This window comes from Notamacropus eugenii, chromosome 1 (assembly GCF_028372415.1).
Source record: "Notamacropus eugenii isolate mMacEug1 chromosome 1, mMacEug1.pri_v2, whole genome shotgun sequence".
Taxonomy (NCBI): Eukaryota; Metazoa; Chordata; class Mammalia; order Diprotodontia; family Macropodidae; genus Notamacropus; species Notamacropus eugenii.
This window is the reverse complement of record NC_092872.1, coordinates 548,860,003-549,098,020: the sequence shown is the minus strand read 5'-3', so window position 1 is coordinate 549,098,020 and position 238,018 is coordinate 548,860,003. Positions and strand designations below refer to the sequence as shown.

The 238,018-nt window shown below is 37.1% G+C and overlaps 2 protein-coding genes, 1 long non-coding RNA gene and 2 pseudogenes across 10 annotated transcripts; 2 read left to right on the top strand and 3 right to left on the bottom strand.

Annotated features, from left to right (window-relative positions):
- Positions 1–13,190: 13,190 nt before the first annotated feature.
- Positions 13,191–18,571, bottom strand: LOC140520354 (uncharacterized). Its single transcript, XR_011972464.1, has 2 exons — positions 18,438–18,571; positions 13,191–13,422 (listed from the first exon to the last, which is right to left on the bottom strand). It is a non-coding gene; the product is annotated as an uncharacterized lncRNA (long non-coding RNA).
- A 121-nt stretch (positions 18,572–18,692) lies between these two features.
- TAF1B (TATA-box binding protein associated factor, RNA polymerase I subunit B) lies at positions 18,693–127,971 on the top strand. 4 transcript variants are annotated; one of them, XM_072634243.1, is made up of 15 exons: positions 18,693–18,792; positions 20,135–20,233; positions 43,588–43,678; positions 47,839–47,936; positions 49,166–49,261; positions 59,441–59,591; positions 68,516–68,672; positions 75,598–75,697; positions 105,018–105,165; positions 111,010–111,190; positions 111,735–111,781; positions 113,322–113,412; positions 115,828–115,898; positions 117,188–117,407; positions 126,317–127,971. In XM_072634243.1, exons 1-15 carry the CDS (start codon positions 18,775–18,777, stop codon positions 126,516–126,518), a joined length of 1,770 nt encoding a protein of 589 aa, XP_072490344.1. In that variant the 5' UTR covers positions 18,693–18,774; the 3' UTR covers positions 126,519–127,971. The 4 variants fall into 4 exon arrangements, with proteins under 4 accessions (XP_072490344.1, XP_072490345.1, XP_072490346.1 ...); XM_072634244.1 differs by lacking the exon at positions 47,839–47,936; XM_072634245.1 differs by lacking the exons at positions 43,588–43,678; positions 47,839–47,936; positions 49,166–49,261 and having other exon boundaries at positions 18,700–18,792.
- On the bottom strand, positions 46,737–47,250 carry LOC140520352 (peptidyl-prolyl cis-trans isomerase FKBP1A pseudogene; annotated as a pseudogene).
- Positions 79,090–79,950, bottom strand: LOC140520351 (heterogeneous nuclear ribonucleoprotein D-like pseudogene; annotated as a pseudogene).
- A 34,055-nt stretch (positions 127,972–162,026) lies between the features above and the next one.
- On the top strand, positions 162,027–236,819 carry GRHL1 (grainyhead like transcription factor 1). 5 transcript variants are annotated; one of them, XM_072634241.1, is made up of 16 exons: positions 162,027–162,252; positions 166,271–166,457; positions 171,915–171,985; positions 173,594–173,984; positions 175,003–175,079; positions 176,323–176,479; positions 176,673–176,784; positions 177,732–177,826; positions 209,297–209,455; positions 215,014–215,065; positions 218,350–218,489; positions 218,997–219,034; positions 222,155–222,246; positions 224,884–224,969; positions 230,559–230,623; positions 234,962–236,819. In XM_072634241.1, the coding sequence occupies exons 1-16, from the start codon at positions 162,233–162,235 to the stop codon at positions 235,074–235,076; spliced, it is 1,857 nt and encodes a 618-aa protein (XP_072490342.1). In that variant the 5' UTR covers positions 162,027–162,232; the 3' UTR covers positions 235,077–236,819. The 5 variants fall into 5 exon arrangements, with proteins under 5 accessions (XP_072490342.1, XP_072490340.1, XP_072490343.1 ...); XM_072634239.1 differs by having other exon boundaries at positions 162,028–162,252; positions 215,014–215,101; XM_072634242.1 differs by lacking the exon at positions 162,027–162,252 and adding an exon at positions 162,290–162,467 and having other exon boundaries at positions 215,014–215,101.
- The last annotated feature ends 1,199 nt before the right edge of the window (positions 236,820–238,018 follow it).

The window sequence follows — 238,018 nt, the reverse complement described above, 5'->3', positions numbered from 1 at the left end:
CAGGCTCAGATTTAAAGACAGTTAAAGAAATTCTTCAGGGAAATGGGTAGATTCCTGCTCATTGTGTTTACTCAGACAAGTCTAGGAAAATGTGGATTCTCCCTTTTGTCAGACAGGGATACAGAAATTGATAAGTATTTTTGACCAAGATTTCAGTGCTCAGTATCACCCACCTCAAAATCCTCATCGGAATTTAGCCTACTTTTCATTATAATATTCATTCTCTTATTAATTGTTAACCAATTGGAGTTTATTACCACCGTCAGGCACACCCACTTTTCCAAGGGCACATAAGTTGTACACCTACCATCTTGAGGGTCTTTGGCATTTGAGAGTGCCACTAACTTCTCATATTAATTAAATGCCAGCATTATTAATTAAATGACTAATTACCCAGAAACTATATCTCTCCAACTTTTTATATGTCATGCCAGGGTTACCCAACAGTTTAGTGACAGACTCAAGACATCTTTGTTCTGGGATTGTTCTCATTTATCTCTAAACTTTCCCTGTCTAGTGACTGCTTCTCTACTGCATACAAACATTCTCATGTCACCCTTATTCTAAAAAAAAACTACACTTGATCTTTCCCTCCTTGCTAGCTATCTCTTCCACCTATTTGTGGACAAGCTTCTTGAGAAAGTTGTCTATAACTGATGTCTCCATTTCCTTTCCTCTCACTCTCATCTTAGACCTCTGCAGTCTGACTTTCCCCATAACCAAACTTTCCAAAGTTTCCAGTGATCTCATTTGCCAAATTGAAAGGCTTTTCTTAAATCTTCATCCTTTTCTACTCTTTTACAGCCTTGGAGACTCGTGATCCTCCTTTTTTACTTGGTACTTCCTTCTCACAAGGTTTTCGTGACACTGCTCTTTTCTGGTTCTCCTCCTACCTGTCTGACCTCCTCAGTCTCTTTTGCTGGATCTTCACTGAGACCATGGCACTAATTGCTGGTGTCTCCCAGAGTTCTATACTGATCTTTCTTCTCCCTCCCTCTCTATATTATCTTGATTGGTGATCTCCATCACCTCCCATGGTCTGACTTTATCATCAGTTTGCAGATGATTCTCAGATCTATTTAGAACTATTTGTCCAGTCCAACCCTCTCTCCAGATCTCTAGTCTTCAATCTCCAATTTTCTATTTGGACATCTAGAACTGGATGTCCCATAGACATCTCAGAACTCCACATGTTAACAACGGAACTCATTATATTCTCCCTCCCCCCATCCCTACCAATTCCCCCGTTGATAAACCATCCTAAACAAATTTAGTAATACGTGGCTTTGACCATATTATTAACGATCTGAAGAACCTTCAATGTCTCCTAATTTTAGTATTCACAGAATCTGGTTTTATTCAGCTACCTTTCCAAGCCTGATTCCACACTTCCTTCACTTCACATATCCTGTTTTCTAGTGAGATCTGATTGCTTACCATCTGTTGAATAAACCACACATTTCCATGACTTTGTCCATGGTGTTCATCCCCATTATTTCTTTTTCTTCCTGTTGAAATCCTACCCACCCTTCAAGGTCCAGCACCAATGCTACTTCTTTCCTTGATCTCCCCAGCAGGAAATTCCATCCCCCTTCTTTGACCTATCACATAGCATCTTGTTTGGGTGTTTCTTTAGCAGTCATTATTGTGTTACTTTGTTAGTTAATGGCATTATAATAACTCACATTTCTATAGCATGGTAAAGCTTCCAGAGCATTTTAAAGCATTCATTAGAATGTAAGATCCTTGGAGGCAAAGACTGTTTTTTGCCTTTTTTCTGTATCTTCATTGTTTAGCACAGTGCATAGCACATAGTAAACATTTAATAAATGCTTGTTGACTTTTCTCACAGTGACCCAGTGAGATAGGTAGAAGTATTAATATCTTGACTTTATTGATGATATCAAGGGCCACAATCACACAGCTAGTATCAGAACTGGGATTCAAATTCAGCCTGATACTCCTTCCATTTTGCCATACTCAGTCCTAAAACATGCCCTTTGTGGAGGCAGGGAATGTTGTTTTATTCATCAGTCTGGTGCCTTGCACAGAGGAAACCCTCATTAAATGTTTGTTGAATGAATGAACACCCAAGCAGCTGTTTCACACACTCTTACTGAGCCCTTATTCTTTCTGCATGTATCTTCCTCCCCCATCGGTCTGGCTTTAATTAGAGAAACCAAGACAAGCTGGCAATCTATCTGTCTGCCAGTACGGAAGGTGCTGCTGCTGTATCCCTATCAGGGTTTCGGCATGCTTGGGTAGCTTGTAATTAGGGACAAAGACTGCACATAATTTTACATGTAGGGGAACTGGTTATAAACATATCAGTGCTCAATTATTTTCAAGAAGTTGCTAAACCGGCTTCCTTAAACTGGGGCAGATTTTCCATCTCAGAGATGACAGTGTGATCGGTGAGGAGCTAAGCTGGATACCGATCCCAATTGAAAGACTCTGTCAATTTCAGGTTCTGGTCTCCAGGAGAGCCAAAAGTCAGCTAAGTTATTATCTCCGTGCTAGAAAGAAATATTTGCTTTCCTAAAATATAGAAAATAAAAAAAATGTCAGAATTGATCATCAAATGAATACGTTGGTCTCTTTCTTCTCAAAATCTCTGTTTCTTGGGGCTTATTATTGATTTAGAAGCATAGATTTCTAGTGGAATATTCCCATTGACCAAGACAAGGAAAGTGAGTTGTCTGAGGCCACGTGGGAGTTTGGTGGCAGAGTAAGAATTAAAACTCAGGTCTCTAGATCACTACTCCCTGATCTTTCTACTATACTACACTATATTTGTGAAACACAGGATATTAATATGTAGAGCTTCCATTTAGGGTATGTTCAAAATAGAGACACACACTCACATATATTGAGTAATCATTTCTAGCTTTTAATTCAGGATAGCAAAGGTCAAGAACATAATTGCTATGACTACACATTGAGTTCAATTCCACAAATATTTCCTAAGTAACTGCTATGTGCAAAATCCTATGCTAGGGGAGAGGCAGAGTCCTTGCCATCAAGGAGCTCACAGTGTAGTAATTAAAAAAAAAAAACTAGGGCAAAGCAATAAGAGCTCTGTCTCAGGGTGCCATAATTTAGAAGGCACTGACAGCCCTAGCTTAGAAACAACTGATTTTACTACCTAATTAGCAAAAAAAAAAAAAAAGTTAAAACAGGAGGGTACCAGAGAGGTCAATCCTAGCTTCATCCAGTTGACCTCTTCCCCAGTCCACTCTATCCCCAATCCTTCTAGCTTGTAGTGGCCTCTCCAGCAGTGTCTGACAGGACATTCTATGTTGCTTGCCCCAGCATGTTTTGTACTACTTGCTCTGGGTATAAAAATTACTAGTTATAGTTCTGGGAACACAAATAGCTACAACACAGTAGGCTATGATAAGCCCATAAAAGAGGTACAAATATAGGGTGCTATTGCAAATTCAGAGAGGGAGGGGATAACTTTTACCTGGAGTGATCAGGGAAGACTTCACAAAGGTGTCACCTGACTTAGATGTTAAACTCATAGAATCATCAGGCTTTAATGGACATTTAAGGATGGCATTGTCTAGCCCCCTACCTTTAGGCTGATGAATGAATGTCTAATTATTCAAGGCTAATCCTTGCCTATGCTTTTATCAAAGATTTCCACACAAAGTGTCATCAATATCTGAAATTACCTACATTCCCTCAATCATCCATTCCAGTGGTTTAACACACTGACAGTGAGGAAGTTATCATCTGCATCAGCAAACACTTGTAGAACACCTGCTCAATGTGGGAAACTGGGTGTGGCCCAGGGCCCGAGGGGCTGCCGTAAGTTCTTCCTTAGGTCAGTCCTCCAAAGACCCGTGATTTCATCAGTGTGAGAACGTAGAGATTGCCACCTAACCCTTAACTTACTGTCTTAGGGAGTTGCCTGAGGCTCACATAGCTTCATAATTTGCCCATGGTCACATAGCTATTAAGTGTCAGAGATGGGATTTAGAATGCAACTTTTCCTGATTCCAAGTCCAACACTTTATCAATTATATCACACTACTTCTTCCTCCACATTTGCTTTCCAACATATCTTCCACATACTGGTCCTGCATATATTTGAAGATAGCAGCTAGGCTTCTCCTTAGCCTTCTCATCTCCAGGTTAGATAGCCTTGGTTCCCTTTTCCTGTCTTTAGACAGGCAATGTGGTATGGTAGAAAGACCATTAGGCTTGCAGTCAGGCTAGCCATGAAAAAGTTATTTTACCTCTCTGAGGGCCTCATTTCTAAAACGGGAGTAACTACCTTACAGGATTCTGACACAACTGATTCGTGATTTTTAGCACATCATACGTATGGTGATTATTATCATTTTTTCACTAACACGACTCTTGTAGCCTATTTCTTAGCTTTATTTTTGTAACCAGGGGTTATACAGGGCTTGCACAAAGCAACGTTTGATGCCCTTCTCACCCTAGAACGTTCCTTTGTCATGTTGACCCCCTTTTCCATTTAGTGAGTTCCTTCCACGGCCTCCATTTGGGAATGGGCCCAGGACAAGCATGTGTGTTCGTAGTTGTTCTGATTCTCTGGACTTTGCCCCTCTGCTCCCATGAGGGTACTTTCTCCTCTTAGTCTCTTTTTATATGTTATCTTCCCTAACTATATTGTGAGCCCATTGAGAGCTGAGACTTTCTTTCTTCCCTTATTTTCCCATTCCCTTTGTCCCTATCACTTAAATTGCTCAAATTGAATCACTTCAAAAGGAACTCATTTAGCACTAAGTTATACACATTAGATTGACAAGTCAGCCCTAGCAGATTACTGCTAGATTTTTATTAGCAGGCTTAAGTACAATGGGGATTTGAGAATAAGCTAGCATCCTATAATTTATATTTCAGAGAGATAAACATTCTCTCCCAGGATTAGTAGATTGATTTGGGATTGTCTTGATCTTTGAGCTATAAGATGAATGTTGACTCATGCCTAGGAGTTTGTACAGAGATCCATACAATCTTCAAGAGAGAGACTGAGAGGGGATTGAATAAACTAAGCAGCAGCAGTAGCACTGAGAAGACATCATCTCCAGTCACACTGGAACTGAACAGGAAAGAACTGGCAGTAATGTGAAACCAAATAGATTAGAAGTTGTACTGTATCCTTAAACATCTGAACTGAGTTGAACACTACATTACTCTGTGACATATAACAAACCACTTACTCTCTCTGGGTTTCAGTTTTTTCATCTTTGAAATTAGGGAATTAAACTCACTGATTTATAATGTCCCTTTCAATTTCATATTCTAAAATATAATGAATAATTAATATTTTTTCTTGAGACAACTTATACTTGCATTCTTTTTGAAGCCATTATATCTTGTTGAGTAAATTAGTGAATAAATACCAGATGTTTGGGGACTTTAGGACATGCTTGGTACCGTTTTGTTATAATTGTTTATTAGACTTCAATCTTCTGAGACAGAAGGGGGTGTGCCTCAGCTCTATCCTGACACTTCACTAACGGAGTTATCTCATTTGGAACACAAATTCTGAGAACAAAGGGATATGAGACCTATTTAATTTTAAGTTTATCAGGTATATTTTTGGACACGGAGATGATGCTTTTTCTTCTGTTCAGGAAGGTCTAAAAATGAGATGACATACAGGAAGATACCTATGTAGTTAAATTCTCAATTAACTGTTACCTAATTAAAAATTCTCAATAAACTTTAATATGAGCTTTAACATGCCTATTTTTGGGGAAAAGAAGCAAAAAACAGAAAAAAATTGTATTTTATTTAACCAAAACCATAAAAATTCCCACCCAAAATCTGAACAACAAAACAGTGCATGTCCTTCCCTATTTCTACTTCCTTTTCTTTTTACTGCACCTTCATCTCTATCTCAGCCTACATTTCCTTCTTCCTCTCTATCTCCACTTGCATCTTCAATTCCAATTCTCTCTTTCTTCCTCTCCTTTTCTCTTTACCTCCCTTTTTCCTTTTTTCCCTCTCCATTTCTCTTTGTCCTCCACTTCTTCTCCTTTTTCCTTTTTTCTCCTCTCTTTTCCTTCTTCCTCCTCGTTCTCCTTTCCTCTTCCTCTTTTCTTCTTTTTCCTTCTCAGAGTATTTATTAATTTTGACCTTAGTACTAGAAACATGGTAGACATCAATAAGTACTTTGTGATTCATTGATTACTTGTTGATCAATATTCAGAATCACAGCCCTACTCATTTCTAAGCCTCTTCTAAGTCAAACAACTGCAAGCTCCTTGAGGAAAGGGAATAAGTTTTATTCATCTTTGTATCTCATCAGCCCCTAGAATATGGCTTTATATAGAATAGACCTTAACTAAATATTAGTATATTGCTTACTAATAATTGATGACTCAGAGACCCTAAGATGCCCAATCATCCTTTCCATTGATCTTGAATCATAGCTTGTCCATTTTATAACTTTTACAATGTCTAGTACAATGTCCTACATTAAGTAGGTGCTTAGTAAATAGTTGATGATGAATAAGTGAATGAAACAATGAATCAAAGACATACCAATTGAACAAAGCACTATCTAGGGAAGAGAAAACAGGTTTTGCTGCAAGGTACCAGAAAGTTCTATACATTTCCCATTTGAACCCAACCTTTATGATTGATTAGCTTCCTTGTTTGCTCCAAGTTTGTCATTCTTACTCACAACTCAGTACTCTACCTTGTAGCTAGTAGCATCTGCCCAGCTTAGGAGCAATTCTTTGAGGACAGTAAGCCCTGTGGTCAAAGACACAAGTACAGTAATAACCTTAACAAGACTGTGTGAGATAGAGATTGCCCTAGTTTTATGAAATGGAAAACCCAGTCACCAACAGGTCCTACGACTTGATTGAGATCTTGTCTCCACTTCTGCTGATGCCTAAAAACTTCACAATTTTCTTAGGGAAGCTTCTGGTCTCCTACAAGTTCATGTTTCATTCATTCAACATTTATTCAAGTCCCAACCTTGTGGAGCCCTGTAGGAGAGTTACATGGTTCAGATAAGATGCAGTTCCTGCCTTCATGAAAGTCACAGTGTTTTGAATCTTAGAGTTGTAAGGAAATTCAGAAACTACCTGGTCTAATCCCCCTCATTTTATATATGAAGAAATTGAGGTCCAGTGTCTCAGAGGTAGGATTTGAAGTCTGGTCCTATGACTTGTCAGCACTTTCCCCTCTTTCATCCCATTTGCCTCCTTTACATTAGATGCATCAAAGAAATAATGCAAAACAATGTGATCAGAGAGGTAAGCTCATTACCAAGGTAGGGGAGGAAGGAAAAATGAGAAGAGTTCATGGAAGAGGAAGTAATTGGTTATATCCTTTCACTGAACAACTACTGTATACAGAACACTGTGCTAAGCACTGAGATAATGCATGATCCTTGCCCATATATGGTTCACTGTCTATTACGGGGAATAACTATCAACACAGATAGTTATAGCATACAATATTACATGAAGAGTATATTCAAAATGAGCAAAACAGAATGCTGTTTCCTTTAGGGCAGAACTGGGTTTTTAAAATTTGTTTTGTCTTTATATTCTCAGAACCTTGATCAATAGTAGACACTTAATAAATACTTATTGATGAGGCCTCTCTTTGTATGGTCAGTAAAGAAGCTTAATACAGACTTGTGGTTAAGTCTAAAGCAAATAGTGTCAAATTGCCCTTTGGCCTTCCCTACCTTCCATGGTCCACTCTTTTATATGTGCTCACTCATAAATACAACAAAAATTTGTCTATCTCTTTTTGGAAAAAAAAAACCCTCATTAAAGTATAAATATCAAATAAAGAAGGTTTAAATAGATCAGGAAAACCCCAGAAGATACCAAATGCCAGTTGATCAGACAGCAAAGAGGCAGCAGGGAGGGAGTGGATATCCCACAGTGTGAAGAATAGGTTTCTCAAGGCAAATGGCACATTCTGCTCAAGCAGAACACTCAAGTGGGTCAATAAGCTAGACAAGGTACCAACTGCTTATGATTATGTGACACCAACACATACTCTGGTTGGTCAGTGCCCTGGACAGCTTTGTGACTGAGTGCTATGCTACAGATATATAAGGAGAGTTGAGTCATGATTGGTTGAGAGATCTCTAAATGCATGATGCTGCTTATTTTTTAAAAATTTTATTCCCAAAGCAAATAGCTCATTTACTCCCTGGTATTACATTGTATACTGCAATATGTGTGTATACATATGTGTGTATGTGCATATATATGTATATACAGACATGTGTGTATGTATGTGTATGTACACATAGATACACGTGTGTATATATCTATATCTATCTTATCTATCTACACTCCTCTCATTTGTGTTTAATGCTTTAATAAAGAGATTTATTAGCTATTCATTATTAGCTATTTTCTGTAACCAGTGTTATTGAGAGAGGGAGCTAAGCTGGTGAGAGGAAGTTGAGTATCTTCTTCTTGAAATTGATCAGGGAAAGTGGTCTTTAGCCTGAGCCCCAAAATATTATGCCCCTACCCCTATACTACTCCAATATCTAATATTAGATATGTAGTAGACAGATATGATTTTAGTCAAACATTCCTCTTGAAGACAGGAAAATAATGAGATTACTCAGCGATGGGATCCTGGATTATGCCTGCCCTTCTACTACTCTGCTGCTACTTGTGCCAGCAGATCTCCTCTTACTGCTCTTTGAAAGCTTGGCAAATGCAGTCTTCCTTGGACACAATGTGAGTCAGATCCCAGATTATATCAATCTAGGCCACCAAGGGATCAATTATATCTACTCAGTCTCCCTTGGAGACAATGTGGGCTAGATCTCAGGTCATATCTATATATGTTACATATGAGTAGACAGCAACCACATCCCCATATCTGTATCTTACTATTAATTCAGTTTGGGATAGCAGTAACTTTCCTTGAGCATACTCTACTCTCTAAAAAGAGCAAAAGTTTCTTGGGTTTACAAGCTTTTGCTTCCCATGTTCCTTCAGCCTCTCCTTCCAGATGGAAAAACTATAATTTCCATCAGCCTCCATTGCCAATAAGGGGCTACATTCAATGAAAGTTTATTATTAACTGGAGTGACCAGGGAAGGTTTCATGGAAGAGGAAGCATTTGAATTGAGATTTAAAGGATGGTTGGGAATTAAATTGGAAAAGAGTGTACGGGAAAGTCTTCCAGGCATATGTAGCAGTGTGAGCAAAGACAAGGGATTTCCAGGGAAAAAAAGTCATCCCATTTTGTGGGAAAACAGAATGCATGGAGAGGAAACAATAAGTGATAAAATCAGAAAAACCAGAGTAATCTAAAATCATAGATGGTACTGCATTCCAGGCAGAGAACTCTATTCAATAGGCAATAGAGAGACACAAGAATTAACAGAGGTGTGCATGATTTGATGATAGAGGGTGGCAAAGTGTTGCACTTGGAATCAGGAAGACGAGTCAAAATCATCTCAGGCACTTGTTATCTATGAGACCTAGGGAAAGTCATTTTTTAAAAAGCTGTACCTCAGTTTTCTCATCTGTAAAGTGAGATTGGCTAATTAAAAACCATGAAGACTTTGTACTTTGTCTTTCCCATCAGATTTCTTTTCTTTTTCCTGTTAATGCTTTTCTATAAAAATTCCTTTGAATTTGCTCTAAGTAGAGTTCTTTAGTTAGCAGAAGAAACTCATCTCATGGGAATCTTTCTTCCTTTAACTGCTTGTAAAATTAATACAAGTGACTGATAGATTTTAGCTGATGTGCTGAGTGAAGCTTGTTTTCTTCAACAACGAAGAGAGCTTACTAATTCTTTAAATTATTTGGACATAGAAGGAATTGCCAGACGGGGGGGGGGGAATTCTTCTCAGGTGGTTCCTTTTGAAGTAGTTGGTGAGGGAGACTTGAATGGAAAAATTTATTAACCTCCACTGTAGTCCAGGCATTTCCAGGATCACAAATATTTCACCTTGTCAGACAGCTACCTGGGACTTTCTTCATATTGGAGAGGCAGAATAGTACCATGGCAACCACTATGGCTCTAGGATTGTAGAAACTTGGTTTGAATCTTGGCTAGATATCACTTTTCTAGGTCTCAGTTTTCTCATATATGTTATGGGATTAGACTACATGGCCTATTATCCTAAGTCAATGAAAGGGAAGGAAGGGAAGAGGACAAAAGCAATAATCTCTGATAATACTGTTTCCCCAATCATTAGCTGCTTGAGTTGTCGATTTATTAGTTATGGTTAGAACTAGAACACAGGTCTCCTGACTCCCAGTCTAGTGTTCTTTCTAGTATGACAACTCTTGAACCTCACACTTATTATCTATGATCTCACAGTCAGAAAATGTCTGCTCAGAGTTGTGGAGAGGGAATTGTGTTCTTTTATTAACTAGTAAAACTTATTTTAAGAGGGAATTATTTTGTAAAATTTAAAGTGAAGCTTAAATTGCTCTTATTGTCCCTTATCATTATTATTTATTTTGGGGATTAAGCTATTACTCCCCATTCCAACCTTGGATGGCTTCTTTAAAAATGCAAATATTACTTATAAGGATAAAACAAGCTATTTCAAGTTTTTACACCTTAGTAATTTAGTGGATTGTTTTAAAAACAAAATGGACTCGTGGCAGTATTAAATATATGGGAAATGAGGTGGAGGAGACTGAAGGAAAGAGGGCTGTCTGTGGCAAAAAGGGAGGTGAGAGAGAAAAAAAAGACAAACCCTGCAACTTCACATTTTCCTTGGAAGGACTGTCCCTTTAGATTTCAGAAAAACCTGGAAAGACATACATGAACTGATGCTGAATGAAGTCAGCAGAATCAGAACACTATACACAGTAACAGCAACACTGTGTGATGACCAACTTTGAAAGGTTTAGTGCTTCTCAGCAATGCAGTGATCTAAGACAACAGTTCCAAAAGATTCACGATGGAAAATATTATCTGTATCCTGAAAAAAAACCTATAGTATCTGAACATAAATCGAAGCATACTATTTTCACTCTTTTTTTTCTTTCTTGTGGCTTTTCCCTTTGGTTCTGATTCTTCTTTACAACATGACTAATGTGGAAATATGTTTAATATAATTGTATGATAGCCTATGTCAGATTGTATGACATCTTGGAGCAGGGGAAGGGGAAAGAGGGGGAAAATTTTAGAACTCAAAATCTTATAAAAGTGAATGTTGAAAATTAAAAATTAACTAATTTTTTTAAAAAAGTACTGGTCCTTGATAAAGGACACTTTCTTTTAATTTATGCATTTATTTAAGAAAAAAACAACACACCACTTGTCCACAGTAGTAATAGGCTGACACTATGTTTTCTTGAATCTACACTTTTGCTCTGTACTAAACCATACTCCATTCCTGGAATGCATACCCTTATCACCCCTGACTATTGAAATCTAACCATTCTTCAAAGCCTAGCTCAGCTTTCACATCTTTCATGAAGTCTCTTCATTCTAGGAAAGATCTCTCCTTCTTGTGAACTTTCATAGTACACTGAGCCTTTCTTCTTTTTAAAAATTACTTTTGGGGATGGAGCCAAGATGGTGGAGTAGAAAGATGCACATACTCTAGCTCTTCCCCCACAACCCATAAGATACCTGTAAAGAATGACTCTCAACAAATTCTAGAGCAGCAGAAGCCACAGAATGACAGAGTGGAGGAGACTTCCAGCCCAGGGTGACCTGGAAGGCCAACAGGAAAGGTCTGTCGCACCAGACATGGAGCCCAGCCGAGCCCAGCCACGATCGCGCAGCACAGGGAGGAGGACTGGAGCAGGCCTCAGGGGTGGAATCCCTAGTGGCAGCAGTGTTTTCGCAGATCCCACAACCCACAGGCACCAAAGGTCAGTGACAGGGTTTTTTCAGCTGGCCTAGAAGGGAGCAGTGTCCCCGTCCATAGCTCCAACCCCAGGTGGCAGCTCCTATGGCAGGCAGCAGACAGCATCCATTGTTGAAGGCCTCATTGTAAAGCCCCTGGGGGAATTGAGCAGCTGATCTGAATCTCAGCCCCTAGTGCTGGCCTGCGGAACTGGAGGTGAGGTGGTTATGGAGAGGAAATTCTACTACTCGCAGATTCTGGGCACAAAACTTTTCTGGTTGCTCCCAGACCAGTGTGCAGGCTTGATTGTGCCACCTTGGAGGAACTGAGATCTTACAGGGCCCCAGAGCATATCCTACTCTTGACAAAGAACCCAAAAATCAAGTAACTGGTTGGGAAAAATACCCAAAAAAGGGAAAAAAAATAAGACCATAGAAGGTTACTTTCCTGGTGAACAGGTATCTTCTCCCATCCTTTCAAATGAGGAAAAACAATGCTTACCATCAGGGAAAGAAATAAAAGTCAAGGCTTCCATATCTCAAACATCCAAAATAAATATTCGATGATCTCAGGCCATGGAAGAGCTCAAAAAGATTTTGAAAATCAAGTAAAAGAGGTGGAGGAAAAATTGGGAAGAGAAATGAGAGAGATGCAAGAAAATCATGAAAAGTGAGTCAACAGCTTGCTAAAGGAGACCCAAAAAAATGCTGAAGAAAATAACACCTTTAAAAATAGGCTAACTCAATTGGCAAAAGAGGTTCAAAAAGTCAATGAGGAGAAGAATGCTTTAAAAAGCAGGATTAGCCAAATGGAAAAGGAGGTTCAAAAGCTCACTGAAAAAAATAGTACTTTAAAAATTAGAATGGAACAGAGGGAAGCTAATGACTTTATGAGAAACCAAGAAATCACAAAACAAAACCAAAAGAATGAAAAAATGGAAGATGATGTTAAACATTACTTTTATAAAAGTTAAGAAATCCCTTTTATAGTTACTTATGTTCATGGTTTAACTCCCCTCCTAGCCAGTAAGTTCCTTAAAGGTAGATCCTACAATTTTGTTGGGTAGCAATATGGTGCAGTAGAAAGAATACCAGGTTTGGAATCAGAAGTCCTGGATTCAAATCTCAATCACAAATAATATTCATTGTGTCATCTTGAGTTAACTGCTCTAATTCTTATTTTCATCATTTCTAAAATGGGAATGATAAGGCTTGCAATTATCCTCATTAGATTATTGTAAGGGAACACCTACAGAAATATATTATGTACTTAATATTATGTGTCTTTGTATCACTCCCTATACCTAGTTATAGAGGGAAGGCTTTATAAATATTAAGTGTTCAATAATGATTTGTTGAAAAAAATGAATGTATGAAACAGGACTAGCAAATAAACCATGAGTTCTGGTTATATAATGTACACTCTATACAACCTTAATTAAAGCAAAACAAAAATCTTTCCTTCAACTCTTTGGGATTTGCCAATTTCCTTCTAGCAAAGGTTGCACGACTGGTAAATCAGGAATCAAAAGATGAAAGATTCCATCCTGAGGGTGGTGTAAGGAAAGTATGAGTCCCACATCCTGCTCTTCTCCCCAGACAGACATTTTCCAGTGGAAATTCCTGAGGGCAGACAAAAGGAGAATCAGAAAACAAAACCAAAACCAACCAACCAAACAAACAAAAAAAGACTTCAGTGTCAAGAATGTTGACTGCTCCCTAGAATATATCTGCTAGCATTTAATAGTTCTCCAGAAAGCTTTGAAGTTAATAATAGGTTTCTACCCTGCATTTTACCTAATGATCTTGTAATGCACAATTCCCATTAATTAAATAATAATAAATTAAGTATCTGTCTTTTATATTAAAGAAAGAATTCTAAAATGAAGAATTAATGTAAAGTGTAGCCAGATTAAATGACCACAATGGCATTTGATGACAGTGCTTTCCCTTGGAAATACGACTCACAAATTTGTGCTGAACTGTGAGTTGAGTGTTAGTTAAGCCTCAAGTCATTTTACTTTTTTTTTTAATTTAATTTATTTAACTTTTAACATTCATTTTTCACAAAATTTTGGGTTCCAAATTTTCTCCCCATTTATCCCCTCCGCCCACCCCAAAACACTGAAAATTCTAATTGCCCCTATCACCAATCTGCCCTCTCTTCTATCATCCCTCCCTCCCCTTGTCCCCATCTTCTCTTTTGTCCTGTAGGGCCAGATAACTTTCTATACCCTTTTACCTGTATTTCTTATTTCCTAGTAGTGCAAACAGTACTCGACAGTTGATCCTAAAACTGTGAGTTCCAACTTCTCTTCATCCCTTCCTCCCCACCCATTCTCTTTGGGAAGGCAAGCAATTCATTATAGGCCATATCTGTGTAGTTTTGCAAATGACTTCCATAATAGTCATGTTGTGTAAGACTAACTATATTTCCCTCCATCCTATCCTGCCCCCCATTTCTTCTATTCTCTCTTTTGATCCTGTCCCTCCCCAAGAGTGTTGACTTCTAATTGCTCCCTCCTCCCATTACCCTCCCTTCCATCATCCCCCCCACCCTGCTGATCCCCTTCTCCCCCACTTTCCTGTATTGTAAGATAGGTTTTCATACCAAAATGAGTGTGCATTTTATTCCTTCCTTTAGTCGAATGTGATGAGAGTAAACTTCATGTTTTTCTCTCACCTCCTTTCTTTTTCCCTCCACTAAAGTCTTTTGCTTGCTTCTTTCATGAGAGATAATTTGCCCCATTCCATTTCTCCATTTCTCCTCCCGATATATTTCTCTCTCACTGCTTAATTTCATTTTTTTAAGATATGATCCCATCCTATTCAACTCACTCTGTGTTCTCTGTCTCTGTGTGTGTGTGTGTGTGTGTGTGTGTGTGTGTGTGTGTAATCCCACCAACTTCCCAGATACTGAAAAGTTTCAAGAGTTACAAATATTTTCTTTCCATGTAGGAATGTAAACAGTTCAGCTTTAGTAAAGTCCCTTATGACTTCTCTTTGCTGTTTACCTTTTCATATTTCTCTTCATTCTTGTGCTTGAAGGTCAAATTTTCTTTTCATCTCTGGTCTTTTCATCAAGAATGCTTGAAAGTCCCCAATTTCGTTGAAAGACCATCTTTTCCCCTGAAGTATTATACTCAGTTTTGCTGGGTAGGTGGTTCTTGGTTTTAGTCCTAGTTCTTTTGACTTCTGGAACATCCTATTCCACGCCCTTCGATCCCTTAATGTAGAAGCTGCTAGATCTTGTGTTATCCTGATTGTATTTCCACAATACTTGAATTGTTTCTTTCTAGCTGCTTGCAATATTTTCTCCTTGACCAGGGAACTCTGGAATTTGGCCACAATGTTCCTAGGAGTTTCTCTTTTTGGATCTCTTTCAGGCGGTGGTCTGTGGATTCCTTAAATACTTATTTTGCCCTCTGGTTCTAGAATATCAGGGCAGTTTTCCTTGATAATTTCATGAAAGATGATGTCTAGGCTCTTTTTTTGATCATGGCTTTCAGGTAGGCCCATAATTTTTAAACTGTCTCTCCTGGATCTATTTTCCAGGTCAGTTGTTTTTCCAATGAGATATTTCACATTATCTTCCATTTTTTCATTCTTTTGGTTTTGTTTTGTGATTTCTTGCTTTCTCACAAAGTCATTAGCCTCCATCTGTTCCATTCCAATTTTGAAAGAACTATTTTCTTCAGCGAGCTTTTGAACCTCCTTTTCCATTTGGTTAATTCTGCTTTTGAAAGCATTCTTCTCCTCATTGGCTTTTTGAACCTCTTTTGCCAATTGAGTTAGCCTATTTTTCAAGGTGTTATTTTCTTCAGCATTTTTTTGGGTCTCCTTTAGCAAGGTGCTGACCTGCTTCTCATACTTTTCTTTCATCTCTCTCATTTCTCTTCCCAGTTTTTCCTCCACCTCTTTTACTTGATTTTCAAAAACCTTTTTGAGTTCTTCCATGGCCTGCACCCATGGTATATTTATTTTGGATGTGTGGGATACAGAAGCCTTGACTTCTGTGTCTTTCCCTGATGGTAAGCATTGTTCTTCCTCATCAGAAAGGAAGGGAGGAATTATCTGTTCACCAAGAAAGTAACCTTCTATAGTCTTATTTTTTTTCCCTTTTCTGGGGATTTTCCCAGCCAGTGACTTGACTTCTGAGTGTCCTCTCCACACCCACTTTGCCTCCAGATCCACCCAGCCAGTGCTTGGGGTATGAGATTCAAATGCTGCTTCCCAGCCTCAGGGCTTTGGGTGGGGGCAGGGCTGTTATTCAATGTGAGATTAAGTTCAGCTGCTCAGGTTGGGGCAGGGCCACCTCACAGGCTCAGTTCCCTCAGGGGGTTTATGGGGAGACCTTCAACAATGGATCCGAGTTCCTGCCTGCTTGGGAAGCCCCTGTCCGCCCGCCACCTCCGCTGCTGCCTCCCAAGGGGGGCCCGAGCCACGGGGACACCCCACTCCCGTCCGCCACCCAAAAAGACTTTCTCACCGACCCTTGTCACCTGTGGGTGGAGGGACTTGCTTGGCGCTGGAGATTCTGTCCCTGAAGCCTGCTCAGATCTGCTCCTCTGGGCACCACGAGGCTGAGGCAGGGCTGAGCTCTGCTCTGGTCTGGGGCATGAATGGACCTTTTGCGTCAGGTTTTCAGGGCTCTCTGGAACAGAAATCTTGTCCACGCCATTGTTCTGTGGCTTCTGCTGCTCCAGAATTTGTTGGGAGTTCTTCTTTACAGATATTTTATGGGCTGTGGGTTCGGAGCTAGCATATGTGTGTCTTTCTACTCCACCATCTTGGCTCCTCCCCCTCAAGTCATTTTAAAGTACCTACATTAACATGCTTTGTTTTCTGAAACTTTGTTACCTCTTGTGCGCCTTGTTTCTTATCATTGCCCATACTGCTTTCCTCCCTTCTCCTACATCATCCTGAAATCTAGTCCCAGTGCTGGCACTGAGGCCAAGGAGAACATGTCTAATTGCAATCCTTCCCTGTCACCCCCCACAATTGCCCTTCAAACACTGGAAGGAAATGAACATGTCCCCAATATTCTCTTCATATTAAACTTTCTCAATTCCTTTAAAGGATCTTTTATCCTCCCGTGACACAGTATCTAACTTTCTCATGGTCTTGTGAACCATTTCAAATCAATTGCCTTCCAGTTTAAAATGCATTTACCAGAATTTTAACAGGTACTCTGGATGTGGTCTGATTAGGACAGAAGACATGAGAAATTGTCATCTTCTCAGTCCCGGATCCTAAACCTTTCAATATAGCCTAAGATATCAGTATTTTGGGCTACCATGTTGTAACTCTGTTTTTTCCTGTGACACTGCCACCACCCTGGTGAAGGTTCTCCTGCTGCAAATTTCACCTCACTACATATAGTCCAGCCTCCAGTCAGCTACCAAAGTGATCTTCCTAAAGCATAAGTCTGATCAAGTCACCAACCTCCCTCCTATTCCCCTCCATTCAACAGACTCCTTATTACCTCCAGGATCAAATATAAAATCCTCTGTTTGGCTTTTTAAAGCCCCTTCATAATCTGTCTCTTCTACTTACCTAGTCTTCTTATACCTTACACCCCTCTACATGCTCCATGTTTCAATGACACTGTCTCTTTGCTGTTCCTGGATGGAGTGTGCCCTATACCTCATGTCTTCACATTTTGATTAGCTGTCCTCCATGTCTAGAACCTTCCCCCTCCTCACATTCACCCCCTTGGCTTCTCTGGATTCCTTTAAGTCTCAGCTGTGGTTGTGGATTGTCCTTCATTCAGGAAGAGGACCATGACATGAGGAAGATAATGCCATGACTTGCAACTGAACCGGATTTGAGTGGGGGAAGGTTGTGCAAAGTTACCAGCCTCACTTTCTTCTCCAGAGTCATCTGGGTTCAGTGACCAGATACAGATCAGGACAACTGGCCATGGCTCAGGATGTAGTGAGAGAGAGTTCTCACTTTGACGAAACAGTGATTGGGCCTATTTAAGAAGTCAGCCAAGGCCCCTTTAATCAATCAATTAATCAATCAATCGATCAAAAACTGGGAGGGGAAGACCCTCAGAAGTCTCAGCTAAAGTCTCACTGCAGGAGATCTTTCCAGATCCCCCCAAGTCTAGTAGTGCCTTCCCTTTGGGATCATCTCCCATTTATCCTGTATATATTTTCCCACTATGATCTTTTTGGTAAGCCCGTGAGCTCCCTGAGAGCAGGCACCGTTTTTTGCCTTTCTTTGAATCTCCAGGGCGTGGGCACAGTTTGATGCAGGCTGGCTGACTTGGTTTGACTCGACTTGCCCTGGTTACCGAGCTTCCGAAAGGGCTGAGGCAGACCACAAGTCTGGTCTCCTTTACTGCAGAGCCAGGCCTCTGTCTAGACGTTTCACCCAACGCCTGGTGAGCTCCCGGTGACAAAGGGGTGTGGGTTTGTCTCTGTATCTCCACCACCTGGCACAATGATCGGCACACGGCACGCTCTCAAGAAGTACCTGCAGAATGGGGTGGAATGCCCATTCAAGTTCTTCTGATTAGAGTCCATCGGTCAATTAGCATTTATAAAGCACCCATGCTCTTTCACTCTGCTAAGCGCTAAGGACACCAAAAAAAAAGAAAGGGAAAAGACAGTCTCCGCCCTCGGACTTACGGTTTAACGGGAGAGACAGCAGGAAAAGAGCCAGCTACCGGGGGTGGCCGCAGGAGGAAGGCGCCGGCATCCCGACCTGCCTGGGCTGCGGCCAGCCGGCTGACTTGGAAACCGAAGCTCGGCGGAAACGCGAGCGGCGGCTCCCGAGCCGGGGCTGCCCCATTCCCGAGCGCTCCTCATCCGGCTGCGCCGGGAGGGACGTGGAGGAACGCAGCTGCCCCGGAACCGAAAGTGCCTGCCGGTGGTTTCCGCCCCGGAAGAGTGCCCCTGAGGACTTCCGGGAACCTCCGCGGCGCGAACGTGCATTCTCTGAGTAACGGAAGACCTGGGCTCCGCTATGGAGTTTGAGGAGGCGGTGAGGACTCGGGGCCCGGCCGGGAGGGCTTGGTCAAGGCCCCCGGGAGCAGTGAGGGCCTGGAGTGTGAATGGGTGTGGGTGTGAGGGTGTGTGTACACGGGAGCGTACGTGTGTGTGTGCGTGTGTGTGTGGGGGGGGGGGGTGTGCGCGTGTTTGAAGAGGTACCGACCGTTAGGTGATGTGACGGGGTGTGTGCGCGGGAGTGCACGTGTGTGTTCGTTTAAAGAGGTACCGTCCGTTGTTATGTAGCGTTAGGAGTGTGCGCACACGTGAATTCCACAGACGCTTGTTTAAGCCCCTGAGGAGTTCCCAAGTATGTGCTGGCCTCTGGAGGAAGCGGGATGGGGGAGGGGAGATCAAACACCGGGTGGGACGGAGCCTTCCCTTAAATAACTTAGGTTCTGCTGGAGGAAAATGGCCGTACTTAGATAACTAAGTCAGGTTGGAATTGAGAGGAGCGTGGAGATGAGGGGCGTGTGTGTGTGTGTGGTCTCTTTTTGTATCCTACGTGGCAGTTCCACACAGTAGGCTCTTAATAAATGTTTATTGATTGATTCATTTCGTTATTGTCAAAGCTTTCCAACTTTGTGTCATTGGAATTATGTTTTTTCTTTTTTTTGGATCACCTCTGTTCTTTAGTTGAGAATTCTTTCCCCAGCCACACCTTATTATTCTCTTTTTTAGTAGTGTAACCTTTAATCGGGTCATGTATCCATTTTGAGCTTATTGCGGTGTAAGAGGTTTATATCCCATTTTATGTCAAAGTTTGCATTCTGGTTTTCTTCAGTAACTCCATTATCAGGGTCCTGTGAGTCACCTGAAAGAGAAGACCTCACTTTTCAGACCATCTGTCCCATACCTGATAATTTCACAAAATCACAGAATTTGGGAATAGAAGGGACCCTAGCAGCTATGCAGTTCAATCCATACATAAAAGGAATATGGGCAGGGATATACCAAACAAGTGGTCCAACCTCTGCCTGCAGAATTCAGCTCCCAAGTGGGGGAAACACAAATTATCAAGGTGCAACTCATCTCACTTTTTTGGTATACCTCTAGTTTTTAGGAAGTTTTTCCTGATATCTCTAAAACGAACCTCTTTGGTTCACACCTCATGCTGAATTTTTGGTGGCATCTCTTAGGACAGGACCACGAAGATCATCTTCTCCAATCTGCTACCCTCTCAGTCCCCCTTTCTTTGTCAGGGCCTCTAGTTCCTGTCCTCCTACTTAGCTACACCTCTCCGAGTAGCTAAATGAAGTATACAGTAATGGAAAATGCACTGTCTAGATTTATATTTGAGTTAAATATATTGAATGCATATTTTTCTTCCTTTACAGGGAGACTTTAATGAACCCTGTACGCAGTGTGCTGCTGTTTCCTGGGGAGTTACTGATGAAGGAACATATTATTGTACAACTTGCCTCAATGTTACAGAGGTAAGTTTGCTTACATTTAAAAATTTCTGTAATGAATAGAAAATGCTGAAATATAATTTGCAAAGTTTTATAGATGAACAATCCAAATATTTTCTTCAGTCATGTCATTTGAAAATATATCTTCGCAAAAATTTTAGACATAGGATGATGTCTTTAATTATTATATTGATTCTGCCAGAAGTTTGAAGTGGTTCTGTTTAACTACTAAACATTAGACTCCTTCAGGGAAGAAATTATCTTAGCTTCCTTCAAGGAAGAGATTTTAAATCTCCTAACTTGATCTGTGGTTTGATATTGTTTTGGTCTGGAAGCTGTGAATTTATTGATGTAGGGAAATACTTGTTGTGGAAGTTTCCTGCACTGACACAGATCAACAAATCTTCTGTAATATATATGTATAGGAAGTTGCCTGAGGCAGTGAGAAATTCCATGACCATGGGTTGTCAAAGTATAGACTTGAACCTAGGCCTTCATGACTTGAAAGATGGTCCTGTATCCATGGTGCCACACTGCTTTTGTACATAGCAGGTACTTAATAAATGTTTATTTTAGTATTCTTGGAATTGAACTCTGGGACTCATTTTGGACTTTTAGGATGATTTAACTCTAGTTATTAATACTGTTAAAGGTTTTAAATGTTATTCTAAATTGTTCCCTACGTATATAGCTGAATTTGCTATAGTAGCGAAAAAGACTCCCCAAATACTGCATATTACCTATAAGAATATTGGAATATAAGCAGATCCCAACAAATGTACCATTAAGAAATTGATGTCTTAACCATGTGACCAAATGTCTGTATGAACTCCCCTTCTCTCCTTATTGCCTTCTTCAACAAGCATTTCTTAAGTGCTTAATATGTGTTAGTACTGTCTTAGGTTCTGGGATAGAAATTAGACAGTCCATGTTTTCAAGTAGCTTCTATTCTATTAGGAAGAAACAACATGTACATATATAAGTAAATCCATACAGAATAATTTGACTTTTTTGGGTGGGGATGTAAATCAGGAATAAGGAAAAGTCCTGTATAGGAAGAACTTGAGCTTGAACTTGAAGGAAACGAGGCCTTCTAAGAGGTCGGGAGGTGGGGAGGTTTTGCATTTTAGGTATGGGAGACTAACTGGCATGTAGAAAGAACAGCAAAGAAATATGGAAAGATATATGAAGTAATGAAAGACATGGTCAAAAAATAAGAAAAGCAACCAATATGTTGACTAAAGCAGAATAAAAAAAACCACTTAACTTTTTATAAATATACAGGTGAATAAAAAGGACAAAGAATGAGTTGATTTTTGTTATTAAAATTTTTTATGTTGTTGTTTTTCAATCATAATGTTTGGATTTGATGATTTTATCTAGAAATTTATTCCATGTTTTGTTTGTATTTGTTGAAAGTGTAACTATTTTAAAAGTAAAAAAAATCTGTAGAAGATTGTTTGAATAGCAGCATGGCACAGGGGAACGTTTGCTGAATTTGGAATCAGAATCTGGATTTGGATCCTGGCTTTGCTACTCTTTACTTTTGTGAATTTGGGCAAGTCTCTTCCCTTCTCAGGGCCACAGGTTTCTCTTCTGTGAAATGAGAGAATTGGACTGTAGATGGTCTGCAAAATCCCTTCCAACTTTAAATTGATCATTGATAGCAGCTAGCTAATCAACAAATGTTTATTAAGTGTCTCCAATATGCCATGCACTGTTTTAAGTGCGAGGGAAACAAAGACATACATGAAACTTGTCCTTGAGGAGCCTGTATACTTTAGGTGGAGACAACATGTACATGTATAAGCATATACAACAAATGCAAGACAATTTCAGGGACAGTAGGTATTCAGGAGCAGGTTGAGGAGGTTCAGTAAAGTCATTGACTAGGAAGTAGCATTTGGGATGGACTGAAAGACACTAAGAAGAGCATTCCAGGCATGGGCAGTAACCTGTACAAAGGAGATGAATGTGATCTGTAAGGAGGACAAGGAAGCCACTTTAGCTGGCTCATAAAATGTGTGAAAATGTAAAATGTATAATAAATCTGGAGAGGTGGTTTGGAGCCAGGTTGTGAAGAACTTTTAAGTGTCCAACAAACAAGTTTGATACTTTACTTAATAAGGAACCACTGGAGTTTATTGTGTCAGGAAGTGACATGGTCAGATCAGTTCTTTAAAAGTGACTCTTTGGCAACTTTGTGGAGGATTGACTGGAGAGGGGACACACTTGGCTCAGGTGGACTAATTAGCAGACTTTTGCAGTAGTCAAGGTAAGAAGTAAAATAAATACTTAAGTTAGTGGTAGCCTTGTAGGTGAAAAGGAGAAAAATGTGAGTGATATCATACTGCTAGAATTGGACTTGGCAATATGTGAGGTTTGAACCCAAAGTAAAAATTTGCAATATAGAGACATTAAGAGGCAATTCCATTAAAAACAATCTAAAGGTTCCTGATGTCACTATTTCTGTTTAACAGAGCATTAGAAGTAGTAAAATATGACATTTACATAGGATTCTAATGTTAGCAAAGCATATTTTTTCTCATTTAATTCTGCTGATAACTCTGTATAGGAGGTATGTGGGTATTTTTGTCACTGTTTTATAGATGAGGAATTGCCTTATGAATATGCCTTTCTGTCTTTTTTCCTCTTGGCATTTCTGATTCTTCTCTCCTCTTGGACCTTGCCACCAGTATTCAGTTTCACACCTCACCCCAGGTTTAGAGTAACGTCTTTCATGAGAAAAACAGAAGACTATGCCTCTAAGACCATTTTTCCCTCATCATCCTCATGCTTCTTTGGCAGTGTCCCTAATTCCATCTTATCTTCTTACTGCTCTCCTTCAGATCCCCTGCCTTAGATTTTCACAACTGCTTATCCCTTGAAGAACCTTGTTACCTAAAATCCTAACCCTACTGGAGTCTCAGCCCTTGTGCCAACAATGACTTGGTGCTGTACTACTTAACTGGTTCAGGGGAAAGAAGAGACTCCTCATTCCCAATACCAGTATTTCAGCAATGAGAGATGTGTTGAAGCATTCCAAGAGGTAACTCAAATTTATTTTCACATAGAATCATTTGTATACAGAGTGTACAATTCTAGAGTACTGACTGTCCTGTATTTTATGAAATAAACAAGCTTGTGTTCTAGCTTTGGAAATCTAACTACTATACATGGCCTTTTTATTCTTGTAGGAAAATGTGCTACTGGTATCTAATGACCAAACAAACCTTTATATTGCAACCTGTTAATACCAACGTCATGCCTGGAATATAATAGTAAATGCTTATTAAACGCTTTAACTGACCAACTCTGGCCTAGAGCTTTCTGTTCCTTCAGAAGGTTCTGTAAAACCTGGAAGAAATGATTAGATTCCTCTTAATAGGAAAGTTTTCCTTTCCAGGAATATTTTAGATAACTTCGTCCTAGTAAGTATTTGGGGAACCAAGGGGTAGAATTATTGGGAAGTACTTTGCTTTTTAGCAATATGGGGAAAGTAAAACTTTTAGAAAAATATTCATGGCAAACAAGAATTTACTAGGGAAAGAAAAGAATCCTTTAGCTGTATATTACAAAAAAAAAAAACTGAGCAAAAGACAGAAAAAAATTCCTTTCAAAATAACTAGAATGTATAAACTAGAAATAACTAGAATGTATGTAGGAGTTCATCTAATAAAGTACATGCATATATCATATGAATTCAACTACAAAGCACTCTGTACAGAAATAAAGATAGACGTCTTTTATGGACTCTAACATACCCTACCAAAAATGTGTGTGGTGAGAGGCATCAGCAAAATTTCTCCACTGGTCCTGACCCCAAATGCAGGGCCTTTAATTGTATAATTCTGTTTTCTTTAGGCCCCAAATAACTTAGTCAAATCCATGGCTAGGAAAGAATATAAATAAAAATCTTTCCTGCTCTATCACTTAAGGCTGTCTTACATACTAGCTATGCAACTCACAGCTTCATCTACTTGACTCTCCCTCCCTCTTTGAGATTCTTTGTTACTAGATTAATGGTTTTTGAGATCCGGTTACAACCCTTCACATAACAGGCAGAGCAGTTTTTTTTTCTTTTTGGCCTAATTGGTGATTGGGCAAAATAACTTTCCTTAAGAGCTAGGTGCTTTGGAAAAGGACTCAGTGGACTAGTGGAGGAGGCAAAGCATTAGCAGTGCATGGAGAGAACTCTCTTCTCTCCCTTGAACCAGTTAAGTAGTATAGCACCTCATTCTCTGATGGAAAGCATTAATTCCTGCCAGGCTTTGCATAATATTGAATGTGCCATTTTCATTTAATGTTAGAAGAATTCTGTGACTTACCCATCTTATTAGAGGGACTATTTCACATAGCTCAATGCATAATAGGTAACTGGACAAAAGGTAATTAATTGTATGAGCCCTAAGTCATCTGTTCATTAGTAAGTAGGGCTCAACCACAAACACTTTTTTAAAAAAATGGTATAGTGACTGGCCTCCTTAGACATTTTTGGTTGTTTATTTTCCATACCTTTGTGTCTTACCAAAGACTTCACTCAGCCTGATCCTTATGGATAGAGGCCTCCAAAAATATATAGGTTCTATAGAATAGTAAAGACTTAAGGGGAAAAACTGCTGAACAGCCTGCTTTAGGTCTTTCAAGGCCTTACCTTTTTCTGGGCCCCACTAGATAGAGGCAGATTTGAGAGTAACTCAGTACATGGGAGCCATCAAGATACCCAGGTAGAGAATACAGATTCTACAGAACTCAGAGTCCTGTGAAGCTCTGAGCTTTTTAGGTCATGAGGAATCAAGTGTCAGTCACTTATAATAGACAACATTTGGAATAATCTAGATTCTCCCTATCCACTGTATTTCCACAATCTTAACTAAGCAGCCTGTACCATAAATTTTCTTAGACTTACTTTTTCCCATTTTTTAATCTCTTATGGAACTACCATCTGATCTAAGACCTTGGCCACTGGTGCCTCATCCAATTCATTGAACATTGACCCACTAGTATATTGATGGACAACAGTGCCTTCAAGAAGGAAGGCTTTATTCAAGTTATTTATTAGTCCATAAGTCTATTAAATTATGGCAATATGATGACTTCAGATAACTTTGAAGAAGGATGATCACACTTTCCTCACCTCCTTCCCTGACAAAAGCAATGGCTTCTGACTAACATCAGCCACAGGAATAGAAAAAAAGTGGCAAGATCATTAACTCATACCATTTGCCCAGGACTTGGACTCTGCCTGCTGTACCATGTTTACAGAAGCAGAAATGGTCGTAGCAAATCAGCCTAACAATTTTATTTTACTCCTAGTAATCTGTTGTTCAATTGTTTCAGTCATCTGATTCTTCATGACTCTGGGATTTCCTCGGCAAAGGTACTAGAATTGTTTGCCATTTCCTTCTCCAGCTCATTTTACAGATGAGGAACTGAGGTAAATAGTGTTAAATGACTTGCCCAGGGTCACACAACTAGTAAGTGTCTGAGACTGGATTTGAACTCGGGTCTTCCTGACTCTGGCCTGGTACTCTGTTGTGCCACCTAGCTGCTCTAATATGCTCTGATAATCTATTGTAAGTTTAAGTACCATCTGCCTTCATCAAGATTATTTTAAAAGGAGTTTGTATGGATTCCAGCCTCCTTTGTGACTATTAATAGATAGCTCTTTCATGTTCCCTGCACCCAACCCCTATGATATTGTTTATTTTAATGTTAACTACACAGGATGGTTCAGGCAGCTCCAAGGTCTTTGATTTAGCCCTACTTAAAATAACTCATTTCTTCTCACTGTCTTTTTAGTATGGTTTCAGGCTTCCACAGGGGCAGCTAAATGGCACAGGAGATAAAGTGCTAGATTGAACTGAGGAAAATCTGAGTTAAAATTGTGCCCCAGACATTTACTGGTTATTTGACCCTGAGCAAGTCACTTAAATCTCTGTTTGCCTTGTTTTCTCAGTTGTAAAATGGGGATAGAGGATGATAGCACCTTCCCAGAATTGTTTGTGAGGATAAAATGACGTAATATATTTAAAGCACTCAGTAAATCTCTAAAACTTTATATGAATGCTAGCTATTGTTTCCATCCTCATCATTTAGCTGCAGTTGTTCACTCCAAAGTTAGCAGTGATCTCTTAATTGCAAATCTAAAGGCTTTTTCTCATCTTTTTTTTAATCTCTCTTTAATTTTTTTTTAATCTACCCTTTGACACGATTGATCACCCTCTTCTTCTGGATACTCTCTTCTTTCTAGGTTTTCGTAACACTGCTCTCTCCTGGTCCTCTTACTTGTCAGTCCTTCCAGTCTTCTTTGCTGGATCAGTCTCCAGGTTATAATCATTAACTGGATGTATCCTAAGGGTTTGTCCTGGACCCTACTCTTTCCCTTTACTCTCTTTTTTATTATCTCATCAGCTCCCATGGATTCAGTTACTTCTATACAGATGATTCTCATATCTATTTGTCTAGCCCTAATCTTTCTCCTGACATATGATTTTGTATCACTAACTGCTTTTTGGATGTCTTAAACTGGATGACCTCTAGGCATCTCAAACTCTACATGTCCAAAACTGTACTAATTATCTTCTGTACCTTCTCCCAAACTCATTGCTCTTCTTTACTTCCCTATTACTGTGTAGGGCATCCCTGTCTATCCAGTCAGCAAGGCTCAGTGTTTTCCTTGACTGCTTATTCTCACCCCACATCCAAATTGTTGCTAAATCTCATTGTTTCTACCTTCACAACAGCTCTTTTATACATTTAGTTATCGATACACAGACACCCTGTGCAGGTCCTCATCACCTTGTGTGTGGACTATTACAGTAGCCTATTGGTTGCTCTCCCTGCCTTTAGTCTCTTCCCCATTCCTGTCCATTCTCCACTCAGCTGCCAAAGTTATCTTCCCTACTTTACTTCTACTCTCTACTTTGCCCTCTTATCCTTTACCTACTCATCCCTACAAGAATCCCTCCCTTATCTCCCTTCCCCCTTACCCTATCCCTTTGCCCTCTTATTTCTTTCTGAATTTAGAAGATTTTTATACCCTTCTAGAACCTAGAACCTAGAACCTAGAACTCTCCCAACCTTCCCCTTCAAACAACTTTAAAATAATTCTTCTGTTTGCCTTAATCCAATGGAAAAATAAATGGCAAGGCACTCCCGTATTTTTGGAAAGAAACCCCTATGAACAGTATGGTCCTTGGAAGCACAACTGAACAATGATAAGAGTATACTTAATTTGGCTGGGTAAGTTATTGGGTGTAAGTAAAATCTTTTGCTTTTTGGAATGTCCATATTCTCAGGCTTTCCTTTTTAGTGGCAGCTACCAAGTCTTGTGTGATCCTTACCGTTCATTGCTCCTTGATATTTGAACTTTGGCTGCTTGTAATTTGGCTTAGAAGCTCTGGACTTTGGCTCTCGTGTTCCTTAGAGTTTTCATTTTAGTGTTTCTTTCAAGAAATAATAGGCAGAATCTTTATTTTTCTCATTGCCTTATGGTTCTAATAGTTCTGGGCAGTTTCTATTTATGATTTCTTGGAATTTGCTATCTATGAGTGCTTTGTGGGGGGAGGAACATGATTTTCATGTAGTTTAATGGTTCTAAGATTATCTCTCCTGGATCTGGGTCAGACTTTTTAATAACATTTACGTTATATTTTCTTCTGTTGATTTATTTTTTCAGTCTTTTGATTTTGTATTAGTATTTCTTGTTGTGTTGTGGAACCACTAATTTCTGTATGTCCCATCTTTTTCATTTCAGGGAATTCTATTAATTGGTCTAAGTTATTAATTTTCCTTGTTATTCTTACCTTCTTAGCCATAATTGCCATTAAAATTGCCTTTTTTCTGTCTCTTCCATCATTTCTTTCAATTATTCATGCAGTTCTTGTGTTCAGATATTCTTTTTTTCTGATGCTGTGTTTGGACTTCTTAGAGAGAGTTAATCTTTTTTTGGATTTTACTTTTGGTATTAATTCAATCCAAAGTATTTATTCATTTTGTTTGGAATTTTCTTCTGTTTCCTCATATCTCTAACCTTAGTTTCTGGATTGAAGCATTGTGTTTGGGTCAGACTTCACTACCTTTTGTAATCTTGGATTGTGTGACAGACCTTGTTTCATCTTGGATGTGGTAGCTAAGATTAGGCCCTACAACTTATTGGTGCAATGAATAGAGTGCTAGGGTGGGAGTCAGGAAGACCTGAGTTAAAATTTGACTTCACACACTTGCTAGCTTTTTAGTCCTTGGCAAGTCACTTAACCTCTGTTTGCCTCAGTTTCCTTAAGTATGAAATGAGGATGATGATATCTACCTCCCTGGGTTGTTGTGAGGATCAATTGAGATATTTGTAAAGTGTTTAGCACAGCTTGGCACATAGTAGGTATTTAATAAATCCTTCCTTCCTCCCTCCCTCCCTTTCAGTTTTGGTGTCTTGACTTAGCTTTTGGTCTTGTCTCCTGTTTCTTCTGGCACAGTTTCAAGCCCTAATTTGACTCTGATCCTTTACTCTGAACGCTGATAATTGAATCTCGGATATTGATGATACTAGTGGAAGGCCTTTTGACAGACCCTACATGCTTTGCTTCCTAGGTGCTACCCTGGCCCTTTTTCCTGCTGTGGCTCAGATATAGATTGCCTGCGTACCGCATTCACTGTCTATGCATTGAGATGCTTGGGTGCTGGCCTGGCCCTGTTTTCTGCTCTGTATTATGTGGGGCTGCCAAGTAGCTGAGCTGACTGAATAAGTACTAAGCTACATATGTGAGGAATTACTGGGGCACTTTGCTGTCTTATCTCTGAATTCTGCTGCCAGTGGGCTAGTCAGGCTGCATGTTCTGTGTGTTCCTTCTGGAGTTGCCTAACTGTGGGGTGCTGAGCTGCCCAGGCTCCTCACACTGTGCTTCCTGGGAACTGATATGGCCCATCTTCTACTGTACTTAATGACTTTCTTTGGCTTATGCCTACCTGGACTTGTTTCTACTTTAGCTTTCTGCAGGACTCTGCGGTATTTTTGTACAATCTTGTACTACATGGAGGAACTTAAAACTGCTTCTCTTTGGCTTTCTTTATTATTGTCTTATTTTGGTGCACTTTTATAGCCCTTCTGAGGTATTTGTTTTTAGATTTTTTTTTTAAAAAAAATTCTGATTTAAACACTAAGAGAAGTGCATTTTTGTAAAACAGTAGATCAAAAAAAGGATTTTATATGAAACCCTGAGTCTTTTTGTAATGCTCCGCTTTTTTTGGAAAAAAATCATATAATAAGTTCTACATGTTACTTTTCAGAACTATTCTGTTTGTCTTTCCTTTTTTCTGTTCTGTGCATTTTAAAACATGTTATGATGGGTCTCTCATTTTTTCATGACTACTGCTGCCTTACCTTTCCAGTAACTGAGAAAAAGAAAGGTAAGAAACAGCTCTGTAAGAAAATAAACGGGGGGCGGAGCCAAGATGGCAGAGTGAAAGCAACGACTCACCTAAGCTCCTGGACAAACTCCTCTGGATACCTCTGAAAGGAGAATCTGACCAAACTTTGGAGGCGTGGAATCCAGTGGGTGACAGACTTTGACGGATTCGGAGCCCAGGTTAGACTGGAAGGTCCACGGGAAGGATCTGTTCCGTGGGGGTGAGCCCCCAGCGCACAGCGCAGTGCGGTCAGCGCTGCGGGGCGGAAGGGACCTGAGAAGCCTGAGAGCGGCAGGCGGAACCAGCGGAGCAGGAGACCAGCCAAACCGAGCTGGTGAGAGCTGCTGAGCGCCAGCTATCAGCGCAGCAGCCCTTGAAACCTTCAGCCTGAAGACTAAACTTCGGTAAGTCACCTACTTGAACTTCTGGAAGCCAGGATGGCGGAGTGATAAGTAAATGCTCTCTCCTCCCCCCTCATGACTGTGAAAGAACCATAAAATATTTCCCCAGAAAAATCCTGGATCAGCGGGAACAGCAGAAGGGGGCAAATAGTCTCATAACACCAGAGGCTAGGAAAATAGCAAAGGGGGATTCTTCCTACTGTGGCGGAGGCGATCCGGAAGGAGAGAGGACCCAGGGCAGAGAAAATTCGCACTGAGACCCAGGCAAGCCTCAGCACCGGGAGACGAGTCCCAGGAGGGGTGGGAACACGCATTAGCATCTAGGTGTGCCTCAGCCCTCCAGGGGAAAAGGGAAGACAATACGGAAGCTAGGATCACCATCTCCTGAGCTTGCCTTTGCCTCAGTTCAGCTGAGGAGATCTCCTGTGACCAGACCACCCCTCCCACACACTTAACAAGCTAACCCCAGGGTTGATCTGGGAAACAATAAACAAAAACCTGCTTTTAGCTTTTTCATACATCAGCTCAACACAAAGTTCTATACCTTCTGACTGAAAGAACCAGAAGCTACAACACTCAGCCAACATCATGAATAGGAAAAAGCAGAAGGGAGAAAAAACCATAGAATCTTTCTATGGGGATAAGGACCAAAACACAAACACCAAAGAGGTCAGAGCTGAGACTGTACTTCCATCTGAAACTTCAGAAGGGACTGTGAACTTCTCGCAAGCACAACTAGCTTTCCTGGAACAGCTGAAGAAGGAAATAGAAGAAAACCTGGCCAATGATTTTAAAATTATAAAAAAAGAATTCACTGATGAGAACATCACTTTGAAAAGGAAAATTGAACAAATGGAAAAGGAAGTTCAAAAGTTAACTGGAGAAAATAATTCCCTAAAAGGAAGAGTTAATCAAACGGAAAAGGAAACCCAAAACCTAATTGGGAAAATTGATCAAATGGAAAAGGAAACACAAAACCTAACTGGGAAAATTGGTCGAATGTAAAAGGAAGTACAAAAATTAAATGGAGAAAATAGCTCCTTAAAGGGAAAAATTGGTCAGATGGAAAAGGAGATGCAAAAGTTAACTGAAGAAAACAATACGATGAAGATTAGAATTGGGCAAGTAGAAACTAATGACTCAATGAGGCAGCAAGAATCAGTCAAACAAAATCTAAAGAATGAAAAGATAGAAGAAAATGTAAAATATTTAATTGGAAAAACAACTGACCTGGAAAATAGATCCAGGAGAGAAAATTTAAGAATTATTGGCCTGCCAGAAACCCATGATGAAGAAAAGAGTCTGGACAATATCTTCCAGGAAATCATCAAGGAAAACTGCCCAGAAGTACTAGACTCAGAGGGCAAAATAGTCATCGAAAGAATCCACCGTTCCCCTCCCGAAAGGGATCCCAAACTCAAAACCCCAAGAAATGTCATGGCCAAATTCCAGAGCTATCTAGTGAAGGAGAAAATACTACAAGCAGCCAGAAAGAAACAATTCAAATATCAAGGACACACAGTCAGGATCACACAGGACCTTGCAGCTTCTACATTAAAAGATCGAAAGAATTGGAACCCAATATTCCGTAAGGGAAAGGAGTTGGGACTTCAACCAAGGATCAACTACCCAGCAAAGTTCAGCATAACATTTCAGGCAAGGAGAAAGTCATTCAACGAAATAAGGGATTTCCAGAGCTTCCTGACCAAAACGCCAGAACTCAATAGACAATTTGATCTTCAAATGCAGCTCTCAAGAGAATCATAAAAAGGTAAACAGGGGGGAAAAAACAAAAACAAAAACTTGTTACTCAATTAGGGCAAACTGTTTACCTCTCTATAAGGGAAGATGATACCTGTTAATCTTGAGAACTGTGCAGCTATTATGATAAAAGGGATATACATAGAGGGAACGGGTATAAAGTAAATGATGTCATGTCAAAAACATGATTTAAATATGAGAAGGGATTGTAATAGGAGATGTGAAAAGGAGGAAGCAGAAAACGGCAAATTACATCACAGGAAGAAGTACAAAACTATAGTAGAGGGAAGGAGGGGAGGGAGATGAACATTGTTTGAGAGGTACTCTCATCTGATTTGTTTAAAGGAGGGAACAATAATCTTAAGTAGATAATCCTAACTAGCTCTATAGGTAGTAGGAGGGGAAGGGGGAAGAAAGGGGAGGGAGGCTAAAAGGGAGGGAAGAAGCAATAAGAGTAAAGGGGAGTAAAAGGAAGGGGGGCTAAAAGAAGGAGGGGAAGGATGCAGGAGGGGGGGGTGAAAAGTGAATACTATTGAGGAGGGGAAGGGAGACAGGAGAGCTAAAAGCACAAATGCTGGGAAAGAGGATGGAGGGAAATACACAGATTGTAATCATAACTGTGAATGTGAATGGAATGAATTCTCCCCTAAAACGGAGACGGATAGCAGAATGGATTAAAAGCCATGATCCGACAATATGCTGCTTACAAGAAACACATTTGAAACGGGGGGATACACATAGGATAAAGGTCAAAGGATGGAGCAGAATATATTGTGCTTCAGCTCATGTAAGAAAGGCAGGAGTAGCAATCCTAATCTTAGACAAAGCAAAAGTAGAAATAGATCTAATCAAAAGGGATAAGGATGGAAACTATATCCTGCTAAAAGGCACCATAGACAATGAAGCAATATCATTACTAAACATGTATGCTCCAAGTGGGATAGCATCCAGATTCTTAGAGGAGAGGTTGAGGGAGTTGAAGGAAGAAATTGACAGCAAAACTATACTAGTGGGGGACCTCAGCCTCCCCCTCTCTGAACTTTATAAATCTAACCTTAAAATAAACAAGAAAGAGGTTAAGGAGGTAAATAAAACTCTGGATAAGGTAGATATGATAGATCTTTGGAGAAAATTGAATGGGAATAGAAAGGAATACACCTTTTTCTCAGCGGTACATGGAACATTTACAAAAATTGACCATGTACTAGGACATAAAAATCTCACAGTCCAGTGCAGAAAGGTAGAGATAATCAATGCATCCTTCTCAGATCATAATGCATTAAAAATTACATGTAATAAAAGGCCATGGAAAGATAAACCAAAAATCAATTGGAAACTAAATAATCTAATCCTAAAGAAGGGTTGGGTTAAAGAAGAAATCATAGAAACAATCAACAATTTCATTCAAGAGAATGACAATAGTGAGACAACATACCAAATCTTATGGGATACTGCAAAAGCAGTTATTAGGGGAAGTTTTATGTCTTTGAGTGCTTACATAAATAAAATAGAGAAAGAGGAGATCAATGACTTGGGCTTGCAGTTGAAAAAGCTAGAAAAAGAACAAATTGAAAATCCCCAAGTAAATACCAAATTAGAAATACTGAAAACCAAAGGAGAGATTAATAAAATTGAAATTAAGAAAACTATTGAATTGATAAATAAAACCAATAGTTGGTTTTATGAAAAAACTAATAAAATTGATAAACCTTTGGTCAATCTGATTAAAAAAAAGAAAGAAGAAAATCAAATTACTAATATTAAAAATGAAAGGGGTGAACTCACCTCCAATGAGGAGGAAATTAAAACAATAATTAGAAACTACTTTGCCCAACTTTCTGCCCACAAATTCAATAATCTAAACGAGATGGATGAATATTTTAAAAAATACAAATTGCCCAGATTAACAGAAGAGGAAGTTGAATACCTAAACAACCCCATCTCAGAAAAAGAAATTGAACAAGCCATCAATGAACTCCCTAGGAAAAAATCTCCAGGGCCAGATGGATTCACAAGTGAATTCTATCAAACATATAAAGAACGGTTAATTCCAATACTATATAGACTATTTTTGAAAATTGGGGAAGAAGGAGTCCTCCCAGATTCTTTCTATGATACAAATATGGTTTTGATACCCAAACCAGGAAGAGACAAAACAGAGAAAGAAAATTATAGACCAATTTCCCTAATGAATATAGATGCAAAAATTTTAAATAAGATTTTAGCAAAACGAATACAGCATCTTATCACGAGATTAATACATTATGATCAGGTAGGATTCATACCAGGATTACAGGGCTGGTTCAATATTAGGAAAACTATTATCATTATCGATCACATCAACAACAAAGCTAACAAAAACCACATGATTATCTCAATAGATGCAGAAAAAGCTTTTGACAAAATACAACACCCATTCCTACTAAAAACACTGGAGAACATAGGAATAAAGGGAACTTTCCATGAAATAATAAGCAGTATCTATCTAAAACCTTCAGCAAGCATTATATGCAATGGGGATAAGCTAGATGCATTCCCAGTAAGATCAGGGGTGAAACAAGGATGTCCATTATCACCACTATTATTCAATATGGTACTAGAAATGTTAGCTGTAGCAATTAGACAAGATAAAGATATTGAAGGAATAAGAATAGCCAAAGAAGAAACTAAGTTATCACTCTTTGCAGATGATATGATGATTTACTTAGAGAATCCCAGAGATTCAAGTAAAAAATTACTTGAAATAATAAACAACTTTGGCAAAGTTGCAGGTTACAAAATAAACCCATACAAATCTTCTGCATTCCTATATATTAGCAACAAAGTCCAGCAGCAAGAGATAGAAAGAGAAATCCCATTTAAAGCTAGGGTAGACAGTATAAAATACTTAGGAGTTTACCTGCCAAAACAAACCCAGGGAATTTATGAACACAATTACAAGACACTTTTTGCACAAATAAAGTCAGATTTAAGTAAGTGGAAAAACATTCGTTGCTCATGGGTAGGCCGTGCTAATATAATAAAAATGACAGTTCTACCTAAATTAATTTACTTATTTAGTGCCATACCAATTAAACTATCAGACAATTATTTTCTAGAGCTGGATAAAATAATATCAAAATTCATTTGGAAAAACAAAAGGTCCAGAATATCAAAGGGACTAATGAAAAGAAATGCTTGGGAAGGTGGCCTAGCACTACCAGACCTCAAATTGTACTATAAAGTAGCAGTTATCAAAACCACTTGGTATTGGCTAAGAAACAGAGAGGTAGACAAGTGGAATAGACTTGGCACTCAAGACGCAGTAGGCAAGGAATATAGCAACCTTCTGTTTGATAAGCCCAAGGACCCCAGCTTCTGGGATAAGAACTCACTGTTTGACAAAAATTGCTGGGAAAACTGGATAACAGTGTGGCGGAAATTAGGCATAGACCCATACCTGACACCGCACACAAGAATAAAGTCCAAATGGGTACATGATTTAGGTATAAAGATTGATACCATGAATAAACTGGAGAAGCAAGGAATAGTGTATTTATCAGATTTATGGAGAAGGGAAGAATTTTTTACTAAAGAAGAGATAGAAAGCATTATGAAATGCAAAATGGATAATTTTGATTACATTAAACTGAGAAGTTTTTGCACAACCAAACCCAATGGAACCAAAATCCGGAGGGATGTAGTAAATTGGGAAAGAATTTTTACAACTAAGCTCGGGGATAAAGGCCTCATTTCTAGAATATATAAAGAACTGACTCAAATGTATAATCATACAAGTCATTCCCCAATTGATAAATGGTCAAAGGACATGAACAGGCAATTTTTGGAAGAAGAAATTAAAGATATCTATAATCATATGAAAAAATGCTCTAAATCACTGTTGATTAGAGAGATGCAAATCAAAACAACTCTGAGGTACCACATCACACCTATAAGATTAGCAAACATGACAGAACAAGAAAATGATAAATGCTGGAGAGGATGCGGGAGAGTTGGAACACTAATTCATTGTTGGTGGAGCTGGGAGCTCATCCAACCATTCTGGAGAGCAATTTGGAACTATGCCCAAAGGGCTACAAAAATGTGCATACCCTTTGACCCAGCAATATCGCTACTAGGACTGTATCCCCAAGAGATCATAAAAATGGGAAAGGGTCCCACATGTACAAAAATATTTATAGCAGCACTCTTTGTAGTTGCCAAAAACTGGAAGTCAAGGGGATGTCCATCAATTGGGGAATGGCTGAATAAATTATGGTATATGAATGTAATGGAGTACCATTGTGCCATAAGAAATGATGAACAAGAAGACTTCAGAGAGGCCTGGAAGGACTTATATGACCTGATGCTGAGTGAAAGGAGCAGAACCAGGAGAACTTTATGCACAGCAACGACCACAGTGTGTGAGAGTTTTTTCTGGTAGACTTGGAATTTTGTAATAACGCAAGAACTTCTTAAAAAAAAAAAAAAACCCCAATGGTGGTTCTGTAAGGCAAAATGCCTTCCACACTCAGAGAAAGAAATATGGAATTCATTCACAGAATGTAGCAGATCATGTTTGTGTATGTGTATGTTTTTGTGTATCATGTTTTGATTTGTTATATGATTTCTTCCATTTATTTTAGTCTGACTACATAGCATGACTATAGTGAAAATGTACTCAATAGGAAAGTATATGTAGAACCTATACAGAACTGTATGCAGTCATGGGGAGGGAGGGGGGTAGTGGGGGGTAGGTGTGGGGGGGATAAAATCTCAATTGTATGGCAGTGATTGTTAAACATTAAAAAATAATTTAAAAAAAAAAAGAAAATAAACATCGTTAAGCAAAATGAATCCACACTCTAGCCATGTCCAAAAATGAATGTCTCAGGACCTCATGTTCATGGTAACATGTTTCATCATAGATCCTCTAGAGTCATGTTTCATCATTGCATTGGTTGTAGTTCTTGTCTTTCAAAATTATTTTTCTTTTCTATGTTATTATTTAATAAATTTTTTTCTTGGTTCTTCTTCACTTTTCCTCAGCTCATACTATCCGGTATTCTCTGAAATCATCTCTTTTGTCATTTTTGATGACTTAGAATATTCCATTACATTCATATGCCACAGTTTGTTTAGCCATTTTCCAGCTGCTTAAGAGGCAATTTAAGGCACATCTTTAGTTTCTAGATGTTTTCCTTTCTTTTTCTTTTCCCTCTTTGTATCCCTCCTTCAGGATCAGGAGGATGGTTTGCTCATGACTTTTCCTTTCTGATGTTATACTCCTATCTGATATATATCCTTTCTAATATTATGGTCCTTATTAATCATTTGCTGCCCCATTTCTTTCCTTGATGAGTTTGATGTATTTCTACATCAAATTGTATGTGTGTGTTTGTGTGTGTGTGTGTATGTTCCACCCTTCTCTGTCTGTTTCAGATAAGGAGAGGTTTATATGATGCCTATTACTGCCCTTCTTTCATGTTTATATATTCTTTTTCTACTACACTTGATTTTGAGAAATAATGAATTCTACCCCCTTTTTCCTCTGTTATCTACCACCTTCTCTTTCCCTTTTAAAATCCCCTGAACAACATCCCCAGAACTTGAGTATCCAGAATTTCTGTTTTTTCTTCTTCCCCTATTCAAATGTTAGTCCTGATCATCTTGCAGCTTTCTTTTAATTACACAGATTTACTTTTGCCAGGTTTTTCTCTTGAGTTTCTATTTCAAAGCTCCTACTTACTTTGACCTTTTCATCAAAAGTACTTGAAAATCCTCTTGCTTAAAATTGGATTATATCCACTTTTGCAGGGTAAGTAATTTTTGGTTGCAATCTTAGAATTGTATTCCAAGGCCTCTTCTGGGAACCACTCAGGTCTTGTGTGGTCCTGATTGTAGTTTTTTGGTAGTTGAACTTCTTTGTGGATCTTCACAGTACTCTTTTCTTTGATATAGAATTTCTGATTTTTGGTTATGATTTTCTGGGGACTTCCCCTTTTAGGGTTCCTTTCAGGAGATGATTATTGGATTATATGTCTTTGCCTTCTGAGTCTAACAGATCTGGACAATTTTCATTTATAATTTCTTAAAATATTAGTGTCCAGGCATTTTTAATCACGTGGCACCATTGATTCCTAAATTCTCTCTCTTTGGCTTGTTATAAAGGTCAGTTGCTTTTTCTATCAGATACCTTAATCTGTTTTTTCTATCTCTTGGTTTGGTCCTAGTATTTCTTGCCATCTTATGGAATCATTGATTTCTGTTTGGTCTATTCTGATTTTCAGAGAGTCTGTTTCTTGGGTGAGATTTACTATTTTCTCTTTTAAGTACTTACTCTTTTTTTTTAGGTGTGTAGGGTATATTCAGCGAGGACCAGTACCTTTGTGACGGCTGCCAGGCCCTTTTCTGGGCTCTTTCCACCTTTGGTGTCCACCTGTTCCAACTAACTCTCACCTATGGCTCCAAGAAGCTGCAGCAAGCGCAGCAACCACATCCCAGTAAACCATTTTGGCAGATGGGCCAAACCAGGTTGAGGGTAACCAAGGGTTCTCAAACCCATTGGTGAGTTACGGGGATGTCTGCCCCAAGCATGTGAAGACTTCCTCTGGTGGAATGGGTGGATGAGAATAATTTGTTCCAACGGCCATGAAGGCAGATGAAGCAGGCAATGTGGAGTGTTTAGAGCTTGGTTAGACACTGAAGACTCCAAGGTCGTCCACTGCATCCTGAGCCATCGCCAGCTGTCTTGACTCTGTCCTGCCACTGGACTATGATGATTCTGGAGGAGAGAGTGAGGCCAATGACTTTGTGCAACTCTGCCTTACTTAAATCTAATTTATGGATGAATCAAAAGATATCATTTCATTATTATACCTCAAAGTCCTGTGGTGACAGGCAAGTGATGAAACAGCAGGTGTGGATACACTGGGAGCTGTAGTCACAAGCCTGCACACAAGAGGCCCAGGCCGTAGGGTCGTTTCTCACTGGAAGCAGCAGTGGGACTCGGCAGTGGGTCTGAGCAGCCTTTTAAGGATTGCACTGGCCACCTCCTGGTGTGAAGAAGGGGGCTAGGAAGGGTACCCTAAACATTGTCTGCTTACCCAACCCTGGCCTGATTATGCAACAGGCAAGGAATCTCACTGTGCAGTTGAAACAAAAAAATGTACAAAATGTATGAAACATCTGCAAAGATGATTCCACTCACCATCAGCACATGGAACATGCACATGCTAATGGACAACGCAAAATCCAGCAGACCCGAAAGAACTGCTCTTGTTGCAAGAGAACTCAACAGATTATCACATCCAAATAGGAGCCCTGAATGAAATAAGGTTGGCAAATGAAGGCCAGCTTACTAAAGTTGGAACTGGATACACATTTTTCTGGAGTGACTGCAGTGAAGCTGGCATGGGTTTTGCAATCAAAACTAGTGTAATCAGCCTGCCAAAAGGAATGAATGACAGACTCATGACAGTGCAATTGCCACTCACAGGAAAGCGCCATGCCACCAACATCAGTGCCTGTGCTCCCACCGTGACAAACTATGATGAAGTCAAAGAAAAATTTTATGAAGACCTAGAGACCCTTATGGTCAGTGTGCCAGAAGAGGACAAGCTTATAATTCTGGGCGACTTCAGTGCTAGAGTAGGTTCAGACTACCAGGCTTGGCAGGGAGTCCTAGGGAGGAATGGAGTTGGAAACAACAACAGCAGTGGTCATTTACTGCTGAAGACTTGTGCATTGCATGACCTTCTCATCACCAATACTGTCTTCCGTTTACCTCAATGTAATAAAACTTCACGGATGCACCCTTGCAGCAAACACTGGCATCTAATAGACTAGTGCTTGTAAGAAGAAGAGAAAGACAAGATGTGAGAGTAACAAAGGCAATGTGTGGTGCAGAGTGCTGGACTGATTATAGACTTATCCTTTCAAGCTAAATATTTGCATTCATCTAAAGCACCACTCCCAAGGCAAAATGACTACCAGAAGAATTACTGTCAACAAATTAGAACTCTTCTCTGAGCTTGAACAGTTTGCTGCTGACTTGGATGGAAAGGTGAGCCAACACAGAGTTGGCAGCAGTGGAGCAGAAAAGGAGTGGACAGCTTTCAGAGATTTGGTGTACAGCACTGCATTTGCTCACCTGGGTCAGAACACTCGAAACGCCAAGACTGGTTTGATGAAAATGATGGGGAAATTCAGAAGCTGCTAAATGAAAAATGAGAACTCCACAGGATTTACCAGCAGGATAGTTCATTCACCTCTTAGAAGGCAGCATTTAATTCCATCAGAAGCAAAGTACAAGCAAAGCTTAGAGAGATGCAGGATTCCTGGCTTAGTAAGAAAACAGATGAAATTCAGTTTTATGCTGATAGTAACAATCCAAAGCACTTTTATAATTCCCTGAAAGCTATTTATGGACCAAAAACCTGTGGTGCATCAGAACTACTCAGTGCAGATGGAGCCACATTGATTACTGATAAGGGCATGATCCTAGAGAGATGGACTGAACACTTCCATAGTGTTCTCAATAGACCATCATCAATCAATGCTGAGCCCATTGACTGTTTACCTCAGGTTGAAGTCAATCCCTCCTTAGCTGAACTTCCAACTGAAGAAGAGATTTTGAGGGCCATTAGGCTCCTTTCATATGGCAAAGCATCTGGTGCTGATTGTATTCCAGCTGAGATTTACAAAGTAGGGGGACCATTTTTCGTATAAAAGCTGACTGAAATTTTACAGGTTATATGGCAAGAGGAGGTTATCCCCCAGGAGTTCAAGGATGCCTCCATTGTCATCTCTGTAAGGGTAAAGGGAATAGATTGTCCTGTGACAATCATAGGGGAATCTCTCTCTTAGTCATTGCTGGCAGAATTCTTGCTAGAGTCCTCCTTAATAGGCTGATCCTTCACCTGGAAGATGGGCATATACCTGAGAGCCAGTGTGTCTTCAGAAAGGGCCGAGGAACAGTCGATACTGTGTTTGTTGCCCAACAACTAGGAGAAATGCCAGGAGAAGAATAGAGGTCTGTACACAACGTTTGTAGATCTGACCAAGGCCTTTGACACTGTTAGTCATGAGGACTCATGGAAAATTATGTCAAAATTTGGTTGCCTGGAGAAGTTCATCAATATTGTACATCAATTTCATGATGGCATGTTTACCCAGGTTCTGGATAATAGACAATACTCTCGTGCCTTCTCAGTCACCAGTGGAATGAAACAGAGCTGTGTGCTTGCTCCCGTGCTTTTTAGTATGATGTTTTCAGCCATGTTGACGAATGCTTTCAGTGAGGATAAACATGGCATCAAGGTCAACTACTGTACTGATGGCAAGTTCTTCAATTTCAAAAGACTACAAGCCAAGACTAAAGTGGAGGGAGGGTTGGTGCATGATTTTCTGTTTGCAGATGATTGCAGCCTCTGAAGCTGAGATGTGACAAAGTATGGATCAATTCTCTGCTGCCTGGGCTAATTTTGGCCTAATAATTAACACCAAGAAAACACAGGTGCTCCATCAGCCACCACCACATCATCAATATGTGGAACCATCAATTACAACAAATGGAGAAGTTTTGAATGCTGTGGATAAGTTTACTTACCTTTGTAGTGTACTTTCCAGGGATGTACACATTGACAATGAGGTTGATGCACACGTTGCCAGCTCGGTGTTTGGGAGGCTCTGAGGAAAAGTTTAGGAGAGAAGAGGTATTAAACTGACTGCCAAACTGAAGGTCTACAGAGCCATTGTGCTGACCTCATTGTTCTATGCTTGTTAAAGATGGACAGTCTACCAGCGCCATGCCAAGAAACTGAATCATTTCCATTTGAACTATCTTAGGAAGATTCTGAGGATCACCTGGCAGGATAAGGTACCAGACACTGAAGTCTTTGCTTGAGGTGAACTGCCAGTATTCAAACTATGCCTCAGAGAGTGCAACTCCAATGGGCTGGTCACGTTGTTCGAATGCAAAATGTACATTTGCCAAAAAGACTATTTTATGCAGAACTTGCATGGGACAGGCGATCACATCGTGGCCAGAAGAAACGATACAAAGGCACTCTCAAAGTCTCTCTCAAGAACCTTAAATTTGACTGTGCAACATGGGAGACACTGGCACAGGATGCTCAGCATGGCGTGCCCATATCAGAAAGGGTGCTGCGCTCTTTGAGCAAAGCAGAATTGAGACAGCAGAAAGTAAACGCAGGATGTGCAAATTTGGGATGTCCGCCCCAAATATTCACACAGACTATCTGTGCCCAACCTGTGGTAGAGCATTCCGAACTTGTATTGGTCTGATCAGTCACAGTTGGACACACTGAAATTTCCCTTTATCATGGTGATGTCATTTTGGTCCTCTTTGAAGGTGAAGGACAACAACCATTGACTTACTCTCTTTTAAATTCTTTTTTTCTAGGGCTTTCATTTTGCTTTTTATCTTTTACTAATTTTTTTTCTAAGTATTCATGTAGTCTTTGAAGTATCCATTTTTTCCCCCTTTAAGACAGCTTACTGTTTGCAGTGCATTAGATTTGCAATGATTTTTGTTATTGGTTGGCATCTATTATATAAAATACTTGTTCAAGCAAATCAGATCTTTGCTCAAAGGTCAGGCTCAGTCCGCTGCTGTATTTTTGGGTAGAGTAGTAGGCCTTGTTTGGTTTCATTCTGGACCCTCTGGGTTCTTGTAATGTCTTGAGTTGATCCCTCTCTCCAGTAGATCTTTGAATTTCAGAGTACTGTTTCTTCAGGGCCATATCTGGTGTTTCAGGACAGAGTGTTAGGGACTTCAGAGCCCCTGGACCTTGTTTGCCTTGGTCTGAGCCCTCAGTCACTATGCTGAGCATCACTTTGCTAGTTATTCCAGGCTCCTACTCTTAGATCTTTCTGCCCCTGGAGTTTTGTAGGCTACATGTATTCCATTTTGGGTCCTACTGAAGCTTATTTTGCTTGAAAGCCTCCTTTCCTATTGCACTTTGGATTCTGGTTGACTTTTTATGCAGTTCTGCCCTGGAAGCTGTCAGTTACTGTATTTCCCCATTGGATTTCTTTATCTTTCAAGGTTTTACTGGAATAGAGGTGGGGTTCAAGCAGTTATCTTGGCAGGAACTGCTTCTGGATGTGGATGTGGCATATCTGGGTGTCCTCTCATGTCCTCTCATGCCACCATCTCTCCACATTCTTCAGCTGAATTTGCAAGAGCAAATCCTCTCCCAGTCTATGGAATTCTGCAAGTAACAAAACCTCCCACCTTAGCCTATACCTTCATTAGCAATGACTATTTTTATTAATTTTAATTATTTATTAGCTTACTCTTTAAGTTTCTCCTGCAAGCACCTAGTTTACTTGATGATGAAAGCTCAATGGAGGAAGTCATTTACTAGATCTTGCAGGTATCCTAGGAACATTTTTATCATCGGTATCAAGTTCCCTAAACATTCATCACACTAACCCCGCATGCAGCTTGGAAGTTTTCTTCTTATCCCACTATATATACTCCAAAAAACGTTAGCTATAGGAAACCATGGTCTTTTTGACCATTTGTTTTCACCCAGGGCTACTGTTCTTCCATAACAACCTTCTCACACTTAAAAAAAATGAATTTAATTATAAAGACATTGTAAAAACAACTTCTGCTGGCTCCAACATGTATCAAGCTGGTCCTAACCCGGACCTGTTTAGATATTCAGGCTCTCCATCATTTGCCATTTGTTTGGGTGATAGGGTGAAATGTCCTAATGAACAGTCTGACAAAATCATATATTCTTATAAGGTTAAATATCAGTTTCCATTTTTTTAATGGTCTGTATCTACTTTTCTCAGAGGTGCAAGGAGGTTGAAAATGTTGTGGACTTTACACCTAACACAAAGGTCCAAGCCATCAACAGAGGACTTAAAAAAAAAAGGAAACATGGTATGTATACTCTTGATATACTCATCAGCACTCTTTATAAACATATGTGTCTATGTATATATATATATTTATGTACACACACACACACACACACACACACACACACACACACACACACACACACACACCAAGTCATCTTTTTAGTTTTCATTTAGAGGTGTATGCGGTATGCAAGAGAACTTGCACCTCTGGTGTGAGGACTTCTGGAGCCCTTTTCAGGGCTGCTCATCCACCTTTGGTGTTCATCTGGCTCTCTCATCTCTGGTTACAAGAGCATTTGCAGTGACCTCACCCTGGTAAACCATCTTGGCAGATGAGCTAAACTAGATTGAAGGTAATAGATAGGTCTCAGATCCATCAGTGAGTAAGGGAGATGTCTACCCCAAGCATGTGAAGAGTTCCTCCTGGCAGAATAGGCATATGAGAACAGTTTGTTCCAGCTACCATGAAGATGGCCAAAGCAGGCAGTGTGGAGTGCCGAGAGCTTGGTCAGATATCAAAGATGCCAAGGTCTGTCCACTGCATGCTCAACCATCCTTTGTCGTCTTGACTCTTGTCTTGCCACTGGATTTCCAATGAGATAGAGACAGAGAGAGAGAACTTTGTGCAACTCTGCCTCGTTTAAATCCACTTCTCGAACAAGGAAAGAAATTAGGCTTGATGTCATTGGTCCTTTTGGAAAGCAAGGGCAAACAACAGTTTTCACTTAACTACATTTCTAGGACAATGGTTTAAATACCAGATTCTTTCTACAATTTCATTAGTATTGTGAACCCCTTAGGTGAAGAAACTTCCTTCTTGGCAACATATAGTCTTTGAAAAGTTGCATAGGGCACTGAGAATTTAAGTGACTTACCCCCTAGTCACACAACTCATATATGTTTAGATGTGGAAATTTAACTGAGGTCTTCCTGGCTCTGAGGCTATTTCTCTATCCGCTATGTCATATTTTAACAACAACAGTAATAAGCATTTATATAATATTTTAAGGTTTGCAAAATGCTTTACAAATATTATCTCATTTTGTCCACAATAACCCTAGGAGGTAGGTGCTACCATTACTATCTTCATTTTATGAATGAGGAAATTGAGGTAGACAGAGGTGAAATGACTCACCCAGGATTATACAGCTAGTAAGTATCTGAGGCTGGATTTGAATTCAGGTCTTCCTGAATCCAGCTCCAGTGCTGCCTTTAGTTTTTATATCACAATCATTTCTGTACATATTTCCCTCATAATATCATCAATCAAAAAAATATTAAGCAGAAACAGCCAATACAAAACTAGTGTTTGACAGTATAATTTTTTTCTTCCCTTATACTCACCTGACTTCTCTGTTTGGAAGGGAGAGATAAATTTCATTGTGTTTTGTGAGACAATTTTGGTTTATTGAGCTACTCTTTTCATTTACATCATTGTAGTTATTTTGTGTTGTGCTCGTGGTTCTTATTTTACTGTGTCACTTCATACAAGTACTTCCACTTTTTGTTGAATTCCTTGTTTCTGTCATGTCTTATTGCTACACAGTAATATTTAATTACACTTGTATACTCAGTTTATTTACTCATTTTCCAAATTCAGCATCCACTTTGTTTTTAGTTCTTGGTTACCACAAAAACAACTGTTGTCAATATTTTGATATATTGTATAAGAAAGAATTTTTTAACAATGCTATCTGAAAAATAAATGAGTTCCTTTACAAAGTTAGTGAGTTAACAATTTCTGGTATTGTTCAGTCAGAGAGTGGATGACTACTTGTCAGGAATATTCTAGAGAGGATATATACCATGGGTAGAGTAAAGATTAAATAGTATCTATGCTATCTCTGTGAATTTGGATATAAGAGAATATATGTATTTTATTTTGTGTGAGTAGAGTAGTAATTATAGCTTTATTAAAATTTCATTAATTTAGATATTGTAAATTATTCATAATGCAAATTAATACTCTAAATATGAGATTTTAGAGAGATATTTACAATATTTAGGAGAACACACTCTTAAGATAGTATAACATGAATGTTGGATGTGGGAGTCCAGAAGCCATAGGCTCAAATTTTGCATCTGACACTTTTAAACTTTTTATTCCAACTTGATCTCACTGAGCTTCAATCTTCTCGTTTGTAAAATGGAAATAATAATACCTAAAGAAATCTATCTCACAGGGTTCTTAGGAGGCTTAAACTAAATCGTGTATTTTAAGTACTTTGCAAACTTTAAAATGTTCTATAAATGTCAGTTATTATCCAAGAAACACCCATACCAGTCAAATTATTCATATCTACTTATTAGAGCCGAACATCTACCAGATGACAGTTTTATTAGTCAAACTAAGAATCCATGTGTTTACGCTTATATGCTTTTTTAAAAGTTCGTTAGTTCAATTCAGCAAATATTTATTAAAAATACCTACTATCTATAGTACTTTTCCACAGTTAGTCTGTTAGTGAATTTTTAATGGTAGTATTTTGAGCTTCATTATCCACATTGTGAAATTAAGGAATTCATGTTTTTCCACTAAAGACCTTCTCTCATGACTGCTGTCATGCACATAATCCTTTTTTTTCTCAAAGGCTATGTCATTGGTTCATAAGCTATAGTGGGTCTGGTTTTATCAAACTGAAGGATTTCAAGTGATGGGCCCAAGTCTTTTGCCTGAGGACCAACCTGGTTTAATTCTGAATCTGATCCCCCCTTTTGCCATAGATGGATCACTTTTTCAGTTTCAAAAATTCTCTAAGACCATTTAGTAAGTTATGAAAAGAGTTGCAATCTGCATTGGAGAGGTGGTGAAATTAAGATCCTTGATGTATTGAAGCATCAATGCTAATAAAAAGAGGTAATACTCATCTGTAGTAAATAAAAGGAACAAAGATTTTCTCTGTCCGAATAATTCCTATTCTAAGGTTAACCCATTTGTGTGCTGTTAATGCTTGATCATACACCTAATCGTAAATCTATACCCCAAAAACAAAAAGATGAATGACTTGACAAGTTGAGGTGTATAGTGTATAGTTTAGAGACAACACATGTACGAGAAGGAAGAGTTGGAAGCAAAGCCAAGTGATAACACATTCAATTGGAGTATATGTCTGTACAGTGAATGTAGTGGAATATCAGGGAAAAGCTCCATACAAATTCATGTGCATTCTTCTTCTTGAAGCAGAGACTCTGGATTCCTCCATGTGTCCAATTCAAGAAACAGGGAGCTAGGGGAAGAAACCATTCCTGTCATTCCAATTTTATAAGTTCCACATCAAAGATGAGAGTAGCATTTGGTGGAACGATGCCTGGGTGACCAGTGGAACCATAAGTATAGTCTGGAGAGATGGTCATTTTTGCTCTCTGGCCCACACTCATCTGGGCAACTCCTTCTTCCCATCCTTGAATCACTTCTTGCTTGCCCATCACAAACTTGAAGAGCATATTTCTGTCACAGGACGAATCAGACTTTTTTCCATCTTCAAGCATCCCTATGTAGAGCACCATGCAGGTCTGGCCACACTTGGGGAAGGTGCACCCGTCTCCGGGGGAGATGGTTTCCACCTGCACTCCCATCCTGGCCGGCCTGGAGTAGGTCAGGGGTTGCTGCTCCTCGGGGCATGGGCATGAGGCGAGGCGAGAAGGGAGCCTGACGGGTCTAATGGTGGACACGGCCTCACATGTGATTCTTGGCAGACAGAAGGACAGACTCCACACTGTTTTCTAATTCAACAGATAATTATCGAAATGGGTTGGGTGCTTTATATTAAATTTTTACATGACATTCATCCATTCAAGTATGAATTTTTCATTAACTTTAATTTTATGCAAAAAATAAAATTCTTTGTCTCTGGTGTATTTCATAATAGAATACAAAAAAATTACAGACCACTTTTAAGGAAAAAACATTTTCCTGTTGACACAGTATTAAAGCGATCATTATAAAACTGATTTTTAAAAGGTTAATTGCTATTTTGTATGCATACTTGATAGAAAGGAAGCAAATGTTGACTTGAAAGAATAAGACCTATATTCTGAGGTATGAAGGAAATAGGTTTGAAAAGAATGACCCACAATTTTTTTTAATTGTACAATAATAGTGGTAGAACTGCTTCTTTGACAAATGCTAACCATTAGGTTAAGAATATAAATAATTGAAATATGTTCTTTGCCATGTAGAGAAAGGCTGGGAGTGGTATGTCTGTGAAGGTTTTCAGTATATACTTTATCAACAAGCTGAGGCTCTGCTATCTTTAGGAGTGTGCTCCAAGTTAAAGGTAAGTGCAGTAGAATGGGTATGATAACTTATTGTTTCTGGGACAATAGTATTCAAAGTGGAACTAAAGATCTAGGACTACTGCAGAACTGTTTTTCTCGTCACTTGAATGCTCTTTCTAGCAAACTGTACTTTTTCCTTGGAGTGATATATAATATGCTTCACCTTTACTTAAATTTCATATTCTCTAATTTTCAGTATTTGGAGTAGTTACATTAACTTGTAGTCTTTCACTCAACAGGTATTCAATCTATATGCCTTGCACTACTTAGTGCTATGGGCCAAAAAAGGAATCTACAGTATTAGTGAGAGAATAAGTACACATGAAATGATAGTGAGTAAGATAGTATATAGTCAAGTATTTTAAAAGTGACTGCAAAAGAAATTAAGAAAGATCCGTATGGGCTGTAATGGTCAAGGAAAACTCTGTAGAGGAGCTTGCTAAAAAACAAACTTGTCTTTGATAATGATAAGCAAGGAGAAATCTCATCAAAGAATGTCTTGAACGTTTGTTGAGTAAATAGATACTAGTCTGTTCTTTTAATACATTTTATGGAAGTAAAATTTTAAAGGACTTTTATTTAAATCTTTGAACTACTAGAGACCTCCCTACATAACATAATTAATGTTATGTTGTTAGATCACAACAGAAGAAAAAAGTTTAGACAGAAGAACTAATTACCTTCAGATACTATAAACATAGTTTTTCTCTACTGCAGTGACGCTGTAGTAAAAGAATATTTTGCATAATTGCTGTGTATTTTCATTCTGACTGGCAGTGATGCAACATATTCTAGCGTGATTAATACATTTCGTTAGGGCTAGGATGACTCTGGAAGTAATTTCTTTATTTATAATTCACATGGGGACACATACCTCATGGTAAAATCAATTAATAATAGCCTGTAGTGTAGAGAGAGTGCTGAATTTAGATTCCAGTTAGACCTGGTTTCAGATCCTGCCTCAAACATTTAGCTGGATTAATCTGAGCAAGTTACTTCTTACTCCATTAACTCATCTTTTAAATGAAGGATTTGGACTCAGTGACCTTTATAGTTTCTTCCAGCTATAAATCTATAATCTTATAGTTTCTGAGTAATCAATATGTGCCTAGCACTGTTAATAACTTTTTTTGAAAAACAGAAGAGTATTATATAAGAATATGATATTGTCCTAATGTGGACATAAAAGCATATCTGTCATAAATTGAACTATTTTTTTTCTCTTTAGGATGAAGTATTACATAATTTTTGGAAGCGTTACCTTCAGAAAAGCAAACAGGCATACTGCAAGAAGCCAGTACATTCCAAAGATAATAAATCTGCAGTAAGTTACTAGTTCAAAAAACAAACCTGAGAATTAACTAGTTAGTTAACTAAGTAAAAGTTAAAAGTTGAAGGAAACACGGACAAGCAGGACAACTTTAAAAGTAATATGTTGAATTTACCTTTATTCATTGAATTTATTTTTTATTTCCACTCCTGAGATTAAAAAGAAATGTAAAACCCTTACAACATGTAATTATAGTCAGATAAAACAAATTGCTGTATTGGCCATGTCCAAAAATGCATTAGTCCATCTTATCCCTCTTATAAAATGAGTAGTAGCATTCTTCATTATCAGCACTCTGCAATCATAGTTGATCATTGCATTATTCAGAATTGTTAAGGCCCGAAAATGGTGAATAATCAATTTCTTGAGGTCCCATATATTCAAATTCATACTATCTAAAGTAATAATTATACAAAATGTGGTAATTTTTTCTACCCCTGTGGAAATATGAAGTGCAAATTTGAATAATGTGACTACTTCAGGGGATTCATTTTTCATAGGGACCTGGTTGCATGTTCAATTGATGTTCACTTCATTTCACATCATACCTAGCTCATCTCATGACTCTCGTGACTTCAGTCCCAGTGACCTCATTTTGGCAAGAATTCTACACCTACGGCTGCTTACTCCATTTAGTGGATTCTTCCTCAGAACCTCCATTTGACAAAATACCTTCACTAGATATGCTTACTTCAGATCTCACTCAGCCCATAAGACTCTGGACTATTTTTCCACTTACTTTTTCTACTCCATCTTAGATCTTGTCTTCCCCCTCATTTGAATACAAGCTCCTTGATGATTAGGACTGTCTTTCTGTTTGTTTTTGTGTTTCCAGCACTTAGCACAATGCCTAGCCCAGAGTAAGAATTTAATTTAATTTAATAAGTTCTTCTTATCTGTCTATCCATTCATCCATCCTGAAACTGTTTCTTTCTTTATATCTTACAGTATAACAGTATTCCATAACATTAATATGCCACAATTTGCTCAACCATCTCCCAGCTGATGGGCACCCTCTTAGTTTCTAATTCTTTGCCACTACAAAAAAGAGCTGCTCTTGAATATTTTTGCACATACAGGACCTTTTCCCAGTTCTTTGATCTGTCTGGTATATAGACCTAGTAATGGTATCACTTAATCAAAGGGTTTGTAGTTCAGTAACTTTTTGATCATAGTTCCAAGTTGCTTTCCAGAATGCTTGGACCAGTTCTGAGTTCCACCAACAGTATATAAATATGCCTATTTTCCCAAAACTCGTGCAACGTTTGTCATTTTGGGGGGGGAGGGGTCAGCTTTGCCAATCTGATGGGTGTGAAGTGGAATTTCAGAGTTCGTTTTGCATTTCTCTGATAGTGATTTGAACATTTTTTCATATGTCTTTAGATTGCTTAGGCTCCTTTCCTTAAGAATTGCCGCATCATATCTTTTGACCATTTATCACTTGGAGGAATGACTCTTAATTTTTATGCCTTGAATCAGTTCCTTATGTTTCTTGGAAATGACATGTTTATCAGAGAGCCTTGCTATAAAGATTTCCCCCTCCAATTAATTGTTTCCTTTTTAAACATAGCTTCATTGGGTTGGTTTGTGCAGAATTAAATTTATGTAATCAAATTGTTAATTTATCATCTTTGATCTGCTCTGTCACTTGTTTGGTGAACTCTTTCCCTATCTATAGATCTGAGAGGTAATTTTTTACCTGGTTCTAATTTGTCTACAGCTTGACTTTTATATCTGGAATCCATTTAGAGCTTATTTTAGCGTATAGTGTCTTGTGTTTATCTAAGCCTGGTTTCTACTGGATGGCTTTGTTAAATAAGTAGTGAATCCTTGCCTCGGTAGCTGGGGTCTTTCAATTTATCAAATACTAGGTTACTGGGTTTGTTTACTTCTATATATTGTTTACCCAATCTGGTTTTTGTTTTTTTTTTTTGTAACCTGCAACTTTGCCAAAGTTGTTTATTATTTCAAGTAGTTTTTTTACTTGAATGTCTGGGATTCTCTAAGTATATCATCATATCATCTGCAAAGAGTGATAACTTAGTTTCTCCTTTGCCTATTCTAATTCCTTCAATTTCTTTTTCTTCTCTTATTGCTCCAGCTAACATTTCTAGTACCATATTGAATAATAGTGGTAATAATGGACATCCTTTTTTCACCCCTGATCTTACTGGAAATGCATCTGGCTTATCTCCGTTGCATATAATGCTTGCTGAAGATTTTAAGTAGATATTGCTTATTATTTTATGGAAAGTTCCATTTATTCCTATGCTCTCCATTGTTTTTAATAGGAATGTGTGTTGTATTTTGTCAGAAACTTTTTCTGCCTCTGTTGAGATAATCATGTGGTTTCTGTTAGTTTTGTTGTTGATATGATCAATAATGCTAATAGTTTTCCTAATATTCAACCAGCCATGTATTCCTGGTATAAATTCTATCTGATCATAATATATTGTTCTCGTGATAAGTTGCTGTATTCTTTTTTGCTAAAATCTTATTTAAAATTTTTGCATATATATTCATTAGAGAAATTGGTCTGTGATTTTCTTTCTCTGTTTTGGCTCTTCCTGGTTTAGGTATCAAAACCCTATTTGTATCATAAAAAGAATTTGAGAGGACTCCTTCTTCCCCAGTTTTCCCAAATAATCTATATAGTATTAGAATTAACTGTTCTTTAAATGTTTGATAGAATTCACTTGTAAATCCATCTGACCCTGGAGATTTTTTTCCTAGGGAGTTCATTGATGACTTGTTCAGTTTCTTTTTCTGAGATGGATTATTTAAGTATCCAACTTCCTCTTTTGTTAATCTGGGTAATTTATATTTTTTAAAACTATCATCCATCTTATTTAGATTGTCAAATTTATGGGTATAAAGTTGGGCAAAGTAATTTCTAATTATTGTTTTAATTTCCTTCTCATTGGAGGTGAGTTCACCTTTTTCGTTTTTGATATTGGTAATTTGGTTTTCTTTTTTTTTTAATCAAATTGACCAAAGGTTTACCAATTTCATGTTTTTTTTTTCATAAAGTCAACTCTTAGTTTTATTTATTAGTTCAATAGTTTTCTTAATTTCAATTTTATTAATCTCTCCTTTGGTCTTCAGTATTTCTAATTTGGCATTTACTTGGAGATTTTTAATTTGTTCTTTTTCTAGCTTTTTCAGTTGCATGCCCAAATCATTGATCTCCTCTTTCTCTGTTTTATTCATGTAGGCTTTCAAAGATAAAAATCTTCCCCTAAGAACTGCTTTTGCAGTATCACATAAGATTTGGCAGGTTGTCTCATTGTCATTCTCTTGAATGAAGTTGTTGATTGTTTCTATGATTTGTTGTTTAACGCACTCCTTTTTTAGGATTAGATTATTTAGTTTCCAATTAATTTTTGATTTATCTTTCCATAGCCTTTTATTACATATAATTTTTATTGCATTATGATCTGAGAAGGATGCATTGACTATCTCTGCCTTTCTGCACTGAATTGTGAGGTTTTTATGCCCTAGTACATGGTCAGTTTTTGTATATGTGCCATGTAGTGCTGAGAAAAAGGTATATTCCTTTCTATCCCCATTCAGTTTTCTCCTGAGATCTATCATATCCACCTTATCCAGTGTTTTATTCACCTCCTTTACTTCTTTCTTGTTTATTTTAAGGTTAGATTTATCAAGTTCAGAGAGGGGGTGATTGAGGTCCCTCACTAGTGTAGTTTTGCGTCTGTTTCTTCCTTCCACTCCCCCAACCTCTCCTCTAAGAATTTGGATGCTCTACCACTTGGAACATATATGTTTGGTAATGATATTGCTTCATTGTCTATGATGCCTTTTAGCAGGATATACTTTTCTTCCTTATCTCTTTTGATTAGATCTATTTCTTCTTTTGCTTTGTCTGAGATTAGGATTGCTACCCCTGCTTTTCTTACATCAGCTGAAGCACAGTATGTTCTGCTCCAACCTTTTACTTTTACCTTGTGTGTATACCCCTGTTTCAAATGTGTTTCTTGTAAACAACATAATGTTGGATTTTGGTTTTTAATCCTTTCTGCTGTCCGTCTTCGTTTTATGGGAGAGTTCATCCCATTCACATTCACAGTTATGACCACTATCTATGTCTTTCCCTCCATCCTCTTTCCCACCATTAGTGTTTTTAGTTCTCCCTTCTCCTCCACAATAGAGTTTTAATTTTTGAGCACCAACTCTGGCAGTCTAACCTTCCTTCTTTCAGCCCCCCTCCCTTTTACTCCCCTTTACCCTTACTACTTCTTCCTTCTCTCTTAGCCTCCCCTCTCTTTTCTTTCCCCTCTCCCCTCCTAATGCCTATAGAGTTAGTTAGATTTATTTACTTAAGTTTGTTGTTCCCTCCTTAAACCAAATCAGTTGAGTTTATCTCTCAAACAATGCTCAGCTCCCTCCCCATTCCCTCTACTAGAATATAATTTTGTGCCTCTTCCTGCAATGTAGTTTACCATTCTCTGCCTCCTCCTTTTCACATCTCCTTTTACAGTCCCTTTGCACCCTTAAATCACATTTTAATTATCACATTTATTTTATACCCGTTCACTCTATCTATGTATATCCCTTTTATATTTCATAATATATATACAATTCTCAAAATTAACAAGTATCATCTTCCCTTATAGGGAAGTAAACAGTTTACCCATTTTGAGTGACATGTTTTACTTTTCCCCTGTTTACCTTTTTATGCTTCTCTTGAGATCTACTTTTGAAGATCGAATTTTCTATAAATTCTGGCCTTTTTATCTGCAAAGTCTGGAAATCCCTTGTTTCATTGAATGCCCATTTCTTTGCCTGAAATGTTATACTCAACTTTGTTGGGTAATTTATCCTTGGCTGTAGTCCCAGCTCCTTTGCCTTATGGAATATTGTATTCCAATTCCTTCAGTCTTTTAATGTAGGAGCTGCAAGGTCCTGTGTGATCCTGACTGTAGCTCCTTGATATTTGAATAGTTTCTTTCTGGCTGCCTGTAGTATTTTCTCCTTCACTTGATAGTTCTGGAATTTGGCAATGATATTTCTTGGTGGTTTTAGTTTGGGATCCCTTTTGGGAAGTGGATTCTTTTGATGACTACTTTGCCCTCTGGATCTAGGACTTCTGGGCAGTTTTCCTTGATGAATTCTTGGAAGATGTTGTCCAGGCTCTTTTTTTTCATCATGGCTTTCTGGTAGGCCAATAATTCTTAGATTTTCTCTCCTAGATCTATTTTCCAGGTCAGTTGTTTTTCCAATTAGATATTTTACATTTTCTTCTATCTTTTCATTCTTTAGATTGTGTTTGACTGATTCTTGATGTCTCATAGAGTCATTAGCTTCTACTTGCCCAATTCTAACTTTTATCAAATTGTTTTCTTCAGTTAACTTTTGCTTCTCCTTTTCCATCTGTCCAATTATTCCTTTTAAGGAATTATTTTCTCTAGTTAGTTTTTGTACTTCCTTTTCCATTTGTCCAGTTTTCCCAGTTAAGTTTTGTGCTTCCTTTTCCATTTGTCCTTTCCTTTTTAAAGAGCTGTTCTCTTCAGTGAATTCTTTTTTCATACTTTTAAAATCATTGGCCAGTTTTTCTTCTGTTTCCTTTTTCAGCTCTTCCAAGAGTGTTCTTTGTGCATGTGACCAGTTCATAGTCCCTTCTGAAGTTTGAGGTGGGAGTACAGTCTCAATACCGATCTCTTTGGTATTCATGTTTTGGTCCTTGCCCCACAGAAAGATTCTATGGTCTTTTCCTTCCTGCTTTGCTTCTTACTCATGATGATAACGATGCTTTGTGTATTGTGACCTCTGGTTCTTTCAGCTAGAATCTAAAGAACCTGGTGCTGAGCTGGCTTTTGTGAGAAGCAAAGGCCAAGTGAAGTGTGTGCGTGTGTGTGTGTGTGTGTGTGTGTGTGTGTGTGTGTGTGTGTGTGTGTGTCTACCTTGTTAAGTGTTGGGGAGGGGTGGCCCGGCTGGGACAGGTCTCCTCAGCTGAGCTAGAGCAAAGAAAAGCTAAGCAGTTGGTGATCCTTGCTTCCCTACTGTCTTCCCATTTCCCTGGAGTGCTGAAGCACGACTGCGATCCTGGTGTTGCTGGTTACGAGGCTCTACCCCCTGGAGTTCGGCATCTCCTCCTGGTTCACCAAGGTGGTACTGTCTTAGACAGCTCCAGTCTTTCACCACAGCCAGAGAAATGCTCCTTAGTGATTTTCTTAGCCTCATGTCCTATGAGACTGTTTGCTCTTTCTGCTGATCCCACTGACTGAGGATTTTTCAGGGGAAATATTTTATGCTTCTTTCAAGGTCAACAAGGGGATGGGGAGAGAGCATTTTGCACATCACTCTGCCATTTTGGCTCCGGGAAGTTCAAGTAGGTGATTTACAGACATTTAATCTGTGGGCTGATAGTCTCAGGAGCAGCCGCTGCAGATACTTGGGGCTCTGTGACTCTCACTTGCTCAATTCCGCTGGACTCCCGTCCTGGGCTTTGCTGCTTGGGCAGAGACACCCTTCACTGAGCGCTGTGTGTTCCTCCACCCCCACGCAATTACCCAATCTGTTTTGTACACTGTCCAGTGGTGAAATTTCTATTTTTTTTTAAGTTGGTACCAAATAGTTTGAATGATTATTCCTTTTAGTATAGTTTGGGATTTCACACTGTTAGACCCCCTTCCTTTCCAGTCTTTTCATTATTGCCTTTGAGATTCCTGGCTTTTTTGATCCACCAAATGAATTTCATTACTTTTCCCCCAACTCTACAAAGTAGTCCTTTGGCAGTTTGGTCTAGCACTAAATTAGTTTAAGTAGCACTGCCATTTTTATTGTCTCAGCCTACCCATGAGCAATTAATATTTCTCTAGTTATTTAAGTCTTTCTCTGTAAATAATGTTTTATAGTTTTATTGCTATAGTTTTTACATATCTCTTGGTAGGTAGATTCCTAAGTATTTTATACATTCTATAATTATTTTAAATGGTATTTTTCTTTCTCTTGTTACTGAGTTTCATTGGTAATATAGAAATACTTATGACATATGTAGATTTATTTTAAATTTTGCCATTTCTCTGAGAGTATTGTTTCAGTTTATTTTTAGTTGATTTTCTAGGCTTCCTTATACCTTTATATCATCTACAAAAAGTGATAATTTTGTTTCTTTTTTGTCTATGCCTATTCCTTCAGTTTCATTTTCTTGTCTTATTGCTATTCCTAGCATTTCTAGTGCTATCAAATAAAAGTAGCGGCAGTGGACATTTTATTTTATCTTGGATCTTATTGGAAAAGACTCTGTTATATCCATTTTACATATACTGTTAACTGCTCTTAGTATTAGATTTAGAGAATCCACCCCAAATGCTCACATGGATTATTTGTGCGTGACCCATGGTAGAACATTCTCAGCTTGTATTGGTCTTATCAGCCACAGTTAGACACAACTAAAACTTGACTCTAGCATGGTGATGTCATTAGTGTCCTCTTCAAGAATGAAACACAGCCAGCCAACCAACCAACCAGTAATATTGGCTGCTCTTAATATCAGATAAATTCTACTTAGTACGTAAAGGAAAGATTAATTTATTCTTATATTTTTAGTGTTTGAACAGAAGTAGATGTTGTATTTTGTCAAAAGCTTTTTCTGTGTCAGTTGATACAATCATATCATTTAAAAATTTTTGTTATAATATTGTCAGTTATTTTTATAGTTTTCCTATTATTAAACCAACCCTGCATTTTTGATATAAAACCAACCTAATGGTAGTGTATAATCTTTTTGATATGTTACTGTAGCTTCTTTGCTAATATTTTATTTATAATTTTTTTCTTCAAGTTCATTAGGGATATTAGTTGATAGTTTGCAACTGACACTTAGAGGTGTGGCACTGAGAGGGAATACAAAGCTATTGGAGACCATCTTGTGAAAATAATCGAGTCTGATGGAATTCATGTTTTATGTCAGGGTTTCAGTATCTCTGTCTGGGATATTATCTTCTGTAAAGCAACTTACTTTGGAAACTATGCTACAGCCAAATGTAGGCTTGTAGATCCTAAGAACATTCGTGTTATAGATTGAATGATTATATACTCAATGACTCCTATTACAGTTGTGGTTGGTCTTCTGATATAGTAAAGCACTGAATGATGAAGTAGTCTGGGAACAAAGGGGCTGGTATCACTTAAACTAGGCCGATTAATTGCTGCAGGAAGACTGTTAAAGACAAAGGTGGAAAAGCATTTTTCAAGAGTACCTAATCCTGTGTTTTTTTTTTTAAGAGAAATGTTTGATCTTTTGTGCTTGTCCTGTATGATAGATTGAAGAAAATAGAATCTGTATGTCTTATCTAAAAGTGGAAACAGTAAATATGGATAATGTAGAATACTTAACCATACTTAACATTTGTAACCATTATCCTTCAAGAAATAACTGTTGTCTTTTTAACTAGGCCAGATTACATTTATAGAGGATCCAGGTTAAAACTTTTAGAAAAGGAGACTCATTTGTTGTGATCCATTATACATATGATAGAATTGATGATCCTTGATATTGGCTTTAATGATTTTGCGAAAGTAATAGTTGCTGTGGGTCCAAGGATTCAGATCAGCATAGACCATCTAGTTTAAATACTTTTGTATAGGATCATAAATTTATGTTTAAGTATTTATTTAAAACAAAGAAATATATCTACCATTTGCATTTAAATATGCATATATATGTATATATACACGCACACATATACACATAAAAAAGCATATATATGTATATATGTATATCTGTGTGAGTATGGGTATGTGTACATACCCACATACTATTTTGTGCAGCTCAATATTTTTGGTAGTCACGATCTGTATTGATCATTCTACAATAAAACAATACGCAGAACAGTCTAGAACAGTCTAAAAATAAGTGCAAGGTTTTTTTTTAGGGGGAAGGATGTTGGGTACTGAGGAGAGACTAGTAACAGGATCTGCCAGAGGTTAGTTGCCTGTGGCTTCTTTGTGCATGCTAGAGATACTGTTGGACTAAGGATAAGAAATCCTCTACCTTGTAAATCAAGTTGTTTTCTAATCTATCCTCCAAATACTTGCCAAAATGATTTTCCTAAATCTTAGCCTTGACCGTGTTCCATTCCTACTCATTAAATTCCAGTGACTCCCAGTTGCCTCTGGGATCAAATATAAAGTATTATTTGGCATTTAAAGCTCTTCACAACCTGGCCCTTTCCAGCTTTTCCAGCCTTCTTACTCATTACGTTTCTTGTTCCCCACTCAAAATGCTCCATCTTTATGCCTTTGCATTGCCTTTCTCCTATGTCTGTATTGCTCTCCCTCTTTAAGTCTGTCTTGTAGGATATAGGCAGCTACATGTCAAAATGGATAGAGCACTAGGCCTGGAGTCAGGAAGATTTGAGTTCAAATGTGACTTCAGATACTTCCTAATTGAGTGACCCTAGCTAAGTCACTTAACTAACTTCAGTCTTCCTCATTTTCCTTAACTGTAAAACAGGGATCATAGTAGCACCAGTCCCAGGGTCATTGTCAAGATCAAATGAGATAAAATTTGTAAAGCTTGTAGCTCAGTGTTTGGCACATAATAGGTTCTTAACAAATCTTCCCCTGAACACACTCTGGCTTCCTTTAAGAATCAGTCAAGTGTTGCCTTCTATAAAAGGTCTTTTCTGTTATCCAGTTGTGAGGGCCTTTTCTTCTGAGGTTACCTTCCATCTATTTTTTATGTATGTATATACCTTGTATTTATGTGTACACATTGTTTTCCTCATTAGGAAGAAAGCCAGGACTGGTTTTTAAATTTTTCTTTGTATCCCCAGAGTTTCATATATGCCTGGCATATAGGCACTTAGTTATTATTGATGCATCGAGTTGAAGGTCATTTGAGCACCTTCAAGCTTGCCTAATGACATTATAGGGACTTAGAATGCTTGTTTATAGTGATCTGTACACAGTAGGCACTCAATATTTGCCATCTTAATGAGTATTAATGAATAGTCATGTCCTCTGTCCTCAAGGAATTAATGATCCTTGTTATCTTTAGTTTGAAAAGAGTGTATGGTGGTTGTATTTCCAAATGATTATATTTTGTGCTTTTGTACAAAAGACATGAATCATTTGAAGTTTGTAGTAGTTGTTCTTCGCTGTTTTCCAGGCAGTAATTATTTTTTTTGTTTTTAATTTTGAAAATAGGTATCTGACAGCTATCTGAGTTGTTCAGGCTTGGATAGTGAGCCTGAGCCGCTTAGTATCCTTAGCTGCCCTTCCTCAGAAGGTGAAGCAGAATCTCAATCTGATGTCACTGGTACCCTGATTCTTCCCAACATCAAAACTACACGGTGTGGTAAGTGAAAATTCAAACCATATAGAATCATAGAATTTTAGAACTGGAAGGGATCAGTGAAGTCATCTTGTCCAGCCCCTCAATTTTATATATCAGATATCTGAGGTCTAAGTAGGTTTCTTGCCAAGGTCACATGGCAAGACTTAGATTCCTAATTCTCAGTCCAGTGTTCACTCTATTTTGCCACAATATTTTGTAACTACTACATTATTTATTTGTTTAAAATTGGTATATGTTGGCAGAAGATATGCTCTATGGTTTGGGAATGAGGAAGAACCATAAGACTTCTAATGGTAGTCTTAATTCTCATTGTGATTATAGCATATTAAACAGGTACAGGGTTTTAGGAGCTATGCTAAAGAGGCAAGAGAGTTTTCATGTCTTAAGAACTATAATAACTGGGTGGTCCAATTGATAGAGCACTGGCCCTGGAGTCAGGAAGACTTGAGTTCAAATCCAGTCTTAGCCATTTACTATGTCACTCTGGCCAAGTACTTAATCTCAGCTGTAAAGTGGAGTGAATAACAGCATCTACCTTCCAGGGTGGTTGTGAAGATCAAATAAGATGATATTTGTAAAGCATTTAGCACAGTGCCTGGTATATAATTGTTGTTGTGTTTGTCCTTTGTTCTTGAAGAGGACCATGACCTCAAGATGATGACATGACTTGCAGTTGACTGATTTGCGTGAGGGAGGGCTGTGCAAGGTCACCAGCCTCACTTTCTTCTCTTGAGCCATCTGGGTCCAGTGGTCTGATATTCATCAGGATGGCTGGAGATGGCCCAGGATGCAGTGGGAGACCCTGGCCCTTTCTGGGTAAGGTCTTATCGCATTCTCACTTTGAGTGAGATACACCCATTCAGTGAATAATAGACTTTTTAAGTAGTTGCTCAAGGGATAGCCCCTGGTACATAATAAACATTTAATAAAAGCTTATTCACTCTTCTTTCATAGGAGATCAACTGAGGCCAGGAGGTAGATCTGTGTTCTTTTTAGACTAAATTACTCTGCTGAGTAATTCACTTTAATTCAACAAATATTTCTTTTTTTTTTTCTATTGGGAATCAGTTTTTTCTACTTAATTTTATTTTTTCAATTACATATATAGTTTTCAGCATTCACTTTTATAAGATTTTGAGTTTCCAGATTTTTTTTCTCCCCCTCTCTCCTCCGCCTTCCCCAAGATCAAAGGGTATGCACAATTTTATAGCTTTTTGGGCGTAGTTCCAAATTGGTCTCTGGAATGGTTAGATCACCAGTTCCACCAACAATGCATTAGTGTCAGTTTTCCCACATCTTCAGTATTGATCATTTTCCTTTTTTGTCATATTAACCAACCTGATAGATATGAAGTGGTACGTCAGAGTTGTTTTAATTTGCATTTCTCGAATCAATAGTGATTTAGTGAAAATTCAAACCATATAGAATATGGTTTTTAATATGACTGTAGATAGCTTCACTTGCTTCATCTGAAAATTACCTGTTCATGTCCTTTGACCATTTATCAGTTAGGCAATGACTTATATTCTTATAAATTTAACTCAGTTCTATGAATATTTAAGAATTGAGGCCTTTATCAGAGACACTGGCTGTAAAAATTACAACAAATGTTTCTTAAGCATCTGCCTTGTTATAGGCACTGGGATATGAAGGTGTCCTTGTGCTCAAGCTTGTAAGAAGTTAGATGACTTACCCAAGATCACAAAACTTGTCTCTCAGAGGTAGGACTTGAACTCAGGCCTTCTTGATACCTCTAGTTCAGTCCACTGTGCAAAGGCTACCTCTGCCTGAACATATAGTAGGTGCTAAATAAATGCTTATTTAGTGATTGATTTAGCTGGAACGTAGAGAATGTGAAAAGGATTAGTATAAAATAAGCATAGAAAGATAGGTGGAAGCCTGGAGCAATTGAAGTACCAGATTGAGGGATTTGTATTTTATCCTAGAAGCAGTAAGAAGCTACTGAAGGTTTTTGAGTGTGGTACTGACAGAGTCTTTTTCTTTGTAATATTGGAGAAGAAGGAGGCTGGAAGCAGTGAGACAAATTAGGAAGCTGTTATAGTATTTGAGGCTAGAGTTCTAGAGCTAATGAGGTTCAGAAGCAGGGTAGTGAGAGGAAAGAGAGGAAAGATTAATCAAGCAATTATTAAGTGCCTGCTGTATGCCAAGTACTACAAAAAAGAAGACAGTACCTATTTTGAAGGAGCTTCTTTTCAAGCATGGGAGACAAGAAATGCATATCTGAGTATGTATAGGATACACTTAAAGAAAGTAAATACAAAGTAGTTAAATGCAGTCTAGTTAGAGAAGGAGAGGAGAGGATTGTGGTTGAGAAGGAGCAGGAAGAGCTTTATGTTAGATGATGGTGCTTGAGCTGCATCTTGAAGGAAGAGAGGGATCCTGTTAAATGAAGGTAAGAAGGGAGTGCATCCATACCTGAAGGATGGCTGGTACAAAGTTACAGAGATGGAAGTCAAAGTGTCATGTGTGAGAAATAGAGACAAGGCCAAGTTTGAGTGGACCACAGAATGGGGGGTGAGTGAGGAGGAATATCCAGTGAGACTAGAAATATAGGTTGGGGACAAGTTATGAAAAGCTTAAGGAGCTAAATAGAAGAGATTATTCAAGGTGTTCCAAAGGTCTTAGTGTAGTTTTAAACTTAAATAACTTCAGAAATATAAATGCTACAAACTTACAAAACCCAATATTTGAAAGGTTGATTATTTAAATTTAAGATATTGATATATTTTTTATTTAAATTTAACGTGACTGCCATCTTATTCTGTTTATCCATCACCCTAGTCGGTTTTTGAACTATGTAAAAACTTTTATCAGCTTTTTCTCAGTGACTGATAGGTTTGAATTTGTAATCCTAGATTTAAGATTGTAACCATAAGAGGAACTGAAAAAAAATAATCAGTTTTATTATTTGAAATTCACAAAACTAAATAGGTAAAAGAGAAATTTAAATAATTAAGTTAAAAATTGTGTTTTTTAAAACTTGAAGCATTTATACCTCTGAAGTTATTAAAGCTTAAAAGTACACTGAGCCTTTTGAGACCCCTATATTTTATTCTAAAAGCAATTAGGGAACCAGTAGAATTTCCTGGGTATGGCAGACATGATCAGATTGGTGTTTAAGGAAAATCACTTTAACAGTAGTATGTAGGATAGAATGGAGTGGGGAAAAGATTGAATTAGGGAAACCAAATAAGATGCTGTTGTAATGGTCCAGTGTCTAGTGATAAAGGCCTGATGTAAGATGGTGGCAGTGTGAGTAGAGAAAAGGGGATACGTTTACAAAATGTTGTGAAGATAGAAAGGACAAGATCTATTAACAGATTTCATAGGTACAGGGTCTTGAGAATGAGAAATTTGAACCTAGAATATTGGAAGAATGAGGGCAGTATCAAAAGAAATAGGGAAATTGAAAAGAGAAGTGGATTTGGAAAAATGTGACAGGTGTGAAGGTAGAATTGACAAGACTTGACAATTGAGTATGGGGGGAATAAGGTAGTGAGAAGCTTCAGTGACTGAGTTTATAGGACTGAGGTTCTGGAAGAATAGTTTTGTCACTCCTGCAAAAACAGGGAAGTTGTGGGAATGTTGGTTTTGGATGGAAAGAATGAATTCAATTTTTGATGTTTAGAAAGAAGATGCTAATGGGATTTTTGGGAGGAACATTCAGGAAAAGTGATTAGGAGTCAACTGTATTGATATGATAATTAAGCTTGTGGGAGCTTATGAGATCACTGAGAATATTAGAGAGAGAAGAGAAAAAGACCCAGAACAGAATCTTGGTGGACCTATCATTAATGAACACTATATGAATGATGATATAGTAGAAGAAACGAAGGAGCAGTTGGAAAGGTGGGAGAACCCACAAAGAGAAGGGTCAAAGAAAGCTAATGGAGGAGACTGCATATAGGAGAAGGATGTGGTTAACAGCGTTAGGAGCTTTTGGGTGTCAGGGAAGATGAGGAATGAGCCAAGGCCAGCAGACTTAGGAGTTAAGAGACCATTTTTAACCTCGGAGAGAACAGCTTTATCGAATGGTGACATAGGAAGCCAAATTGTAAGGGAAGAAGAGGTCTGAGTAATACACTCTGCCTATGAAATTTGTTAACAGATCTTGTCCTTTTTATCTTCACAACATTTTGTAAACACATCCCCTTTTCTCTACCTGCACTGCCGTCTTACATCAGGTAAGGAACAGAGGTAAAAGTTCATATGACTGTTTTTAGTAAATTATATGTGAGAGAGAGTTGAGGTAATGTGGGGTCAGTTAAAGTTTTTTTAGTTTATTTTTTAAAGAATCAGGAGACCTGGGCATATTTGCAGGCAATAGAAACTAAGCCAGGGGATAAGGAAAGAGCAAAGTGAGAGGAATTTCTAGCTACCATACCAACCCAAAATTTTCTAGTCAAATCCAAAAACCAGGGTAGGAATGCTAGCACAAAGGGGAACCTTCAGTTTTGAACCAGTAGAGCTTACTGGCTAGCTGATAATGACTGAGTCCAGTATCTCTCCCTTCCTTGCCTTCTTGCTTCCCTTGACTTCCTTCAAATCCTAGCTAAGATCCCACCTCTTCAGGAAGACTTTCCTAAATTCTTTTAATTATAGCGACTTTCCTCTGTTGATGATTTGCTATTTGTCCTGTAATACAGCCTGTTTGTATAAAGCTGTATGTAAATTGTCTCCCCCATTAGAGTGTGAGCTCCCCAAGGGCAGGGGCTATATTTTGACTCAATCTAACGGGAGAAGACAGTTTACAAAAAGAAACTGGAAAGCTGGCAGGGTGAGTGCAGGGAGGGGAAAGACCCCAGCTTGGGGGCATGGTGAAAACTTAGGGTAGGAGTTGATGAGATGGCTGCACTAGGCCTCCTCCTTAAATGGAGCATCTGAGAGGAGTGCTCTGATGCCCACCCTCCACTCCCTGCAGTCAGAGGGAAGGAAGAGTTCCAGGGGAGTAGAGCAGTGGGGGAGTAGGGAACTGAGGAGGAATGAATTTCAGTAAGTTACTGAAGAGGATGGTATTTAGTGGATTTATGTGAACCTGGAAAAGTCACTTAACTTCTCTATTCTTAGTCTATAAAACGAGGATAATAATAGCATCCACCTCACAGACTGATTATGAGGACCAAAATTGTATAACATATAAAGCACTTTTTACATACCTTAAAGCACTATATACATTGTTCTCTGAGTTCTACTCCATTCTGTATCAATTCATACAAATTTTTCTACATTTCTGAGTCCAGTCTTTCCATCATTTCTTATGGTTCAATAATATTCCATTACATTCATGTATATGATTTGTTTATCTATTCCTCCAGTGATGGGCACCTTAGGAATTAACAGATTTAAAAAGCAAAAAAAGTCAAATGATTTAGCAACTCCATCCAAATCACTAATAAGAGAAATGCAAATGAAAGCAGTTTTTAAGTTTTACCTCACACTCATCAAGTGGGTAAAAAAAGGTAAAGAAAAAGAAGCAATAAACATGAGGGGTAAGACAGAAACAATAATACACTGAAGATAGAGCTGTCAATTGTCCAGTGATTCTGTTAGTTAATTTGGAATTACACGAATCACTAAACTCTTCATACCATTTGATCTAACAATCCATCTAATTAGTCAGCCAATCATAAAGTATGTATCAAGTGTCCATTCTATAGACAGTGTGCTAGGCGTAGAATATACAAAAAAAAAAAATGAAACAGTTCTTGCTCTATAAGAGTTTACATTCTATCAGGAGAGACATTGTACATAAGTATATATAGAATACTAGGTAATGGGGGCTGGCGGTGGAGAAGTAGTTGGGGATATATTCTCCAAGGTCAGTGACCAAAAAGACTTTTCTATAACAAAATATTTGTAGTAGCATTATTTTTCTGAAGAAAAAAGGAAATAAAACGGATTTCCTTCAGTTAAGGAGAGCTGAACAAATTGTGGAATTTTGATTATAGATGTAATGGTGTATTACTGTACTGTTAGAATAAATAAGAGGAATTCAGAGAAACATGGAATACTTTATAAAGTGACTGAGAATGAGAAAAGAAAAACAGAAAGTACGTTACTGGATGTAAATGATAGCACTTGACGAGCTGCCAGCCTATCAGCAAGCATTTATTACGCACCCTTTGGGAATTTAAAGACAAAAACTAAACCTTGTCTGCCTTTAAGGAGTTTGTGTTCTATCAGGAGAAGACAGGAACATATCTAAATATGTACAAAATTAATACAAAGTAAAGACTAAGGGTTATCAGGGGAGGGGAGAGGGCTGTGTTAGGAAAGACTTCATGTGGAAGGGAGTGCTTTAATTCAATATTGAAAGAAAAAAGTATTCTAAAATACCCAATGAGGAGGGAGTGCATTGTAGGAATGGGGGAGAACTTGTGCAAAGGAACAGAGGTGGAAAACTACACAAAGAACAGCAAAAAGACCCCTTTGGCTGAATCAGTCAGTATGGAAAGATTGAAAAAGGAGGTTGATGCCAGGCTGTGAGTGTCTGAAGCAGGATTTGAACTCAGGTTTTCCTGACTCTATCCATTATATAACCTAGCTATTACAATAACAATATTTAAAGAAAAACAATTTTGAAAGACTTAAAAACTCAGATCAGTACAGTGACCAACCACAATTTCAGAGGATTGGTGAAAAAACCTTTTACCCACCTCCTAATGGGTTAATGTACTCTAAGTGCAGATTAAGACAGACTATGGCCAATAGGTGAATATGTTTTGCTTGACTGCATATTTGTTAAAGAGTTTTGTTTTTCATTTTCTTTTCCCATTTTGGGGGAGGAAGTTGTAAAGGAGAAGGGGACTAGTAATAGGTTTACTTTCCAAGACAGAATTATTGAAAGTTTTTTTTTTTTTAAACAAAAATGCACCCAAGATAACAGAAGGAAATCCAGAAGGAAACAGCCAATCAGGACAGCCTTGAATATTACGTGTTGGATTAATTATATACTTAAAAAGGGAAAAAAAAGGAGTTGTATGTAATAGAGATGTTTAATTTCATTTACAGTCTTCTTTTGTTCTACTTTGTATTTGAAGACACTCATTTTATTTAGTGTTAAGTTCAGAAAAAAAGAAAAATTTTATAGAACCAAAAGAGTTTTCCTGTTCCAGTTTTTTGAACAATTATCTGTTGGTGAATGGCTCTCAGTTTTTGTTCTTCATTCTCAAAGAGGATCATGACATCAAGATGATGACATGACTTGTACTTGACTTGTATCCTGGGCCATCTCTAGTCGTTGTGATGAGTATTGGGCCATTAGACCCAGATGACTCAGGAGGAGAAAGTGAGGTTAGTGACCTTGCACAGCCCTCACTCACTCAAATCCAAGTCAACTGCAAGTCATGTCATCATCTTGATGTCATAGTCCTCTTCCAGAACGAAGGACAGACACAACCTGTCAGTGAGTAGCAGCTTCCCTCCTCCTTCTCTTCTTCCTCCTCCTCTCCTCTGGTGTTCTACCAAGGGGAAGGGACACTCCATGCCCAAAAGCTGCTTTTTTTACTCTGGGTTTACTGGTACATTCCTTCTCAAAGATCAGGCCTTAAACCTAATTCACTCTGGAGCTCATAGACTGGACAACACATCCTCACCCATCTGGCACATTGTGAAAGTGATTACTAAATTGTAATTGTTTCTCTTTTACCCAGGAACCCTGAGGGTCTTCCCCTCCCAATTTGATTTTTTTTTTTTTTAATTAAAGAGGCAATCCCTTGAGTAACTACTTGAAGAAGACTATTCATTGAATGAGTGTATCTCGCTCAAAGTGAGAATGCTATAAGACCTTAGCCTGAAAGGGCCATGGTCCCATATTGCAGCCTGGGCCATCTCCAGCCATCCTGATGAATACCAGGCCACTGGACCCAGATGGCTCAGGAGAAGAACGTGAGGTTGGTGACCTTGCACAGCCCTTCCTCACTCAAATTAGAATCAGCTGCAAGTCATGTCATCATCTTGATGTCATGGTCCTCTTCTAGAATGAAGCACAAACACAACCTTAGTTTCTTTAATGCCAATGCAATACCCATAGCAGCCACTCTGAATATGTATGTGTATTTTCAGGGTAAATTCACAAAATACAGCTCTCTTCCTCAAAGGCAAAACCAAAATATTTATTCAGATACCAGAAAGCTAATTCTACCATGGTAACGAAGAAGTTTATACACATCACCAGTCCAGGGAACACTGACATCCCTAAGCCTTCCCTCCATTAGGTCTCCCCATAAACAAGCTCCCTTAGGCAAAATTCCTTCCTCTCTCATGCTAGCTTCTCTGCCTCAGCTCTGCCTCACTCTCACTTCCTGCTCCACCCTTCCTCCTCCACTTGTTTGGTAAGCTCCTCCCACCATGGGCTTCATGTGACTCAGGCTCCATCATAACAGTCAGCTGGACTTGAGCTCAAAGCAGGTCACATAGGCCGATTAATGGGCGGGAAAGGTATTCCCATTCCGTTAACATTACAGTCTTATATATTTGTGTCAAATACATATCTATCTTGGGTATCAGATTTTTATCAGAGCTTTTCAATTTCATGTAATCACAATCATATTTTATGATCTTTTCTCTTGTTTGGTTACGAATTGTCTCCCTAGCCTTAGATATGAAAAGTAATCCCTTCTGTTCTTTAAAAAAAAAAATTTGTGGTGTAACTTTTTTAAATTTCCTACTTATGCATTGTAGAGTCATAGTTGCTTTTTAAACAAATGTTGGATTGTTCATCCATGGCTGTTAATTCTAATGATGGATGAGTCCTACAGTGTTGTCCTTGGCCACTTTTTCATTTAAGATCCTAATGTGAAGTTCTGAGAAGAAACATTGCTAACGTATTTCTTCTTTGGCTGTGCAACGTAATAACTTGAGTTTTTTAAAAAAAAAATCTCTATTTTGTTCCCCCTTCAAAGAAACTACCTCTGTATGTTCTGGATCGGTTGATGGAGTTGAATACTCAAGGCGGAAGGAAAAAGGGATTTTGAAGATGACTGTGCCAGTGACACTTGCATTCTGCTATATGTCATTACTTTGGCAGAGGGAAACAATTACCCTTTCAGATCTTTTGAGGTAAGATGAATATCCAGAGAAGAAAAAATAAATTCTTGGTATTGGGAGTAATAGCAATAATTGGGGGAAGGGTAGTTATTAAACATTTCCATTTTATCTTAGAGACTTAGTATAAACAAATGACTAAGAGATAGAGAGGCCTGAGTTCTAAATCTGAAGCTTAACTCTTATAATAATAACTGATCTTTCCTTAGTTTCTTTGTTTGTATAGTAGAAATAATCAGTTACCTTATAGGCATATTTGAAAGATTAATTAACTAATGTATTTAAATTACTTTGAAGATTATAAATGCCACTTATGCAGCTAAGTAATATTATTAAGTAGTTTATAAGAGAAAAAATGAGCAGATGGTACTCTGATTTTCTTTTTGATTTTCTCTGTGATTATTTTTTTAGATTTTCTCTGTGATTATTAGTAACTAAAAAAGTAATATATAAATAAGTTATCATACATATATCAGGGTTGAAAGTGGAAATAATATTAAGAAAACCTAGTGTATAATCAGTTTTTACCTTTTTCAGAAAACATACAGGTTTTTATGTTTGATGAGCAGATTGCAGAGTCGCGTATAGAAGTGCCACCTTACTTTAGGAAAATCACGACTTTTTTTTTGAGGACCAAGACCTCTTTTAATATAATAATCTTAACAACAATAATAGCAATAATTACACTGATGGAGCACTGTAAGGTGTATGATTGTTGTCCATACCCTGTGAGGTAATTACTATTATTGTTCCCGTTTTACAGATGAGAGAATAAATAGATTAGGGAGGTTAAGTAATTTACCCAAGGTCACACAGCTAGTTCAGTAAATGTCTTGGCTCAGATCAGAGCTCAGATCTTCCTTAATCCAAGTCCAGAGTGTATTCCCTGTTCTGGATATTTTTTCATTTTTCCACCCTCATGCCAATCTTGAGCCAAGATGATAGGGAAAGTTAGAGTTGGAATCCTCTCTTTAAAATTATAGTGTATTCTGCTTGTTGGAAGCGCTTTGTGAAATGATTGATTAAAAAAAATCTTTACTATCTGATTCAGTTAAGTGGAAATCTGTGAAAACTGTCATGAAGATCAAAATCATGGACTCTCAAGAATTGAAAGAAACTATCTACTTTACCATCTACTTTAACTTGTATGTGACTGAAACTCTCCTTACGTCATCACCAACCAAACCATTATCCAGCTTTCATTTGAAGGCTTCAAGTGAGATGGAACCAACTTCCTCCTTAGGCAGCCTCATATTAGGATAACTATAATAGTTACAAAGTTTTTCCTTTCATCAAATCTGCCTCTCTGAAACATCTATCCTTTTCTCCTTAATTCTGCCTCCTAGGAGGAAATAAAACAAATATAAAACCATTTCTATGTGAAATTCCTCTGAACACCAAGGGTCTAGTTACCAGCTATCTTGAAAACAGCTGTCATGTCTGTAATATGAGCAGCATGCCAACTAAAATCTTTTCCCCAGAACATTTCTTAGTGAATTAGATATTACATCATTTAATTTTTTTTAAGTTTCCAGTAACATAGTTAACAGTTTAATATGAACTTGAAACTCCAGAAAGACCTAGTCAATATGTTTAAAATTAAATTTAAAAAGAATTTTGACCTTCAAGTAACTGTAACCATCTATCATTTATTTTGTTTTTCTCCCCAATGTCTTAGTTGAGACACTTAGTATATATTCCTTTGTTTTCATGTGGTCAAACTCATTATAAATATTATTCTTCTAGTTCTCCTTTTTTCACTTTTGTCAAATTGTCACAGCCTTGAGCACAGATATGCCTTATAAAAATAGAAAAAGGCTCAAAAAATGGGGTCAAGGACCCAGCTCTTCATTAATGTTGCAACAGTGATATCACTGCCCAGCACTTCCTCTGACCACTTAGGGTATGTGGTCCACTGTGTGAGATTCTCTACAGGGACACACACAGAAAAGAGACACATAAACAAATACATATGGACACAACAAAAACTAGTCAGGTATCCCCAGAAATGCATTATTCTGCTTTATGCCTCACATGACTCTCTTACCACACCCTGAAATCATTCTGAGTCAAAAGATAAGGACCAGTTTAGACACCAAGCACAGAGTCTTGAACAGTTTGAGAGGAAGAGTTGCCTGTGGTATTGTTGTTCTTGTCTCATATTGATAGCAGTTTTGTGTGTTATTTTACATATATTTTAATGTTTCTTCATTGACTGATAACTTTGTGAAGTTATTCATTTCATATCATTTTATCTCTTCCTATTATTCATCTTCTCAAAGAACTTCTGTTCTTCTTTGAAGTTCCTCATTGGTTATATACTGCAGGACACTTGCACTCAGTACGTACCTCTGTATTGCCTTCTGCCTCTTTGGATATGTCCTTAGTCGTATTAGAGGGTCAAAGATTATGCATGGTTTAATGGCTTTTTGTGCATAGTTCCAAATTGCTTTTCCAGAGTAGTTGGATCAGTTCACGCCGTGTTGCTCCACCACTCATGCATTAATATCCCTGTTTTCCTGTTTCTTCTCCAACAATTGTCATTTTCTTTTTTTTTTTGTCATCTTTGCCAATCTGATGGGAGTGAAGTAGAACCTCTGAGTTGCTTTAAATTTTATTTCTCTAATTATTATTGATTTGGAACATAGTTTCATGTGATTATTTATAGCTTAGATTTCTTCCTTTTGCCTATTCATATCATTCACCATTCACCAGTCAAGGAATAGCTGTCATTTTTATAAATCTGGATCACTTCCTTATATAACTTGGTTAATATATCTCTATCAGAGAAACTTGCTATAATGATTTTTTTCTAAGATGCTTGATTTTCTTCTAACTTTATAGCTGCACTCGTTTTGTTTTTGCAAAACCTTCCTAATTTTATGTAATCTCAGTTATCTCTGTGATGCCTTCTCTCATGTTGGGTCATGAACTCTTTCCCTGTCCATAGGTCTAACAAGTAATTTCTTCCTTTCTCCATCTGTAATGTCTATATCATGTGTCCATTTGGAATATCTTGATATATGATGTGAGATGTTGGTTTATGCCTAATTCCTCTTGGACTGCTATTCATGTTTCCTAGCATTTTTTGTCAGTGAGCCCTTATTCCAGTACCTGGGGGCTTTGGGATAATTGACCATTAAGCTGTTGTGCTTGTTTTGCTTGTGTACTTTATCTGTTCTACTAATAGATGTCTCTATTTTTAACCAGTCCCAAATAGTTTGAGCTTTACTTTATGCGCTGTCTTTTGTAGTGTAGTTCTATATCTGTTACTTCTAGGTCCCTTCCTTCCCAGTTTTTAAAATTATTTCCTTTGAGATTCTTAACTTTTTGTTCTTCCAGTTGAATTTCATGCCTTTATTTTCTGGATCTGTAAAATAATTCTTTGGTAGTTTGGAACAGCACTGAATAAGGAAACTAATTTGAGTAGTAGTTTTATTATATTAGCATGAACTACCTATAAGCATTATTATTTCTTCAGTTACTTACATCTGTCTTTATTCCTGTAATGAACATTTTGTAGTTTTATTCATATAGTTCCTGGGTTTGTCTTGGTTGATATAATCCCAAATATTTTATATATTCTCTACATCAGTGGCTCTCAAAGTGTGGTCTGGGGACTTCTGAGGGTCTTTAAGATCTTTTCACAGGATCCATGAGTTCAAAAGTCTTTTTCATAATAATACTAAGATATTTTAATTTCTAGCATGATATATAGCAACAAATGTAATCCACATAAGCAACAGGTCTTTTGCAGGTCATCAGTAATTTTTAAGTAATATTTCAGTAAAGGGGTACAGAGAACAAAAAGTTTGAGAACTTCTTCTCTAGATGGATGGAAAAGTAGTGTCATTAAACCTAGGGAGGAGAGAATATCCAAGTGAGTGATCAATACTCAGAGGCATCAGAGAGGTAAAAAAAAAATATGAGAACTGAGAAAAGGCCATTCATTTTAGCAATTAAGAGATCATTAATGACTTTTGAGAGAGCAGTTTCGGTTGCATGATGAGATGAGGGCAGAAGTCAGATTGCAGAAAGTTTACAACTGAGTGAGAGGGAAGGAGGTGGTAGTATCAAGTACAGGTGACTTGCTCAAGAAACTTAGCCGAGGAGAGACATAGAACAATAACTAATGGGAATGCTTGACTCACTGAGTATTTTTTAAGAATAAGGGTATACATGTGTGTGTTTATAAATAGCAGGGAGGGTACCAATAGATAGTAGAGACTGAACTTTAGAGAGTACTGGGATGATAGTTGGTGTAGTCTTTGAAGGTAAATGGTGGGGATAAAGAGTCAGTTGTAATCATTGAGAGGTTTGTCTTGGCAAGGAAAATGGCCACCTATATAAGCATATATGTATATGTGTACATATATATGCTTGCATGAAACATGTCTGCATATATATTAGTTGACACTTTGTGTATACACATGCATAAACTCACAGACATATAAATACATATACAAAGACAGGTGTGTGTACTTGTCTTTTCCAGTGTAACGTTTGCTTATCTGAGTCCCTGATACATCTAGCTATTCCTTGTGCAGCATGAGTATCATTTCAGAATCAGCTATCTATGGGCAATTGGAAAATTGACTGTTTACAGCAAAAGTAAAAAATGAACACCAGATACAAAATAATTATAATAGATCTTTCCAAGACTATGTAAATGAACTGTTGACTCCAAAAAATGAAAAATATATCAGTATAAAAACTTTGACTTTTTAAGTACTATCTCTTAGAGAATTTTACATGATGTGAAGTAATCACCACAAAAAGAACACAGTAGTCCGATATCATTCAGCTTTCAGCTAAACCACTTTAGCTAGCAAATGCTTATGATGTCCTTGCCCAGTGCTTAGCTTTAGCTTAGCTTAGCGTAGCTTGCCCAAGAGAAAAGATATGTCGTCTGGGGTTAACATTATTTACCGTATAAACTTATTTGGTAAACTTTATGGAGAAGAATGATTAAATATTACAAACTAAACAGACCCACAGAAAGAAGTAGAGGAGAAAATGATTCTGCAGAAAGCTTTTCATGAGACCCACCTAAACCAGATTATCCCAATAATATTTATAGATGAAACTGGAAGGAAGACGATAAATAGTCATAAATGAAACAGTTGCTGGCATTTTCATTACGATTTCTTCTTATAGTGGAATCGATGCATTTGGACTTTAATAGCAATTCCTTCTGTACTCTAGGGAGAAATGTTAATATTACTTTCATAAGGAAAAGCAAGTAGACCAGACAAAAACACATTTGGAAGACATTTAACCAATCCAAAAAGTTATTAAACTGCTGTTCTGTATAAGGTACTGTGCTAGACAGTAGGGCCAAGGACGAAACAGAAAATAGTTCCAGGCCTCCAAAACCTCACATTATATCAGGTTTGAGGGCAGCATGGGTCAGAATTGTGAAAGCATCGAGGAACTACTTTTCAAGACAGTTCATAGTAGGAAATATTTCAAAGAACAGAAAACCACAGATAGAATTGTTATCCTCTCCTCACCAAAAAGTGACCAAGAAGATAATAGCAAATACAAACCCATTTCCTTTTTCATTGCAATACCCCTTTAGGACTGTTCCCCCAAATTGTATTTGTTAGTGGGGTCCCCAGAAGACAGCTGTTACCTTGAGTTCTAGGAGTCTGATCCTGTGGGTCTGCATGCCTAGCACTGTAGATCATGAGCCCTCATGTATGTTTGCATTAACAGTCAGAATTGATTAGCTCTTAACAAATCTACTTAAGCATAAATAACATGGAAAGAACAATACCTGTAAAACGTTACATTCCTCACCATATACCTGGGACATCATCTCCCCTTAATACACAGATGGGAAAAGTAGCTCAAACTTAGAATAGAGTGATAGTGAGGCACGTGTAGACTAATACATGTGGCAAAGATAACTCATCTCTAGGTACTACAGAGCTTGAAAGTTGTTTCTCTCTTTGCAAAGTCCTCATATTGAATTCCCAGTCTGTTCCTCTCCACAGTGCCTGACTCATGATTGCAAATAGGGCATTCCTTGAACCTGCCTCCTTTCTTGAGTATCTGTTTCTCTGTATCTTTGTCTGTTTAGAATATGTTTCTCTTTTCACCACTACATACAGTGTCTCCTATTATTCCAAAAGCTGTCATGGCCTTTGGGGATTGGGAAAGAGGAAATAAATGTGTATATAGCACCTTCTGTATGCCAGGCATCGTGTTAAGTGCTTTGTTGTTGTTGTTGTTTAGACAAATATTATTTCATTTGATCTTCCCAACAACCCTGCAGCATAGGTGCTACTATTATCCCCATTTTATAAGTTGAGGAAATTGAGGCAAACAAGTTAAGTGACTTGCCCATGGTCACACTTCTAGTTAGTGTCTGAGACTGGATTTTAACTTGGATCTTGCAGACACTAGACCCAGAACTCTATTGACTGCACTACTAGCTGCCTTCTAAGTGTGAACCTTAAAGTACTGTGTAAATATTAACTCTTATTTTCATTTTTATTGGCAGCCATACTCACTCCTGATTTGTGCTTGTAGACTTCTCATTTCTGGCTGAATGAATGAACTTGAGATGTAGTGACAGAGGAATAATTTGGGGAAAACAAGTAGAATGTTTAAGTTTGGAGTATAAAATGTGTACTACTTAGAAATCACATTTAGTTTTAAAAAAAAAACATGAGAAGGAAATAGTTTTACAGATAATTTTCTATAGCAGATATCTTCACAGTCATATAGTTGATTAAAAAATATAAAGAACTTTCTTTTCCATTAGTCATATGTGGGTATAGGTTAGCTTTTAAGTGTTTGCACATAGGTAAAGTAAGAATGTGTCCAACTAGCTCTTACCTCGACTTTTTAAAATAAAAGATTTTCAGAAAAAATAGTTTCTAAACAAACTTATAGCTTTCATTTATGACTGATCCTAGTTTTTAAAATTCAGATTTGTAGAAGATGGTCATATTCCCTACATAAACACTTACCAGAATTTTCCAGAGGAAATGAAGTTATATGGACAAGACATAAAATTTTTTTCTGTTGAGGTGAGTATTTTCTCTTTTTTGGTCACTAATGCAATGTAAGCTAACAGTAAATAATTCTGTTGAATAATTTTATCTTCCTTGCTTGTCTCATTTTTCTTTCTGGTGAGATATTTTATTCCATTGGATTTGTGATCTCATTGTATGTTTTCTTTTCAGTGATGCAGATCACAGCCCATCTAAGCCTACTTATTCTGTTTGACTCATACCTTTTCGCTGTTATTCAGTCATTTCTGACTCTTCATGACCCCATTTGGGGTTTTCTTGGAGTGGTTTGCCATTTCCTTTTCCATCTCATTTTACTGATGAGGAAGAACTGAGGAAAACATTGGGTTAAATGAATTGCCCAGGTTCACACTGCCAGTAAGTGTCTGAAGTCTGATTTGAACTTTGGAAGATGAGTTTTCTACCAGGCCTGGTATAGTACCCACTATACCACATAGCTGCTCTTATCCATAGCCTCCTATAAAATTGCAAGAGTGCTTCCACAAAAAGTGCAGGAAACCTTTTTTCTGTTCTCTTAACTGTGTGGATACCATGGGAGCAGGCAGATTATAACACATTGATCATCAATCAATCATATTTTTATTAAGGTCTACTGTCTGTCAGGAACTATGCTAAGTACTGGGGATACAAATACGTAACTGAAATAGTTCTTGTCCTCAGGGATCCTACATTTTATTGGAGGGATAGTTTAGAAAATAAGCAAATATGGAATATACATGCAAAATAAACACAGTGTTGGGGCTAAGGATGGATCTGAAAAGACCTTTTATGGGAGATGATATTCGACTTGAACTTTGAAGTAAGGCAGGTTTTTGAGTAGACAGAGGTGAACAGATGGAGAGTATGTTCAGGTATAGGGGAGAACCTGTCCAAAGGCATAGAGGTGAGGAGTGGAAAATCTAATGTAAGGATCAGCAGCTTTGCCAATTTGGCATGATGGAGAGTAATGTGTCATCAGCCTGGAAAGGAAGGAGGGAACCAGATTGTGGCAGAACATAGGTGTTTGTACTTCACCCTAAATGCATTGTTGAGACACTGAAATTTATTGAGCAAGGTAGTAATATGATTGGACTTGGACTTCGAGAATACCAGTTTGGTAGCTGTCTGGGGCATGAATGAGAGAAGAGGCTGGAGGCAGAGGGTACAATTAGGAGACTTTTGCAGTAATTCAAGGTATTGTGTTGTGAGTAAAGATAAGTGAGGTGTGAGAGATGTTGAAAAGAAAGAATTTATAATACTTGGCAAACTAAATGGTTAATTGGGGCTGAGGGCATGAGTGTAAGTAAAGATTTGAGGAAGACTCCCAGGTTCTGAGCCTGTGTGACCAAAAGAAACATAATGTCTTTGATATAAGTAGGGAAATTAGGAAGTATAGAGTTTTTAAGGGGAAAAAGTATTGAATTCAGTTTGGGACATGTCGAGTTTGAGATGCCAGTTGGGTATGACCAGCAGAGAGTTAGGAGATGCTGACTTGGAGTTTAAGACTAAGCTAAGTACTAGGTATGTAGGTTTGTGTATCATCTGCATAGAGATAATAGTAGAGCCTGTGGGAGCTGACGGGATCACTGAGGGAGAGTAGACCAAGAGAAGAAGAGAGAGCCCTGGACAGAGGCCTTGGAAAAGGAACAGGTGATATAGCAAAGGAGATGGAGGGGTGACCAGACAGGTAACAGGAGACCCCAGGAGGGAGCAATGGCATAAAAACCTGGGAAGGAGAGAAATTCCAGAGGGAGGAAGTTACTAGTATCGTGGCAGTGAGTTCAGGAAAGGAGAAGGCTAAAAAAAGGCCATTGGATTTAGCTGTAAAGAGATCATTGGTAACTTGGGGAAAAGGTTTCTTTTGATTGGTAGGTATGGAAGCCAGATTGCACCTTCCTCTTACCATGTGATAAGTGTCCATCTCTTTTTTTCCTAATTTTTTATTATATCGATCATACTTGTATTATGTGTTTTCTTGTTCATAGTGTGTTGCAGCCTGCTCATACTCACCTGTGATTCTTTTTTTTTAAAGTTTTCTTATCATTATCTAAAACTTGGTTGATTCATTTAAATAGGGAATTATAATGGTAATATACATACATGGATTTTTTAGATCTATTTTTCTATTATCCAACTCAAATAACATATAGAAACACAGTTTATTAATCATAAACTGTAGTTGTTGACTGGGATTATTTTACTGATTAGATAAATTTAGAAAATTTGATTTTTTTTCAGTTTATATTTCTGTATTTTGTTTGTTTGGTTTTTTGTTTGGACCTATAATTTCCTCACTACATTGAGCTGTCAGTGAGAAAATCTTTTGTACCAATGCAGATCAGCAATCATTCTGCAATTTATAGTTTTAGAGAGTTGCCTACACTACTTAAGAGCTTAAGTAGCCAGTATATGCCAAATGCAGGAGTTAAACCCAGGATCGTGTGACATTGCCTCTCTGTTTCTTTTTAATTAGGTTGTAAACCAGAATCGTATATTATAATTTTCATAAATATTTATTAACTCAGATTTATGTAAAAATTTAAGATTTGCCAAGTCCTCTCCTCACAATAGCTTTGTGATGGAAACAGTACAATATTATTATCTACATGTTAGGAAATTGAAGCCAAGAGAAATTAAATGGATTTATCCATGATTACACCACAGATAAGTGTGAGTTAGAATTTGAACTGTGATCTTATTCCTAGACCAGTGCTCTTTCACTCTATATACCATGCTTCCTCTCATTTGATTAAGTTTTAAGAGTTTTATTGGTTCTGTTTGTTTTATGCTAAGATGATTGTTATCTTAAATAAGAATTAAAGATTGGATCTATTCTATTTTCGCTTCAAAGAGCAAAACCAAGAGTAATAGGTAGAAGTTTTAGAGAAGCAAATTTAGAGTTGATGTTAAGAAAAATTTTAACCACAGTCAGAGCTTTTCATAGGTGGAATGGGTTGCCTTGAAAGACAATAGTTTTTCTTTATTTATAGATCTTCAAGCTAAGACTGGATAACTTCTCCTCAGGGATGTTGTAGCAAAGATGCTTTTTCTGTTATGAGTTGGATGAATTGGCTGCTAAGGTACTTTCCAACTCTGAAATTCTGTGGTTCTTAGCATATACTGTCCTAATGGCTGTTCGTCAGCTATCTTCATGCTACCATACTCTTGCATTCCAGCTTCCACCTCCAAGTTACCACCTCATCTCTTACCCTGGGCTTTTGATAAATAACACTCATCATATCTAGGTTTTTTCCTTGTTGTTTGTTTGTCTTTTTAAGTGATCACAAGTAATTTATTTTTGACAATCATTTAACATGAAGTTACACAAGTAAAATTTGTGTAAAAAGACATCCACATTTGTATAACACAGATGGCAAGGGACAAAGTAAAAACAAGATAATTAAATTGGCCACTACTATTAAATTGAACACAACTGTGTCATGTACCCTTAGTCTTTTACAAAATAGTCATCTCAGATCAATAGAAGACCTCTCTGTTTAGTGTAATCATCGTGTAAGATAGATTGCTGTAGCATCTGTGCCTCTTTTCTCTATTTCCTCTTTTAATACATTTGATAATTGTTTTGGTGATTACCACACCCTCAGGATGCTTTGCGATAAGTGCTTTGTAGACCTCAGCCAGGACCCCTGATTCCATCTTGTCTGTCAGCTGTAACTCCCCTCCCTCCTTTCTGTTGTTGCTGTTGTTGCCCATATACCTCTTTGGGTTGAGCAACTTTGATTTCATATGCCCCAGAACCAATCTGATGATATCTGCTTTCTAATAATTTCTCTATTGTTTCTTCATCTGTATGTGTGATAGAACAGAATCCCTCTCCTTTCATTTGTTTTTATGTCCATAGGAAGTTCAATATTCTCAATTTCTCCAAATGATCCAAAATATTCTTTGATTTGTTCTTCACATGTATCTGGGCTCAGTCTGCTGACAGATGCGTTTTGTGGGAACTCCTTTCCCTTTAAAGCTTTAGCCCTTATGAGGTCTATCAGCTTGATATTCAGCTTGTGTTCTTTAAGTTCTGGGACCTTATTGGCATAGGCAACATATTTGAAAAACACAAATCCAAATCCTCTTGATCTTTCCATGATAGGATCCGTTTTAAGTGTGTGGTCTACAACCTCTGCAAACTGAGACAGGTTTTCAACGAGAGCTTTCTTGCTCATGTTCCAGCTTAGCCCTCCAATAAACATTTTACAGTTGTACCACTGGTTCTTACTCATGTTGATTTTAGAGTCCTGAATGAAGTTCTCCATGGTGGTAGGGTTGTCAACCTGGGGCAGGTGGCACAGAGAGGGTGTTGCAACCATAGCACATTGTATGGGGTCTTTCCTGTGTTACCCTGTGCCAGCGTGGGCTAGAAAAATGACTCATTGTTACTTTTTCTTTCCCCATCAGGATTCTGGTATTTTTCTAGATGTTTCTGGAGAGGTTTGTTTGTTTATTTGTTTTTATGAGTGGTGGAGTTCATTGTACTGCTTCCTTTTACTCTGCCATCTTGGCTCCACCTCCTTTGTAGTTAATATTTTAGAGCACTGATCTATTTGAAATTTCTTGTGGTTCATAATGTGAGATATTCATCTATTCCAGTTTTTTCCCCTAAATTGTATCTAATTTTCCCACAATTTTTTCTTGAATACCTAATACAGTATTTTGTGATCTTTGGTTTATTGTATATTGCACAATATGGTTCAATCTAGATGTTGTCATCTGTTCCACTAATCTGTTGGATTTTTTTTACTCTAGTATGAGATAGTTTTGGTAGTCACTTCTTTACAGCTTAATGTCAGATGTAGGATTGAAAGGTGGTCCCCCTTTCTCTGTGTTCTTTCTCATGTTTTTCCTTGACATTTTTCTCCTTTTGTTTTTCCATCTGAATTTTATTATTTTGTTTAATTATTTTGATTGGTATAATATTAAATCTGTAGATTAGTTTGGAAAGCATTACCATATTTTCTGTATTAGCTCAGTTTTAGCTAAGTAACCAAGTATTTCTCCATTTACTTAGTCTTGCCTATTTCTGTAAGATTTAATTAATAGTTGTTGATTTTATATGTTCTCTCTATATATTTTGGTAAATTATAAAGCATTTGCAGTATTTCAATAATATTTTCAATGATGTTTCTCTTTGTATCACTTTTTAAATTTATATTAATGAGGTATAGAAATGGTGATGATTTTTATGTCTTATATCCATTATAATATTGAATTTATTTTACTTCAATTAATGTTTTTATGAATTCTCTTCAGTTTTCTAATTTAGCCATAAGAGTGTTTGCAGTAATATTTTGGTCTTTTTATTCCTTTAATTTCCTTTTCTCATCTTATTGATAGAGGTAGCACTTCTAGAACTATGTAAAATGATAATGACGATAGTACACAGTCATTTTTACCCCCTCTTCTAAATGGGGAAGGTGAAAGATTTGCACAATTTATATGTGTGTATTGCAATATTCTATCATGCATGGTATAACTCTTACCTGAGCATAATGTATAATTTTTAATATATTACTATATATTACTTGCTAGTATTTTATTTAATATTTTTGAACCAATATTCATTCATGAAGATGTCTATAGTTCTCTTTTTTTGCCTTATATCTTAATTGGGGATTAAAACCGTATTTTTTTTTTCATGAAACAGTTAGGTAGAAAGCTGTCTTTTTGAAAACTTTTTACATTGTATTGATATTTATTTATTTTAGAATTGTTTATGTGTGTATGTTTGTATTTATATACTAGCTCACTAATGTCCTGTTTTAATTTCTTTTTTCTATATTGACTTATTTAGATTCTCAATTTTGTTAATACTGATTATTTTTTATATATTATGTTTTTTCATATTTTTCATTTTCTGTGATGTCAAATTTTTTGACACAAAATTGTGTCTTAATATTCTCTAATACTTTTCTTTAGATTCTTCAGCTTTTCATGAGTTGTAATTTGTCCCTTTCTCACTTTTGATTTTCCTTTCTTTTTTGGTTAAATTATCTAATGGTTTAAGATTTTGTCAGTGTTTTGAAAAACAAGTTTTACATTTCATTTTCTTCCACTTTTTTCAGTTAATTTTCCTTTGTTCTTAGTAACTTTGTTGATGCTTATTTTGTATTTATTGATTTTTTCTAATTTTTTAAAGCAGAAACTCCACTTATTTTCTCTTTTAAACTTTTATTAATATAAACATTTAAGGAAATACATTTTAAGAACACTTAACTGCACCTTATAAGTTTTTGTATGTTTATTATTATCATTATCTCTGATGCATTTTTATTGTTTCTATTACCTTGTTATTTATCTAGTCATTCTTAAGAAAAATCATTTTATCCCTTTTTAGGCATGCATTTATTGCATTTCCTTTTTCATTTAACATTCTGATATTATCATATTATCATGAAATATTATTTAAATTTTTTGCTTTTATTTGTAAATTTTTATGCCATAGAGTGTGATCAGTTTTTATAAAAGTATCCCGAACATTTGACTTAAAAAAATTATTTAATAAATTAATTCAGTCACCATATATCTATCAAATCTAATTTCTCTCCTATTCTGTTTAGTTATATAACTGTTTTATTTTGACCTGCATTATGAAAATAGAGGATTAATTCTCTCACTTCTAATCCTTTTTAATTTAGAGCCTTTTGTAATTACATTAACTTTTCCTTTAAGAATTTCATGGCAGTGCTGTTTATATTTAACATTAATATAATCTGCCAGTGTTTCCTTCAGTCACAGTATAGTTGCCATGTTTCCTCCTTCTGATACTTTCTGCCTGTAATTACCTGTAAATGTGAGTCATGACCAACTGACTCCTTTCTAGTATCAGTTGATGCATAGTAAGTTTTTCCCAACTTCTCCTTTTAAATCATTAATTAAATTATAGATTAAATTTCTATATTAAAATATGTGTCCTATGGACAACATATTGCTAAGTCTTATCTTTTTCTTCATCCTGTAGCCCATTTTCTGTATGTAAGTAAATTTCTCTACTAGTATTCAAAGTTACAACTATTAAATTTAGCTTTTCCTCTTTCATATTCAGCTACATTATTTTTGTCAGTAAATCACAAGAACTCCCTTACTTCCCATTAGTTAATATAATCCCATTTACGTGGTCATGCTTAGTTACTTGCTCTGATACCCACCTACCATAGACAGAATTCAGCTCCGTCTATCCTAGTCTTTATAAATATACACACTCATCCCACCACAGAACCACAGCACTAACCCCAGTAGATTGGCTACATTCCATAGGTCTACCTTTTCATTTCCATGTCATTTCCTTTTCATTCCTTTTCAGTGTTTACTTCTCTCTCCTACCCACCCCATCTTATATAGATACAAGGTTAGCCACTCTCTCCCCTTCCACTGCCCAGCCCTTGCTTATTCAGTATTTGTGAGGGCCACAATCAAAGAATTCATTCTCTTAATCCCCTTTCATTTTACTTTCTTACTTTGTACATGTGACGTAAGGCCTGGGGTTGGGGTGGAAGGACATCTCCCTAAAAGAGTCCTTGCTCTGAATTCACAAAGATCTGGTTCATCTAGGCTAAGATGGGGTGTCAGACTTCTCTGTCTTTCTGCCTTATTACCCCCAGACTGGAGGAACTTTTCTACAATAGAATTTAGGTATGGCTGATTTCTAGGATTTCCTCATAAAGTAGGGAACAGGGTCCCTTCCCTTCTTGACAAAGTGTTCATTGTAAAATATGTACATTATCAGATATAGGACAACAGTTTTATTTCCTTTACCACTACCATTGTGCTCGTAAAAATGCTTAAAACACAAAAGATTCACAAGCATTCATGAACAAAACATCAGTCTGTCATATGCATTGTGCTCTCCCAAAAAGTAAAGACAGCTTTGTGGGATCTGAGATAGGACATTTGACTTTCACCTCCAACTCCCAAGATTCAGGTTTTACAGCCATTCAGAGCATGGCTGGGCCTTTCTTGTTTCAGCTGTGGTAGCCTTCTGGTGGTGTTTCTCTGAGAAGCAGTTCTGTTTCTGGGATCACCTTCCACTGGACATATCTGACTCAGAAACTTGACTTCTTAAATACATGAGGTTACTGTCAAGACTGGGAAAATCCTTTTCTCAAGATTGCTGATGGCTGACTCGTGTTCAAGAAGGAAACAGAAAATGGAAATTTGTGGCCAGAAACTCAAGCTTATATCTGCATTTTGCTGCTGTATAGCGGTAGCCACCAGTGTCATGAAGATTGAGATAAATCCCTAGGTTCCCTCCCACCTCCACCTCCTTGAAATCCAAGGGAGAGAAAGTGCTACCAAAGTCTCAAAAGAGAGAGTTAGTTATTTCTCCTCAGTTTCTTTCTCTCATAGTCCATCAGATAGAGGCCTCCTTCAGAGTCTGTGACCCATCCATTTTTCGAGACAATTGCAAAGTGATTTTTCTCAACTGCATGTCTGTCAATGTCACTTATTAAACTAAACAAATTCCTGCTGTTCCCTTTTGCCTTTAGGATCACATGTAAAACTCTTCTGTCTGGCATTTAAAGCTCTTTGGAACCCGACTTCTTTCTGTCTTTCTAATTTTCTCACACATTACTCTCTCCTTACACATGGTGGTCCAGCTGCACTGACCTGCTTGCTGTGTTTTACACATGAAGCTTCATCTCCTGTAAGGGCTCCTTTGCCCTTGGAAATCTTTGCCTTTGCCTCTTGGAATCCCTGCTTTCCTTAAAGATTCACTTTAGGTGTCACCTTCTGCAGAGACTTTGCCTTTATACCCAACTGCTAGTACTTTCTCATCCAAAGTTACCTTGTCTACTTTGTATATGCTTCTGTATATAATCTGTATCTATATGCTGTCTCTTCCTTCAGAATGAAAACTCCTTAAGGAGCAGGAAATACTAACTTTTTATCTTGTTATCAGCAACAGTTAACACCATACCTTCAGAAGAAATCACTAATAAATGCTTGATTTATTGATAGGCTAGGAAAGGAATAGGAATAAGATTTGGGCCTGTGATTTCATTAATAATTAGCATTATTAATGTCTTAAGATTTCCAAAGCATTGTACATGTTATCTTATGTGATCCTCACAACAACCTTGGAAGATAATATTATTATCCCTATTTAATACATGGAAAAAATGGGGATTAGAGATGTTAGGTAACTTGTCTCCATTCTAGCACTTTATGTACTGTACCACCTCCTGCCTGATAACAATAAGTAGCATTTATACAGCAACTGCACTACTTTTGAACTTCTTTAGGTTGCTCCATCATGCCTTCATACCCTAGGAAACTCATCATTGGAAAATCTCATCATCCTTCAAGATAGAAAAAGCCTTGGTGCTTACAACTCATTGATAACCCTCTTCCCATCCAGTTGGGACCCTCTAACTGGAGGATAGAGCTATGAGCTCTAGCACAATTTTCTTCCCATTTTCTAGCAGATGTACTCCTTTTGGACTTCTTCATCATGTTCTGGCACAGTGTAACCCTCCTCCTACCCCCAGCTTTTTTTTAGCTTCCTTTTTGACATTGTTTTCTTCCATTAGGCTGTAAACTCATTGAGGGTACCAACTGCCTTTCTTTATTCTTTACATTTGTATCCTTGCCAAACTAAGCTGCTCAAACTGTTTATCCATTCTCCTGCTTCCTGGTCTTAATGTCTTTTTTACAGTGTTTTCTGTGCCTGTCCCTGTCTTGTCACCCCCATTTATTTCAGTCCTACCTAATCATTAAAGGTCAGCCCAAATGCTACTTTTATTCTGTAAAGCCTTCCTTGATTTTCCCAGAATAATGGTTATTCCTTCCTCAGACTTTACATCTGATTTTATTTGCACATCTTATTAGTGTGTCAGTAACCTCTATCAGAATAAAAATTGTTTTCTCTAAACTGTGTATCACCCCTAGCACAGTTCTTACTACATAGTATAAGCTTAATAAATAATTGTTGAATTGAAAGAATAATAGTTTTAATTACTTCATTAATTGGAATTGATTTTATACCAGCTTCTGTTGAAAAAGCCTGAGAGATTCCTATATGCAGGCTCATTTATAAAACAAATGATTTGTAAAGATATTTAGTATAATTCATTCTTAAAACTGGAGAATACCCTACTATTAGAACAACTGTATCATCATATATGGTGGTAGTTCCTATGGTAAATGGGACAAGCCAAATGAAACCTTGAAGTGGATTTTCGGCATTGCATTTGCTATATATACCAAAATCAAAAGCATAGAGCATTGATGTTTGCTCTGATTACAGGAGCCATAAAACTACTGAGTATTGTGGCACACAGCCAATGGACAGCCTAGCAAGGAAAAAGTTACAACCACTACCTTTTAAAAATCCTCTGCTAATTATTGAGATTTGTGTAACCCTTTTAATGCAGAAAATGTACAATACGTGGCGTATTTATTTACTATTTAACAGGCCATCGTACTATCTGATAACCCAGTATTTATTGTGCCTTTATTAGAAATATTAGAAAAAAAATTTCCAATCTCCTTTATCATGCTCCTCCATTACCTCTTCATGGCATAGAGTTATTAAAGACTTTGCAGTGGAATGCAAGTTTTGGGAAGTTCTATCAGGCTGGAAACTGGCCCTGCTATAGTGATGAAGGGATGTTCTACATAGTTTATAGAGTTCTGTATTTGGAGTTGAGATCCATTTGACAGTCACACTGAGGCTCAAAGAAGTGAAGTGATTTGCTTGTGGTCACATAGCTGGTAAATATCACAGCTAAGATTCATGTATAGGTCTCTTGATTCCAATTCCAGAGGGAATATTATTGGCCACAATAATTCACAGAGAGTATATAATAAGTCATAAAGGGGTTGTGATTTGCATGATGGGGAAGGGACTCATATAGATGAAATCACGAGTCCTTGAAGTATCTCTATTACATGTTGTTAATCTTTTATTTTAAGTTTAGTAGCTAAATTTGCTAATAGCTAGTCACTGTGTGTCCAGCATTTAAGTTACAGTACGGAAAGTAGAGTAGCTTTGGTTTGGTAATACTAGGTGTGTATCTCTTCTTCCTAATTACAGTGCAATTTCTGGGAGGGGCTGATGGAAATGAATCACTGTAGTTTTTGATCATTAGTGACTTTGTCTTGACTAATGAGAGAAGTGAAGTTCTTTTTTAAATCTCCATTGTTCCATGTCTTATATCAGACCCTTGCTAGAATTTTAGCCCAGATTTTTAAACACATTTACCACATGAGTGATGTTGACATCATTTTGGAGTTTCATGTTTATTTACTTTCTCAGTAGAGAGAATTTTGTTAGATGATGTTTGATTGTATTCTTACTTATTTAATACATTCCACTCTAACTAGATGGAAAACTCTTGAAGGACAGATACTCTGTCTTATACTTTGAGTCAGGCTGTTAAGAAGTTATCTTTGAGATTGTGTAGTACAACCTCAATTTTGCTGATCAAGAAACTGAAACCATCCACATCTAAAGAAAGAAATATTGAGTCTGAATACAGATCGAAGCATGCTGTTTGCTCTCTTTTTCGTTTTGTTTTTTCTTTCTCATGGTTTCTCCCATTCGTTCTAACATAACTAATGTGAAAGTATGTTTAATAAGAATGTATATGTAGAGCCTATATCAGATTGCATGCTATCTTGAGGTGAGGTATAGGGGGAGGGGAGGGAGGCAGAGAAAATTTAAAACTTATATCAGTGAATGTTGAAAACTAAAAATAAATAATATTTTTTAAAAAAGGGAAAAAGAAACTGAAATCCAGAGAGAAGTGACATGCCAAAGGTCACTAAGCCCCCATGTTACCCAGAATAGGGTGAAGGCTTAGGATAATGTGAACCCAAGTTGGGAAGACCTCCATAAATGTATCCCCAAAGGTAGGAGGATTTCATTTGCATATAATAAATGAAGAATGGCCTCCATTCTTTCATTTTGTGGGGTATGCTATTGTCTCTTCTGCTGATAGTCAGTGATCTGTAATTTTTTACTATACTAGGGAATTTAGTTTACTTTATTACATACTATACATAACAACCGTAACTCAGAAAATTTTTATCAAGTGCCCCTTGTGTGCAGAGCATTGTGCTGGAAGCCAGAGAAAATGCACAGTTCAGATAAGATGTCCTCTCCCAAGCTTATAGTCTAGTAAGGAAGCAAAGAAATAAGCATTTATTAAGTGGCAGCTTAATTATTTATCTGTGGCAGCTGCTCTGCAAATATTATTTCATTTGATCCCCAAAACAACCCTTGGAAGATAGATGCTGTTATTATCCTCATTTTGCAGTAGAGGAAACTGAGGCAAATAGAAGTTGTGACTTGTCAAGGGTCACACAGTAAGTACATAGTACAGCAGTGATTATTCTCAATGAGTAGTCATTTGTTTACCCTTACATACAGTGGTAGACCCAGTATTGCAGAATTTTTAAGTGGTTGTATATGTGGCATGTAATAAGGAATATTGAAAACTCCATATGACTGTCCCTGACATGTTCATTGTTTAGATATTCTATAGACTTAAGTCTAAAACCTTTAGTTATGATGTGTACTGCCCTCCAATGGACAGTGGTGAAAGGAAATGCATTTGTTTTTAATGCAACTTGTAAAACACATTAATCTATAGGGTTTGTAGCTTCACTGAAGATGACTTGAAGTTTTAGCTTAAAATACAATGTTCTTAGTGTTTTATCTTTTAAATCTTGACTGTTCCATACCCTTACTTTTTATGTTTAGTTAATTTTAAGTATTGTTCTAGACTTGGGTCTTGTAAGTTAACAAATTAAGTGGATCATTTTATTTTTGCTTGCTGTCATATTATCACAGAAAACATTTCAATAATTATTACAGTTGGAAATTAAAGAAGTAACATTAGGTTTTCTTAAATTTTGATGTGTTGATAAAACATTTTTGCTTTAAACTTTCTCTTATTACTACTTAATTATAGATATTTTAAAAATTGCAGATTTTAAAAATCATTAATAATAATGAATGTGCTCTTTAGTAATGAAATGTGTGATCTTTAATCATATTTCACTTTGTACAGTCAGGATTATATATGGGGAAGTATATAATAACAAACCTGTTTTTAAAGTTAACTCTTTGCCCTTACACAGTTTTCTCATTTGCTGTGGGTTTTCTAAATTAGCCATGGGAGTGGTCAGGGAGGAGAAAAAGCAAATGAGAATTCTATTTAGAGATTAAGGGTGAAAAAAATTATATAGGAACAAATAATCTGGGATTATGTTTTGGGGAAAGAGTAAAATGTTGCCATACAGGTCTAGTAGCTAATGCTGGCCTCATTCCCAAGTTACCATACCACAGATACAACATCGGATAAAGTGGGAAGTGTCCAGACTCCAGGAAAGACAGCTATTCTTCAAGGGTTCTTTAATTGATGTTAATTTAAGAAAATCTCTTTCCTTCTTATAAATTGTGTCCGAAAGGATTTACAGGGTCAGGTGTTGAAAAGTGGGTTGTGAGAGAAAAAATATTTCAAAACACCATTTAGATAAGAAGAAAAGGTATTCCAAATGACAGGATTTTCAGAAGAAGTTGGTTCAATGTAGACGTTTCTAGACTGTGAGAAAGTGGATGAATAATGCATTGGAAAGGGCTGTATAAAGGTAGTTTGTTTTGATTTCTTGGACTATTTTTGAAGATAATTTTTTTCTTTTATTTTGCCCTTAATCATTTTTGCAATTACAACTACACAAACATTGATTGCAGTTTATAAATTAATCTGTCTGTAGCATATTTTGATTAAACTGGCTGTCCTACAGGAATCTTAAACTCTCCCTGTCTAAAACACAACTCATTATTCTATCCTTTCCAACCCTCCTCTATTCTTGATGATCCTGTTATTACTAAATACTTTCGATTATCAAAGTATCGACCTTTTTTAAAAAATTCACTTTTATTTTCAGTTCCAAATTCTCTCCCTCTCTCCACCCCTTCCCCTACCCATTCACTATTATCTTTTAATTTACCAAGGTTTGTAACCTTGGTGGTGTCCTCAGCTTCTTACTCTCATACTACGTAACCAGTTAATTGTCAAATCTTGTCATTTCTATGTTCGTTACATCTCTTGGCTATATCCTCTTCTCCTCACTCACACAACCCTAGTTTAATCCCTTGTCAGCTATCCCTGGACTATTGTAATATCACACTATTTGGTCTTCGTGCCTCAAATTTCTTCCCATTCCAACCATTTTCTACATAGCCACCAAAGTAATTCTCCTAAAGTGTAGGTCTAACTATATTTCCACTCCCATCCCCGATGAATACCAGTGGCTCTTTGTTACTTTTAGATCCAAATATAAATTACCTTTTTTTTTAAGCATTTCTAGATCCTCCCTACCTTTCTATTCTTCTTACACTTTACTTCTCTCCACTAACTCTGTGCTGGTCTAGTTGCTGCTCATCACATGACATTCTCTCACCTCTGTGCCTTTACACTGACTCCATCATGGTCAGAATGCTTTCATTCTTCACCTCCACTTCTTGAAATGAAAACCCTAGTTTTCTTCAAAACTCATCTCAAGTGACACTTTCTGCATGAATCCTTTCCTTATCTCCCCTCATTCCTTTGCCCCCCCCCCCCTCAACTCTCCAAACTACCTCATGTTCTCTCTCTTTTTACACAAATATATTCTGTATTCAAATCTATGTACAGATTGTCTCCCTGGTGTAAGCTTTTTGGAGGTAGGGATTATTTCGATTTTGTCATTGTATATTCAGCCCTTAGCACAGTGCTTGGCACATAGTAGACACTTAATAAGTTCTTCTTGATCAGTCAATTACATATTCACATAGGTAGATATATTTTGTGTATGTATTTACATAGTCCTTCTTTTCTTTTTGTACTTTTCATTATTTTATTTATACTTCTGAATAATTTTTTTATCTCTCATTCTCACTGGCCAAATTTTTGTTAGTGATATATACTTCCTTTAGCCACATACCAATTTTAAACTTCTTTCCACTTTTCACTGTTGTTTATAATTCTGCTATAAGTATCTTTGTACAAGTATTTCTTTTCTTCTCTGCACTGCATTCAGTACTTCAGATGTGGTCTGAACAGGGAAGGGTATAACACTAGTTCTATACTCTTATTTTCTGTACTTTTATAAAGAGTGGAAGGAGAACTGGAAGGTTCTAGGTTCAGGACTCAGCTCTCCTTTATACTACCTTAGGCAAGTTACTAAGTGTTTCAGATTTATGATAAAAGAGAATGATGAGTTTGAAGTCTAAAATCTCTTCCAGTTTTAAGTCTTTAAATGTCTAATTGGGCTTGCACAGTCTGCTAAAAATTGGTCTTCATTTGAATTGCTTTCTACCCTGTTTGTACTATTCGTTTTTTTTTTTAACCCAATGATTTTATAATAAATTTCATAATATTAAATTTGGCCTGTCATTCCAGTTTGTTGAGAGATTTGTTTGGATTTTAAATCTGTTGCTATATTAGCTATTCTTCTCAACTTTATATCTTCTACAAAGTTGATAAGTTTGTCAGCTATGCTTTTATCCAAATCATTGATTAATATCAATATTGATATCAATATCAATATTAACAGGTGAAGGCTCCTCCTTTTTTCTTACTTTGTGGTTAGGAAGCTGGAGTAGCCAAAAAAGATGACTAGATAGATAAGCAAAACACTTGGATAGTATATTATTTAGGACAATTTGGAGTATATTGGCATATAGAATATAAGTAGATCTATTTTGTACGTATTCTTAACTCGATTATTCACTCCTTGAGGAGAGGAGCCTATCTTATGTTTTTGTATATCTATAGTATCAACCCCTGTGTACCACAGCATGCCAGACCCTTCTATCCTCCACTATCTCTCCAAGCCAGTCCAGGTCATGTTCATTGCTTTCATTGTCACTATCCATCTCATCCTCTGCCCTCTCCTTCTCTTTTTGCCTTCAGTCTGGACTAGGTGCTAAATAAGTATTTTGATGCAGTCTGAATTGAATTAGTTTAAAGGTTCTTAGAAAGTTTGACTCGAACTTTTAGGGGGAAGTATTTCAAGTTAAGGCTTGTGTAATAGATAGCTTTTGGGTTACTTCTGATCTTAATACATGCCTAGTCCTTTGTGAAATGAATTTCAGTAAAATTTATACTTTATTTTACTAAGTTCCAAGAAATTTCCTTTGGTTAAAAGAGAGGAAATTTTAAAATGCAAGATTGGGATTTGACTAATGTTAGATAATGCAGACCAACTATTGGTTATTACTTATTGTTCTCCAGGACATTGACTATTGCAATAAATCTTTTACAGATCACCCGTTTCAAGAAGCAGCATGGCATGGTACTTGGAGTCAGGAGATCTGGGTTCAGTCTTTCTTCAATTATTAGGTGAATGAGAATAGGCAAATCATTTAACTTCTCAGAGTGTCAGTTTCTTTATCTATAAAATGGGGATGATGCTTACTCGACAAATTTCACAGTATTTTATGAGGAAATCCCTTCACAAACTTTAATGTGAGTTATTAATCCATTCTTTATACCGTCAGAATAACATTTCTCTTACATACTGATATAGTTTTGTCACTTCTCATGCTCAAGACTATTCACTGACTGCCTTCTGGAATTCCTTCCATATATAGGTTGTACTAGACTTATGTGTTATATTAAAACTACTAGTGTCTTAGGTAAGAAAAATGTACATGCAAGACTATTACTATTTCTTCTATGACTCATATTTTCTAAATGTAGCTCTTAGAGCAATATGATGAGCCTTCAGTGATCATTATGTGAATTGTTAGTCTTGTGATTTATCCTCAGCGTTTTAAATCTCAGACTACTTTCTCTCTAGTGATAAACACCCTCTAGTTTTGCTGCCTTTTTATTGCCTTGAGGAGAGAGTGCAGTGACATTTTTACACTAGACTAAGCAAAAGGTAATGGGCAAGGTGCTTCAAGAAATAAACATGAAATGCATAACAGAGCCAAAATGAATAACTTTTGAATTCTACCTCTAATCTTTATTAGGGCAGGTCCATAGAAATTGCCTGTAGCTGTGTGAAATACAGCATCAGCCCTCTTTTCTTTGCAAACATTGGGGAGCATGAGTTATGAAACACTGTCAGACTTAGTTGATATTTGGTTAGTTTTACTGAGCTCCCTTTTTTTCTTCTTTTTCTTCATTGTGAACAATGGCTGTCTCAAGAGTGGAGGGGGAAAGTAAGGTATGCATTTGGAAATAGAGGAGATATAAAAACAAAAGATAGCAGTAAAGAAAAACAGAATTTCAGTCAGTCACTAAGAATTTGTTTAGTGTCTGCCATGTGCCAGGCCCTGTGCTAAACACGGAGAATACAAAGAGAAGCAGAAGACAGACCTTGCTTTCAAAGAACTCACAATCTAATGGGAAAGTCAGCATGAAAATAACTTTACTAAAAGCTCATGAATCTTTAAATAAAGAACCATACATATAGGTGAGTGTTTCCCAGGCTTGATCCAGTGGTTAAAACAATTTACAATCTAATGTTTTATTTGCTGATACCATGTGCAGTCTACCATTGATGCATAGTTCTTGATTCCTGATAAAGTCTGCACAATTATCACATTCCATATATGAGCAAGCATTCTTAAGTCAATGACTACTGCACAATATCTTCCCTGGAAGACACTGTTTTGAGAACAGAAGTTACTTCTTGATGCCATGCAGTAGGCTTATGACCATTAAAATCTTTTTCATAGAATCATAACATCTCAGACCTGAAATGGACCTTGGAATTCCTTTGTTCTAAACCATACCTGATCCATTGTCCTCTCTAATGCCATTGACAAGTTATCATTCAGTCTTTTAAAGACTTCTAGTGATAGGAAACTTCCTACTCTTATACTAGGCTTGTTCCTTATTCTGGATAGCTCTAGTCATTAAGAAGTATTGAGATGAAATTTGCCTTTCAACAACTTCCATCTCATTGCTCTCAGTTACGTCCTCTGGGGCCAAACCAAAGAAATTCACTCTCTCTCACATATGACAGTTCTTCAAATGTTTGAACATGGCGATCTTATCACCAGCGACTAGCCTGAATCACCACATCTGGGTCTCTTCTCCAACCTAAACATTCTTAATAGTTCCCATGAGGGTTTTGAGATCCCTCAGTGTATTGTACATTCACAGAATTACAGACATTTTAGAGTTGGAAGCAGCCCTAATAACCATTTAGTCCAATCCAAATCCTAAAAGGAATCCTTGACGATAGTCATGCAGTTGCTCTGCTTGATGACCTCCAGAGGTCATCGGCACTATTTCCAGAGGCAGCCTACTCCACTTTTGAGTAACTCCAATTGCTGGGAAGATTTTCTTGACATCAAGCCTAAATTTTCCCCTTTGTATCTTCCTAGTGTTGCCCCTGAAACCCAGGAGAAATCTTATCCCTCTCATACAGGACAGCTCTTTAGGTATAGGAAGATAGCTTTCTTGTCCTCCTTAAGTTTTCTCTTCTTCAGGCTAAACAGCTTCACTTCCTTCAACTGGTCTTCCTACAACAGACTCAAAGCCTTAACCATCCTGCTTGCCCTTTGAATGTTCAACTTTCCAATTTCCTTCCTAAACTGTGAAGCTTAGAACTGAGCATTATATTCTACCTTTAGTTTGATTAGTGCAGTGTAAAGTGGGGACTATCACCCAAGGAGGTCCCTGGAAGCTAGGCCTCTTAATTTTGGCCAGATCACATTAGATTTTTTTTTTTGAGTGCCACATCATACTACTGATTGAACTTACAGTCCACTAACCGCCTCCCCCAACCCCCATCTTTGTCACAGTAACTATCTGATCATTACCCCCATCTTGTATTTCTGAAGTTGATATTTTCAAACACAAGTTTAAACTTTGTCTTTGAGATTTATCCCTGTTGAATTTAATCTTATTAGAGTCACCCTAATGCTCTAGCCTTATGAGATTTTTTTTAATCATGACTGTCATCCAATGTGTTAGCTGTCCTGCCAGTTTTGTGTCATCTGCATATTTGATAATCATGCCATCCATATCTTCTAGCTTGGTCCTTGACTTTCCTAATGTAGTGCTGAGAGTTTAACACAATACTGTATGTGTAGTCTTATCACCTTCTTTATTTTGGACAGCATGTTTTTGTTGATGCCTCCTAAGGTTGTGTTAGCCCTTTTGGCTACCACATCATACTACTGATTCATATTGAGTTTGCCGTCCATGAAAAGGTCCAGCTCCATTCATATCCATCTGAATCAGGAGTTCTTAACCATTTTTGTGTCTTGGACTCCTTTGACAGTTTGTTAAGAAGCCTTTGGACTCCTTTGGATGTTTTTGTCTGTGTTCCTAATTAAAGGGTATTATTAATTTCAGTTAGAGGTTAGTAAAAATAAAAATATAATTTTTTCCATCCTAGTTCATGCAATTCCTGAAATTTATCGGTGGACTTTTTGGGGGACCATAGTCCCCAGGTTAATAATGCCTGAGTGAAATCCTAAAGGTGTGTGTGTGGTGGGGTGCTCCTACCCCACATTTCATACATTTTATGGATTATCTTTTTGATATCATTTTTTTCAGAACTGGAAAGGATCATTTTTGATGGTCCTGTACAATTCCTTTAGAATCATGCACTTGTTTTTTTTTTCCTTTTTCTCCAAAGTACAACCTATAACAAGCTTTACTTATTACCTTTATTATTTTTATTTTCTTACTCATTTTCATTTATTTATAAAGAAAGGCTTATGGATTAGCAGGTGCATGCAGCTTTAGAGTTTTTTCTCACCTGAAACTTAATTTCAAAACAATAAGAATAAGTAAGGGTGAGGCACTGCCTTTTTTTAAATAGCTAAGCAGGAAGTTCACCTCTGACAGGGGTGTTGTAATCACGGTTATCATAGGAGCCTGCTGTTGGGTAACAGAAACTCTAGCTTGTCCTTACCTGCCTGTGAAGCATTGCTTCACAGAGGAAAATAAACTCACTGGAATATTCGTGAAATTCAATAAATTGTCTTCCCGAGCATTCAGTTTTAATACTTGTTAGGATAACTTATTTTAACTTTGTAGCTTCTAAAAACATGTTAAACTTAGGGATCCTTTACTATTTTAGTTAAACTAATCCATATCACTCAAATTAGTTTATGTTCTTTGTTCACCTACTATCTTTTAGGCACATCTTTCATTCAAGTGTAGTAATATTCCATGTACACTGAATTTCCCTCTTTTCAGGAAAAAGGTGAAGGTTTGGGATATCTTCAAGTGACTGTTTGTTTAATTGACAGACAGCCATTCTTTATTGTGTACTTTGCATTTGCTCACAAAAGTGCATTCACTGTTCTAACAGTGTATGTTGAAACTTTAAATGGAAAAGGCTTTTCATTAACAAAGAAAGCATTTTCTTCCCTCTTTCCATGTCTTAGCTTTCTCCACCGAGTCTTGGCTTCTTCAGCAGCAGTACCTCCACCAGAAATGACAAAAGGTGCAATTGTTTTAGGAGATGGAGATAGTTCCAGTGGAGCTTTTTGTGTGGGCTGCTAAGGACTGCTTTTCTTCTTTGTTTGGTTTTTGTTTTGTTTTTGTTATTCCAGAAACTGAGCAAGCTTTTTTTAAAAGGGGAGGGGAAAATGGAAGAATGAAAAAAAAATTCTTTGTTTTTCTTCAGCTTTAATCCTAGGCACAAGATTTTTTTTTCCCCGTTAGGTTTGTCCAGGTAGTCTTAATGAACTAGTGCTAATATCAAGAAAGTTACCAGATTCTGGACGCTGTTGTGTAGCCTTAAGTCATTTCCTCTCCGTGGGTCTTGGTTTCTTTGCTCACTTGTAAAAGAAGCAGCTTGGATTTGATAATCTCTGAGGTCTATTTCAGCTCAGGAATTCAGCTCCTGAATTTATATAGGAGAACGTAGCTGAGAAATAGTGTCAGTGTGGTTTGGTTTCTTTTTGGGAGCAGGGCTTGAGTTCCTACCATCACTGTGATTTTAGAGTTAAGCTTGGGATTTGAGGTAGGTATGCTCCTTACATTTTAGTATTTCCACTCATCTTGATGCACTGTCATTTTTCCCCTCAGGCAAATAACCTTTGTATCTGACTCAAGTTTCTAGAGCATGCTGTTCTGATTTGAAGCCACATTATTTCTAGCAGAAATTGTTTTGTTTAGCGAAATAGGCAATGAATCTAGATCTGTTTCAGGGATACTATTACCAGTGAGTGTATGGGACAGTTGTTAGTAATTGTTGATTTCATTCAGTGGTAGTTTGTTCCGTTAATGAACTTTTGATAGTAATATTTTCAGTATGTTGTCACCTATGATTTATTTTTTTATAGATTGTAGGCTTTTAAATTTAGATAATTTACACTTTATAAAGCTAAACTATTATAATCCTTGACAGTATTTCTATAATTCTCCTTAAAAATTAATAGTTTCATCATCTGTCATAGGACTTTTAGCAAAATGAATAAAGAAAAAACTAGGAATCCAATCAGAAACAGTAGCTCTCCAGTTTTTTGAATGTTGATTAACTGCATTCTGATCTACTCTTTAAATGACTAGTAAGAAAAGATGTAATGCTGGTTCAGCCAAATCAACTGTATGGCATTTTGCCATGATGATTCATTTTGACTTGGAAAAATTTTGACACTCCTTGTAAAACCTGGTCACTATTGGGTAAAGGAGGAAAATGTCTCCCAGAGAGTATTCAGTTATTTCTTAAGTTCCCACAAATGAAAGAATCACTGGTTAAAGTTTGAACACTTTCTCTGAGTTCATCTGGCCTCAGATACTTTTTAGCTATGTGTGTGTGACTCTGGATCAGTCACTTTACCTCTGTTTGCTTCAGTTTCTTCTGCTATGTATAGAGGATAATAATAGCACTACCTTTCAGGATTGTCATTACAAATGTAACAATGTTTGTAAAGCCCTTAACCTAGTGCCTGAAACGCTAGTGGGTATTGTTCGATGCTTATCCCCTTCCTTTCCTCATGTCTTATTCTACTGTAGGACTGTTTACCATCTTACTTTATATGCTTTTATATAGCCTTTAGGACACTTGTCACCATAATAATTTGACATATTTTAAAAACCGACTGAGGGGAATTAAGGACAGTTGAGCACTACTCCCACTCCCACTCCTCATCTTCTACACCTGGGTGGGGAACCTGAGGCCTCAGGGCCACATGTGGCCTTCTAGGTCCTTGGGTGTGGCCTTTTGACTGAGTCCAAATTTTAGACAACAGGTCCTTTTATTAAGGGATTCTGTGAAGTTTGGATTCAATCAAAGGGCTGCACTTGAGGATCTAGAGGGCCACACGTAGCATTGAAGCCACAGGTTACCCACACCTATTCTAGACATTGCTATTGGAAAGGATGAAAGGAACCCAACCAGTTTTTCTCCTGCTTTCATGTTTCCCATCAGTATCATCATCTCTGATCTTTGTGTGTTTTTAAACGATCTCACCATCAATGAGATTTTTGTTATATAGTAATATTGATGATAATAATAATTATATATGGCTATTAATATAGTAGCTTTAAGTGACTGTTAAAAACAATAAAGACTATCCAGATGACATTTGGAAATACACTAAGAAAACACAGATTGCTTCTAGGAGGTACTTGTCTTGGCTATTTGTAAATTTAATTCATTTTTCAAAGTTATCTAAGGCAATCAACTATTCTTTATTATCATTATATGATATTATATATGTGTATACACACATACATTCATATATATGTATATATATCAGCTAATAATGGGTTTTAGATGTTTATGACTTGGAAACTATCCACTAAAGTCCTGTTGTGATATTTCATCATGCCATGGAGATAGCCCTGCGATCTCAAAGGCAACAGAAGATAATTTCTAACAGGTCCTATTAGACTAGAAAAAGTTTGAATACGGATCCAGTTATGTATGATATGTCTGTTGTACAAGATCAGTCTGTCATATTTCAGAGAAGCTCATCAGATTGTCCACTAGATGATAGAGGTTTTAGACCATAAGAAGCATACGTTGTAATATAGAGAATGGTGATCTGTGTCAGTCTCGTATCAATAAAATCATGGATCTTTGAAATATCAAAATGTAGATTTCAGATATGGGTGAATGGTAACATCAATTAGAAATGACATTTCCTTCTTTATCCTTTCAATTGAGAACCCTGCTTCAGATTTTACTGAAAACATAAGACCTTTTCTCAAGAACTCCTTCTTTTCTCCTCTTCTTTGTCTCACATCACCTAGATGCCTTTTGCTACTCTCATCCTTCACTCCTGTCTCATGTGATGAGGTGGCCCTTCTCTAACCCTCTTTCATATTCAGGTAATCCTATTCCATCCCATCTCCAAGAGATTACCCCTCATATGTCTATTTTCTAACTTATCTTTAATTTCTCTTTATTTACTGGCTACTTTTCTGCAGTCTACAAACATGTCTCCTTAGTCCTGACAAAACCCTCATTTGATACATCTATGCCTGCCTTCCTTCCTTTTGTAAAACTTGCCTTGCTTCTTTGTATTCTTCATATTGTTTTGTACAACACAATGATATTCCAGTACATTCAGGTTCCACAGCTTGTTTGGCTATTCTGTAATTGTCTGGCATCTACTTTGTTCATTGCTACCACAAAATATATTGTTATAAATATTATGATATTTTGAGACTCTTCATTGAATCATTTATTTCTTTGTGACATATACTTGCAGTAGGATCTCTGGTCCAAAAAGAATGGATATTTTAGTCACTTTCTTAGCATAATTCCAAATTGCTTTTCAAAATAGATGGACTAGTTCACAATTTCAACAATAGTACCCTAGCAATTCTGTATTGTAACAGCCTTAATAGCATGAATTCCATCTATTGACATCTTTGCTGAAACTTACTTAGTATGAGGTAACACTTCAGAGTCCTTTTGATTTTCTTTTACAATGCAAAAAGAGGCAAAAGACAGTCTTTCATGGTTTTTGGTAGTTTGCACTTCTCTAGAGAACTGTGTATAATTTTCGTTTTTTTTATTCTGAACTCAAACACTAATCAATAGTCATTAAACATTTATTAAATGATTCCTATCTGTCAGGCATTGTGCTAAGTAAGCACCAGGGATAAGACAGTCCCTGCCCTCAAGGAGCTGACATCTAGTGGAGGAGATAACAGCAAACAAGTACACACAAACAAGCTCCATGTACAGGATAAGTAGTAGATAGATAAGAAGGGTAACGCACTAGAATTGAGGGCTTGGGAAAGGCTTCCAGTAGCAGGTGGGATTTTAGTTGACACTTGAAGCCAGGGTAGGCAGTAGGCAAAAATGATGAGGGAGAGCATTCCAGACATAGGGGACAGCCAGAGATCATGCCCAGAGCAGAAAAAATGGATTATCTTGTTCCTGAAACAGTGGAGAGGCCAGTATCAATGGATCAGAGTACAAAGTGGGAAGAGGTAAGAAGATTGCAAAGGTAGGAGACTAGGTTTTGAAGGGCTTTGAATGCCAGAGAATTTTGTATTTGACCCTGAAGGAGATAGGGAGTCACTGGAATATATGGAGGGGGGGTTTTGTGTGTGACATGATCAGACCCGTGCTTTCAGGAAAATCACTTTGGTGCCTGAACAGAGGATGGTTTGGAATGGGGAGAGACCTGAGGCAGGCAGACACATCATCAGGCTCTTGCACTTACCAAGGTATGAGGCAATGAGGGCTTGCCCTAGAGTGGTGGCTGTGTCAGAGGAGAGAAGGGGGCATTTTAGAGAGATGTTGCAAAGGTGAAAATCAGCAGGCTTTGTGAGAGATGATGAAGAATCCAGTATGACTTCTGGGTTGTGAGCCTGAGGGACTGGGAGAATGGTGTTGCCCTCTGCAGCAGTAGGGAAGGTAAGAGAGGGGAGGATTTGGAGGAAAGATATTGAGTTCCATTTTGGACATACTAAGGCATTTGGAAAGGAGATTGGAGATCAGCAGAGAGGTTAGAGCAGGATAGGTAGGTAGGAGAATCATCAGCATAGAGATAGTAATTATGGGAGCTGGTGAGATCACCACTTAAGTGGTTGTATAGAGAGAGAAAAGGAAAGGGCCCAAGATAGAAGCCTGTGGGACCCTTATAGTTAGAGGGAGTGACCTGGAGGAGCCAATAAAAGAAACTGAGTAGTGGCCAGATAGGTGGGAGAACCAGGAGAGAGTGGCGTCCCAAAAAGCCTAGGGAGAAGAGAGTATAAAGGAGGAGAGAGTTAGCTAATGTCAAAGGCCCCAGAGAGGTCAAAGAGAATGAGGACTGACAAGACGCCATTGGATTTGGCAGTTAAGAAATCATCACCCAAAAAGAATATTTGCATGTACACTTCAGGACATAAAAAGAATTCGTTATGAATCCATGAATCACACAGCTAGCAATTTTTTGAAAAGTATTTAATAAATTCTGCATGTTATTTTTAAAACTCTACTGCTTGTCTGTACTTCCTTCTGAACTTTATTCAGTTGTCTTGTGTGCATTAAAAAAATGTTACAATAACCCACTTTTTTTTTTTTTTTTTTGCTATTGCTAACCTCTTCTACCTTCTGAATTTCTTCTCTCCATTAACCAGGAGACAAAAAGAAGGGAAAATGCCTTGAAACAATTTAGCACAGTCAAGCAAAGCATATCCACATAGTGGCCATGTCCAAAAATAATGCCTCTTTACCTTGTGCCCATCTCTTCTCTGTTTGGAGATGGATATGCCCCTGGAGACATTGTTTTTCCTTTCTTTGATGAAGTTCGTAAGTGCTTCAGAGTTGCTTTTCTTTACATCGTTGTCCTTATGTAAATTGTTATAATTCTTTTCACTTCACTCTGAATCTATTTACACTAATCAAGTTCATCTGAAATCATCTCTTTAATTATTTCTTAAGGTACAATAAGATTCCCTCACTCAAAAACAAAGTCAAGTGCAAGTCATGTCATTATTTCTCTGATGGCATGGTCTTCTTTGGCAACGAAGGATGAACACACACACACACACACAGATTAATTCACATGACCACAATTTGTTCATCTTTTCTTCAAATTGTCTAAAAGACAATCTAATGCCTCACAACCACAGGATCAAGTGAGATAGTAATTGTAGTCACCTAATCAATAAAAACTTATTGAGCACCTAATATGTGTCAGGCATTGTGCTAAGATTTCAAAAGAAGATGGAAAAACTGACCCTGCTCTCAAGGAGTTTACAACAATGTAGATATTAGTCTGTACCCAGTTTCTGCCATACTGCTTTTCAGCTTTCCCAACAGCTTTTATCGAGTAATGAATTCTTATCCCCAAATCTTAAGTCTTTACATTTGCCAAATACAAGGTTATATGTTTATTTGCTGTTGTATATTGTATGTCTGCTCTATTCTGTTGATCTACCTTTCTATTTCTTAGCCAATTTAGATAGTTAGCCAGATAGTTTTGATAATTACTGCCTTATTATATAGTTTAAGATCTGGTACTGGTAAATCTCCTTCCTTTAAATTTTTTTTTCATTATTTCCTTTGATATCCTTGACTTCTTGTTCTTCCAAATGACTTAATATTTTTTCTAATTCAGTAAAATAAATCATTGGTGATTTAATTGGGATGGCACTGAATATATAAATTAGTTTTGGTACAATTGTCATTTCTGTTACATTGGCCCTGGCTACCCATGAATGCTTAATATTTCTCCAGTTATTTAACTCTGATTTTATTTGTATAAAAAAGGGGTTTTTTTATAATTTTGTTTATATAATTCCTGGATTTGTTTTGGCAGGTGTACTCCCAAGTATTTTATACTGTCTGCAGTTATTTTAAATGGGGAATCTTTTACTATTTTTTGCTGAATTTTGTTTGTGATATATAGGAATGGTACTGATTTATGTAGATTTACTTTATATCCTGCTACTTTGCTAAAATTCTTAATTGTTTCAGCTGACTTTTTAGTTAAGTATTTAGGATTTTCCAAGTTTATCATTATATTGTTTTCAAAAAGAGATCGTTTTATTACCTCATTCTCTATTCTGGTTCCTTCTTTTTCTTTTCTTCTCATTGCCATTGCTAGGATTTCCAATGCAATATTGAATAATATTGGTGACAGTGGACATCCTTGTTTCACACCTGATCTTACTGGGAAGGCTTCTAGTATATCCTCTTTACAAATAATGCTTGCTGATTGTTTTAGGTAAAAGCTTTTTTTAAAAAGTCAATTTAAGGAATAATCCATTTATGCCAATACTTTCAAGTATTTTTAATAGATTCTAAAATGTTTATAGCAGCTCTCTTTGTGGTGGCAAAAAACTTGAAGTTGCAGAAATGCCCATCAGTTGGGGAATGGCTGAACAAGTTGTGGTACATGATTGTGATGGAATGTTATTGTTCTATAAAAAGTGATGAGCTCATTGGTCTTCGAAAAACATGTAAAGACTTGCATGGAATAATAAAAAGTGAAATGAGCAGAACCAAGAGGACATTGTATACAGTAACAGCAGTATTGTTTTACGTTTAAAAAAGTTAATTTAACCATTATAAATTAACTATAAAGGACATATGAAGAAAAGCACTGTTGGCATCCAGAGAAAGAAATGATAAAAAGAAATACATACAGAATATTTTACATATATATGTGTGTGTCTATATGTATATATCTATACATACATACATACATACATACATATATATTTGTGTCTAATGGCAGCCATCTCTAGGATGGGGGTTTGGAGGAAGGGAAGAAAAAAGGAATGATACATGATACTTTTGTTGAGCAGTCCAATGTTCCTTTTTTTCCATAAATTAGATTCTAATGGAGAAGACAGCATGCAAAAGCAAGCTATGTACAGGATAAATAGGAAATAATTAACAGAGGGAAGGCACTAGAATTAAGAGGGGGCTGGGAAAGGCTTACTGTTGAAGGTAGGATTTTAGCTGTGACTTCAAATCATTTTGCATAGTTCCTGGAACATCTTAAGTGCTATATAACTGTTATCTGTTAGCTTTGAAGACATTAAAGTTCTGATGGGAAACTTGTTTCTTCTCCTCCCCTTTTTTAGAATGTTGGTGCTGTGTCATCCAATAGCTCCTTCCAACTGTTCAGATAAACTTACTTTTCTAGGTTTCTCTGGACTCTTGTGTTTTTATTTCAGAGTTCTTCCTCATCAGAAACACTTGAAAGTTCTCTTTTCCATTAAAGGACTGTTTCTCTCCCTATAGGATTATATTCAACTTGCAGCATATGTTATTCTTGGTTATAATTCCCTATCTTTTGCCTTTTGGAATATAGTATCCATGATCTACCCTCATATAGAATAGAAACTGTCAGCTTTATGTGGTCCTAACTATGTGGTTCCTTGAAACTTGAACTGCTTCTTTCTGGATTGCTTTTTTCTTTTTTTCATTTCTTGGATGTGGAAGCTCTGGGTTTTAGCTATGATGTTATGTGGGACTTTTTTTTTCTTCAGGAATTAACTGGTGGATTCTTTCAGTCTTCACTTTGTCCTCTTACTCTGATAGAACTGAGCAGTTTTTGTTCATGATTTCCTTAGAGACTTTTTAAAAAATATAGTTTTCAGGGAATTTAAGCGATTCTTAAATTCTCTCTCCTTATATTACAAAAATCAGTCATCTTTTATATCAAAATATCTTACATTTTCTTTTTTGTTTCAGTCTTTTGATTTTGTTACATTTTTTGCTATTCTGTGGATTCATTTATTTCTTTTTTTAGGGTTCCATTTCTTGGGTAAGATTTAGTATTTTCTCTTCTAAGCTACATATTCTCTCATTTTTTCCTCCAAAGCTTATATTTCATTTTTCTTTCTTGCTTCATGTCTTCTATGTGTGTTTATATGGAAAAAACATTTGTTTTTGTTGAGTCTCTACTTGTAATTCTTATTGAGTTAAATTGCCAAATTTTTTATATTGCTTGGTATTTTCTGTGATTTGCTGATCTCTCCAGCTTTAGTTCATGAATTAGAGCTTTGTTCTACATCTCCTTCTTTCCCTGCTATAAATCCTTGGCTTGGGTGGTCAACCCTGCTTGTTGTCATTCTGGGCATCTTGAATTTTTGTAATGACCTTTTCCTCCCTGAGTTCACCTGCCTCCTCTACCAGTCTTTAAGATTTGGAGTGCTGTGTCTTGCAGATCATCTCTGGCAGTGTTAAGGATATCAGAACACCTGGTTCTGGACTTTTTCAGTCTGTGCAGTGGTCAGCACATCACTGGTTAATACTATGCTGCTAATCCCCAGGGTTTTCAAAGTCCCTGGCCCTGGGATTTTCTGACAATCCTAGGACTTTCTCAGGAGACCTTTCTACTCTGTTACCTCTCTAGACACAGAGCCTTGTTGTAGGCTACAAGTTTCTTTCTTTGGTAAACCTGCAAAAATGATATATCTTTACCTTGAATGTCTCCATTTTATTTTAGTCTTGGCCTCTTTATGAAGATATATATGAAAAAATGATTGAACTTGCAAAATTTTTGGACTTACCTCGTTTTCCAGATATAACTGAGAATTGTTTTCTCCATCCAAATATGTTGTGTATGAAGTACCTGATGGAAGCCAATTTACCTGGTGAGTAGACTATGTATCTCATCTGTATAACTATATCTATATAAATTTAGCAGGTGCAGGTGTATGTGTGGGTTTAGGAAATGTTTTTATGTTTACATAATACATATTAGACTTATAGTCAGTAGATTATTATGATAGAAAATCTGAGGCCACTTAGTGTTATCACCATTAAAGCACAATAATGATAGAATATAATAGAAAGAGTTTAGCTTCCTTGAGAGCAGGAATCATTTTTTACTTTGTGTCCCAAGCATGTATCACTTAGATAGGTGTTTAACAAATGCTTTTTTTAAAATTGATTTATCAGACAAATATAACACTCTATCTTGACTACCAAACAAATGTGCAAATGTGTAGCTTCAGCTCAGAAAAGAATTATTCTAGAAATCAAGTAATTCCTGGAAAGGTTTTAGGATTTTCAGCTTAATGAAAAATGGCATGTCTGCTTAGTGACAATCACAATTCAGTGATTTTGCTTAATTGTTCTTTGGTACTGTACTTTGTTGAGGGAACTGCTTAGATGTTTGGGAATTGTCTACTCTCTCTCTATAGTGATCCATAAAACATTAGTTCTAGGAAAAAGAACATATGTTTATTAAATTTTTTTTAATTTCATCATCACATATCACATTTCTTTTTCACTGTATCTATGACTTCTTTGATGTGTGTAGAGCTCCCAGTGAAGAAATTCCCTCTACCAATGCAAGGCGGTAGCTGCTCTGTCACTCTGTTCTAAAAGAAGTACCTAAGAAGTTATTAACTTGTCCAGTGTCAGAGCTAGTATGTATAAGGTGGGTCGTAAAACTGAGTTGTTCTACTTGTAGGCTTTGCATCTCTACACCCTGCTACCCTGACTTTCAGTACATTATTGATTCTATGTGGTTATGAGGAAGGTCAGTCTGAATTAATGAATAGTCTGAATTAGAGAATCTTTGTAAAGAAATTCAGTGTTTTTTTTTTATTATTAAATTATTTTGTTTTCAGTGTTCTACAATCACTTCCATATATCTTAGATTTTTTTCCCCTCTCTCCTCCTCTTTCCCCCCTCTCTCCCCACTCCCTCCCTGAGACAGCATACAATTTTATATAGGTTCTACACATACATTCTATTAAATACATTTTCACCTTATTCATATTGCATAGAAGAATTAAAATGAATGAGAGAAATCATAAAACAAAACAAAACATAATACAAAAGAAAATGGTCTGCTCCATTCTGCAATCAAATTGCATAGTTCTTTCTCTGGATGTGAAAGGCATTTTGCCTCAAGAGTCCATTGGTAATTATTTAAGTCCTTGCATTGCAGTGAAGTACTAAGTCTACCAGAAAAATTCCTCGCACACTGTGGTTGTTGCTGTGTACAAAGTTCTCTTGGTCCTGCTCCGTTCACTCAGCACCAGTTCATATAAGTCTTTCCAGGCCTCTCTGAAGTCTTCCTATTCATCATTTCTTATAGTACAATAGTATTTCATTACATTCATATACCGCAGTTTATTCAGCCATTCCCCAATTGAAGGGCATCCCCTTGATTTCTAATTTTTGGCCACCACAAAGAAAGCTGCTATGAATATTTTTGTATGTGTGGGACCCTTTCCTGTTTTTATGATCTCTTGGGGATACAGTCCTAGAAGTGATATTGCTGGATCTAAGGGTATGCACGTTTTTGTAGTCCTTTGGGCATAGTTCCAAATTGATCTCCAGAATCGTTGGATCAGCTCACAGCTCCACCAACAGAAATTCAGTATTTTTTCAACTATGTGTAAAAATTAGTTACATGAAGGGAAACTGTTCCTTAGGACTCTTGCTTCACTTAACAAATAAGAATAATTTGTAATTAGGAAGTTGATTATATTATACAACCTAATATTTCTAAAGCACCTAAAACAGTTTGTTCTAAAAAAAAGAATTTAAAAATTATATTCTTGTTTGTACCATTAATTTATTTGGCAAAACCTTTTTGCACATCTTTCAGAAGGAAAATTTTAACCCAGAACTATTTCACATTGTTGCATCCCAAAAATTATTCTTTGAAAAGGTAGTCATTTTCTGCCCTATTTTGCTTTTAATTTTTACTCATTTGAATTTGGGCACAAGTGCCTAAGTTCACAGAATTCAAGAGTTGGAAGGGATCTTAACAGTCTGCTTATCCAAACCATACACAAAAGCAATCCCCACTATAATAAATAAGGTTTAGGACAAGTGGTTTCCATACTCTTCTTAAGTCGCTCCGAGGAGGAACCTACCATTTCTTAAGTCATCCCTTTCTACTTTTGGAGAGCTCTGATTATTAGGAAGTTCTTCCTTATATCAAAACTAAATTTGCCTCTTTGCAACTTCTACCCATAGCACTGAATTCTTTCCTCTAGGATCAGACAGAACAAGTGTTATACCTCCCCCACAGAGCTCCTCCACAATGATACCCATGTCTCTGCTCTTTCCACTGTACCTGTTTGTAAGATATATGATCACCAGGAGTAAAGGTAAATTTTCTCCACATAACTGAGTCAACTATTAGAACATTTGTGATACATGAAGTTTTCAAACATTGCTATCTCCTGTTCTTACAATTATATGTTTATTAGATAAGAAAAAATAAAAATATTCTAAAAATGGTTTAATGATAATAATAAGTAGCCATAGCTATTTAAGGTTTGCAGAGCATTTTATAAATATCTCATTTTGTCTTCACAACATCCCTGATAGATGCTTTATTATTCCTATTTTAGAGATGAGGAAATTGAGGTAGAAGGAGATTAAGTGACTTGCCCAAGACCACAGAGCTAATAAGTGTCAGAGGTCAGATTTGAATTCAGATCTTTCTGACTCCAAGTCCAGTGCTCTCTCCACTAGCTTCTTGAAATTCATAATTACAAATTTCTATTTCCATCAGAAGATGGAGAATAAAGTCTAGAGTAACATGAATAACACTTAACTCCTTGAATTCAGCGTAGTGAAATACAGAGCATAAAAAGTTCCTCATTAGACATAGCTTAAAATAAACTAAGCTACAGGTAACCTAGTTGGAATCTGCTGATATAATCAGTTCCTGAAATTCTTGCTAAACTGGAAGTGTGAGAAATTCAGGAGATTTATACTTGTGAGAAAATACATATATGGTGACCATACTGATGCAACAGTAATTTCAAAGATGTGATTTTTTTTAATAGGAATGAAATAAATCAGACAAATTGGCCATATTAAGCAAAGTGCCAGTAAAACAAGTACTTTATACATTTTTGTTGATGATACTTAGACCATGGTGACTAGTCTAATGTTTTGTTATTTAGAAGATCAGGTTTCTGTGCTTGAGATTATCAGTGGTCTTATATTTATTTTTTTCTTTAATGTTCTTGCAAAGAGTAGAGGTTAAAAAACCTTCTTTCACTGGAGGAAAGAGCCTTCAGTTCTCTCAAATGTGCTTCAGTCTTGAGCTAGATAAGAATGGTTCCAGGCATCAGAAAAAAATCACTAAGACATTTTCCCTTTGGTAAATTCGTAACTTTATAGCAAACTTCCTTCTGAGACACCAGTTCTGTGATGGGAATGGGAGTGGCAGGACGGTCAGTGTGGCTTACTTGGCTAGTTTAATGGTCCTTACTTGCCTGACTACCCACTTCCTGTTTCAGGTTGAGTCAAGGGCTGTAGAATGGGAGAGAGGTCACTACCATCATCTAGTGCATATTGGGTACTCTTGTGATCTGGCCTCAGAAAGTGGGCTTGTTGAAGCCTGGCTCTGCTTCATGTCATCTGCTGGGTCTTAGGGTAACTCACTTGACCTTTCTGGGCTTCACATTTCTCAGCTACAAACAGAAGGAGTTGAGTGGAATAATTTCTAATGTCAAAGCTATGATCCCAGAAGAAAACAGAGTCCCTGATCATTAGGGTTTATTTCTGTGATACTGATCAAAGGTAGCCTAACTACACTGCGCAAGATTACATCGCAGTACAGAGGTATAAAAGCCAAAGTGCTACGTCTTCCCTCTCATTTTCTATTTACTGTCAGTGCCACCTCTTCCTCATCTTCCTCCCCTGTCTTTTCCCTGTTATGTATTTCTTCTGTTGGAGAATGAAGAAATTGCAATGACAAAATGTAATAATACAGTTCTAACTTACAAATTGCCCAAGAGGAAGCTGTATACTTCCCTGGTGGCTGATACAAATAATATGCAAATTTAGCATTTTTTTAATAAAAACCTTTCTTAAAAATATAAATGAAAACTATCTTGATGGTAAGAGCAAAGCCTAAATACTAAATCTTTTGGTATAATAGACATTTGTATTTAAGTTTTATGTTGGAATATCTGTTTTATAAAATTTATTTTTAGTTTTCAACATTGACTTCAATAGATTTTGAGTTCCACATTTTCTCCTCCTTCCTCCCCTCTGTTCACCCCAAGACAGTGTACAATCTGATAGAGACTCTACATGTACATTTATATTAAGCATTTTCACATTAGTGATGTTGTAAAGAATTAGAACCAATGGGAGTAACCATGAGAAAAAAAAAAGAGAGCAAATAGTGTGCTTTGATCCGCTTTCAGACTCTAGTTGTTTTTCTGGATAGCATTTACTGTCATGAGTCTTTTGAAATTGTCTTAGATCCTTGCAAGGCTAAGAAGAGGTAAGCCTATCAAAGTCAGTCATTGCACAGTGTGGCTGTTACTTTGTATATGTTCTCTTGGCTCTGCTCACTTCATTCAGCATCAGTTCATGTAAGTCTTGCCAGGTTTTTCTGGAGTCCTCCTGCTCATCATTTCTTATGGAACAGTAGTATTCCGTTACATTCATATACCACAGCTTGTTCAGCCATTCCCCAATGGATGGACATCTCTTCAGTTTCCAATTCTTGGCCACCACATGTGGGTCTTTTTTCCCATTTTTATGATCTCTTTGGGATACAGCCCTAGAAGCAGTATTGCTGGGTCAAAGGGTGTCCACAGTTTTATAGCCCTTTGGACATAATTCCACATTGTTCTTCAGAATGGTAAGATCAGTTCACAACACCATATGTTGGAGTGTCTTAAAGCAAATTTACAACTTTTCTTGGCTTAACATTTTCTAGTTAGTTTGAAGCTAATATTTCAGCTTTTTTTTTTTGTTAGTGAACATTTTTTACTAATCACTCTGATTGATATTTCATTAAGAATGGTACAAAGCATAATTAGGTTTCAAAATGTGTGATAAAGGCATGTGGTGCTTTAATAGTTCACAACAAAGAGAAATATGAAATAAAATAGTTTTTATTCTATTGAACATGCCCAGCAGTATGATGCTGCAGATGTAAGTCCAGTGTAGTTAGATGTAAAAGTCAAATCAGTAAACATTTATTAAGTCCTCTTGTGTACCAGCCACTGTGCTAAGCACTAGGAATACAAAGAAAGGCAAAAAACAGTCCGTGCTCTTGAGAAGCACAGAGTCTAATGAGGGAGATAACATGGAATTACTATGAACAGTATAGAAACAGAATAAATTATATAGAGATAATCTTGGGAGGTACTAAGTATTAAGAGGGAATCAGTATTCTTAACCTGTGTTCTATGGACTTGTTCTTTTAAAAATGTTTTGATACTATATTATCTTCATACGTATATTGTCATTTGTTTAGAAAATGAAATGTAACACAGATACATTGTATAACAATGAACTTTAATAAATTAGCCAGTTTTTTCTTAAAAATAACTTTGGGGGAGGTGTTATTTTATTTTTCCTGAAATATGTCATAAAATGCTATTTTTCTTAAATGTTTATAAGTGCATCTAAATATATCCACAATATACAAATACTAGAATTCTCAAGTTTTTAGGAAAATTGCATTTATATTTTCCTGTTTTATTCTTCTACAGATGAAATGCATAGCCTGACTTGTCAAGTGATCAGAATGACTGGCATAGGAGAAGTGGATTTCCTGACATTTGATCCAATAACTCATAAGACAAAGACTGTTATTAAATATGATGTTCAGGCTGTAGCTATCATTGTTGTGGTGCTGAAACTGCTCTTTTTATTGAATGACAACGTGGAATGGTAAATATGTGGTTTATGTCTTAATTTAGTGGGGAGTAACACTTTATAATGGTGACATTAAGTAGTAACTTTGTTATTGACTTTACTAATTGTTTTAATGAAGAAATTTATGTTAAATTTTTTACATAGGAAAGTCTTAATTGCCATAAAACATTCAACAACCATAACTGTTGTTTGTACCAGTACATTTATGTCTCGATTACTTTCAGAATATTTACTTTGACTTATTAAATGGTTTATAATGTATTAGATTCTTTCTTGGCATTACTTGTTAGATATTCATATAAGGACCATATTTATTTGTCCTCAGATTTTGATAGTATATGTATTCTTTTTAAGATTGGCTTGAGAGAACAAGATTTTTTGTGCTGCTTTCCCTTCAGTCCTAAACATGTTTGACAGAATTTATACTGTCTAAACAGGTCACATGAGTCATTTTTTCTCTCCAAAAATTTTATTTCAATCAGTTATGTGTATTATGTGGAAGAGTTCAGATTGTGATTGTTTCCAAATGAGTTGATAAATTACTTATTATTATTTGCAGGTCCCTTTCTGACCTTGCTCAAGAAAAAAATGAAGATAACCATGGAGGTACTTGAATGTCTCTATCAATATTATTCATTATAAAAACTAATTTCTAAGTTGTGCCCCTCCAAATTGTGTTTTATGTTCCTAGGCCCTTTGAGTTTATGCTTGAAGCATATTTTGAGTGTTCATATTTTATCTAGGGTTAGTGATATTCTTAATATCAGGATGCCCAAAAAAATGTTTTTGATATTCATGACCGTAGACTGAGGTCCAGTAGCTTCACATTGAAAAAGTAGGTTGAGACCAGATAGTAGTGGGAATGGCACAGGAATGTGACAAAAGTAATATTTCCTTAGGGTAATAGGAACTCACCAAAGATTTTTGAGCAGACAAATAACTGGTATGGAGAGGGTGTTAGAGGGACTATTTAAAGGCTATTGTATTAGTCTGAGCACATGATAATATGGTAATAACTTTATAAATAGACTGACAGCAGTGGAAATAAGAGAAATGAGGGCAGGTATGAGAGTTGTTCTAGTGGTGGAACTAGAAGGTCTTCACAGGGCCACCTTCTGTCGATCTGCTATAGCATTCCTTAGAGAATAGGAGCTGCTTTGTTCTAAGAGGATCTACCTCCTCCTTTTCAGGAAGAGCCTTTTTTTTAAAGCTTCAAGTATACAGTTGTCTTTTTCCTCTCCAGCTCCCTCTGTGTGATATTTTTCTACCCTCCATCTTTTCAGCAAAGTTATTTCTCCTGTATTTGGGTGTATTTATAAACATTTGAGAAAAATAGCATTTTATGACATATTTCAGGAAAAGTAAAATAACACCTCCCCCAAAGTTATTTTTAAGAAAAAATTGGCTAATTTATTAAAATTCATTGTTATTTATTTCATTTTCTAAACAAATTTAATGAGAATGTATGTATAAAGATATTATTATATCAAAATTTTTTTAAAAACAAATCCATAGAACACAGATTAAGACTACTAGTTCCCCCTTAATACTTAGTACCTCCCAAGATAATCTATATACATTTTATTCTCTTTCTATCTTGTTCATAAAAATTTCATGTTGTGTCCCTCATTAGACTCTGTGCTCCTCAAGAACATGGACTGTTTTTTTGCCTTTCTTTGTATTCCTAGTGCTTAGCACAGTGCCTGGTACACAGTAGGCACTTAATAAATGTTTGTTGATTTGACTTCTACATGTAACTACATCAGACACATTTTTACATAATTTTATATGTCCTTTGGATTTTTTCCATTAAAGATAGAATTTGGGCATTTTCTTTTGTTGTTGTTTCTTTTGTTTTGTTTTAAAGGCATATTATGGAACCCCCCTCACCTTAGGAGGGAGGTTCCAGCCTACAACTTGGAGTATAAACATCAGTTAGTTGGGTGCAGCAGAAAATAAAATATTAAACTTTCAGTGGAAGTGACTGAAGTATTCACCCTATTTTCTGTACTAATTGACATTCTTGACCTTGTTTTTTGAGCTACTGTGGACATTTATGCCTATCCCGCTATCCCAAGACTGGTAAGTTAGTATTTCAGTTAAGTATAGAATTCTTAGTTAGCAATTAAGTTTTGTTTTCTTTCAGATAAACCGTGTTTTGACTTCAGAAAGTGGTATCAGATTATGAAGAAAATAATTGATGAGAAACAGCAAAAACGAGAGGAATTCAGAGCAAAGTATGTTCTTTTTTTTTTTTTTAAACTACTCCAGTTTGAATCACTTGTATTTCTAATTACATATTCTCAAATGATCCTAGATACTCAGAAACTAAAATACAATGAATTTATAGATTTCACCAATATATAGCCATCTTTTGGACATTAGGCCACATTTTGTTTGTCGTATGTGGTTTACACTGTCTTCCTATCAGTTGACCCTACACTGCCTTTCTAAAGTTCCTTCCTCATACTGCTGAGGAAGGACTACAAAAAACCATAGTGAAAGTCAACAGCAATTATGCCATTTCTTTATAGAGACAAACTGCCATTAAAACCAAATAAAAGGAAAAGAAGGGAGATATTTTATCTTTGATTTGGCTGATTCTTGTTGGACCCCCAGAATGATTTTGTATGGAACCAACCTTATTTGACAGAGCATAGAACTTGAGAGCTAGAAGAAACTTACTCCACATCTCACATGGGCATATTGCTTTCATATTATAAGCTGGAGTGCATCTAGGCATAAGCAGCCACGATGGTGACAGTATGATGCCATACGAGAAGTACCATATGAGAAGTGGTTGAAGAAACTGTGGATGTTTAACAAAAGTTGTAGAGAGAGGGATTTTGACTGAATGGAAGGAACTATTTCTTAGCAGTTCACATTCTTTTAAACTGGATCAAGCTCCCTCAGCAAATAACGGGTTTCTCATCACTAGAAGTCTTTAGGTGGATATTGAATGCCTACTTGTCAGGGAATCTGAATGTAATTCCTCAGTTCAAGTATCTTTTGGACTAGCTGATCTTTGATGTCCTTTCCTGAAGTTGTATGTTTATGAGATCATAGGAGCATAATTCTGCATTTGGAAGAGACCTCAAACTCTCTTATTGACAGAGGAACAAACTGAGACCCAGGAAATTAAGTGTCCTGCCTGATACCACTCAGGTAGTAAGCATCAGATTTAGGTTTTCCCACTGTTTTATACTTCCCCCTAGATCAGGGGTGGGGAAATCTATGACCTTGAGGACACATGTGACCCTCTAGGTCCTCAAGTGTGGTCCTTTAGCTGATTTGTTCTGTGAAGTTTGGATTCAGTCAAAGGCCCACACTCCTGTCCCAGATCATCAGGCTGTTTGCGGATCTTTCTATCCATATATGATCAGGAACACTTGGTGAAAATATTTTTTGAGCTGATAAAATGTATTTAATTTTATGTCATGTTAATATGATATCAAAGCATTTCAGAAAGATATTAAATTGAAGTAAATATATGCAAGATATCCCAGAAGCCTAAACTTGAATAACTTAAAGCTGAACCAAGACTTTTGGGACAGTCAGTTATTTTGATTCCACATAAATTGAAAGTAGTGTAAGTTTATGGATTCTAAAGTAGCATTTCCAAAAAGGACTCATTTGACCTTTTGTTGTGTAATAAACATTGGAGAGGAAGCCATATATTTTACAATCTACCTCTGAAATGGCAAGGCTTCTTGGGCAGAATTTACACCTGTCCTATTAAATTGTGAGCTCACTTAATAAGTGTTTATTGACTCACTATATCATCAGTCCTTCCCCTCCTTTCAGCTTCTACTACATGAATACTTCAGGTGTTTATCTCTTCTCATGTACGTTATTCAAATACCCTCATAAATTGTTTTCCTCCCCATTGTGTCTCAAATTCATCCTTTTCATGGCCATTTTAGTAATTTTCTCAATTTATTGCTCTAATCTCATCCTACCTTTACTCGGAAACCTTTAGTGACTACTCATTGTATACTGAATAAAGTAAAAATTCTTGATTTTACCATTTAAAGCCCTCTACATTCTGATTTCAAACCATCTTCAGGCTTATCTCATTACTCATCTCTACAAACTTATTTTCAACCAAACTGAACCATTTTCTACATCCTGTTCTTGCCTACCTTTTTTTTTGTCACAGTGCCTTTGCCCTCCCCATCCCCATATCTGAAGTGAACCATCACCATCTCCATCTGTTGAATCAGTCACAAACATTTATTGAGCACCTACTATATTCCTGGTATTGTCCTAGGTGCCATGTATACAGAGACAAAAAAATGAAGTCGTCTGTGCCATCAAGGAGCTTTATATTATATCAGAGGAAAGAATAAGTACATATATTGTTTACATAAAGCATGTATATATGGATATATGTCCATATATGTATATATATATCCATACATAAGTATGTACAAGATAATTTTGGGGGGACCCTAGTCATGGGGGTGGTGATGAATCAAGATTTACTTCATATGGTGGTTAAGCTAAGCTTTAAAAGAAACTGGTCTCTCTTTCAAGTACTAACTTGGGTATCATATACTCTAGGTAACATTCTTTTATTTCACTGCCTTCAACTGAGAGTGGTCTGTCCATCGTTTCTTTACTATCATGTTATAATTTTTTTCCATTTATAGATACCTGTGGAAAAGTGAAAAGCCACTATATTATTCATCAGTGGACAGATCAGTAGCTTACAAAAGACGACGTGAGTTGAATTTTTCTCGAATATTGTTTTTACTTTCTTACTATGTAGTCATATAGTTTTATCTTGTCATTTTCCTTGTTTGTAGGATTTAATATGTGACCAAAACTGAGCAGTTATGTTGACAGTAATATGTTTTCTGATAATAACAATAATGATAAAAATAATATCTCTTATTCATTTAATTTATAAGGGGCATTCCTTACAACAACCTTGTGAAGTTAGGAGCGCACATCTTATTTTGGTTATTTTACACATGAAGAGACAGAAGCCGAAAAGTTAAGAGTGACTTGCCACAGAGGCACCTAGTTAGGAACCTTCAGAGATGAGACTCAAATCCAGGTCTCTGGACACAGTGTACTATTCTTGCCACTATACCAGACCATCATTTATATAGAAGTAAAATCGGTGTCTTTTAAAATTGAGAATATACAAGATGTGATTATAAGTTGTGACTGATTTTTTTAAGTGCCATAATGCGTCCATCTGAATAAGTATTACCCTCATCAAAATAACTATTTTAGCCATTACTTTGTCCAGCATTGCTGCCATTATTAAAAACTGAGATTTAAATGTCTTTGCAACCCAAAAACTTAAGATTGTATAATGAATGGTTGAAACATCTTTTAAAATGGTCTTTTGATTCATTCACATTTTCTTTTTAATATCTTCATTGATTGTAAATCTTAAAATCATGATATTCTAAACACAGAGAAGTGAACTTAGAAATCATATAATCCATCCCTCTTCCCTCGTTTAACAATGGAAGAGCCCTAGAAGAAGTTAAGTAGTTTGTTTAGGATTGTATAGTAAATTAACATCTGATCTGGTACAATAACTCAAGTCTGTTGAAACTCCTCCTACCCCTAATCCAGTACCTTACCCCATCCTTTAAGAGATGGCTTGCATTTTGGGAGCAGGAAAACACATTGTCCTGTTGACTAGAAGTCTTTTGAGCCCTGGTGGTGAATACAGTGAATGGTTAAAGTGGGTGATATCAGTTTGTTTCAGAAACAAAATGTGATTGTAAAAAAAAAAAAAGTTACCATTTTTGTGCATTCCACAAGCTATAAATGTGATTCTAAAGGAAGATTCCTCCAAATATTTTGGAGAATGGCATCATTTTTTAGACTTGATGTCTCTAGCCATCCAAAGGGATTATTTCAAAGGGGAAGAGTACTCTAAGATGCTTTTTTTAAACAATTGATATGTATTATCACATTGTATACCTTGTATTTTTGTGAGTGAAGCACTGCTTTTTCTTATGCAGTCTTCTTTGATCTGTTTCCAAGGAATGGTAGAGAATCTCCAGAAACAATTTAGCGTACTGGTTGATTCAGCACCAGGTCCTGAAAAGAAAAAACCATCAAGTTTCCAGTTGAACTGGGCAGAAGACCAGAATACAATTTGCTTCCATGGACACAGTCTTCAGAAAATCCTACGAAAGAAAGGCAAATCATTAACAACCCTGAACTCACAGTATTGGCTTAGCACTCAAAAGTTCTGTAAAAGGTATGTGGCACTTTGAGGGAAGAGTTAGGCCAAAAGGAATGAAGTGCTAAACCAGTTGTAACATAAGCATTTTAACATGAAATTCTTTATGTAGAATTTGCCATCTTTAGTCAATTATATAGCAAGGTCGATGTGATTGGAAGGTTGAGGAACTAAAAATTCAAGGATGTACAGAGTATCATTTCTTGTGTTGTACAAAACAAAAACGGAGAGATTTTGAAAGGGAGGTGACACAGAATTATAGAACTTTTTGGTCCAGCTAAATCAATCTATGGCAAAGTAGATGAAATTAACTAATTGAAATACAGATAAATATTGATCAGTGATAGAACCTGTTTTTTGAAAACATATTGCACAAATAGTCCCTTATACTTTGTATTTTAGATAAACTTTAAGGCAGCAGTGCTATGGTAAAAAGGCTTCAGTTTCCTGTACTATTTCCAGAGCAATGAATACTTTTCTTAAAATGACACTGTGACAAGATTAAAGGGAAAAATTTTTTACAAGAAGGAATGACTCCTCTTCTGAAACAAAAGTAGTTTTTTAAAGAAACAAAACCACAAAAATATTCAGCCATACCATGTGAAAAATCTTTGTCTCTTCCTATTAGGGAAGTGATTTCAGATTCTATTTGGACTCAGTAAAGGTGATCTCAACTAAATTCTGAAATAAATGTTAGTAGCCATTTTCTCACAAACCATTTAATAAATATTTAATAGGCACTATTCTATTCCCTAGGGAGACAAATTAGATAAAGCATGATTCCTGTCATCAAGGCTATTAAATTAAAGTCTGCTAGAGGGATAAGATAATACAGATACATAAGATTACATGATAAATGCATTAAAAACCTGCAAAACAAATGATAAGTGATTTTCCAAACTCTGGAGAACTCAGAAAAGACTTTCCAGAAGAAGGTAGCATTTGAGTTAGATTTTTAAAGATGGATAGGAATTCAGCAAGGAAGAAGGCTAGAGAGAGGGGGCATCCTGGGCCTAGGGGATCAGTGTGAGCAGATAACTAGATCTGTCAAGTAAATCACCATTCCTTCAATAATTAAGGTTTGCAACCTAGGAATTATCCTCAACTCCATACTTTTACTCACTCCACATAACCAATGAATATCTCTTCCCTTCTCTCCACTCAGTAGCCACTGTCCTGATTGAGCCTTTGTCACCAAATCATAATGTGCTGATTGGTTTTCCTATAGCCAGCTTCTCTTCCATCCATTCCATCCTCATACAGCTGCCAAATTGTTATTCCTGAAGCATGGGTCTGATTATATCACTTTCCTGTGGCTTCCTTTTGCCTTAGGATAAAATACAAACTCTTCTCTTTGACATTTAAAGTTCTTTACAGCTTAACTCTAGCTAATCGTTCCAGGCTTTTTTCACATTAACTCCCTATCACTTAACTCATTCTTGTATTATGGCCAAATTAGCCTATTTACTGTTTCTCATTCTTGACATTATTGCATAAACTTTTCCCTCTTTCCTGGAATGCTTTTTCCTCACTTCCATCTACTTCTATTCATGTCACCTCCTGCTAGAGGCCCTTTCTTAATTCCCCCAGTTGTTTGTCTCTCTCTCATAATAATCATTCATCCAGCAAAACTACTCTATGTTTATTTTGTATATGCTTTGTATGTTGTTTCTTTTCCCCTTCCCCAGTAGAATGTAAGTTCTTCGAGAGGAGGAACTGTTTCATTTTTGGCTTTGTATATTCACCATCTAGCACATAATAGGCGTTTAATAGATGTTTGTTGAATTAATGAATGGAGCTGAGAGATGCATGCTCACTTGCATCACATAAATTTTTGGTAGTTGGTGTTCCATATACAAATGTAACCAACCATGTCAATGAGAATACTACATAATATTTTTCTGAGACATCCAAATCTATAGTAATAATCATGTTATATTTTGGGATGAAGTCATATTGATGGGCAAATCCAAGTCTGAATAGTTGCCACGTGAGGTTTAGGAAGTAATCCAGTGAACTGCTAGCTTTTTCTTTACAATATTTCATATTTGAATTTTAGACTGTATCCTGATTTAATTTGGCAAGTTTTATCCAGTTTGTAGAATGTCTTTATGCATCAACATCAATTGGAAAGGGTGACAAACTTCAGTTATTTTAATGCTTGCCTTTCTGTAAATATTATAAGCACTACAGTAGGAAATGACTAAGTATTTCATGGAAATAACATTATTCTATCACTGGAGAAAACATTCAGTTCAATGAGATCACAGAACCATTGGAGTACTTTGAATTCATTGAGTCTACGGGAGAGAAGCAATAGAATAAGGCCAATAATAAAGCTGTAGTTGGACCAACTTTTTTTCAGCAACAAAAAGTAGTTATTTTATCTGCCTTTATGATTGTCCTTTGAGCATATAAAAGAATAATAGCAGGAAAAACACTAGTCCTAGGAACTTTATACCTGAGCTTCATCAAACACATAATAGTGAGACTATGACAGAGACCATGTGGCTTATAATGGATAGAGTGCTGGGCTGAGAGGCTTGAAGACCTAAGTTCAAACATTGCCTTTGACACATACTAGATGTGTGACCGTGGCAAGTCATTAACCTCTCAGTTGCTGATCTGCATTGATGGTGGTCTACAAAATGTTCTCTACAGGTCTAGCGCAAAAACAGTAATCAATGTACTGCATTTATTAAGCTTCTGTGCAAGGCACTGGGGATACTAGTTTGAAATAATCCTTTTCAAAGAGCTAAGATTCTAATGAGGGAAAACAAGTGTGTACATGTACTAAAAAAGGGTTAGTAACTAGACCTATGATTTAATTGGGACAGGGAACTTCCAGATGAGGGAAACTCCCTCTACCATGCAGGCTGGCACCTTCTCTGCAGTTTATAGACTTAAAGAATTATCTGAGTTCCCGAGAAGTTAATTGAAAAGCCAGTTATGATAACAATAATATCTCACATAAGATGCTTGAAATTTTTCAAAGTATTTTCCTTATCATTATCCAGCTTTTACAGATTGGGAGACTGAAATTTAAAGAAAATAAGTAACTTGTCAAGGGTCACACAGCTAGTCGATGTTGTAAGGAACTGGACCAAAGGTCTTCCCCGACTCCCAAGTTTGGTGTTGTTAGCACTACAAAGTACTACAAACCAAATACTTATATGAAAATTGTAGGATAGTTTAGTCCTAAATGCCGCTGATATTTTCATACAAATAATTTTGGCACAGCTACTACATTATATTTCTCCTTTCTCCATTTCATGACATAGTTTCTTTTCATATTCATTCATTGGGAATATATTGTTGCTACGAGGTAAATATTCTTGATATCATTGCTTCATTGGGAAAGGTAGAATTAAAAGGATTCAATTGGAGCAAATTATCTATAGAGGAAATAGTGTAAATCCCCCACCCCCCAGAGAAGTATGAAAGTATATGTGAGATTCTAATTGATTTAGATTGAGCTGATTAGTGGGCCAGCTTTACAGCATTCTTCAAGTGCTTGTTTGATGATGATACCTCTTGAGTCTCCTTTTATAACAAACAGAAATTTTCATTGAAGTAGTAGAGGAAAGGAGCTCTTATATACATATGGTTTTACAAAACTAACCAATTTATTTCTGTGTTTAAGACAAACCCCCATAGATAATACCCACATATTGGCATATCAGTACACACATATATACATACACACAAATACACATTATCTGTGTGTGTGCATGTACGTGTGTGTGTTTGTGTGTGTGTGTATTTTACAAACATACATGTGTGATAGACTAGGTTTTCTTGACCTGAACTGAAATATTTGAAATATTACCTGTGTGACCAGGGGCAAGTCACTTCTAATCTTCTCAGTGCCTAAATCTAAAGTTATAAGTTACAGAAGAGATGTTGATCTGCATCTGTGGAGGGAAATTTTCATTTTGATAGTTCTCTACACTGATAAAATCATGGTTTTAGACCCCCAAAGAGTCATGTATACAATCTTCCAATCTGTTTCAAGGCAGGTCATCTTTGTTTCTCAAAGTCAATGCCAAAGGAACAATAGGTCTGAAAAGTCCTACAGATTTGGAAAGGCTAGGGATGGACTATGTGTCCTTTGGTCAAGGTCTAGTTTAACTAGGTTGAATTATGTATATATTTTTCCCTTAATGTCATGTATTCTTTCATTCTGTTAACACATCTTTACTAAGGACACACTACATATATGACAACGTGCTAGGTGTAATGGGAAATATAAAACTAAGCATGACTCAGTCTCTGCCTTCTTGAAAATTACAATGGGAAAGAGAAGTGATAGTATTTGAAAGTGTCTTGAGAAAGGTGCAAAATGCTTTGGGAGTTCAGAGGAGGTAGAAATCATTCTTGTCCGAAAGTACTGGAAAAAGGAGACATGGACTCTTCTTTCAAGGCCCAGTTCACATGCCAACACCTCCATGAAACCTTGATTAATACCTCTTTCCTTTGCCCCAGATTTATCATAATACTTTCCTGTACCTCTCCTTTGTTCCCATAGGATTAGTGAATTGCCTGGATTTATTTGAATGAAATCCATTTTCTTTATTTAATTATTATTTATGTACTTGTTTCCCCATCTACCCCTTGCCCCCCTACTCCCAATTAAATATTTCTAATTTCCTTGTAACTGTAAGGGGCAACATGATCCTTCCAGTCCCTCAGGTTCACAATCTAAGAGTCACCATGGATTCTTCACTATCTCTCACCGCCCATATCCACTGTGTTGCCAAGGCGTATTGATTTCACTTTTGCAACATCCCTCTAATATCCCTCCTCTCCTCTGATACTGCCACTGCTCTAGTGCATGTCTTGATTATTGCAATAATATCTGCTGCCCCACGTCTCTCCCAAATCCATTGCATCTTCTTTTCAGCCTCTAAAGTGATTTTCTTAAAGCATCAGTCCAACCATCACTCCCTGCTTAATAAGTTCTAGTGGCCCCCGTTTCACCTGTAGGTTCAAATACAAAATCTGTTTGGAATTCCCTTCATAGCCTACCACCTTCTGATACCTTTCCAATTTTCTTTTACCTTATATACTCCCCCAAGTACTCTGATCCAGTAATAGTGGCCTCCTTAATGGTTCACCAACTGGACACTCCGTCTCTGAGCTGCAAACGTTTTATCTGGTTGTCCTTTGTGCCTGGAGTATGATCTCTCCCCATGTTTGCCAGCTGGTTTCCTTTAACTGGTTTCTTTCACTTCCTTTCTTCAAGTACCAGCTAAAAGCCCATCTTCTACAGGCAGCCTTTCCCAACTACTCCTAATTCTGGTGCCTTCTCTCTTTTAATTATTTTCTGTTTATCCTGTATATAGTTTGTCTGCACTTGTTTGTTATCTCCTTAATTAGATTGTAGACTCCTTGAGGGTAGGAACTGTCCTTTTTGTATCCCCATTGCTTAGCACAGTACCTGGCACATAGTGGTTCCTTAATGAATATTATTGATTAATTATAAACTTTTTAAGATTAGAGTCTGTGTTGTATTTATCTTTTAATTCTCAGTGCCTCGAATTGGCCTTTTGCATAATAGGCACTTAAAGATTTAATTGTACTGAATATAATTGAATTAGGGCACCTAACCATAATAGACAAGGTCCATTGAAAGTTTGTTATCTAATCTCAGTGGACCCTTGTTGCTTTTATTCATCTCAGCTTTCTTTTTTTTTTTTTTTTTTATTTTGTAATGTTTAACAATCACTGCCATACAATTGTGATTTTATCCCCCCCACCTACCCCCCACTCCCCCTCTCCCTCCCCACGACTGCATACAATTCTGTATAGATTCTACATATACTTTCCTATTGAGTATATTTTCACTATAGTCATGCTATGTAGTCAGACTAAGATAAATGAAAGAAATCGTATAACAAATCAGAACATGATACACAAACACATACACATACACAAACATGATCTGCTACAATATGTGAGTGACTTCCATATTTCTCTCTCTGAGTGTGGCAGGCATTTTGCCTTGAGATCCTCCATTGGGATTTTTTTTTTTTTTTGGTAAGAAGTTCTTGTGTTATTACACAAATCTAAGTCTACCAGAAAAAACTCTCACACACTGTGGTTGTTGCTGTGCATAAAGTTCTCCTGGTTCTGCTCCTTTCACTCAGCATCAGGTCATATAAGTCCTTCCAGGCCTCTCTGAAGTCTTCTTGTTCATCATTTCTTATGGCACAATAGTACTCCATTACATTCATATACCATAATTTATTCAGCCATTCCCCAATTGATGGACATCCCCTTGACTTCCAGTTTTTGGCAACTACATAGAGTGCTGCTATAAATATTTTTGTACATGTGGGACCCTTTCCCATTTTTATGATCTCTTGGGGATACAGTCCTAGTAGCGATATTGCTGGGTCAAAGGGTATGCACATTTTTGTAGCCCTTTGGGCATAGTTCCAAATTGCTCTCCAGAATGGTTGGATGCGCTCGCAGCTCCACCAACAATGAATTAGTGTTCCAACTTTCCCACATCCTCTCCAGCATTTATCATTTTCTTGTTCTGTCATGTTTGCCAATCTTATAGGTGTGATATGGTACCTCAGAGTTGTTTTGATTTGCATCTCTCTAACCAATAGTGATTTAGAGCATTTTTTCATATGATTATAGATAGCTTTAATTTCTTCCTCTGAAAATTGCCTGTTCATATCCTTTGACCATTTATCCATCTCAGCTTTCTTTCCCATTGCTCACAATGGCAATTGAAGATCTCTCTTTTGAAGCCTCTTACAATTGTCCTGTCCTTATGGGGTTATAGTCCTAACACTGGAAGGAACTTCTGAGGCCATCTAGTCCAACTTCCCCTTCTGCCCTTCTTTGCAGATGAGAAAATTGAGGCCAGGAACGATTAAGTGACTTGAGCAGCATCATAAAAATATTAGTATGCTTCTCACCAAAGGAATTGCTTCCTACTTTACTGACAAGAACTTATCATGAGCTCTCTATTTTCTTTACTCCACTCTTGAAAACTATTACTATTCTCTCTTTGCATCCGTCTTTGAAAAAAAGAGATTCCTTAAAGAGCCCACACGTACAAAAATATTTATAGCAGCTGTTTTTGTGGTGGCAAAGAATTGGAAATTGAGGGGATGTCCATCAATTGGGGAATGGATGAACAAGTTGTGGTATATGAATGGAATGGAATTCTATTGTTCCATAAAAAATGGTGAGCAGGTAGACTTCAGAAAAACCTAGAAAGACTTGCATGAACTGATGGTTGGTGGTGGTAGGTCTCAAGTTTATGTACAAAAAAAAATTAGTTATCATCATATGACAACTTTAAGAGTTTTTATATTATGATATAGTATTGAAAGACCTTTAGATACAGAGTCAGAAGACCTGGATTGGAATTTCAGCTATACTTCTTACTTGCTTCATAAACTTCAGTAAGTCAACTTTGCCTTAGTGGGCCTCTGTTTTCTCATCTGTAAAATGAGGAGATCGTCTAGATCGTCTCTGAAGATCCCTTCCAACTCTAAATCTGTCAGCTTATGATCCATATACTAAAGCTGATGTACTTGACTCATAGTTGACTAATCCGTCCCTCATCTCCCTGCCCCCACTCTCATCATTGATAGCCTGTTTACTTATTTTATGTGGCACTTTTTACAGTCTTGCCTATTTGGATTCTGAACTCTGAGAAGTACTACTTAGAGGCAGGCACACTGATAACAGCAAAAAATTTTAATTCCTACCCAGACAGACAAGGAGAGTGAAAAACTATAAAAAGCCATCACAAAAATTCAGAAAATATAACTGTCTGAGATAGTCAGCCCTCCACAATCAGTAGTCCTGAGAGGGCTCTTACCACAAAGCTCAGTAATTGATGTGCATCTTAATGACCCTGAGTCAACAAGAAGGATTCAGTTGTGTTCAGTGTCCTACATTTAAGAAAGTCAAGTATGTAATACAACCTAGAATTTCTACCCAAATAGTTTCCACCCAAAATAGTTTGGATACCGAAAAGGAGTAAACCCATGGCTTTTTGGAAAAGTTACATAGAATACCTCCTGTGGGTTTCAGATAGCCAGTATTTTGTTGTGTTAATATTTATGAGGTGCATTCAAGTTTGAGAACTTGACTTTGATGAATTAGTAAGAATTATTCCATACTTGGGAATTGTTTATCTTGTTTATCTGAAACTAGGGTAAACTTTGTTAAAGGTTTTGCATGGCTCCTGTCTATACATGGAAAAGTTTTTTACCTCTTGAGCAAAATAGCTTAATAGTATAATTTTCATGTAACAAAATCATGCTGATCCCCAGCACTCTGAGAATTTCAGGTATAAGTCTCTAAAAATCTATGATGTGACCATCAATTTAGTAAGAAAAAAACCATGGGATTTTTGATCCCCATCTAGAGCCATAATTTTTTAAGTGGAGACTGTTGATTGACTGGATTGTTGGAAATGTGTGAAGTGAGCCCAGTGGTGCCAGGGCTTGACCAAGAGTAGAGGGTTATCAGAGTGGGAAGACCCTCCTCCTCTGTAGGCAATCATGTGTTTGTCTCCATCACAACTACATTATCCCATTCAGTACTCCCTCACATTCCAATCTTAGGTTCTCTCACTTCTTTGGAGAGACTCACTACCATGGATTCAGGTTTTTCTATTGTATTGAACTGTGCAGGTCATAAATTCTACCAGTTCTCATTTAAATTTTCTAAAGGTTCTGATTTCTCTCTTGAACCATTTTGGAACATCCTGCTGCCATTCCATTCCTTCTTGGGAAACCATATCGTTCTCTTTTATCACGTATTGATTTGGTTTCCTTTGTCTTGTAATTTTTACTTCAAGGAGTTTTACTCTTTTAGAACTGTTATTATTCATCTTTTCTTCTGATTTTAAAGGAACACATCATTTAAATCATTTTCTTTTGTTTTCCTAGTTACTGTAAACATGCGACTACCTATGAAGAATCAAATTATTCTATGAGCTACCAGTTTGTACTAAATTTTTTCTCCTTCCTACTGAGGATAAAGGCTTCACTTCTTCATGAAGAGGTAAGCTTAATTGAAAAGAGACTTTTTTACAAAAAATATGAAAATAAAAGTCAAGTCTCCAAATCCAAAAAAGCAGGAAGATCTTAAAAAGATAAAAGTGGAAATGATTTTGAGAAATTTGCTTCCACCTATCTTCATGGTGTTTTTGCCACAAAAGTATACTTCGTTACTTCAAAAGATTTGTTATTTCAACGTGGCACACTCTATCCATCATCACTACAGATGACACATTGTACGTATCTTAGACATCTTCATGAGTTGTTGTAAGTGAAAAGTAAATCCTGGTACCCAGCATTCCTGTGAATGGCTTGCTGCCAGGCCCATCCTTGAAGTCTTGTCAGCTCCATATTACCTGCCAGTGCTGGTATTCTATTGTCTGAGAGAATTCAAAGTCATCTCTACACCACAAAGAAGCATCAAGAAGGACTTAATGGAAATAACAGTTATAAAGCCTTTATATTGGAATTTTAAATTATTGAGCAGTAGCAAAATATTAGTCAGATGAAAAAAATATCAGATGATGTTTTTATTCACCTGTGAAGCAAACATGAAGACTGTCTTATCTTTGTATTTCCTTTAGTGCTTGACTTGAAGCTTTAATAAATGTTTGTTGACTCAAATTAAAACAACAGATGGGGGAAATTATTGGTTAGAGTAACTTACAACTTAATCATATGTTGAATTAAAGTAATACATACATATGTTACATTTACATGTTTTATATTAATATGTATGAGTATGCACTCACACTCCTGCACATAGACAGCTCTAGTGTAATGGATAGAAAGCCATCTTTGAAGGTGGAAAAACTTGAGTTAAAGTCCCATTTCTGACACATCCTAGATGTGAAGTCACGTAACTTCTTAGTACCTCTGGAACTAAGACTGAATTGCAGAGCAAATCATGGTCTTCATTGGTAAATTTCTTCACTGAAAATCCCTATACCAATGAAATCATAGGTCATCTTTAAAATAACATAACTGTTTGCATTCTCTTTTCTTAGTCCTGTGAGGTCCTTGAGAGCAAGAACCATGTTTTTGCCTTTTTTGAATCACCAGGGCCTGACAAATAGGAAATACTTTGTAAATGCTTGCTGACTTAACTGATTGACACTGCTCATAGAATTATGTATTGGAATAACAGTTGTACTGTATTAAAAACCATGTCTAATTTGAACTATTTATAAATGTTCTTTCAGGAAATGAGTGCCACAGAAGTTATATAAATATTATGTCTAAAATTTTGTATTCATTTTTAAGCAAAAATTAAAATTGTTGTTAAAGAATTAAAATTGAAAACTTTCATTTGAATCTAGGCATTATGAAATAGTATGAAGTATTATATGAAGTATAAGGAGGCATACAAGTGACTTGTATAGTCTTTGCATTTATGGAGCTCTAGTCCAAAGTAGGCCTCTTAAGAATGTGAGAAAACTATGTTATATCTTGAGTCAGTCTTGATAGCCACATTTCTTTGACTAGGAATTGGAAAAGGAGTGTAATTGGAAGAGAAAACAATAAAGAAAAACTTTGGAAATGTTTCTAGAATCTAGTTGAATTCATATAAACCTGTTTATAAGCTTAGTAAAGGACTATCAGGAATACAATATTAACTTTTCAGTATTTGACACTTTTCTCATCTGTAAAAGACATTGCTTGATTTTAAAAAGTAACCAGTGATTTCTCTTAACTGTAAAAGAAGTGCCAAAATACTGTCCTATCTCCCAGAGCTTTACTGCAAATCCTCTCTCAACTTTCACTTGAAAGGTGTCATAAGTTGGACTGAAAAGCCTTACACTCCCTTCAAGCTCTGAGATTCTTGGTTCTGGGAAAGCTAACCCTTGGATATTTTTTAAACTCTGTTCATCTTTCAGTCTTGTAATTGTGATTTATTCAGGCAGAATGTTTTGGTAGCTTGGGACCTATCTGCCTGTAAGTGGATATCAGATATTTTCTAGTTCACATTGATAAAAAGAAATTTCAAGTAGTCCCAACTTTTTTTAACCAGTATCTTCTGTACTTGATTTTATTCTCTAAATATAACCTCCAATTGTTTGAGCCCCTTAATAGGCAAATTCTGTACCTTACTATTTGAACATAAAAACTTTTAAAGGTGTGCAGATGAATTTGATTGCAAAAACATTTTAAATTCTGTTCAACAAAAATATAAAAAGAAAACTACGTTTGTATAAAAATATACAGCAGATATAACAGAACTTAGCATCTAACATTTATGAAGAATATATACAGATAAAGCATTCCTCAGTTATTACTGGACTAGATAAACAGTGGAAGATTATGAATAGGCAGTGTACAAAAGAGGAAAAGCATAGGTATTTAAAAAATGTCAAATTGAATCACTAAAAAATCTTCAACCTTAGTAAGCATAAATTAAAACAACTTTGTGATACCATTTCATATTTGATCACACTGACATAAATAACTAATGTGACAAAACTTAGTAGTAGATGGTTCCTAGAAAAACAGATATACCCATACATTGCCAGAAGATTTAGTTTGTGGAGGGTAATAAAATATACACAACAAAAGTGAGAAATTTTTATATTTTCACTCAATCTCATTGCTACTAGTAGGTCCTCAGATAACAGATATACAGTATGTCATTGAACTCATATTAGAAGCCTCTCCAGCTTTGTATAAGACCAGCCAGGCCTTATATTCAGTTGACATAACCTTTCAGAACATAAAGTCACCTCTATCCCAGGATGAGGCATCAAAGGAAAACTTTAGTGGAAGTGATAGTAAATATATATATAATTATAATTCCTTATTGCCTAACACGCATATAATTTCTCCCCTTGAAAAAGCACTGGTGAAGATTGTGGGAAGATGGCAGTGTGATAAAATCTAGAAGAGCCCAGATCCCCTTACAAAAACTCAAGTAAAGTTTTTTAAATGCCCCAGAAGGACTAATGAAAAAGAAAGCCAGAAATTTAGCTGTAAAATTTTTCCAGCCAGTACAGGGCTATATCAAAAGACTAATAATTATCAAGATAAGCCACAGTAGGTGAAAGCAGCCAGATCATAGGAGCACTGGGTTCAGGGTGACCCCAGAGACCAGCAGGAAATGGAGTGGCTTAGAACAGTACCTGACATGAAGCAATCCTAGAGTTCCAGCAGCAGCAAGAAACAGACCAGAATCCAGGCAAACCTACACCTGACTCATCCAAGTGGCCTGTACAGAATGCCCATCTAGCATCCAGGTAGCTTGGCCCTGAACCACGATGGAAGACAGGGAGAGACAGTTCCTACAAAATGTAGGCCCCATTCTTAGCCATTGCACTAAGGAGCAAGCAGGACCTGCCTACAGCGTCCAGAAGGATGGAAGTAGAGTTTAACCCAAGCACAAACCCACAATTCCAGAAACAGAAATTGTAAATGAATAAAGAAGAAAATACCAAACCCAATAAAGAAATTCCCTGAACTGAAATACCCAGTGGTTAAACCTAGTAGAAAATAATTAATTTCACAAGTTCAGGTTGAGCCTTGGGGAAAAGAATGTCCTAGTCACAAGGATTACAAGAGTACCTGGAAGAATTGAAATGAGATATAAAATAGAAATAGCTAAAGAGGAAAGAATGGCAAGGAGTATTAATAACTTAGAACAGATGGTGATAAATCTTACCTGAGAAATCAATTCCTAAATCTTAGAAAGGTTGGTCCAAACAAATCAGTGACTCCATGAGATAATAAGAAATAATAAGATAAATCAAAAAATGGAAAGAATAGAAGAAAATATAAGATGTTAGGAAACAAATCAAGGATAAATAAAATCCTCAGACTATCTGAAAACTATAACTTACCCCTCAAAAAAAACCCCTTCTTTGGATAGCATATTTCCAGAGATCACATGTAAACTGCCCAGATCTCTTCGAATCATAATGCAAAGTGAAAATGGAAAGAATACACTGTTGACTTCTGAAATAAATTCTAAAATGAATACTCCCAGGAACATCAAAGCCAAAATGCAAAGCTTCTAGTTCAAAGAAAAAATGCTGCAAACCTCCAAAAAGCAAGAAATTGAATACCAAGGAGCCATAATTAGGATCACACAAGACTTGACACTTGCTTCTTGAAGTAGAGAAAAGCTTGTAAAAAGTATAAAATATATGTTTTATATATTTTAAATACATAAGACATTTTCTATATACATGTATAGAAAAATATAAAGATAAAATCTAAAACTTACGACCAATAATAACATGTCCAGCAAAACACATTATAATTCTACAATAATGAATAGGGAACTTTTAAGCATTCCTGATGAAAAGGTCAGAACTGAATAGAAACTTTGAAATGAAAACATAAGTGACAAGGAAAATAAGAAAGGCACACAGTTTGATGAATTGGAAGGAGAGACTGTGAGGATACATTGTTCACATCCTAGGAGGGTATTAAAAAAAAATAGCTTTTCAGAACCTTAATGTCTTCAAAGGACATATACAAAGTTAACACAGGAAGAAGGCCTGATGGTGTTTTTGCTCTGTGTTGATGGTTGTAAGAGAAGGAAATGAAAAAATGGGAAAATAGTTGGGGAATAAAATGGAAAAGGAAGGGAATTCACTGACTCACCTTATAGTAGTACATGAAATGAAGCATATTGCAAACATGGAGGAAAGGATGGGGGAACCAGATTTCTATGAATTTCACTTTCATTGTAACTAAATAAAGGAGGGTTGAATACATACAAAGTGAAATGTATAAATACAATTCAAACAGTGGAGGAGAGGAAAAGGGAAAATTCAAAAGAAAGGCAAGAAATATGAGGGAGTAGTCATAACCACCCCACCCCCCCAAAAATTCTCCATCAGAGGTGGGGGCATGAAAGGAGGATTAAAAGGGGAAGATATTAAGAATCTGTATTTGAGTATGAAACAGAGGAAAGGATAGTATCACAGATCACAAGTATTAGCCAAATTCTTAAACACCTTTGTAAAGAGGAAAAGAGAGGAGCAAAGACAAAAAAGCAAAAGAGGACAAGATGGAGGGCAGTATACAATGAACATTTATACCAATGCAAATAGGATGAATTCTCCCATAAAATAGAAGAGGGTGGCGAGTGGATTAGAAGTAAAATTGAGCAGTATGTTTATTACAAGACATATATTTGAAGCAAAGATTCACATTGAGGAGCTGGAACAGAATCTATTATGCTTCAGATGAACACAAAAAAGTGATAGCAATCCTGATTTTTGACAACCTGCAGTAAAAATAGACAATAAAAGATCAACTGGGAAACTGCTTACACTTAAAGGCATCATAGATAATGAATAGGATCATATCTATTTCTGTATACATACACATACATGTGAATATATGTATGTATGTATTCATCAAATAGTATGACATCTAAACACTTAAAGAAAATATTTATCTAATTGTAGGGAGGAATAGACAGTAGTGATTATAGTCAAGCTATAACAGAAAAGGAAAACAATGAAGCCCTTTCAGACCTAGACAAATGAGCAAAATTAAGGACATAAATGCTATTTTTGACAAAATTAGAGATGATAGCTCCCTGGTGATTACTGAATGGCATTAGAAAAGAGTTTGCATATTTCTTAAGTGTGTATGGAACTATTATAAGAATTGACCATGAATTAGAGGGATATACACTTCACACATGCAGAAAAGCAGAAATGCTAACTACATCCTTTTCTGGCCATAATGCAATTTAAAATTGTATTTTAAAAAGAGCCTTTAAAAAATTAATTGGAGACTAAATCAATTAATCTGTAGGAATTAGTGGATCAAAGAACAAATCATGGAAACAATAGAAAATTTCATCAAAGAAAATGACAGGAAGAAGGCAGCATACCAAGACTTAAGGGATGCAACTAAAGCAGCCTTTAGGTAAAAATTCATATCCCAGTGTTTTCTTCAACAAAAGAAAATAAGAAGTTGATTGGCATCCTACTTCATTCTTCCCCAAAATATTCTCCTATTCCCCTGATTTCCTTCTCTTAAAATCATTAATATAGAACAAATACACCCCCAGGTTCTCTTCCTGTGTTAACTTATTGAAGATATTAGGGTTATGAGAAGACACTTGTTTCTTAGTTCTCTACTAGACAGACAACTAGAAAAGCAACAAATCAAAACTCCCAAATAAACACCAAAGTGAATATTCTGAAAAATCAGAGAAAAGATTAATAAAATTGACAGCTCAAAACAAAGGACTGATTTTTGAAAAGTAAAACTAAGAACAGATTTAAAAAAAAATTAATGAAATAGGTAGACTGATTTAATAAAGAGAAAAACCAGATTTTTCACATAAAAGTGATTCATAACAGTTGAAAAGGAAATAACAGGAAATGTTTTCCCCAATTAATATGATAACAGAACTGTTAATTTAGATGAAATTGATGAATGCTTACAAAATATAAAATATCCAGATTAACAGAAAATGAAATATTATTTGAATGCCCAGGATCAGAAAAAGTAAATTAACAAGCCATAAAATGAGATCCCTAAAATAGAACCCCAGGGTCAGATAAATTTAAAGGCAAATTTTAAGTAACATTTAAAGAATAGTTAATTTCAGTATTACATAAAATGTTTAAAATAGGAAAGAAAGGAATGCTTCCCAATCATTTCTGTGATATACATATGTTCTTGATACTTAAATCAGGGAGAGATAGAATATAGAAGCAAAACAATCCCTGTAAATCCCTATCCCTAATGAACACTGCAGATATTAAAAAGACTATACATTATGACTAGGTTATATTCATACCAGGAAAACAGGGTTCACTATAAGGAAAACAGATAATAGATCATTTTCATAACTTAGTGAATAGAAAGCATATCATTAGGTGCTGAAAAGTCTTGACAAAGTCCAGTATCCACTTCTATTTTTTAAAACAATTAGATAACAGGAATAAGTGGATTTTTTCCTTTATATAGTAAATAGTTTCTATCTAAAACAAAGAGCCAGCATTATAGTTAAAAATAAAATAAAAAGAGCAAGCATGTACATTATCACCAATATTATTAAACATGGTGGTAGAAATGCTAACGATGTCAATAAAGCAAGAAAAAAATTAAGGAAATAAACATAGGCAAAGAGGAAACAATTGTTGCTTTTTGTAGATGACACAATGTTTTAGAAAACCCTAAAGAATCAACTAAAAATTAATTGAAACAATAACTTCAGAGTTGTAGGATATAAAATAAATGCATATAAATCATTAGCATTTCTGTATATTAAAAAATAAACAGGGATTGATAAATAACTTTTATTGAAAAATAACTACAGAATATATAAAATAATTGGAATTGTCTACCATGATGCACAAGCAGCAGTTATATGAGTAGAACAAAAAACCCTTTTTATGGAAATGCAGACGTATTATTTAGTCAGTGCCATGCCAATCAAATGCAAAAGGATTACTTTATAAAGCTAGGAATGATGAATAATGAATGGAGGAATAAAAAGGAGGGAATCCCAAGTGAAATAATAGAAAAAAGGGGGCCTTAGCTATACCAGATCTCAAACTACATTATCATACACTAGTCACTAAAACAATTTTACATTGGTTAAAAAAAAACGAGAGAGAGATCAATCATTAGAACAGATTAGATATGCAAAATACAGAAATATATGAACCTTGTAGTCCAGTGTTTGATAAATCCAAACACTGTAGCTCCTGGAGTAAGGGTTCACTATTCAACAAAAAAATTGCTGGGAAAACTGAAAATAGTCTTGACTTCTCATACCATATACCAAGATAAGCTCTAAGTGCATATATGGTGGGTATAAAAAATCATAGCATAGATAAATTAGAAGAATGAGGAAGAAATTACCTTTTTTTCAGCCATGGATAATTGAAAATTCATGACCAAACAAGGGATAGAGAATATTCAACAAGATAAAATAGACAATTTCGATTACAAAAGATTTTGCACAAATAAAATAGCAGGTAATGGGTTGGGGGTAGGAGGAGTAGAGAATCTTCCAAGCAAGTTTCTGTGATAAAAGTCTTATTTCTAAGACATCTAAGGAACTGATTCAAATGTATAAGAATCAGAACCATTCCCCCAATTGGTAAATGGTCAAAGAATATGAATGGGCAGTTTTCAAAAGGAGAAGTCAAACTATCTGTTGTCATAGTTAAAACAACAACAGTGGTTGTTGTCCTTCATTCTTGAAAAGGACCAAAATGACATCACTATGATAAAGTAAAGTTTCAATGTGTCTGACTGTGACTGATCAGACCAATCTGAGCTTGGAATACTCTACCATAGACTGGGCAGAGATAGTCCATGTGAACATTTGGAGTGAATACTCCAAATTTGCGCATCCTACGTTTACTTTGTGCTGTCTCAATTCTGCTTTGTTCAGAGAGCACAGCACCCTTTTTGATGTGGGCACACCATTCTGAGCAGTCCTGTGTCAGTGTCTCCCATGTCCCACAATGAAATCCAAAGTTCTTGAGAAAGGCCTTAAGAGGGTTCTTATATCGCTTCTTCTGACCACCATGTGAGTTCTCCATAAAATAGTCTTTTTGGCAAGCATACATTTTGCATTCATACAACATAGCCAGCCCATTGGAGTTGTGCTCTCTGAAGCAGAGTTTGAATGCTTGGCAGTTTAGTTCGAGCAAGGACCTCAGTGTCTGATACCTTATCCTGCCAAGTGATCTTCAGAATCTTCCTGCAGTTCAAATGGAAGCGATTCAGTTTCCTGTCATGGCACTGATAGACTGTCCATGTTTCACAGACATACAACAATGAGGTCAGCACAATGACTCTGTAGAACTTCAGTTTGGTAGTCAATCTGATACCTCTTCTCTCCCAGACTTTTCTTCGGAGCCTTTCAAACATTGAGCTAGCTCTGGCAACGTGTGCATCAACCTCACTGTCAATGTGTACATCCCTGGAAAGTATACTACCAAGGTGTAAATGAACTTATCCACTGCATTCAAAACTTCTCCGTTTGCTGTAACTGATGGCATGTATGGATGGTGTAGTGGTATAAAATCTTTGAATCACTAGAGAAATGCAAATTAATGTAATTCTGAGATTCCATCTTACTTAGATAGGCAAAGGTGACAAAAAAGGAAAATAGCAAATGTTACTGCATGGCAGCAGGCACATTGATGCCCTGTTGGTGGAACTATGGATTAACTCAGCTGTTCTGGAAAGCCATTTAGAACTATATCCAAAAAATTACTAAACTATGCAAACCCTTTTATACAGCAATATAGCTACTAGGTCTAAACCCCAAAGCAATCAAATAAAAAACAAAAGGTCCTATCTGCCTACCTGACATCTATATTCATCGCAACTTTTTGTATTATCATGGTATTGAAAACTAAGATATTATCAATTAGAGAATGATTGAATAAATTACAATGTATGAATGTAATGGAATATTATTTTACTGAAGGCAATGATGAAAGAGACAGTTTCAGAGAAACCTGGTAAAACTTGAATGAACTGATGCAGAGAAAAGGGAACAACCAGAACAATGTATATAATAACAACTACTGTAAAGACAAACAACTTTGAAGTACTTAAGAACTCTGATCATTTCAACAGCCACAGGGATTCTAAGAGAGCACTAAATAGGCATATTTCCACCACCTGGTTGAGATGGAAGACCTCAAGAAGCAGAACGAGATATACATTTTTGGAACCTCTTTTGCTTGACTGTGCATATTTGTTTCAAGGGTTTTGTTTTTCTCTTTTTTCAATGCTGGGGGAAGGGGCATGCTGTTTTAGAGTTGGAAGGAGAGAAAATGAATGTTAGTTAATTGAAAAAATAAAAGAAATGAAGGAAAGATATTAAGAAAGAAAACGCGTTAGATGCTAAGAGTACAAAGATAAAAACAAAATAATCCCTGTGCTCAAGATCATATTTTACTGGGCAGTGGGACAGATAGTACATGAACAAGTAAATACAAAGTAATTTGGGATTAGGGGATAGCATTAACTGAGGAAATTAGTAAAGATTTTATAGATGGCCCCTAAACTGAAATCTTGAAAGAACCAAGGGTGCTATAGGCCACGGTGAAGAGGGAGATCATTCCAGGTAGGTGGGACATCCTGTACAATAGTTACAAATGTCTGTTTAGTGTGGTGGAATAATATTGTGTTGTAAGAAATTATAGCGGGGATGGTTTCAGAGAAACCTTGAAAGACTTATGTGAATTGATACAGAGGGAAGTAAGCAGAACCAGGAAAACTATGTATCCAGTTACAGTAGGCCTGCACAACATATGGCCCACATATCCACTTTTAGTCCACCAAAGGATTTCAGGTGGCTGTCACATGACCTGTGGCAACCAACCATCATCAGTCTGTCTCTATTGTCCAAAGAAATTTCCAAGTTGTGTAGGCCTGAGTTAAAATAATATTGTAAAGACAAACAGTTTGAAAAACTTAGAAACTCTGAACAGCTCAATAATGAACAACCACAATTCATATTACCCACCTCCTAGATGGACTCAAAGTACACTAAAGACATTTTTTTGGACAGGTCAGCATGGGAATTTGTTTTTCTTGACTATGCATGCTTGTAATAGAGGTTTTGTTTTTCTTGCTTTCTCAGTGGGGAGTGAGGAGGTGAGGAAAGGGCAGGAAGGAATTTCAGGGCAAAAGTTGAATTTTAGTTTGGAAAAAAATAAAATGAATTCTAAAAATGTTTATTTGGTCTTAATCTTGCTCAATGTCTGTAATAATCTTTTGGATTATTTTTTTTAACAGTAGTTAAAAGTTCCATGTAGAAGACAATACAATATTGGGAAAAGAATACTTGATTGGGAATCAAGGCCCCCTCTATTCTAGTTCCAGGTCTGATCTAATGAACTGTGTGACTGTCAACAAGTCATGCTGTTTAAGTCTCAGTTTCCTAATCTGTAAAATAGGTGGCTGAAGGTAGATGGACTAGATAAGACTAGAAAGGACTAAAGTTTTTTTCTAGATTAATTTTTCTAAGAAAAATCCAGTTTTCCTGGAACTTAATGATTGAAAAGTATCATCTTGCCACTTGTGACATCATATTTAGTAATATGTATTGGTATGTCTTTTCTGAAATCTTGTTTTATGTTTCTGCTAACAAGTCTTTTACTGTCATGAAGTATGCTTTTATAATTAAAATATTGGTACTATCTGCAAGTTTAAGGCAAAACAGAAACATATATTTTATATAGGGGGAAAAAGAACCCAGTGTAATTTTATATTATCTTCAGTCATTTATCTGATAGTTATTGAGTATCTGCTATGTAGGTGGAGTCAGGGGTGGCAAAGGGTGGGGGGGGGTATAAAATGAATAAGAAAGATAGGGTTCCTCTTCCCAAAGGGTTTATAATCTAATGGCAACACACAGTGCAAGGCCAAACAATTATGTAAGGTAAAATTTCAAAGTCCAATAAAAAATCAAATTTTATGGCAATTCAAGGAAATAGTTTCTTCTGGTATGGGGCAGGAAGGAGGAGGTGGCATCTGAACTAGGTTTTGGAACATAGAATTGGAGGAGAGTTAGAGTTATAGAGGGTATTTGGGGACATGATAAACAATCAACAAAAGGCATAAAAGTGAGAAAACCTAGGGTTTTTCAGGTGAATGAAGAATTACCAAACCTAGTTATGGTGCCTGAAGGGAAATACTGTGAGATACTATTGGAAAAGCAGGTTGGGGCCAAATTAGAGCCTGTTAAAATTCCACATACCCATGTGAACAGGCAGCATGAAGAACCGTGGGAAAAAATATGGTTAGAATTAGAAAATAAATGATTCAAGTTATCTAGTGTGGCTATATGTACATATATATAGATTGATATGTCTGAATAAATAGTTAACCTTATAAACAACTTTCATGATCTTTCAGCTAAAGGCTGTAAACAAAAGTGATGGACATAGGGTCTTAGGAAAACACATTTCATCTTAAGAGCTTGGTCTCAACATCAGAAACATCATGATGAGTGCCTCAATGAGACAATATTCATTTCAACAAAGTTTGCACCATTAGCCAAATGATAATCCCATAACATTACACATATCAGACAAAATAGGAACAGTGACTGCAGAATAATTTTAAAAACTTTTTTTCCCGAAGTGACATAAATGATGGTAGATGAAATAGCAGCCAGGGCAAAATGATTACTGGCTTCATAAATTCCTGTATGTTAGTCAGAATAAGAAATATCATGGATATTTCAAGCTATTTGAAAAAGAAAACATGGAAGTGTTTGTCATTCATTTCATAGTTCTGTTTCATCAAGGAGGGGAGTATTTTCTGGTTTTGGTGTGGAAAGAATTTTAATGTGAAGCTTTGAAAGCAAAGACTAAAAGTCCTTGAAACAAGTCAGATAGAGTGAGTTGTCAGTAATGCTTATAAGTTTGTTTCTTCAAAATGAAAAATGGCTTATTAATTGGTCCTTATTATATGATTAAGGTGTAATATCCTCTTTTGAATTACTATACACTGATTTTTCCTGACTAAACTAAGTAAATCTGATTAACTTTAAAATATGAGAAGAAATCTCCCCTACTCCTTTGCAGAGGTGCAGTAAGCACCTACTATGTGCCAGGCATTATGCTATGCACTTGGGATAAAAATAGAGGAAAAGGCAGTCCCTGCCCTCAAGGATTTTACAATCTAGCGGGAGAGACTACATGTAAACAAATACATAACAAACTATATAAGGGATAAATAGGAAATAATTAACAGAGGGTAGGCATTAGAATTAAGAGGCATTGGAGAAGACTTCCTGTCAAAGGTGAGACTTAAAGGAATCCAAGGAGGTCAGATGTCAAGAGTGGGGGAGGGAGAGTGTTCCAGACTTGGGGGGACAGTCAGAGAAAATGCCCAGAGTGGATAGATGGAGAATAGCCAGGATACCGAAGTCACTTGATTGAGGAATACCTGTCTGGGAGGAAGGTGTAAGAGGACTAGAAAGGTAGGAGTTAACTGGGTTATGAAGGGCTTGGAATATCAAATAAAGCATTTTGTATTTGCTCATGGAGGCAATAGGAAGCTACTGGAGTTTCTTGAGTAGGAGGATGACATGATTGGACCTGCACTTTAGGAAAATCACTTTAGTGGCTAGATGGAGGATGGATTGAAGTGGGAAGAGAGACTTGAGACAGACAGACTCACCAGCAGACTACTACAATAATTGAGGTATATGATGATAAGGGCCGGCACCAGGGTGGTGATGATGTCAGAGGAGAGAAGGCGGGGTATTCAGGAGATGTTGCAAAGGTGAAATGGACAATCCTTGGCAACAGCATGGAAATATGGAGAGTGAGAAATAGCAAGAAATTCAAGATGATAAGGAGGCAAGGAACGGTGCATATTTTCATATTTTATGGATGTATTGATCAGTTAGGCTGATTTTTTTCTCTACCTTTAAAAATAATTCTTTATTATATAGCATGTCTCTTTGGGAGAAGTGATATATTGATGTATCTGTATGTATCACATATATACATTAATATTTTTAAAATAGATATCAATAAGAATATATTTAAAAAACAAAACTTCAGCTCTTTAAAAGGTCAAATGGTCTACCTTGGCATGTCTAGGTTTCTTCCTTACTGGAGATCTAATAAATATATGCCACTTACTATTTTTATTCTGACGGGCAAATCATTTACTCTCTCTGTGCCTGTTTCCTCATCAGTAAAATAGAGGCAATGCTTTACTCACTCATCTCATAGAATTGTGCATAAAGCCCATTATAAACTGTAAAACTCTATAAAATGTGAGCTTTGATTAGTAATAATATATTTTTCCTAGTCTCCTTCCCATGGCCAACTCCTACCTTCACAAAGGGATATATGTGCATATAATTATTTTTAAACCATCAAAAGCCCAAAGTACCTTAAAATCATAGATCAGAAGAATTAGAGTAGGAAGAGACTTTAGTGGTTGCCTCTTCCAACACCCTTTGTACAAATTTAACTGGGGTGCAGATCTGTAAATGTACTTGTGTAAATTCACACACTCAATATTTAAAGACAAGTCCTCTGATTCCAAATGCATGCCTTTTCCATTACACAACACTGGAGAGTTGAAATTTTTCTTAGCTCTGTTTTCGTAAACAGAGAACTACAATTCTGAGCTTTAGTATTAGAGGAAGAAAGGGTGGAGAATAGTAGCTCCCATTTCTGTGGTGTGTTCTGATTTTCCTCACAATGCTGTAGATAATAGCAAGTGTCCTTTGCGTTTTACAAAGAATATTTCATCAGTGTCAGTCAAAGAGAAAAGCCTAAGGTACGGCCTTACTTTCGTAGTTTGTTTGTGTTTCAATAATAACTCTTATTCTTTCTTTAGGCAGTTTGGATCCTTACATATACTCAAGAGAAAATTAGACTTAAAAGGAGAGTCCCTGATTTGTTTCATGTTTGATCCTCCAGCAGTTTTGTCAGTCAGCATTATTGCATGACTCTAATAATAGTTCATGTATGTAAGAGTCATCTAGTGCCTTATCTTCAGTGGCTTTTTCTCTGGATACTCAGCATTGCTACAATCCAAATAGAGCCCCTGCCTCAAAGCTGTGTTACATAGCCCAAGGCTAGGGAGTCTACCAGTGCCTGCTAATGGCAGCCTTGCATTTAATCTGGTTTTTGTTACTTGAATAGTTTTTCCTTCTTTTTAAAGAAAAGACACCCTTCTTCAACCCAGAATTTACCAAGAACTGTACATTAAAAGAAAAGAAGAGGAATTTTCTGGAGCATAGGGAAGAATGTGAATATAAGTTCCTGTTTAGGAGTCTTGCTAAAAGTTCTGTGAATTATTGTCATAAAATACAGACTACTAATAACTCATTTTTCTCAAGTGTCCAATTCAGTAAAATATTTATTTTAAAATACCATTTTTTTATCCTTGAGAGTATAGTTAATTCTTACAATATCAAGTATCTGTAAAATATAATCAACGATCTTTTAGTGTTATGTCTTTTCTTATGCCATTATGAAGTATTTCAACATAGTATGATTTTAGAACCAGGTTTAGATGACATACTAATGTCTGAAAGTTTACAGAAAAGTACTTTTATTTACTTAGAAGTGAAAAACCTACTAGGTGTTTTAGTACACTTGGCCTTTCTCACTTTTGGAACAATTTGAGTTGAACTGGATGATTTACTTTCCTGGTCACTCTTTCTAGCAGATTTGTACTTTTACTCATACCTGTGACTCAATGATCCAGAAGGAGAAGGTAGAGTTGGAATATATCTTGCTCCCCATTGCCACTTCCAGGCTCTCCCCTTTATCACTATCACTCAGTAACTTCTCCTTTTTGAGGTTCATTCAATGTGCATTAATTACTAAATCAAGATTCTGGTGGATGTTCTCTATCAATCTATAAGACACTCTCCTTAATTTAGTTCAGTGCCTGACTCACAGTCTTTGTCACCTTCCCAACTCCTGCCCTCATACTAGAGGACTTCAACATATGTATATACACACAGATAGAGAGAGAGAGAGAGAGAGAGAGAGAGAGAGAGAGAGAGAGAGAGAGAGAGAGAGAGAAAGAGAGAGAGAGAGAGAAAGAGAGAGAGAGAGAGAGAGAGAGAGAGAGACTTCCTCAAACATCCCAATCTCCTAGTTCCTCACCTTACTCATTGCCCATGACCTAGTATTCTTCCACCCCACCACACCCAAAGATGGTCTTGATCTTGCCACCATCCATAAATGTTCCACTTCCATGATTTTTAACCCTGAAATTCTTTTATTTGATCATAATCTGTGGTCATTCCATCTCTCCCTTTGCTCGGCAACTCTTAACCCTGACCATGGTGTTCTCATCATAACCTTTAATTCCTCTACTCTTAAGCTCTTTTTGGAGGTCGTTTGGAGGTCACTTGCACTGGCCACACTCCTCCCTTACCCATCTGACTCTTTAGTAAAGCAGTTCAACTATACACTGTCCTCAAGTCCCTTGTCCCTTTATATTCTATCACTAATCTGTCATTCCAAGGCTCAGCCTTAGATCACTTCCTCTATCCTTTGTCTTTGTTCCTAATTATGTGCTACTGAACAAAGCTGAAGAAAATCACCAAACTGTGTTAACTGGGTCCACGAAAGATTTATGCCTCGTAATCGCAACTGGCCCTCACCACTGCTAGTGAATCCTTTTATACCCTGATGAGTTCACTAGAGCTTCAGTGGTTTTTTCAGATCTCTGGCTTCCCCTTCCCCCTACCCTCTCAGCTGAGTACCTTACCTCATATTTCACTTAAAAAATTCACCAAGAGTTCCCTTCCTTCACCTCACATACTGCTCAGATACCTTCCATTGCTATCTCCTCCACCCATATCTCACACAAACTCTTCTACATGCACAAAGGATCCCATTCCATCCCCTATTCTCCGGCATATTTCTGCCTCTATCATCATTGCTGTTCAGTAGTTTTCAGTTGTGTCTGACTCTTCATGACTCCATTTGGGGCTTGCTTGGCAAAGATACTGGAGTGGTTGCCATTTCCTTCTCTATCTCATTTACAGATGAGGAAACTGAGACAAACGGGCAAGTGACTTGCCCAGGGTCACAGAACTAGACACTTACTAGTCAAGAAGATGAATCTTCTAACTCCGGGCCCAGCACTCTTAATTCACAGTGACACCTAGCTGACCTGTCATCACTATCTTCTTTACCAGTCTTCAGTCTCTCCCTGTCTACTAGCTGCTCCCCTGTCACCTATGAACATACCTGTTTCCCTGTTTTCAAAAAACCCCTCACTTGAGGGTTGTTTGTATATAACCCTTGTTGTGCCTTTGGGCCCTTTGCAAAGGCAGTCCCCACTTGGAATGCTCTCCCTCCTTCCTTCCACCTCTTGGAATGCTGAGCTCCATTCAAGGGTCAACTCAAGTGCCAGCTTCAACATGGGACCTTTCTTGATCTTCCTTCCCCCCAAGTTGTTAATACTTCCTCTTAAATTACATAGTATTTGCTTTGTATGTATTTTGTATTGTCAATCTGTGGACACATTATTTCTCTCACTTTCCCTTCCTTGAATGTAGGGTTTTGACAGTAGGAACTGTCTCGTGTATGTGTGTGTGTGTGTGTGTGTGTGTGTGTGTGTGTGTGTGTGTGTGTGTGTGTGTGTGTGCGCACGTGTTTCCCTAGGACCTTGCACAACGTTTGGCACAATGAGGAGGCTAGTGTCACTGGACTGATGGGTACGTGGAGGGGAGACAAAAAAACAAAACTCCTTACCTTCATCATTCCTGTTAGTTCCTGTTCTCTCTCTTCCTTCCCTTCCTGGTCCACTCTTTGAAAAGACCATCTACATTAGCACCTCTGTTCTCTTCTTACTTAGCCTTCTGCCATCTGGCTCCTGACTCCATTATTTACCTGAAACTTCTCTCTCCCAAGTTGCCACTTATCTCTTAATCACCAAAACTAATGGCTTTTTCTCAATCCATATTTTTTTACCTCAGCAACCTCTGGCACTGTCAATCACCCTCTGTTCCTCTATCCCCTTTTCTCTCAAAGTTTTCATGACAGTACTCTACTAGTTCTTCTCCTAGTTGCCTGACCACTCCTCAGTCTCCCTTACTGACTTTTTATCTTAGTCATGTCCACACACTCTGGCTGTCCCACTGGACTCTGTCCTATGCCCTCTTTATCATTAGCTTCCATGGGTTCAGTTATCTCTCTACTAAAGATTTTCAGATCTACATATATGTTCCTAACCTCCCTCCTACACTCCAGTGTCATATCTCCAACTGCCTATTGGACTTCTCAAAGTAGATGTCCTATAGGTATTTTAGACTGATTATGTCCAAAATTGAATTTATTTTCTTTCCCCACCAAGTCTTCCCCTCTTCCTAACTTCCCTATCATTGTCAAGCACACTGCCATCCTTCAAGACCCCCAGGCTCACAACTTTTGTTTTGTCTTGTCTTCAACCTCTCTTTCACCCTGCCCCTGCTCTTATATCCAATCCATTGTCAAGTTTTGTCTCTTCTGCTTTCAGAACATCTTTCACATATGTGTCCTTCTCTCCTCAGACACCCTAGTGCAGATCCTCATCATTGCCTCATGCCTGGTCTATCACAGTAGTCTGTGGTTGGTCTCCCTGCCATGAGTCTTCTCCTACTACAGTCCACCCTTTGCTCGGCTGCCGGAGTTCTCTTACTAACATACAGGTCTAACCATGTCTTCCTTCAATAAACTCCAGTGGCTCCCTGTTACCTCCGGGATCAAATATTGAAATTTTCTGTTTGGCTTTTAATGTCCCTCATAATCAAGCCCCTCCTTGCACCTTTCCCCCACCCCCCACCCCATCCCATGTATTAATCCAGTGACCCTGGCTTCCTTGCTGTGCCATTATGTACATTATACAAGGTCCTAGGGAAACAAAGACCTTGCCCCCATCTCCACCCCACCCCACCCCCAAAAAAAGACAGTCCCTGCTGTCAAAACCTTACATTTAAGGAGGGGAGAGTAAGAGAAATAATGTGCCCACAGATTTGGATAGTACAAAATATATGCATAGTAAGTACCATGTGATTTAGGAGGAAGCATTAACAACTTGAGAAGTGATCCAAGAAAGGCCCCATGTTGAAGGTTGTGCTTGAGTTGACCCTTAAATGAAGCTAGGCATTCCAAGGGATGGAAGAGAGGAGGGAGAACATTCCAGGCAGGGACAGCCTCTGCAAAGGGCCCAGAGGCACAAGAAGGTTTTGTTGTGGACTAAGATAAGCTACTTGGTCAGTTTGGCTGGAGCCTAAAGTGTATGATGGAGTAATGTGAAATAAACCTGAAAAAAATTCTGACTCTGGCTTTAAATATTAAATGTAGAAGCTTGTGTTTTATTCTATAGACAAAAAGGATGCATTGGAACTTCCTCAGCAAGGGAATGACAATATTTAAAGATGGGCTTTAGAAATATAAGTGGCAGCTGTGTGGAGGAAAGATAGGAGAAGAGACTGGAGGCAATTAGAAGGCTACTGTAGTAGTATTCTAGGAACCAAGAGATAAGGGCCTGAATGAAGATGGTAGCTTTGGTGGTTAGAAAGGGACAAATGTGAGAGATAACAAGGATGAATCCACTCTCTCGTCCTCCCTCCCCCTGCCCCTAATAATCAGTTGTCAAATCTTTTGGATTCCTTCCTGGCTATATCTCTCTCATCTGTGCCCTGCTCTTTATTCACACCACTGTCATCCTAATTCCAGAGATCTCCAGATCTTCTTCCAAAACTATTGCCATAATCTCCTAATGGACCTCCCTGCCTCAGTGTCCCCCTCTGAAAATCCATCCCTCAGGCTTCCTGGCTTCCTTCAGGTCCCAGTTAACACCCTACCTTCTTTAGGAAGCTTTTCCTAAAGCTACTACCTTCCCTCTGTTTATTATCTCCAGTATCTCCTGTATTTTACATGTTTGCACATAGTTGTTGGCATGTTGTTTCCTCCATTACACCGTGAGCTCCCCAAGCGCAGGGACTAGTCTTTGCCTTTCGTTGTGTCCCTGCGCAAAGTCCCTGCTACATGGCAGGTGTTCAGTATGTGTTTATTGGCTGACATATCTACCAAATTAATCTTTGTAATGCATAAGTAAGTCTATCTGATGGGGGAAAAAACCTGCTGTGGCTTATTGTTTCCAGAAGCAAATGTTCCAAAATCTGGCTCAAGCCAACCTTCTTTACAATTACAATTACAGGTCTTCACATGCACGTGCCAACCCAAACTGGACTAATTTTTTTCACCACTTTTGCCCCGTTACTTGCTGTATCTGAATAAGCAGTCTGCTCATCTCTACCTGTTGGAAACTTTCTATTCCTTGAAGTTCTAGGTCAGCGGTCACCTTCTCCATGAAGCCTTCTCTGTTCCCCTGCAGAGAAAATGATCTCTCCCTTTTCAAAGAGTGTGTGTGTGTGTGTGTGTGTGTGTGTGTGTGTGTGTATGTGTATTATTTTACCTGACCCTCCTTCTTCTCTTTCACATTCTTCCTTACTTATGCATTTATCATGTTCTATAGTTATGTTACGTTTTGTTTGGTGTATGTATTTTATTCCTCTTAAAATAATCTTTTAAGCTCCTTATGGGCAGGGACTATATATATCATGCTCATCTTTATCTCTTTCCAAGTGCCTAGCACAGCGCTCTCTACATAAGAGTTTAATAAATATTTGTGGGAGGTATTGGTTGGTTGTTGTCCTTTGTTTTCGAAGAGGACCAAAATGACATCACCATGATAAAGTGAAGTTTCATTGTGTCCCACTGTGGCTGATCAGACCAATATGAGCTCTACCACAGGTTGGGCACAGATAATCCATATGAATTTTGGGGGTGGATGCTCCAAATTTGTGCATCCTATGTTTACTTTGTGCTGTCTCAATTCTGCTTTGCTCATATAGCACAGCACCCTTTCCGAGGTGGGCATGCCATGCTGAGTGATCCTGTATCAGTGTCTCCCATGTTGCACAGTCAAATCCAAAGTTCTTGAGAGAGTCCTTGTATCGCTTTTTCTGACCACCATGTGATCACCTGCCCCATGTGAGTTCTCCATAAAATAGTCTTTTTGGCAAGCATACATTTTGCATTCAAACAATGTGGCCAACCCATCAGAGTTGTGCTCTCTGAAGCATAGTTTGAATGCTTGGCAGTTTAGTTCGAGCAAGGACCTCAGTGTCTGGTATCTTATCCTGCCAGGTGATCCTCAGAATCTTCCTAAGACAGTTCAAATGAAAGCAATTTAGTTTCCTGGCATGGCACTGGTAGACTGTCCATATTTTATAGACGTACAATAATGAGGTCAGCACAATGGCTCTGTAGACCTTCAGTTTGGTAGTCAGTCTAAGACCTCTCCCAAACTTTTCTTCGGAGCCTCCCAAACTCTGAGCTGATTCTGGCAACCTGTGCATCAACCTCATTGTCAATGTGTACATCCCTGGAAAGTACACTACCTAGATAAGTGAACTTATCCACACCTTTCAAAACTTCTCCAGGGAGGTATATTGCACAGATGGGAGAGGACACTGTGTGTAGAATAATAGCTAGCATTTATATAGCACTTTAAGGTTTGCTAAGTGCTTTACAAAATTATCTTGTTTGATTCTCATCACAATCTTGCAAGGCAAGTGCTATTATTACCCCCCCATTTTACAGATGAGAAACTGAGGCAGACAGAAGTTAAATAAGTTGCTCAGGGTCACCCAATTAGTGTCTCAGGCCAGATTTGAATCCATGTCTGCCTGACTCCATGTCTAGCATTCTTTCCACTGTACCACCTACTTGACCGTTGAATATGCTGACAGTAATATTTAAAGTGTTAGTTTTGATGAATTATGTTTTTTTTTCTTTTTACAAACACGGATCATTGGGTAGGGGAAGAGGAAGGAATATATTCAGAAATGAATATGATGTAAAAACAAAAGGCATTAATAAAATAAGATGACGTTAGAAATATTTATGGGAGGAAGGGAGAATAGAGAAGAGAGATGAGTAAGGGTATATTACATAGGAAATAAGATCATCTGCTATTATCAACCTTGGGAAAGAGGGGATAGGATTAGGGGCTTTAAGATGGGCGGAATGTTTAAACAACTACATTTAAGAAATATCCATTGTTTAACAGGTAAGCATGTCCATTGTGCTCCTGAAATATAAAACTGGTGGTAATTTTGTCAGGAGAGCAGTGGCCATTGGAATTTTGACTTAACTGAGTGAACCTTGATGCTGTCAAGCAACTCTCACCATTACCACCTGCTAAACCCATAGAATGATAGTACTATAAGAGACTTTAGATATCATCTAGCCAAGTTGTATCAAACTAAAATTTCCTGCCTTGAGTTTATAGCACTAAAGTCTTTGTACTACTGCTGCTGCTACTACTACTACTACTACTACTAGTACTACCACTACTGCTACTTCCCTTGCTACAATACTTATTTCTACTGCTGTCTAAATCTTCATGTCCCTGCACAGATTTGTTAATCTGATTAATATTAGAATATCCACATAAATTATTAGCATTCCTATATATCAACAGTAGCAGGAAAAGCTAAAAACAAATGTCAGATTTCATTCAAACAACTACAAAAGTTGATGGATCTGTAAATTAGCCCAGTCATTCTGGAAAGGAATTTGGAACTATGCCCCCAAAGTTACCAAACTGTGCATACCGTTGACTCAACTATACTCCTACTAGACCTATCTATACTTCAAAGAAATCAAAGAAAGAAGAAAAGGGCATATGCATGCAAAAAATACTTATATCAGTTCTTTTCATGGTAGCCAAAAGTTAGAAACTAAGGAGATTGGGGTTGAACAAATTATGGCATATGAATTTAATGGAATATTATTGTGCCATGAGAAATGGTGGAATGTATAATTTCAAAGGAGACTGGGAAGATCTCTGGGCACTGAGGCAAAAAGAAGAGAGCAGAATTAGAAGAACAGTTTATACCATGTTAACGTTTAAGGAAAAAAAACTTTGAAAAATCTTAAATCTCTGATGAATGCAATGATAAATCAAGAGTCCCAAAGAATGAAGATGAAACATAGCACTGACCTCATGACAGAGAAACGAAAACGTAGACAAAGACATTTTCAGAATTTGGCTAATGTGGGAATTTGTTTTACTGTACTATGCAATTATATATTGAGGGCTTAGCTTTTTAAAATTTTTTTAAATTGTTCATTGAGGGATGATGAGAGGGATAGATTTAAAATGCTTCTTAATTGAAAAAATAAAAATAATTATTAAATTTAAAAAATAGAACAAAATTTGTTTCTGTTATCTCCCTTGACCTCTTTTTGGGGGTATTAAAAACTGTCCACCATCTCCCTCCATTTTTCTGGATACCTTCTTTTCTCTTGCCTTCTATGATGCCATAATCTTGTAGTTTTAGCTCTAACTTTCTAACTCTTCCTTCTCTTTCTTCCCAATTGGTTCCTTATCATCCTCTCCTTCTTTAAATGGAAATGTACCCTCATGGATCTGTCCACGACTCCTTTCTTTCTACATTCTCACTGGTGATTTTATCCACTCCTATGGCTTTTATTATCATTTTTATTATCTCAAAATTTATATCTCTACTTTCTCACCTGAACTCCATTTTCATATCTCCAGTTGTCTACTTAGACATCTTTATTTGGATATTCCACTGGAAACTCAAATTCAGCAAGTCCAAACTGAACTCTTTATCTTTCTAACAATATCTACCCCTCCCCCAACTCCTATTTTTGTTGAAATTCTCCCAGTCTCATAATTGTGGAATCATCTGTGATTTTCCCTTCTCCTCTATTCACATATTACCAAATCCTGCTCATTCTACTTTGACAATATTTTTCTCTTATTTCTTCCTTTTCATTCCTACTGCCAACACCTTAATTTAGGTCCTTACTACACTTACTTGCTATCATAATTAAGTTCAAGAAGTATTTCCTAGATGTTTACAATGTTCAAGGCATTATTCTAGTTTCTCAGGATTCAAGTGGGAAAATTAGCACAGCCCCAGACTTCAGGGAGTTTACAGTTTACCCAAGGGAATGAGGAATCAGTATAGATTATGAGGGATTGACAGAGACATCCATTCAAACTGCTTTTGAGAAATTCAGAATGGGAGAAAACTCTTAGTTACAGTGATCAGGGAAGACTTCAGGGAAGAGTTGGTACCTTAACAAAGCCTTGAAGGAAAAAAAATATCAAAAGCCATCCATTCAAAGAATTGGAAATTGAGGGAATCAATTGGGGAATGGCTGAACTTGTGGCATATTACTATAATGAAATGTTACTGTGCTGTAAGAAATGATGAGCAAACAGATTAAAGAAAAACCCAGAAGGACATAACTGGTGCAAAGTAAAGTGACCAGAACCCGGAGAACCTTGTACACAGTAACAGCAATACTGTATGATGATCAAGTGTGAATGATTTAGCTGTTCTCCGCAATACAATGATCCGAGACAATTCCAAAGGACTCTTGATGAGAAATGCTATCCATCTCTAGAGAAAGAGCTGATGGAGTCTGAATGAAGATTGAAGCATACTATTTTTTACTTTCTGTATTTTTTCATGTTTTTATTTGAGTCTGTGTCTTCTTTCACAATATGACTAATATGGTAATACATTTTATATGACTGAACATGTATAATCTTAAATAAAAGAAATAAAAAAAGAAACTCCTTTTGTCTTGGTTATAAAACTAAAAAGAAAAAGAAAAAGCCATCCATCCACTCTGTCCCACCATCTGCCTTTCCACTGTCCCTACTTCTCTCCAAGTGAACACAGCAACATCTTTTCTTCCAGACCTTTAAAAACCATATTCCTAGTACTTGGGACAATTAATTCACTCAGTTTTGGGATGCCTTTCAATTGAGCTGTTTTGGTGATGAAGTGCAAACTTACAAGTCTACTGTATCTAGCTGACACCAAACCATACTAATATCCCATCCTGTTAGCCATCCAGACCCAGGCCATTTGCTCTCCCCTACTCCCACAATAGCTTTTCATCTCTTGCCTTCAACTTAGTAAGCAAATCAATACTACCACTGCTTCTGGAAAAGATGTATTGAGTATTCCACTAATAGAGTAGAGTGGTAGCCAGGGAAAGCATAGCAGAACAAAAATAAGTTATACAATGACAACAATACTACAAAAAACAAAACAAAACAAAAAAAACTATGAACATCTTAAGATCTCTGATCAATATAAAGATCAGCCTTGATTCTAGAGGATCAATGATGAAGCATGCTATCTGCATCCTGACAGAGTGGTGATTTTTTTAAACATATGGTCAATGCTGGAATTCATTTTGCATGACTGTGCATATTTCACAGGAGTTTTGTTTTTCTTTTTTAATGGGGGTTGGGGGAAGAGGAAGAGGAATTGATTTTTTTAATTAAAAAATGTAATTTTAAAAATAGAATATAAACTCTCTCTTACCACTCCCCCCTACCCAAAGAATGCAAACCCCTTGAAGGCAGGGTCTGTTTCACCACTTTGCACAATATCTGGTACATAGTAAGGATTTAATAAATGCTTTTTTATTCATTCATTACACAGGTGGAGAAAACAATAATAATTTTCAAAATCCAGCTGCCTTTTGATTAGTTTTTACTCTCTTTAATCCATCCTAAATGCAGTAATGGACTTTTAGGTGGTACAATGCATAGAAAACCAGCTCTAGAGTCAGGAGGACCTGAGTTCAAATACAGCCTCAGATGCTTACTAACTGTGTGACCCTGAGCAAGTCACTTAACTCCATTTTGCCTTAGTTTCCACATTTGCAAAATAAGCTAGAGAAGAAAATGGCAAATTGCTCTAGTGTCTTTGCCAAGAAAACCCTAAATGAGGTCACAGCTAGTCAGGCATGATGGAAATGACACAACAATGCAGTGCTATGCTCAAGTTATTCCCCTACTCAAAAACCCTCCGTGGCTCCCCATTGCCTACTGAATGTAATCCAAACTTCACATCTTGACATTCAATGATATCCACCATCCATTTCCCCTTTTCCCCTCTCCTTTCTAGTGCCTTTCCTTTGAGATTATCTTCCATTTACAATCTACATATTTTGTACATGTACATAATTTGCAAGTACATAGTTATTTGTACATTATCTCCCCCCTTATAATATGATCTCTTTGAGAGCAAGGATCCTATTTTTGGCTTTCTTTGTATCTCCAACACTTAGCAGAGTGCCTAGTACATGTTGTTTAATCATGTCCAACACTTGATGACCCCATGGACCATAGCATGCCAGTGCTGTCCATGAGGTTTTTTTGGCAGAGATACTGGAGTGCTTTGCCATTTCTTTCTCCAGGCAAACAGAGCTTAAGTTACTTGCCCAGAGTCACACAGCTAGCAAGTGCCTTGAGACCAGATTTGAATTCAGGTCATCCTGACTCCAGGCCCAGAGCCTTATTCACTGAACCACCTAGCTGCCTCACATAGGTGAGTGCTTGATAAAAGCTTGTGGATGGACTGACTAACTAATTTTCTGTTCAACATTGTCTGACACTATTCCCCTTCATATATTCTAAATCCTGCGCAGGTGGGCTAGCCATTCTCTGTTCTCATCTTGTCTCCCTCCATCTCTCTAACTTTTCTCATGGCATCCCCATTTTTGTAATGGTCTTACTAGCTCCACTCTCCACCCATAACTGTCTATTAAAGGCCTTTCCTTTAAACTCAGGTATCTTCTCTGACTCCTCCCTTTCATAACTCCTACCCTCAGTTGAAAGTGTTCTCTCATAAATTCTCCTATCAGTTCTCACTTATTTCACTCTACTTTGTATTGTAGTTTCATAGGTCTTTCTCACCTATTATAAATTGAAAGCAGGATATGTGTTTATCCCTAGCATAAAGCACAATGCCTTGCATATGCTTAAGAAACATTTGTTCATTTGAAATTGAATTGGCTACGAATTCATCTGAGTAAATCGTTTTGTGTTCCCCAATCTAGTCCAAACCCTTTAGTTTACAGGAGCGGGAACTAGGGTTTAGAGAACTGAAGTGACCTGCCAAAGGTTATACCACAGTATCTGTGAGGATGAAATTAGAACTCAGACCTTTTTTCAATCTAGTGTTCTTTTATATTACATAGGCTGCTTTGCCATTGAGCCTCCCAAAGCTACTATTTGTAAAATGAGGATAATATTGTTATTGTGAAGAAAACACTCTAATCCTTAAAACATTACAGAAATGCAAGCTATTATTATCTATGTCAACAGCAATAGCAACTACTCTTATTATTGTCAAATCCTTGAATGACTACTATCTGCTTCACATTGCCTACTTCAGCAAATAACTTACCTTCTGCCCCATGAGAGCTAGAGTGTGGCATTTCACAGGAACAGGAAAGTAGGTGACTCATTGACCCCCTGTGACTTTGGACAGTAATCTGACCTTTCTTAACCCCATGGATAAATGGGAAACATTAATTTCTCCCTTTTACCTATTGAGATACTGTGAAATGCTAAGCATATTCACTGTGACATCACTTAAAAAGTAAGATGTTGCTACTAGTAAATTTTGCTTCTAACAGCAAAATTCCCAAATGGGAGAAAATTAATAGAACAACTTAACCCCATATTGAGGCAGCTAGGTGACATTGTGGATAGAGTGTTGGACTTGGAGTCAGGGAAACTCATCTTCATGAGTTTAAATCTAGCCTCAGATATTGACTAGCTGTATGACTATAGACAAGTCACTTAATCCTGTTTGCCTCAGTTCCCCATCTATAAAATGAGCTAGAGAAGAAAATGGCAAACCACTCCAGTATCTTGGCCAAGAAAATCCCAAATAGGTTTTCAGACATGACCAAAACAACTAACTAATAAAGCTCCAGGTCGCACACTTTGATGTAGGTAGACAGAGAATTTAGAACTGGAATATGGAGGTCATCTAACCCAAACTCTTCATTTTACAGATGAGGAAATTCAAGTTTAGAGACAAAAGTGATTTGTCCAATGTCACACATCTAATAAGTAGAATAACTGTAATTTGAGCCCAGGTCTTTTAATTCTAAATCTACCAATCTTTACACTTCATAGTAGTAAACTGGGATTGAGAAGATATGAGTGCCATTGACTCTCTACATGACCTTGAGCAAGGCACTTAAACTTTATTGCATTCAGTTTCCTCCTCTGTAAAGCCAGTGAACTGGATTCATAGATTCCCAAAGAGGGAGATTCCTAACCCACCCTCCGCTTCAGGTGGCACTGCCACAATTGAGGAGGGCAGTAGTAGTTTGAACTGACACAAATTAAAAAAAAAAAAAAACCAACCAAAAAATGTTAAAAGGTTAAAGAAAGTAGACTTCTGGTGGGCACTGAGTAATTTTTTTTTTGAAAAGGGGCAGTAGGCCAAATAAGTTTGGGAACCTCCGGATGATCCAACAATCTCTAAAATCAATTTCATCTCCAAAGTACCAGGATTGTGAGTAGTTACATTGGCTCCTTCTTGAGACAGTAGAAAACCTAATGGGCAGTTTCTATTCAAATTTCAATTTAATCAATCACCTATAAGGAAGGTTTGTTACTAAAGGTTAAATTCAGGACAAATAAATCTGTGACTTTGTCGAGTGTTTTGCAATTGTTTAAGCTGATGTGAACCTGATCTGGAAGCTAAGATCTAAAGTGAGGCCACAGGAAAAGAATGTGAGACATCCAGATTTTAGATTTGTCAGAAAGTGGTTAACACCCAACTGAATTCCCTCCTTTGCAGCCCATTAATAATTAGAAAATTTTTTTGAGTTGAATTTTCAGACTTCTAGTCCAACTCGAAGTATCATGATTTATCCTCATCTCTAAAATGGGGTTAATTCTAGTGGGGTTATTGTGAGGATAAAATGAGATCATATTTATAAGTCATTTTGCAAACTTTAAAGCATGATATAAATACTAGCTATTATTATTACTATCCTACATATTGCCGCATTGTAGTTATCTGCTTGTCTCTTAGAAATAGGATATGCATTAAATCTGAATTATTTGACAAGATCCATTTCAGAAAGTCATCCAGAAATGTTCATAGCATTAGCTACAAAATATTAGATGTATCCTCCCACCTTGGTTTCAAAGGGCAGAACAAGGATGAGTATGTAGGAGTGGGAGGCAGATTTCTGTTCAACGTAAAGGAAAACTTCCTTAGAGTTAAGAGTTGTCCCACATTAACATGGATTGCCTTGATACGCAGTAAGTTTCTTGATACTTAAAATGTTCTAGCAGTAGCCTTCATCACTTATTAGGAATGGTTTAAGGGAATTTCCACCTCAGACAGGGTTTAAAATAGAGAACTTCTAGTTTTCTTTTCTAAATCTAAGGTTCTGTGATTGTCTTAAGTCTATATTGAGTATTTAGTATGTTCAACACTGTGGGTATTATTAAAAAGAAATATATTACATACACAGAGGGGCAGCTAGGTGCCAAAGTGAATAGAACACTGGCCCTGGGGTCAGGAGGGACCTGAGTTCAAATGTGGCATCAGACACTTGACACTTTCTGGCTGTGGGACCCTGGCCAAGTCACTTGACCCCTATTGCCTCACCAAAAAAAAAAGTATCCAGAAAAGCATACATACATTGAATATTAGAGCTAGAAAGGACTTTAGATCACAGAGAAGAGGATCTTCATCTTTTTGGTGTCATGGACTGTTCTGACAGTCTAGTGAAGCCTGGGGTGTCCTCAGAATCATGTTTTTAAATACGTAAAATAAAGTACATAGGATTGCAATTATATTGAATACAGTTAGCAAAATATTTTTAAAAGTTCATGAACTCCAGGCTATGAATTCTTCTCATAGAATTGTAAGATAGGTCCTTAGAACGTAGAAATAACATGCTAGAGGGAGAAACGTGCATATGATCAGTGAATGGGGGAGGGGGAAGCATTTTTAAGCACTTATGAGGTATTGCTTAGCACTGGGGATACAAAAATAAGCAAGAAAGACAGGGCTTTCCCTGGAGGAGCCAATGTTATAATAAGGAAAGGCAACATACATAAAGAGGAGAGGTGGCCAGCGCAGTCAGAGGTAATGGTGATCAGTCATATGTTAGTGGGCTGACATTGACATAGAACCGAAAGTAGAACATAGAATGTTAGAACTGGAAGGGATATTGGAACTCACAATGTCAGAGCTGGAAAAGACTTTACTGCTCATTTAGTTCAGCTTTCATTTTAGAAGTGAAGAAACCAAAACGCAGAGTGAGGAAATGGCATGTTCTTTGCCCTCAAGACATTCAGTCTAGTTGGGAAAACAGAAAAAAAAAAATGCAAAGGCAGAGTAACCAGGAGCTAAACTGTATGGCACAGACTGTAAAGTGGGGGACAAAAAGATTAGTGAGGACTAAAATGGTCAAGGAAGACTTCAAGGAATAGTTGGGACCTGAGCTGAACCTTCAAGTCTGCCTTTTTACCTGGCCAGGAAGTCAACCAAAATTACCTATTTGTTTATTTCTCTTTCACCTATATTATTATTGGAATTTTCATTTTGTTGTTGTTCAATTGTTTTAGTCATGTCCAACTTTTGTGATCCCATTTGGGGTTTCCTTGGCAAAGATACTATAGTGGTTTGCCTTTTTCTTCTCCAACTCATTTTACAGATGAGGAAACTAAGTCAAACAGGGTTAAGTGACTTACCCTGAGTCATACAGCTAGTAAGCTTCTGAGGCTGGATTTGAACTCAGTTCTTCCTAACTCCAGGACCTGGACTCTATCTCCTAGAGTCTCTAAATGTGAGTAGGCTCTGAAATGTCACCCATTCTTCCATTTCCATATCAATTCTGTTATTTAGAAGGCTTCTTAGAGTATTGCTAACACCATTTGTGGTTTGAATACAGTTGTCAGCTAGCATCTCTATTTTCTGAAGAATTATCATTGGAATGGGACTATGTTCAAGAAATGTCTTCAGACTTATTCTTTTTTATGTGTTATCGTTTGTGGTTTTTTTTTTAAAGCATCACAATTTCTTCATAATATATCTAATCCCAGTCTTTCTTGGAACAGAAAAACAATTCAGCAAAACTGGGCCACAGAGCAACTTTATTGGAAAGCAAATACATTTCACTTCAGCTCTCTACAGAGGGAAGGGAGATGTTTTATCTTCTGGTTTTTGGAGTCAAAATTCGTCATTGTAATTGATCTGATTTCTGCTACCTTTCAGTCTTGCTTTCAACTGCTATTATGGCCCATGGATATATTTTCTAAGCTCTGCTTACTTTTTTCTTTATTGGTTCATAAAAACCTTGCCATGTTTCTCTGAATTCCTCATATTTGTCATTTTTCACATCGTAGTCAGAGTCTATTATGTTCAGATGTCATATTTTTTTCTGCCATTCCCAATCAATGGGTATATGCTTTATTTCCATATTTTTGCAATCTCCAAACTGCTATTAGTGTTTTGTATGTGGGAGAACTTTTCCTCTGCCTTTAACTTCCCAAGGATATATCCCTTGTAGTAGGATTCTAGATCAAAGGGTATGAATACATTAATAACTTTTCTTGCATATTCCAAGTTCTTTTACAAAATGGTTAGACCAATTTACAGCTCCACCAACAGTGTAGTAGGATGCACTATTGCTGACAACTTCTGTCTTTTACTATCATTGTCAATTTGATGGTCATGAGGTAAAACCTCAGAGATGATTTTATTTGTAGCTTTTTCATTATTAACTATTTGGAGTATTTTATTTTGTTAATAATATGCATTCCTCTTTCTGAAAACTTTTTATTAACTGTCTGCTTATCATAATTGGGAGCCATACTTCTTGAAAAACCCTTTCCTACCTCTAATGCTCCTAAAACCAGAAGCTTGCTTTCTTGAAACTTTCTATTCCAAATCACCATTCCCAAATGAATGAAAGAAAAGCCCCTCTCTAAAAGAGAAAGATTAGTCATCAATGTTATGTACTAAAATCCTTCAGTTTTTATGCAACATGGAGGAAGAGCTGTCATCTGTCCTCTCTGGACTTCAGTTTCCTCATCTGTAACATCAGAAGTTTGGTTGAACTAGAAAGATGATCCACAATAACTCAAATAGAAGGGGCCATTCAACTATACATATGAAGATCCTTGCAGGCCTCATATTGTCTGAGAAAACACATTAACATTATGTGATTTCTATTGTATTTTTATTTATTTTATTAAATATTTCTCAATTATTTTAATGTAGTTCAGGATGGCATTGGGGAATGTTGTGAGCCCAAAGGGCTGTGTGATTGATGCCTCTCTTTTATAGGCCCTCATATATTAAAGAAGATTTAGGGGACAGATGCTTTCTTTAAGACCTCATTTGAAGGTCTGTCCTCTAGGAAACAGCCAGGCTTTTTCTGTATTGTTTTTCCCAAACACCAGAAGTAGGAGCAGTAGGTTGAAGTTGCAGAGGCAAATTTTGGCTAAATGTAAGAAAAATTTAAGTTCCCCAACTATTAAGAGTTTTCTCAAAGGAGAATAGGCAGTCATGGGATCTAATGGCTTTTTCCTCATTAAAAGTCTTCAAAGAAAACTAGATAACCACTTTTTGGGAATGTTACAGACTGGATTTCTATATGAATATGGGCTTGATCAGGTCACTTGCAACTACCAACCAGCACACACAGGGTAGGAGGGCCAAGCTAGTTGAAGCAGCAGGGTACTCCAAGGGAGAGACAGGAGGCAGCATATGCCAGGCAAGTCAAACCACCACTACTTTGGCCATCATGTTTCCTCAGACCCTGACAGGTCAGGCCAGGACTCTGAATCCTGAAGCCTTGGGAACAGCAATGCTTTCATGTCAGTGTCTGCAGCCATCATTCTTGAACGCAATGTCTGTGGAGACATGGCCTGGCAACTGCTCTTGCAAGTGTTCTGACCATAGAAATTGAAGAAAGTTCTTGCCCCCAGAGTCCTTGGCATTGTTAAATGGTTCAACATCAGAAAACGGTATGATTGTTTTTCAATGCAAATGACATTAACTTTGAAGCAATCCCTATAGACATTGCCACTGCACCCTAAGGACCATGGGATTTTTCCCTCTGACTTACAGCTGAAACCAGTCCTATGTGTTGTCTCTCCCATTCGAATGAGCTCTCCTTGAGAGCAAGGACTGTTGTGTTTTCCTATTTATGTGTAGTTTGAACATAGTAAGCCCTTAATAATGCTTCATGCATGCATGCCTTTATTCATTCTTCTAGCTTTGAGATCACACGGTGATTCTATCTATGATTCATAGAATTTAGAGCTAAAAGAGACCTTAAGGATTACCTAGCTGAATTCTTAATGTTGGGCTAATGAACTTGTTTTTAAAAAAAATATTTTGATAACTGTATTTCTGTATACTTGGTTTCCTTTGTGATCCTATGCATTTTATTTTATTTTATCCTTTTAAAAAACATAATTCTGAGGAAAGGGATCAGCACAGACCACCAAAAGAGCACATGACTCAAAAAAAGATAAAGGACCCCCTTATCCAGTCTAACTCTTTCATTTTACTCCCTCATTGAGACATAGAGAGAAGTGAATGACCAGTTAGTTCTAGGACCAAGTTCACTCCCTCATTTCTTTAGATTCTGTGTCCAGGGATCTTTGTATTACACCACTCCTGATTCTTCTACATCAATCCTAGATCTGGGAAGGATAGGCCTGAGAGACCAAAGTTAGCTCCTGAGAAAGGAGAATTGAAAAAGTGGAGAGAATTGTGAAAAACCTATGAAATGCAGTATATATACTGGAAAGATGCTGCAAATGGACCTTGAGGTGGGTCTGGGATTAAACAAGAAGAGAGAAAGCTGTGTTGCACAGAAATGACCCTAAACTTCTCCCTGAAACAAAGGTCCTTTTTAACGCCAATATCGATGTTGTTGCGTGACTGTGTCATGGAACACTAATTTCTGAAAAATTTAAAAATTAGTTTCATTCAGAGGGCAATGAAGATACAAATGGGTGGATATGAGCAGGTTGCAGCATACAGCATAAGAATAACAATTAAAAGACATCAAGGCAACATAGGATTGAAAAACTGGACTGGTCATGTGACAAAAGCAGAGCTAACTGACAGGCAGCTCCTGTGCTCCATTGTTATCCTTACATAGGGAGAAAGTGAGGAAGGCCCTCAGCATGTTGGATGAATCCCCTATGGCACATTTATGGGAAGACATAAATGAGTCACAAAGGCAGGCAAGCCTGGATGGATGGGTTGTGATCTGCATTTTGAAGGGAATGTCCACATAGATAAAATCACAGATCAGCCTGTGATTTGAGAGCAAACTACACTGAATGTAGACTTGTTTAATGTCAGGTTTCTTTGGAGGCTTTGGAAGGAGGGGGCTGAAGGGAAATGCAGAGCCAGGAGAATCAAGGACTATCATTTAGAGAGGTCGGTAGCTATTAGTTTCTCAATCAATCAACAAGCATTTATTAAGCACTACTATGTGCCAGGAATTATTCTAGGTGCTGGGGTGATGGAGGCAAAAACAACAATCCCTGTCCTCAAGGAACTTATATTCTACTGAGGGTGAGAGTGGGGAACATGTAATATCTCTTTATACCAGTATAGGAAACAATAAATAAAAGTTAATTTGGGGGACAGGAGGAACTAACAACTGAGGAAAACAGAAGAGGTGTCCTGTAGAAGGTGCCACTTGAGTTCTGAAAGAAAGAAAAGATTCTGAAAGGTAGAGGTGAGAAATAAGTGCATTCTAGACAACCAGCACAAAGACCTTGAGGCCTGAGATGGTATTTGACTGGAAGGGCAAGGGGAGTGAATATACAAGATTGAAAAGGTAGGTTGGTGTCAAGATGTGAAGGTTTTTCAAAGCCAAATAGAGAAGTTTATGTTTGACCATAAAGGTAATAGGGACTCACTGGGGTTTTTTAAGTAAGGGAGTGACTTGGTCAGACCTGCACTTGAGGAAAATCACTTCGTCAGCTATATTTAGGAAGAGTTAGAGTAGGGAGTGACTCGAGGCCAAAAGGCCAATTAGGACGCTATTATAATAACTAGGTGAGAGGCAAAGAGGACCAGAACTAGAGTGGTGAGTTGTGTGAACAAAAAGCGGAAGGGTGCCAAAGATGTAGTAGAGCGCACTGAGAGGCTACGTGGGGTAGCAAAAATAGAAGGCAGGACTTAGAATCGGGAAAATATGGATTCAAGTCCGGTCTCTAATACACGCTAGCTGTGTGATCACGGGACCACTTAACGATTTAGTACCTCTATGATTATATGTTTCAAATGAGCACCAAAAAGTGGAAGGATTTTCCACAAGGGGAGTTCCCAAGACAGCTTAAAATCATAGATTTAAAAAGCAGCTCTTCAGACTGATTCCAAGACGTGGGATTGCAAAAGAACCTTTAACACTGTCCCGTCCCCTCTCCGGGTCTCTAAAAAAGATGACATCCTTTTCAGCTCTAAAATTATACTCCTAGAATTTTATGCTATAACAAGTTTACGCTCCTATAGTCGACCTGGATTTCCTAATCGTAGCTCTGCTAACAAACTGTTGTATGTTTTTTGGCTACGTCCCTTTCCTCTGTCTTATCCTGCTTTCCCTATCTGCAGACTAAGAGCGTTGCAGAAGCTCTCTGGGGCCCCTTCCAGCTCTGACATTCTGTCACATTGGCCTTAAGGGGTGTGGACAGAGGGTGCCTGCCTGGACGGTTTCCATAGCTGCCAAAGCCGCGGAGCCAGAGGCGGTAAGGGAGTGTCCAGGTACAGGGAGGAGGGGACTCTGGATGCTTACCACGGGTGAGGATCTAAGTTAGGGGTCGTGGGGAAGCAGAGGAGGACCGGGAATCCGCGCGCCCTACCAACTCCAAGGCTGGGGCAATGGGGCACGGGCTGGTGCTTGGTCACTCGGCCCACAGTCATCGGGACAGAGGCAGTGAGCGCTCGGTGAGTGCCAAGCCCGGCTCGAGCCCGCCGACGTCCCCCGGGACTCCAAGCGAACGACGAGCACCCCAAGATTCCACACCCAAAGACGCGTCCTCGCCTCTTTCCCCACCTTTACTCTTCTTTTCCACTAGCGGTGTGAATGCTCCGAGTCCCAATCAAGCACCTCAGCAGGTTTCCCAGCCCCCAGAGGCCCCGCCCACGAGGCTCCAGCCAATGGGAAGCCAGGCCGGTGCCCCGGGATTGGGGGGAGGGAGGGCCCCCCATGCGCTCGCCCAGCGCCAGGGCCAGCTCCGAGAGCAAGAAAAGCGAACCTAACCCGTCTGAGCCGCTGCTCCGGACCTCGCCAAACGCGGCCGCCGCGAGCCCGCCCGCCCGCCGCAGCCAACCGCGCCGCCTCCTCTTCTCCCCCCACCCCCCGTCGGGTGCACTGTCCCAACCCGAAAGTCCAGTTCTGCGACCGGGCCGGCGGCGGCGGCAGAAAGAGAGCGAGACCCAGAGAGCGGGAGAACGAGATGACCCAGGAGTACGAGAAGTGAGTGAGGGCGAGGGGAGCGCGCCGGGGCGGGGAGGCCCCAGCCGGGGAGCGAGCCTGGCCGGCAGCAGGGGAAGAGGTCCCGGTACGGGGGCCCTTCTTCGTACCCTTGGCGCTTAGCACGGCGCCTGGCACGTAGAGCTTAATAAATGTGCGCTGACCGGCTGACTGACCGACCGTCCTGCCGGGCGAGGGGGTGGCCCTGGCCATGAGAGGTAGGTAGGGTGAGGAGACCCAGCCGGGGAGCGCCTGGCCTCCTCCCCTTCGGGTTCCTTTTCTTCCTCCTCCTCGTCCTGTCAGCTTAGGCCGGCTTGGCTCCCACTCGCGGCCCCGGGGCAGTGCAGGTGAATCGGCGGGATGCGGGGGTTGAGGCTGTGGCCGGCCGGGGGAGGAGCTGCTCTCCCCGAGCTTCCCTCTCCCACTCTCTCTCCTGGCAGCTTCCCCTCTGCCCTGGATCGGGGGGTGTGGGTGAGGGTTGGGGTGGTGGACATCCCAGGGGTCCTCTGTGGCGCAGCCCCCCGCCCCCCAGGTGACCGTGGGCGCTTCTCTCCGGGACCCCAGTGGTCTCCTAAGATGAGGAGGCTGGACTAAGATGAGAGGGCTCTGAAGTCCCTTCCAGCCCCAAATCCCATGATCCCTTCGATCTCGTTTCCCCCCGCCTGGGAAGAGGCTTGTCTAGACATCTGGCCCGAGGGCACGGCACCCCCGACCTCCCTCCCCATCCTCCTCCCCCAATTGCTCGGCTCCGGTGTTCTCCTGGCCCTTTGATCCCGGGGTGAGTTGGGCTGGACCGAGCGCACGCCTGGTGGCTCTGCGACTGGAGCCAGGTGTGTGGAGGGTTGTTGGTGGATGCCTTTCCACCTTTTGGCCTTCTCTCCCGATCTCTCTTCTCCAGTCTACCCCCCACCCTCCTTCCTTATTCTTTGTTTAATTGAAACAGCTCGGGAGGAGACTCTTGGCTTTGGGGAAACTCGACACCTGAAAGGCGTTGGTCCTCCTCCTCCCCGCTTCTCCTTCCTTATAGTCTAACCCTCCTTCATCTCCCTTTAAATGCTGAGTGTGGAGAACAATCAGTCTGTGTGTCCGGGGAGCCTCTGAGCCCCAAAGCTTCTCTTTCCCTCTCCACTCCCACCCCCATTTAAAAAAAAAATCGAAAAAGAAAGAAACCTAGCCTCTAGTTAGGGGGACCGGCACTTGCGGCTTCTGCCCGTCTTTAAGCAGAATCCTCCAGCCTGGCTCCCGGCGTGCCACATCGCCGCCACCCCGCACCCATCTTTAAGGAGAAGAGTTTAGTTTAAGGCACACTGAGAGAAGCATCATTACACCTATTTTATTATATTCCGTAATGGCTGGTGGCGTTGTGTCATTTGAAAAAGATGAGATGTACTCTGGCCTTTGGTGATTTTAAATCGATGCTCTGGTGGGAACTACGAAAAGCCTTTCCCCTCGTGCTCCTCTTCCCTCTTGTGCTCGGTAGAAGCTAATGGATTTCTTTGAGACGCACCCCACAGCTGGAAAGGTGGACTTATCCAGGTAATCTCATGTGGCTAAAATATATATTTAGCAAGTGAATGGTGATAGAGAATTATTCTGGAGTACAAATATCACGAGGCATGACATTTTTTGGGTTTTGGTGGCCTCATTCCCTGGTTTTATGAGGAAAAAAATTGCATTTAACTTTTTAAAAATTTGCAAAGCGCTAAGGGGCTTATTTGGTTACTTACATTGGTAATTACAGATTACTCAGATCTACACTATGAACAGCATAAAACTTCTAAATTTGGATAATTAGTTAGAACGTACTGCATTTCCAGAAATGTTTTTGAATTCCCGTTGTTTAAAAAAAAAACAAATGCTAAACGTAAAAAAGTAGCTTTTTCTTTAAATTGCCATTTATCATCGATTTGGCACAGGCATTTTAAAAAACTTCTCTTCTTTTTTTACTCTAGACTAGGCTCTATAAGTTCAATACGTTATAATGGATCCTCCAAATTTGTCACAAACACTGGTAAACAGTGTTTTGGTGAAGTCTTTGTTAAATAGCTATAAATAACAAGTAAATGGAATAAAACATTTACTATTTATGTTTGTGTTTATTAATTTATAGTCTAAGTCATAATCACCAAGGTACTCACTGAGGCATTTAGCACACATTGTTAAATATGAAGTATTTTGGTTAAAAATATGAATATGAAACTTACCAAAAAAATTTGTTTTCTGATGAATGAAAAAAATTGAGAAGAGGGAGAGAAAGTAGAGAAGGTAGAAAAACTAGCATTTCAGGAATGGAGGAATCCTAGGCTGTCAAAACACCTCTGAAAGTTGTTTTGATTATTAATAATAGCCTAGTTATATAAGAATAATCACTGTAATATGTGACAGTTCATTAGCTGTAATCAACTAATTGTTGCGGGGAAATTAACTCTGTACAATTTGAAAATTATTTTTAAAATTTTCATGATGTTTAAACAGAGTTTATATAAAAATAGACAATACACTGCACAAACTTTCTTCCGAAATAAATGCCAGTTCCTAGTACTTTATGCCTGAGTGCAAGTAAAACAGTGATTTTGAGATTTATATTTCATCCCAATTCAGAAGGCAACATTTGAACTCAGCTCTTCCTGACTTCAAAGTCTGCCCTTTATTCACATCACCATGTTGCTTTTACATCCCCCTCAATCCATTCCCATCCCCCAACCCCATCAAAGATGGTCTCATTTTCCCAAATGAATCTATAGCTCTGTTTTTTAAAGGGTTTGGGTGGCTGCCAAAACATACACTTTGTTGATAGCTTTAAAAGATAATCTTTCTACACTCACTCTTAAAGTAGGTAGGTTACCTTTAGGCCATTCACACATTTCATTTGAGTGTTGCAATGAGAAATGAGTCTTATAAAACACCTGTAATGCTTAAATTTGCTGGTTCCCAGATTAGTGATTATTCAGTATAGTTCTTAGCATTTTCACTTTTAAATTTGTTTTTCTTCGTCAAGAGTCTTCTCCTTACACTTCTGTGGGTTTAGTTTTCTACTTCTTGAATACTTGCAGTTTGTTTTCATTATTAAATAATACCAACTGTATAATAGTTGAGAATGTTTACTTTTCAGATTTTTTGGAATCACTGGTGTTTGTTTTAATCTGCTAAAATAAATTTTAATTTGCAATAGAGTCAAAGCACAGGGAGAGGATAAGACTTTAGTGTAGCTTATTTTACTACGATATTAAAACTTTACAGGTGTTATCCAGTGTGATAAATGAGGGAAGATTTTTTTTAAAAGAGATTTTTCTGTTAAAAAAAAAAATCACTCAATGGCTCTGAATGTACTGTTATAGGTTATTGAATGTTTATCTCTAAGATAAATAGTTGAACTGTCTTGCCAGAAAATTACATGGCTTTGCTGATTTACAGTTGCCTTTGGCCACATTCCATGCTGAATCTTCAGGAAATCAGCAGCATATTATAACTTTCTCATATACCCCCAAGGATTAAATGAAGTGTCTATTTTCCTTCCACTCCTACCCCAATAAACTTTTGATGGGAGAGAATAAGAAATTGTTAAAGTCATGGAAACCAACAAGAAAGAGCAAAGAAATAAATTGTGGCAGTGTACTGACAGAACTACTCAGATCATAAGAGAATGTATTTATGACTATATAGTGCCCAGAGAAAATGAATGTCCTGTTGTTGTCATACCATGTCCTTATGTCTGTTTATGTAGAGTATTTGAATAACAAGGCATTCCCTTACATGGTTTGGCAAACTATCCAGTTTATGTTGGGTTCCAAGTATAGGTTAGCTACTGGTTCCCATGATGTCTAAATGCTCTGTGTTCTAGTGGGTGGCCTCTGGGGCTACATTTAAGTGGGCTGTTCTGTTTGAGGATATCTGGCCTTAAATTGACTCACCTGGATTTATGGAGCAAAAGAATTTCAAGATTTTCTTAGTGATCTTTGGTTGCTTTTTATGTCTTATAATATGTCCAATGGTTTTATTTTTCTAATTTTTGTTTTTAAAGCAAAAGGCCAGTGTTGGTTCTTCAGAATGAAGCACTCTATTCACAGCGTCGCCCTTACACCAGTGAAGATGAAGCTTGGAAATCTTTCCTGGAAAACCCTCTTACTGCAGCCACCAAAGCGATGATGAGTATCAATGGAGATGAGGACAGTGCAGCTGCTCTCGGCCTGCTCTATGACTATTACAAGGTAGCTCTCTCTCCTTGTTAAAGGCTTAACAACAGCTGAAGATGCACTCGATTAAACTGCATATAAAACAGTAATTTGCTAGTAGAATGTAATGCATGTTGCTCTATAGTGACTATAAATAACCTAATGAGTACTTTGAGTTAATGTGGTTCAAAGCTGAAAATCTGCAATCAGAATCAAAGGATTGTTTTAAAAACTTATGAAGTAACCAGCTGCCCTAGGACCTATCTTTACAAGTGAAAGATGAAGCTGTTACAAAGGATGATAGTAGGTTGGTCCTATTGATATACATTCTGCAGAAGGGAGTCTTTAGCTTTGGTGACAATTATCAACCAATGAACAAGCATTTATTAAGTAGCATGGATCAGGAAATGAAACTTTGTGGCACAGTGGAAAGAGCTCCCCCTTGAGTCAGGAAGACTTGAGTTCAAATCCAGCCTCAGACACTTACTAGCTGTGTGACCCTAGACGAGTCAGTTAATGCTGTTTGCCTCAGTTTCCTCACCTGTAAAATGAGCCAGAGAGAGAAATGGCAAACCACTCCAGTATCTTTGCCAAGAAAACCCCAAATGGGGTCACCAAGAGTGGGGCACGACTGAACAAACAATAACAAATCAGAAACTTTGCTAAGCACTGGGGATAGAAAGACCAAATAAGATTTACATGGCATATAAGAAATATTGCTGCTGATTCTCTGTGTATTGGGCATGGTATGTGGACTATGTAGTCCAAAGAACACTGTAATTCTTTCATGTGGTGAAACTTTGTTTCACTTTAATCAAGGTGATTTCTTTTGTGATGAGATTACAATGCCCTCTGTTGTGTTTAAAGGAACTCTGGAGTTCCAATATTGTCTCCGACACAGGACAGCTTTGTGACAGGACAGCAAGTCATTGAGGTTACTCCCAGTGACCTAGGTAACTCTCTACAACTATGAATTATAGAAAAATTGCTGTTGAGCTTTGATGGAAGGAGTTTCTAATGCTAATGAAATCACAGTTCCAGGCTAAAAACAAATTGGTATTCTACCCTAAATATGAAAGTCGAATTAATCTGTTTTTGTTGGTGTTCTGGGTTTCCCAGTTCTATCAATTATGGTGTATTCTGCTGTCTGCATTTAGAGACATGAAAGATCTGGGGATAAACTTAATGGCATAGTAATTCTATTCCCTGCGTTGATCTTCTTCGCCATCCCTCATCTGAAGGTGCTGCTGCTACTTATCCATCACGAGAGCATATACTTTTAATTAATTTCCTTGCAGTGGTAATTTTAAAACTATTTTTGTTAGTTGATTATTAAGCCCCAAGGCTTTGACCTGGGTCCTCTTCTCTGTCTTTCTCTGTCTCTCTCTTTCTATCTCTGTCTCTCTCTCTGTCTCTGTCTCTTTCTCCATCTGTATCTGTCTCTCCCTCTCTCCATGCTCTCACTTAGTGACTTCATCACCTCACATGGGTTTAATTATCATCTCTTTGCTGATGACTCACATATCTATATATCTCGCCCCATTTTCTCCCCTGAGCTCTAATCCTGTATCACCAAACACTTACTGGGCATTTCAAACATAACATGTCCAAAACATTCTTTCTACTACTCCTCCTGTCAACTGATATATCTTCTGAAATTTCTCATTTCTGTCCCAGGTAACCGTATCCTTCCAGTTACCCCTGTTTGAAACCTATGCATCTTTCCTGATTCCTTTCCTTTCCTTACCCTAATTGATTGCCAAATGTAGTTTCTACCTTCACAATATCTCTTACATCTTCTCCTCTCTACTCATACAGCCTACAGCCACTGTCTTAGTTCAAGCCTTTGTCACTTCTTGCCTGGAATATTGTACTAGCCTCCCAATTGATCTCCCTGTCATGAGTCTCTTCTCTCCTTCACATAGCTGATAAAGTAATTTTCCTAAAACACACGTCTGACCATGTCAGTCTTCTACTCAGTAAACACTTGTGGTTCCCTATTGCCTCCAATATTAAGTAAAAATAAACCCCTCTAGCATTTGAAGCCTTTCACAACCTGTCCCTAATTTACCTTTCCACCCTTGTTATATATTCTTCCCTTTCCCATTCCAGCCATAATGGCTTTTGCACTGGCTATCCAGCGTCCTTGGGATGCACATTCCCTTTTAATCTTAGCTTTATAGAACTCCTTATTTCATTCAAGAAGCAACTCAAGCACTGTTGTGTACATCAGAAGTGTCAAAAACATGGTCCACGACCCTCCTGAGTATGACCAGAATGCAATTAAAATGGAATTGGGAAATAGTTAATAAATAAATAAAAACACAATAAAACATAGATAATGTTAATATGTGGTTTCCTAAGTCAATATGTACCTGCAGGGATTCTTATGTACAGTTTAGTGGCTCCTGTTTCTATTTGAGCTTGGCACCACGGTTGTACCTGAAGCCTTTCTTGATCCCTCACTCCTAATGTCTTTTTAACTATATTGTCATTATTTTGTACTTATTCCATATATACTTACTCTGTTTATACTTATCTCTCCTAATTCTGTAGATTCTTATATTATCTCCTCTAAGAAAGTGTAAGCTCTTTGAGAGTAGTAGTGGGTGTTTGGTTTTGCCTTGCCAGTGCTTAGCATAGAAGTGGGTACTTGAGCACATGTGTTTGATTGATTGAAAGAATGTAAGTTTCTCCAGGCCAAGGACTGTTTCTTTTCCAGTCTCTGTGGAAGTTTACTCCCTGTGTGACTTTGAACAAGTCACTTAACCTCCTTGGGCCTCAGTTTCTTCACCTTGAAAATGGGAGGGTGGGATGTATTTTTAACCTCTGAAGTCCCCTCTAGCCCTAGATTTATGATCCCATGAGCCAGTTTTTGCCTTTTTATCCCACCAATTGTTGATTGTTTTTATTCATAGAGACCAAGCCATTACTAGAATGCCAATCCCTTGAGTTCAACTCTATCTTTCCTCTACCCTACAATAGCTTTGCTTTAATGCTTCCATGGGGTTTGTTGTTGTTCAGTTGTGTCTGACTCTGTGACTTGTCTTGGCAGAGATACAGGAGTGTTTTGCCTTTTCCTTCCCCAGTGGGTTAAGGCAAACAGAAGTTAAATGACTTGCCCAGGGTCATATAGCTAGTAAGTGTTTGCAGCAGATATGAACTTAGGTCTCCAGGCCCAGCCAGGTCTCTTGCCATCATGGTATAGAGAGTAGCCTTACATCTTTCATGTAGTTTTATAATTTTGTCAGTGAGTAGCAGAAGCCATGGGACAAAATGTCTTAGCGTGTAAAATCTGCTTCTAGCACCACATTCCTTTCAGTGGTAGAGTAAGATTCCCTTCCCTCACTCTGACTTAGAAAAGGCTTTTTGGAGACACAAAGGTGGGGAAGTGAATTTGGAGACCTGAACATGAATTCATTCCTGACACCAGGGGCTGAGTCTGTATTGTTTTCTGGATTGGAGGTTAGGTAAGGGTTTTTGTGGATCTGGAAGGTTCTTGGATAGATTTTTGCCTGAGAAGGTTAGCCCAGAAGGATTCTTTTGACATGGAAGTTAAAGTGTATGTACCCTTCTGATACCAAATTTATTAATTCAATCTGTGAGAAAAACACAAGTTGTTAAGATGGCAGTTGAATTTGGTGTATTTCTAATATGTAAAATTAAAAAAAAACAACTAAAAGTTTAATGCTAGAAAGACTGATACAAAATCAATAATTACGTGTGTGTGTGTGTGTGTGTGTGTGTGTGTGTGTGTGTGTGTATGCATGCACATTTAAAAGATCCTATAGATATTTTAAAAATCTGTGAGCCTAGGGAAGGGTCAGGTCTTTAGTACTGCTTACTAGGCAGGCCTCTGAGGTAGGAAGTGCAGAACTAGATGCTTTTAATGACCTAACTTATTTGTTCTCAGTTATCTAAAGAAGCATCAATCATTGTTATGTAATATCTTTCTGAGCTTTACTTAAGTTATTTGAAGAACCCACTTAAGAATTAGCACATAGTTTACAAATGAAAATCTTTTAAAACTATATAATGGGGAAAGAAAAAAGCAGAAATACAGCTTTCCATATCTTGAGTTATTGTATGAATCTCAAGAATATTTAAGGAAATTAATCATTTAAAGGCTGGGATTTAGGCCTGAGAAGTAAATTGTTTACATGACTGACAAGTTCTACTCCTGTGCCTGCCCCTATATTTAACTTAGTTTTAGAGGAATGGCACTAGAGAAAATTAACTGAGAAGTGAAAAGTTGACAGATCTTTGGTGTGTAGAATAGTTTTCATTTCATAGAACTTCATTGTATTTTCTGTAATTATGCCATGTCAATAAAAGTTTTTAAGTGGCATTTATTCACAGGAGGTAAAATTTTCTGGATAAAATAGCTTTCTTTTAATGGAAAAAAATAAGAATATTTGCCATGTTCTAGTGACCTGAGCTTATTTGATAAGTGGGAGAAAAAGTTGTCTGTGTCATTGACTGGGTTCCCCAGAATAAGTAGTGCTTATACATCAGTACCTTATTGGAATCAAGGTCTAGTGAATATAGATGCATACACAGTATGCTTTATAAAAGGGGCCTGGCATGCTAGAGGTCCTCCTCTGCTTCTTTTAATGTTTTGTGTATACTGGTATAACTCAAATTATCCATCTGTTTTTCCTTAGTTTTGAGCTAAGTATTACCTAAAATTGTGAAAAAATAAGTTATATCTCAAGCTAAGCCATATTAAGCAGGTAGGAAGTTAGTTCAAACTGGACCCAGACATTAGCAGCATGACCCTAGGCAAGTCACTTAACTGCTGTTTGCCTCAGTTTCTGCATCTGTAAAATGGGGATAATAATAGCACCTATCTCCCAGGGTTGTTGTGAGGATCAAATGAGGTAGTATTTGTAAAGTACCTGGAACACAGTAGGTATTGTATAAATGCTAATTGTTATTGTCATCATTATTATATTTTTAGAAGAAGTGCAGTGGTTAGAAATCCAGCTTCAGGACCAGGAGGATGTAGGTTCAGGTCCTGTCTCTGACGCTTCTGGAGGTGTGACTCTGGGCAAGTCACTGAACCTCTCATTGTCTCAGGAAACCCTAAGACCAGAAGTTCCAGAGCAGGTGCTCTCCTGAATTGGTAGAAAGACTTTCCTCATCTAGGACTTCTCCATATAATGGAATCACAGGTCTCTCCCTATCCCTGCTTTGTCTTTGAATGAGGGAGGTATCATGGTCTGGTGGGTAGACCTTTAGCTAGCATTGACCTTAGGAAGACCCTTGCTCAAACCCTGTCTCTGGTCCATATGGTGGTGTGGCCATGTGGTAGTTGGCACCTCAACAAGTCTCAAGACAATAAAACACTGATGATTTCTAATATGTTTGGGTGGCAGGAGTTTCTCTGGTGTGCTTCATATCAGTGAAATCATAGATCTGGAGAAAAATAAATCTTTGGCTGAATCACCATTGATTGAAGACCTGAATTGTTTGTATGTCTTAATCCATAAGGTTCCCAGAGAGAGAAGACTATCAACAGCAAAGCCAGATGTTGAACACCCTGACCCGGATCACAACAAAAGGTACTTGTTTAAATTCACAACAACATGTGACAGGATGGTTGAAAGATGTCCCAAGAATTCCAGCTTGTTAAAGGTCACTGTTTTGGATTTGATATAGATAATAAATAAATACCTAAGAAGGGATGGATAGGTTACAGAATTAGTACTTAATTTTTGTAATTGATGCTCACCAACTAGAATGCTTCTAGTTTTGAGAAAGTTACTGTTGCTATCTTTAGAATGAGATAATCTTACTCCTCTAATAAGATATCTTTAGAATTAACTTCAATAATTTAAAAATATATGTATATTTTTATGTTAGAGGAAATAAAATGACAAATGTAAAAATAAAAACTTGGAACACCAGCGCTCTTGATTTATCAGCACATGAGCAGCTAGGTGGTGCACTGCATAGGGCACTGGGCCTGGAGTCAGGAAGACATTTCCATGAGTTCAACTTTAGCCCCAGACGCTTATCAGCTATGTGACTCTGGGCAAGTCACTTAACCCTGTTTGCCTCTGTTTCCTCATCTGTAAAATGATCTGGAGAAGGACATGACAAACTACTCCAGTATCTTTGCCAAGAAAACCTCAAATGGGGTCACAAAGAGTTAGACATAACTAAAAAATGATTGAACAACTCTTGGTTTATCGGCACATGGGTTTATCCATAGCACATTTAAAGTTGACTTCAGTGACATACCTTAACTGTTCTACCATCCCACTAGTTGATGTGACCTTAGGGAGGCAACATAGTTTCCAAAGAACATTGTTTTCAGTGTCAGAGGGCCTGGTTCAAATCCTAGCCTTGGGTAGCTTTGGGTGAATAATTTTTTAAACTTCATTTTTCTCATCTATAAAATGAGAAGCCTGGACTAGATTGAGACTAAAGTCCTAATGCAATGTAAATTTTATGAAATATGAGTTAATTTTGATAGCTGCCTAAGTATAACATATACTGTATATTCCAAAGCTCTATAAAAATAATTTGGGAGTTTGCAGGTATTTTAGGCTACCCAATAGAGGTGTAGTGCTTCATGAACAAAGACAATGATGAGGTGACTCCACAGTGAACCTTTTTGAAAGTAGTTCTAATTGTTTTAATCTGTACAACTGTGGAAATTTACAACTCATTAGTCTGCAATTGAATTTTACCTAACGGAAACAAAAAAGAAGTGCATTTTTTAAAACTGTCATCAAAGCCAAAATCTCTGAGGTACAAAGAATCAAGTGGAATCAGCTTTCTTTCAGTTAAAATAAAGGTTAGGACCATAGGTTGTTGGGATGTGTGGCATCAACGTAGGTTAGCTGCATTTGTAGCTATGTGCCTCTAGAGAGATAGGATTGTTTATTTTATCAGGATGATTTAAAATAAAATGTTTAAAGTGATTGCTTATTAGTACTCTAACTTTCATCTGGTACCCTTGGGTTTAACTTACAGCTACTTTGAATAATTTCATCCCTCCAGTTATGGGTTTTGAGCCATTTGTAGTTTATTTGGTCCACCACTACCAAGTAAATTGTGCATGGCCTGACAGCATGTTTAAATACTTTTGGCAAAGAAAACTGTCAAAAAAAAGTATCAAGATTGAGCTTCAAAACATAGTTTTTTTTTCTCTTCTCTTAAAGAAACAGCATACCAAATGTGACTGAACAACCCCTCATTTCTGCTGGAGAAAACAGAGTGCAAGTTCTGAAAAATGTGCCATTTAACATTGTCCTACCCCATGGCAACCAACTGGGCATCGATAAGAGAGGTCATCTAACTACCCCTGACACAACGGTCACTGTGTCCATAGCAACAATGCCTCCACACTCCATCAAGACGGAATCTCAGCCACACAGCTTTGCTGTAGGAATTCCCCCAGCAGTTTATCACCCTGAACCCACTGAACGTGTGGTAGTGTTTGACCGCAGCCTTAACCCTGACCAGTTCAGCTCAGGTGCTCAGCCCCCAAATGCTCAGAGGCGTACTCCAGATTCTACCTTCTCAGAGACCTTCAAGGAAGGCGTGCAAGAGGTACAGGAAACAACAAATCTTCCTAACAGGGCTGTGCATAAGTATCAGGTTCTGCCTTTTCCTTGTTATATAATACTGAAATCTCAGTCTGAAATGGATTAGAAATAGAAGATTTTTTTTTTTAAGAGAAAAGGCCCATGGGTATAATTGAGCAAACTAAGCCTATAAAACCAGAAATAATTATCAAAAGCACATGGCTAATCTTACCAACAGTTGGTTTTAAAGATCATGATTTCAGCTAAATAATTTGCTGAAGGATAGAGGAAAAACATTTGTAATTTCATTGACAACAGGTACCCTCCCATAGTCTGTTTAGTTTAGATTGTGTCCTTTCCTAAAACTTATGAGCCTTTTAGAACTACATATTCTTTCTATATATAACTATATGATTCCTTCTTGTCATGTATATGCTTTGTGTCTCTTGGTTGTTACTGTAATATCAAACAAGTGATTTGCTATAACCTATAAGAGGTAGTTGGATCCTGATGTTATTTTCATGGTATAAAGTTTACAAATAACTCCACTGATTTCCAAGTATTTTCTCTTGGTAAATGCTAAATTTGGTATCAGGTAAGGAATAAGAGAATGTTAAGATGAGAGCTTTGGGATTAGAAATCTAACAGCAACAACTCTTGAGAAAAAATTCCAAATTTATTTAGTCAGAAGGTGTACTTGATAGCATATTTTGAACTTGGCATTCTGGAATATTTGTATCTCTAAAGGAATAGGTAAATTGAGCTTCTGATTTTGAAGTCTCAAACTTAAATCAGAATTTTGAATGTGTGGAGAAGGTGGGCAAGGGGAATAATGAATCACAGATACTTTGTGGGAGAGAATCAGTCATATTTTCAAGACTTGTTTATGAAAATGGGTATTGGGAGGGTAAGGGGTTATTCTTCAGAAACATCCTTTTGAAGCTGTACCAGATCTTGAGTTTTTGCAGGCCCAACTTAGCTTCTGTCTTTTATAACCATGACCAGTCAAGTAATTGTACCTTATTATATTGTTTATATTTCAGGTTTTCTTTCCTTCAGATCTTAGCCTGAGGATGCCTGGCATGAATTCAGAGGACTATGTGTTTGACAGTGTCTCAGGGTAATATTAATTTATGTAACTTTTTCTTTGCAACTTGTGAGTCCTTTTCTACCTGTTCTTCATGGTTTGATGAAGACTTTTTCCTCATCTTGTTATGCCAATAAGCTATTTAGGAAGGATGGATAGCAGTCTAATTATTTACTTGCTAGGATCTCCATAGTGGCAACTGATTTTGGTGCCAGTTGTGATCTTTTCAGAAGGCTTTTGCTTGTAAGTGTTTCTCAAGTAAGAGTTCTTTGAATAATAGAGTTGAAAATTACCTCAGCTCTCTCCTCCCTATGATTTTTTTAGGGGGGAGGCTCATGCAATATAAGCTATGAGGTAACATACATAAAACACTTGGCAAGCATTAAATTGCTCCACAAATGTTAGCTGTCATGGAGTCTAGAGAAGAAATGGGAAGAGAGGAGGTGGGTTATAGCTAAGATTCCTTCTAGCTATAAAATTCTTTGTTTCTTTGACAATTTCAGAATAAAGTAGATTGTTGCAAATAAGTACAAAAGAAAACCACTTTTAAAATGAATCTTCCTTCTTCCAGCACATTTGCAAGGTATAAAATGAAGGCAACAGTCCTTACTCTTTACCTAGCTGGAATGTTACTTGCATTGGGAAACTGACTATTTAAAATACTGTAGTGAATATTGAAGAACAAAGAAGTTTTTAGAAGATAGAATTCCTCTGCCTCTCTGGTTATATATTGAAATGAGAGGTATATCTATCTACCTTAAATGCTTTTCTTCCTTCATTAGTATGTGCTTAATTTTTGCTTCTGTGAAATTTCATTAGACCATTTATTATAATGTATTGTATTATGATAATAATGGTTGACATTTAAATAGTAAAGTTTACAATTCTTTACATATGTTATCCCTTACAATAATCTGTGAAGTAGATAACATCCTCATTTAACAGATGGGGAAACTAAGTTTTAGAGAGGCTAACGATCTGGCCCAGTAGTCACTCAGATAGTAATTGGCTGAGTGGGTGACTCCAAATCCAGGGATCTTTTTCCTCAACATGTTACTTCTCAAGTGGATTGAGGGTTATTTTTATCGTTAAGTATTTCTGTGTGAAAAATTATTTCCTCATGGAAATGTTGTTAGAAAGGAGTCTTTCTGAAGATGGCAGTTCCTTAGTAACTTAGTATATCAATGGATTCACTGGACCTTATCCAAATTAAACTAAAGCACATTGGTAGCCTTCCAGAAGAGTACCTGTCTTCAATGCCTTTTTTGTCACATAGGAACAACTTTGAATATACCCTAGAAGCCTCAAAATCCCTTCGACAGAAGCCAGGAGATAGCACCATGACGTATCTGAACAAGGGCCAGTTTTACCCTGTCACCTTGAAAGAAGTAAGCAGCAATGAAGGAATCCACCATCCCATCAGCAAAGTCCGGGTGAGCATGTGGTCAGTTTTTTCTCCAGGAAGCGAGGGACAAAGATTCTATGTTCTCGTTCTAAAACAGAACTTGCTGCAGGCCCCAAACTGTAGCCTTAGGCCTCAAAGGCAACGTCCAACGTCAAGTAACACTTCTCAAAAAGATTCACCCTCTGTTTTCTAAACGTCTTTAACCTTTTGGCTTCTCTCAGAGTGTGATCATGGTGGTGTTTGCTGAAGACAAAACTCGGGAAGATCAGCTACGGCATTGGAAGTACTGGCACTCCAGGCAGCACACAGCCAAACAAAGATGCATTGATATAGGTAAGCAGCTCATAAGCCTGTTCTTACTCTCAGAATTGCAAGCACTCATTTTTTCTAAATCCAATTTTTTTTGGCAGTGTTCCGCTTCCTGACAAAACCATTTTTATTTTTTTCACCAGCCACTGGCCTTTTCCAAACATTGTCCTTGGCCTCTCAGAATTGTCTTTGTCCCCACTTTCACTTCCTCCATAATGACTACTGTGTTCCATTTAAAGGTGGGGACTCCAGCTACACAGTAAGCACAAAGGTGTCTTACTCCCCACACCATTTAAGAATTTTCTTTTGGTGTTGTTTATTCCAAAGCAAATTTCTATCATTTGGAGAGGAAGAACAAAAGGAGAAAATACTGTTGATTTACAGTTGCCTACAAGCTAAACAGGAATATGGCTTAATTCTAGCCTTCCTTAGCTGCAAGCTGAGTTGCATTGCCAGCCCTTGATGTCTGGGACTGGAGTTAGAGATTAGTCATCTGGTTCTTAACAACGAACTTACAGGAAAATCCATGTTTTCTGAAGTAGTTTTATGAAGAGCTTGCATGGTCCTTTGGGGTATAGTATGAATGAAAGTAACCATTGTTACTCTTACCAGTATCTTCCTCTCTCCATTTTCTCTAGAGCCCTAGATTAGGAGTGAGGAGAACATGAGATCAAAGTCTTATTGTGCCACTATCCTTTTGATTTTTGGCAAATTGTTTTACCTCTCCAGGTATCACTTTTGTCTTCTGTAAAATGACAGAATGTTGGATTAAGACAGTGATTTCTATGGGCTCTTAGAGGCCAGCATTCTTTTTTTCATCTTTAATACATTCTTTTCAACCCAAGAATATATTAGCTTCAGATTCCTTCGGGAGAAGAAAAGCTGTACCTTATCTTGACAAAAGTTTCATACTACCCAACTTAAATTAGAATTCACAAGGTTCTCTTTCTTTTTCACTATTTCCCTTATAGCTGACTATAAGGAAAGCTTCAATACCATCAGTAACATTGAGGAGATTGCCTATAATGCCATTTCTTTCACTTGGGACATTAATGATGAAGCAAAGGTATGTAGCAAAGCCCCAAAGGCTTCCTGTTCTTTTTGTTCTGTGAGGACAAAGGGGAGGAGCACAGTGCCCTGACAGTTGACATTTTCTTTGGTGTTTCATTTTTGTACTAAGCAATAGATTGAATCATGTTTGATGAGAAGGTAGGTAGGCTGTTACTGTGAGTCATGAATTTGATGAAAATGAGATGGGATGGGAAAGGGAGGAAAAAAGATATTACACCATCATGTTTTTTTCCCTCCTTCCTAAAGAACCAAAATGATTCTCTTGTCTATTTTAACTTTCTCAAAGAAAGTTCATGTCAACATTTTAAGAAACAAAGCAAAGATATTTCTTCCTGTCCTCCAGCAAAGATAATTTATCTTGACATACCTGTATGCATGTGTAGTGTCATAAAGGGAGCATTAAAATTGGAGTCAGAAGCTCAAGAATTTAATCCTCAACCACTAACTCACCATTTCACTTTGACTGTGACTCAACTTCCCTCTGACTTCATTTTCCAGTCTGTAAAGTGGCATTAGTAATGCCTACCTACTCCCTCACTGACAGGGATGTTGTGAGGGTTAATAAAGCAATGTCCTTAAGGCTCACAAGTTTCTTAGAGAAAGGCTTTATGTACAACGGATTATTATTTTATTTCTTTGCATTTTCTCTACAAGTTCTGCCTCTCATCCTATTCTAAGTCATTCTTCTTTCTTTTTATTTTACAAGGTATTTGAATGATTATCACTGATGTGGATGGTCATTTGGCTAGCTCTTCAGCTGAGTTCTGGTGTCCTTTAAGAAAATGTAGGTTTGACATAGGAACTATATGAACATAAACATAAAACACTTTTTTATACACATAAACTCAGATCTAAATAATTGAAGTAATATTTATTCTTCATGAGTAGGTAAAGCCAAAATAGCTTTTTAAATGACAGTTTTACCTAACTAACCTATTTATTCAATGTCATCACAAGCTAATCACTAAAAAAAATTTTATTGAGTTAGAAAAAATAATAACAAAGTTCATTTGGAGAACAGAAGGTCAGAAACTTCAAAGAAAGGGAAAAAAGATGTAAAGGAACTAGATTTAGCAGTATCAGACTTTAAACTCTATTATAAGGTGAGAGAATTGTTGAAGTGTAAAAAGGACAATTTTGATGATTTTAAATTAAAATTTTCTTGTATAAATAAAACCTTTGTAGCCAAAAACAAAAGGAATGTAGAAAATTGGGAAAAAACTTTCATAGACAATCTCTCAGATAGCATATGATTGGGTTGGATTATTTAGCAATAATATAATAATAAGGAAATGATGAAAAATCAGAGAAACAGATGATAGGAGGAAATAAGTGTAGTACACACTTTTATATATGTATATATATATATATATACACATGTATATAAATGTATGAGTGATATGTGTATATATGTGTATGTTTATAGATATCTATGTGTGTATACACGTATGTATGCATGTATGTATCTCCACACTTAATTGTAGCTTTCTTAAGGGGGGTGGGGAGGTAAGGGAAAAAATTCAGTGAAAAGCACACAGCAGAAAAAAAAAAAAGGAAACTAACAGGGAAGCAAAGAAAAGCCGGGCAGTTTTGAAAACAATGTGTAGTATTTATTATATAGGTTTTCTTGAAATGGAAATTTATTGTTTTATATTGAATCCTCTCTTATGGTCTGTAGTGTACATGGCAATTTTTTTAATTTTCTTATTTTGTATTTAAGTTTCAAATAAAAAAATTTCCAAAAGTAAGAGAGAACGTAGGTTTACTTTTTCAAGGCATTTGTCCCCTACACTTCACTAAAATCTTTTCCTTTTAATAATATGCCCTCCCCTAAAACACTGAAATACTGAATATCCCTTTAGTTCACTTAGTTTAGGAACTGAAGAGTTCACATAGCATGTTCATAGGAAAAAGTATTTCATGTTCAACAATCTGATTTTTGTGAGGTTAAGAAGGTGTCATTTTAATAACAAAGATTGTATTAACAGTTCATTTAAGAACTATCTGAATCAAATCAATCAATAAGCATGTATAAAGTACCTATTCTAGGCCAGGCTTTTTGCTGGGTGATGATGATAAGGAGACAGAAATGACAAATTCGTGCTCTCAAAGCGCATCCATTTTCATTGAGGGAGACAGTATGTCCAATGCATTTAGAATAATGACAAAATAAATACGATCTAGTTTGGGAAGGAAAGTGGGCCCTGTTAGCAGAGAGATCAAGGGGGGCTTCATGAAGAAGGTGGTACTTGAGCTGAATCTTAAAGAAAGTAAGGTGTTCTGGGAGGGAGAAGCAAGGAAAGGAAGGACTGTATTCTAGGAAGGGGAAATGGCCAGTACAAAGGGAGATGGAAGGTAGAACACTCTGTGTAAGGAACAAGAAGGAGGCAGGTTTGGCTACATGGTAGAGTGTAGGAAGGAGAGTGGTGCACAATGAGGATGGAAAGGCAGGTTGGCACCAGGTTGTGAAGATCTTCAAAAGCCAAAAGAGGAGTTTCTATTTTATCCAAAAGTCAATAGAGAGGCATTGGTGTTTGTTGAGGGAGTGACATGGTCAGACCTGCATTTTAGGAAAGTCATTTTGGCAGATGGATTGGAGAGGTGATAGGCTTAAGGCAGGGAGGTCATTGCAGCAGACCAGGTGAGAGGTGATGAGGGTCTGATAAGGGTGGTTTCTGAGTGAGTAGTGAGAAAGGTGATGTATCTGAAAGGTGTGGTAGATGTAAAAATGGCCATATTTTGCAGCTGATTGGTTCCGTTGGATGACAGAGAGTGAGGAATCAAGAATGACCCTGAGGCTGGAAGTCTGGGAAAGTAGGATTGTGGTACCCTTAATAGAAATAGGGAAGTACAGAAAAGGTGTGGATTTAGGAGGAAACGTAATGAGTTCTGTTTGGACATATTGAATTTGCATTGTCTGTGGGACTTCCTCTTTGAAATGTCCAATAAGTAGTTTGTAGTGTGAGACAAGTGCTCGGGTGAGATGTTGAGGTTGGATATATAAATTTGGAAGTCATCTGCATATAGATGATAATTAAACTCATGTGAACTGAAAAGATCATCAAGTCAGAGATTATGGGGAGAAAAAAGAAAAGATGCAGGACAGAGCCTTGAGGGAGACAAAAAATTTGGGGGCAATATATAAAGACACAGAAGACAGTAATGTCAGGAAAACCCAGGTGAGAAAGACTGTCCCAGGGTCAAGAGTGATCAGTGGTGCCAAATGTTGCAGAGAGGTCATGAAGGAAAAGAACTCAGGAAAGACCATGGAATTTGGCAATTAAGAAATCTTTGGTTATTTTGGAGAGAACAGTTTAAATGAAGTGATAAGGTCAGAAGCCACTCAGCAAGAGGAGTGAGTGAGGGGGTGAGAAAGTGGAGGTCATGAGTGTAGAAAGGTTTTTTTTAGGAGTTTGAGAAAAGTATATGAATATGAAAGGTATGTGATGATCGTTTGAAGGGATGGCAGGGATCTTTTTTTTTTTTAAGGAGGGGGAAGACTTGGGCATGTTGCTGGGCAGCATGGAAGGAAATAGTAGGTGAAAGGGTGGGCTCTGAAAAGAGAATAAAAATTAGAAAGAGAGAAGTGATAATCATGGGACAATGTGCTGAAGAAGATAGGGAGGAGAGGGTGCATTTAGAGCAATTAACGTTGGTGAAGCCACTGCATTATCAGAATTCAGAGTACAAGAGGAGATACTGGGGAATGACAAGGGGTTTTGAGATGAAGAAAATAGGGAGTTCATGTCATGGTAAATGGCCTCTATTTTGTTATTAAAGTACAAAGCAAGTCCTTCAGTTTGAAAGAGATTGAGGAGAAGAAATGTGGAAGGTTTTGGGAGAGAAGATTTGGAACATCTTCTGTGATGAGTGGAATAGGATGTCAAGGAGCAGGGAAGGGATTGTTTTGCCATAATGAGGATCAATTGAGGTTAGATAACATACATTTGTAGTGGCCCCACTCACCTTTCTTATGTGGCTCTTCAGTGGTATGTGAATGGGGTAGCAGACTGAATAACTGAATATTTAGAATGTGAAAGGCCGAATGCAAAGTCAGGCACATAGAGGTGGACAAGCCAGGAGTTCCTGCTCTATAGAGTTTGTAGTTTGGCCAGTACAGGTAAGATACCCTCATGTCTAACCAACTGAGAAGTTCTTCTGTTGGAGCCACATGACCAAATGTATATGAAGAGGGACCTGTGAGAGCGGTTCTTGTCTTTCACCACGAGCTCTTCCAAGGCACATATATGGTTCTGAGGCTGCAGGCTCCAGAATACTGGACCAGCCCACTTGGTTTATGGGGCTTTGCGACACTGGTATAGATCACACTTCATTTTCTGGCCATCTTAGTAGTGTATATGTGATGTCAGCAGGTGTTTTGTCAAAAGTTTGGTGCTTTGGTGTTAGTCTCATTTTGATGTATGCCTATTCCAATCAATAGGGAATATGAATATTCAAACCAACAAGAAATTTTCCCACAGCAACCATGTGCAAGCTCTAGTCTAATGTCAGAAAGGACAAGGACGCAAATGAAATAGTCCAATAGTCCTTGCCTTAAAGGAACTTAAGTTTTACTGAGGGAATAGCACCATGACAAAATATATACAAAATAAATGTGAAGGGAAAGACTAATGTTAGCAACTGCTAATTAATCATCAAAGGTCTTTTTAAGGAGGTGGCAGCTGATCCTTGTTTTGTAGGAATTTGGCAATTCTAACAAGTCAGAAGTGAGAAAGATGGCATGGGGTGGGAGAGCCTGTGCAGAGGCCTGGAGATAGGACCAGTAAGGAGGCCAGTTTGGCTAGAACATAGACAGTGTATGGTGGAGGAAACAGTAACATGAAATTGATCTACAAAGATGGGTTTGGGGTCAGATTGTGAAGGTCTTTACATGCCAAAAAAAAAGGAGTTTGTATTTTTCCTAAAAGCCATTAGGGAGCCACTAAATGTTACATATTGTTTGCAAGCAGATTATTTAGCTGAAGTAATAAAGGGAGGCAAGAAATGATGACTTTTATCCCTCCTTATTTGCTCCTGTTTGATACTTTAAAATTTACTTTTTCATCCATGAGGAGCTGTGCTGTTTTCTATGACTTGATGACTGATATCTTGCTTGTCTTTGTAATTTAGCAAGGACTATGAGATAAGTGTAGTGAGGCTGTTAGGAAGAAAAGGAAAGTTTCACTTTGTATAATTATTCTTTCTCTTGTTTTAACAATTAAATAATATCTCATGGCCCTGAGTTTGCTAGCCTGTTAATATTGCTGATAAAAAAAAATTGACCCGTGCCCTCAGGAAGCTTCTGTTCCCAAAGTAAATTGTAGGTATGTTTTCTTCTCACCATTAGGGCTAATTAAGGAACTCTTGACAAAGACTCTGGGTAAGAGGACATTTAGGTCTGACTTCAGTTCCTTGACTGCCATTGACTTATCTGCAACCTTAGATGGGTCCCTTTGTTTACTGGCCCTCTGATTTCCCTCATGTGCTTCTCGTGCCACACTGACCAACTAGTTGCTCTCAATGAGGTTTTCTCAGGATTGATAAGCACTTGTCAAAGTGCTTAGTTATCTAGGCTGAAAGCTCTTGTATATGGACAGAGTGGTTGTTGGTGTGTCACTCTTGAGGGTGGAAGTAATGAAAGCCAAGATGACAGAAAGGAATCATGTGATTGTCATGAGTTTCATTTTGAAGATCCGTAGCATATTAGTAATTAGAGAAGAATATTGTGTGGGGTAGGGGTGGGAGTGGGGGTGGGGAATGGAGTGGTCTACAAGGCTCTAATAGCATCAGTAAATGTTGTGGGTAAATGAAGTTCGTTTCTCTTTCTAGACCCCTGAAGCTGATTTGGTTCTTATGCCTTCTACAAGAAGAGTGTTGTGCCATTATCTAATTAGGCTGCCACTTTTTGAAACAGATATCATATGTTAGCCTTAAATGTGTTGAGATTAAGCATCTAGACTTTTAGCTTTCTTCAGCCAAGCTGATTTCTCTTTTTACTCTAGAAGTAATTAATGCCCCTGGGCAGGTGGAGACCACAAATTCTACATGCATGATCCTGTAGTATTTTTCCCCCAAGTACCCCCTCAATGTACTAAGTTCCTTATTCTTGTTCAGATTTCAACAACCTTATCATACTCATTTTGTGAAAATTAGGTGGTTCATAATTTCAGTAGTGTCAAGATAGATAACTAGTAGTTCAGAGACTTCCAGTATATCACCTAGAAGTTTAGAACACACCTTGGCTGTGTTCATTGGCTCCATCCCAGCTCCTTTACCTTAGAGGATGTAAGAGACTTATTTTGCTGCTGGAGGTAAGTAGACTAGCAATTTTCTCTAGAGATCTAAAGCTCTCATAGCTGTTGCTTTGTTGTTTTGGGGGTTTTGGCACTAACAGGATGAGTAAAATTAGGCTCTTGGCCAAATGCCAACTCATTAAGCCACATTTTAATTTCTGCCTCCCACTCTGGAAATGGTTGTATTTCAGGGTCAGATGAGATCAAATCCCATTTCCCCCGGCTAATGTGAATCTTCACATGGAAGGGTGGTGAGAGAGTCAACAACAAATGCAGTCTCTGACTTAAAATCCAGTCTTATATATAATGCCTCTTCCCTCACTGTCAGCTACCTCTTCCATGGAAAACGATGTGAAAAAAAAAAACAGTAGAAGCTTTTAGAGCATTTGTGGGCTTCTAAAGTTAAAGAAAGAACCTGGAAATAGCAGGAGGAGCTTTGATGAACTGAATCTAGAAGCAATTTCCTAGGCAAGACAGATGTGTTTACCTGGTGTCACCCTTCTTCTCCAAATCATCTTTCCCTATATGGACTGAATCTTTTTTATTTAACTTTCTTGCATTGTCTCAAATTATACTGACTTGAGATTCACTTGAGTTTGTAAATATCCTTTTTAAAAGCTTAAATATCTCTAGGATTTACATTAGTTCAGTCATTACTTTCTAGTAATTTTAGTAAATGTAAATTTTTAATGGCACATTATGTTTTATCAATGGCTTTCTTTACAACAAAAGCAAGTAGTACAAAATAAGGATGAGAGTACTTGTAATACTGACTTCTTGTAGTCATGAAGGTCACAAGATTATATGTATAAAGTGCATTGCAAACCTTAAAGCATTATAAAAAATCAGCTATTACTATTGTTAAATACCATCAGCCTTGGTTTACAGATGAGGAAACTGAGTCTTGAAGCTTTTAAATGACTCATCCATTGTCACTTAAGCTAGTAACTGTTGAAACTAGTACTTGACCAAGTCTTCTATGCCAACTTCAATATTCTTTTAGCTGTACCATATTGCCTCTTCTCGGTCACACTTCTACTTCCTAAAATGAATGAGTTATTCTGAGATTATCTACTCTGAGAGAATGGGAGTTTTAATTGGTAGGGAAGTAATATATGTAATTATAAAGCACGTAAAACTTTTGAGGATGAGCAGACTTGGATGGAGTGCTACAGTGGTAACTTCAAACAATGTTGAAGGCCTAGGAGTTGGGGAGTGACACACGTACAAAGGAAGGCTTGAAGATGCCAAAAACAATTTTTTTTTCCTAGAATCTGCCCTGTATCCAGAAAAAGAGAAGAAAATTCTCTCCTTCCTTCTCCTTCTGCACCTTCTGGCCCCATTTCCAGGACCCAGAACTTAAACTAGTATAACCAGCACTATAATTTAGCTACATTCTGGGTTATATAGGTTCTACCATAAATATCATTGTTTCCAGGGGAAAAAATAATTTAAAATTTCAAAAACTAACTTAGAATCAAATTTTTCATATGCAACCTATTTCAAATGTAGATATTTCTAGTTTCAGTCAATCTACAAGATTTCCCAAACTAAGTGACTAATTCTGGAGTCTTATAGGCATATAAAAATAAGACCTCAGAACCTTAAGATCTAAGAAACTCAAACTCAAGCTAGTTTGTCAGTACTAACAGAAAGGGGTGAGCCTTCTTAATGCCTCTGTGTTTGCTGTCCCATTCTTGGGATAATAGCTTCTGAAATGGAAAACAGTTTGCAGAAGTAAACAAACTCATATGATGCTTTTCTAGTTGAATTCTTAATAGGTTCACAAACTCAGGCAGCTGTACCTAACTTCTACTAGGCAAACCTTTTATGTTGCTTATTAGCTGTGTGAATCCAGAAGCAGTAAAAACTGTTGAGTTTGAAAATGAAAGCAGTAGTATCTAATGAGAAAATAATTCAAGGATTAAGCAATTTATTCAACATAGATAACCCAAGGAAATACTTGAGAAGAAAGGAGTTCAGTTTCTCTATGTTGAAAAACAGAACAACTACATGGGCTCACAAGAAATCTGAGTTCAAAGACAAAAAACATATTGGAAATGAAGTTATTTGTCTTTTATCAGTCTTCGAGCAGAGTGAATTCTTTTAGGATGTAATAGAACCAGACGTGGCAAAAGCATATGGTCGTTTATTTTTTTCCCCATGAAATTATTTCACTAGATTTAACATTGGATTTGAGTCTTCTGTAATGTTGACAATGAAAAGCTGAGCATTTGAAGTGCATTTAATGGCTACCTGAGCATGTACCCAAAAGAGGATGTGAGAAAGGCTGGACATTTTAGTCTTAAATCTAATTTCTTTTTCTGTGCTAGGAATTCTAAGACTTTAAAACAACATTAAGATTTGGTTAGTTCTTCTTCACTCTTCTGATGGGAACCTGGTTATTTGTTCCCAAGTATCTATCAAAACTTCAGGAAAAAACCCTTAATAATCGTATTACTCCCAGACAGATAGAACTGCAACTCTTTCTAGTTGATATGATTTTTATCTCTCAGGTGACATGGCCAATTTCAACAGTGAGTTGAATTTCAACATTTCCATGGTTCAGTTCCTTTTAATTTTTTTTCATCCTTCTGCAAATATCTGCATAGAATAGTTTCTAGTGGGAGTCAAGAGGATGTGATCCTAGCATCCTGTTCCCCAGGGAAAAAACTGTCAAAGAAAAATACCTTGTGTTTTTGCTTTTAATTGTAATCTACTGGCTATAAGAAAGAACTCCCAGGTACTCTAAAAGGCTATCCTTCAGAGCCAAATGTTTTGTGTGTCACGGAAAAGCTCATGTTACAAAGAGAGGGGATTAAAGTGGAGTTTTGGAGCCAGACTAGAGTACCAGTGAGCTTTAACGGGAGGGATCCTGGTGTTTGGATGGAGTATTGGTATCTTTTCCCCTTTGTCTCCTTGTCTCAGCAAAAGTATATGGCGTTCCCGGTGAGGGATTATTGTGGCTTGCAAAGTTCATTTTCTAAAGGGGGTGGGACCATTCTGGTAATTTGAACTTAAGACTTGTGTGTGTGCTTGTGTGATGCAGGTTTATAACTTTAATAAGTTTGTTGTGTCTAAGCACAATATTTGGAATTCACTGTGAGAGCAATTTTTAATTTGTTTGGCTTGAGCCTATGGCTTGCATTTACAGGAATTCCATTCTAGTGAAGCATCAATCAAGTGTTCCATTAAAATAAGGTGTTGCCATGTTTGGTTGCATTAAGCAGGGGCAGGTTTGGTTTGTTTCACAACTTTAAATTTCCCAGTATGAATGAGAGGGAGGGAAGAGAGGTGAGTCAAACATCTACTTGCATTTGCAATAAAGTGAAGGCAGGAGGTTATGTTGCAGAACTACAGATAATGTATATGCTCCCTGGCCTAAATATGGTTTGTGGCTTAGGAAGAATACCAGGAGGAAGCAACTTTTAAAACTGGAGCGTTTGGCAGATGATTGAGGGAAAATTAGCACATGGGAGACTTTTAGATTGTAGAGAACAGATTTGACTAGATTTTGCAGAATTATAACTAGATTCAAACTTTCCTATCCCAGTGCCCTAAAAGGAGCTCAAGCTTGAAGTATGGAAATTACTCAATTGAGATGACCAGTTGTTTTTTTTAAATGCCATTTAAAGAAAAAAAAGCAGAGTAGAAAAATGGTATTTTAGGAACTAGAGAAAAGATGATAGTTCAGACTAAGCATCCCAACAATAGAATTCTCCTTTGGAAACTCAATAGTTTTGGAACTGGAGGATCAGATTTGGAGAAAGCAGGGACTTTTCTTGGTTAAAAATTTGTGAATATTATTTTATTGTGTATACATTATTATATTATGTTATATATTAATGCATGATATATATGATAGTATATATTATAATGCATATTATAAAATAATGTAATATACTATAGAAAATATAATAATATTATTATTATTATATATTATAATATAGTAATATTATATATTACTATATAATAGTAATATAATATACTATTCATTCATTAATATGGTATAAGCTAGAGTTTTTTTAAACAAAGTATTCTGGATGTGTTTGTGTAAAATTTTCTCTGACAAAACTATTGTCTGTTTCTTTTTGAAGGGTGAGTTCTGTGGGGGTCTAAGCAACAAGATCTTTCCTACTATAGAGAATTAGGAGTCCACATATCATTGGGAGCTACAACTTTGTAATTTCCAAGTAACAATAACTTGTCTTAAGCATATGCCTTAGGATAAAGGCCAGATGTTTTAAAGTCTTTGATTGGATAGGCAAGATATTTGTCAGGTTAAAAAAAAAAAGCTTCATTTTGGTAGTGAAACTTGTACCTTGTGGAACAGATTAGCCCTAGCCCTAGCACAACTTGTTGGCTTCCTCTTGAGTTGGCTTCTTTTTATTACCTCTACCTTCTTTACTGTCAAGCAACAAGCTCAGTCCACTATGGAGCATTTTTCTTTGAAAGTTTATTACCTTCCTTTCCCCAAGTCTTTCCAGGAAATTCTGACCAATGTGGTTTTCTTAATCTAATCATTTCAACCAATTTTGTCACCTAAAAACTGAATCATGGAGAGTTGAATGTGGCTTGAAACCATTAGTAATTCAAATGGATGCTTTTGCTGAATTTTCCCAGAGTAAGCAGCAAGAAAGACAGCTTCTGTGCAACCAAAATACTTAAGTCTTTCAGCATAAAGTACTGGACTCTCAACCTTATTAAATTTATATATGTAATTCATCCTCAGTATTTTTTAGTTTTAATTTTTTTTAATTGAAGGAGAAAGACCTAAGTTAAGACGTCTTTCTTAGCTGGGTGTTGACATGCCTGTTAATTTCTTCCCCTTATTAACCTACAAACTTACCTTTCCTTATTCCATATTTGGTAGTGGGGATGGAATGTGGTCTGTGTTTGCCTTGGGTCACACCTGCATCTAGTTCTGCAGATTTCAGAGCAAACATATTCTACTTGTTTGGGACACATAGGTGCCAGGACTCTATATTTCCCATGTGATCGCATTTTACCAGATCACTTCCAATTTGTAAGATCTGATGGAGTGATAGCCTGAAGGCCCTCCTTAGTATGGTTTATTTTTTCTGTTTTAGTCTGTGACTTTTCCCTTGGCTCTCTTCAATCTATATAGAAACTGAAGATGATGTGTGGGAGGTGTGGGAAGAGAGTACTATGGCAACATCAAGGGTGATGACTAGATCCTTGTTATTCCTTCAGGGAAACGCCCTACTCAGAGGTGAAGTCTTCAAGGCCGTCTTCCTTCTTTCCCTTCTCCCATCTTCTTTCACCCTCATTTCTTTATGATCATTTGAAGAGTAATACTTCCATGGTCATGGCACTTTGTAATTTGCATTCATGTCATCCAATGGTGTTGTCAGTGGTAGTATAATAATTTAACTTTAGGAAAACTGAGGCAAAGAGTCATTTATCTGGAGCTGCTTAATGAAACAAAGGTAAAACTGGATTTCCCCTCTGAGTTCTCAATTCAGACGGCAGAGAATTTTCTTGTTCTTCATCAATAATATCTAATCATTAATTAGATGTGCATATGTTTACACAGGGCATAAATGGTGGGATTTTAACCTCGAAGTCAGTACCATAAAGATTGCTTTGTTATGGCCTGGAAACATTTGTAACATATAGAAGTATGATTGTAATGAGGTCAAAGGTGGATTTTTTATTCCATGAATTAAACTAAGCTTTTCTGCTATATTGGCTCCTATGGTATAAATGAAGTTTTCAAAATCATGACTGTATCTTTTCGAAGCAATTATGTAACACACCGGAAAGATTGTAAATGAAGATAATCTGTATGTAGGGCCTTCTTTCTAGGATTCTAGAAGTTGGGAATGAACTAAGTATAGAGTTTATAGACAAGAAATATCCACCTGGGAATAACTGGTTACGAATTTTTTTTAGCAAAATAAGTGTTTGATTTGGTTGAATTTCACTAAAAAGTGTTAAAATAAGGACTCTTAGAAGTTGCTGAGACTGTGTACAAGATGACTATAAGAGTATCTATTAAATCATTGATTAGATGACTGTCATGTGACTTGGTGAATTTGGTCTAAAGTAGCTGAAGAAGCAAGTTGACTGGTCCAGAAATGAGTAGCTATCTTATTTTGTACTTTGCAAGTCTTTAGTTTGTTACAAGTATTGCCCAATGATGAGAAAAACCTCCTTTTGGCTCACAACTAAATGAGGTCATTTTTAAAATAACTTTTCCTACTCTCTTGAGCAATGATTTTCCATTAAGAACTTGCCCTTCTCTATGTTCTTTATGATAGCAGCATGATTTATTGGCAGAAGCAATGAATTAGGAATCAGATGACCAGAGCTCTAATGCTTACTTCTAGCTACCTGTATGTCTTTGATCAGGACGCCTATTTTATCTGTGCTGCTTCTTATGTCAGTAAAGTGGATGCAACATTTTTGTATCCACATAAAAGAATTTTATGAACTGAGAGAGCTAAGTACTTTCTTGTAAGTTGTGACTATTGGCTCCATTTTCCTGATTGATCTCCACTGAAGATCAGGCATTTAGTTTTTAGAACTTTGCAACAGCCTTAGTTTTTAGTGGGATTAATTGTCATTATTCTCAAAAGCATTTATTAAATTTTACCATTTTTATGTGGTGCTGCACAGGCAGTTTTTATATATGGGCCTCCCAGTCTAGCTGCTCACCAGGTAACAAGACAGTACTGATGTAGTAAAAGATATAACGATAAAATAAAGGACATCAAACAGATATGTAAACAGTAAAAATAATATGCGTTCAAGGGTAAAATATTTTTATAGGTTAGACAGTAATTTCATTTTAAAATTTCATTTTAGCACTTCTTTGTAAGAATGTCAATAGTTACCACTTTCCCAAAGCATTTTTCTTGATCATTTCAAGCTAAATTATTTTATTCTTTCTCTCAAAATGTTTTGTGTCCTTGCTACCCTTGCATTCTACTAGGATTCTGGTGTTTACTTGAAACTGGTATTGTGAAGAAAGCACTTGTAAACTTTAAAACACTACATATAGATGTAATAGTAATAACTTTGTCATGGTTTCAGTGAAAGAGGAATGTAGTAACTGTGGTGGACAAGTGGTGTAGTGGATAGAGTGCTGGGTCTGGAGTCAGGAAGACTTAGCTTCTTGAGTTCAAATCTGATCTCAGACACTTACTAGCTATGTAACCTGGGCAAGTCATTTAACCCTATTTGTCTCAGGTTTCTCACCTGTAAAATGATCTGGAGAAGAAAATAGTAAATCACTCTAGTATCTCTGCCAAGAAATTCTCGAATGAGGTACCAAAGAGTTAGATGTGACTGAAACAACTGGACAACAGCAAACGGTAGACTGAGAGCTGAACTTGAAGTCAGGAAAGTCTGAGCTGAAATATTGCCTCTGATGCTTATTAACTGTACAAACAATGAGCAAATCATTTAATCTTTCTGAGCTTTAGTCAACTTTCAGAGCCTCTAAGTTATAGACAAGTTATGTATCAGGGGAGATGAAACCACATCCATGAAATCATAAATTTTTTTGATTCGTAGTTGCACTGAGGTTTTCTCTCAAACTACCCCCCAAAATGTCCTGCACATTATGCATATTATGTATCACAGGTAAGCTTTCATGGTACTCAGCTCTGTAGGCTGTCCTTCGTAAGGTGATGGAGTACATGCAATCTGAGGAATTAGAAACAAAGCATGCTGCTCGCCTGTGGGGTTTTCTTGAAAATGTTGTCCATTGTACTTACTTCTAGCATCCTTCAAGGAAAATTCATGCAAGTTGATTCTCTTAATCAGTTTCTTCTGAGTAACAAAACTGATTGAAGCCATATTACAGAACTGACTTTCCTAATGATAATGTAGTGTAGTCAAACAGCTTTATTCCATGAAATTAAACAATTTGATATGTAGATTAGAAATGAAGTCGTAGGATCTGTTTATTCTGACAGTTCACATATCTGAAATGCTTTTGTTTAAATTTTTTTGTATATTTTTTTTCCATTCTAACAGTGTGAGGTAAAAATGGGACAGTTATATAAAGGGGCTGGTCAGGAGAAACACTTTGACATACTGAAGTCCAGGAATTGTGAATTGCAGAGAAAAAAAACAGTAGCACACAGACCAACAAAATTGGAGCTTTCAGAAGTAAGGTGAATTGTCTTCAGCAAATATAGGAGACTATGACTCTTAGAGGCAGTCACAGGCAGTACCATTTCTATAAAAAGCAGCTGAGCCTACAAGCAAGGGACTATCCTTCCAAATTCAAAGGGTGGAAAAGATCATTGATCATACCCCTGCCTTTGCAGGTAAATGAAGAATAGGTAACTCTGGTGCATCTTGGGAAGTAATTGAGATAGTAATGATGACAAAAGAGGAAAAGGACAAAATTTGGAGGGCAAACAAGTATACTAATGCATAGTGGGTGGAATTGTGAATTGGTCCAGACGTTCTGGAAAGCAATGTGAACTACACTCAAAAACTCTGTGTATCCTATGACCCAACTGTACCATTATGAGGCTTATAGCACAAAGGAAGAGAAAAATGGCTTTATACTTCAAAAATATCTATAGCAGTTCTTTTTTTTTTTATTTTGTAATGTTTAACAATCATTGCCATACAATTGTGATTTTATCCCCCCCACCTACCCCCCACTACCCCCCTCCCTCCCCATGACTGCATACAATTCTGTATAGATTCTACATATACTTTCCTATTGAGTATATTTTCACTATAGTCATGCTATGTAGTCAGACTAAGATAAATGAAAGAAATCGTATAACAAATCAGAACATGATACACAAACACATACACATACACAAACATGATCTGCTACAATATGTGAGTGACTTCCATATTTCTCTCTCTGAGTGTGGCAGGCATTTTGCCTTGAGATCCTCCATTGGGATTTTTTTTTTTTTTTGGTAAGAAGTTCTTGTGTTATTACAAAAATCTAAGTCTACCAGAAAAAACTCTCACACACTGTGGTTGTTGCTGTGCATAAAGTTCTTCTGGTTCTGCTCCTTTCACTCAGCATCAGGTCATATAAGTCCTTCCAGGCCTCTCTGAAGTCTTCTTGTTCATCATTTCTTATGGCACAATAGTACTCCATTACATTCATATACCATAATTTATTCAGCCATTCCCCAATTGATGGACATCCCCTTGACTTCCAGTTTTTGGCAACTACATAGAGTGCTGCTATAAATATTTTTGTACATGTGGGACCCTTTCCCATTTTTATGATCTCTTGGGGATATAGTCCTAGTAGCGATATTGCTGGGTCAAAGGGTATGCACATTTTTGTAGCCCTTTGGGCATAGTTCCAAATTGCTCTCCAGAATGGTTGGATGCGCTCGCAGCTCCACCAACAATGAATTAGTGTTCCAACTCTCCCACATCCTCTCCAGCATTTATCATTTTCTTGTTCTGTCATGTTTGCCAATCTTATAGGTGTGATGTGGTACCTCAGAGTTGTTTTGATTTGCATCTCTCTAACCAATAGTGATTTAGAGCATTTTTTCATATGATTATAGATAGGTTTAATTTCTTCCTCTGAAAATTGCCTGTTCATATCCTTTGACCATTTATCAATTGGGGAAAGCAGTTCTTTTTATGTTAGTCAAAAATTAGAGAATAAAGAAGTGTTTCTGTTGGGGAAATTAAGAAAGAAATTGTAGTATAAGAATCTATTGGAATATGATTGTGCCATGAGAAATGAACAGTTTTAGAGGAAGCTTGGTAAGACTTCTCTGAACTGATGCAGAGCAAAGAGAGTAGAAATTAAAAGGTTTATTATAGAGAAAAATAACTTCGAAAGACATTAGTATCTGATCAATGCAATGGTAAACCATGAGTCCAAAAGAATGAAGATGAAATATGCCCCTCACCTCCTGACAGAGAGGGAATTGGCTCACAATTTAGAGAGACATAGTTTTGGGGCCATGATTAATGTAGAAATGTGTTTTGCTAAACTATATGACTTTATTGTGAGGGCTTTTATTCCTTCTAAAATTGCTTACTTTGGGGGTAGAGGTAGTGGGAAGGACAGTAAGAAAAATACTTATTTCTTAAAAAATAAACTTTAAAGAAATTAAAGAAAATGTAAATGAGATAACTTGCCCATTCACATAGTGCTTTAATGTTTGCAAAGTGCTTGATATGTGTTTTAATATTATCTTTAGGTAGATATTACACATATTATCAGCCCCATTTTACGGATAAGGAAGCTAAGTCCTTGCTTGATGTCATATAGCTAGTTCTCCAATAAAGTGTATGTGAAATAATAGTTCCTATTTATATAGTGCTTCAGAGTTTTCAAGGTACTTGCCTCAACAACCTTGTGAGGAGGGTAAGACAAGTATTATCATTCCCTTTTGAGGTGAGGAAACTAAGGTCCCACAGTGTCAGAATCCAGGCTTGAACCCCAGAGGCTCCTGATTCTACGAACAGTCCATAGTTATTATATGATGCTACCTTTTATAATGAAAATGCTATAATAAGTTGCAGCTATTCTTATCATAAAAACCACTAAACTACTGTAGAAATTTCCATCCTAAATTTGGCCATAGCATGAGCAGGTCAAGTCATATTCCATGAAATGTGATTATTTATATTCATTAATATTTCTGCTGCAGCAGGGCAAGCCTAAGAGGCCAAGGTTAGCCCTGAACCCTACCACAATTGTTTCAGAAGTGAACAAGCCAACTGAGTGTGCACAAATCGTTCTTTCAATAACTATTTTGCGTCTGCTTAATGACTCCTGTAATGGCAATAGGGGGTTGTAGAAATGAATAATGGACCTGGAGTAAAAGGACCTGCTTTTGGCACTTACTAGCTGTGGGACATGGGTAAGTCACTTAACTGAACCTTAGGTTACTCATCCGTAAAATGAGGATAGTAATACCTGTAACCTCTGCCTCATAGGGTTGTTCTCCTAATGTATGCAAAGTGCTTTGTAAACCTGCTATTATCTCTCTATTTGCTAGCCTCTCAAGAATACACAGTCTGGAGGATCAAAGAGCTTACAATGTAATAAATGAGAAAAAACATGTACATACCTATGGTTAACAAGGAAGATTGCGGTAAGGATCTTAAGAGGAGTACAATCATTGAGTTAGAGGAGTTTCAGGAGGAAAGATATCACCTCCAGCTAGGGAGACTAAGGAAAGCTTTATAGAGGTTACAGAATTTAAGCTGAGATTTGAAGGATAGGTAGGAGATATAAATGGTGGGTTTCCAACCAATGGAGTAGTAGGGGCGGATCTACAAAGCAGAAGATAGGAAGTTGTATCTGGTAAATAGTGAATGGTTCAGTTTGGCAAGAGTGTGGGATATTCAGCTCAATTGAATTCAATAAACATTTATTAAACCCCTACTATGTGGCCAACATTGTGCTAAGCACTGTAGGTGCTAAGTTGGAGGGAAAATAAAAGATAAAATTGGAAAAGCTAGGTTGGGATCAGATTCTGGAGAACTTTGAATGCCTAGTAAAGGAATTTGGACTTTGTTAGGTGTTGAGCTATTGAGGAATTTGTTGTTGTAGAAACTATGGTCACAACACATGCAGGAATTCAGGTACTGATCACTATTTGAGGATTAATTATTTTCTTAATTCTTATACCTGCTTTTGACCATTTATTTATTTGTCTTCGCCAAAACTAAGCAGAATGTTGATTAGGAGTCCTGCCACTGAGAATCCTTGGGCAAGTCTCTCGTTGCTTGGTCTCAGTTTCCTTATCTGTAAAATGAGAAAGTTTTAAACTCCCAGTTTTAAGATTCTAATTTTCTATTAGTTTTTTTCTTTTCCTTTGACTGTTGGTTAATGTGTTTGTGTTTTGCTTTGTTAAAGTTTGAGGAGAAACTGAAACAGTTTCTAAAATAAAACTTTTATATGATTTGAATTTTATTATGTCTATTTTTTCTTTTTATCATTATCAGTAGCTAAATGTTTGTAGGGTTTTTTTTTTTCTTTAATAATATAGTTCACAGTTATATGATGTTGGGGCAATGAGGTGGCACAAAGGATAGAGCTCCAGGCTTAGGAAGAATCATCTTCCTGAGTTCAAATCTTCCTTCAGACATCTTTGAGCTCTGTGGCCGTGGGGAAGTCTCTTAACCCTGTTTGCCCCAGTTCCTCATCTGTAAAATGAGCTGAAGGAGAAAATGGCAAGCCACTCCAGTATCTTTGCCAAAAAACCCCAAACGGGTTCACGAAGAGTCAGACACAACTCAACCCTTACACCATATAATGTTACCTATATTATCTCATTCAATCATCGTAGCAACTCTCCTCCAGCTACTAAGATGATAGTCACAGGAACAAAGATTTAGAGCTGGTAGGGACCTCAGAAGTCATCTGCCAAATCCTCTCATTTTATAGATGAGAAAACTGAGGCCTGGAACGGGGAAATGATTTACCCAAGGTCACACAGGGAGTGAATAGCAGACTTGCCATTCAAACCTAGGCCTATGGTTCCCAATTCTGAGCTCTTTCCTTAGTTTTGTGTCCTTATTAAATAAAATCTTATGAGTTCTCATTTATTCTCATACACAGAATATTTATTTTGTCATCAGTTCTTCTTTGTATAGATTTAATTTTTCATTTCTTATCAAAACAATCATAAATACCTCAGTTACAGAAACCTAATACACAGTTGACCTATATTTTTTTCAATAGAAGACAATAAAGAACCTATTGAAACAGGGATGTGTTAGATTGGGTTTTGCACAGAATGTCAGTGAATTTAAAAAACAAATCATCTTTTTAAAGTTGTGTTTAGTCTGAAAGGCATGGAGTATTTTCAGGAACTAATGAAAATGCTGATTATAGTGTGCTCATGAGGAAGCTTAATAATTTAGCCTTCTGACTCAACTACTAATAATACTACGTGATGTTTACATAGTACCTTTGTTCTGAAGAATGCTTTCTCTCTGTGAATTAGGTGGGTGGAAAGTATTTCTGTAATTTCCCCTGTGGGTAAATTGAGGCACAAAAAATAACTGACATGTATAAATTCACATATTTGACGGTGCTTAGAACCAGACTGAAAAAGTCCCATGTGCTATCATATATGGAGCTAAAGATAGTGCTTCAAAAGATTGAATTGAGTACATGAGACTTATACTTAGAAACTTTTACTTTATTTTCAAGGAAATAAGTTTGTAGCTCTGATGGATGTTTTAGATATAATTCTTCCTTCTCCTTTTCCCCTATTTCTCCTTTCCTTTTTGAGAAATAACATCGGAGAAAACAACCAATTGTAAGAGCTATTGTGTGGCTTTTGTCATGCTTCCTGGAACGATCATTATAAATTAGTTCAAGATCTTATTTCTTGTTGGTTTCTGGGTTAGCGAGCACTTGGTATCATAAATTTTATAAAAGTTAATGCTATGAGAAAGTAAACCACATTTATATACCTTTTAAAATTTCTTCTCTTTTTCAAACCAAGCCTTGAGAAATAAAATTAAATCTTTTGAAAAATAGTGAGTACATTAATTCACGGCCAAGAATGAGGAACTAGACTTAGAAAAATGGGTTGGACGTTTGAAGAGGAATCCAGCAGAGCATCTTTGGCCTGTTTAGCAGCTATTTTTTGTGGTTAGTTTTTTTTTTTCTTCTTCTAGTAATTTTAGGGGTGGGGACTAAGTGAGTTACTTGCTCATCTTATGTGATTTTCAATCTTGGTATTTTATGACTGAATTCAGGGTTGCTGTCAAATGTGGTAAAGAAATCTTGAAACTAGAAGAAAAGAAACATTTAACACTCTTAAATAGTTATTTTTCATTTTTATAGGAAATTGTGCAAGGAGGTGTAAAAAAAAAAACCCAACCCCATTTGGTAAGGGAGACAGTATTCCTAATTAAGCCCTAGACTCCTTTCCTATAGGGTTTCTTTACTCCCTAATAGGCCAAACCACAAATCTGGTGGGCTGCCAACTGTAGTTTTAGCTGTCATCTGTTCCTCCTTGGTCATCTGTAGTGTTATTTGCAAATGATTAACAATGGTGGAATTAAGGGAAGAAGGGGTTTTTTATCTATTTTTTAAATTTTTGCTTGAACCAAGAAAACTGGGGAAATCTAGATAGCCCAGCAGGTCAGGAAAAGACCAGTACCCCTAAGTTATAACACTTCAAGTTAAAACAAAAGCCAGAAACCCAACAGATGTAAGATTCAAACCTATTTGGAAAATAAAGAAAAACTTTACAGAGAGGAGTCTGAGAATCAATTCATGTACTATTCCTGTATGCGTCTGGGACATCTCTTTACACTGGGTCGGTTATCACGGAGTTAATTCTCAGACTAAACAAATAAGAATTTTTTTTTTTGTAGGAGAAGGGGGAATGAGGAGAGAGAAAAATTCATCTTCCTTTTAAAATCCCAACATTCCTGCATTCTAACACTTTGTAAGAAAGGTTGTTGGTATTTTGTTTGTGTTTACATCTACAGAAACTATTTCTCTAAAATATGAGAAATGGATTGAATGTCTCCATTTTATAGCCTGTGGACACTGACTGATTTTACCTAAGATTTTGTCCTGTTTGGGATGTGGCATACTATTTCAAAGTATATTCAGTGATTGTCTACCGAGAAGACTAATTCCTATTTCTTCTCAGATAAATCTAAGATTACATTTGTGGTGCCTTTTATGCCTTCTCTTCCTCTTGGTACTTTTGCCAGAAGAATGCCATTTCCCTAAATACAAACCCTGGCTACCAGATGGATGCATATGCAGTGCTGAGCCTAGTGGTTTCTGCCAACTAATAGATTATTTAATATAGTATGTGGTGTGGAACTGGATCATGCCACCTTGGAAGAACCAAGGGCTTGAAGACCCCCAGAACTAGCCAAGAAAGTACTGACAAGTAAGGGGGTAACAAACAGCTTCTCGTAGGAGATGGTTAATGAGTTGAGTCTTGAAGCTACGCATTCTAAGATGCAGATGTGAGGAGAGGGAATGTATTACGAGCCTGAGAGGCAGCCTGCTCAGAAGACAGGGAGGTAGGAGGTGAAGTGCTGAGTTCAGAGAACACCAGCTGGTTTAGCATAGAGAGGAGAGATTGGAAGATATGTTAAAGTCCATTACCTTCATCTAATCATGTAATATTTTTCATTCTTAGTGGTAATTCTGTTTGAAATATTAGGATTTACCCTAAAATTGCTCAGTGATTTTTGCTATTAACTCTAAATATGATGAAAAGGTTGCTTGTTTTTCCAGCCAACCAATCCTTATCTAAAGTAAGTCTTCTTTGCTTATTGTCTTTGAATTTAATTTGTCTCCCAATGTATTGTACATAATAGCAAAAAAAAAATAAATAATGCTTGAGCTTTTTACAACAAGGCACTAACAGAATTAAAGAATTTTAGAGTTGGAACAGAATTTAATTTTTTTCAATGATCAAGCACTTATTTTTCTCCTTTCTACCTCCCTTCTGTACCACAAAAAACCCCAAATCTATATGAAAATATGCCAATTCAAGTAAAACATTCCCATATTTCACATGCCCAAATGCATCTCATTTTGAGTGTTTATTCTGTTACCTCTCTATCAGGAGATGGGTAGTGGTATAGCTGGATCAAAAGCTTTGAGGATGTTTCATGCAGAGTACAAAAGAAAGGAAAGGGGATAAATTATGGTTTGATTAGTAATCTGGGTTGGGGATAGTTTCTGATTGCTTTCCAGAATGGCTGACTAATTCACAGCTCCACTAACAGTGCATCAGTGAGTCTGTTTTCCCATAGCCCCTGAGTTGGAAGGAATCTTAGAGAACTTTGGTACTTAAATAGCTTGGTGGCTTCCCATGCTATATTACCTGCTCATGTCTTTTACTGGTCATGTAGCTGAATGTCTCATGACATCCTCCATGCTCCTCTTCTGTGCATTCCTTCGCAGTAATAAGTTGCTTGACTTGCATACATCTTATGCCTCTTTTTGTCCTTTTAATTCATATGTGAATTCATTTTGATTCTGTGCTTCACAGAATACAGAATCCCTAGAAGAATACTGATGATAAAAAGACGGCCTTTGTTTTAGGGAGAAGCATAGTGTTTCAAAAACATCGCATGATTTTCCAAAGTGAATCTATTCTGGTTAGATTCTTTGGCTTCTATTCTGGGCCCAGATTATTGTCTATTTGTACTGTCTGTCCAAGGTGGTTGTACTACTGATTTACCAACTCTCTAAGAAATTAATTTAACTGTATGTTATCATCTGGATCATAGGTTTTCTTCACCCCTTAAGTTTTCTTTTATAGATATTTAGGCCAAACAAGATCTTATGGATTTTGTTTAGGAAGCTTTGAAGTGTTGTGGGGATTATTGCAATTACCAAAATGTCATCCTCAATAGTAGTATCTAAAGGGCCTCATCATCTAGAGTTAATCCCTATTCCATTTGTAATCTATAGGAGGTATCCTCAGTGATAGTGCTGAGTGATGAGCACACATCTTCCCTTTTTTGTATGGCTAAGTAAACCACAAAAATTTAATCAGAGGATTACCAGGGTTGTGTCTTTCATGTCTGTTATTTAAGCAAATATAAGATGACATTTGGTTTTACTTAATTACATTCTTCTTCAGAGTCCACAATTAGCACAATGAGATTCTATATTTTCTGTATATTTAGGCAACACGTGACCTAATTTTACAAAAGGATTTGCCAAAATATTTCTTAAATTGTAAATTCTCATGGGGCAATTAAAATAATTATTTTTACAAAATCATTTTGGTTTATTGCCTGAAGTGAGACTTATGCCATTAAATACTGGACTGTCAGTCTTCAGCAGTTGTGTGGCATGGCAAGCCACTTCATTTGCAGTGCCAGCCTTTCAAAAATTGAGCAAATTGCCTTCCTATCTATCCTGCTGCCAGTACTACTATGCATGGTTTTTCTGCCTGCCCCTTCCATAAAGAAACTGCTATAGACAGTTGTGAGGAAGTTCAAGGAGTCCATGAATACTTCTGGCACATGCCCAGAAAGTCTTTCTCCATTTTCCTTATTTAATGCCTTCTTCCTATCCTGTCCCTCCTTCTGCCAAACACTCAGGCTACTATGTCAGTGTTTCCACAGTAGTATTACTTGTGATAGTCAAGAGTCTGCTAATAACAAAATGATATAGTTAATGCTGAGGAATTGAGATTGTTACCATATTCTTCATATGAAATGATTAGAAATGTGCCAATTTCGGAAATAAATTTATGTAAGTCATGGGAGTAAAAAAGCTGTAACTTGGTGAATCACAAATAATTTTGAATAATGGTGAGAACAAGACTTTTCTGAAATCTCTGTTTATTTGTATTCTAAGATTTGACCAAAGCTTGTTTCTTTTTTGGACAGAACCTCAAAATTGGTGGGGAGGCAGGACTATACTTTGTGTTGGATTGCCACAAATTCTGATAAGAATATGATCAGATGCTTTCTGGAATTGATGAGACTAAGATTAACTTTCCCCATGCAAAATCTATTCTGTTTGGGAAGTGAACTACACAGTCTTTATCGACCGAGGGTAGTTTGGTTGTTTCTTACTACAAAGCTCTGTCTTGGTTAGTCTTTTAACGCATACCTGTTATATAATGCAGATGAGCAGTCGACACAAGTCTTAAGTTTTCCTTCCCTGCTTTCCTCCCCACTCCCTTTCTCTAAGTCTGATCTTCAACTACAGCCTGCATCCTTAACTCTGGTTTACAAAAAGATATTGGGAAGAGGGAATGCTTCAGCCTTTTGATGGAATCCAAACTTCACAGAACAGATCCTTTGGGATTCCATCAAAGGGCTACACTTGAGGACCTCGAGGCCACACCACTTCCCCACCCCTGGACTAGATCATGGCTCTGGTTTTCTCATCTGCAAGATGAAGGAATTAAATCAAATTATCTCTAAGGTCCCTTCCAGTTCTGTAATTTATGAAAGTCAAAGTGGAGATGTAGTTGAGAAACCTATTCTATTGAACCACGTCAAGCATTATTAGGAAAGTAAACTATTCTGCTTCCTCCCCACTTTCTTCATAGTATTTTAGGGCCATAAATTTAGGGAGAAGAAAGGACCTTAGAGACCATTTAGTCTAATTACATCCTTTTATAGATGAGGAAACTAAGACCAACAGAGGTGAGGGATCTGCCCAAATTCACATTGGTAACAATGACAGACGTGGGGGATTTGAACTCGGGTCTTTCTTCACCCCATCTACTTTTCTCCCCCCTCCATTTCTTTCTAATTCTCTCTCTGGTTTTGTCCCTTCATATCCAATCCTTAGGCATGCCAGTGTCATCCAAAGATATTGTTTTGCTGCTGACATTCAAAGCTCAAGAAATTATTTGACAAGTAATTGACAATCTTCCTTAAGACTCCCTGAACCTGGACCATAAAACTTCACAGTACTTAGGAAGCTGTAATGCCAATAATACCCACTAGATGGTGCTCCCTTGCTGCAGATAAATCCTGAACCAACGCTAACTCCTTGAAATTGGCATTTTATTGTGCTCTGAAGCCATGCGTTTAAATGTAGAGGTGAAAATACAAAAATCACAAAAAGGATAAAATTGGACAATGATTTGTTTTCCAAAATACTCACCTCATGGTTTCTTTAAAGATTAAATTCTTCCAGGGCATTTAAAATATGGTTCAACTTATCGTTGTTTTGGAGGAGTCTACACAAAGTTAAATGCAACTGTACTGTACTCCTTTTAGCCTTCCATGTGTGCATGTGCACACGTGTATGCACGTAAAGATATAACAAGGGGATAAGATATCTTACATTACTTGTCATGAAATGGAAGGAATTCCACTTGGGGAGAGAATACCAATAACTTGGAATGTGACTTTTTAAGATCATTAACACAAACTTTGCACTGAACTACTATTCAAGCATTATCTAATTCATTTTGGGGGAAATCCCTAAAAAAGACCAGAACATTGCTGAAACAACCTCCAACCCAGTAGTTGCAACTTTATGTAACAATAATCCCATACCTCCTTAAAAAAACAAAACTTATGCCTATGTCTACATTTTTATAAAATAATCTGTAGAAATAATTTTCTTCGCTCAGATTCTATTCAAATAAAATTAAGAATTTATTACAATTTTATAAATATACATCTTAAAATATAATAAAATAATGTAACAAGTATGGGATTCTTTATGTTAATATTTATAACTTTAAATATCACCCTTAAATATTATTATTAATATGATAGCTGGGTTCATTTTTTTGGCACAAAATTTCTCAAAACAGGAAATATCATTGCAATTTCTGTTCTTTATTAATTATTCAAAAATGAGTTCTTTGTCTTTCTAACAGTCATAGGCATTAAACTCACACAAAGTTGTTACTAACAGTTAAAAAAATATTGTTTTGTTAAACAGCTAAAATATAATTAAATCCCCATATTCAAATGCTTGTTTCAATGTGTCACGTCTATTCAAATATATCATACTTGTCCATAACAAGTGAGTTTCTTGTTCATTTGTATTTAAAATATTAGAATCTTTAAGATGAAAATTGTTTCTGTCGACCAGTCATAGAATCACAGAATCTGAGAGATGGAAGAAACCTCAGGAATCATACAGTCCTACTAATGTATGAAAGAAATACCCTCTGTGAGCAACCTGACAAGCAGTTACTCGGTTTCTGCTTGAAGACTTCTACAAAGGAAGAAGCATTCCATCATCTATTGAGTTGGCTATCTAAAACATTCCACTTTTTGGATAGCTTGAATTTTTAGGAATGTTTTCCCAACTCAAGTCTAAATTTGTCTTTGCAACTTCTGAAACTTTGCTACTTTACATCTATCCTTGTTGAATTTCATCTTATTAAATTCAGTCCAGTTCTCTACAAGATTCTTTTGGATCCTGACTGTTTTCCATTGTGTTAGCCATAAACTCTGGGTCTGGCCATTGTTTTTGATTTTTCCTTTTGAGGCTAAACAGAACAAGCCTAATCTGCTTGTCATAGAGGGGAAAAAGCAACCTTCAATCCTTGAACACAGTACATATAGGCGTGTAATTTGTCCTGAGATGAACTGAGCTTTCTCAGTGTGGACCCCAACATACACAGGAGGGCCTGCTGAACAGGTTCTTAGATCTGCCTTTCTAAAAGGAAAGCAACTTTTGAGGGGTCAACAATCTACCTTAATCAAGCACATGTATCATTCACTTAATTCAGGAGGAAAAGTCAGCACCCTGAACTCAGGGAAAATACAAACAGAAATTATAGGTAGAAACGCCAACAAACAGGGATTCCAACTGTCTGACCATACATACATAGTTACCAGAGAGAGAGAAAAACACCAACTCCTGGGTTTTCAAAGTAGGGGGAGCTCCTTAGAGGCTACTCAGAGTCCAAGAAACACTTCCAATGAGTAAGCCCCAGAACAAAACCTCACCTCAGAGTATTTATACACTTCTCAGAGCCAGAGGGCATCACAAACCTTGAGAACCAATGCCTCATTAGAAATTAACAAAAGGTGCGGGCCTTTCTACAAAACAAATCTCCCCTAATCAAACTTCCCTTAATGGGCAGGCCCATTAATGGGTGGGGAAGATCTTTAACTCTCATAATTAATATTACACATATTACTCCAATATAACTCTATTATGTCATGTTTGTTTAAAAAAATCCATTGGTCATTTTGAAATTTTCTCCTCATTTGGCATTGTAAGAAATATGCTTGTAAAATAATAGCTTCCCTAAGAGTCTCAACATGTTGTACATATGTAATCAAATGAGCATCTTTAACCACAGACGTTGCTGCAATCTCTTTTTCATTGCAAAATAGGAAGATTTCAGTTTCTCAGATAATTGATCAAAAAGGTTTTCAGGCACATGGACAATCCTCCTTCCCACTGTGTTATCTGCCAATGCAACCATTTAAAGCTGCTTTGCCCATGTCTCACCAAACATCATTTTGCTCATATCAGTAGTTGTAGGTAGCACCAATACAGTTAACAATTCTATAGGCAACCTAAATGATGCAAGTAATCCTTTTGGTGACACAGATAAGGTCTTTGTGGGGAGAAAAATTGGTTTTGCTTATTAAAAGCATTCTCTGGAAAAAGTTTTTCTCTTGCCAACATATTCTGCACATTATCCTACCCTTAAGAAGATAATTGTAGCATTATTTTTATTTTTTAAAATTGTGGTTAAAAAACCTCAGCTTATTGTACTTACCAGAATGTATGGTATATGCCATATATGTGGTAAAATATAACAGTTTTTTTGTACTTTTCATTTCTGCACAAAGATTGTTTAATTGTGAGTTTTCTTACACACTTCACATGAAAATAGAGCAAACAGCATGATAAACCATCTCTGACATGAGCCTAAGTCAGCGGACAGTGACAGATCCCACTTATATAAAGTATTAGGGTTATTCATTGTAGCAGTTTGAATGAGGGCTTTCTTTGTGAGTTTGAGAAATTTTCAAAGAAGGATATATAATAAATTCTGCTACACATTTCAATTCCTATATTTAGCAGTAAGTGCCTTTCAGAATGAGGGCTCATGTGGTAGCTCAGTTTCTCTGCTGTTGAAGGGAAAAGGATAAGACTTTCATGTAAAAATGAACTTTAATGCCATCTGGAGACAGGAGTGGAGAGGACAGTAGCCCTTCCAATCTACAACCAGACTGGGGTAGGAGGTGATGTGGCAAAATAACAAAATAAATAATCTGCCACAGATGACTTCTCAGCTTCCCCCGTTTGTACAGGAAAAGTTTCATCTCTGACATGTTTTAGGGATATTCTCCTATTTTAGGGGATGCTAAGATGGTGATTAGTGTAGAGTAAGGTTTCATCTGTTACCTCCACTTTCAGAGCAACCTTTTGGGAGATAAGGATGTGGAATTGGAATGTTTCCTAATCTTCTAGCAGTCAGTTAACACTCATGTATGAAGTGATAATTGAAGAAATTGAGGTAAGACCTACTTGACTGGATTTGGGGCTGAAAGCAAAAAAGAATGAGAAGCAATGACAACTCCAGAAGTCTATAGTATGTTGGCCAATCAATATGGACAAGAGTCTTCCCCAAAAGATTTTCCTTTTAATTGCTTAGCCATTGCCCAGAGTGTGATTTTAAGATGTCCTCTCAAGCAAGGATCCGAAGCCTTCTGAAAGGGTCATTTATAACTTTTTTCCTTAGGCATTCTGTGCCAACTCAGCATATGAATGCTAGCTCGTGTTTTATAGGGGAGAAAAGATATTAACAAAAGGGAAAAAAGCCTTAATTATTAATAGAACAATGTATTAATATGTATATGGATAGCACTTGCAGTTACAAAATTCTAAGAAGCAAATATATCTTTATATACTTCATAAGTTCATATAAATAATAAATCAAAAAATATAAAGTGGGTCATGACAGTGTATGCAACACCCTGTTGAGTTTGTGCATAGCATATTAAACAATCTGTGTTATATTCAGTCATTTATACGGTGAGTTTTACTTATTATGGTAATTCCTTTGTTTCTACATCTCCTAAAGTGAAAACAAAAGAAATGTCAAGTACACTGGTTATTAATAGAGATTGTAACTAACTCCCACTAATATTCTAGACTTGATTCACCCCATTAGTCTTACTTTGGTTGACTTTGATCTTAACTTCTTCATTAAGAAAGGGTGATCTATTTATGTGGGAATTGTATTTTAATACTTCTGGTTATTGCTTTAAACATCCCCATCAGAGTTTGCACTGTAGATTGGAAAACTCTCCCTCAACTCATTAAGGTCTAGTTACAGATAACACGGATTCATGTTCCTTCAGCATGTCACAGGCCTGCACAACATACAGTCCACCGGCAGTTGTTGTGCAGGCCTATTTTCCATGCTCTTCAGTTTTTGCTGGCTGCCCAAAATCCTTTGTGACCCATGGGCTGCGGGCCTTATGTTGTGCAGGACTGGCTTAGCACGTGTTTTGAAAGGTTTTCTTTTACTTTTTCATGGTGCTGTTCAGTTGTCTAGAAGATTTCATATCCATGTTGTTAGAGCTACCATGAGAGGGGGGTGTTTGGTTTATGAGGAGCCATTAATTACATGGTCTCAATTGTTACCAGACTATTGTTATGTCATTTTCACTTGAGTTTCCATGCCATTGCGAGTGCAAAGTGATAAGAATCCAAATTATTTTCCTTATTTTTTTCAAAAATTCTCCATAGAAAAACTATGGAATTTGCTTATTAAGGTCTTGTTATTTTGGTGTCTTTAGAATGCCGATATGAAAATCAAAAGGTACACATGTTGTCTTTTCAGGCTTTAACTGGTCTTTGTACTTTTCTGTGCTTAGATGTTCTCAGTAACATCTTTCATGCTGGTTCTCGTGAATAAGCTGTCATTGGAAACATCCCACAGTTTATTTATACCTAACATGCAGGTTTCTGTTGCATTTTGGTTTATTGTATTTTTAATTCTTCTGAGATTGTCATGTTCGTTATTCCCAGTTCCATAGCATCAATGGGGAGAATATTAGTTAGGTGGGATTTTTTAAATCTTTAATTTTTTGCAATGACAAATATGTATACACATATGTACATGTACACATACATACCTATACATATACATGCACACATATTTATATGTAGATATATGTGATTCATGTATATCTCGATATATATGAAAGGCTTTGAGTCATGATAGATTGTTCCCTAAGAACTTGGACTATGCGTAGTTCAGCTTCTGACTGGCATTTGCTATCATAAAAGGGTATTGATAACAAAGCTATAAAGCCTTATCCTACCTTTAAAAATGATTTTCTATGCTTCAAGGATATCTTGGAATTAGGGAAGATCTAGAAAGGGATTTTTTTCAAGAGAAAGGAAGAAGGAAAGAGGATTTTTCAGTCTTGTCTGGAAAGGCAAAAGCAAAGTGGGACATGATAAAAGTCAACAAACAGCATAGGTAAGGTGAATATAGATATAATTCAGAAATTCCAAAATACTGCGACAATTCACAAATTCCAAAATACTGTGACAATTCAAGGGGGCACCCTTTAAAAAAATTTAAATGATATAAATTTGAAATAAATGAAAGCGATACTTTTTGCCATACACTAGAAACTTTGTAAAACTCATTATCCTGCTCTTCTATCCCTTACTCCCAAAGTGGTAAATACATAAAATATAAATGAATTTTTTTTTAAAAAAAGTTGAATACATTTTATGACCAACCCATAAATATGTAAGGAGTAAGAGTCTTTATAGATATATTTTGGCAACAAAATAATGGATTTGACTATTTTTATCTATTTTGAGAATTCTTTAATACCTATTTCTGCTAAAGTGACAACAAAAGAAATGGCAAGTACTCTTGTTGTCGTTCAGTTGTTTCAGTCATGTCCAACATTTTGTGACCCCATTTTCTTGGTAAACATCCTGGCATAGTTTGCCATTTCCTTCTCCCGCTCATTTTGCAGATGAGGAAACTGAGGCAAGCAGGGTTAAGTGACTTGCCCAGCTAGTACGTGTCTGAGGCTAGATTTGAACTCAGAAGATGAGTCTTCCTGACAGCAGACCTGTAACTCTATCCACTGCATCACCTAGTTGCCCTTATTGGGAAGTGCACTCATTGATAATACTGGTTATACCTAACTCCCACTGATACGTAAGACCTCATTTCTCATTCACTATAGGAGCCACATGAAAACATCATTTCTATAGGGCTTTTGGCTAGTTGGGAAGAAGGTGGAAAGTGCTGTGGCTGCCATTTTCTTTTTTAAAAAAGAGAACATTAGGCATGGAGAAGCTAGTGATGGATGCCAAAGAGATGACTATTTAAATTGCTACTAGAACTCAGATGTGCCTTCATTTGGGTACCCTTTTAAAGACTGTTCTATTGGATACTCACCAGGTGATGAAAGAAGCTTAACCCAACTGACCTAATCAACAATATCTAGCCTGAAGGACAGAAGTAGTGGTATGCAGAACCACTTGGAATTTTTCCTTTTCTCTTCTGTCATTTCTTTGACCAATGAATATATTAATGCTAATTTTTAAAAATTCTCGCCCCCATATTTTTAAAGATGCTTTGTAGAAAGCTAATGAGGCACAGTTCTTTAATTTAAAATTAACTTTCCTAGGTATGTCAGTGAAATTAATTCTATTGTGGCTTGACCTATCAGTAAGCTTTTCTAATTGTGACTGTGTAATTTTATATTTGACTTGTTCTTTATGGAACTTTTCCTTCTTTTTGTAGGTTTTCATCTCTGTGAACTGCTTAAGCACAGATTTCTCCTCTCAAAAGGGTGTGAAGGGGCTGCCCCTTAACATTCAGATTGACACGTACAGCTACAATAATCGAAGCAACAAACCTGTTCACAGGGCCTATTGTCAGATTAAAGTCTTCTGTGATAAGGTAAGATCAGGTGTGGAGTGCTTCAGAGTACCTTTTGAGCTTTCTTTGGAAACCAAGCTACCAGTCCAAAGTCCTTTTCACTTGCATGTTGGATTTCACAATATTAAAAAGAAATCTGAGAACCGAGTTAATAATATTTAAATGAATGCACTGAGGAATCTTCGATAAGTGCTGTTTTTTACTTCAATAAATCAATATTTTTTTCTGCTTCAAAATCCTTCCCTTCCCTTCCCCACTTTTTTATCATTAAAATAAAATGGGGAAATTACAGTAATTTAGAAATGTTTACATGTCTGCTGTGTGCAAATAATTATACTGGGTGTTGTAAGGATATATAAAGAAGCATAATTCATGGAGCAAGAGATTTTAACTGGGTCTTGAAGGATAAATGGAATGTACATAGTTTCAAAATGAAAGTAGTGATTTGTCCTAGCCCGTGATAAAGAGAGGAGCATAATTTCCTATCTAAAAAGGTGGAAAATATATACTGCCTAGCATAGAGCATGTTATAGGTTCTCAACGTATTTGCTGTTTGGTTTTTTGTTAGCATCACTTTGCTTCAAAGACTACAAGATATTGATCAAGAATAATTCAAGAGGTACAATCAAATGGCTAAATGTTCTCAAATTTACTTTTGCCAAGTTTTAAAATTACAAGACATTTTGGCAGTTCCTTTTTGATAAAATCTCCTTATGTAAGATTTTCAGAGGATAAAAGACTGATCAGTCAATCAACAAGCATTTATGAAGAGTTTTCTAAATGCTAGGCATTGTGCTAAGTACTAAGGATATACAAAGACATAAGTGAAAAAGTCCCAGCTCATAAAGATCTTACATTCTAATGGATACCTAAATTCTGTCAGAAATCCAATCTATTAAGAGCCACATAGAAAGATGCTCAAAATTGTTACTAGGGGAATGTGGCAACTTCCTTCTTACTCCTTAGAGAGTATTTTGTTTTGTAACTCATATAACATGATTATATAATTTTATTTTGCAATGGACCTATAAATTCATTAGGATAGAGAACTCGTAGTAATAAAATTCCCTCTGCTAATGCAGACCAGTACCTTCTCTGCAGCTTACAGTCTTAGAACTACCTCAGATACCAAGAAGCCAAGAACTGTGCCAGAACCACTTCTCCCTAAGTGTCAAAGGCAGGACTTGACTACTTGTTCTACTTGTCTATGAGGGCAGCTTTCTCTCCCAAATGCCATGCTGTTTCTTACCAGTATATGATGTGGCATATCAATCATATGAGTACATTCTGTAAACATATGTGTTATAGTGATATGCTTGATTCTGTCTATTTGTGTGTTTGGTTGTTCGGTCATACCCAACTCTTCATCACCCCATGGACCCTACTATTCATGGGATTTTCTTGGCAAAAATACAGGAGTATTTTGCCATTTCCTTCTCTAGTGGATTAAGACAAATAGAAGTTAAGTGACTTGCCCAGGGTCACATAGCTAGTAAGTGTCTGAGGCTGGATATGAACTCAGAGCTTCCTGACTCCAGATCCACCACTCTATCCACTGAGCTACCCAGCTATCCCATGTATTTATTTATTTAGTGAAGGATAAACTTGTGTTTCATTCCTCTCCCTTGGCCAATCCAATTTCCTTACCTTTGCCAAAAGTACAAGTCCCCTTTCCTAAAGTACAAGTCTGACTCTAATCAGTAAACTCCAGGGGCCTTACCTCCTCTGTTTGGCATTTACAGCTCCTTGAATCCTATCCTTTCCCACCTGTCCAGTCTCCTTATACACTGCCCTACTGCACTATACACTGTAATTCTTTGCTACTCCCCACATGCCACGTTCGCTTCCCACCTTCCCTCTCCTTTCTCTGGGCCTTTGCATGGGATGTCCTCTGTTTCTCATGGGCCCTCCCTCTTTCCCCAGCTCAAGACTCCCCTCCTCTGCTATTTTCTGAAGATCTCTCAGCTGCTTATGACCCACTCTCAAAAGTTCCTCTGACTCATTTTGTCCCTCCCCTGTAAAGTCTTATATGCGTATATGTTGTCTTCTCTATTGGACCAAAAGATTCTTGACAGAAAGGATAGTCACCCTTCCGTCTTTATACCTCCAGGATCCAGCACAGTGTTCTGTACATGGTAGGTAGATGCTAAATACTGTTCCAATGAGAGATTGAAACGAACAGACCAAGAAATTTAAGTTTCGTTATTTGTCTAAGAGGATGCCTAAATGAGTGATACTCGCAAGATTAAAGAAGTATTTTTGTTCATTGTGTATGTCATTCTGGGGATATAAGGGTAACAGTTCTGGAATGCACAAAAAGGTATCCTAACCATTCATGGTAGAATGCATTTGGAACCACTGACATGATTTTATTGCAGACTTCCTGCTTTCCAACTTATTTGTTTATTTTAATCACATGTAATGAGAACTTGATAATATCCCAAATCATGAAAAGCAAAGGAGATGTTTAGCTGAGACTGAATTATTGTAGTTATTGAAGAACATTGCAGACAATATTATGTGTAGGAAAATGTGGGCTTTGCTTCTAGTGATGCCTTATGGACAACACCCCTGGAGTTTCCTGTTACAAATACCAGTTTAAAAGATTTAAATTAAAGCTTGATGTCCTCCAAAAGAATACAAATTACTTTTCAAAAAAACATATTTTTCTTCTTTCCCACATCTGTCATGGAAACCTAGTCCCATTTCTATCAGGAGAACTATACTGGACAGGTAGGGGAGAGGGGAGGATAGAAAAAGGAGGGAAAGGATGAGATTTATAGTCCCCCATCATCCTATTTTATGTTATAGAAGGAAAGTAATGTGATGCCTGAAATTGCAGGTTACTCAGGAAACATAAAAGATGAAATCGTGTTCTCAGAATCTTTCATGCCCAGTTTTATAATCTTAGGTCACTGAGGTGAAATTCTTAAAGAAAAAGAAAATATTATATTTTCCATGTTATTGAACCCCTTTCCATAATGTTACTACATACAGATTTTGAAAATATTCTCTATGGTAAGTATCTTTCTGGTTTCTTTTGGCTCTGATTCGATAACTCTTCATTATCTTTTCTGGACACTCAGTAAACACTAATTGATAAAGTTACTTCCTTTTATTTTAGGTTAATTCTATTATACTTCCTTCTTTTATGAAACAATCTGAATGCCTCCTGGATTGTGTCTCTTTTTGAGAATTAATTTACCTCTTGTTGCATGCTTATTATCCTACTTCTCCATATCCATGCTGACTCAGTACACATTTTGTGCCTCCTGCCTCTGTATTTAATGACAAAGAAGAAATAATCTCTTTCAACCTATAGAGGTATTTTGTTTTTCTCCTAGGATAAAAATATCTATACATCTTTTTAATATAGACAACTTTGTTAATGATTAGCAAGTCAAAATGGGGGTTTTATCTTAGTAGAGAAACTTCTTCCTTGAAAATATTCCTTTTAGCTAAATAATACTTTTCTTGGATGGAACATCATTATTATAAGTCTATTCTTATGCCAGAAGAAATGAGTGTTTCAGAGAACATTGAAGAAAATTTGGAACCCCACCCAACAAATAAGAGATTTGGCAGATGCCCTCCCTCATGAATTTGTATGTTTTCTTGGGCCATTTACTACAGAGAGCTTTTCCTTGGGGTCAGAATTGAATTGAACTAATGTAAAATTCAGTTGCAGTCATACAAGAAGATCTTCAAATTAATTTCTTGAGCCATGCCATTTTAGATAAGGAATTGATGTATTACCTGAAGATACACTTGTTTTTCTTAACTTTCAATGTTATAATAGGTTGGATTTTTGAAGCTTCTTCTACCCACTACTTTGGCCATTCGTAAATTTGATTCCTACCAAAATAATTATATCCTTTTTGCTTTTGAAGTCCTCGCAGCACTACATCTCCATTCTAATTAGGTAACCTAAAACTGATTTCAGACATTGTTCGTCTCTCTGGACAGTATGATAATTTAATGTGGCTATGAAAATTTCCTAGAGGGAGCTGGTTTTTTTTTTTGTTGTTGTTTGGTTTTTTTGTTTTTAGGAGGGTATGATTAATCAAGTCCTGGCTTAGTTTCTTACTATTTGTGTGACCTTGGGCAAATCACTTGAGTTCTTTAGTTTTTAGTTTCCTAAACTGTGAAATGAAGGGTTTGAACAAGATAATATCTGAGGATCTTTCTAGCTCTAAGTCTATAGTCCTATCATAAAATCTCTGTGCCGGAAGCGATTCAAAGATCTTCTAGTGCAACTCATATCTAAGCAGGAGTTCTGTCTTAAAGCATCCCTGATAAGAACTGCAGTGGTAGGGAACTATTGCCTCTTGAGGAAACCCATTCTACTAGGTATGTTGTTGGCCACTCACCCATACCTCACTTATGGGGGAGGGAGACTGGTTTCACTTGACCAGTCAAAGTTTAAAAAATGACCATTCAGTTCATTAATAGTGAGTTACAGTCATACCCTAAAAGACCTTTTATTTTGAGAAAGCTTTTCTGGTGATTTCTTTCTGTTTTATCATATTTATAGAAAGCCCATATCTTTTTTCCATCTCACAAGATGTTTGTCCCAGAACTTCAAATATCAAATACAGATTAACCTACATTTGAATTTTCGCTACCCTTATCCACTCTAAAACATTTAACAAATTTACTAATGTGGCATCTAGTGGCCAAGTAGGAAACCACAGGCTATTTTTTTTTTAATTAAGAGCAATTGTCCAGGTCCGTTTGATAGTTTTTAAATGAAGCTCATTACTTCAGGAATATTTATTTAGACAAAAATAAGATATCAGTTTAAAATTCACAGGATGCTTTTTGAAAAAGGAAATTTGGTTGCCTTTAAATTGCTTTTGTTTTCTGATCTTTTCAGTGTATTGATCAATTTAATTTTTTTGTCTCTTCTTATTTTTTTAAAAATAGTGTTTGTTATATGGGATTTCTGATAATGTAAAAAACCAAAAATAGAAGTTATAAATAAAGTCGTTTAAAAATAAATTTCAAGGGGACAAGCACAATTTTTCTTAAGTATCATGAAGATCATATTAATTTTAGACCAAATTTGTTATAAAGAAAAACTTTTAGAGGGGAAGAGGATTATATATGTGTGTGTGTGTATACATTCATACATACATACTTACATACATACATACATACATACATACTATCTATCTATCATCTATCTATCTATCTATCTATCTATCTATCTATCTATCTATCTATCTATCATCTCTAATATATCCAGTGTGTGTAATATAGTTGCCCACTAAACTAGTAGGTCTGTTACTAATTTACTGTGTTACCTTGGACAAGTTACTCTTTCTGCTACTTCTTTTTACTCCTCTGAAAAACGAAAATGTTGTACTAGATAGTCTCCTAAGGTCTTTTCCATATTTAAAAATCATATTCTATACATTGATTATCATTCTGTAGAACTTACAACTTAACTCTACTATTCTAAATGATGACACATATCTCCAAAGAGGGAATTGCATTTCCCTTGGTTAAAAATAAAGTCAGACTTTTTTTTTTGAGAGGACTATACGGACAATAATACTGTTTGTCTTCTCTGATAGGGAGCTGAACGGAAGATCAGGGATGAAGAGCGAAAACAAAGCAAAAGAAAAGGCAAGTGTACTGACCCCAGCTCCCAGTTGAATGCCTGTAAGTAGAAACGTTTCCACCAAGAGTTTAAGTCTTCATTTGCCATGCAGAACTGTGGCTACAGTTATCAGCCCCTAAAAAACAAAGGACGACACTATTGTGGGTGGTTTTACTGGTCGAGAAACAAAAGTGATGTTGTCAAATGCTTCTTGAAACTGAGGCACACACATCAGCAATTTTACTGGGAACTACAGAAAAGATACATGCATGCATACGTACATGTATGTATGTGTGTATATGATCTTTTCTATTATCTGGACATACTTTTATTATTTTTCAAACTAACAACTTTTGAAAATTTCTTAACTCTTAATGAAATTTTAATGTGCTGACACCTGTAGGTTCCACAGTTGTTTTGCTTGGGCGCTTCATGCATAATAAAAATGATCATAACAATACTATTAGCTTATATCTATGTAGCATTTTAATGTTCCACAAAACACTTTTCTCACAACAATGCTTTCACTACGTATGATGCGTGTGTTCTTATCCCGTTTCCAAAATGAAACAACTGAAACCCAAAGAGCTTAGGTGACCTGCCCAGAGTCACCAACGTAGTGTCAAGGCTCAAGCTTAGGTATCCTGACTCCAAGTCCATGTTCTTTCCATTAGTCAATCAGTAAATAAGCATTATTAAGTGTCTATATACTAGGCACTATTTTAAGTTGAGTATTGGTGACACAAAGTTAAAGGGAAGGGACAGTCCCTGCCTTGAAGAGCTTACAATCTGATGGGCGAGACAACATGACACCAGGTACGGATGAACAAGTTATATAGAGGATAAATAAGAAATAATCAACACAGGGAAGGCACTGGAAATAAGAAGGGTTGGGATAGGCTTCCTATAGAAGATGGGATTTGACTGGGACTAGAAGGAGGTCAGTAGGTAGAGATGAGGAGGGAGAGCATTCTAGGCATGGGGGATAACCAGAGCAAATGTTTGGAGCCAAGAGATGAAGTATCTTGTTTGGAGAGAGAATATCAGTGAGGTCAGTCTCACTGGATCAAATAGTTCATGGTGGGGAGGAGCTGGTATTAACTATCAGAAGATTAGAAAGGTAATAGGTTAGGTAATAGGTTATAAAGGGCCTTGAATGCCAAAAAAGATTTTATATCTTTTCCTGGAGGTGGTAGGGAGCCACCTGAGAGGGGTGTGTGTGTGTGTGTGTGTGTGTGTGTGTGTGTGTGTGTGTGTGTGTGTGTGTGTGTGTGTGTGTGTATGAAATGATTGGACTTGCACTTCACAAAAATCACTTTGCCAGCTGAATGGGAGGTGGACTTGAGTGGGGAGAGACTTGTGGCAAGCAGAGCAGATTACAGTAGTCCAAGGTTGAAGAGATGAGACTCTACACTAAGATGGTGGTGGTATCAAGAGGAGAGAAGCAGACATATTTGAGAAATGTTGCGGTGGTGAAATCAACAGGCCTTGGTAAGAGATTGGATATGGGGGTTGAGAAAGAATGAGGAGTTGAGGATGAAGGTGGTGCCTTCAGTAGTAAAAGGGAAATTTGGAAGAGAGAGGTGTTGGGGAAAAGATAATGAGTTCAGTTTTGGACATGTTGAACTTAAGGTGTCTATAGGACATCCAGCTTAAGATAATTTGGAGATGTGGGACTGGAGGTCAGCAGAGAAGTTGGGGGAATGAATAGATTTGAGAATTATCAGTATAGAGATGATAATTGAATCCATGGGAGCTGATTCACCAAGTGAAATAATACAGTAGGAAAAGAGAAGAAGGCCTAGGACGGTACTCTGCAGGACAGCCAATGTTAGCAGGTATGAACTAAATGAAGATCCAACAAAGAGAAGATGAAGGATAGGTAGGAGAACCGGGAGAGAGTGGTGTTCTGAAAACTTAGAGATAAAAGAATATCAAGGAAAAGAGTTTGATCCATATATCAAAGGCTTACAGAGAGGTCAAGAAGGATGAAGATCAAGAAAACCCTGTTGGATTTGGCAGTTAAGAGATCTTTGGTACTTTGGAGAGAACAGTTTTGGCTAAATGATGGGGTCAGAAGCCAAACTGTAGAAGTTAAGTAGAGAGTGAGAATAAAAGTAGAAGGCCTTCTGAGGTTGTTTAGCTACAAAAGGCAGAAGAGATATGGGCACTCAATAGCAGGGATGGAAGTAGCAAGGTGAGGGTTTTATGAGAATGGAGGAGACATGGTATGTTAATGGGCAGTAGGGAAGGAGCCAGTAGACAGGAAGAAATTGAAAAGAGAGAGGATGGCAGAGGGGCCAGTCTGTTGGAGTAAATGGGGTGGAATGGATCCCTTGTGCCAGAAGTAGAGCCTTCTTTTTTGTGTGAGACGAGTGAAGGAGATAGTGACAGAAGACATCTGAGTGACATAAGATAAGGAAGAGCAGAGAAGAGGGAGCTCTAGGTGAAGGTCCTCAATGTTTTTTCGGTAAAATATGAAGCAAGGTTCTCAGCTGAGAATATGTTGGGGCGGGGGCACCAGTGAGAGGTTTGAAGAGGGGTGCAAAGGTTTGGAAGAGTCCAGGTAGAGAATGGGATAGTACACTATGCTTTCTCTTCTATTTGTTTTATACAACTCGTTCTCATTTTCACACAACTTTTTATCTACCAATGGGAAGCAGGAAGAACCATTTCTACTTCCCCATTGCTGTTTCCCATGCCAGCATGTGGACTTTTAAGCATTTTTATTTTGAATAACTGAATCAACAAATACATTAGTCAAGATTTTCTTATTATGATCCTTCAGTGGAGGTTACTGATACTACTTTGGAGGACAGCTGTGTATGCAGCTAGAATTATAGGGATGGTTAATTTTTATTCAACGTTTTTGAAGCAGGAAGAGAAACTTGTTTGCCTTCTTTTGCTTTTGGTGCATTTTGAAGGCGAAGAGATATACACTAATAGTAGGACAGCCGAGGTTAAAGACTTTTTCTTATTTTCAGATATTTGTAACAATTTTTAACTGATACCTTTCAGACTAGAACTAAGTATGCTTGGTCTGTGTTCTCTTTTGTTGTTTCTACTGTTACTTTTTCTCTTAACTTTGATAAAAGCTACACTTTTGGTGTAGATTTTGGATACAGACATTCCCTTATATACAAACCAATTTGTCTTAGTCCTCAAAATTGAAACTTATGCTGCAAGTTAAATATGAAAAGCCCTATCACCTATACCTCATTTTTATTATAAGTGACCCAGAATAGTGCACTGTACATCCTGGTGCCAATTTTTATATTAAAATTTGTTTCCTCCCCCTATTGTCTTTCAGGTCTTGATGTCAAAGTGCCTCTGCTTCCGTCCCACAAAAGAATGGATATCACAGTTTTCAAGCCCTTCATTGATCTTGACACTCAGCCTGTTCTCTTTATCCCTGATGTGCACTTTGCCAACCTTCAACGTGGGGCTCATGTAGGTGACAAACCTTCTAGGGGGTCTTAGGATGTTGTTTGATTCTGTTATTTGTGCTTTCAGCGTTATTATAGGTAGGCACGTTTCTAGTCCAGTACATCGATATTAAGTAGAAGCTCTAACTGAAACGAATTTGACTACCTTTTAAGAGTTAGCCCTTCAGAATATTAAGTGGAAACAATATCAAAGATAGGAATATATTTTAGACATCCAGAATGTATTTCAATTAATTTTGTTTCTTTAGGGTGTAAATTTGGATCCTTGTTTTGTATCTCGCTTATTTTAAAAGATCATATATCATCACAATGGGTTTCTAATTAAATGGATGGAAAATAATGCAAATGGAGAAGAGCTCCACAAGCACATGGTTTTGAGAGAGTTGAATGAATGAAATTTGTTTCCATTTGGTCAGAAATCCAAAGCTATTTGCATTTTGGCTTAATAAAATATCATTTAAATGTATATTTTTGAGTGTATTTTAAGACAAGTTATTTGTATTTTCTAAAGGTTCTTCCTATTGCTTCAGAGGAGTTGGAAGGTGAAGGGTAAGCTTTGTTTTTCAGTACCATTAAGATTATATACTTTAGAGCTAGAAAGTATCATAGAAATTATTTAGTCCAGTCTCCTCATTTTATAGATGAGGAAATTGAGTCCCTGAAAGGGAAAGTGATTTGCTCAAATCTTTTGACTCCAAATTCAATGCTCTTGCTACTTCCTGTGCCAGCTTCATCCTACCTTTTTTACTTCAGAGCACCTTTAGAACTCAAAGCAATATAGATATCCAAGGTGATAGCCTTTCTCTTTAAATAGGGCAGAAGTTTCTTATTACTAACCACCTAATCATCAGCATATAAGCTTCAGGGGTCAGGCTGTATTTGGCTTTTCCCAGGTGTGATAGAAAGTAATTCTTTTTAACCAGAATTTTATGCCACATTATCTCAAGTACTCTCCGTTCCTGAAATGGCTAATCTATAAGAAAAACTGAGAAACCAGAAACTTCTGACATCACCACTCATTGCTAGATGATCAGTAATTTCTGGTTCTTTGGAGCCAGTGGTCTCAAAGAGTTGGGAATTGTTCCCTTTCTCCTGGTTTTTCCCTTCCTCTCCCCATACCAACTTCTACCTCTGAACTTGGACTTAACTTTTTCCAGTGTATCTGCCCCCTGCCACCCAACCCAATGAGCCCAATTATAGTGCCCTTGACCCATATTGTTTACAAAAATAAACACACAATGCGCACAATTACAAGACTTAAACAGTTCTGGGGGAAAATGAAAGCACTTAGCACAGATTATTATACAAATGCACAAAAAGTTTTATCAGTCTTTAAAAGTATTGTGAAGAGTGTGGTGTCTTTATTACTGCTTTTAATAACAGGGCTTCTGGAATAATGGCAATTACACAGATGAGGGAAGAAAGACCCTGGAATCAAGAAGAGCTAGGGCAGGCTTCTTAGAGAAGGTAGGAGTTTAGTGGGGACTTAAAGGAAGCCAGGGAGGTCAGGAAAGGAGTTGAGGAGGAAGAGCATTCTGGGCATGAAGGATAGCCCTGCTCTCTCTTCTACATCTAGTCCCATAGTCTCAGCTCCCTGATTAATATTTTCATCCATTCATCAAATAATTTATAATACTATGGGCAAATCACATTCTGTCACTGGGCCTTAGTCTCTTCATCTGTAAAATGAGGGAGTTGTGTCAGATAATAGCTAGTCTACCATCTTACTCAAAATTGGTAATCCCATTTGTATCATGCTTATCAAATACCAACCTCTCTTCTCAGTACTGTGGGGAATACAAAATACATAAAATGTGATCCTTTCCCATAAAGAATTTAGCCTTGGATGTACTGTTGTCACTTCAAACGTTGCTTAAAATGAAACTTTATCTTCTATCCCAAACCATCACCTAATTGCCTTATTTATCTGCATGACATCATAGACTCATAGAATGTTAGAACTGAAGGAGGCAGAGATAATTTAGAGTGATCCCCTCACTTTACTGGAGAGAAAACTGAGGTCCAGAGTAGTTACATGACCAGTGCATTTTAGATTTAAATGCTGGAAGGAACCTTAGACGTTATCTAGTCCAACAACTCCATTTTATCTATGATAAAACTTGAGTCTGAGGGAGATGAAGCAACTTGTCTATGGTCTCCCAGGTAAAAAAAAATTACAGAACTATGATTTGAATCCATTTTTTTTTGTGTGTGTGATTCTAGATCCATTGCCCTTTCTTTTCTTCTTAAAAAGTTTTATTGATGGCTTTCACTTTTTACAGAGCCATTGTCTCCTGATTGCCACCCTTAACCCCTGCACCGAACTCTCCCTTTTAAGAAAGAAAAATGCCTAAGCACAACTGACTGGCCAAACACATGCCCCAATGGCATGTGCATTTTGCTTTTGTAGTCGTATGCCTCCTTGTGGTGAGAAGGGAAGTGTGTTTCATCTAGACCCATACTCTTTTGCCCAAAGTCACATGGCTGTTAAGTGGTAGAGCTATTGTCTGTTTCCCACACTCAAAACTTTAGTCATCTTTGACTCTCTCCTTCTCATTACCTATACCTAGTTATTCATCGTATTTTAGCAATTCTGCCTTCACGATGTCCCTCCCCTCCCTTTTCCTTTTGCTGCCATCTTAATTTAGGCCTTACCACCTCATCTAATAGCATCCCAATTGGTCTCCTTGCCTGGGATACTCTTTTGAAAACCTTCAATGACTCTCCATTAGGAGGATAAAGGTCAGATTTCTTAATCTGCTACTCGAAGCTCCTATAGTCTGGCTTCTACCTACATTTCTAGCCTCAAACTCATAGAATCATAGATTTACAGATAGAAAACACTTTAGAGGAGGTCATCCATACAACTCTCTCATTTTATAGTTGAAGAAATTGAGCCACAGAGAAGTTAAGGGAATTGTCCAAGGTCACACAGGAGGTAGTACATGGTAGAGCTAGTCTCTGAATCCGGGTCCCCTGAATCCAAATCCAGTGCTCTTATTCTACTGTACTATACAACCTCAAGGATCTGTTGTTAGTCCTCTGCTGAGCCACTCCTTTCTGCCAAAGCACCTGGCACATTAGCCCTTCTTGGTGCCCTTTCCCTTTCCTAGGATGTCTTTCCTCATAGGCAAATGTCCATCCTTCAAGGTCCAACTGAAATCCTACCTTCTCTAAGAAATCTCCACTGACCACTCCACATAGAAGTGGTCTTCCCTTTTTAAGGGAGTCAGTGTTTTGTGGTAATAAAGAGCACTGGGCTTATTGTCAGGATATTTGGGATCTAGCCCCAACACCTCCACTAAACAGTTGGGTGAGTTTGAGTTCTCTAGCCTCAGTTTTCTCATCTGTAAATTGAAAGGTTAGACTTGATTCATCTGAGTTAGAGCTGTAAGAGGCTTCACAATCTCTTCTGGATCTAAATTTCTGTAACTCTGTTAGTATTTATATAACTCATTTGACACTAATCCTTTATTCTCTGATATTAGTTACCTTTTTATGTATGTAAAGCTTGTTTTCCTAACTCAATGTTAAGTCCCTTGAATATAGGAACCACATTTCATGCTACCTTTTACGTGCTTTGCACATGCAAAGCATTTGGTAAATTATTGTAATTTATATTTGTTTTATTTCTAAGGGCACTAACAATATGGGTTGGGTTCATTTCAGGTCTAACATGAAAAGGGGACCATATGGAACGGAAGATGACTTTACTGCTACACCTCCTGCTAAACTGACCAGGATAGAGGAACCCAAGAGAGGTTTGTTTTCCCTAGATATAAGTGGAGGATATTTTGTGTCAGAAGAGAGATTTAGCCACCTGATTGACATGTTAATATTAACTAGAATACCTTTGTCATTCTCTGATGAGGATGATAACTTGAATTTATATGGTGTGTTAAGCTTTGCAAAGTGTTTTTTATAGATGACATGTGATTTGAAGATCTGTTAATGTTTTAATTATAATAATAACAAAGAAAGGAACTCGCCACAGGCATATCAGGAACACTTACCCCACTTCCTTGAACCTGGAGCTCCTCTGTAGATTCTTCTGAACAAGTCAAACTGAAATTTGGCTCTTTAACCAAAATATCTTGTAATTCAGCAATGATTTATTGCTTAGAAGAAGAGAGGTTTCCCTGGAGGCAGACGTTAAGTCACAACCTTGCTTTTTCCCCTAAGTTCCATTGGTATTTAAATATGAAAATTTTATAGTAAGGCATAGACTTAATAGGCCAGATACCCATACAAAATAGGATCGGGCACTGTGAGAGCTCCAAGAATGGTAAATCATCACCTATGCTGACATAGGGATGAGAATGGGCATCATTATTATTGAATATTAGATAAGTTAAAGCTCTGCAGAGGAGAATGTTATGTAATCAATTATTTAATACCATTACATTCAGCTGAAATGTTGATATTGAGATTAGCCAGTGAACCAGAATGATTAAATTCATGCTTTAGATTCCCCTGACTGAAAATGCAATGGAATCAAGGCTATTCCACAGCTGTAATTCCAGCATGGGACAGTCACAGGGGCTGGGATGCTTATTTCAATCATTTTTAGGTTAATTAAGGGAAAAGGGAATGTTAAGATTACAAGTTTGCCTGCATTTTATTAGCTCCTTCTTTGCCCCTCTCTCCCCATCCCTCAGAGGTTTTATGTGAGATTGTGGGAAAGGATATCCATGAGTGTGAGCAGACTTTATATTCTTAATCCTTAAATAGTGAGTCTTTCCTCTTTTTAAGTACTTTCTGTCAAAAATATAAAAAACTTACTATATGCTTCTAGGGCAAAACACTAAACCAGAAGAGAGAGAAGAGTAATTTATGGGCTAAGACTAAAACAGAACATATTCACTACCATCGCCAACACACATTAGAGAAGAAACTGAAAGACTTGGGAATGTTGTAGATGTAAGATATGAAAATGGAGACCTATGGAAACTCATAGATCTAAAAGGAACTTTAAGAGAATCAACTAGTTCAGTCATCTCAAATTCAAACCACATGTTTGATTTATTCACTCAGCAAAATTAATTAGTTGCTTTCTTTATGTGACACAAGAGATAAAAACCAAAAGAAAAAGAAAAAAAGAAAAACAGTGCCCTGCTCTTAAGAGACTTTTGGTCTATTGGAGGAAATGAGACATATACATAGATAAGTATAAGAGTAGGTAGAGATTGCTAGTGCAGAGGGTAGAGTGCTGCTCAGGAAATCAGGATGATTCATATTCCTGAGTTCAACTCTGGCCTCAGACACTGGCTAACTGTGTGACCTTGGGCAAGTCACTTAACTCTGTTTGCCTCAGTTCCTTATCTGTAAAATGAGCTAGAGAAGAAAATGGCAAACCACTCCCATATCTTTACAAAGAAAACACCAAATGAGGTCACAAAGAGTCAGACATGACTAAAAATGAGTAAATAATAACAAAGAGATGGAATGGGAGTAAATGTGAGACATCGAGACAAAGTGATCTAGGAATATTTAAGGAAAGGCTGCATGGAGGATTTGACACTTGAGTCTTGAGGGGAAAGAAGGATTTCAACTTTATATCATTAATCAGTTTGTACTTCTTTCTAAATATTTGTTCTTCCCACCTCTACTCTGTAACAAATGATAAAAGACTTATTGATCTAAATTCATATTCAGTTCAGCCCATAGAGAAAAGGGCTAGAAGCAGCCCATACAATTCTTTGGTTTAGAGGCTATAAGCAGCCACCTATGGATTGAGGTTTTTTATCTAGTTTGTTACCAGGCTTTTATTCTTCCCCTTTCCAGAAAGACTCACACTGATACACTCCCGGTGAGATTTAAATCTACTAAATTCCATCCCTGTGCCTTTGAAAAGCTGTCCCTCAGACCTAGAATTCCCTCTTCCCTGCTCTCTGCATCTTAGAATCCCTTTTAAGTGCGCCCTTCAGTATGAATCCTGAATCTCCCCTCCCTGCAGCTGCTAGTGTCTCTCTCCAAAAAATTACCTTTTATTTCTTTTGCATATACATCTGTGTACATATTTTCTCTCCCCAGAGAGTATATGTTCCTTAATGATAGGACCAATTTATTTTTGTCTTTGTAACCTCAGTGCCTAGCACAGCACCTGGTATACATAGTAAATGTTTGTTGAGCGAGTGATTGATTTACCACAATGAAGACCTAGGAACAAGGTTATTGCATATCTGTTCTATGGTTGGGGATTTTTTTCCTCAAGTGTTTAGAAAGTTAATATAAGAAGAAGTTGAAAATTGAGTAAATTAAGGCATATTTTGAGTGGGTTAATGTGTTGGCTATAGTAGTGAATATGTTTTGGCCCATAAACGTTTTTACTTTCATCCCTATGCATTTTGGGGGGGACATCAGTGACGTTCATCTTTTCTCTCCGTGTTGACTTTTAGTACTTCTCTATGTTCGGAAGGAGTCGGAGGAAGTTTTCGATGCACTGATGCTGAAGACTCCATCTCTGAAGGGCCTAATGGAAGCTGTAAGTAATACGTACATAATACTTTCTTTTTAAAATTTTCTCTTTTATGGTGGGCTTAATGATAATCAAGAAACACAAACATTTAAATATAGAAATGACAGGAAAGAGGGTTGTATAAGAAATTTTGAACTTCTGTTACATGGTGTGTGGTGTGTGTGTGTGTATGGTATGTGTGTGTGTGGTGTGTGTGTGTGTGTGTGTGTGGTGTGTGTGTATGGTATGTGTGTGTGTGGTGTGTGTGTGTGTGTGTGTGGTGTGTGTGTGTGGTGTGTGTGTGTGTGGTGTGTGTGTGTATGGTATGTGTGTGTGTGGTGTGTGTGTGTGTGTGTGTGTGGTGTGTGTGGTGTGTGTGTGTGGTGTGTGTGTGTGTGTGTGGTGTGTGTGTGTGGTGTGTGTGTGAGCGTGTGTGTGTGTGTGTGTGTGTGTGTGTGTGGTGTGTGTGTATGGTATGTGTGTGTGTGGTGTGTGTGTGTGTGTGTGGTGTGTGTGTATGGTATGTGTGTGTGTGGTGTGTGTGTGTGGTGTGTGTGTGTATGGTATGTGTGTGTGTGGTGTGTGTGTGTGTGTGTGTGTGTGTGTGTGGTGTGTGTGGTGTGTGTGTGTGGTGTGTGTGTGTGTGTGTGTGTGTGTGTGTGGTGTGTGTGTGTGTGTGTGTGTGTGTGTGTGTGTATCCACAGGTGACTTTGGGCTTATAGACCCTAAGTCACAGCATTCATAAATGTATAAATACTTTAAGAAGACAGTAACACAATTGATCTTTTTGTTTGTCTTTTTGTACATTTTAAAAAATTTTTCTTCTTTACATTAAAAAAATGCTTTATTGAGACACTCTTCTTACCTATTGCTTCCCACTAACCTACCATCTACCTCCCTCCTTTGTAACAAGTATGTATGGATTATCAGATATGGAGTATTTCCAAAAACAAATTTCCTTTTACATTTTTTTCACTTAGTCATGCCTATGTTATTTTACAAAAGATTCTGAGAAACTATCTGAATTTCTTAATTATGTTTTATTGCAATAATTCTTTAAGTAGCTATCTATATAAGTTGGCCTTCTGAGTTCATACTCAATAGCATTTTTTAAAAAAAACTGGGATTGAACTTGTATTTTTATTTGGATTATTAATCCTATACTGTATTGGTTTGTGTTATAGGATGTGTTATAAAATTCCTTGAATGTATGTACTTGGTTGAGTTAAAAATATAATATAAAACCAACAAGTTATTTTAACTAAGAATTTGAATACATGAAAATTTTGACTCTAGAATCTGTCACTTAAATTTCTAGTCAAGGAATCACTGAATTTATGCCAAAATTATATATACTTACATTTGAAAAAAAAAAAGTTTAGAAGTGTTAAGCTGATCCCTAAATCTGGCCTTAGACACTTACTAGGTGTGTGACCCTGGGCAAATCACTTAACCCTATTTTTCTTAGTTTTCCTCATCTGTAAAATGAGCTGGAGAAGGAAAAGGCAAAGCATCAGTATCTTTGCAAAGAAAACCCCAAATGAGGTCATAAAGAGAAAGACATGACTGAAATGACTTAATAATAAAAAGCTAGTCCCATAAAGTCAATAGCAGTGTCTCATAAAATTTTCTGCTACTACTAGAGATTTTTCTTATATGACCTCACTCAAGAAAATCAAGAACTCAGATAATCTTACTTTATCTTCCTAGGATAGTTTTCTATTTGTGTCATATGTATAGCATAAGGAAAAGCTAACCTGGTAATTGCTCACTTCATTCTTATACTGTGGTGAGCTTCAGGGGATCAGTGCTTTTTACTAGCTTTCTATCACACCCAGATTTAAAGGAAATAGTCAGAAACATCACCGCCACTACTACCACCACCACTACTCTGAATTGTTAGCAATGGGGCTCTTCTATAACCTGGAGGTTAGAGGAGAGGGTTGGAGTAGATGGCCTCTGTGACCCCTCCCAGCTCTAGACTGACAATCTTACTTAACCAGTAGAGAGGGTTAACATAGGACAGAGTCTGGAAAGCCCTATATCAGCAGGAAGGGGAGATAGGGCAAAAAAGGTTGAGAACCACTCTCTTTGAAACCCAACCCTCTCCCAGTCACAATTAAGTCATTTAAGTTTCTTAAACCTCCCAGAAGTGGGCATTTTATACATTTATTATTATTCATTATTAGATAACAGGAAAAATTTAGGATCATAAATCTAGAATTGGATGGGATGCTAGAGTTCACTCTAACCCTCTCACTTTATAGATAAGGTCCAGAGAGGGTACGTAGCTTGTCCAAGGGTGAAGGGGGGTGGGGGTGGAAGAGATTTGAACCCAGGACTTCTAGCTCTAGAGCTAGAGTTCTTTGCCCTTTACCATTTCAGTAATGAGATTATACTTGGTTTTGGAAAATCTATGTTTGTGTTACATTAAAAGAACAAATAAGGAGCTGTATATGTGTGCATGTGTGTGTCCGTCCATCCATGTTCATGAGAAGTAGTCACAGATAAAATACTTGAACTAAGGTATCTGAGGATCCCAATAGAGTTGTCTTTGACTTTAGAGTAACATTTGGCTCCTCTCTTTTAAACACAAAGCAAGCCTTCAACCCTAAAAGGACAACATTAATAGTTTGCCCTGTTGTAACATTTGTAATGCACTTGGCACAGTGCCTGGGACATAATAAGCACAACAGAAATACTAGCTATTCATGGGTCTCCCTGATCCCTGTTTGTTACATCTTCCACACAGCTATCAAGTGATATTCCTAAAGCACAGGACTGATGTGACACTCCCTTGCTCAAAAAGCTCTGATGCTTCTCAGATCAACTACACATTCCCCTAGCCTCTCTTTGTCATTTAAAGCCCTTGCAATCTTGCCCCAACCTAACTTTCCAAGCTTTCTGAATATTAATTCTTTTCTTGCCCTCTCTAATCCAGCTAAATTGGTCTCTTTGCTGTTCCCTATAAACAATTTTCCACCTCCAATCTCTATACCTTTTTCATAGGCTGTTTTTAATACCTGTAATACGCTCCTTTTTTCTACTTCTGCCTCAGAATCCCTAGCTTCCTTGAAATTTCTGATCAGTTGACCTCTGCTATAAGAGGTCTTTCTTGGTAGTCAATAAATATTTATTAAGCACCTACTATGTGCCTGGCACTGTGCTAAAGCACTGGGGATACAAAAAAAGGCAAAAGACAGTCCCTGCCCTCTAGGACCATGATTCTCCTCCTTCCATTTTTTAAGCTAAGAATCTTGACTCATATTTCACTGAAAAAAATTGAGATCATTCCATTAGAAATCCTTTTTCTCCTTTCCTTCTCACCTTGTATTACCCGAGCACCTTTTTCTACTATCTCCTCCTTCACCTTTGTCTCACTGGAAGAGAAGGTCTTTCTCTTCGCCAGGCTAATCCTGCTACATTTCCAAGTGAATCCCATTCCATCATGTATTCTCCAAGACTGCCTTTTCTATCATCCCTACTCTTTCATCAATCTCTCTTTGTCTATTGATTGCTTCCCTGCTACCTGCAAATATACCTGTGTCTTCTCCATCCAGAAACTCTCACTTTATTCATCCTTGTTATCTGTTCTCCCATAACTCTCCTTCCTTTTGTGGCTAACCTCCTTGAGAAGACCATCTATGTCCTTTCCTTTTACTCTTTTCTTAATTCTCTGTAGTATGACTCCTTGCCTCATCATTCAACTGAAATTGTGCCCTCCAAAGTGGCCATTGATCCCTTAAACACAAAGCATAATGAGCTTGTATCAGTCCTCATCCTTCTCAACCTCATTGTACTTTCTGATACTACCAGTTACCCTCTTTTCTTTAGGTTTTTGTGACACATTTCTCCTGATTCTCCTCCTAGATGCCTGACTGTGCTTCAATCTCTTTTGTTGCATCTTCCTCTACGTCACTCCCACTAACTCTGGGTGGCCCCCATGGCTCTGTCCTGGACCCTTTTTTATTCTACCTCTATGCTATTTCACTTGGTGATCTTGTCAGTTTTCATGGATTCACTTCTTCTCTCTATGCAGGTAATTCTCAGAACTGTTTATCCAGCCCTGATCTCTCTGCTGAGGACTTCCCACTCTCTCATCTAACCTCTCAAACAGAATGTTCTATAGACATCTTAAATTCAGCATGTTCAAAATTGAATTCATTTTCTTTCCACAGAACCCATGTTTCTTCCTAATTTTCCTATTACATTCAAGGGCACCACCATCCTTCCAGTCACCAAGATGTACCATCCTCAATATCATCCTCACTCTCAGTCCCCTATATAGTATGTGCCACTAAGTTCTGTTGATTCTACCTTCATAACATCTCATATATGCTACTGCCACCATGTTGATGCAGATCACTTCCCATCTAGACTATTTCAATAGACTTCAATAGACTAGTTGGTCTCCCTGCCACAAATCTGTCAAGCTGATCTTCCTAAAGCACAAGTCTGACCATGATGACCTCCAGCCTCCCCCTGCCCCAACTATTCATTACATTCCAGTAGTTCCTTGTAACCTCAAGAATCAAATATGGAATCTTGTATGGTGTCCAGAGCCCTTCATAACCTGGTCTCCCTCTTACCTTTCCAGTTTTTTTATAGCTTTCTAACCCCATGTACTCCATTCTCTGTGATCCAGTGACATTATCCTCCTAGCTGTTCCTTACACAAGATACCATATCTCCCAACTCCAGACATTTTTACTTGCTGGAATCCTCTCCCTACTCATCTCTAGCTCTTGCCCACCCTGATTTCCTTCAAGTTCCACCTAAAATCCCATTTCCCAATCCCCTTTAATTCTAGTGTCTTCTGTTGATTATCTCCAATTTATCCAGAATCTGTTTTTCCTGTATATAATTGTTTGTATCTTGTCTCTGCCATTACACTGTGAGACCATTCAGAGCAGGGACTGTCGTTGGCCTGGCTTTGTATCCCCACCACTTAACATAGTGCCTGGCAAATAGTAGGCACTTAATCAGTCCTGGATAACTGATGGACTGATTTTGATACTTTGATGTGATTTTGCTGGTTTGGTCACAGTCCTTCTGTTCCTTTTCAAACTCTTTGATTCTTAGTAATGTATTTTGATTTTTACAAAGGATTTACCCAATGCCCTGAGAGCATTCCTTTCATTGTAGGACTCAGGTTGTTCAACCGTTGTCTTTCATTTTTGATAGATGGCCACCTCACCCTTTTTCTAGCTATACATTTCCTTGATTTTGTCTTTTTTATTTCTTTTGTCACATACAAATTATTTCTGGTGATATACTGCAGTGTGTATGCCTACATGAATATGGATACATTTACGTATGTGTATACATACATAAGTATATATGTTAAGTGAGTATTCCTCTGGAATGAGTGTAGAGCATAAAGTGTTAGTTCAAATCCTGTCCCCTAGGTATTTACTAGTATCATGTCAGTGGGTAAATCACTTAGCCTCTCTAATTTTCTGTTTTGCCATTTGTAAAAGGGAGAAAATCATATCCATAGCACAGGATTGTTAGGAAGATCAAATGACAATGTATATACAGTATTTTACAAACTAATGATATAAAATGATATAAAACAACAGTGCTCTGTAATTGACAGTGTTTTCTTCTGTCTTAGATATCAGATAAATATGATGTCCCTTATGATAAAATTGGAAAAATCTTCAAGAAATGTAAAAAAGGGTGAGTATTAACCCATCTCTTTAATAATATTAATTTTACATACACTTGCTCTAGACACATGTAAGGAAACATTAATACTCTTGATTATATTTTTATAAGTAATTAAATATAAAACATTTCCATGTGGTTACTAAGGCAACTTTGCTAATAGGTTTTTTAAAAATATTAACTATATCATGACATGTAGAAAACAATTAAATATAGTATTCATTTTTATTCAAGTGAAATAATGCATGTAAAGTGGTTTCCAGACCTTGAATGGTAAGCCTGTTATATAAAATGTCAACTGTAATGATAATTAATGGCAGTGTTAAAAATCATAAAAAGCAGAAACATACAAGGGCAGGCCCTTCTTTAATATGATCAGAGAGTAGACAAGTCAAGAACTAACAGTTTTTGCAATACAAACATACTGGAAGCTTTCCTGATAAGTACAGGAGTAAAGCAATACTCTTCCTAATTTTTGTTATAGTTCTAGAAATGCTAAAGATAACATGGGAGAGAAATTAAGGGCACAAACTTCAACACAAAAAAAACTAGACTTGTTTGCAGGTGACATGATGGTTGATTTAGAAAATCACAAATAATATGGAAATGAATAACAATTGTTAATAGCTTCAGCAAGGTAGCAGGATTCAAAATACTTAAAGAAATGATCAGATTTCTATACAATACTAACCAAAAACCACAATAAAAACCCAGAAATTTCATTCACAATAACTACAAAATACATGCAATAATCAATTGGTAGCCTCCTAAGAATACAAAGCTTATATAAACACAACTACAAATGCCTTTTTATAAGAATTAAAGAAGACTTAAATAAAGAGAGAGATTCAGTGTTCATAGTTGGACCATACTGATATAATAAAAATGATATTCTTACCTAAATTAATTTATAGACCTAGTGCTAGACCAATCAAACTATCAAGAAGTTGCATTCTAGAAGTAGACCAAAAAAAAATCATTTGGAAGAGCAAAAGGGAAATAATGAAAACTAGTAAGAAATGAGTATTAATTAAAACTATTTGATTCTGGTTAAAAAATAGAAAAGCAGAGCAGTAGAACAGCCTAGATTAACATAACTTCGAAACAATAAAAAACAATAGCCCAGTGTATGACAAATCCAATAACAAAAACTACTCGGCGTGGGATTCCCTAATCAACAATAACGGCTGGGATAACTGGAAAGCAGTTTGGTAGAAAATAAGTATAGATAAGCACCTTATATTGCATATCACAAACTTCAAATGGATATGTGACCTAAATATAAAAAGTCACATTATTTTTAAAGAATTAGAGGAAAATATAAGGAGGCGCACTCAGATTTATAGTGAGGGGGAGAATTTTTAATCACATGTGATGATTATAAAACATAAAATACACAATGTTCATTACATAAAATCAAAAAAGTTTTACAAGTCAATATCTCTAAACTAAGGGGAGATACTGGTTAACGTGGAAAAAAACTTAGATCAAACATCTCTATTATAAGTCTGGATATAGGGGATTGAAATATACTAAAGAAAGAACCATTCCCTAATAAATGAGTGGGCCCAAGAATATAAAGAGTTTTTCAAAAGAAGAAATTCAAATCATAAACAACTATTTGAAAAAATGTTTCAAATCACGATTAATAAAAGGAATGCAAATTAAAACAACTCTGGGATTCAACTCACATTCATCAGGTTAACAAAGATGATCATGTAGGAGGAACTGTGGGAACACTACTGTTGATAGAGATATGAATTGGTCCAACCATTCTGGAAAACAATTTGGATTTATTCTAGAAAAAGTCACTAAAGTGTTCATGTCATGTTCTTTGGTCCAGTAATTCGACTATTTGGATTTATTTGACCACCAAAGGGAAGATAAAAGATTCCCTATATGCCAAAATATTCATAGCAGCATTCTTTGAGGTAGCAAAAAAATAAAGGGGAAAGACATGCTTATCAACTGAGGAATGGTTGAACAAAACTGGTACGTGAAATGTAACAGAATTCTGTTGTGCTATAAGAAAAGAATAAATATGAGAAATTCTTAGGGACAAATGAATAGAATTGTTTGAACTGATACAGAGCTAAGTAAGTAGAATTAGCAGAACAGACTACATAATGATGAAGATAATGGAAATTAAGACAATGCTACTAAGCTGCTGCATCCAGATCAGTTGCAGTGATCCATGAAAAATACTCCCTTCTCCTTGATAAGTGACTGCCTACTATCAGAATAAACTGTTTTACACTGTCAGACATGTTCATTCTGTCAGTTGATTTTGCATAACTTTTTCTTTGTTAAAAGGTGATGACAGTTACATAAAAAGGCATCGATGATTTTTTAAAGTAATGGATAAGACAAAAATAAAATAAATTTTAATTTCTTATTATTAACCCTTTCCACACTTAATATTTAAGGCAAATTGAATTCCATTGTTCAATGATAATGTTTTGAGGTTCAGGAATCTAGATATTATTTTTAGTTTATATAAACATGAATTGCCTAGAATTTATTTCCCTTTAGTTCTACAGCATGTCAGGATTTTATGCAGCTATGTTTTTGGCATGTGTATACTAAGTCACCTCTAAAATATACAGTGCACTTCAGTTATAAGAAGAAACAATAATAATATCTTTCTAAGTGGTTCTAATGAAAAGGTTCAAATTTTAGAAAGAACATTAGATTTTAAACTAGTAAGAAATGAGTATTAATGAAAACTATTTGATTAGTTTGAAAAGAACATTAGATTTTAAATTCAGAGACAGAGTAAGATCCTAGTTCTTCAGCCTTAAGTAAATCATATTCTTTCTAGGCTTCTTGGAAGTGAAGAGGTTAGACTAGAAGATCTTTAAGGTTCCTTCTAGCTCTAAAAACTCTGATAAGTGTAACTTGATACACTTTTAGAGATGGATTGTGAAGAATGCCTAGCTGCTATAGATCTGGAGACCAAAAAGCTGTTCTTATTAATACATTTTCTGCTGCCAGATTAATAGGAACTTTTTTAGTAATAAAATTTTGATGCTTTTTTTTATCATCTAAACTTCCCATTGTGCCCCTTTTTTCTTCCCCTTCCAAAGAACCATCCCTTACAACAAAGAGTTAGAGAAAAAAAAATCAGTTCAACAAAACTAAACACCCCATAGAAAAATCTGCCATCATATATAGTATTCCACATTCACAGGCCTTGAATTCCCCAGAGAAGGTGGGCAGGTGCCTTTTCATCTCTCTTTTTGATGCCAGGCTTTGTCATTATAATTTCATATCATTCAGTTTCACTTTTTGTTGTTTTTGTTGTTTTTATTCTTTTTATTTACATTGTGGTAGTCATGTATATTGTTTTCCTGATTCTGTTTACTTCACTTTATATGAGTTCATATGTCTTCCCATGCTTCTATATTCATCATTTCTTATAGCATAGTAATAATATTCCATTACATTCATGTACTTCAACTTTATATAGTCATTCCCCAGTCAATGGGTATCTACTTTGTTCCTAGTTCATTGCTACTACTAAAAGTGCGGCTATAAATATTTTGGTATATATGGAGCTTTTCTTTTTACCTCTGAGTATATGTCTAGCTATGTAGCATACGGTACCTGTGGATCAAAGGGTATAGACCAGGGTAGGAAACCTGTGACCTTGAGGCCACATCTGGCTCTCTAGGTCCTCAGTTGTAGACCTTTGACTGAATCCCTAAAGGAATTTGTTCTTTGAGATTTGGATTCAGTCAAAGGGCTGCCCTTGAGGACCTAGAGGGCCATATGTGGCCTTGAGGTTACAGGTTCCCACCCAGGTATAAAACATTTTATTCATTTTCTTCACACGATTCCAAATTACTTTCCAAATAGTTGGACTAATTCACAACTCCATCAAGAGTGCATTTGTGTTACTGTCTTTCCACAACCCCTCCAACATTTATTATTCTTATCTTTTTTCCATCTTTGCCAATTTGCTGGTTGTGATGTGAAATCTTAAAGATGTTTAGATTTGCATATTTCTTAATGATATAGAGAATCCTTTCATATGATGGTTAATAATTTACAATTCTTTTGAAATATTTTGTTCAAATAATTTAACACTTATTCACTTGGGAATGCCTTTTAAGTCATATATTTCTGTTGGTTGTCATATATCTTTAATATCAGGTTCTTATCAGAGGTTTTTGATACAAATATTTTTTTCTGCAGGCAATTACCTTCCTATCCTATTTGCATTCATTTTGTTCATGTAAAAGCTTTTCAGTTTCATGTAATCTAAATTATAACACCTTATTCTATTGGTTCTTAGAATTTAGAGTCTACTGCATCAATAAATAACCTTGACCTTTCCTCCACACTTAGAATCCTGGTGAACATGGATGATAACATAGTGAAGCACTATTCTAATGAAGACACCTTCCAGTTGCAGATTGAAGAAGCAGGGGGATCATACAAACTTACTCTTACTGAAATCTAAAGGCAACCAAACCCAGAACTCTACATGGGTTAAATGAAGGTGTGAAATGGACCTTTTTGTCAAACTGCAGGTACAACAATGAATCACTGCCCAAAGAGGGACACTGGTGGAAGTGATTCATTTGAGTTCTTGAAAGGGACAGAAAAGCATTTGGATCGAAAATGATAACATTGATATATTTTACATGGGTCTTCTTCAGATGACATAGAATCAGTATGTGAAATTTGTAATAGTTTACATTTATAAAGCATGTGATAGCTTACAAAGTACTTTATACACATTGTTCCATCTGGACCTACTGATAATTCTGTGAGGCAGAAAACAGCAAGTACTATTATCCCGATTTTATAGACAAGAAAACTAAAATTCAGAGAGAGTTAAGTCATTTACCTCAAATCAAATAGTGATTTGGTAAAGGTGGTAAAGTAGGTGGTAAAACCAACATCTAAACCTGTACTTTAAGTCTATTGCCCTTCCCGTTGTACCATACCACATCTAAATTTAGAACTAAAAAATCTTTATCCCATGGTTTAGTGAACCAGTAGACTGCCATTTACCAGCTTCTTATCTGTTCTACTTATTTACTTAAGGAAATGTAAACAAAGAGCAATAGATTTGAGTTTAAGCTTTTCTCAACCTCAACTGTCTTGAATGTCCAGTGAAATTGTCTCATGCTTGTGAGAGTTAGACTGGAAGGTCATTATTCTGTAACCTCTTATCCTCAGTAAGTGTTTACTAAATAGGTATGATGCTGAAATCCTTCTTTGTAACTTTCTTAGACATATAATAATGGCCTTATGAAGAACTGAAATGGGTTATAGTATAAAATCATTTTGGATAAAGCTGTATTGTATATAAGTGCAATATATTTTTGAAGGTTCTGTAAATGTGTGTATATATATGTCACATAAATATATAATATATAAATATGGTATCCATGTACATATAATGATGAAATACAATGAAAGCTATCTTAAATAAATTCCATAAGCCAAGGTAAAATTATTTTTGATGGCATACACCAAGATGATCAAATACAGCATTGAAATGTTTTCCCAAAGACATGTATTTATTCCATAGCATAGTAATACCTTTTAGTATTCAGCATGAGGTGGCTATGTCCAGGTTTCTGCACTACATTAATAAGTGAAATTTAAAAACAAACTCTTATATTCAAATATGTTGTGTATGTACCAGACAAACATGCCTCTATTAAGTAAACAAAAAAATGAATGAATAGGCTACAGTTAATATGCACTAAATGATAAAACTTAACTCAAACTGGAGTTCCTTTAAATCTACTGCCTTGAAGATGAGAGAAGTTTTACTTTAAGCTGTTTAGAAGCCTCAGGCTTTGATTCTTTTCTATTGCAATTTTGGGAGACATTCATGAATTTATGACTAAGTTACTATAGCAGGGGAAGTTTTGTATACATATAAATATATCCAAATACTGAAAAGTGTAAATTTATAATACAAATACAATCACGGGTATTTCTTAGGTTCAGGGATACAAGTAGAATTGATAGCAATATTTTTGTGGTTCAAATATTTTAATGAAGTATGTGAACTAAATTGATGATTTGTTTTCTAACATAAGATACTATGGGATACGGGTCATATAACAATGTTTTATATTTTGTTTTATGAAACTGATTTTTTGCCTTGTGTGCTGTTTGTAATTGTATCATTGAAGATGTATTTTAAGCCAAAGGGATTAAATTTTATATGTCTATTTCTTAATATGACTTTCTCTTATATGGTCTCCTAATTTGACTTTGTCTTGGTATGTGCCAGAAAAGGCTTCCTAATTCCTACTTTCTTGCCATAGTTAGATGGGTGCAGTGGATAGAGTGCTGAGCCTGGAGTCAGGAAAAGCTGAATTCAAATCTAGCCTCAGCTTCCTCAACTGTATAATGGGGATCTTAATGGCAACCTTAGTAGGATTATTGTGAGAATCAAATGAGATTATCTGTAAAGCACTTAGCACAATAACAGGCACATAGGTAGAGGCTTAATAAGTGCTTGCTTCCCTTTCCCTTTCCTATATATATATATATATATATATATATATATATATATATATATAAATGTCACAAAAATGAGACAGAAATCAATTATATTTTTGGCTAAAATATTAATAAAATATGGCCCACAAAAAAGAGAAAGGGTCACACAAGATAAAATGGACAATTATGGTCATGTACAATTTAAAAATAAAAAGGACAATTTTGATTTTATTAAATTTATAAGTTTTGTATATATTTTTAAAAATAATGCAGTTTAAAATAAAGTAAACCATTAGCTGGCTTGATGGGAAAAAAGAGGAAGACAAGATTACCAAAAAGGTGAATTTACCATTAGTAAAAGATAAGTAAAAGATAAAGAAAATTATTTAAAATTATTTTGTTCAATTATATAGTAATAAAACTGACAGTCTAAATGAAATTAATATTTACAAAAAATATAAAATGCTCAGATCAACAAAACAAGATAGAGATGATTTAACCCAATCTCATAAAAAAAGAAATGGAACAAAACATAAATGAATTCATACTGAAAAAAACCTGGTGCCAGATTGATTTTAAAATGACTTCTATCAAACACTCAACAAGTAATTCCAATGTTTATGAAAGCTTTTTTGAGGGGAGAGGGGAAGGAAAAGACAAGACCCTACCAAATTTTTTCTATGGCACAAATATGGTGTTGATACCTAAACAATAAATAGTCATAACGGAGAAAGAAAACTATAGACCAATATACATAAAGAATGTAGATGACACAACTTTAAGTAAAATACTAGTAAGGAGAATACAGTAACATCTCAAAATTATATACTGTGGATGGGATGAATTTACACCAGGAATGTGGAATTAGTTCAATATTAAGAAAACTATAAACAAAGCTGACCATATTAATAATAATTTATAATTAATATTATA

Coding starts and splice junctions, on each gene's coding strand:
- TAF1B (XM_072634243.1), top strand. Junction 75,698..105,017: donor TAAAATTTTTTTCTGTTGAG/GTGAGTATTTTC, acceptor ATTTTATTTTAG/TCTTGGCCTCTTTATGAAGA. Junction 111,782..113,321: donor AAATGAAGATAACCATGGAG/GTACTTGAATGT, acceptor GTTTTCTTTCAG/ATAAACCGTGTTTTGACTTC.
- GRHL1 (XM_072634238.1), top strand. CDS start 163,736: ATGGATTTCTTTGAGACGCACCCCACAGCTGGAAAGGTGGACTTATCC. Junction 166,458..171,914: donor TGCTCTATGACTATTACAAG/GTAGCTCTCTCT, acceptor TTAATCCATAAG/GTTCCCAGAGAGAGAAGACT. Junction 219,035..222,154: donor GAGGAGTTGGAAGGTGAAGG/GTAAGCTTTGTT, acceptor GGTTCATTTCAG/GTCTAACATGAAAAGGGGAC.